Below are 208,157 nucleotides of genomic sequence, written 5' to 3'. Positions count from 1 at the left end.
GGGAGGAAGAGGAATTTCCTTTAAGTGAGGAATTCCTCATGAATGGAGAAAACAGATTCTTTGGTAGACCAAAACCAGGAAAAGCTAGTAAAATTAGATAGATTGCATGCAAAATTTAAAACTATTGTCCTTGGTAAGTTGAAGTTTTCTGTGCTTTTCTTGGCAATTTTCTTCAAGCTCTGAACATAATCTTACATGTGTGGAGGAAGGAGGGTGAGAATGTAGAAGAGGAGTGTTGATTCTAGCCATGATGATTCATAGCAGAGAAATTAGTATAAACCCTCCTCCTTCTCTCCATTAGCTATAGGACTCTGTTTCCTTCCTATAGCACTGGATGGTAGGTGGCAGAAGAAAGATTAGTAAAGGAACTTCTCTTAAAATTTCTTAACTATCCATATCAATAGTGACTGTCATACAGGCAACTATTGCTTCCTCCTCTATCCTCTCGTCTCCTGATTTGCATTCTGTTTTATTTATAGTATCCTTACTCGCTCATTTTGCTCCCATACCAAGGCTGGTGGGCCTTATTGGACCTGAGAAAATCATACAATGTGACTCAACTCTTCATATTGAGATACAATCTTTTCTGTTAGGCCAGTACTGAAGGGGAAAAATTCTTTCGTAAATGAGCCCATTCCACTAACATGGTTAAACTCTGCTCAAAGGAAAAGTCAATTGGCTCAGCAGTTTGAGTATTTGTTGAGTACTGATCCCTGCTATTTTGTGTCTGCTGTCCCTACATCTAATACATAGAAAACAGTCAGTCTTCAGGAAAAATGAGAACTGAGGTTCACTTATTTGGGAGGAGAGAAATGAAAGGTCCACACCACCAAATAGTAGCTATCAAAAAAAAAAAAATGGTATACTGTTGGCAAATGACTACTAAGAAATGCAATTTTAAGAATACAAATAGGTATCCAAATTAGCAACAGCTCTGAGAAGCTGTAAGGATACACATTAGTTGCTTTAACAGCTATGGAAGAAGCTGTAGGCCTAAGTGTCTTGCTTTTGTTTGCATCAATCTCTGTGACTGTTAAAGAGATAAGTATGTCTGACAAGTTTCATTTCAAAGAAACCTCTTTCTGACTAACAATGAGTTGATCTCATTACCTGCTTCTTGTATCAGTCTGGTAAAAGAGTAAATCTGAAGTTCAATTTCTCAGTCCTTCTTCTTAATCAGTCTAGAAAAAAATGTCTTTAAACTAAAGTAACTAATTCAGGAAAAAAAAAAAAAAGAAAAGAAAAGAAAAGAAAAACTAGATATTCTTATCATTCGAAATCTGAACCCTAGATGGAAGCTACATTTTTTTACTAAAATAGCTTCTATCAGCCTAAGAAATTAACTAGTCTAGAAAGAACATTTATCAAAACTGCAGTTAGCCTCTGAAAAGCAGTTAGGTTTGAGCAAAATGAAATTAAATAAGGAAATTCGGGGACACTGTGGAACATTCCCAAAAGCATGGGAGAGAGAGCACAAAAGTGCCAGTATACATTAAGTATTTTAATACATAACACACAAAACAAGTCATTACATGTATTAAGTGTATTCCTAGAGTATTATTGCCAGAGTCCAAGAATCAAGAAGCTTTTACTCATATATGAGAGTCTCATCAACTGAGATTCATCACCTTCAGGTTTACAGACATCCATGATAGAGTGAATCAAAACACAAGATAGTTTCTTGCTTTGCCACAATGTCTGCTATATTAACCCACTTTGTAGGATATGATGATGATTTAAAGAATGCATTGGCTGGCATTAAGTCTTCTTGCGTTAGCCTAATTTTGACACAAAATAAATTATTTGTAAAGAAATTCAGTTGCCTCGGAGTTTGAGAGCAAATGACAGGGTAAGACTCTCAAGAGTAGGATGCTATTCTCAAGTAGTAGAAAACAAAGACTGATCAGCAAAATAACAGTATCCCAAAGGAGTCAGAGAACGAGGAACAGGGCAAGATGGAGTGCCAGTAGAGAATGTAACAGCAAAGCAAAGGATAGCAGACAAATCAGAAAGAAAAGAGTAATTTATAGCACTGGTTGAAAGAATAGTGAAATCCAAGAATCAGCAAGGTGAGCTCAAAGACTCTCAGAGTCAAGAAAGCACCTGAAATGTGAAGAGACTTAAAGTATATAAGTGCAAGGAGTCTCTCAAGGAGTATCAAAGAGTTCAAGGTGAGAATAAGCAAGCAACTTGAACTAGAAATAGAAAATGCAACATTTAATATAAAAGTATTGTTTGTAGAGTTCAAAAATTATTATTCAGGCCTTCAAAGATCCAGTTATTGGTTAAAATAAACAAATCTGAGTCTTCCCTACTTACTTTATTTACATGCTTGAGTCAAATTTTTCAACTTTATTTCACAACCTTAAGGCACAGAAAAGGCTTTTCAGAAATGGAAGTTGGAACACTCATGTTTTTACAGGAATTCAAAGGAACATGCCAGCTTCTTCAATTTCAACAAAAAATGTTAAAAAAATTGGTTACGTATTCTGTAATGATCTACAAAAACATGAGGAAGAAATACACGTGAAAAGGAGTTACAAATAAAAACACCATACAACAAAAAGAAAGTCTGTGTTGGGTGTGGGGATCTGCTAAATATAGCACTGAGTAGTATGTCTGCCCCTTGGCATTGCACTTTCCTAGGTGGGACTGTGTAGCACAGGGTTTAATTTGGTACATTTGTCCAGTACAGCTGGCTCTATCTCATTTGCCTTCAGCAAATCCTACTTTCAGTTCCTGCTGCCCCATCACTTCACTGCCTGTGCTTGACTTAGCAAGTACATTTGTTTCCTGGCTCTGGCATATATAAGTGGGGAACTGCTGCTGGATCTTTTCTTTCCTGCCCTGCCTTTAGCATTTCCCTTACCTTTTTTATGTTACATGGAATGGAATGTGCCTTAAAGGTCATCTAGTTCCAATTCCCCTGTATGAGCAGAGATACAGCTTCCACTAGACCTGATTGCTCAAAGCCCCATTCAACCTGGTCTTCAACACTTCCAGGGATCAGGCATCCATAACTTCTTTCAGCAGCCCGTTCCAGTGCCTAACCACTGTCACGGCGAAGCTCTTCTTCCTTATATCTAATCTAAATCTACCGTTTTTCAGTTTAAAGCCATCACCCCTTGTTCTATCACTCCTTGGACAAATCTCTCTCCAGCTTTCTTGTAGGTCCCCCTGAGGTATTGGAAGGCTGCTGTAAGGTCTCCCCAGAGCCTTCTCTTCTCCAGACTGAACAACCCCAACTCCTTCAGCCTGTCCTCACAGGAGAGATGCTCCAGCCCTCTCTTCTTCTTCATGGCCCTCCTCTGAACTCACTCCAACAGGTCCATGTCCTTCTCATGTTGGAGGTCCTAGGGCTGGATGCAGGACTCCAGATGGGATGTCATCAGAGTAGAGTAGAGGGAGAGAGTTACCTCCCTTGACCTGTTCATCACACTTCTTTTGATACAGCCCAGCATACAGTTGTCTTTCTGGGATGCAAGCACACATTGCCAGGTCATCTTGAGCTTCTCATCAACCAGCACCCCTGGATCCTTGTTCTTGGGGCTGCTCTCAATCCATTTTCTGCCCAGCCTGTATTTTTGCTTAGGATTGCCCCGACCCATGTGCAGGATGTTGCACTTGGCCTTTTTGCACTTTACGAGGTTTGCATGGGCCCACTTTTCAAGCCTTCTTGGTACTCCTCAGACTGCTCCTGACTGTACCACTCATGTCCATGTTAAACAACAGGAGTGAATAATAGTCAGCGGACTGTATGAGGCTTGGTAGTCTCTTGTCAACATCCCTGATATGAGACTTCAGTAAGCAGCACACCTCTCTAAGAGAGTCTGTCAAGCTGGTGTGTGGGTGTCTCCGTACCTCTCAGAAAGGAATCACCTACTACTATCACCCATTGCATTTTTTTAGTTGTGTTGTTCGTTTTACAGGGAGCAGACCAGGCTGCCTTACTCACTTCCAACATCTCTCCTGATGTGACAGGTCTTTCCTCTTCTGTCTGCAGAGCAGTGGAGCAGTTCTGCAAGTGTACCTCAGGCTTTGGGGGAACTCTTTTCCTCCTGCTGGGCCTTGCCATTGCAAACTTCCACTGTTCTGAATTATTTGCTACGCTCCCTTCTGTGTGTGACAGTGGGGGAGGTTTCGGCTGTGGGTCCACTGCAGACTGTGCTTGGAACCAGTTGTCTAATTGTTTCTCAGCCTCCCTAGTGTTACACAGCCTTCTTACCACCTCCTGCTGCTCAACCACCTGCTGCAGGAGGTTCCTTCACCTGGAGACACCTTTTGCAGGCAGGTCTGCTGCCTGTTCCTGCCCCAGGAGAAAGCACTAGGCACTTCCTGCAGTCTGAGGTCTGCACTGCAGCATCTCCCTTCATCCCAAGAGCTGCTTGACAAAACCTTGCTAGGCTTTTTCATTTGAATGCCCAGTTATATTTTCTTCTATGAGCTTGGCTTTTTTGCTGAACTCTCACAATAAAGCAAGTTTATAGGGTTTCCAGTACATTCTTGGAAATGAAGCAAGGATGAGACTGGGATACACTGAGAGAAATACAGTCCATACAAAGAACTTGGGCCATCAGAGAGACTAAAAATAGGAAGCTTCAATATTCTAGTTGCAATAACATAGTGATTGTTGTTCCAAAATAAAATTGCTTTATTGCATTTAAAAATGAAGATATTTCAGTTCAGGAAACCTTTCCTTTGGATGTTCCTAAAATACCCTACCAGTCCCCTGTCTTCACATTGCTAATGTATTTCTTTATCGGAACTATATATCAGAAAGTATTTTGACAGAAAAGTGTCAGTAAGTCCTTCTTATGAGGATAGAAATAAAAGAGTCTGTGGTAAACAAATATAGAAAGAAAACATTTTTAGTGTTTATTTTCAAAATTTTAATAAAAATTTGAGTCAAATACATTGGTGTAGAGAGATCTGTGGAGGTCATTGACTCTAACCTCTCACTCAAAGCAAAGTAAGTGATGTTGGTGATAGAGTTTCTTCCTCTTTGAAAGGAGAAGCATGATGTCGGTGCTTTCTTCCTCTTCCACGCGAGACTGTGTCTCTATGTTTTCCAACATGCTTTCATGTTGTCCTCTTTCTCCACGAATCTTCAACTCTATATTATATGCAAACTTATGATATCCAGAGTGCCAGAGATATGCTGAATATTTGTTGCTTATTCTCTTTTTACCCCTGAAACTGTTTTTTTCCCTGCTTCCAAGTTACATTTCATTAAATTATAATTGGTTTATAGAGCTGGCATCTTCAGTATCATCTCCTGCCACATTGTACAGTATCTGTATTCCTCTCTGCTGTATCCTGTGTTTATCTTAGCTGATGTTTATCTTCAGATCATAGACTCTTGCTACTTAGTGATAACCGCTTTTTTATTATTAAGACAATACTATTTTCCTGAGAGCTGTAAACAATACCTTCATATTACTACCTAGGTTTCCTCCACAACTTAAAAGGATAGATCCCTGTATTTATTTTCCTAGGAAACAGATGAAAAATAAAAAAGGATTTTTTTTCAGTACTAGATCAGTATCCTGATCTGAGAGGAATGAGAGGCTGACTCTAGATTTCTGAAGACTGAACTCCTGAGACTGGACATACTGATGATTAGGAGATATGTTCCTCAGAGACAACATTAAAAATATACATATATATATATATATATATATATATATGAGAATAAAGCAAAGATGCAGATGGTGGAGAAATATAATGGCAGGACAAACTGGATGAACATCAGTGTTTACAGGAATGGTGATGAGGGGGGAAGAAACAAGGGCAATAATGGTAAGTGAGGAACATCATCTATGGCAGTCAATACTCAATGTGAGCAGTGCTCAATCGATATGCAAAGAAGCAGCTAAAGTGGCTACAGCACAACACTTGGTGAAGAAGTTAAAATGCTGCAGCACATACAGCATGCATTTGTTAATCAACAAACAGTTGAAGTTGTGCCATCTACTGTGACATGAAGAAGCATGAGGCAGGGGGCAGGAAAACAAAGGTTAAATGAATAAAATGTGATTGATTATTAACAAGGCCAGGAAGCAGGTGAGAAGCAAAGGCAGTTAAGACTGAAGGATGGAAAGCACATTTCTTTGTAATGACAACAGAAAATGCTGAACACACACCTGCAGCCCTGCTCAGGGCACTTCCAACCTCTCACACACCAGAGGAGCTGCAGAGCTGCTCAGGGAGCCTGCGAATCTCCCACAGCAATACTCCGTCCTTCTGTCCACGTGTCTCTAACCACTAAGCAGAATTCCCACATGCAGCTTCTGTCTTCTTCCAGGCATATCCTCGGCACTTGTACAATCTCTCTCCGCAGCCCCCACCCCACCTTTTTAATCCTGTGTTTGAGCAGCAAGCAGGAACTATGATTACATGCTGCTACTATATACATTCTCTGCTGCTAGCAATAATGCCCACTCTGCTCTTTCAGATCCTTTCACTATACAGTGCTTTGCTATTTTTTTGGCCTGTTCCCAGACATTTACTTTCCATTTCCATTGTTACTTGGAGCTTTTTTTTTTTTTTTAAATCATATGAACACGCAAATGCAACTTGCTAACAAAACTAAGAAGGGCATCATAAAGGCAGCTCATTGCAGTCAGCCTAGAAATGCAGAGAAGAGTGGAATCATTTTGTCAGAGTCTTTGTAGAGAAGGATGGTCACTGTTAGACTTCCTTCAGTGATACCCTGGCAGTTTTTTCTTCCGGTTTGTTTTTGTTTGGGGTTTTCTTTGGAAGGGGGAGGGGGTGGGTATGGTTAAGGTTCTTTCAGATTGTAAATTGAAATTATTCTCAAAGGAGACATATTATGAAAGGAAGGTAAAAAGGTACAATTCATTATGTCAGTATTCCACAACAGGATTTATCAAGAGGTTTGTGACCCATGAGTTGTATACTTGTTTGTTTAACAAGTTTAGTCAGCATGGCTGATCAGTAGTGTTTCTCAGCACCATCAGGAATCTGAATACTACCCTTTAAGTAGCTGAAGAGGCCATGAAATGATCCTCTCCAAGAAAAAAGATCGTTATATTTAGCCTGTGATGGACACAGCACTTAGGAAATTATGGTACCATTTTCTGCCTGGATGCTGAAATTCTGCAACACATTACATAGTAGTACAATATATTCAAAAACAAAATAAGGCCCTCAGCTTCTCAGCAAATATGACTTAGTTTGTCCATAGTAATTTGAAGGGGAAGACATTAAGCATAGGAAAAATACTGTACATATGGCTAAGAAAGAATTATGCAAACCCTGCTGTCTCTGTCTTGAGATATTTTTACACCATTACATTATAGTTCTGTATTATAGATTACATATCTTTCCTATTACAGTCCTGCAATGGTCAAAGAGTAGAGTGCAAAATACAGAAACATCTTTTTTCATAGGTATGCTATTCTTGCAAACATGCCTTAGGTAGAAATAATACCAGGAAATTCCTTCCCAAGTTTCCTTTTTGATTATAAAACAAGTTAATTATTTTTGTTAAAAAAAAAGAGAAAATTGAGACCACCTCAAAATTGTTTTCTTAAAATCCTGTAACTTGAAAAAATATTTTCTTTAAATCTACGTGAAAGCATGTTGTTCTCTAGCAGCTTTTATGAAATTAACATTTTACTGGGAAAATCTCCATGACAGTATACAAAGTACACATTACTCTCAAAAGATCTTTCTGGTAAAGAAAGGAAATAGTTAGCTTTTTCTATATGCTATTTTGATACAGAGTTCACTATTAACTAAAATGAATATTCCACGTGATGGTTAGATTTATCTATAGACATACAGAAATCTGCATACGAATCTGTAACTGCAGAAAGATATCGGCATCTATATCCAAATAGATCAATAATGCTCTGTCCCCATCACCCATAAGTAAAGAAAAAAAAACCAAGAATATGTAATTTATAAGAAAATATTAATAATAACTTTCAGCATATCAAATTTTGTGGTTTATGTATCATATACAGCAAGAGTAGAAACATGTAAATAAGTGAAGGACAAAACAACTGCTTATAGAAATAAGTGCGTATTATGTTATGTTAAAGGAAAAAAAGCCTAAATTAATAAATTCAGAACTTCTTTTGAATCAAAGGTATTAACATTCATCTATATGCAAACAAGCAAATTCATACATCTTAAAGAGCTATTTTGCAGAACTCCATAGAGGTGTATTTACATCTACACATATTTAGGAGTCCTTGATAATGATTTTCAAATTTCTTTGCTAATCTCATGCACATTGGACAGAAGGTAAGATTCTCCAAGATATGTGACAGCAGAGAAAGACAGCAGTGATGAATAGCGACAGAAGGATAGCGCTGCTTTGGTTTTCAGCTATTGATGGTCACTGAGATTTTGTTCAGCTGAAAGCCACTACAAGCTTCACAGCCATAGAAAGGCTACAGTTGCCATTTTCACCTTATTAAACATCACAGAATCCAGCCGCAAAACTTAAACCCAGAGGAAATCCAATTTGATTATTCCAGCTTGCAGAGCAAGTTTTCAGAGGAGATCAGTGCTCTTTATATATTAATATGATTATGGATTTTTGCAACCTAAGCAGAAGTAACTTATTGAGTATTATGATACTAGCAGTGGTGACTTTATGGTGCCATGTGGAGGTAAAGAGCTGTAGACAGAGGCCAGCGTTTTGCAGGACACTGTGCTGCAAAGGTGATCCTTCTCTCAGGGTTGTGCTGGTGGAAAAGGACTCGGAGGACAGACTGGTTAGTCTTTCCCAAGATGAAAATGCTCTGCAAATTCAAATCCAATACAAAACCAGTTTCTGAACAGCTAAAATCCCAATTTTACATTTCCTGAATGTTTTTTCTAACCTTGTTCTCTGAAGACCTCAGCATATTCCAGGTGGGATTTTCTATGAAGGCCAGATTTATATGGGATATGTGGGAAACTAAGGAAAAGTAAGATTCACAATGAGGTTTATAAAAACACCCAATTTAATGGTGGATTAAAATAACAAAACCTAAGCTGAAAAGCATAAGGTGTGAAAATAAATCTCTGAAGGTATTTAAACATTTTTTAAAAGTCTGAACTAAAGTGAATTTAGAAGCAGACATCACATGCAGAAAATCAGTGAACCCTCTGTTCCTGTGTTATTTATGAGCTTAAGAAAATTCCGCCTTTAGGAAGTCACTTTTTGATTTTGACAAAAAATATTAAAGTCCCAGTTCTAGACATAATTGCAACCTCATTTCATGTTTTAAAAAGTCTCAAGACAAAAAGATCATGCAGGCATTTTTGCTTGTTTCTACTTATTTTGTTGTGTTAAAAAAGAAAATAATTAAGCATACAACAGCATTCTTCTGATCACCCAGCAGCAGTGCCTGCCAAACAATGTCTGATAAAGCCAGTGAGTTCACTGGACTATTTCAGTATTCATTGACAGCTGCTACCCATATCAGTATCTATAGTTGCTCCAATGAATTACTAGCCTAACAAAGACAAAAATAATGATAATATCCCAGAGTTCTGTTGCAAACTAAAATGAGTGAAGAGCCATCCTTAAGTTTGGATCCTATTTGAAATGTAATTCATGACATTTTCCAATAAAAGTTGCAATTAGTGTCATGGACGTTGCTGTCATTGCATTGTAAACACTTCGTTTCTTGTCTGTCAAAATCAGAGCAGCTGTCACAATTCAACTAAATTGAAAAGAATTGTAATTAGAAACCCCTACTTAATAAAATTTCCAGTTATACTTTAGCTAAAGTCAAAGTAGTAATTATACAGATTTGACTCTGAAATGCAGTCATCTTTTTTTTTTAATAGAAAATATTGCCTTTTCCACTTTTCTGAATGCCCAGTGTGATTACAAAAATTGGAAGTTAACTGAGATTAAAATATTACTGTATATCCCCAGTATTAGAAAGTAATACTGTGTATTATTTTTTAAAAAATCATGTATTTGTTACATATAATCCTCTATCCCTCAAGTCTTTTCTATGTGTAAAGCTGAGGTATTTACCATAGAACCAATAAAATGTATTGGGCGTGTAAAGAGGCATCCAGAATCAGAGACTGAGTTTGCATTATTGTCCCCAGAGAGACAAATTCCGCCAGAAAGTTCTTGTTATTAAGAAACAGTGAATGATCCAGGAAACTAGCTGATGGAGCTACAGCCCCCACAAAGCCACTGGTTTTGGGCAGAGTAAGGAGGGAGAATTCATTTTAAACCTTCCATCCAACTCACAGATCTCTACAGGGGCTGTTGTTAGAGCAATATTACACAATTTCTGGAAAGGTTGGCAGCTGCGACTAGCTTAAATCATTTATTAAGAGGTACTTTTAATTAGTCTAAATGTCATGTAACCTGGACAACCATGAGACTTAATCCTTCAAAAGAACATTATTTTTCAAGAAATTACTAGACTTTTTCTTTGCACAAACTTTGCCAATTTTTGTGCTTTAAACACTATTTGTGTTCTTAAACACTATTCCTTAGCAGAGACATTATTCAGCTAACTTCTTATTGCAATTTGCTCATTTCTAATCCCAAGAAACTCACCAGCACATTTCTACAGAGTAACAAATAGATACAGCAAAATATTAACAGTAGGACCTCTATCCCAAAATTTCTTCAGAAAGATAACAAGGCAGTTGAATAACAAAGAAGTTAAACTGATTCATGAGCAAGCATAAATGTTTAAATTTGTTGAATAAATTATTCACTGTTAATCATTCTTTTATTTCTTTGTATGCTTGATTTGTTTCCCATCTGAACGTCCATTTCATCTTTTTTCATCAATGTACTGTCTCCTTTTATACAAAAGCATGTATTTTCAGAGCTAGATGTCTGAAGTAAAAGCACACTGAGGCATCCAAATAAGTGACCTGATTTTTAGAAATGTTGAGACTCAGCTCAGTGTGATCAATATATATTGATTCCACATACTACATTCTCTTTATGCAGCTGAAAACATACCAATATTGCCATCCTGTATTTCATCAGGAAGCTATAAAAAAATTCTTATATATCTGTGTTATTGACAAACTAAAAGTAAGTATCAAACTATAATTCAAGTGGAGTATAGGGTTATTAATACTCAACATTGATTTGTAGAGTTTGAATTACAGAACTTATTTATGTATTCTCTGAAATGCAACAAATGTTTTCAAAATTAATAGAATAGGTAAGGGCTTAAAAACTCCCTCTGACTTCTCAGACAGTTCACTTGAAATCTTCTTTCTTAGAGATGCAGTTATTAACAGTACATATTTATGTCCTACAGTTTGTGTTAGAACAATTTCCCTCTGAAGCCCACCCACTGATCCTGAAAGTTTGTTATGGTTTGTTCATATCATTCTTATCATCCTGAAAATGCCATAACTTCCCTCACCTTAAGGCTCTTACTGGATTATAAACCAGAAAAATCGACATCCTATCTCTGTTAACCTTTGGCAAAGCTTGAGGAACTATTCCTTGCTCGTGAAAAAGCCATCTAATTGCTAATCTATAATCCTTTTAATATGCTCTACGTTTTGGATTGATCTATTGCCAGCTGACCCAGCAGTGCCCATGGCTATATTAATCCTATTATTCACGTGTTCTGATGGAACTCTTTAATGAAGTCTGAAAGGCTTGCATACTACTGATATTAAGGATGGTTACACTCGTATTGCACCTAATTATGAAACATTCTATTGTATCATCTAATTGTGCGAATTACATTTTTTCCCAAGACATAATTTATTTTGATTAAAAGCTTTATCATATTGTTTTCATCTGTGTTCTTGTAGAAGGGGGGGCATGACTTATTTACAGCTTCAATGCTATGGTTTTAATATACTAATAGGCATTACATCACATGACCAGACTTAAAATGAAATTAACAAGGTAAATATTGATGTTTTGAAAAATAGGAGTAATAAATAATAACAGTATCTTTTATATTTAGAATTTAACCTGGGCATTTAAAAACACTCTAAAAACAACAACAAATTGCTAAGCTCTAAAATACTCTTTTAAGAAAGCATATTTAACTATACTATAATTTTGTAGAGAAAGAAATTAATGAAGTGTGTTAATAGTAAAGACAATTTACTGTCATCTGCCACAGTTCTTCGATCTTGACTCTCTCTGATTCTTTCTTGCAGAAAATACAAGAACAGTAAGCTTTGCATTGACTTCTCCTTTAGGTGTTTGAACCAATTCACAACTATTGAGACTGATGTAATCATTTCTAGTGTCCCACACTAAAAACAAATTTATCTTTTCACTCCATGCATTGCACAGCAAGTAAAACACATCATCTGTAAGTACCACACCAGGAAAAAAGTTTCTAATCTAGCCATCTGTAAACCAGTGCAACTTGGAAAATAAAGGCCCCTATTCCCTACACTGATGCCCTTCACTGAGTCTTATTATGGTTTGGGTCATGTATCTCCACAAAACCTGCCCTGCAGTTACAAGAGAAATCACTTACCCTTCATGATGCCATAAGAAAAATAATAGCCTGCCCTCTCAGAAAATCACTTAAACTGATTGTCACATGTGTTATTCTGTCAACCATCCCAAGAAATAAGAGCATCAAGAACAGAACCTCTGTTTTCTAAACTGTATGTCTGCTGTGTTAACATCTTATCCCAACTTGGCAGCAGCCTCCATTTACTTTGTATTGGAAATTAACATCTTGCTATTAACCCTTAAAAAGTAAAGAAGATTAGGGATGTAATAATGTCTCAGCTGCTGAGTGATCAGCAAAATACATAGGCTCCTCACTGGCAGAAAAATAAATATCAAAGCCTTAGATTACTAGTAACCTTTGCATACCTGAGCTTTCTCTCTTAAATCTGTTTCAAAATACCAAACCTATTGCATAAAGCACAACTTTAGAGAAGAAATATGACAACGGAGCATTGATTACCTTCTTAGCCTTACTAAGTCTTATATATTTATATACAAATATAGATTCACAACAGCATATACTTACAATAGCCAGTTTATACAGTCTTGTGCAATTGGCTATTTTTTTTTGCATTCTAAACACCAGAGTAAGTGAGCATGCATGCATGTTTTGTCTCTGAAATACTTCATTGAGATTGTCTGATTGGAATGTTAAATTATCCAATATAACGGCTACAGCTATTCTACTCATAAGCCAGTGTCACATGTCTAATTCAGGATAATATTTTTCAATCTATTACATTGGTGGCTTTGGGAGTCATAACTGTAGGTAAACCAACGCAGGAGCATTTGCACATTACTCAACATGTATGTACTTTCTTGACAAAATACTGGCCTCACAAAAATCTCTAGGAAGAATAATCTCCTCTGGCAAGCAATGGCACTTGCCACTTTGATTTTGACTTTTTTATAAGGCAATTGCTTTCCCGGGACACTCTGTTCAATCTCTCACTGGGGTTTTCCATAGAGCATCCTTCTTTCCCCTCTGCACACACATCTGACCTTCCTTACAAATCAAATCAAGAAATTTAATCTGTCTCTACATGGCATCAGGAATTAGGGACCTACCTCAGAGGACCTGTGTCCTACAGCGCAGACCCAGGCGGCACTTCCCACAAGAGGCCAGGAGCAACTCTAAGGTAATTTCTCACACAATTTTGCCTCCCTTCTCTATGCAGTAGGAGTTAACTATGCAACTCCCCTGAAACACTTCCCACACTACAGGAACCACCTAAAAATAAGACATACAATGCTTAAAGAGCAATTGATAAGCCAGTATTGGAGACTAAAAATTCACCTGGGGTTGCAGTGCAACCCAGCTACCCACTCTGAGTAATCTTTTGCCTTACGAGTAACCTCATTGTCATTCCAAGGAACAACTCCCTGAATTAAGTGCAATTCAGCATGGACAACAGCATAACAAACTAGGACACAGAGTTGGTGAGAGATATAAGTGGAAAAATAAGTAGTTCAACTAAAGGAAATCAATAGATTATTCAACTCTCAGCAATACATGCTATTAACATAAATGTGCTCATTAGTCTGCTAATAGACTTATCTGCCAAAAGCGTTTTTCCCTTTAGGAGCATGAACACCACAGAATGTAAGAAAGTCTCTGACTCATGGTATCATCTTAAAATAAGAGAACTGTGTCAATGTTGGATATATTTTCTTTGACCAGTATTAGCAAATTGGAAAACAAACACACAAACAAACATACACACAAAATCCTGGCTGTGCAGAACATCAGCATTGCTCAGTTGATATCTCAGCTGAAATTTGCTTGACTAACTGCAAACAGGAAACCATTACAGCACCCACAAAGAGGGTTGAGAAACAAGTTAGGACGTTATAAGTTATGTAGAGTGAGAGGCAGGCTGTGAAAGGCCCGTAAGATTTATGGATAGAATGTGAAAATGAAAACCATCTGGGGAAACATATGTAGAGGCTGGTTTATTTTTTACTGTTTCAGATTCCTGAGATCCCGAACAAATCCTTTATATTCTCTATTATTAGCATTTCAATTTCTTATTAGCTCATTTGGTTAACATATTATCATTGAAAGAAACAAACAAACAAAAAAAGGTGGCTGTCAGTCTATCTGTACATTATTTCTAAGGTATTTGTGATACTTCATGGTTAGCAAATGTGTCTTCTCTTTTCTCTGTGACTTATTGAAATAAATTGGCACATATTTACTTGCATCTTAATGTCTTTTTTTTTTTTCCAGCAAACACTTTTAAATCATTTTAATTACTCTCAAGAAATCATTATTTAATTCCATAAGTAGTAGTTATAGTTCTCCCATTTTTTAAAGTTAGAGATGAGAAGATCTTTCCTTTCTGGGAGTTAATGAATTTTTAACTCTGCAGGTTGACAATTTGTAGTTTGGATGCTGCTGAACCAGGCTCTGAACATCTCAGCAGGAAGACTTCATAATGTTTCTGTTGTTTATTATACAGTTAGAGAATCTGAAAAGAGTGAAAATGATTCAGTTACTTCTACTAACATATTGATGAACTCTCTTAAAATTACCAGATTCACAACTATGTAACACATACTGCGTTATTAGGCAAACTTCACTTCAGGAGCTCACTGCAGCCACTAGTTCCCATCCTCCTGCCTTGTAGTCACTATGAAATTTTTTAACAAAAAGTTCATATTATATGTAAGATTAGTAAATAATTTCTCTATTGTTTGCTGGATTACATCTGCTATTTACTTTTCCCAGAAATATGTATTAGAATTTGCATATCACCAGTTCATCACAAAGATTAGTTATTATAATTCACCATAATAATTTGCAAGTGCAGTATGTGGTACTTCTCCACACAAAGTATAGCACAAATTTTAATTTAGTTTCCCAAAATTAAACTGGTTGCCTACTTGGTACCATATTGTATTCCTAATTTCTACCAAAATAACATGAGCTAGTCAATATTTAGAAAATAAGTGACAGTAAATTCACAGACTAAGCACCTGTTGTAAATAACACATCAACAATATTTAAAAGTCCAAATAAAAGTTGATTGTAAATTGTCGTAGCTATCTGATTTGAGAGTTGATCGATCAAACTTAAGCGGTAATATATTTCATAAAACAGTGAGGACCTTGCGGCAAAGCCATAAAACAGAAATAGCAACATTAATCAAAAAAGACTCACTGCAATAAGTGAAGGTTTAATAAGTATAAATGTACTGAAGCAAAACATTTAGTTAACCCTACATGCTCTGCTGAATCAGCAGACTATACCATAGGTTGCTCTAGTAAAGCATATCTGTATCATAAAGTAATTGAAAAAGTGAGTTCCTGTGGTGCCAACAATTTATTTATTTCCATTGTAAAGAAAATTTTAGTATTGAAGAAGGGAGAGAAAAAGATTTATAACTCATTTGCAACAGATAAAAATAAATAATTCGTGTATACTAGGTCCAAAGGAAAATATTATCTGAGGGATAAAATCAAATTGTTTCAGGAAAATCTTACATTTTTTCTGACTAGAAAGCAGGTTCCAGGTAAATGTTGCCAAAAGGGTGGAAATAATTTCGGTTTTGGTTTTTTGTAGTTTTTTTGTTTGTTTTTTTTGTTTGTTTGTTTTTTTTTTGGGGGGGGGGGGTATGGGGGAGCATATTTTCATACAAACTTATCACATTTCTAAGCAGTCCAGTTATTTTGAAATACAGTTAATTCTCTCAGTGGGCTGTGTCTGAGTTCCACTGTGCAAAGTCTAACCAGAAGGAGAGAAAGTTCACACAGGGAAGAAAAAAAATCACCTGCTATAAAACAAGTCTGTTTGGAATGTATTTTACTTCAAGACATACTTCATTAATTGAGTGAGTTACATTTAAAATCAATTTCAATATAAATCATCAAGAAGAAAAAGTGCTATGATGGAAGAAGAATGTTGATTTTCCTACCTTGTCACAGAAATGGATAATATAGATTGAACCTTAACAATAATTCCTTCAATATGTTAAGCTAAACTTTACCAATCTGTGTCTGGTCCACTCTGTAATACATGCCCTGAAATCTATGAAAGTTTTCTTAATAATAATTATTAAAAAAAAAAAAAAAAAAAAACTATGGTTGAAAAAATATAAGGGTTAGTATTGTTAAAGTATCTGGAAGGACACAGAAATATGGGTCATAAATTAAAAAACCTATTAAGGCTGATCATTGGGTCCGGAGTGTTACTATTCTGTCCAGGGCAAACTGAGAAATCAAGGAGCTGTACAGAGAGCGTGTGCTGTGAAGGAAAGGGACATCATTTCTCCATCTTCCAGACTTCTGAACTAGCAAGTAGAAGAACTTTAAAGCATGCACCATCCCAATACCATGTATTGCAGTGAGAATAGCTGATTCTAAGCTGTCACCTCAGTCACCTTCCACATGTATCTATCCATCCATTTCACCAGACACAGGGTATTATTGTGGAGCATGCTGTTGTGAGATGAAACTTCTGTCAGAAGAAATGTTTACATCTCCTATCTACCTACACGCTTTGAAACACTGGAAAAGGGACTTTGCCTTTCCTAGTGGCAGCAACTGTGTGGGGAAAAAGTTACATAGACTCAGGTAGTAACAGCGCAGAGAAATAATTTGTTCCTTTCTCTTCTCACTTCCTCTTCCACACTAACCCCATATGGTTCAAATACAAATAGTTTAAATAAAGACAAAAGCTTCCTTAGTAGAACAAGCATTTGAATGCTGAGAGACCTAAGTTCAAGCCATTTCTGGATTCAGACCAGGAACTTGAATATCTTTCTTTATGTTGCAAAACAGGACTCTGACAAGGTGCCTACTGACTAGTCTCCAACAGATGGTTCTTGATATCCCTTTCTCAATTTTGAATTGTTAGTGGTACAAAACAACTTTGAGTAATGTAAAAACTCTACATAATAAATACATGGTGAATAAGATTTTTAGAATAAAGTAATATCATCTAGTGCATCAGATGAAGTGAATTGAAATCTTAGACAAGACTTTAAAACTCCATTATTTCCCAAAGTTAATCAAAATAAAACTCAAAATCACAGCTTGAAACAACAGATTTAAGTTAAACCGTTATACTGAATGATATGCAAGGACAGGCTAGTTAACACATAAAAAATAATGAAGCATGATCGAGAAAAGACAAAAGAAGTGACTGGAATGTGTCCGAAAACCAGTATCACAGTTAAGTCCATAAATTGCAGGATATTTCAGTTATAATTTTAGTTTAAAGACTTATCCTTGCAGGTTTTCTGTAGTTCTCTGTTGAGCATCAGAACTAATACGTGAGGAAATAGCTATTTTGTTAAAAAATTTCTTGTACTGACTGTTAGTTGACCAAGTGAATTCATCTTGACACAAGGTGATTATTTTGCTTCACCTGCTTAGTTTTAATATGGCATTGAGTACAGAAGTATCACTGGAAGGAAACAGATGTTGTGCTCATTAATTTTGATGCTCCCTTTGGGATTGTGGGAAAAGAGATTGACTGTGCTGGCTTCAACTGAGAGGTTTGCCAGTTGTTGTTCTGATAAGGTCTGGTTCCATATGGCATTAGCTTAGTGGATGTTTGGCTCTTCTGATGAGTCTGGCAAGCTCAAAGTGGTGTGAAAATTAACAGAATTTTATTTTTGAGAGGAAGAAATGGAGGAAAGTATTTTAAGATACTGCATTCCAGTATGAATTTATATCATTCAAAGTTTTTCTTATAAATTATGTCATACCATGTGAAAACTAAAACTACGGTTTGTGTTGTTTAGATATTGTTTGATTTCTATTTTCTGCTTTAAATCTGTACATGGTATTAAGGCATTTAGAAATTGGAAAATGCATACATTAAAGTTGCTAGCTAATGTGAGGATTTGTGTTTTATGACGAAGTCATTAGATGCTTAATCTCTACTTTGAAACTATGTGGTAACTGGGATCTTTTTTCACCATATGTAGACAAACACCTATTCACAGAAGCTGGACTGGAGGGAGATACTACACTGAAAACTTTTGATGTGACTAATTGCTAGAATGAGAATTCATCTAAAGTTTTAATTGAGAGATGTTAGACCTGCCTACACAGTCACTGTCTCAATGCTATAAGAACGATTATCTGTATAGGCATGAATTTCAATATTCATTTATCTTACAGAAGACCTGGAATCAAGTTCTCTTTCCTTATTCTACCATTTTGCTATATTATTAATTATTGTAGTTGAATTTCTTTAATTTTCATTTAATATCATGTTTAGATCCAAAAAGTGTTTCTGCACATTTCTGAAAATATCTCCCATACTGGTATAGTCCCACAAAGCAGTTCATTTCTAAGAGAAACTTTTATTTTCATCTCTGGACAGGGATATCAAAAACAGTCATCAAGGGGAAGAGTTGTCTCATCCACTGAGGCTGAGTGGGTATCTTAAAATTGAGATTTTTGAAGATTCTAGTGAAAAATAATATCTTCTACTGATATTTGTCTTCTTCAGTAAACCCAGAGAGAGGAAGCTGAAAGTTCAGGGGACTGCTGTTGTAAGAACCGTTGCTTGGTTTTTATTGAGCAAGTCTGTACTGATCAAGACAGAAATTGTATGTTTCTAACTGCATATTAATTTATCATATTTGTAAACACTTCTTTCATACTTTAAAGACAGTCACATCATAAGACTTACTCATGCATGGAATATAAAGCCTTGTTCCTGCCAGTTACTAGGCTAATCCTAAAACCTCAGAATACTCGAAACACATAAACATTTCAAAATATGATAAATACTTTCTCTTCTGCATTTTCCTATCTCTGAAATGGCATCAACTTTATGACAGAATTTGCTAAATCACAGTTATATGCGTAAACTTAAAGAAAAATGCTTAATAGCAAGATACGGAACTCAGCTTGGAATGAAAAACACTAAATATATACAGAATATTGATTCCTTCTGATGTAACACATTTTGGCAACTGAAATCAGTGTAAGACATAGTCCACTGAAGTGAGCAAAAAGACCTTTGATTTCCATGTGCTTTGTATATTTAAAACAAATAAATAAAGACACTATTTTGTGATGGTACCACATGCTTTTAAAGATATCTTCTGGATTAAAATTGGAACGCCTGCTTAAAAAAAAACAGTTATTCACCTGGGTACTTTCTGGTGTAAAAACTATTGCAAACAATGAAAACAAGCTGAAAATATAATTTAAGCATGAAAAAAAAACTTAAATATAAAAAGAATAAAACTTTTGTATTTTGGAATATTTCTTATTTTCTTATTAAACATTATCCACCTTCTCTAAAGCAGAATTCAATTTCCAGCACAAAGAGATAAAACGTTGATAATAGTAATGGATAGTAATCTGAAATGGAATGAAGAAAAAATAGAAACATGCACTAAAATATGTTAATGTTATTGTTTGCATAATATCCATAATATCATAATATGTTTTTAATGTATTTAGGCAAACTGGAAACAACTGACATTAACAGCAGATAATAAATCCCTTTATTTTGTACGTCCAGATATAATTTACATGCTGAGATCATTGTGTTCCTTGTCACATATTTGCAATAAAAATAACAATGAAATAAATTAATCTGGCACTACAGAAGTGGGCACTGCAGTATAATGTCTCAGTAGTTCTGAGCTTAAAAAATACCCCAAACATCCAGACAACAAGAAGCAGGACAGACAGTATCATATACACTAGCTTAAAACATGGAGAAACTGCCAATATGCCCTTGGAAAATATATTGCATTAAACAGGTCGATAAGAAACACTATCGGCTTAATGAAACAGATGTTCAGGATTCCAAGTGGATTGAATGACACTGATAACTTCATTCACAAGTAATAGTCAATATAAAATATTATTTTCTTAATAGAGTAGAGCACAGTATTGATAATTAAATAAACTTTTAATAATGAATCTGTCACAGAGCAAGAAGTGTTATGAATCATTCATAGTTACATGCTTGAGGCAAAAAGTGAAAAATGGTTGATTTTTTTCACTTTTTTTTCTGCCAGATTTGCTCTTCTAAATTAGCTAGTCAAACCAGTTGAATAATGGGGTCAAATTTTTGACAGGGTTAAAACATCATGGGTTAGGGGTAATGAAAAATAAATTATTTAAATAAGAAAGTAGCATGGCCTTAATGTCAGTAAATTATTCAAGATTTTTTAAAATAAGAAACTATGATATATTCTACAGAAGTTTTTCATTGCAAAACTGGAGTAAATAATATCTATTCTTAATATTTCCCTGTATCTAGTTCCTTGGAATAAACATTCTTTCCTCAAGCCAGTCTCACAGTGCCTAGTGTTACTGCTCAGACTAAGAACTGAAACACAGCACAGCCCTCCCATATGAGTGGGTGATCAGTTCTTCAACAAATACAGTCATTCTTGATTTAACAGAACTCTGAGGTTTCTGAGAAGATGACCCTCTGAGGTCCATCAGCCAGGCACTTCGCGCAATGCCGTGCAAGAGGCAGTCCTTCTGTGAATTAATGTACTCAAAAGAAAGAATATTGGATGAAGAGAAAGAGTGATGCCAAGTTTGCAGACAACACCAAGCTGGAGGAGACAGTCAACAGGCTTGAGGTCAGGGCTGCCATCCAGAGGGACCTGTACAGCTTGAAAGAATGGGCCACAGTGACCTGATGAAATTTAGCAAGGACAGATGTTGAGTCCCACACATGGGAAGGGAGACCACATTGTAATGATACAGACTGGGGAGCAGCTTTCCTGCAGGGCCTGGAGGTGTTGGCAGACATAGAGCTGAGCATGAGCCCACAGTGAGTCTTGCAGCAAAGCAGCCCAGCCCTGTCCTGCACCATTTGGACAGGACCATAGCTGGTAGCTCAAGGGGAATGATTGTTCCCCCTACTCAGCATTTTTACACCATATCTGAATGCTCTGTCCAGTTGTTGCCACAGTACAAGACATTGATAAACTGGAACAAGTTTACAGGACAGTCACCAAGATGGCCAAGGGCTGGAGCACTTGCCCTGTGAGGAGAAAGTGAGAAAACTGCACATGTTCATCCTTGAGAAAATACAGCTTGGGAGGACATAGCAGTAGCCTGTCAGGACCCACTGAAGCAATAACCAAGAAGTCAGAGACATGATTTTCACAGCAGTGCATGGTGGCTGAAAGAAAAACAGGCATAATTTGAAACAGGTGAAGTTCAACCAGGATGCACTGGTAAACTTTCTCACCATAAGGTCAGCCTGGCAGCCGAACAGGTTTTTCAGAGAGGCTGTGCAGTCACCATCCCTGGAGATTTTCAAAACATGATCTGACTCTGAGCAACCATGTCTGACCTCATAGACACAACTTTGAGGTGGAGATTGGACTAGAAACGTCCTGAGGTCCCTTCCAAAATGAATTTTCCTATGAGGAACCAGTTAAAAAATTAAATTGAAAAGTTAATCCATCTCTTGAGTCCACAACTAGATCTTCACTCCCTCTTGAGTCCTATTCACTGAATTCACTGTCTCAGTCCTGCCTGGACTGATTACCTCCATAGATGAGCAACAGACGAGAACTGTCTGTGCTATTGGTGAGACCACAACAGTTACAATGGATGAGGGAAAAAACTACCAAACTACTTCTTGATGCTTTGAATAGCTGGGCTGCCATCCTCCACCAGTACATTATACAAGTTAGTTTACATCTTAATTTGGAGAATTTTAACTCCATCAAATATCATGGCTATTATGTTAGTTATGTTAGTACAGTAAGGTTATAAACTGGCCCTGGTACTTCATTGTCCCGTCCAACTCTGCTGAGCTTTCTGCAGAGGAAGACAGATAGGGCAGGATAGAAACTATCTCGAAATAGCCAATGAAGACAGGAAATAGTGCTAGAGACCTTCTTGGAGAAGCCACTATTCCAAAGGAGCTTGAGTGCTTCAGAATCTACTCTTCTATGTTATTCTGTGCCTATCTTCATTCTCCAGAAGCAACAGCAGAAAATATTTCTGTGTTGCACTCTATGTAGAATAGACCAATGTATCTTATACTACTTTAAAACAAGTTAGCTTCAGTTACAAAACCAGATAAATTACTCACATTCTGCTCCATTCTGCTGTGTCTAGTCTTCTTCCACTTAACTTACTGCCAGCTAACTTTACCATATCACCACAATGCTGCAAACTGCAGGAAAGAAACAACTAAGTAGATAATTGGTGACCACTAGTATTAGTTCGTCGGTGATGTGTCAAGCATCGGTGCTATGCAGAACAACTTTCAGCATGTTCCTACATCTTGTACACTTTGTTTTCCTTAGGACTGCAAGGCAGGGTTAACAGTTTGTCACAGATATATTCTAGTCTATCTCATATGTCATATTTCTTCAGTTCCTTTATTCAACAGGATTTACTTTTTTACAATCGATACATATAGTGAGTAATGCAAGTAGCTCTGTATTATACTCACGTTCTCAATTAGTTCCTCCCTATTGAAGAAGCAGATCCAGTACATTTTCTCCTCTGGATGGATTTTCTGCTTTCTGGATCATAAAGCTGTCTTCTCTGTATTCTAGGAACTACTTTCATGTTTTACTGTCTTCATTACCTAATGGGTTTCAAAATGGTTATTGTTAAGTCCCTCATGAATACAGTAGCTTCTAGTTTTTAACACTTCAAGAGTTGATGCAGGAATTTTCCACTCCATGTCGGATGATCTATAAAAAATATACACAATCACACCTTCATCACACCTGTTTATTTTTCCAAGGCATACAGTACCGTTAGCTAATACTGTTTTGTTCTCTTATTTTTCTGTATAACAATTCAAATAGTTTGTTTCAGGCTTTATTATAACTTTTTTCATTGAATTTTTTTATATCACAGAATCACAGAATGTTAGGGATTGGAACGGACCTCAAAAGATCATCTAGTCCAATCCCCCTGCCAGAGCAGGAACACTTAGATGAGGTTGTACAGGAAGGCATCCAGGTGGGTTTTGAATGTCCCCAGAGAAGGAGACTCCACAAACTCCCTGGGCAGCCTGTTTCAGTGTTCTGTTACCCTTACTGAAAAGAAGTTTCTTCTCATATTTAAGTGGAACCTCTTTGTGTTCCAGTTTGTATCCATTGCTCCTAGTCCTATCATTGATTGTCACCGATAAGAGCCTGGCTCCATCCTCATGACACTCACCCTTTACATATTTATAAACATCAATGAGGTCACCCCTCAGTCTCCTCTTGTCCAAGCTAAAGAGACCCAGCTTCCTCAGCCTTTCGTCATACAGGAGATGCTCCACTCCCTTATTTCTTATCTAGCAATAAGTTTGTTTAAGTCTTCTCCTCTATTGCTGCTTTAGCACTTTTATTGTCCTTTCTTTTCTTGACACACTTTACAACTTTTCTGTTTCATCTAAATAGTCTAGAGCAACTAAAATATTTATTTTTTCCTTCAACTGCAAATTAACCATTTTACTTTTTGGATTTTGCCAGAAAAGATAAAGATCTTTGTTATCCATTTGTATACATTATTTTAAGAAAGCATGTTCTGTATATTAACTGATAGATACAGGAAGGCATGGTAGTTGCTAGGAGAATTTTTCACCACAATAACAGAAAAAGTAGTGATTTGTCTGAATATAATTTATATTTATCCTGACACTGCAGTATATTATACATCTTATTTTATTCACAGAATGTCTTACAAATGTCTACTGAAGATGCCTCTTTTTCCACCTGTGTTTTTTCCTCTAAAGTTTCATATTTTTAATACAGAGCCATAAAGAGTTCATAAGAAAAGATAACATACTTCATTTTTCTTTTTCTATAAGCTAACATTCACATTTTGTACGATTTCCATATAAGCACACTCTGTAAAGTAGCCAGCTTCTAATCACATATAAGGGTTGCTAATGTCAAATCATTGTTTAGGGACACGGTAGAAGTTTTAGAATATCCATTCCTTCTTCCTTCTCACCAAGGGCATGAAAGACATTTTGTAAACAACTCAAGGAGAATGAGTGCAAAGATTTCAGAATTTGTATTCCTATCTTCATTGAGTATTTTTAAAATCTGCACTGTGAGCTTTGGCAAATCAACCTGGAGTAAATTTTCATTTTTTGAATTGTATTCCTTTCACAGACAATAATTCTAGTAAACTTACTAGAAAGAGACCTCTAACTAGTTTTATGTTGTTCATCTTGGTCACAGAGCATCAGAGACTGTCACTTGCTCACTCTGCTCTTACTTGTGATTGTCAGAAAAGGCTTACTGATACCATAGATCTCTTCTAAAATTTCTGGGAAACTGCATATCCTTCAGTTTGTAGAATGCAAAATTATTTACAGAACAGTGTTATCACGTACATATGGAATCAATTTAAGCAGGTTCCAAAAGAACTGTAAATTAATAGAATTTAAAATAAAAGTCTTGCATGAATCACAGAGGTGGATTCCAGTAAGGCTGGTGTTCTCAAAATAAGAAAGCATTGGAAAAACGAACTCACAAACAAAGAAATTACAGTTTGACATCACTAGACTATCATTTATGCAGTGCCCAGCAGTTAAGAATCATCAAGTTCTTTAGCAGGATTAGTTTCAGTGTTCGCAATTATAGTGAACTTTCTTGGTATCAATTGTAGAGATTCAGGTACTTACATCTAATGAAAATGTAACTGCATTTTATACACTAAGAAAATGAGGATAACGTAGACAGTGGCATTTTGACAGATGCCCAGAATGACATTCTGAAAACTGTGATATAAACTTACAGTAAAAAAAAGAAATGTCCTACTTAAGTGAACAAAGAATTTATCATTTATGAAAAAATGCTCTTTTGACCTCATACACACAAACCAATCTTGTCCTCAAACTCATGGCAAGGCATCAAAAGGGTGGGCAAATCCAAAAGCTTATCTGAACCAAATGATTAATTTCAGTCATAAAGCAAGAATAGGAAATTATACTACAGAACACCAAACAAGACAGTAGAAGACAAAAGCGATAGCTTCAGAAACTGACTCCTATTTTAGAAGGTAAAATGGCACAGGGGGACAGGGAATGGGAGTTGTGGTCAGTTCATCATGTTGTTTCTGACACTCCTTCCTCCTCATGGGAAGGACTCCTTACACTCTTCCCCTGCTCCAGCATGGGGTCCCTCCCACATGAGACAGTTCTTTATTAACTTCTCTAAGGTGGGTCCTTTCCACATGCTACAGTTCTTCACAAACTGCCCCAGCCTATGTCCCGTTGATAGAGTTCAGTCCCTCACGAGCAGACTTCTCCAGCATGGTTCCCCCACGGGGTCACAAGTCCTGCCAGCAAACCTGCTCCAGTGCAGGCTTCCCACAGGGTCACAGACTCCTTCAGGTATCCATCTGCTCCAGCATGGGGTCCTCCACAAGCTGCAGGTAGAGATCTGCTCCACCATGGACCTCCATTGGCTGCACCATGGACTGCAGGGGAATATCTGCTCCAGTGGCTGGAGCACCTTCTCCCCCTCCTTCTTCGCTGACCTTAATGTCTGCAGAGCTGCTTCTCTCACATAGTCTCACTCGTGTCTCCGGCTGCAATTTCTGTTGTATATATTAAGAAAGGAGACAAACAGTTACATCTAAACAATCTTTTTTTTCCACTGATGGTTTGATTTTCTTAAGTGATATTGTTTAGATTCTTGAACAGGATCGTAGGGGCATCAGTCCCAACACAAACAAGGCAGATGAGAACATGGCTACAATGTTCATGGGCAAAGAGGACGGAAATATGGAGCATTGCGACAGAATGGCTTAAACTCTCCTTGAGGAAAACACTTCATCTGCCTGTGTATGGAAAAACAAATCCTCACCTACGATTTCAGGACTTGCTTAACCTCTTAGACCTGTTGTATTGGGTCTTAAATCCAATAATACTTCAATTGACTCTGGGAGTTGAGACTTGCTACGAAAGAAGTTTGTAAATATTAGCTAATTGTTAAGGAAAAGTGCTGGTAAATACCACTCGAAGGCATGAACACTTAAGAACTGTGCCAGAAATTATATTAGCCTGTAGTGTGTCTGCAACAAGACAAAAGTGAGACTTCTGAAATGTTTTTATGGAAAAAAATAGAGAGCCTCTCCTCAGAAGAGAGAGTAGCTAAGTGTCGCTCCCCTGGGTGATGAGGGTTACAAGTTCAAGTCCTTCTTTCCAAATGAATCAGAGCAAAGGTCTGTTTTTTCATACTGCCAGTGCATGGCTATCTGTTGGCAATGACGGGATTGCTCTTTTCTAGTTTTGACAGAAATTAAATGCTGAATAAAAGAAACCTTTCCTAACAAAAACAAAACAAAAAACCCTAAAAAATAAAAGCAAACAAAGAAACAAACCAAAACACACACACACACACACACACACACAAAACAAAACAAAACAAAACAAAACAAAACACAACCAACCAACCAAAAACCACGAGTACATTCATGCAGGAAGTTCTCTTCCAGTGTCTCAGCATTTTATACTAAAAACCTCTCCTTTTCTAGTATAATTTCTATAAGCTTTCTTACTTAGTTCCCGGGATTTTCAGACCAGTAAAATTTTCATTGTACATTATAAAGGTCTTCCTTAATAAGAGTATCCTTAACACAAAAAAACCCCAGAGTTAGTGATAAAAGATATTTCAAACATAACGTATTACATAAAAGTAAAATCACTCATGACTCCAGCTTTTCTACATCTGCAAATTAAACCTTTTCATGTTTCATTGTTACCACTAACATAGCTTTTACTAAGCAAATATATCTGATCTCTAGTTCTTTCTGCATTTTTAGGTTATAGCCAGTCCAGTCTTTCTTGATTCCTGAGTTTTGGGACAGTGTTGTACTGGGTATTGTTTGTCCTTTCTTGTATCTAGAAATTAATTTTCTGCAATATAAACGTGTTCATGTTTCACACACCCACAAAACATAGCAGTCTCAGAGGAGTGCATGATGGCAACTGTTTTAGGATATTTTTTAGAATATGCAGCTTTTGCCAATTTGAAATATAGGACCTTATGGTACAAGGTCCAAGGTGATTCAAGGGAAAAATTTTCAGGAATCTCAGGTGTCTTTCTAGTCAGTGGCTGACCTGCCCCAGTACATCGGAACATTTTAAACAGGCTGAGACACTCTTCACCTTGATCTCTGTCACAAGAGGAAAATGGGAAAGGGTTTGGCTGTCAGCTGCTGAGGAATATAAATGAATTTTGTTGTTTTATTATTAACTTGATTTATATATCCTAGGTAAAAGTACTATTGAGCACTCCTGTTAAATAGTGATATTGGGTGAAACAGCTGTTTTGCATGTCTCCAGATACCATTATGTTAATTAAGTTAATAAAGTTACAGCCTCTAGCTGTAATCATATTCTTATGTGTGTATCTTATTTGCCTGAGGTGTTCGAATGAACAAACTGGTCTTATCAAATTTAACAAAATAGATATTTTGTTACATAATTACCAGTTTCAGAGAAACTTTTTGGGGTTTGGAATGTATTCAGTTACCAGCACATTGAAACTTATTTATTTTTAGGAAATATACCAAAGGGATCTGAACATGACTTTCAAAATGCAATGGCAGCCCCACATCCAAACTCATTTTATATTAATGAGGGCTTTTTACTCTCACCAGAGTAGTGTAGACAATCATATCTCTTTTTAAACAGTATTTCATAGGTAATTATGTCAAATGAATTCACCTCTACCTATTTAAGTTAGATTTTCTTTTTCTCTAAATTGGTGAGAGTTTGCCAAATATCCCAAAATTTCTCATCTCTGCACAGTTTTCAGAACAATTCTTGACTGTATAATTAGGGTGGGTTTTTTTTTTAGATCTTGATATTGACATAGAAACATATGTATAAAAGAAACAGAAACCTTTTTGTTTAGACAGAAAATAATTTTTGAGGACGTGCGAAAGAAAAGACTTGATAAGGAGGTTAATCCAGATTAATTCTACAGTATTCCTTGCCTGTCCCTCTGAGACATGAAATTCCAGCCATGCTCTAAGACAGGTGGTAAAGTAAAAGTCCTTTTGCTTCTACCAGGCAATATCATTACATGGGACCAACAGGATTTAAAGCAACGCAACTCTTCTGAGGACTACTTCCTTATTTGTTTCTTCACCTCACTGCAGACATTCAGTCTAAAAGTGAATTAGAAAATGGCAACCAACAGATACACTCACTGCAATCTATAGGCTTACACTTCTTTGTGGAAGGCCACACAGGCCTTTCAGTATGGAAGAGACAATTAAAAAATCAAAACAGATGTTTGGAGCAGTATAAGGGAGTGGGTGCTGCTTTGAGGCTGTGGGCACATACGGGGGTTGAATTCAGACTTGTTGTGGGTCTTTTGGGTCCAGAACAGTTTGGGGAAACAATGTGGAAAGAGGATCATCTGTGACAAGGAAATAATTTACTTACATTCTGGAGAGCAAATAGTGTTGAGTAATTCATACCAGCATGGAAAGTTAAAATTCAGAAACCAAAAGGCTAACACAGAAAAAAATACATTCATTAAAAATAAATACTATCCTTATTTTGGACCTAAATTAAAACATAACTGACTCATGAATATCTGTTTTGGAAACACAGTCTGTCTGTGGAGTATTTTTTTCCAAAATATCTGGTAGAATTTCCATGGTGATATTCAGTGAAGCTCTTCCATGTTCATATGTGAACTACTGAACATAACAGAACAATCAGTTGACAGACTCTCAGTTGCAATGAAACCATGACTGCTATTCACACTGTTATGAATAAAAGCCTTTCTTACTATGGAAACCAGTAAAGTAAGCAGAAAGCTTATTTTCTCTGTTTAAATTACTTTGAGTTCTAATAACTATTTTCAGACCCGATCCGTGATCTGCTAAGGTCAATGGAAAAGGTGCTAACAGGCACGGTGGACTTTCAATAAGGTTTATATGCATTTTTTGGGGGGAAAGAGAAACTACATTGTATTTTCATCTGAAATGAGTTCATTTAAGATAATAATTAGACTTGATGATGTACTGAAAACTTTGGCAATGTTTGTTTTTTGTTTTGGTTTGGTTTTTTTCCAGCTAGTGCCTTTTTTCTCCATTCTAGAGCTGCAAGCAGTTGTGGTTTAACTATATCCTAAACTTTAAAGATTTAGCTAAACTCCCATATCATGAAAATTTTGCCTTCTAATTTCATTGTCAAAACAAAACCATCGTACTCTAATGTATGATTATTTGATGTTTAATTTCAACCAGCAGTGCTAACATGTCAGGAAAGATGAACACAATCCAATCTGTTTTCAAAACTGTCACTGACTCATAAGTTCTTTGTTACATTGGCACAAACTGCATCAAATCAATGGACATGTTCACTTGAATGGCAGATGGGACAGACACGGTGTGCATAGTGACGGTATTCCATAGTGTGCAGTCTGTTCCAATTTTACTGATTCTCCTAAAAGTCTCAGATATCAGTAAACAACAAGTGTGTTTATGATAGCCTATTTGTATATTTGTAATTTTAACAGACTCATCAAGAATAACAATTTATAGATATTCTCATCCTCCTTATATTTAGAGAACATAATCATGGTATGACTGTAATGTTTGGGTTTAGGTTTCACTTTGCTTTTTTGGGGGGTTTGAGAATTTTGAAAGGAGTTCTTTGTCCACTTAACCCTAGTTCAACCAAATTAGCAATGTTAATTCTAGTACAAATCACAAAGTTTTGGTATTGATTTCACAGACACCTCAAACAAGATTTTGAAAAGGAAAACCTATTAGGAAACTTAATCGTTTGTAGTAAAATTATGTTAGCTACTACTTGGCAAGATTGCTTTAGAACTGAGGCTTTGAAGCCTGTCACAGGTCTTAAAAATAAAATTGCTTGAGTAGTTGAGGAGAACTGTATTAAAATGCAAATTTTCAGCTGTTAATATTTCTTCAAAAACCAATAATCCCTCAAGGCCACCAATATGTCAAATACTTAATGGAAAAATATCCCTTAGGCAGAATGGCCTTTCTAAGTTGACTTTTGATTAAACTTAAAATACTATATTGCAAAAAAACTTAAAATCAAAAAGAGGATATAAATATAGTACTGGACTAAAATGTCATAGAGAATGCAACTGGAGGGGCAAATTTAAGGTCACTAATTTTTAAGTAATTTTCTACCCTTTTTGAGGATTAGCCAAGGAAATAATTGCTAATATAAGGTATACCCTATAGCACATAAGTGGGCCTAGGAGGAACAGAAACTAATACTTTTTCGAAGTAATACAGATGTAAATATAATGTTGGCATATAGTTGGCATGTATAGCACAGAAGTCAAAGTCTCCACTGCCGAACACTTCTGCTTTTATTATGCTGTATAAAATCTGGAAGTTTATACTCAAAATAATCAAGTGAGAATAAAACAGATATTAATTTTCCTGGCTACCAAATTCTAGAACTCTATGCGTCTTTGTCAAACATATGAGTCAAATTTCCTTTGAATAAGAATGACTGAATCTAGGGTCTAATCCTGTTCTCACAGAAAACAGTGACAAAACATTAATGTAAGGAATACTAAGATCTCAGTTTGCTTAAGTTGTGGTACACTGGGTCTGAATACATCAAAATTTTGAGGAAATGAAATTGTCGTTTAAAGACCGAATCAGTTCCAGAACCAATAGCTGTTATCATCTAGAATTACATAATTTCCAAGTGTTGTCCTATAAAACAGATATATGGAAAAGAAATCACAAAATGGCTGTTTACTGATTAGCGTACTCTGTGACATCTGTGCTGCAGCAATATCACCTTTTACAACGAAAACCTTGCAGCAGCAAGGTAAAAAAGCATGACAGATCCACACTGTTTGTAGTGTCAACAAGTAAAGAGAATTTTTAGTAGCAAGAAATAGCAGCTCCAGGTACCTGACATATAATCCAGCCTCAGTTCAACTCTAAGGTACTGCACATTTGTTTCCAAATAGGAATTAGACAAGTGTTTTAGTCAGATAAGAAAATCTTATTTGATTGTGAGGGAACAGCAGCTGGATTCTCAGCTGCTGTGAAGCAGAATAGTACCTGTGATATATCTTGAAAATATAAAGATTTACATCAGTTAAGGACGTGACATTGCATTTGATCTTCAGAAAATGTAGTTCAATGTTCTTAATCTGTAATATAATTCCAAAGAACAAGTTTTCAGTACTAAAGCCATTTTATAGTCCTTCAAAATGCGGTAATCTGTATAGCTTCTTTTTAACTTGTGAAGCTTCAGCTATCAGCACATTAGTGTCATAAATGTGAGCCATCTAACAGCAAAGAAATTACACTGGGAAAAAAAAGCAGGAGGCAGGAGCAATATCAGGACCCTGTTTTTAAATAGAAGAAGTGGTAAAATCTGTAGCTTGTGTAGACAGAAAAAAAAAAAAAAAAACATCAAATAGAAGTTTTCTTCCTCTTTTTCTTCTGCAAATAAATCTGAAGAGAAAATTGAGGCTTTACCTGAAATTTTAAACAAAATGCGTTGGGGATTTCTTTGCGTTCTAGAATGTTCTAAATTCTATTAACATGCTCCAGAACCACTAGACTCAAGCGGATACACCTGGGTGAAATTTGAGTTTCAAGGAAATTTAGGATGAGTTTCCTCTGACTTCTTTAGCTGCCAGATTTCCACTGATTTTATTTTTAAGGAACTTGGGCAAATTCCAGGTTCAAAAGAAGAAGTTAACACCTAAGCACTTGTATTCCTCCTAACCAGTTATTGGCATCTGAGAAAGCTAACTGCCCTAGATCTCATCTGAAGGTGTTTGACCATCTTCCCATACAACATAAACTTCTGGATTTTCAACTCTGAGTTTCAAGAATACAATGCACTTTTTCTTGGTAGCTAATAATCTAATCTAGTTACCTTGAAAGACACTTCAAAAAAAAAAAGCACTCAAACTTTTAAAACCCCAAGGATTTAGTTTCTGGTGAGCACCAAGAGCAGATAAAGTATAATCAGATAAGGACATTCCACGTGATCAGCAGTTTTCCAGTTTGCTGAGCGCCAAGTTATTTTCTGTACAAATAAATTGAAGTCTAAACAGGAAATTCTATTTCAATTCTCTGATATCCTTTTAAAAATTACTGTTTTTTTCAGTCACAAAGAGGTCACGTACTGGGAGTTGAGGACACCATGTTGAAGACAATGACCAGTCTTGATTATGACCAATGATCACATTCAAATCTTGGCTATGAACAATGATCAAAACATACTTGCTGACATAGTCTGTCACAGCCTCATTTCTCAGAGCACCAAAATAGCTATGCAAACAGTTTTGTTTACACCAGCTGGAGGATGAATAGTAGCACTTCTACATTTTCAGTTTGACAAGACTACACTTAAGATAGAGTAGAAAATGAAAACAAAATATAGTTAGAATGACAATAATCAAAGATTAGATTACTTCACTTACAGTATTTAGCATGAACAACTTTAAATGAAAAATATTTCAAGTGCATTTCAACGTAATTCTCTGAACTTGTCCTTCAAATTAATTTTACCAATTCACGCTGAAGTCCTAGATCTATTTCCAGTCAAAGTACATATTGTCAAAACCACATAAGCACAGTCATATTGATATCCCAGCTTTTCATGGCACTTAACAATGCTTTGTTATAAACTCATTTTTGGTTGTTTGTGAGTCACACTTAGCAGCAATAAGTAGTTGTGATGAGCATTGTGAAGCTAAAGATGGAACCAGACTGTGTTCTGTATTTAATTCAGAGAGCTTTATATGCTTTTCTCTCCATAACTTCAGGGTAGAAGGAAAGCAAGCCTCCTTCAGCCTTCCCCAGATTCAGTATTAAATGATGTCATACTTTCATTCATTTAATACTTTTGTAAGTTGGCTTGTTAGCAATTTTAACTCATGAACAGATGATCTGTGTTGTAGGCTTATAGTTTTGTTTTACCATCACAGTCATTTTATCTTTGCTTATCTGGCAGAAAGTTCTGGCAATATTTTTAAAGTTAGAAGCCTTGCCCTTTTATTTAGTTTATTTTCTGATATTTCCCTTTACTTTCCTTAGGGCCCATTAGGAGTTGAATGTCTGTTTCAAATAAATCCAAACACTCTTATTTCTCTGTTCTCCAAATAATTGTGGGGTTTTTGCTTTGGTTTGGTTTTTAGTTTAATTATTCCTAAGGACCCTTTTACATTTAAATGGACAACTGAGAAGACATTCTTTTTTACCATTAACCTTTCATCTTTGAAAGATGGATTTTGTCTCTTTTTTAGTTTGGCAAGGAAGTTGCTTGAGCATTGCCAGATTCTTAATGAATTCCCCAAATTATAGCATTGTTTGGGTTTGGTTTGGGGGGTCTTTTACATATTAACTGGCTTTTTTACTTTAGCATCAGATGACCTTGTTTTACTGTGAATAATTTTTTCGCTGTTCATATAGCAAAAGAATCGGCAAGGTGTGGTGCAATGGTTTGGATTTAGACACATAGTAGTTTTGACTACACATCTCAAAGAAGCCTTCTCTTACATAGCTGAGAAACAATTATAGTTTCTATCAGAGAAAGAACATGAATAAGTTAAAATTAAGGAGTTTCTGTAAAACTTATCCCAACAATCAGTGTTGTCTAAAATTTAAATCCTTTGGCATTCTTATAAAAACTGCTTACACTAAGAATTTTATTATGTAGTGAGATGAGGTTTTATCATCAAATAAAGACAAAAGTAAGAAAGAAAAAGCCTGGTAACTAACTTGGATTTAGGCCCCAGTAATAATACTTAGTCTGAATGTCCCTCTTTAATTTCTCTTGTTTGGTCTGTTGAGTCACTTTCATTTTGTTGGGTGGGTAAGATTATCCTTACCTGTAAGATCAACTGTTATCCTAAAAGCCTAATTATCTTCTTTAGTATGAGCTTATGATTTGCTTGTCTTTTGAGGAAAGTGATAAATACGTTTAAATCTGTCAGTTCCAACTTATGGCAGTTCAACCTTGGCCAGATGCCAGATACCTACCCAGACACTCTCTCATTCCCCTTCCTCTCACATGCCCTCTATGGAGGGCAAAAAAAAAAAAAGAGGAAAAAGCTTGCAGGTTGAAATAAAGATAGTGTCATCACTTACCAAATGCCCACCAAGCCACTCTATCACTTCCCTAGTCAGCAGGACAGAGGAGAGAAAATGAAACAAGAGGCTCATGGGTCAAAATAAGGACAGGAAGAGATCACTCAACAATTACCGTCACAGGCAAAACAGACTCAATTTGGGGAATTCAGGATGTTTTAACATGAACATTTTAAAATTTAAATATCCAGCCATTTCTGAAATACCAAAGAATCACTTAGGCATCATTATACAAACTCATAACAGGTCTGCTGAAATATGGGGGAAAATGGAAAACCAACAGATCTTCAAAAGTGTTTTTTTAATCTCCTTGTTGAGAGCATCTTTCAAGTTAAGCTAATCTACCAAGTGTGGTAGATGCTTAGCTAGCAATAGGATATTGAACAAGGGATTTTTTTCATTTTCTTTACGCTAACATGGTAACCGGTACTACCAAACTCTGGTCCCCCAGTGAGAAAGAAACTAGAGATACCTAGCCCCCTGAGTGTTCCTTCTATATTGGGAGAAGCAGTGTAGCTTGGAAAGGAGAAAAGAAAATCCGGACACACAGAATTGCTCATTAAACCATCAAGTATAAAAAGTTTGAGGCATAAGGCAGGCAATAGTAAATGTCTCTTAGGAAAGACAGTGTGATGAATGCATAGACATCAGCATTAGTCCTTTCAGATCTCTCTGCTGCTCACCAAAGGACTTATTTTTAGAGAAATCCCTGACAAGTGTCTTTAAAGCTGGCTGTGACAGAAAATTCCTCAGCCCCACCAATCCACCTTGAATTTCCATTATCACATTGGCAGTTTCTGATGATGATCAAGATTTTCTGCATCCCATGTTCACAGTCTGGAGCAGGGAGTCAGGGTGCAGTGTTTGATGATCAAAAAGTCTCTGTATTTGGACTTTTTAGAAAACATCCTGTAGAAAACACATACCATGCAATTTCGATGTCTTCTTTATATAGTCAGCCCTCTGTGTGAAGAAAAAAAAGGGGGGGGCATCTAACTACTGCAACAGGTTTTGGTGTATGGGCAGGATAGGAATCCTGATACATCCTTGATCTTAGGATTTATCTGTAGGAGGTCTATCAGCTGTACATCACTTCATAAATCAATCACAATAAGGAGGAGCTGCATTTTTTGCTGTTATTCCAAAATCTGATGCAGAGGTGGTTTTGTTAATCTTGTGTTGTATAGCGTTTGGGAAGAAATAAGTCAGCAGTGTAAGAATATATTTCTACAGTATGTAAAATATTATGTAGATAATTTTTCATGTAAGGCAATTCTGTGACCTTAGTTTTCCTTTAAAATACCTTCCATTTTGATTTGCTGTTCATTCAAGTGCCTGAAAGTTTCTTTACAGAGCAGCTTTTAATAGAAAAGGAAAAAAGAAAAAAAAAAAAAAAAAGATGAAAAAAAGGAGAAAGAGAAAGCTAATGAATACAATGTTTAGTATGCTGTCAGCCATTTAAGGCTTATGCTGCCACAACTCCAGTTAGCTGAGCACAGCAGTAGTTATGAGGAGTAATGAGTTTGCCAGACAGTTTGAAATTCTCTCCTGCTGTGTGCTGTCAATTGAAAAAAAAAGGGAGATAGTGACGGCCAACAATTTAAACACAATGGACTGACCGTAACTGGCACCTAAAGAACAATAAAGCGAAGACCAAATGGCAGAATCTGGCCAACTAGCTTGTAAGTTCCCTGAATATGACAAGGATTGTTGCATTTTAACTTCTGCTTGAAAAGCAAAGTGCAGCAAATGTTTAATTAGAAATAAACATATTCTATTAAAAAAGCATAATTTATGACAAAAGATAATTTATGAAAATCTTATGAAAAGATAATTTATGGCAGAATGATTCATATTAAAGATGGTTATGCATTTTTTCTTTCTTTCTTGTTGCTTAATTTAGAGACGTATTTATTGATAACTTTGAGTAGCAGTAATAGATAAGAAGAAGACACATGCCATATATTTCTCCAGTCTTAGTGACACTCTTGTGAGAGTTCAGAGATCACTCTCCTGCATTTATCCTCTCAGAAAGCTTGAAATGTGGATTTTTTTTAAAAAAAAGTAGACCTAGCTGCTGGTTAGGGAGTTACGTTATTCATTATTTTCCACTAAAAGAAAGAGTGGACATCAAACTTTCTACTCTGAAGTTAATAGTTAATTAGATCAGCACTGTATGAAAAAAATTATCTTGCTATGACTTGATTTTCAGAGTAATATTTTAATGTTGCCAAAAAAAAAAAAAAAAATAAAATGCTCACGACCAATGCATTTTTTTCTTCCTTTCCAGTGAGTAAGAATAAATATAATGTTTCAGCATCATGGGATTGAGCCAAATCGACTTCACTTGAGTTCAGTTCTACTATTTAGCAGGAGCAAGTGAGTCTGGAGAGGGCTAAAAAGCTGTTTCTTATTCAGGGTACTAGCTGGATGACTCATCAATGGGGAAGATTTATCTCCCCATACTAAGAAAACCAAACCTTAGTTTCTGAGGCTGAACTAGTAACCCCAACGTCCTGCTATGGCCAGTGGAGATTAAAAAAGATACCTCTAGACAATCATTTATCTCCCAAAGATGGGTGTAGACAGATCAGATTAATCGTGAATACCTATTTTTGTTTTCTATTTGCTATAAAGGGAGTTTCAAGTGTTCAATTCTGACTTAAACACTTTTTTTTTTTACATAAATGTAGCTTATTTGAATATTTTTCTAAAAATATTCTAGATCGCTTCCTTTGAAATAAAAAAGCTGGGAGTTTTTCTCTAAAATCCAATTCTGTATGATTTCAACAAAACCCTTTTTCAACTATCAGAACCAGAACTAAATATATACAATTTACATCATGTTATATCAGTTAAGTTATGCAGTACAAATATAGAATTGATCATGTTTGACAATGCTTTTCAGTTTCTGGTTTCTCTGGAGACTACAGCAGTAAGTTGTTGCAAAGCAGATTTGGAGAACTGGAAGCCTTCAGTATTACGAGCTGATCCTCTGGTAGCCCCCTGGGAGCCAATGGAATTCATCAGAACAATACTTTCAGGAGACTTTTTAGTTCACAGATCACTAGCTTGATCAAATATGTATCATGAATGCCTAACTATTTTTTAATTTATTTTTAAATATTAAAAAAATCAGGGGACAGTTTTATTTCAAACTAAGAAAACAAGAATTGGGCACGTCAAGCGCAGAGCTTCATCTGGTCTGTCTTCTTCAGGCTTCCTGTCTGTACAAGAGCTATGCAAAGAAGCTTCTGAACTGAATGGATGATGTGCAAAGCTGTGCCATCTTTACTTAAGTAAGGTGGTACTGAACCACAGGGTTTAAATATCTATGTTCAATGGATGCACAGAGGCACAGAGTCAGTGCAAGGGCTAAGACCTTCCTTTCCAGATCCATTGGATGTAACTGTATTCCCACTGTGGTCATACAAGGGGAAAACAGTTTTGTCGCATTACTTGGCAAACATACAACTTAGTGTCACATCATGTGACAGGGTGAAATTGTATTACACCAGAAGCAGCACGTACAGGAAGAAGGAAACTCTATTTTTTTATTGGCCTCATGTAAGCTTCCAATATTACAAGCACTGAGGCAAAAGCTGGTGTCTGACATTCCCAAATAATTTCCTGCCTGCTTAACACACTGTCTAAGCACCACAGGACTACAGCTTTTGCTACTAGATAAGGAGGACAGTTTACAGCAAGAATGGCAATAGGCTTAGGTAACATAATCCACAGCCATGGCTGCAGCCTAGACAGGGTTTTGTGAACTCCATGTCAACCTATCCTGGCCACACAGAGTGTTCTTGCTATTCAAAACTATTTCAAAAAATGCTTTTACATGTAGCACTGTCAGTCACTGTAATGTCTGAACTATATAATATCTGATTAATTTTCATCCAGAATTACTGGTATAGTTCCTGCTCCTTGAGTGGAACAACAGAGGAGTTTGAGCAGGAGACTTATAAGTGAAAAACAGAAAAGGCTAATGCTCCTCAGATATAGAAGGGAATATTCCTGTTTAAATTCTTCCCTAGCTTTGAGATTTTGAGTATTTTCACGGGCAAAACAATGGTATTTAAACATTATACATGACAAACACAATAAGGGAAAACAGATTTACCACAATCATTCACAGAAATATTCCAAACCATTTCTTTGTACAGAGGGAATGCTCTATTTCACATCTTTCTTTTATCACTTAAAGAATAGTATTTCTTAGTAAACAATGGAATCCAGGGTATTACCAACAATCGTAAACAACCTGTATACTTTGTACATAAGCACAACCGAGTCTTTGAAGTAATAGTTTTCTCTTTTTGTAAAAATATCAAAGAAACGGTGGGTGTTAGAAAGAGGCATGACATTAATGCAACAGTTTTTGAGAGCAATCATTTGAGAGGTTAATCAAATCTGCAACTAGTTAAGAATTCTATATTTAAATTTAATGACCAAGTCCACATAGATGTCAGTGCTATAACAAACTCGTACTGGGTGACTAGAGTCGACATGAGCTGGTTTATTCTAGGCTGAGGACTGACCCACTGTTCTGATTAATCATATTTTGAAGACAGTAAAGCTTCATGTAGCAATTGTATTCACTAACAAGACTGAGTAAGAAAACAGCATGATCAAAGTACATAGGGTCTTCAGAGGGCCCTGAATTTTACCCTGATCTTGCCCTTATTCTGGTACATAACATGATGTCCAGATTCTAGGAGCTTCAGGGAAATTTTTCTAGTTACATATGAATGCAGAAATGGATTCCAAATTGCTATGTTTTTGGTGAGTGTCTAAAACTCAGAGTACATTGACTGCATATTCAGTGGTCTAATCACATGCATCTAATCTGAATCCTTATTCAGTTTCACCCAGAAGAATTTTTTGCTATGGTACTGAAATTTCTCTACACAGAAAAACTATTTGTTAAAAATCTGTCTAAAAGTCAATAGCAATAATTTAATTGTCTGGACCAGGTTATCATCTAAAGCAGACATAAATGCAGATTTCTGAAAAATGTATATCACTGTCCAAAGATACAAGACAGAAAATCCATAAAAAGAGAATGATGCATGTCTGGAGGAGCAAGCAGGAGACTTAGGAGTCAATTCCTTGCTCTGCCACTGACTGTCTTTATGGCCTTAGACATACCAATTTTTTTTCCTTTCTCTTTGTGTTGGTCTTTCCTGAAGGCTTAATAACGTTATTCCCTAACCTCACAATATTTGACAGAGAATTCACATGAGACTCTGAAGCATTTAGATACAAGGCTACCAGTAGTAGTCTATGAAAAGGCATTTGGTACAGGCTCAGCACCCAATTCCTGTCATGGGCCCCCCTCTTCAGTGCTGTTACTTGTAGCTTTTCATTTACACTAGCCCAATCCTCACACCATACAGCTGCACAAAGTGCAGCCACCTAGTAATCAAGATCTTTAGAACCAGTTTACATACTTCAGTTCATACAACCATCTAGACCACTGCTGAAAGATATTTAGAATTTTTTGGTCTCCAGTTCCTTGTATATTTTTGCTTCTTTTTTTTTTTTTTTTTCTTGTTCCTCTTCCTACCTTTCTTTCCCATTTCTGATCCTGAGCCATACTGAGTTACTTCCTGTAACACAGGCTTCTCAGTCCTCTCCTCACTGGCAAAACCCCCCTGGAAGGATGACTTTTTAGCATTTCAACATCTTATATTACTGCTGTGATCTTTTCTGCACAAGAGCTGCCAGACACAAATGATTCACTTTCAGTTTGCCAAAAGAGATGACTAATTGGAGTGGACAATGGATCTGCAGATGGACATTTTTGTCTCATTCTACTCCATGCATGCGCAGATATATCACCATTTAGTCGTCTGTCATTTTTTGAGGGTGGCAGGAGTTATTTATAACATTTTTCCACATTCAAATTAGAAAATAATCCTCCTATTTTCAAAACTGTTATCTCTCAGAGATTACATATCCTCAAAGTCATATTAAATCCAAGTGTAGGGTATAAAGGCTTTTTCTAATTAATTCAATTTGGTTATGCAGATATGGTTCTGTCTACATAGTTTTTTCACATAGCATTTTTAATATTACCTCTTTTAGAAGATTAGACTTCAGAAATTAAAATAAAAATCTATGTGAAAAATAGCATGACGTTGGTCTGGCTTTAACCCTAGCAACTTACTTCTTCTCTAAGCTAATGGCTGCTGAGCAGACTAAAGTTCTTAAGTTGAAATGTGACTGCATAAATCATGCAAAACAATTCAAAGTTTCTAGATATCAAGAGGCTTGCAGACTTGAGGTGTGATTGAAGAGTAATAATGTACTTTTGTCAGTGAGTTAGCCTGGGTCTGAAAAATAGACTAGCTGATTGAAGGATTTGACCTAATGATCTCATTCTTTTATCTCTACTCTGTCCTTGTTTCCAGTCCACTCTATATCTTTGTTCTCCGTTTCTTAGTAGATGAAAAATTTCCCTCAATTCCACTTATGTAAATGAATTTCACTGAGCCTGTCAGTTTTGGTGAGATCACTTTTTATGGCACCCTTATTATTTTCAGCTGACATGACAGACCTAGCTATAGGTAACACAAACGCCTTTGGCACAGAGATGACAGAAATTTTTTTTCAGAAAATTCCAAATTGCTTGGATACAAATCTGTTTGACCAGAATAATGGCACTTTAAGCAAGCATAGGCAAGATTCCGGGGCCTGGGGGAGAGGGGGGCGGGATGGGGCAGGGAGATGGGGAGGGAGTGAGGAGGTGGAAATTGCTTGTGCAAACAAACAAACTAGTCTCAAATACCAAGAAGCATGAAAAGATAGACCTACCTAAATATGACTATTTAGATTTAACTTGATTTCATCACATGATAGAAAGTTTACTGTGCTTTATATACCTTAAGTAATTATTAATGCAGAAAATGATTGTTATGTATTTACCCGGACTTTTTCCAAACCCTATCAATTATTTTTAAAATAACCACTTTTATTATCTAACATCTGTGCTAAAAGTGTACCTCAGAATTCTCATCATGACCTAGACTGTGTTGTACTCAAGTTGTTCCAACACAGAAAAAAAATCTGAGCCTGACACCTGAAATAAACTATTTTCTTCATTTCAGCCAACATTCTGTGTATTTCCAGTGGAGGAGAAGAACATTTAGCATCCCAATAAACACTGTAAATAAAAAGTAATTTTAAGGAACCAAAAATTTCTTACACCTTTTGTGAGTTGCCTTATCCAAAGTTGTCATCTTTTTCTTTGGAGCAGAATGCTATTCTGATTTTAATAAAATGTATGTGAAAGGCATTACTATAATTCACAGGTGATTCCAGATTTTGGTGTTCTTGCAGAAAATGCAGGTTTAATTTTGAATGGTTAACATTGAAATTAATGAAGACACATGATTTAATTTAGATATAACTGAAAATGGCTGCTAACTATTAGATAACTTCCGAAAGTGCATTTCCTCTGCGCTGTTCTATTACAGAAAATAAATAGATCACTTTACAATATCTTTCAATTATCTGCATGATCAATCATTTGCCGTGTGCTTTGGTTGTTTAAAAATAACAACAAAATCTTTGAAATACTGCTGCTAAAGATAATGCTGCTTGAAATTAAAGGAACAGTTTTGTTTTATGTTGCCATTTTCAGAATGCAACAAAAACCAGCTGATTTATTTTAATATGCATTCATAAAGTACTGTTGTAATTTTGTATATGCTAGTTCTCTGTCTTACACCAATATTATATTTGTGTTACTTCCCACAGAAAAAGGCAACCATAAGAAAAAAAACAAACAAACAAAAAAAAAAAACCACTGGCTTACTTTGCTTATTTTTATAGCTGATTTATTGTTTCTAGGGAGTTAATCAAAGTTTCCCCTCAGAAGCCTAATTTTTGAAACCAATTTACATCTTACTAGTTATTCTAAAATACTATAATTAGCAGAAGACCCACTTTTATGTTCATTTTTTTCAGCTGAGAAGGGGATTTTATAAGGGGGAATTCATCCAGTACCAAAAGGTTTGCAAAAGTTCTGCACTGGTTACTTAAGACCTCTGTTCAGTCTGCAAGTGCAACTCTCAGCAGTGCTTGCTCAGGACACTATAACCCAATTAAAAAGCCCTTGACAAAATAGGCTACTGCATTTCAGACGCAGCCTCAGGAGGAAACATCAGGGATAGGGACATGACAACATGGTCAATTAACATGACTTCAGATGTGTTAGCCTGGCTCTGCAATTACATTAACTAAAATCAAGTGAACTAACACAATTAAACAAAAGAGCCTCTTTATCCATCCAAATGTGCCCCAAATGACCCAATGCCTCACAGATCTGTTCAGAAAGTACATGGTAAAAGTTCCATCTGGAGTACCATTGCATTTTTAGGTATAGCCATGTATTCAAGTCAAACCTGAAATCACTCCTAGTTGTTGCACTAACCCTTTATGTCTCCTTTTTCTTTTGCATATCTGCTTACCATTCCAGTGTATTACATGTGCAATGAAATATAATCCCTCTCCAGATCTCTTCTGTAACTGATTTACACTGCATACTCAACAGACTAACACCGATGTAGAAGTCATACAGCTCTGTTAGTGTTGCCTGACACTTGTCATAATGACCTTACTGAATATGGGCTTATCTGGGGCTTTTTTCACCAGTTTTGTTTTTGTTTAAACCATTTTAGTCCCTCTCTGGTTTTCACTCTTCCCAAACGCAAGATATTTATGTGTCTCTCAGGCTTCATCTTCTATACCAAACAAGCCAGGCTCTAATAATTTGCAGTAAGGTAGACTTCTAGATCATTCGCTCATCCTAGTAGCCTTCTCTGTACCTTTTCCAGTACAACATTACCTTTCATTAACATCATTAACTGAAATATTAATCTACGATTCAGAGATTCTGATTTTTCCACAAGGTTTTCTGTCTTCAGTGAGTGCACTAACTAGTGTTCTTAACCATTCAAAGTTCAGCCTACAGAAGTCAAGACTTCTCAAGTTTATCCAGTCTTCTTTTGCATTCACAAACTTAGTCATTATCAAAGATCATTTGAATATATTATCCCTTTTTCTATTTTCCTCCATGTCTTAATTTTTTTCTGTCTTTAAAGTATTCCTAAAATCTTTTATACAATATACTATTGAGATCATATCAGCAAGTTGGTAGTTTGTTTCGTAACAATGGTGCTATGTGTAGTAAAATATTGTAATTCTCCAATTGATTTTTACGGATTTCTTTTATGCTTGCAAATGAAATTTTTCTCTTATCTAATATGCTTTTACTCGACTTCTGGAGACAATATTCTGTCATATACACCCGAATTCAGCCTTTTCCTATAGTTTTTTTTTCCTTATTTAAGCTATCAATACAAGGCATCTTTGACCTGCAGATGCTAAGGTTTCTATGAGATTTTTCCAGATTTCAGTGTTATAAATCATAAACCTGCTTTTGTTTATCTCATTATTACTGAATAACCTTCTTTGATTGACCCTCCTAAAAGATCTTCCTTGCTTGTCAAAAGGAATTTCTTGTTGTTTTTATGACTGCTAGGTGAAGAAATCTATTAATATCACATTAAAAAATACACAGGTCCTACTACCTTTATCAACACTTATTCTCCAAAATAGTTTCCTGATGTTCCTGTTGAAAGTTCTACCTTCAGCCTAATTTGACCCCAGCTGTTCATCAGGAACCTTCAATGTCATTGCCCCCACACACATACCTTTTGTATTGTTTGTCCTCTGGGTATTTTGGCAAGCATGTTTTAATAAGACTTTTATGTTAGTTTTTGGGTTGAACTATGGACATAACAACTGCCACTAGGAGTTTGGAGTGTCCATTGTCAGCTCTTTCATCTTCTTTAACTGAATGTACACTTTCAGCCTTCTGATAAAGGTGAGATTAATATTCGTCACTATGTCATCACTTGCTTTGAAAGTTTATTTGACAACGAGTGGTCATTCATAGAATCATAGAATCTTTTAGTTTCAGAAAGACCTTTAAGATCATCGAGTCCAACCATTAAGGTGGCACTGCCAATTCCACCACTAAACCGTGTCCCTAAGCACCATGTCTACACATCTTTAAAATACCTCCGGAGACAGTGACTCAACCACTTGCTAACCATTCTGTTCCAGTGCTTGACAACCCTTTCCTTGAACAATTTTTTCCTAATATCCAGTCTAAACCTCCCCTGGTGCAACTGGAGACCATTTCCTATTGTCTTATCACTTGTTACTTGCGAAAAGAGACCAACACCCACATCACTACAACTTCCTTTTGGGTAATTGTAGAGAGTGATAAGGTCTCCCCTCAGCCTCCTTTTCTCCAAACTAAGTTCTATGAAACAGTTAAAACAGTCTACAAACTGTTCATTGAAATTCTATATTTTCAAGCAAAGTAGAATATTCTTTCTAAATGTATTGACAGACCAAAGATACAAAACTAATTTAACACACTTTGAATGGAAAACCCTCACTCATTTTGTATGTCTTAAAGAATAAATCTTAGCAAATTTTATGGGAACAGAGACAAATAATACAACTGCATTGAGATGTGCTTTGTACAGTGTGATTTACACATTAAAAACAAAGTTGTCCAACGTAATAGATGACTAGAACAATGCAGATGGAAAGAGAGAAAAATACAAGTACTTTTACAGCACTAAGTAAATTCTGTAATTTGTACCTGATGTTAACACTCAGAAAATTTGCAGGCCTTCATTTACTCAAATGCTTTATCAGTCTAGTAAACGGAAAAACAACTGCAGCTGCACAGTGTCTGTGAGGAAACACCTTTCTCGCAACTGAAATCCAGAACCTTTGGATGTAGCACTTTTACTTGCATTAACTTGCTTATATACTGACATGAAATGAATCTTCTAACCAGGCATATAAAACAAGGAAAAACTTCTACATGAGTTGTAAGTACCAAGCTCTGTATATGTGTGTGGCAAGCCATGAAACTATTAAACTTTTTTCATCCCTATCCTTTCAAGATTTTCTTCTCCCTGTCTTGTTGTTTATTGCATTCATGGTGACCTATCTTAGATTTGATCCTGACCTCTTCACGGCCGAGATTGTTTTTTCTGTGTGTTTTGTACAGAGTGAAAATTGTTTTGGACATCAAGTAATTTGTTTCAAATAATATTTGAAAGAACTATGAATAGATTTAGATAATCAGTGTTAGCTTGTCTGACAGTGAATCAGAAAAGAATAACTACATTTGCTGAATAATCACTTTAGATTAAAATCTGATAATATTTGGAATCTGACCAACTCCAGTAGTTTGCAATTTGTCTCAAAATTCTCCTGGAGATGCCTCATAGAGGAACTGTGGCAAATGCTGCTTCTGGTATCTGAGAAGAGTTTTTTCATCATGAAGACTGTAGGACTTTATAGACCTGTAATGGCAGTCAGCCATTCAGGTATAGATTTCACCTCTTTCCTATGACACAGAGCAGTCTTATAAAGATCACTATTGTTTCTGTATGGTAATCACCTCTGTCAGCTATGCAGCTCTCTGTGATTTCATGATTATCATAACCATTAGAAACAATAAAACAACTCTCCACTCTCATCATTCTAAACTTCTCCCTAAACTCTCTTTTCACTGCAAAAAATATTAAGACAAATATTTATTTTAGCAGTATTGGACCTGTCAGCACATTGCATCCAATGTGAGTATGAACTTCATAGCAACTAGGCATACAGTCTTTAAAAAAACTGACTTTCTGGTCAGATAAGATAAAAAATACAGGTTTATTTACAAGAATGCCATGACTATTCACAAAAATTAAGCTTATTGTCAGAGAAAGAACTGGGCTTGTTCACTCTGGAGAAGAGAAGGATTCAGGGGGAACCTGAATGCCAAAGTGTACAACAAGGGCATCAAGAAGGGCCCTTCACACATATGAACACATATTTGTCTTTTTGTCCATAGAGAAACACCACTGACAGTATATAGGGAAAAGAAAGATCTTATTTCGCTGATTTAATGGTTTCCACAATACCTAATACAGTAGGGGATCCAGGCTGGGGGAATTTAAGTGCTAAAGTAGCAAGATCATGAATAATGTTGTTAAGGATACCACAATGAGGATGGTATGCTCCAGTGACCAGAGGTCCTGTTAAATCTGTAAGAAATGACTGAGAATTGTAAGAGCTGGCCTAATCCGTGCAACGCCACAAGCACCTGCTGGTATCAACAGCGGACTGTGTACTTTCAACCACAACTGGAAAGGTGATGACTCCAAAGGCAACAGGATTGTGCACATACCTCATAAAAGAAGGGACCCTGAAGGACTTTCCAAGCACCTACCTATAAGTCACTAGTCTAACATATTTCAAACTTTTAAAATAGCTGGAGCCTGGTGCTCTACCTCCTGCCTTGCAGAAAATGCAACAGGAAACTAAAATAAGAATAGTGGAATGATCTCAAATAAAGACAGCAATGAAATTTAAATACCTTGAATCCTCTGTGATCGTTAATGCCTAAGAAAATATTTATGGAAATGTTACTTTTGTTCCAGATTCTCTTTATAAATTTATCAAGTCTAACCACACCCACAAAGAAGTAAAACATTGTTTGACATCTTGACATCGAGTATGTACTTTTGTCTTGTCCTAGATGTCTCACTTTACTTATTGTTTCCATAAACAGGAGATGACCTCTCCTGTCAGCTAGAGACAAGTTATAACTTTTAAGGTCCAAGATAGGCACAAATTACCATTTTGTTTTACTCTCTGATTTTATATTATTGCTTTGATTTGTAATGTACTGCAATTTCATTTGCAGTTTGTACTATCTTTCTAGGGAGATCAATTAAAGATAACCAGACAAATTCTTGATTATATTCAGAGAGTCGATTTTAATATTACTTAAAAGAGGGGATTGTAATCTTATCAAATATGTAATCTGTTCAATTTTGCTTTCACTTACTCGGAGGCTTGAGCATTGTAATTCAAACCACTGTGATATGGAATATGAGCAAAGTCCAACTTATCTGCATTCCATCATATAAGCTAAATAAATAACAGTGTAATGAAGAAAAATCAAAGCCACAAAAAATATTTCCATTAAGCTGCCTGGAAATGCACTGACATTTCTGATAGCATATTCTAAGATGCAGTGAATCTCAAAGCTAATGCAGAGAGTGAGAGGCATCAAAATAATACAAATTTCAGAGGAAAATACAATATCTTACTAGATTCAGAATGACTTTACATTGTCCTTATATTCAAAATGTAGCATAGCAGACTTGAAAGATAACAATGAAATAGCTGGATTCCACTAAATGCTGCCTTCGCTAGATGTGGGAATGACAGATGTTTTCTTTTTTAACAGTATTTTATGGATGGTTAATATCAGTAACCTCCTACAGTGGTTGCAGGGTGGGTGTGAGGACCTTGCCTTACTGAAAATCGGACATTGTATCAGAATGCATAGTTTTAGATATCTAACTTGAGACTTTTGTAAATAAATTGTTGAGATACATAGATTATATTTCTATCAAGCCTCCATCTTGCATACATGTCTTAGGGCACTGAAAATCCAAAGTGTTTGCTGTTGCACAGAGGTAGGCATTTTGGGTCTGCTGAAATTAGTCAAATTCCGCTGAAAAAAACTAATATATTGAGGTGTAAATAGTATTAAGATAATAATTTAGCAACTTTCAAAATACATTGCTGGTCATTATTTGCATATAGATCTAGATATAAGAGGGTTAAGAGAGGATGGAGTCATTTCTTGTATTCTGGAGGCTTTATCCATACAAGCCTGATCCCACTGAAATAAATAGAACCACCCTGACATGTAAAGGTGCACCAGCATGTAGCACTGTCTGAGGTTCAACACAACTTTTGATTTCTGCTTGTTCTACACTGAGTGTAAGACCTAGTTCAGCTGGTTTGGAATTTAAAAATAAAATTATGCACAACAATATTTAATTATCTGGCTTTGGAAGATTAGGCAAGGAGTGAAAAAAAAGATAGCATTTTGTTTACCTTTAGTTACAGTTTTGTAAGAAAGTAAGGGACTTTGACCTTGCAGCAAAAGAGGCTAAGTGTCCTGGGCTTCATCAGGAGGACTATTACCAGCAGGTCAAGGGATGTGATCCTTCCCTTCTGTTCAGCACTGCTGAGGCCACACTTGGAATACTACATCCAGTTCTGGGTTCCTCAGTAAAAGAGACATGTGGACATGCTGGAGACAATCCACTGAAGGGTCACAGGGATGAGTAAGGGACTGGAGCATCCTGCATACAAGTAGAATTATTGAGCTCAAAGAAGGCTCAGGAGAAATCTTACCAAAGTGCATAAATATCTGAAGGGAGACAGCAAAGACAGAGCCAGGCTCTTTTCAGTGGTGCCCGGTGACAGAGCGGGCAATGGGCACAAACCGAAACACTGAAGATTCTGTCTGAACATCAGAAAACACTTTTACTCTGAGAGTGAGGGAGCACTGGCACAGGTTGCCCAAACAGGTTTTGTACTCTACGTCCTTCAAGATATTCACAAGCTGTCTGTACCTGGCCCTGAACAACCTGCTCTAGGTGACCCTGCCTGAGGAGGGTTGGACAAGATGACTTCCAGACATCCCTTCAACCCCAATGATTTGGTGATCCTGATTCTGTTACTGAGGTATCTCACAATCATTTTGAAAAGTATTTGAAGTATATAAGGGCTTTAAAGATTGGTTTTGGCAAATATGGGCTCGTGAAACCAGGGAGTGCGAGGAAAGACAGACCAGGAGTCACAAGGAACTGGGCTCACAGTTCAGCAGTACCGTCCTTTGGTGGGGCTGTAATGAACAAGTTCAGCTACATCCCACCTCACAGGTATAATTTGGCCTCTTGGGCCTTCATGATGCTACAAGACCTGCATCTGCTGAGCACCACATCTACGAGCTGCACTGACCTGAAAGCCCAGTATGTGCTGCAGTCCATAGGCAACCTAACACATAGCACAGAAGACATCCACAGGGCCACCTAACGGTGTCTTCACCTGTACAATCTTTTAGACAAGTCTTTGGGCTATAAGTTTTGGAAGGATTTAGGGGTCTTTTAGCTGATCAAACATGCTCTCAGTTGTCCTAGGCAGGTTTAACTAAGCTTCTAGGTAGACATCCAGGATGTACTACATAAAGGTCATGGGAAGAGTGGGAGCAAGAAGTGGAAGGATTAAGGAGCTGGATTTGATACCACCAAGACAGATAACTTGTACCACTGTGTGTCTCACATGAAAACAGGTTTCTCAGTCTCTCTTCCTATTTACAGTTCCGCTTTCAGACACAGCTGGTGCCACTTGGCTGTTGTTTATGCAGATGATCCAGCTGTTAGGGACTTTAATCTGGCCCTTCCGTTAAAGAGTTTACAAGATAGAAAACGTAAGGCATTTTATGTGAATAATATATCATTCACACACTAGATGTTCCCAGCTTCTGTAATTGTCCATCTTCAAGGCCTCAAGGCTGGAGCTAGTGCTCTGACCAGCTAATCAGTAGGGAAAGTTGCAGCAGCACTTTGGTTGCTTTGAAGTTGCCGGTTGCCAGAGACTACACACATAACTGAATTGGACACCTGGGAGGTTAGACTGTAGTTATAGCTGTGAAAACAGCAGCAGTGCCAATATGTTGAATCTAAGCACCAATCTGTTGTTTTGGGAGTCTAAATTATTTTGAAAGCCCTAGCAAATGACTGTCAAGGAGACTTAGGGCTACAGCTATAGCTTATAACAGGATGTTTCACAGAGGTTGTGTCTCAGGTCTTGAGGTTGAATAGTCACATCAGTTCAGGTTCACTCCAATAAGTGTATTTATGCTCTCAGAATGGGGTTCTTGCTTGGACTAAGAAACCTGCTGAGAGCGGCATAGCTGCTGAATGCGAGAAACTTCAGTTAAGAAAGAGAGATGTTTTTCTCCCCACAGCAGTGCAAGGTAGATATCCCAAAACTCCTACATCTCCCAGTGATTTATGAAAAATGGACTTCAGGTTACCAGGTCATTTTGGAGTGGTGTTTCACTTCTCTTTCTCAATTTCTAGAACAAAAATCACGACTATTCCATTAGTTAAGAGTAGATGGCAATGGCAGAGTTAAATATCATACATTCAGGGCTTATAATCCCATAAGACATGTGTCTCATGGGTAAGTCTCCACCAAGCAACAAATCCAGAAAAATTTCATTCAAAGCAACACTACTGAAAAATACAGTTTTCTCATTAGATAGAATGTCAAACATTGCCTTCTGATATTTGCATGTGTTCCTCCTGTTTGTAGTAGAGCTTTGACCCCCAGTATCATACTTCAAAGGCATAGCAGTATTTAATGAAAAAATAGTCCAAAACTTTTCTAACATACAATGAAATCAGTTTTACTTATCTGCTTTCCTTTTAGAAAATCTGACATATTTTAAACTAACTTTGACTTAACACTAAATGTCCCATGTTCATTTAGTAATGTTAAATAAAATTTGCTGCTCAGCAGGGCTAGCTACAAAACATGAGGCTTACTGACACTTTTTTTCTTCCTAAAATGAGACTTGTAATTCAATTATGTACTCATAGGGGGAGAAAACGGTGCATGTTCCAGCCAGCAGCCCCTATTGTCCACATGTGCATTCTCAGATCAAACAGATCTAATAATTCCTTGTTAAAGTCATCATTTCCCATTACATGAGCAAATGTGGCTGGTAAAAGGTAATGGTTACAGTGTGTTACACAATTAACACAGTGTGAAATGAAGTGAAATATGTTTTCTAAAGATGATTTTCAGTGGAAATGGAGTATTTAGACTCTGTGTATCAAAAGTACAGATTCAAATGTGGGCCGTGCTGAATGTTTTTACAAAATTGACTCTGCTCACTCACAGCAGCTCTTCTACCACACATTAAAATTAGCATATTGACAAAAGCACATCAAATATTCTTTAGGGTTATGAAAAAGAAAACTTACATTAGAATAAAATCACTTGAAGTTGTCTGGATATATATAAATGATGGAAGTGTTTTCAGGCTTTGTAATGGTTTCTGCCAAAAAATGTACTAAAAATTCAGATAATCACTAGGACTCCAAGGTCTAATAGACAGCAAGCTTAGCATAAGTAGAATGAATTCAGAAAAGAAAATTACATTGTTCTGGGGGAAAAAAAAATAGCAAAACCTTTGTGACCTGTTTACTGTGTTTTCTACATGATATGTGCCAAATTACCCAAATATAACTGAAGTGGTCAGTGAAATACAATATCAAGCAGTTCACACATATAGAGGTTGTTTATCAATTCATGCAGCTTCTGTCTGACAATAAAGAGAGCAGGTCTAGTAGCAGATATCTGATCTGAAAAAAAAAAAATAATCCGCAGATGTTTTCATGTAGTAGAGCACTTTTTACTACCTATAGGCTAAATGCAACTCCATGGAATTTAAAGCAATGAGACCATTTAATGTCTCACCTGGGTTATGACATATTGCTGGAAGTTCACAGACGGTGCTACAGAAGAAAATATTGCAAGTTCTGTTCTTCAATGACATAAATCCTTAGGGCCATTTTTTTAAGATGTATGGCCATTTCCCATGGGCAGGTGGTGACTGTTATGCACCAGCTCCATGTGTTCTAAACCAGAGTCATCAAAGCTAGCTGAGACTCTAGAGCCATTTAGACAGGTCTATATGTGACTGTGTCCCTGTTACCAATCCTTACTTCTCAAATGGATTCATTGGTATGAGCCAGTTTGACCAGCTAATGACACTGGGAAGGGTCATGTACAAGTGGCAGCCCCTGACCATTTAGACAATTCCTGAGGTACTGTTGTGCTTAACAGAGCAAATATCTGAACTTGAGGAAGCCTATAGTGGTCTTTGATGGCAAGATGCCACACATTACCTACTTTGAAAGATATGGTTAAGCACCTCAGAAAAGTATTTCAGAAGACTACTATATATCATGGTAGAGAAAATCAGGCTGAATCTAGATTATGGGCAATAGTGTTCTGCAGGGTCCCTTACTAAACCAAACAAACTAAATTCAGCTTCCAGTCAGGATGAGATCAGGCCATTCAGTAATTAAATTACACAGGAAAAAAAAAAAAAAAAAAGTTACACGTTCAGAAGTGTCTTCCTCTTGAGACAGGAAGACCCATCAAGTGAAGAGGTACAGAAAACAGATGTGGAAACCAAAAGAAGTTTAAAACCAATGGTCTATCTACACTTTAAAATGGTGCACGGTACAGAAACCTGCCCTGTGGCTGCTGGAGTAGGCTGGCAGGTTTTATCATCTATATTTCTATCTCGCTCTCATGCTGGATTTCTTTCTCACAATTATTCTATCACTCTTCTCTTGAATGTCGATTTCCTGTATACCCTTACGCTTGTCCTTGAAGTTTTCATTTTACAAGCCTACAAAGTATCAGGTGTTTGATGAGACCATTTCAGAGCATACTTATGAGATACATATTTTGTCTTAGCAATAGGGTGTGGCAGCATTTAGATAGCCTTTGGCCCTATCTCCATATATCTTTTTCCTCCTCTTCCTCCCTAACTTTCCTTTTTATCATCGATAATCACTTTCAAGCTCTCATCTCAGTTTAACTAGGTTTTGGAACATGGACTGTCTGTGTTTGTGGCTCCACAATGGCTGAGATAACAGATGCCATTATGTAAATATTAAGTAATAAAGTAAACAATAGATAAATAGCTGTATGACAAACATCAAAAAGCAATAGTTCCATTCCTCTTTTTGCAATTGTCTGAAGGGAGACAGTATGTTTTGTGGGACTCTTCCTGTTGCAGTATCAAGGCCACACTCTATGTCCCCTGGGAGAGGGATGAAGTGGTGTTTAGTGTTGAGGATGAGGAAGACAAGCCACAAAGTAATATATCCACTGACTAGATCTTGCATCTCAAAAACAGAGAAAGGAAAGAATTATTTCACCATCTTGTCCATCTCATTGAGTAGATTCACTCTATGAGACAGATACAACTTCATGTAGCCTGTGATGTCTTCACGTTGTGGTACTATTCACTAAAATCCTCATAGAAAATCCAGTGACTCCAATGTGAATCTTGTCACAGATTTCATTTGGCTTGAAATTAGGTGTCACATGAACAGTCAGATATGCACTTGAGACTTCTCCAAAACTGGGTACTTCAAATCATGTTAGTGCTTTTATTTAAGCAAAGAATGACAGGGAATATAGACCAAAAGTTGATCCGATGTGAATACTTCCAAGACTTGACCCCCTCAGAGTGTAAATTTGACCTTGTAACTGTGATCTCTATGAAAATGATGCAATGTGACTTGCCTGAATAGTGAAATGCTAGATCATGGTACTTCATTCCACAGCTGAAAATACACACAAAAGAAAATATCAACTCTTAAATCAAATGCACTGTACCCATTTGCAGATGGTGTCCAGTTAGGTTACTTCAACTGATTGGCAGACAGAGTTTACGCTCAAATCTCTTATAACCAGCAATTTTCAGTCCACAGACCTCCCAAACTACTCTTTGTGACTCAGATTGTCTGTACATGACTTTTTCAATACACTAAGGGCAGATGATAGTTCAAATTTACGAAGAAAATATTGGCAATAATGATGCTCTTCAATAGCTCTTTTCATAAACTTCAAAACAATGACCTGTAATTGTAGATGAAGAAATGTTGTCATCTTTTAGCAGAATGGCTTTTCTTCAAGTGGAATATGTACAATAATGGCCCTTACATAATTATCTAGAGCAGCAGTGAAGAGGACAACGGAAAGTGTGAGGATCTTCACACAGGGCATGCAGAAATGGCCATGGGCAGGAAAATGAGGCAGATCTATCTTCCTTCCTTGAACAGCAGAAAGCAGCATGGATAAGAATAGACGATATAGATGCAAGAGCTGATATGGTGCCACATGGAAGAGTTTCTCAGCAGTCATTGTCTCCTCCCAGCAGCATAGTCCTTGGAAAGGCAATGTTCCACACTGTCCCGTACTAAGGCTGATGGTTAACATAACTAATTGCAACAGAAATAGAAATAATTGAAAAGTGGAAGGACTCACCTCTGACAGAATGTCTGTAGGAAATGAGCCAATTTACAGTGACCAGGCTGTGAATCAACTGAAAATAATTGGTATTTCAGTTCTAATAGTGAACAACACTGTAAATAAACTCTGAGTATTTTGACTAATCAGTGAACAAGTAAATAGAGAGTCGCTGCCTTACATTGCAATGTAAATGGTCTTTCATCTGTTTAACTAAGCTGTAGAGGTTCGGTTCACAGAAGGACAAACGCACCTTGAAGCTCATCAATCTTGTTCTTATGACAGTGAACACACATTTTCACAAAATTCTTGCTTAGCTGATGACTGGCCATACAATCACCTTGAATAGATTTCAGGCAAAATTTGCCCTTGTTCATCAGTTGTCTATCAGGAAAGGTGGTGAAATCTACACTTCTCTCAATTTTTAACAATAAAACTCCAGGATACTTGAAAGTTCCTACTCTGCTAAAGTACTGACCACAATGAACATTTGAGTACCTAACATATGCCTAAGCCTGAGACATTTCTCTTCTTGAATCCTTGGAAGCAGTAGATCTGGTAGACTTGTAGACTTTTTCTGAGCATGTAGAACAGAAAATAGGAATTGTAGCCTTAGAAAATACAGCTACAGGGGGGGAAGTTGACAGAGAACTGAATTCACACTTTCCACTTTCAAGGCAAGTGCTATAACTAGATGGTTCACATAGGAATGGTGAGGATGAACCCTGTCTATTTTAAAAGATAAATCTTTGTTCAGTTCTTTGAAGGAAAGAAAGGACTGAGGGCTGATTCAACTTGTGCTGAAACAGTCATGAGATCTGATTCAGAGGAAAAGATAAGACTGAGTGACTGGAGACAACAGGCCAGGAAAAGAAGAAATGGAAAACGTATTTTACCAACAGCCTGCACAAAGGTGACCAGTGTTAAATGAAAGCATTTCCTCAGTTCCAGTCCAGGCTCCACAGATTTATCCATGTATTTTTTTACAGCCAGGCTTGAAGTGACTTTGCTTATCCTGTGAACTTACCTTCCTCCAGCCCAAAGCTGCTCAACTGAATCACCTCAATGGTTTTCTCATATTTAAACCCATCACAGAGGTTTACTAGCACAGGAGAGTGTGTGAACAAAGCTACATGGCTTCGTCCTCATATCCATTCAGATCAGAGCACTGGCAAAATCTGATTCTGCCTGCAGGTAACCAAATAAACCTGCACCTTTGTTTTCACATGAAGCTACTCCATGCGTTATGATAACCATGTAAGAACCAAAGGGAAACAAAGAACTGACAACTAATACTTAAACAGTGTAAAAAATAGCTATAGGTGACCTTCGTCTTTCAAATATTTGCATGTAAAATTTTATGAAGACGGACCAAATCCAGCTTAAAAATAAATGACCAAAATTTAATGATGATCAAAAGAAAATATTTATAAAGGTCAAAAATTCTTGTTTTGATTAGAAGGTAGTATTAACACAGAATGCAACCTTGCATAGCTTATCTTAGGCATGTGGTACCAAATAAAACATAGGGGCTTGGTTTAGAGTTATAAGAAAGCCATTTCCCCAAAGTGGAATATCTGTTCCAGACAAAGACTGTATTTGTAACACAATACATATTAACAGTCCAAAGGTAAGTGCTACTTCTAATCTATTAGGAACTGTCATCATAAATCACAAAGAGACTACAGATCTACTCCCCTGGAGAATTATTTCACTCATTAATAAGAGAAGGAATTAGGCCTTTATTAATTGTCACTAGTTCCATGAGAAACACTTCTCTGCCTTGACTTTACACACAAAATTCTACTTGACATGTAGAGCTTCTGACCTTCCTTCCTCCCAAGAGCAGATATATGATAAAAGTATCTCATTGCCTCAATACAGGAAAGTTATCTCTTCTGGTAAATAATCTGGTGATTTTTTTCGTTAGTCATCAAATAATCATTTCTTCAAACTTGAGTGATTGTAGTCTAAAAACTGTAACTGTAAAAATGCCATCTTATTTTTTCTGGCTATGTTAAGACTGCACCTGTACCATCTTGCAGTGATTTACAGTATCACTAAAGACCATGAGAAGCTGATGTTGTAACTTTGAAAGGGAAAAGTACAGGAGAGGGATACGTTATTGAATACCAAAATCATTTTGATAAATGAGGGGAATGGTCTGAAATCAATAACAGAAAATTCAATAGAGACAAGTGCAGAGCACTACACTTGGGGCTTGTCTACATAAGCAGGTTTGTACAGCAAGCTAAAGCACGAATTTGCAGTACACTTGCTGCTGCATATTAACTTTTCATGCTGACACTCTTGCTAAGGAGCAAGTGTGACTCTGTGTGATGTCATTTACTCCACATGCTGCACAGAGTCTACATTAGTGCAGGCTACAAGTATCCACAAGGGAAGACGGCATAGAGAAGCTGGTGTGCTGTAAATTTGTACCATATCTTACTGCAATTTACCAGTGTAAATACTCCCTTAGGGAGAAAAAATCAAATACACAAACAGAAGATGTGGAATTATAAGTTAGATAGCGGTACTGCATAAACAAGTTGCAGTCAGTATAAGCAGCATAGTCAGTGATAAATTATGAAAAATAACTATGATAATGGTATCATATACAATACTTCATAGTATTTAGAAAGAAACAGAAGAAAATAATTCATAGTCTGCTTTGCTCACTGTTATATGACATCAGGCAGAATAATCTGTTTTTTTCAGAGATCCACGCTTGTAAGGTTAGTCAAGTTTTAGAGCAGTCATAGGCATGCAGTAAAACATGCTATAAGAACTGAAACTGCTTAGTCTAGAAAATTAATGTCTCATGGCTGAGTCTGGTAACAGCCTTCAGAGATGTAAAGGAATCCTGTGAAAGAAACTCTTGTCTATTCTTTTAGTCAACACAGATTTGGAAGGAAATAATTGTTTCATTTTCAATGGTGATATTCGATACTATGGAAATGCTGAGGTATACCATGCTGAAGGGTAGAAGAGCAGGTCAACAATGGAAGCAAGACGTGCCAGTCATAAGAGCAAGCAGGACCAGAGAAAGAAAGAGAAAAGGAGAAAAGGAGAAAAGGGGGAAAGGGGGAAAAGAGAAGGGGAAGGGGAAGGGGAAGGAGGAGAAGGAGAAGGAGAAGGAGAAGGAGAAGGAGAAGGAGAAGGAGAAGGAGAAGGAGAAGGAGAAGGAGAAGGAGAAGGAGAAGGAGAAGGAGAAGGAGAAGGAGAAGGAGAAGAAAGACAAGAAATAGGAGAAAGAGGAGGAGGAAGAGGAAGTGTGGTTTTAGCATTCTTGAACCTTTTTTCTGTGTAGGAGCTCAGAATTAGACAGCTTTGTAACTCCCTTTCCATTATCTCATTTAATCTGTGGCAATGTAGATCTTTAAGTGGCCTGTACTTGGCTCAGACATATTCTTTGCAATTAGTTGCAAGGCAGCAACATCTATTGATTGAAGCCTGACAGCAAGTTACTGTGACTCTAATTTTATGTCTTATCTTTTACCATGCAGTTTTCAGTGTTTGTCTAACTTATCTTCCACATCTACTCTATATGTAAAAAGAGATGATGATATCATACTTATCATTCAAAGAATAATAAAAATATGATGTTTACAATTAGATATAAAACTATGCTTATATTTCCATGTGTTAGTTTATTATTCATTTTCATATTGATTATTTAATTGGTGTTCTATGTTCTGCTGGTTATCCATATATCACTTGAATAACTGAACAAGTTCTAAAGTGACTTTACTTTTTACATGTTATAATGGATTCAACACATCTTATGATCCAGATATCCTAAAAAGAGAAGTCCTTGAGTATACCACAGCTCTCTTCCACAAAGACAGCAGGTGGAAAAGATCTAAAACTGAGAGACTAAACATCAGTACCTGCTAGAGAAGTGGAAGGCAAAGAATGAGCCTACAGACTGGCAGTCACAACTTTATATTAGTCTGTTACCCAGAAACATACAAGAAATAGTAGGAAAGTAAATACAAATAGTATGTATTTACTAGCAATAGTGTAAAATTCTTTTATTGATTTCTTCTACCTCCAACCAAATCACTTTGCCTTTTGGTGATATTTAGATGCTTACAGGCAACAACTTCTTTATATCAATTTCCAGACCTATGAATAAAGGACTTACTTATTTTTTATGGCATACTTAAATCTTCACCTAAGGATTAATTATAAGTACCACTACCACTTTTTTTACCTATTATTTCTAAATGAGTTAATGAGTCATTGGCTCAATTTTAGTAAAATATGTAATTATGTATCTCATCCCCTCATATGTGTAAAATGCAATAGTGTGGAACGCTACTCACATGTGATATGAAATGAGTGAAATGAGTTCAACCAAAAAGAAGATTTAGGGAAAACACATTAAACAGGGAAGAAGGCACACCAGAAAGTAGTCAGAAAAGAACAATAAAGTATTTTTTATATATGACATCACAGCAGCAGTCTAGAAGTAGGTCTAATTAATTTGCTAATGAAGTTCACAGGTGATTCTTACATCCGTGAGTTTAGAAGTGAATTAAAAAAGGACCTAAAGAGAGAGAGCTGGAGAAAATAGTGGTGTGGGAAAGCAGCTACTAAGATGTCCAAAGTCTGCTACTTCAAAACTCAAATGGTGAGAAAAAGCACTGGAAAACAGCATAATTAAGATTTTCCATATCTATTAGAAGTAATAGGGGACTGCTCATTAGAAGTAAATTGTTTGTAGTTTTAGACCTGAGAGAGACCATTAGAACTATGAACATGCAGGGATTTCTTTAGAGAGGGGTGATGACACTCTATCATTGGGATTCCATCTGAAATACTGCATTCATTGGTAGTGTTTAACTGTATTACAGACTGAGGAAATGGGAGTTATTCTGAAAAGACCAACCTAGTTCTTATGGAGTTGTTAATTAAAAGCAGCTGTACAGGTAATATTTGTGCAATTAGCAAAATGACCTAACTGGAGAAAATTTGTAAGATTCCTATGAATAAATGAAAGTGAAGCTTTTACCTCAATAAGAGGAAACATTAGTTCAGGGATCTAAATTCAGTAACAGTATAGTCTGCAGGGAAAAAGTAGAAACTTGCTTGACACTTGTAAAACAATGGTAGAAAAGGTTTAAGGTAAATAATATTTCATTGGAAAAGGGAGAGATTACATAATAAAATGTTTCTCACTGTAATAGTTTTGATTAAAGAAATGGTAGCCAGTAAGTAAGTCTCTGACACACAAAGGAGACATAATCATTCCATAATATGGATGGAGTTAGTACTAGAAAATATTGGTGAGCTCCTGAGAAAAACACAGTCCAAAATTTGCATCAGATATCCAACACAGGTTATTACTCCTGTTTTCTGAAGGGCTACAGATAACTTATTGAAGTTCATCAGCTAAAAGTATTCATTAATTGTTCTAAAGTCATGGAATATCCATTTGGGAATCAGCTTGTTGAAGTGTCATTGGCACACCAGCTGTGTTGCTACTGACTGCCCACATTATTAACTGGGAATGACCTACAGGTCATTAGCAAAATGAAGACTACTGCACTTGTGTCACACACCTGTATATCAGTCCCTTTCATACAGTTTATGAGTGAACTTCACACTTGGGGGGTTAAAATGAATGATTGTTAGATAAATGTCCTTCTTATACAACTAGATGAAAAGCAAACAGAAACAAAACAAACAAACAAAACAAAATTTTTTAAAAAATGTCATGAATACGAGATCATCACAATCCCTGACAGCCAAGCTCTATTATTTCTGTTTCATTCATCATCAGCAATAACAGTACTGGGTTCTAAATGTAGCCAGTAGAATGGAGTCCAGAGTATTTACCACTGGAGGGAGTATGTTGCAATTATTGAAACTTCCTTGCAAAAAAATCCAGCTTTATTCTCATCACTTTCTCACTCTATGACTAATAAAAATCCTCCACTTCCACCCAAGAAATTGAAAGATTCTTAATAAATATGGCATAATAAATTGCACCACAACTATAGCAGTTGGATACTCTTAGAATTAATATGACTTTTATTCACACTTAGTAAGTGACCTAATTTTCCCTTGGGTTACCTGTTTCTAAGTAGGCTTTTGCATCCCATTTTAGATTTGCTGTGACCTAGATGAGGAATTGAAGGTCTCATGTTGTTTATGCCTCTGCCAACTCTGTTTTTTCTTTTTTTCTATGATGAACAGATCTGTAAGCGCACTGGGCTTTTCCCAGGAATTCAGTACCCTGTCCATAAAATACTAGACAAAGTATCTAACTTACTTTTTGAAATGGCTAATTTCCACATCTTTGTTGATGTCTATGATGTGTTTCAACTTTATGCAATTTTTTGGTCCCTCTAATTTCCTGCTAACAACAAGCAGAAGTTAATTTCACAGACCACTAAAGCCTTCCCTCATAGCAATATCCCTACTTACTACATGGCTGAGGTAGGAGCTAGGAATAAACCTCACACATGCTCCATCTTCTGAAATCCTGTCTTTGACAATGAGACTATAGCTTTCTCAGAATTAAAGTTCAAGTAAGTTATTAGTTTAGCCCTGATATAAAGCACCTACAAAAAACTACATTTGTTTCTTTATCCCAAGGGCAAATTAAGATAAAAGATTTAAAATTATGTGTAGCATGCATAGCATATGAGTCCAATCTGAAGCAGAGATCCACTGGCTGTGCCCATCTAACAGAATTAAAAAATAATATAGACATATTCCAATGAGAAAATAAACTTCTGCACAGAACAAAGTGATCTCCTTGTTGGTTTGGGTAATGATAGTATTTAATTTAGTAGGGAATATATAAAACAATGAAAAGTATTTCTTTTGAGTGACAGGATGCATCAACCCTTTTGAAGGGGTTACGCTACACATATTAGATCATATTGCCAGGTGCGCATTACCCAAGGAAACACAATATTCCCATGGTAGTTTATTGTATCTTCACAAATTACCATTTAATTTTAATGATTGTTCCTTTCACAAACAGCAAAAAGTGTTAACCTTATCCATAGATACTGGGTTTCTCAAATTTATGTGGAATGTTAACTAATTGTGGATTTTAGCATAATTTCAGTAATATATTCCCCATTCTTGAAAATGTAAAAAACAAAGAAACAAACAAAACCAAACAAAACCAAACACACACACACACACAGAAAAAGAAACAAAACAAACAAAAAAACCCCAACATTTCTATTAGGCAATAGCCTATGCTTCTGTTGTCAAAATGGTTTTGGAAAAAGTGTTCATACTCATACTCAGTGGTAGCAGGTAACTCCTCAAAGGGCTTTAGTATAAATGATGTTAATCAAGGTTTCCTTTTTTTAATACATACACAAAATGAACCAATTTCTTCACTTCTCATGAGTTCCAGACTGTTACAGTGGAATCAGAAATTTTGCAAAGGCTCAGGAATGTTTGTTTTCAACTGATGTATACATGAGTACTTTAAAAATGATACTTTTTTAGAACTGAGCATACTTTTTTAAAAAAACTAAAAAAAAAAAAAAAAACTATTCCATAAACAATATGTCTCAAATTTATAAACAAACAATTTACAAGAACTCTGCAGTACATCATTTTGAAAATCAAAAGTTCTTGACATCAAAACTGTTTCTGATAGGTATTGTATATGTTTCTGTATCATGCATCTCCTAGCACAACCGATCTTTGATGCAGCCATTTGAGACATGATTCTTTTCCATTTCTAAATGCAGTTGGATACAATTTGACCACTTCTGCCACAGAAGGACATGGAGGACTCATCAGATGCTAAGACTGAGGTTCAGTATCTTCTGGTGAAGAATAATTCTTCAGATCAGACGCCTGAGATATAGGTTGGTTTTGCCGTAAAAGTAGCAGATATTTTGTAATCTCTCTTTTCCTGCAAAATTCTCTAACGCATTTTTTTCAGGGTAGTTTACAATAGTCCTACAGGATTCCAAGTTACAGCATAAGATTCAGAATGCAGGAAGTTGTAAAGATTTGATCACAGTAAAACTGTTCTTTGCTCTCCTATAGATAGAGTTTGAACATTTCTTAGTTCATTATAAATAAATACAGTAAATTTAAACAGTTTCTGACATCATACTTTTTAAGTAAATGAAACTTTGAAAGACAATGGCTTTGTAAAGATGAATTTATTAGTTTGCTTACTATCATGCAAACTTGGGAAAAGGGCAAAAAGGGATAAAACTTTGAGTGACTTCACAAGGAGGGAAGAAATTATATTTTCTGTCCCATGCTGAAGTATTTTCATAAAACTAACAAGTGAAAGTCTTCCAGCTTTCCATCACTATTTAGAGCTTTGATCAGTGATTTTTGCAATATAAAACCACCTGTTTCCTATATCTTAGATTCTTTTTCTCAGAAGCAGGAGCTGACACATAGGTTCTATCACTACCTATCCAAGGCAAATTTAGCATATTGATCTTTGCTCGAGTGCATGTTCCATGTATTTTTGCAATATGAATAACTGTTTTAATTAAAATATTCCTATTTGTGACTTCTCTAAGTAGCAAAAGTAAGACAAAAAGTATGCTTTAAATGTTGGTGGTTTTTTTAAAAAAATAATTTAACAAAAACAGTCCCTTCATTTCTTAAAAACAGATAACTCAACCTTCTTAGCCCTAAAAATATACTTTTAAAGATACGCATCTTTATTACATCCAGAATTAGTGAGTTATAGTGAGGCAACCTTTGCCTGGCCCAGCACTCTATTAAGGCATTGTTCATGACCCAGATACCCATATATACATTGTTTAACTGAATAAACATATTCGTGTTCATTAAATTCTTTTTTCAAATAGCAAAACTAAAATCATTCTCTAGCAAAGTTAGCAAACAGGAAATATTTCCCAAAGAGACTGAATGAAAAGCAATGAACCAGCACCTAAGTAACACATTATATATTTTGATATCAGATCACTATTTCACAACCAGATCACCAAAAGAACTCTTCCAAGTTCAAACTCAAGAATGCCCATGAAGAACAGAAAGCTCTTCAAAGGCTTAAGACTGAAAATAAGACTGATTGTGACAGAGATAAGGTACCAGCTACCACAATTAAAAGAATCAAAACCATTGCATGATGAATAATTCCTTCTTGTATTAATGTTATTTGAAAAGCTGACAAGCATATATGTGAACAGAATGTATCTACTTCATATATTTATGGAACATTAAAAAAAATATTGAAACTGTACTGCTAAGAGAATTTCACATCCCTTTTCCAGAAATAGAAACGAGAACACGGAGCACGTAATGCTCAATCATAATACAAATTGCTAAATTGCTAATCATATTTAACACTGGAATTCTACATACTATTAAATGGAAATTTGTATTGAACTCAATAGCAAAATTCCCATTGACTTTAAGAGAGATAAGATTTTACTGTTGGTCACAGCACAAATTACTTTATGTTTTACGTTCAGAACAGCCACTTTCCATAGAGCACAAATGAGGAAACACTACCAGTATAATCACAATTCCTGTCAAAGAAAAAAAAAAAAATGTATCTCAGCATATTCCTGAATGAGATCAGAATCTGGACTATATGGCTTGTACAATTCATTTCTCCAAATCTACACAGGGTCCGGGGCCACAAGTTTGTCCTGGAAAATACCATATATAATGAAGAAATTCCCACAAGCATATCTGTTTACAGAAGCCGAAGTAATAATAATGAGGAAGTCTCCTGTCCTACTTATACTTCAATGGGACAATATTTACTTGCCAATAATGTTATCAATTTGCTTTGTTTCGTTCTCTTTTAGGTTCTGCACATTTCAGCAAGAGAGGTCCACAACTGGAAGTGGTTTCAAAGTTCTGCTCTTCTTGAAACATTAGTTTCTGGGGACTTTGGAGAAGCTGTTCATGATGCTGGGCATATTTGGAAGCCAACCCATATCAGCATTCACAGCTTTGACACAAGAGCACAGAATCTGGGAGTTAGGGTGGAAGGGAGAAGCAAGCATTGCCACGAATGATAATTCTGAGAGATATGAGATAAATACTGAGTTCTTCTTTGGGCAGCCTTCTTTTGGGCACAGACTTTTTATAGTTGCTGTTTATCTAGATGCTAGGAGTAAAGTATGCCACTATACACACACACACACACACACTATATATATATATATATATATATATATATATATACACACACACACATATATATATATATATAATCTATGAGCTTTATTTTTATAGGAAGAAAATTTCCTTGTACCATAAAAAGGGATCTCTTCATTCCATAAGGAGCCTCAGACGAGGCTAGAATTAAGGCAAAGGCCAGCCTGTGTACATGTGTACACAGAGAGCAGCTCCATGTTTTCCCACTTCTAAATTATAATGAATCATTTTTAACAAAGCCCTGCTTCTGTAATTTCTTGTCTGAGTAGGGGCTTCCACTCATGTTAGCAAGAACATTCGGTAATAAGACCTTCTTGCTAGGAATAGGGCCCAATAAATTTTTTATATATTCTACATATATGTCTATATTTATTTGCACACACACACACATATACACACACAAACATGCACACACACAGATTTATAAATATATGTATGTATATATACATCTGCAAAAAGACAAGATTGAAAACCATGTCAGACTTGGAGAGTTACCCACTTGCCAGAACCATTTAAACTACTATCTACACAGTACATGTTGAAACTCAACTTTAAGATTTTTTTTATTTCTATGTACAGTTCATTTTTTTTCTCTGGAAATAAAATATCTAAATACAGACAGACTGTAATGTTGTATATGTATAGCTTTCAACAATACTTCAGCTGAATAAATGCTTTGTACATAGTTCTGTCTTTAAATGGAGTTTACAGCTACATTGATAGAATGGATTCCTCTTTTTCTTGATTGTTTTTAACCAATAACAAGCAGAGAGACAATTACAAGTTAATATTAATAAGCAGCTCAAATAACACTGGTTAAATTATGTACAATACAAACCATTCATACAAATGAAGACTAGGATATTGAATTTGTTACAATATTTTGTAATAAAGATAAGACAGCCACTTACAACTTACATGTTCTCTGCCAGGCATTTCACTTCATAGAGATCAGTAGGAAAGTTTATAAGTAGCTTAGCTGGCCTAAACTCAACCAGGTTTAAAGAATCAGAGATTAAAGGGTCAGAGAAATATGACACCAGAATGTCTGCCCACATGTAAATTCAAAATGTTTGCCCATCTTTACTAGTAACGAGCTCACTCCATGGAAGAAGAGCCACCTAAAACCACCTCGAATGTGCCTACTGTATGCTGGAAAAAAGTCACAATACTTTGCTGTGTTCATATAAAAAGGAATACTGAACTCTAGATGCACATTTTTCCCACTTTAACAAGTATTTACTCCTACAGTAATATTTACCAGTACAGCTACTCCAAGCAGCAGAATGCAAGAGTGGGGATTATTGATTGGCGTGTACTCAAAGGACTTTCAAAGAGATTTCCATAACAGTCTGCGTTAGAAACCATTCTTTGTACAGTTAATCCATTTTGCTTGAAAACAGGTTATCCTGAAACCTTAGATATCAGAAAATGAAAGCTTTCTTAACAGGTATCTCGATAGCTGTGAGCTGAAAAGAGTGTGTGTCTCTGTGTATGTGTATGGTTTTATTTCAAATCCATAGTGATTTACAGCTAGATTGATACATGGAGCTGACTGGGCAAAAATTACATTAGATTGTTTTCCATTAACATATTTGCAGCCATTTGACATCAGCAGCAGCAGGTAGACACATTCCAGGCAATAGATGTGGCCTTGCTCCGTGAGGTTGCATCCCTGTCATACGACCTCTTTTATTCCCCAGGCTTCAGTCTCAGACACAGGTTGGTCCTCACCCTGATGGGAAGTAGGGTGTGTCACTGTGGTAGTTGTAATCAGGACACACCTTCTGTACTAGTTTATAATCTGTACTATAAAAGGAAATGTAAATACAGATTACTTTAAAGGGCTTGGAGCAGAGCCATGACACATGGCTTTGGGTCTGCTCCTGATAACAGGTTTTTGAAGGGTCATAGTTGCAGAGTGTGTTCTTGGTAGCCTTGTCAACTTTTTCGTACTCGATTCGACAGTTAAAGGACTTGGAATCTTTGGCATCAATCACCGTCTGTTGTGCCAAGTCAAATTCCACTATTTTTGTAGGGGGCACTAGGCTTACAGATACATTCCCTTGACCAGTGGAGTTATGCCTGAAGTAAACACTAAACGTCCCATTGCCATGGTCAACGATTTTCCCTGTTATTAACAGATTTAGCTTCACAGTCTTGATGTTGGAATGAAAATCGCCCCAGCCAAACATTTTCTTAAATTTCCCAGTCTTGACGATGGGCCGCCTCTTTGCTCTGGGCCGAGGCTCTTGCAGGTCTGTGGAGTTCCTCAGCCAGTCCCAGAGATCTTGCTCAGAATAAGTTTCTGGGGCATCATACCGCAGGTCCAAATCTGTTTCATTTTCCTTTCCACGAAAAGTCTGTGACAGCAGTCGGCTGATGGACAAGTCTTTACTACTTTCTGTCCATATATGCTTTAATATGGATTTGGAGCTTCCTGATTTTAGAAGTTCTGCTTTTCCTCCATTTGTTAAATTTGCACAGGTAACCTGAAAAAGAAAGAAGGGAAGAAGAAAGAAAGAATATCTTGAGATATGCAATACGTATCATCATTCCCACCTGAAACCAAAATGATCAGATTTCAAAATCATAAGGAATTTTTTTTTATAAATTAAATTGTATCTCTGTACTCAGTAAAGCAAAAGAGAAATATCAATTTTCCTCTTCTTTCCAAGTAGTTATTACTTAATTCTCTTTTGCCAGTCTTTTACAGTGGCCTTCAGATTTAATCCCAGCCATTCACTTTATTCTTCAGCCTGAAAGTTTCTTCTCTTATGATGTCCGTAAGTGATGAGTATATAACAAAGTACTGTAAAGACTAAGGTACACAGCCATGCCATCCTCCAGTCTATATGTGGCTTTCACTGGCCATTTCTCCTCTCAGAGTGACATACGCTTGCTTGAATGTTCTCTCTGCAAAGCAACTGTGTCTTCTACCTTCAGAGTCACATTTGATTATTTTTGCTGCCTCTGGAGTCCACTGTCAGGGTGGTGCCAGTCTGATCATGTTCAGAGTCCATGTCATTATAAATCTAATAATATCTAATAATATGATTCCCCCACTCCTTTTATGAGTACACATCAGTCTGTGTTCTTTACAGGGACCTTCAGTCACAACTACAATATAAATAATAGAATAATGAAAAACTTAATGAGTTTTGCATCAACAGCTGTACATACTGTGTACCGTACCTCAGTTTATGCAAGAGGAGTCACAGTCTTTGCTTACAGTTCCTTACAGATTAGCCACTGATTTGCCTTGTGTGTCTCTAATATGACATACATTTCTCCTTCCTCACTTCACTTCTTTTTTCACACCTACCTCCCCAAATCAAAAAGTGACCTGTGCAAGACAAGAAGCCATTTGTGTATTTACAATAAGAATAGGGCCACTAATTTAAAAGTAGTATTAAAAAATTCTGCAAAATCACGTTGTTTTGAAAGAGACAGTCTTGCACCAAGTTCTTACAAAATCATACATCTAAGACATCGTTTTTCACATAATTTAGTGTCAGAGCAATTTGTCTAATTTATATTTTTTCACTTTGCCTTAATTGTGTGAAAAACAGAGAACAGATGCATCCTCACAGCTGCACACATGCAGCACTGCTAGAGAGTCTGACAGAGTTTAGCAGGGAGGGCTGGAATTGGCAGGGGGCAGCAGGTAGGCGGGAAGGGACTGACAACACCCTTAGTCCCACTTCCCCTAAAAATTTGCACCAGACACTCTTCCACATTTTTTAACATTTTAACTGCTCTGAAGAGGACGTCAAGTTTCTTACTTCTCTTTTCAGGGCTACATCATAGATTCTGACTATGTCTGTTTCATTCCTCTGTGTTCTGGAACTGATTTACATGCTTTTACCATACTTGCAGTTACATCTTTCTCTTCACTTAAAAATGAATTTAGTGTATTCCCAACCCTTGGAACCCATTGGAAACCATCTAGTATTTAAATCATGTCCGCTCCCTACTGGTACAACTGGACATATAATATATGTTACAGAGGATATCTATCACAGCATGGCCTTTTCATTCCCTAACAATCGTGGAACTGAAGCATGCTTTCATTAACTTCACTACTTTTTCAAGGTCAGCTGAAGGCACATATATAAAATCAGTCTACATTTTCTTAATACACTGATCACATAGGAGGTATGCCCTCATCCTTTTACAGTAAACAAATAGGTAAATAAATCTGTCACATCCCACACTATACCTCCATAATGCATTTCAGGTTAGGGGACCAGTAAAGGTAATAGATACAGTATGCGTTTATTTAGGATTTTGCCAAAGTGATTACTTCCTCCTCTTTTAAATGGAAGGAAGTATTAAAACACAGACTAGTATTTTGATAGCCAGTTTGTAGCTGCATCTTAGCATCGACACAGTGAGCCAGGAGAGAAGCTGTAATGAAATGCACTGATGGTGTGCTGGTTAATGAAGCAGCAATGAAGATGTCACATGGAGAGAGAAAGAGAATATAATTTTGCTGTGACATATAGAGAAGGAGTGCAAAATAAGAAAATAAATGTGACCAAAAGGAAAAATGTGCCTGTCTAGCATGAATCTGTCGAATCACTATGAATCTAAGCAATTAGCTAGCAGAGCTACTATACCTGCAATCTATGGGTAGGATATAGATTGCTTACCACTGTATTTTTTTTTGTTCATAGCTTGTTTTTCCTTTGTTTTCCTTTCTGCTTCTGATGATTTACATTTCATAGGATTACACTACAAGTTCCATGTAACAAAATGTAATGGTATAACAACCTTTTAAGGAGAAGGTCTCTTTTTTTCAGATGTATAAAACTGAACACCTAGAAAAGGAAGTAGGTATTTTCTGAAATAGTTGCTGACTGATCCAGTACATGTGTTTCCTCGAAAGACAGTATATTTCATGGAAATGGATGGTTCAGATTACATGCATGCTATACTGCTTCACCTGATCTAACAAATACAATTGATTGTTACTGTCATTGATTTTGTAATACCTGAAAGACTTCTAGTCATGCAGTTAGCCCCAAGACCTCTATTTGTGATTTTCAGTGAGGGTAACTGTCTGCATTCATGATTAAAGGCCTGAACCTGCCCTCTCTAGTCAAGTGTCTGGGCAAGCACTAGAAAAAACAGCCCACAAGGGTTAATAAAAAAGCTCTAGAATTCATTGTTTTTCACTAACATTTTCCAGCCAACTGCTTTTTCATATACTGTTGGTATACTATGTGCTATAGAAAGCAGCTATATGTATCCTCAGAGATTCACATACCCAATAGCATAGAGCATTGCTGTGTAATAGAATTTCTGCAAATGCAGCAGTTATTTCCATGTGACCTAATCTACAATTTTCTTCCATCTCTTTTCTTTCCAACCACAAGGCTGCAATACACAGGAAAGATAGTGTATAATAAATCCATGAGATTTTGCACTTAGTAGTGTGAAAACTAGATTACTGAAACATAGACCTATTTTAGCAGTACATGAAAAAACTGTCAATTTAAAATGGCTAATGGAGAGCTAAAACACTGAGCCGTCCAAATTCTACATTGACTTTTTTGTCCTCTTCCTTGAGTACATTTGCATGTAATTCAGAAACTTGCATACTCTATCAGCAAGTTCACTATAACAAGAGTTTTCTTCTTTTCCACAACCACTCCTAGGTGAAAGTTCGGTGCACTAGCATTAGGGCTGGCTAGGACAGAGTTTATTTTCTTCATAGCAGTTCATACAGTGCTGTGGTTTATATTTTGACCCAAACACTGGTAACACATTTATGTTCTAGCTCTTGCTGAATAGTGTTTGCACAGCTTCAGTGTCTTCTCTGTATTTCTTTTGGCTCCTCAAATGAATAGATTGGGGGGTGTGCAACAGGTTGTGAGAGGACACAACTGAGCAGATGACCTGAACAAACCAAAGAACTATTCCATACCATGTAACATCATGCTTAGCAATTGAAAGGAAAACAGGGAGGTTTAGGGAGGGTTAGCCATCTTTTGCTCAGGAACCGGGTGGACATCACTCTCCCCATTGGAGATTATGAATGTTGCCTTTGCATCACTTGTTTTGTTTTGTTTTGTTTTCTATACTTCCACTTATCCTTCACTTAATAAACTTTTCTTTTAAATCTTGACCCCCAAGTTTTCTTGCTTTTATTCTTCCTTTTCTCTCCTTCTGTCCCACTGGGGGAGGCAGAAAGTGAGTGAGTGAGGTCTGGTGCTTAGCTGCCCACCAGGCTTAACCCACAACACTTCTACAGTGCAGTGTATTAACATCTCAAAAGGGCTGAGAAGGTGGATTTCCTCCGTGACTCCATAGCTAGAAGTGGTTTTGTATGCTCATGATGTCAGCAGTGTCCATACAGAAAAGTAGTAAGGATCAAAAAGACTTAGAAACGTTTATCCAAGGTTACAAATGTCAGGTGAAAAGCACTCAGTAAGCATGACAGATGACCTTCGGTTCCAGTCTTGTACTTTTAATGGAAAGTATGAATATCCAATACATAGTCAAGTTTACTGATATCAAAAAGACAGAAGGAGCTGACTACCTGGAAACACTTTTCCAATGAATAATGACGAATTGTTATTCCATTTCTTCTGATTGTAGGAAGGAGCAGAAACAGTGGTTTTACTGGGCACAATTTCCCAAAGCATGATTAAAAGGACAGGAATTGATCTTCAATTCATTTTTACTCCATTAAAATAGAATACTCCGTAGATTCTGTGTCCTCCTTTTTGAGGGTCAAGAAATTTTTATAATGATGTTTAACATCATTAAATATATTTTAATGAATATGTGTAGTTCATTTAGGACTTCCTAAAGGATACACAGTTTATTTGTCTCAGAAATTTTTGGGTTTTCTTTCAAGATACCAAGCCCTGAATGCTTTGACAGGTCAAACTTGAACATTTGGAGCAGAGAAAATAAAGTTGTAAATGGATCTTGGGAAGCCGTGGAGGCCTCAAGTGATGATTTAGGCCCTCTTCTCAGTGTAAAATCAACCATAGGTATATTAACATTAATTTAAGTCATCAATTTGAGATTAAAAAAATAGTCATTGAAAGAGGTACAGAATGCCTCTTGATTTCTCACTCTTTTGCTTTTATTCTAGCTCTATTACAGTTCATTACCTATAATTACAGTATTGGTTTAGAAATTATGTATTTATTCCTCTGAATGTATGACTACTTGAGGGTAAATGAAAATGCAAACAAACAATCTAATGCTCAAGGTAGAAAATCTCTCTCTTCAGGTAAATAAGTAATCAAAACCCAGATCGTTTTTGCTGGCACAGAACTGTAAGAACTTGGCAGTGCTGTGTTTGCATGTGCTCTGTATAAAGAAATCAGAACTTTCTTTCCTCAGTCAGATATCTCAGATAAAGCACAAGTAGGAGAGTACTGATAAACATATCTATAAGCTAGACTTCTACCAAAGCAGGGCAGCACTCAGAAAATTTTGGCTGGATTCACTTTGCCCATATTAATCCTACTTGTGCATTAGGTGGAGGAAAATTAGGAACCAGTTTACATTTCTACTTTGATCCATTTTTTTCCTATACCTGTCTACACACTGTACAAATTTAAAAGTGGCATGGAAATATTTTATTCAGTGAATAATATCCGGGCAAGTCAAAGCCAATATTCTACAGAAATTAGGCCATAAAAAAAAGAAACAGAATGCAAGTTAATGAAGATTATAACAAGGGGGACTAAAACACAGTGAAGGTGTTGCATGTGTTACAAACTGGTACTTCAGAAAGGGAGGACGTGGAAAACCACATACATTAATATTTCCCAGAAACAAACCTCCCTACTCTTAACTTATAAGCCTTTTTGCTATATGACATGAAACAAATAAGAATGTGGGTTGGTCAATCAAAAAAATGCAAACTCAGATGAATCTGACAAGTGGAACAGTAAATCCTGCTCTAGTGTATCAAAGGAGAACATGAAAGTCACTACACGGGATCAAACCAGAGACTCATTTAGAAAAATGTCCTGTCACCAACAGCAGCTGTAAGAGATGGCTGGAGAAGAGCAAGAACATGGCATGCATGATAATCCTCTAATTTCTTTCCAGCTGTCAAATATTTCTAGTTTCCTCTGCTATATATTCTTTCTGTATATGTTTTCCATCTCAGTAAACTGCTGTTCTGTGCAGTTGTCTACTCTGACTCTTTGTAAACTTTTAACCTCCATAACACCCTTCAGCAATGAGTTCCACAGCTCTCTTCTCTTATTCTTGGTTTTGAACCTGGCTTCTGCTGCCTTCTTTGGAGAACCCTTCATTCTCCAGATGGAAAATTCAGTCTCTATCCAAATTTCCCATGCTCCTCCTTACTTTTCTTTGCTGCTACATTTTACATTTTTTTTTTCCTACAAATATCAGTGAGTGGAAAACTTGATGAATCCTAGCTACGTAAAGAAGCCTACTTCAAGGACACCAGTACATGCCTCAGATATATCTATTCAGAGTAATAAACAGCCTTGAGTACCAGCCTCCTGGGTCACAAGAATAATTGCTTACACAGAAGACATTCTATACCTGTACCTTTGAATTTCCTTATTGTCCTTCTCTGAAGCTTCCTCAGTTCTACTCCCAGTTCTGTCTTTAAGACAAGGAGTCTAGAATGGCACACAGTGTTCAAGATGAGCCAGAACCATAGTCTTGTATGGTGATAAATGACCTCCTACCTGTTCCCTCTTTTTCCTCTACTAATTAGTGATATTTTATTTGGTTTTGATCACTAATGAGCATTGAACTGACACTTACATGGAACTCTCATTACCCTAAAATCTCAATTCTATTTATATACAAAGCTGGGATTTATTTTTTTTTCCCATGTGTTTCAATTACGTTTGCTACCACAGAATTTCATTCCTTAATTTACTGCCTATTTACTAATTCTGATAAGATCTTTCTGACATTCCTCACTGCTGGCTCTTTTCTACTCCAAAATATTTTGTGTCATCAATAAACTTTCTCATTCACCTTTCCCAGGTCACTTAAAAGTATATTCAACAGCAGAGGTTCTTGCACAGAGCCCTACAGAATCCATATGGGGACCTTCTTCCATTACTGACAATAGGAAAAGAAGCACCTGAAGTTTTCAATAATATTTTGTAAAGAAATCACTTGGGATCACTCACTTAAACATAAAAAATAGATTTTTTTTGTCACACAGAAACAAGACAGAAGGTGTTGTTTTGGTTTGGTTTGGTTTTTTACTATGTAGATCTATGTTAGGATCCATAAAAATCAGCTTAACACTATCTACTGTGCTCAGCTCAGCTTTAAACGCTGTATTTTTCTTGTTTTAATCTACACACTATTGTGCTTGTTCCAAATGGTCCCTGCTACCAAAAAAAAAAAAATGTGGCTACCTGAGCTTTTCTCATCATTGACAAAACAGGGGTTATACAAGACCAGAAGCTGATAAAAATTCAGCTGATAATAGCTGATATAAATTCAGTGAAATTTAACATCATTGAATTTAGAACGCTTATATCAATTGATATCTGTTTGATATCTGATTAGGAATCAAAGACTAATTAGAAAATTTGTAACCACAGAAAGATGAGGGCACTAATAAAACATCAGACACACTATTTTGTTTAGACACATTATAATTCTCAACAGTTGTTGAACATTAAATACTATGATATTGCAGTGAGCTGTTCTGCAAAGGAAAAATAACTAGCACAAGTTACAACTTAAGTGTTCTTCTACGCCATATAAATTGCCTTTTATACAGAAGTCTGAAAACTAGCAAGTCTCAATTTTCAGGAAATGCAAAAGTGATAGAACACCTTCAATGGTTGATTTCCAATGAGAATACTTAAGAATTACCATGTCAAATTTTGCTTCAGAGTCTTATTTCCTCTCCCTTGCATTCATGTTGAGTGTGGGCTAAGCTGTGACACTGCCACAGGTCCTGTGAATGGTAACAGACTGATGAAAGAAAGTGACAGCCTGCCACCACATGTTAGGAAAGAGTCAGAACATGTTCTGTGCCGGCCCAGTCCATGATCTAGTCTTGGAATCATGTCACTGATCACGTCATTCACCTGGAATTCAGAACTTAGATACAAACTATTAATCTAGGCTTATTCCATAATCAAGAGAGAGAAATAGAAAGAACTACCTCTGTCTCCATTAGCTATTGATGAACCTTCAAGGACTGAATAAATGCTCTTCATATAGCTGCCTAAGGGCAAGCAAGAAAAATCTGACCTATGGTGCATCATTTGCCCCAGAAAGAACACCATGGAGAGAACAGAAAGGCTGCCAGCTGGAAGCAGGACAATAATTGCTCTATCTAAACACTTTCTGATATAGTTTAGTCATGTTCATGTCCAATGTTCCTTATACATCTGTCAGCACACTTAAGCTAGTGCTGTGTTACACATACAGGAAGGTGTGCAAATTTGCTAGTATTGCTCATCCTTTTAGATACGGGAAATTTCCCATGTGAAGGTTTCATTTCAGAAACAGTGCAGCTTTACACTATTGTGTTATCTTTCAGGTTCGATTTAATCATAAAAAGAATTTTCACAGGTATTTAGAATCTGAGAAACTGGTCATCTGGAGCCTGTTTTGTTTGCTATTGACAACAAAAAATGTTTAGTAAGCAGGCTTTTAAAAAGTGTTTAGTCATCTGAAAATAGATGGGCACTTGAAATCCATCAGACTTAGATTGTAATTATGAAGACATTTCTTCAGGAAGCAGTTCCCTAATTGGTATTTTTCTCTTTCTCCTTTTTTTCTCCGCTTCACTCTGCCAGTGCTACCCTCTCCGCTGTGGCAGTACAGCTCTTTACAAGAACCAGTGACTTTCTTTTCCCTTTCACAAACTTCCAGAGTGGAAATCAGATTCAGAATTAAACATTCGGACTCCTTTAAGTGCCTAGAGAAGACTGGGAACTTTGAACCAGGAACCAAAACCACAAATCCACAACAGGAAGAGATAAAACACCAGCCCTAAGAAATATTCCACCTTTTTGTTTTGAAAAGCAGGGGTGAAGAAAGGTACTGCTGTCACTCTTGTCTTTCAAAGACAGAATCTTCTTGCTTTTCCTTCAAAGATGTAGCTCCTAGAGAAAAGGGAAGTCATTGCCTTTGCCTATTTAATTTAAGAGCTTAAGAACAGTAGCAAGTCAAACCAAAATTCCATCTGATCCTCTACGATGTATTCAACAATGGCTAAAAGTTGGGTTTTGTCAAAGAATCCAAAATCAGCAAATGTACTACTTCGACCAGAAAATCTTTCCCATCCTCAAGCCTTTGCAGATCAAGGACTTCTTAAGCTGGTACTGTGGCTATGAATTTAATAACTTTCAACAAATATTGCCTACAAGAACTTGCCTTTTTCTCTCTGAAACTTCCAGCACCTGAAACACCCTGCAACCGGTAGTTCCACCTCTTAACCTCAGACTGCCTGAGGAACCTTCTCCTATTTGTTATGATCAAGTCACCTCCTAGCTTCATTTGATGCCACCCAAACTCTTGTCCAGCAGGCTACAGAAAAAATGGCAAGGCAGCAGCATTTTTCCTGTGGGGTTCCAGCAGAAGCCTGATGCCTGGATGTTCAGGCCAGGCAAAGCTGTAAAAGTTTATGGCTGGCAGTAGAGGAGCTTCCAGGTAAAACAAAAGAAAAAAAAAAAGGTTTTGTCTGAGTGACAGGTACTTCCACAACCAGCCAGTTCCAAAGGTGGTAGTCAAGGGCCAGTGTAAAACTGTGGCTTTGCAACACATAGGTAATACATGGACTCTCTCAGCCCAATTTATGGGCCAAATCCTGACCCACCACTAAAGTTACTTGTAAAAATCCTAGAGCAGCAGAAAGATTAACATAGCGTAGCTTGCTTTTATTTTCTTGCCTAGTTAAGGCAGAATGGAAGATGTTTGTTTTGTAAAACATCATCTATCATTCAATTTAGAAAATATGATACTAGCCCTCATAACAGTCTGTGAACTGAAGGACCAAATGACTTATCATACGCTGTGAAAATCTTCCCATCACAGTTTTACAGCTTTTTGCTTTTTGCCTTAGAAGTGTAGGGATTCAGCCCAAATATTTCTAATAGTGGAGATGCAAGTGAATTTCTGAAGATTTGGAAAAGGATTGAAATATAACTGTATGAAATATCCTATTAACTCTTGCCCTACGTTTTACATTTTTAGAAAGAATTTAAACTAAACTCTTGAAGCCTGCTGCCTATGCTGTCATTAAAGATTTTTTACTGCAGTGGATTATGACTTTTGAAAATTCACCCCATCTCTGTTCAGCAGGGGATTAAACTTCCATGGAATAAATTAAAGTGGGTTAAAAATGTCTAACAGAGTTTTAAGACCCTGTTTTATGCCAGTATCACAGAATTCTGCTAACTTTGAAATGAAAGTCTAGTTAGGTAAATAAATTTTGTTAAGGATCTATTGTTCTTGTACCACATTCCTATAAGCCTTCTTTTATTAATATTGGTTTGCCATTTTCTGCATACATGTAGAAAGTAATATTAAATAAAATTAGATTTTATATTAAAGACCACGGAACCACATTTTAATCAAAATTTGCACCTTAGTTTGCTTTACATATAACACACTGAAGAAAATGTCCATTTTCATATGGGTAGACATATCTGCTGAAGAAGGTGAAAAAGATTATAATATGTGATATGCAGGTACTATATAATGGACAAAGCCACTGTGCACTATTAAAATGCTCTATTAGTATTACTCATTTTCTACATACAGTTTCCAATCAACCACTGCTAATGTAAAAGTTTATTAAAATTAAAATACTCCATCATTTTACAAAAATATCTTATTGCTCATGTGTCTATTACCACTTTTTTCCAAAGAACAGCATTAGAATGTAGATACAGCCCATTCTGTCCTGACTTCTCAGAAGTCTTTTGTGATGACAAAAAGAAGGTTTTCTTCTGTTCGAATTTCAACCAGAAGAAGAAATACGTTCCCTTTCTAACTGTGTTTGTTTAATAGGCACTGATCATTCCATCCCTTTGTCAATGGATATCAAATTCTATTAAAATCCATCTCTGAGGAAAGAGGTATGTTTCTTTAATGTTGTTCTGGTAAGGAAGGGGACGATTAAACACTGTTCTACTGCAGGGTTAATCAATTAATTTTTATTGATATTTTCTTGGTGGTTTTGTTAAGGTCTGCTAATTCTTAGAGGGGTCTGCTTAGCAGTAAGGAGCACATGGGCACTGGCTCTGCTCAGCAAGCTCAGTGCTGCACATTGCTTTCCTGGCTATGAGGTACATAAACATGTTCAAATGCTCCCAAAGTGCAGAGATTACAAGGAAATATGGATTGTCTTATTGGAAACTAGGAGACAACATATATAATATTTACAATATCCAGGCAAAATTTATTCTTGATCTGATCAGCATTCTACCATCAGTGTACATTCGTTCAGTCAGGATACAGGCAGACCAAGTAACCTCAGAAAAAGTACTACCTCCATTTGCTTACCTAGCTGGTCTTTCTCTGACTCTGGACACAGGTATCACAAGAGACCTGTTATGCCATTAAGAGGAATACACTTACATAATACTAGAAGGGGATACTGTACATCAATTTCTCTACCTCTTATGAACTTGCAATATTCATTCAGTAGGGTACTTGTTTCCAGTGTACTTGCACAGAGCAGTTTTCAGGTCTGTGATACCTTTCTGAGTTGAGCCAAACACACATTGTGAGAGAACCTAGCACAGCCAAACAAAACAAAATGGAACACCCAATAGAAGATTAACATTGTACCGAATAGTAGCCTTAGTATTTCTTCCTGCAATAGTATCATACCTAATTTAAAGTGAAAATTAATAGCCAGCAGGATTAATCAAATTCCATATGCAAATATCTGGCTCATGAGAGCCATGGTCCAATTGCTAGTACTATCACTAAGGTCATTAATTTAAATCGAGATGAGTTAAAAGTCCTTTGGGCATTGACATATAAGTTGAAGGAGGTTATTCATTGCTATTTTTTTTGCACTGGAATGAAAAACTTTGGAAGAAAATGAATGAACATTGTTTCAGCACGCTGATTTCTAGGATAACGAGCAGTGATGGGAGCATGTCTGTGGAGGACCATGAGTCCTTTCCTGTAACACAGAGTAGTTCTGATACATTGCCTTAAATCCATATTAAGATGTACTGGAGCAAGTTGAATACAAGATAGTTCAAGGTCTAATAAACTGACATCTTTAGGATTCTTTTACACCTGCCGACTTCTGCTGATCACTTTTGAATTACAGAAATACTTTTCTTTTTGCAACCAAAACCTGAGTACCAGACTTGCAAACCCTCCTGAGAAATTTTGGTTTTCAGAAAAGCCCCAAACATTTCCATTTAGAAGAAATATTAGCTCAACTTAGAAATACTGGAACACTAGAGCACTGCTTATACTGGTGCAAATACAGTACATTCTCAGTTTATCATCTATTCAGCTCACCTTAGAACTTGATCCATAACTGCATTTCTAGGCAGGTGGCTAGAAGAAATGTAGTCTTTAAAGGCAAATTATAATGGAGTGCCCTACACCTATGAACTTTCTCAAAATGCTGATGGCTTGAAATATTTTAAGTTGCGTAGTAACAGAATGACTGCAGAGTAATAAAGTAGTGATGGCATTATATTACTTTTCATACATAAAGAATAAAAACATAAAATTTATTATTCTGACCTTACACCATAAGGACTTCTCAGGTATATAAAAAGAAAAAAAAGAGGACACCAAAAAAAATGGCCTATCAAAATGGACTTAGATTAAAGGGAAACCTGCAAAGTGTGGTTTTCAGAATTTTTCTGAATTTAAAAAAAAAAAAATAAATAATAAAAAATAAGGTGGAATCCTTAGAGGTTTGGGCTTTAGAATTTACTTAAGAGCATGTTTTCATATCCTTAAAGTATAACAAGTTCAGGGAGAATGAGGCACTATTGGTGCCAAATCTGCATGACTCAGCAAAAGCAGTGGTACTGAAAATGGACAGAGACACAGGAACTTTTCATACCAAGCTCCAGAGAGCCTTCTTTTTTTTTTGACCAATACTTGAAGTTCATTCTGCTTTGACCTCAAACTGTTCTGAGCATCAGTAACCTGACAGCACTGAATTATTTGGGCCTTTTCTCTCTGCAGTTCCATTCGTATAGCCTCCTGCATGATCGGGATTTCAATTGAGTGATACAGACAGGAATTAAGTTCTTTGCCTTTCAGAGAATAAAAAATTTCTTCAAAGACAGGTCAAGATCACCATATATTAATATATTGTTGTGTCTGCCCAAAAAAGCAAATAACTTTTTCCATTGTCTCATCTTCTGTATCTGTGTGGCTGAGCAGCAGCACAAAACAATTTAACCTTACCAAGCAAATTTCATTTGTTATCTGCCATATGCTGATACAAAAGAAAACTGTGAAAAAGCAATAAAATCCTCATTCTAAGGCAATAGGTAACATGCCTTTGCTATCATATACTTGCTAAATAACTTCCAATGAACTCATAAAAGCATTTAATTTAAATATAAATGCTTAGTAGTTCAATTTTTTAAGGAGTAAATGACACTTCTGCCTGTGTTTCTCTGAAATGTATTTGCAGAATAGACATCCTTTCAAAACCCACAGTTAGTTATATATTATTACTATTACTGCAATGCTCATGGACCACCCTGTGGTCTGGATTAAGGTGTACTAGAAAGTAAATACATATAGTCACTGCCCTTGAGAGCTGTCTCATTGAAACAAATCTGGCAAAGGCAAAGCTAAAAGAAAAATATTGGTGATGTCCTAACTTAACTACAGAGCTAAGAGTTAGTACAAATTTCTAGATGTTTCTTTCCATTGTCACATCCAGGATGTCCCAAAAAATTTTGATTTGAATAACTGGCTGAGATACAAAATGGCACTAGCTTTTTTAAAACAGATGCAGGCTCAAGGGAAAAAATCAGCTCAGAAATTGGTTGTGTTACTGAATTCACTAAGTCCATGTCACCAAGAAGCCTGAAACCCACTTGTAGAGCATTAAGAGGTCCCAGTTTTCTCCAGGAGCAGAAACACCTGCCCTCAGTAGTGAGAAATGTTTGACATGTTCCTCTGATAAAAATGATAGTAATCATACAAATGTAATCTGTCTTACAAAATATGAATCCCTCATTTCCCCCTTTATCCTTCAGCTGTCAGTCAACAGCTGTCAGTCCATTAGCTACCTAGTGAATAACAAGAATATTCTCCATTGTTTTAAATTCACTTAATAAAATTCTAATAATATCATTTTATAATCTTACCGGGAACCAGCAACATCCTACTCAACTTATTCAAGCTACTGGCTCTTTACAGACTTTTCTTAGTTTGCTGTATAGATAGCTAAGACAAGGGACTGTAGGGCAACAAGAAAGGTCCATTTGGTACTTGTTACAAAATCTTTTAAGCATTTTATCCACCCACTGAAACTTTTTTGTGCATTCATCTTATGGATGCTGTTGCTAAAATATGGAAGCATTTTCATCTAGTGAAATCAGTAACATCCTGGATGAATTAAAATAATAGCTTTTCCAGTAATTTCAGAACAATTTTTCCAGGGAGGACAGCAGATACACCAACATGGTCTAAAGACATCATGTTTACAAGACAGACATTCTATCACTCACCAGTTGCAGGACAGAATGAGAACATCAAGCTTTGGACTTTACAGTTTTGCAACAACATAGTCTTAACCCTAACCAAATGCCTGAAGCCTAAACCCCAACCTGAAACCCTAACTCCTCATTCTAAGCCACTACCATTCAACTTCTCACCTAATCCTAACTCTAATCTGTTTGGTGCCCAAGAAGTAGAGGAATGGCAGAGATTGTATATATAATGCACAAAATTAAGCTAAGACATACTTTCTCTACAACTACTCATGCATTTTCAAGTACGATCATGTACTTTGAGTAATGCAGAATCAGATCCTTTGTTGGCTTCATTGACTACCACTTAACTAATTTTTAGCAGATCCATGTCAGATTAATCCAACTGAGGACTGATGACATATATCTAAAATTTTAAAAAAACTGACAGTTTTAAATTGCAAGTTCTTTTTCATTCAAAGCACTTAAAATAATCTTCACCTATATTTGTGGTCCAAAATATGATTTGGTTTCACTCAGAATGAAAGGTTTCCAAATATATCAACCGAATACAAAATGCTTAGGCAGAGAGACTGCAATTTTCAGCTTGTCCTTCAGTCCAAAAATGACAGTACTTTTTGCTATGGGGAAATGCAATAAGGGCTGCATGGCAGTTTCTGTGCCTATTCAATTACTGCCCATTCTAATCAGATTGCCAGCAAGGGATCGTTAGGAGTTTGGTGTTTATGATGTAAAATATCTACTAGGAATTGGATTTTGATCATCACTTCATTTTACAGCTGTTTCCTACTAACCAATGGAACAAAAGAGTGTTAATCACTCTTGACCTTTTCTGGATTTGATCTAGCAACTTAATTGCAAATCCCTACTGAGGGACTCTGAAGTACACTATAGAGCCCCTGAGGCATGCAGCTTGACCCCCTCTGTTCAACATAGTTTTTAACCAACAACATCATCAATAATATGCTCAGACTTGACGATGTTAATTACAGCTTTGGTTGTAGTTTCCAGATGAAGTATAGATGAAACAACTAGGAACATTAAAAATATCTGCCAAGCTCTAGGTGATTCTACATGAAGCAAAAAGTATCTGCAGCCAAGAAGATCTTGCAGACTCACACTACTGCACTGTCAATTTGCTCCTAAGAAATGACCAACTCTTGGCAATCAGAATTCTTAAGGGGCTGGGTGAAAATCTGTTAGTTTTGGCTTGTTTCAAAATCTACCCCCAGATGGTAATATAATTCCAAACCAGCTGAGATACACTTTGTGTTGAATTTCATTGTAAAAAGAGGATCATACAGCAAAGAGATGAACAGAAGGTTTTCCCCTCCTCAAATTTCAAGCTACAGCAAGAAGAGCATTTTCTTTGAGGTTTTTGTTTTCTGAATATGATTATCTTATTCTAAGTTCCTTATCTCCAGATCTAATCTTTTTCCTTGGTTATTTTCAAATTTACATTCAATTATATTTCAGACTAACATTCACTAAATGAGAGAGAAGAAATGGAGAGGCAATATGGTCTACCATGCACCCAAGTCTTATTGCAAAGCTTAAAACCAGAAGAACATGGGGTTGCACCTGCACATTGTCTGACAGATTAAAATGGCATTAAACTGATATTAATTTTCCCGTAAATGCCAGTGCCCAGTACTGTTGCAGTTTGTCGCATAGGTTCGTGCTTCTTACATGTGTATGTCAATATATATTGCTTTTTTACAAGATTTAAGATCATGTTTGTAACTAAGCCTAGAACCATATTTCTGCTTCAAACATGCTTATTGAAGACTTCTCTATATGGCTTATGTTTACTTTTCTGTAGTGTTTAGAGCACATCCTCACTGCAAACTGGAATGTAGAGCCTACTGCCCTGAGATTGTACTGACTGATATCTCATACAGAAATACCTGCAAGGTCCCTCAAAGCAGACAGTTTGGACATGGTGCTGCACAGAAGCTGATTAGACGTATCCATTAGCAGAGGTTATTGACCTAGGCATTGTGCTGAGCTGATGCAGCTCTGTGCTTTCTGGTTCAGGAGATAGCTTGCACAGTTCTAGCCCAGAGGTCTACACTGTGTTCCTTGTACAGTATTGGCTAATCCCTCATTTCTTTCATTTTTGTCCACTGAAAAATGTAAAGCTTCCAAAATAAATACAAATCACTGTATTTGTACATGTCCACTGGAGTGAGCTGTTTCCTGTATGAACCTAGTTCAGACTAGTGCTTCATGAATGCAGTTGCATGATGGTTCACAGAGAGGGACACACTGAAAGGTGCTTATCAGTTTGACAGTTTAGCTGCTAAGGTTGTACCTCAAGAGACAAAAAGAGAGGACTGGTTTTCTAGTGTACAAACAAAAACAATTTACAGTAAGAGTGGATTGCATTTTAGTGGAGTTACTCCAGAACTACACTGGCATGACCGACATTCTAACATGCTCCACACAGTTTCTGAATAACCCAGTCAATATCAACTCACTGAAATGGGTAATTAATATTTGCCATGACTGAGAACATTTTTACTTTCCTGTTGTCTTGATCATACTGCAGCAGGCCTACATAGGCAACAAAAATTATTTTTAAGTTAATGTTTTGGATTATTTAAGTTAAGAAAGCAAACAAATCTCTCACAAGTCTTGCCCTAAGATCTCAGCAAGAGACACATGTGAGTCCCTACAGAAAGCTGAATGAGAAAGTGTGTTTCCTGTTGCGTTAAAGTATTTCCTTGATGAGGAACTTTCAAACTTTCACATACTAAATCACACACCAATCTCTCTTAAGCACTTCAAAGGAGCAGTAAAGTGTAGCAAGAGCCACAAAAAGACCGAGGACTTTTGAACCATTCCCCGTCCTCCTCCTGTTGTCGCAGCTTGTCCAGGAAGGCAGTGTGCCAGCTTCCACAAACAAACAACCTGCACGAGGGGTTGGATGGACTCAGTCAAGAGGAACTTGTGGCCAGTATGCCAGGCCACCTGTTCTAGGGGAGATTGAGCCATGGAGAGGACTTGAATTCCATTTCCTTAGCAGTGCTCTTTACACAGCTTCCCAGCATTTATCAAATCTCTGCCACCATGAGAAGCCCTCTTTGTGTCTAGCAGAGAGAGGGAACAATGGAGCACAATGCACGTTTCCACATCCCCACACCAGATTGACACGGCAAACCCCGAAGTAACTGCTACAAGTCTTACCATGGAAATACAGAGTTTCCCTGGGAAGAAGACAAAGAAACTACTGGCAGATTGAAAAAGAAAAATAATAATAAATTTCTCATTCATTTCTGCGAAAATTAATTAAAGCTTCAGGGGACTGAAATAGTGAAACAGCTACAGTTACTCCAGGGGGAAGGTTCAACCCATTGTTCTCACACATTATTTATCACACTAAGGCTCAGATGTTTTCAGGAACTTAAAACCACTCACCAGCAAACCTTCTCCTCTTAGCCATTAATATAGTTAAGAGACTATCTCAGCAACATATGAACAGCAAAGTGTGCCACAGAAAAATACATATGAAAGCCGCTTTTTTCCTTTACTTTGCAACATAGAAAACAATAAATATCTCGTTCCATATTTGGTGGAAAATTGAAATTATTCATTGCTAGCATTGACCATTTATAAAATGTCATATGAAAAATATTTATTGACATGAATTTTGTTATTATGTGGGAACACAATATAAAAATAGTATCCTGTTCAAATACAGCACTTTTCCTTAAAGATGCCAAAGAACTTTACAATAAAATCATCTGTCTACTAAGGAAAAAAATATTATAGTCATTAAAAATTATAAGTGGCAAAACTGAAGTACTGAAAGTTACACAACTTCTTCAAGAGAACCCAGAATTGCTCTGAATGCCATTTTGTCTGCAATATTGTAACATCACCAAAAATCGATCCAAGAAGAATCAAGGACAGTTACATTGCATTCTTGGTGAGGGTATTAATGCAAGTGTGGTCCTAGCAGAAAGGAATGGGCGACAGAATCCAGAAACAATTTTAAGCTAATAAATATCTGCTTTAACCAGAAGTTCAGGGAATAATCGCAAGATTAAAAATAGAAAGTACAAATAACTAACAGCATATTTTTAAAGGAAATGTGTACATTGAAATCTAAATTATGGCATTCTTATCCCCCCAATAAACTACCTGAATTGGACATAACGAAAAATGAGACAAGACAGACAAGAATACAAAGCTTCCCAGTGCTGGTCCGTCATTGGCAAAGTCGCAGAGAGAAATGAAGGTTTATAGTTGGTGTGGACCCGTGTGACACTTTCTGGAGAAGCAAGCTTTTTATTCAGAAAAGGAACAGATGTTTTGGCAGATAGCATAGAAAGAATCCTGTCAGAGACTATAAACTAGGCTTGAAGGGAAGAAAAAGAGTGTGGAAAAAATGTGAAGTATAAAACAAAAGAACCAAAATGACATGGATAAAATAGAAATGCAGAAAAAAGACAAGGGCTTTGTTAAATTGAAAAGAGAAAGTAAATGTGCTAAACTCTTTGCAACTTTGGAAGAAGTTTTAAGGCAAAAAAATGAAACTTATCTCTCTTCCAATGACACAGCTCATTGCAGCATGAGGCTGGGAGGTTAATTTTATAAATGCAGACAGAAATCAAATAAAAGGAAGAGTCAATGCCCTTTTTAAGCATCAGTAGAGAAAGATCACAAGTACACAGCCAATATTAAAATGCAGCCATGGTTTATGGCCAACATTTAAGTAGAATTGTGCTGGAGGAACAAAAAATAACCAACTGTGCAAATGGAGATGGGCATACTACCATCACCTGACCCTGCATCCAAAAGTTTTCCTCTCTCATATGTTTTTGATAAAAAAATCTCCTTCTGAACAAAACAAATGTGTTTAAGAAGATTTTGAACTGTATCTAGCAGTGAATATCCTCAGTCTTGATAAAAAAGGGCTTTGCCAAGGAATTCTCAGCCCACTCCATTCTGAAATCTACTGTTGCTGGACAGAAACATTTAAATATATCTTATTTAACATCCAACCATAAACTTTTCTGAAAAATGTGAAGGAAACTGGTACCAGGGTAGCAAAGCCAATTAGCCAGGGCTAAGTCCTCCCATCTACTAAAAATGAAGTACCAGCTGAAGATACTCTGGCACGTCCTGGTACAGATATCTAAGTTGCAAAGAAATGTGGCCATGTGCAAGGTGCACTCCCAGCTGTGTGTCTACTGGGATCACACTGATACTTAAAAAAGAAGTCATAAAGGTTCAGATACCGTATGTCAGCTGATCCCTAGTAAGTGCCCACACACCTGTTCTTAGCATGCAGTAAATTCAAGGTAGGTCAAGGTCACTTGTCCATAAACAAAAACAAGTTGTTACAGGGAAAAAGCAAGAACATAGATTTTTATTACAGAATATCTAAAATCATAGCTAAACTTCCACTGCAATAAGCTTCCTACATCCTAAAATAACACTAACTGGCCAGCAGGGATGCAGCTTAAGGTACAGTTCCTAGAGGTATCTTAAAATCAAGGACTAAATTTGGTGTTTCATTGTTGTCCAGAATAGCTGTTTCTATGACAAGAGATGCATACTATAACACTGACTAGAGAAAGAAAATAGAAATCTAATATCGCAATGAAAGTGTTACACACTTTTGAATTGTAACCCCTGCATTTAAGTCATTAAAGAGGTGCCATTTCTTGTGCAGCAAGAAATATACTTCTGTAAAATGAAGAAAACATGATAAAATTCACAGTCAGATAAATATATAAGGAAGAGCAGCAAGAAAATGAATACAAAGTACCAGTAAAGCTGACAGGAAGAAATAAGAATGTTCACCTGGATAGAAAATTGACCATACAAGCACTTTTTGCATTCCATATGTATTTCCATCAGTGGCTTCCATTTAAAGTGTTCTCAGTCTTCAGTAAAAAACAGATTTTCCTGTCTGATGGACATGAAAGTTCAAATTCACATCTGCAAATTAACTATATTCTTTCTGCTTCATACATCAACTATTATGTGCAATATTATTTCTGGAATTGTATCTTAGCTTACAATTTGATGATTATGGTGCCTCAGGGAGAAGAGAATGCACCTTGCTCTGCCACAGCTACATTTTTATTGACTCCACAGTACTGAATGCAGAAATTTCTTTTGTCAGCAAACTAAGCAGGTCTGACTTGGAAGATTTAAAGGGTGCAGATCTGGCATCAGTGATCAGTTGATCTTTGCAATGACAATGGGATGGCAAAAAGTATCTGCTTAGGCTAGGAAACTACTACAACTGTTTAGTAGCAGAAGCAGAAATGTTTACACCAGAAACATTAAGGAATGGCAAGGCAGCAGACTTTTACGACGTTTTTCCCTAGGAAGAAGGTGCTTCTTCATGACTGGGAAGAATTTTTGCACTCTCACCACCAACCCACCATGGCATTTCGAGCCTGTTATTAATCACTAAGAAACAATACGAAGTAATCTCTCCAATGGCTCCCACTGACTCTATAGCTTTCAGGTTTTGTGATGTATGATCAGTCCTCCCTGGGAAAGTCTATAGCCTGCCAGTTAAGTCCTTAAAATTCCAGAACCATGAAACAGAAAATGAAGCAAAATCTTTCAGCGTGCTTTCTCACAAATTCTCTGAGGCATCTAGCAAGGTCTTTCCTCCTTGTCCCCTAGACTCCTCAAAATCTGCTTTGAATCTGAAAACTGGATTTGTGTCTCCTGAGAAACAAATTCTTCAATGGGGAAGTCTGATTAAAAGTAAATCTCTAAATCTCCCTTGCTCTGTAAAGAGGAAACAATTGAAATAATTTCTTACTGAATGGAAAGGCCACAAGTCCAAAATCCCAGAGGACACATGGATTGATCAAAAAGACAACAAAGTCTTTTCATTCACTTTGATAGACTTTAGTCTTAAGTCATTAACCAGCACTGTTAAAAACAGTGAGTCTTGTAGAGAGGTTTTGTGTTAGAAAAAGAGAGACAAAAAATACAATCTTGACATTTCCACTAGGGAAGAAAAACTCAGGTGATATAGTCACAGCCATACCACAGTTGCTAGCTTGTAATAGCCAGTTTTATATTTAAATGGAGAAGGTCTATTACAAATTAAGTATGGAACTAATGGCATTTTTTTTGTTACCAACACTGAATGACTGTTGTCCTGAGTGGCGGCAAACACATATTTTAATTTTAATTTTAGAAATAATCACTGTGGCTACAATAAACACAGATCCATATGCTTTCCTTTGCAGAATTACTAGCCTATGTATTTTCATATGGACATTCTCTATGTATCAAGATGTTATCAGAAGATTTTAAATGACAATGGAGATTTTTGAATCACAGATTTTGTGATTTTTATAGTATTTAAAAAATAATTTATATTCAATAGCTGCCTATATGTATCCTTGAGGTTTCTTGCTTTGTTTGCCACTATTACACATTACATAGAAAAAATAGTCATATGCTTACCATTCTTTCATCTAGATCTTCCTCCTGATTAATGTTGATTTTCATGATGGATTACTCATTTTTATATTTTTTTTCTCTTGTTTCTCCTACAATTCTCTCACATTTTTCTACCTGGTGTGTACAAACCAGTTGGCTGAACCACCTTCTTGAGCTATCCTAGGCAAGTGTGAATTATTTTGCTTACTTGTGCTATAATGCCAAATTCTTCACAGCTGCAAATCATTACTTAGCATCATTTTACTCACCTACACCACTGCTTCTTTGTGTTTCTCCAGTAAATGAAAATTCTCATTATGCTTATCCTTGCAAAATGGCTGAAGTCATTTGCCTTCATTTGTTTTTGCCACTACCTGCTAAAGCCAAGACTCTTTCATCTCCTGAAGCTAATCATCTTTCCCTGTTCAATTAAGCTTGACTTTTCATTGGTTGCTGTGGTTGACACTGACCCTGACCAATGTTTAACCCAAACTGCACCAAGTGCACTCTGGATCTGATGAGTGCAGAGCCTTCTTAGTGCCACTGAACCCTCAGAACATATTGCAAGGAATCGCCAGCTCTGAAAAGGAAGATACATATACATGCAAAGAGATGCTGGCTGACTAGAAAAGCTCTTAAATGTCTGGTCTGTCTTTTAGACTGTGTTATAGATAAAGCTTCTAAATGTCATCACCACTTAGATCCTTATCTCCCTCTCCCTTGTTAGATTTTATTCCAATTGAGGTAGACCACTACTTAAAATAATTGTATGTCTTCCTTTCCTGAGTAAGTAACTGTAACCAAATAAACCTTTCTAAAAGTGTGTGTTTAGATGTTGCTATCCCCAAGAGCAGAAGTGATGCTTAAAGATCAGTAATTTTCAGTCTCCCAGTTTCTAGTCACCATTTTTAAGTCTTTCAACATTCTCCTTCTGTTATAACTTATAACTTCTGTTATAACTATACCTGCTCAGGTTCTTGTGTTTCTCATCTCTGGGACAGACTTCACCTGCCCCTGAAGCTTTGCTAGATTTTAGACATTCTAATATCCTGACCATCTCTTCAGGTATGGTCTTGATTTCACTCAGTACTTTTTCTTCCTTTCCTAGGAAATTTACATCTATTTCCAGTATCTGTCACCCACTTTCTTGCGAATGTTAAGGAAAATCATTAATTTAATGTCTAGAGGTTCTGCCCATTAATTACACTAGTTTCTTACTCCTACTACCTTTGTGGACTACTCAGGTAAAGTACCTTAAAACTACTTCACAAAACAGCTCAGCTTGTCATCTCCAATGTTGACTCTTTCTATAGGCTTAGGCTTTCCACAAAGAACACATATTTGCCTTTTTTTCTATAAAAGCTAAAAAATAAAGCTATTGGGTGTACAAGTTTTTCCCAAATCTCCCATTTATGACCTGGTCTCAACTTTGGCATGTAGTAATTCCCTTGATCATCTGTATTAAAATTTTCAGGGAACATAACTTTTTTTGAAAGCATTTTGGTATAGTCTTACAACTGAACTTGTAATGATGAGGATTGTTTAAAATTCAAAGCAACCAGCTAAAGCTTTTGGCAAAACTTAACGGGGTGGCGTATCAGTCCAACAAAAATGGACAGAAGTGAGTTTCTGTCACTATGACTACTCACACTGTGTTTTTGTCTGCAAGAATGTACATTTGCATGCATGGCTATTATTATTCAACTTATTGCCCAGACAAAAGATTCTTAGTGTTCCACATTAGAAAAGAGGGACAGAGTACACCACTGACGCCATTTCCTCCCAACATCACCCAGTGCTTCCCTTTATCCTATAAAAACTTGTCTCGCATGTCTCTGGAAACATCAGTGATCCATTATAAACAAATCAATGTCCTATGTGATACACATCAGTCTAAATTTTGTAGATGCTTCTGCATAGCATCTTTAATGAATGTCCATTCATATTCATCCACAAAGCCAGCCTATCATAATTTACCTCAAATCTCCACCATTATAATATCCCTTCCTGCGGTGAACTCTGAGGCCCTCACACAGAATCCAATGGAACAGAAGTGTCAGCTGCTTCGACCAACACCTATTTATGATTTTCTAAAGAATCAGATATGTTATTTGCCTTCATCTTCAAATTCCTTCTCATTTTATCCTACCTATCATCTCCAGCAATCTCTGTCTCCAGTTAGACCATAATGTCAGCTTCCATCACCCATTTGTCAGATATTTTTAAACAAGCTCCTCTGTGATTTTTTTCCAAGCATCTGCCACACAACTTCATTATCTTCCTTCAAATCCCTCATTAAAACTCTCTTGCTGTGATGCTTACAAAAAACATGAGGAAATGTTTAAGCTAATAATGCACTGAGACGCTTTCTCTCATACTGACCAACATTGCCTCATTGTTTCCTGTGCTCCTTTAGCTGTCTTGATCCATGTGTTGCCTCTTATCATCTGAATCATAGTTCCCCATGTGGTCCTGGTTTATGACTTAGAGCTCTTTGGTGCTGATAATATAAATAATAATAAGAAAAGGCTTTTCCTTCTCATTATATTTGGTAGCTCCTGAAAACATGTTCACACTTCCCTTTTGTGTTAGCTTCTAGCAAGTAATTATAGAAAGCACTGTAATATAATCTCAAAGTCCTGTCTCCCTTTTCAGAAGGGAACACACAAGTGAAGGACCAATTCATCCTCTATTCAGAAAAAATATTTGAAAAGGAGAACTATGGGTAAGAGGAAAAAGCTTATGTATCAGCATATTTTTTCCATAGAGAACAAAGAAGTTGAACCCCATTTTTTCTCTATCCTGTTCCTGCCCTTAGGGCAGAACAAATAGGATTCTCTTTAAGGAAAGGATGAGCTCTTTCCTACAGATTACTGGTTTCCATTCTTCCTTCCCTGACTGTCACTGCTTGCTGGGTACAGTCCAAGTGCTGCTGCTTTTGAAGGCACACATTCCAGCTCTGGCAATTCCCATGGAATTTCCTTCAAGAAGAGAAATATTTTATTTTTTTTTTAATGACAGTGGACAACAGAATGAAAAGCAAATGTTTTCTCATCACACATTTCACACCCTCTCGGCTCAGCATTGTTTCCATGCTCAAATCTTAAAGTTATTTGTAATCCTCCATAATATACACACCCAAAGCAGCTCTGCACCTGCACTAAAAAGAGCCCTTCCTATGAATGAACCTCCTCTGCATGGATCTCCGAGTGATGTACATAGTTTGGTTTTTAAGTCCTTTATATATATAATACGCCCCTAGCCATTGTATTTTTCCTGTTAAGATTTGTGTCTTTCTGTCCCTTTTACCAGATGAATCGAACACTCATGTATTGCTCAAGTAACTACCCCTGTTCACAGGGAGGGTAGTTATTTCTCTGATCTGACACATTATCTCTGTGGATACTACACAAAGATGTAGAAATTTCTTTAGTCAGAATCACAATTCACTAGTGTGTTTAGCTGATAATTGCCTATAACCTGGAGAAGAAGTTTAGCACCTTTCTAAAAAGAGAGACACCTGTGATAAAAACGTATAAATATATACACTTATCAAATTATCCATAGACATCACTAAATCGTAGAGCAATTACTCATTTTTGCAGGTAAACAGTCAGTTTTGACATCTATATATTCTATATAGATAAATAAACATAAGGTTACAGACTTTGTGTTGTCCAAGTGTGGTAGGACTTCAGGAAAACCTGATAGTAAATTTCTCCTCTGTTTCCATTTTGTAAACAAAGAACACTGATTATGCAAGCTGACAAATTATATCAGTTGTGTTCATGAAAGACTGTACTCTGAGTCCTACCGTTTTAATAAATCTGAGTTATGGGAAAATGGTTTAATTATAAGAATTTAAGCAGTCATAGAGGTTTGGTAGTTCATTAATCCCATAGTGCATCTATGGGAGATAAGCCCAGAACTGCAGCTCAAACACCAGGCAGAGCCAGAGGCTATTCTGCCACAGGAGCAGTTTGGAGACAACATGGAGCAGGTATAATTTTCACCTCTTCAAGAAGCATTTCAGAATTGCAATTGTGCAGTTTCTTTGTGTTCCTCCAGGCGTGAGGCAGCTCCATGCTGTTAGCATAATCTCACTCTACAGACAGCAAATGCAAATGTACTGTCCCCACCTTTGATATCATGTTGACAACATTGTGTCAAGCCTGATCAGCCAGTCTCCGTTTAATTGTAAATTATTATCTCAAGAGAAATTCAACTCTTTACAACTTTCACATCAGAAACCTATTGGAAGAATAATAGTGAATAATGCAGCTTATCAGAAAGCTCTGCTTTCTATAGTAAGCACCCACTAATGTCTTACTAGCAGCTATACAAATCTGAGGGATACATGTTGTAAAAGAATGGACTTTCGCTTCATGCAATGTATTCGAAAAGGTTCATGTATTCTGAGCACAGCAGAAGTTCAGCTTTAACAATTTGCAGTCTAAGGACTTACTTTTCACAAAAATATTTTAGCAAACTTTTTTATTTAGTCCATGTGGTGTCAGAAAGCTACCCAAAGTGAACAATTCCATCTTAAAATGTTGAGCCACCTTGAGAAAAACCTCAAATGTTCTTAGGAAAAAGGTAAAAAAAAAAAAAAGTTTTGATAGCTTTCCTAGTATCACTTTCAGTGTGTCTCATATCAATATAAATTTAAGTCTCTCTCCAAATTCAAGCAGACACCTTCACCTGAAACTGTGTTCTGATTTAGCAAGAAATGACCTTGCAAGACAGCATGAAGGACAATTTAATTGAGCTGAAGAAATGTAAAGTAACAACAGATTAAGATATTAGACCTTAGTTTATATTATTTGTGTAATAACACCAAAAAAAAAAAAAATCATCAAAAAAGGAAAAGTAATCATGTGATCATGTAACAAACGAAGTTAAGACAAGAATCAATTACCTGATCTACGGTCTATGGACCCAATTTAAAGTTATGCACCATTTACGAAGATCTTTTGAATAATTCATTCAGGGGAAAAAAAGTTCAAAAAGTGCTGTCCAATAAAGAACAAAGCTTTACAGTTCATTTAAGCTATGTTTCTTTATGCACAAGTGGCCATATCTCCATTATGCATCCAAGGGTGCACAATCACAAAACAAGGTGGACTGTGACAGAAAGGGACATGACCTGTTCCAGTACACAAAATATATGCATTACCAGTGTTCATTTAGTTGAGGAAAAGTAAAATAGGTATAAAATGTCAAATTGCCTGATGTAGCCGTAACTTAAAATAAATGTTCATTACCTTTGAGGGTTTGAGGGTTTTATTCTAAGCTTTGCTGCAGTAGAAATACAGAATGAAGAGAAGAAATAAAGTGCCACTTATAGAAATTGTCCAAGAAATTTATGCTAAACCTGAGACATGCAATTTGCATGTTTTGTGGCCCCACATTGTTTACAAACATCTGTCACTGACCTACAAGGTGACATAAATCAACACTGATAAAGGCTTTCAGTTACACAGATTTTGAAGGAAGAAATAGATAGCAAACCTAAAGATAACTAGACAATGCAAATCCACCAGGATAGTTTAATGAATTGGACAAAAGCAATTGAAAAGATTTTCTAAAGACCAAGTGAAAATATGCATTTTATAAACAAAGAATTGTCAGAATCTTACATCACACCATGTACTACAGTGCCAGGCACCAGAGTAGAGAGGAAAATGGATCAGCTGAAAGATCTTATCAGCATGGCATCTTTAGGGATTTTTGGGAGAGAAATGTTGATAAACTGTACTCGGTTCACAGAAGAGCCTTGAGCACACTTAGCAGATTAGATGATCTGTTTGTAGCTAAATACTCCAAGAACTCAATACTTTTACAGAATATTAGGGATTATTTGATCTACAGCTTAAAAAAAAACACATATATATGAAACAGAAATTTAATAATGGCTTCTTTAATTGACAGCAGAGCACAACTTTAAGGAGACATTCCAAAAAACTTCAGAAAAAATGCAGATAAAATGAATAAAAACCATCAGCTTTGGCAAAGACTAGGAATTAGAAATGTGCAACATCTGATCTTACATAGGCCAAAAGTTCCCCAAATTTTTATAGCACAACGAAAGCAGAGTTGTATATGCATCACAGCCTTCTCATAGGTAAGATACAGAGAAATACAGAAGAATCTAGATTCACAGTGGAAGAAAGACTACAAGACGTGAAATGAGAATACTTAAATATGTTACCAACAGAAATACCTTGCAAGCCATTAGTGGAAAACATGTAATTAAGATTAAAATGAGATAGCTCAGTAATGACTTCATCAATATATCTATTTTCACTGAAGAAAAATAAAGTTTATTAGATAATGAATGCTCCGACTATCTTCAACAGCTGTAGGATGTCTTAGAGTACCTGCAGTTTTAGAACAGGAAATGAAGTAAAAAAGAAATTGAAAGAATATGTGTGTTTCATAATGGTGAAACCAGATTAATTTGAACCGACCTTGTAAAGTGCCTTTACATAGTACTGTGTTTTCTGGTACAACTACTCATAAACATACATGAATAGCACAGATGCAGTTACTATCAGCTAGACTGATCACGCACTTACTAAGTCAAGACAGAAGTCCTTGTGCCTTGGAATAAAAAAACAAAAAGGAGTTAACATAATCCCTTGACTGTCCTGTAAGAGAAATGTAATAAAAAATTAGATGTAGACAGTAGAGAAAATACAAAATATACAAGTACGTATATAAGACACTGTCTTTAGACAATCCGAACTGCGCACACAAATGTGAAGTATTAAATCACCAAAATCTGGAGTCTGCTGCACTAAATTTCAGATGTGTTAATACCGAAAGGAAAGACATCAAAAAAATAAAGGGCAGTATAAAAGCACAGCTTTCAGAAATATATCCACACACTGAAGACTGTAAATGAGTAACTTTGAACTACTATGCAATGTGGAGAATGTACCATTGTAATCAGTGTGATACTGTGGAATATGAAAAGGCTGAAGGAGAAGCTGCAGGTCTAAAAAGATGATACAAAACTTTAGGGAGAGAATTAATCAGCATAAGTTTATTAAAAACGTGTAGCCTTCATGACTTCAGGACACAGTTAACTGCATGTTGGATCTTTTGATACAGGAGAGATTGCAGCAAACTAAGCAATCAAGTGGAGTGCCATGAAGATGGCTAAGTAGCTAAAGCATATGACATATGACACTGAAGAAACTGAGTTCAGTCTGGAGAAAAATCTAAGGACCTAATTTCCAGATTTCTACTACCTAAAAGGAGCTATGGAGAGGATGGAGACAGGATTTTCTACAAAATCTTGTGTAAAAACAAGAAACAACACTCACAGAGAAATTCCTGTTGAATATGAGAAAAAAATTCCTCACCATGAGAGTAGTCAAACATGGACACAGGTGCTTGAGGGACTGCAATATCTTCATTTACAACACTGGACTAAACACAGCCCTGATCAACCTAACTCCAAAGTTAGCTCTGCTGTGAACAAGAGGTTGGGGTAAATGACTCCAGAAGTCAAAAACAAAAGGTCAAACTGTGGTTATGCAAGCCCTCCTTCAGATGAAGAAAAGAAGAATTTTAGTAAGACTTCAGGTGATACACTGAGAGGTAAAAGGAATTATTATCTGATTATTAGCTAAGAAATAGAGGGTAGTTGGTGTTAAAAGGGTGATCATTTTTCTTCCATGAGATCTGCAGCTATAAGGGCTAGCTTTTCAGTATCCGATAGCATTAGAAATTTTCCTTCCCAAAATTTTCTTTTGAAGCTACTTCATACCTTTCCTTTGAGCATCAGGCCTGAAAGATCAGAGAAGGAAGGATTATTTTGTGAGAAATATTCCGCCCCCCCCCCGAAAGAGGATGCTTATATCCATTATTGATTTTCTGTAGAAGTTCATTCAAGTGTGGATTTGTTGTTGAATTTTACCTGTTCCTCTCTCCGATTTCAATAAAGGCATTTGTTATGCTAGGTAAAATATATTATATTCTGGGGAATTCAAATACAAGATCCAGGGCCTTCAACGGTTCCTCTGAAGGAGATACTGTGGTGTGATGGTGAGCACTGGCAAATTGTACATTTGTTCCTCAGGCAAGAGCAGGCCTATTCAGAGGACTACAGTTTGTAGGGAAATTTCTTCTAATGATCCAGTTTAGGGAGGCTGAGACTTTGCAAGAATTTTACAAGGGTATCAATGCATGAAGAATAGAATATCGATAATGGGAAAGTCTGATAAAAGATAAAAATTCAAAGCATTTTGTTACAAGGAATGCAACTGCAGAAATATGGTAGCAGTACTTAGACAAGCTCCAGAAAGAGAATGAAAAGGCTAACAACAAATGGCCACTTTCCAGGCAGCTGAGCCAAATTTTGAAGAGATTCAAGAGGCAATCAGAACCCTTAGGAATAACAAGCACCAGGTGTCAACAGTGTTGCTGCTGAAATGTTAAAAATAAGAAGCGGTAATCTTAAAGACCTCATCCAATAATTTGTTTGATATGGAGGTCTGTGAACATGCTAAAGGAACTGAAGAAAGCAGGCATATTTCTAGTTTTCAAAATAGAAAACAAAATATAAAAAGACAGTCTACTTTCTTTGCTTATTGTGATTCATAGAATCCTAGCTTTAAGACTTTTATATAGATTTTGCTCTTCCAGGGTACAAACAATAGGAGAATGCAGGTGTTTCCAGGCATATATAGCATTTCATAAATCTCATGTCTATGTATCAGACATTTTCAGTGCTTCAGTGACAAAGAAAAATTGTAGTATGATCAGCATACACATTTTAAATAGATTTTAAGAGCTGTGTGATAGTATTTTCAAACGCGGTCTTTGTACTGCAGTCAAAGAGCTGCCTAACAAAATTATTAGGGTGATACTATTGTGTGCATATGATTGAAAAGTAGACTATGGCAAGGGAAGTTCCTATGCAATTTGCCAACAATATGGGATTATGAAAGTCAAAACTACGTGTGGGAAAGCTCTGACAGAAACCTGTAGGAAGTTTATGAAGAATGTATGGTAGGAAAAAAAAAAAAAAAGAAGAGGTCTCAAGCAAATTCAGTAGCAAAACATACAGTCAGAATTCTGCGAAGACATTCCAGTCACAAATCTCTTGGAAAGCCATTCTTATACTACTATTGCATAACCATGTAAAATGCTGACTAAGGAGGAGGCAGAAAAATATGGCAAGTACTGCTAAGAATCTTTAATGTCAAGGTGAGGAAAGATGAGAAATGGGAATCTGAGCTTGATTCATCACAGTGATATTCAAGTTTTATAACAGTTGGCCTTCATTGAAATTGATAGTTCCATGAGCATAATTTCAATAGTAAGTCAGGCTGAGTATAGACTCAGTAGTGAGCTGTGTTTATTCATTGAGCTAGAGCTTCCTTTGTTATGGTTATTATTTATGGCCTGCCCTTGAAGTAATACCTTGCTTGAGGTATGTTTCTGAATTATTATCAGACTTAACTTGATACTGTACTTCATTACATTAAAATTTTGCTGATGGCTAATTTTAATATTCATATGCATGATGCAACTACAATTTGTCTTTATTCTGTTTTGATTTAATTAAAGTTACCTACCTGAATCATTTTTGCCTTCCCTATTACTTTCAATTGCCATTTAATGCTCTTCTTCTTCATCTATTAATTATTGCTCTAGGCAGTTGTTATATACAGTTAGATTGAGTTGTTTTGTTACTAGTTTTGATTTGATGAGTTGTATTGTTATTTTGAAATCATCAGAAGGGGCACTTGATACTCTTTTTGGATATTACCGTATCTTCCTACGGACAATTTCTTATTCCTGTTCCTTTGTAATAAACAACTTCTGATAGGAAGAAAGTTGCAAATTGGCATCTTCAGGCCAAAAGAAGGGTAAATGGGTCATTGACCTTGGAAACGAATCGCATGTTGAAATCAGGGCTATCATGTAGCATTTCATTATTATAAGACTTTAAGTAAAGTTTGCCCCTGCTGTCCTTTCACAGATCACCAATAGCTTTTTAATCAAGAAAAATTAGTTGAAGATAGTGTCATTTATCTAAGGCTATATAATGATCTTTACTAATTTTCCTGAATACCCTGTCATAACTGAAAGACCTCTGTGCTGGTTATTTTATTTACTTGCTATTTCTGCCTACCTTAATGTCTGGCTACTGTGTTATGAAAATTACAACTGCATATTACAGCTGAGGAAAGAATTTAGATGTCTTTTGAAATAACAGAATAAAGCTCAGCTTCTTCTAGTCCTTTCTTAAAACAAATACTAAATGTATAGATCAGCTTACAGAATGCTGTAAAGCTCAAAAAATCCAGTCTTTGTTGGGTCAAGAGGAAAAAAAAATCAGAACCCAATTATGTACTAGTAAGATTTTTCTACTATTTTAGCATTCAAACTGGAACTTGGCCAACTGAATATCTTCCTTTAAAATAATACCTTGTCAGAAATATTGTTTTAAATGCACATCTAAAATATAAATTGTATTATATAGACAAAAATCAACTGTACCTGCAAATGAACAGTGCCATTTATGCATAAAAATTGAATGTATTTCTTGAGAGAGTCAATTCAGTGGAAATAGGAATCTCTGTTTAAATGAGCTATTCTTGAATAAAAAAAAAAAAAAAAGAGTGTGACTTACAGGGTACTTGTTCAAACTGCCTGAGTATAGTTATGACACTAAGATAGGAGGAGTTTGATGCTTTAAACAAAATCGCTTTGTTCATCCAAGGATTTTTTGGTTTGGTTTGGTTTGATTTGATGTAAAGAGTAAAAGGTTCCCTCTACCTAAAACCTAGAAATTCAAAGGTGTTGTTGAAATCTGCAAACACAGTATAAATTATGCAAATATATTGTTAAATCACCTAAACAAACAATACCATCACTGCATTATTAGTCTAACCTGAATTTTGGGAAAGACTACTTAGTTTTCGTAGCATCTGGCAACACTGAGCATCTGTATTAAAAAAAAAAAAAAAAAACAAACAAACGAAACGAAGACAAAACAAAACAAAACACCTGATACATGTAGAATCCTTATCTCTACCTTTAGGACACTACCTTCTACTGCTTCTGTGTTGTAACTATGTAATTGCACTATATTGTAAAGTATTTGGTTTTGGGTAGAAACTCTAGTTGTGCCTAAGGACAATTGTAGCTCAGTTATTGAGAGTAACCATTTGTTTGCCAGAGTGTGATTTTTTACATCCTCCTATGTACTTCACATTTAGATTCTGACTGCTTCTTAATTGTCTTCTGTATTCTTTCTTTATACCTATTTTTCACTTGTGTCTCCACAACATAAGATCATGTCACCTGGAGCTGTGACTTCCTGAGAGAGACAAAACCAGAAGATATCTCACTAATATACTTGCATAACACTGTACAAACACCGATGCATATGCAAACCAAATGAAATAAGTATAATCCATAAACAATATTGTTTCTGAAGCAATATTGCACCTGGTGTCAAATCGCCCAAGAAGAAATAAGAACATTGGTTTGGTAACCGTACGTAACAGGCTCTGCATTTAGGGACACTGAGAAATTGTGAAAGTCTCACCTGCTTTGAAAAGGCTCCAAACTTCGTTTGATTTAGTTTGTCATCAAAATGTCAGCTGAAATTCAAATGAAACTTCCTTTCCAGTTCCAAACTTTTTGCAAGAATTCTCTGACTGACAAAAGAATGACACAGCACACTGTTCTCTATAATCCCGGCCAGCTTTGCAGATCCCTGTGGTGTTCAGATTTCCTGGAGTTCTTGCACTGGTTTAGCATGTCAAGGGAGCAGTGCCTGGACTCCCTCAAGCACAAGCTATCATTTGTGGGTGTGGCTGTCATAGACGACATTGGAGTAAAACAAATTTAAAAAACTATCATTTTGGTATACCCTGGTAAATAGTGTTTGCAATCTACTCCTATTAGACTTTCACTCAAATAATGGAGAATTCACATATGATTGTGTTTCACACCCCTGACAGATTTCAGCTAGGTGTTCATTCTGAAGTGGTAAGGGTTTGGACAGTGAGATTAAAGCTGTAACATGAGGGAAATGCTTGCATAGATCCCAAGAAGGAGAAACCACAAAATGGTGAAAGCCCAATTCTTATTTGTTTATAATGACTTTTCAAATCCTGAAATGGAACACAGTCAAGTTAACTTTATAGAATTTAGCACTTCACTTTGCGGAGCACAGTTCTTTTCTACTTCTAAATCTGTTAAATCTGTTGCATGTCAAATATAACTGTGTGATAAGGTCATACAAACAGCTCTATAGTACTGACTGTAACTCTACCATTCTAACATGAGTGTCTCTGCTGCACAGTGTAAAGTATGCAAATTCTTCGGTGGATTTCACTTCACAACACCCCTGAGACATACAAAGGATTCTTACCTGACTTTTACAGCTGGGAATGAAGGGCCAAGTTTGTCATGCTGTTGAGGCACCTAAGGAAGTAGATTCTGTCTGTACACTAAGATGTGAGGAAGATGTGTATCCAGAAAGCAAAAGAAAATGAGCACCTACACATCTGATAATCCCACTGTACGTAACCATATCTTCAAGCACATAAAAGTCTCTTTCTTTTTAGTTCAAAGTCATTGTTCAAGATTCCATGGGAGGAAATGCTTGCTGAGCAAAGCATAGAAGATGGGATATCTTGTATGTCTGCTTGTTGCCTGTTCCCTGGGATTCCTTTCTGTCACAGAGTTTGGAAACATAGTTTGCCTATACAAAGGCATACTCACTCAAGAACTGCATAATCAGGAATATGGAGCTAACTGAAGGTTGCCAAATGTATTTGAAACCATGCAAAATTGTCAAATACATACATTATATGTTTAAATGTAGCCATCTAGTGACATTTTAGATACCCTAAGTTATCTAAGATATCAGATAACCTAAGGCAACAAAAACTACTCTATGCAACTAAATTTAGATACATGAATCTTCCTCAAGGTGACTACCTACACAACAAGTTCCATTTATCCCACACTATGTCCTGCTATGCACTTCATCTAACTTGAGCTACCTGGGCTGTGTTTCAGCTGAAGCATAAACATTTTGAAAATCATCATAAATAACTATAAGCCTATGAGACTTTCCATCTTGTTTCTTGTGATTCTTGTCTATTCAAATTCTGTTCATGCTAATTTGGGTTCTGATGTTGCAATTAACTATGACGGACTGTATTTCCATTCATATCAAGAATTGCAGCAGTTTTACACTGGTCTAGGATTTGTCACAGACCTGGTTGTCTCAGGACCAGTTACAAGTTATTTTGGGTTGGGAACAGACAACCCTTATGGGTCTTTAGGTTTAATACATGACAAATCAACAGTTCTAACATTGCAGGGTTGTTCTGTTTTTTTGTTGTTTTGATTTTGTTTTTCCAAAACAGAAACTATTATTCTTGAGAATTTTATCTTCAAAAAGGAGAAATTTATCTCCAAATCCATTCAGTGACAGCTTATGTCATTATTTCAGCTGTATAAATTCACTTTATAATCTTCTGGATGCTGCCTCAATTGTAAATCAATTGTAAATAGATTCCTATCAAGGATACACTTCTACTTGCCACTAGGGAGTTTACCTGGTAGGAACAGCATCACACACTTAAGGCCTCTAAAAAAGAGTGAGCTAACCTGTTCACAACCGTCTGAACATGTATCTGCCAATGCTTCTAACTTACGAACTCACAAAAGATTTTCTCTAGATGATATCAAGATCAAACTCAAGTGTGGAACATACTACGGGTAAAGGTGAAACACAGTGCTAAAATGAAAATGGAGTAAAGCCTAGAAAAATTCATGCTGAATGCCTTTTCTAGCCAAACTCCCCAACAGGCCAGCTATAGGGAACATTCGTCACAGAATCAATTTTCAATCATTTCAGCATCTAGGAATATCTGAATCACCATCCCTGGACATATTTAGAAGATGTGTGTAAATGTGGCACTTAGGGACATGGTTTAATGGTGAACTTGACAGTATTAGGTTTGCAGTTAGACTCAATGATCTTAAAGGTCTTTTCCAGCACAATGATTCTATGTTTTTATGATCTGTTCTACTATTTTTTTTTGTACAAAGGCAGTGCACCACCACAGCCTAAACAAAACCCTCAAACCTTGGGTTTAATGCTGCCATCACTCAACCTTTGAACTCACCCTGAAGAAGCAGCACAGAAAAGGCTAACTTGATGATATCAGCTGCATAACTCAATCAGTTCATTGCTTTATGTAAGTAATCCCCATAGACCTATTCCTACATGCAAGAAGAAGGGAAAGAACACTTTTCTATGAAACAGGGTATTTCAATTGCTATCTAGATTAGAGAAGATCTTGGTCAATGGATGGTCCCAGAAAGAATTCCCCAATAGCACAGCTTACCTTGTGTCTCAGGAGACCTTTTCTGAACAAAGGTAATACCTGGACCAAATAGTCTCAGGATTTAGAATTGCAGCCTATGCAGAAGAGAATGCCAATTGTCACAGCAATAACAGAAGATGAATTTCAGATAGATGTATAAGCTAAGAGAAGATGGTGTAAGAAATGCAGAAGATTCATGTTATGACAAGGCCACTGTCCCCAGAGCTCTTCTCCCCCCACACTGTTTTAATGCGTCCTAAGTGACATTTATGCAAGATTAAGTGACTTCATGCAGAGCACTGCTCTCTCCTGGGTAGGCTCACTTGAGCTCCCCATGCAGGTTTTCTGCACACATTTGCTTCTGCCCAAAACCACTTCATTAACTGAGCTGCCTGGAGCAGTCATTTGTGAAATTCCTTTTAAATTTGGGACGTATATAAGAAAAAGAATGTGGAGAACACTATCCAAGGCATAGGTGTCCACATGGATATGCCTCCTTCCTGGGTATATTAATTTGCTGGCTATTTTGTGTCCTTTTCTGCTCAGAGGGCAAAGAAGCTCAGCAACAAAAAAGGACAGACAATATAGTATACTCTTCTAATGAAAGATCTCTTCTAATGGAAGATTGTCTGGAAAACACTAGGAAAGAACTCCCCTGACTCACAATTCTCTATGTGTTTATATAAGATCAAGAACATCAGGGCAAATGGGTAATGACAACAGTCTGCAAAAGAACAGGGGTGCCAGCAAGACACAGGGAAAACCTAGTGGAAGAGGGGAGTTATAAAGAGTGATCAAAAGAAGTGAGAAATATCAAGAAATCTAAAGCGAATTTGCTGTTCTATCTAAGTATAATGGATGAGCTGTGAATGTGAACAGAGGAACCATCTCAAAGGAAATGAAGATTATACTCATATCATACTCAGAAAACAGAAATGTTCTATTAAAGACTGGGCTTGAGGTATCCGCAAGATGAGAAGCTGAGTAAGGCCTTGATGGTGGATATCAAAGGTTGGTTGTTGCACTGGGGGATGGGTTGGAAGTAGAGGGGAGAGGATGAGACAGGGAGATACCTGCTCCAATAAGTAAAGCTCCAAGATGACTTTGAAGAGACCTACCTGATCACACTCCTAGATCTGCTGCTAACTTTGTGCCTTCAGGCAACTGGTTTTGTTTCTTTGTGATTCTGTTTCCCTTCCTGCCTTCTCTGCCATCTATATTGAACAATATGTTGTTTGGGACAGTAGCTGCTCTTATGCAGTTCCTAGAACAATGGGGCTCAGATCTCGTGAGAGTATTTGCAACACTCCAAGAATACAAATAATAAATAATTTTAATTTAGCAAATATTTATTGAGCTCTCTCAGGTATTATAACTAATTACTGACATTTTCCCTTAAAGAAATAATCCATCATCCTGCTGATGATAAAAGAGCTTTTCAAATAATAGATTTAAAATCTATCTATTCAGAGAAATAATTTGCTCTTATTTCTTTCCTATCACTTTATGCAAATTGTTTGCTTCCTTGTGGGACAAATCTAAACTCTCTAAATAGGGTGAACTAAACAAGTATTGAGCAAGTTCAGATTCTGTACAATACAAAGATGCAGAGAGATATTTTCTATTTCTAAAGACCTTGTATACATATAGAGTCTACCTTCCATTCTTAAATCATTAATAAAAGAATGGAACTATGCAATTGTATATGACAATTATATATTAACTGTAAGATTTTTCTATTTCTCAACTTTGTGGTTACACTCCAGTAACTCTATGCAATATATTTCTACCTAATCTGTTCTAGCAGTGTACCATATAGCCTAACTACAGTTTTGGTAGGCAAATGCACATTTTTAGGAGTAGTTGCTTATTTCAAATGGATCAGTTTGAGAGCATAAATTCAGATGTACACAGTCTTATTTTCCAGATTTAAATGAGACCACACAGTCCACTTTCTAACAAGAGGCAGAAATTTGAGAAGTTTGGCACCCTACATGAGAGGTTTGCTGACCTAGGGACTGTTTTATTCATCTAGTTAGGAAGGGCTTGCTCTAGTTATCACTGGAAAAGTTCCCATGAATTTCAGCAGTACTCACCACACACAGAAGGCTAAAAAGTATAAATTCTCCCTTCTAGTATTAAAAATAGCCTAAGCAAACAAGGAGAAAAGTTTTATCTTTTGTCTACCTATGTCAAACATGGGATGCATCAATACAGAAAAACAGAAACCGATCATAAGTTTCATCTCTACAACTATAATGCCATGCAATGTGACTGAAAATGAAATGTTATAAATAAATTCTTTCATTATTGATTTATTTTGTGGAGGTTTGAAATCCCATTCTAGCTACGTGCAGCAATTTGAAATAGATTTTTTTTTATATTAAGGTGCTGGTATACCTGCTGTAATTGGAATGAAAATTTAGCCTGATTTTCATAATCAAAAATTCATTTAGGGTAAAGGTTTGAGGAAAAGACCTCAGTGTAACAAAGGCTGATGGCAATTCTTGTTGGATTTTCAAATTTTATCACTCTTTTATAGACAGCTCGATAATAGTTCTAGATGGTATAGCAGATCATCCTACAGATTTTGCTAAAAAGAGAAAGATTATGATAAAATAATTAAAGTAGTTCTTCGTTTACCCTGTTTATCCTATTCCACAGGTATCATTAGTCTCAGAGACCACAATTGGATATTAATCTAATGACAGCGGGATAAAAAAAAACCCACATTACTTGGCATATACTGTGGTGAGAGTGCATGGGCAATAACCACAGGTCTGGTGATAAAATACATGGTTCACTGATCGCTTCAGTCCCTGTACTATCAAGAAACTGATAGTCCTAAAAGTACACCCCTTCATCCCATATAAGAATATTCTTGGTGTGCAAAGTAGTATGTAGCAGTGGACTGAATTTCAGAAATCAGGAAACTAATTCAAATTTGTCTGCTCTGAGGTCCATAACCTTCATAATTTCGTTGTATGACTGGCTTTTCCCTTTTGGCCTTCTGCTGCTCAGACTTGAAGCTTTGTGTGTCAGGCACTGTCTCCTAGTCCTTATGCACATGGCTTCTAATACGATGTGGCCCTCAGACTCATTTAAAGCCCCTCGGGACTTCTAAAACTAAAAACATATAGAATCAGCAGCTCATCGTACTTCCAAAGACAGGTTACATACACAGAGACCTGGGGACCTCATTCGCTTCCCACGCTCATATGAAGAAGAAACCCCATAAATACACTGAAACCCCATCCAGCCACTGGAAGAAGCATCTGGTTCAGACACAACCTTTTGTCAAAACTGAATTCCACATAACAAAGATTTAAAGGGAGAAAAATGGAAATACAAAAAGAAAGAAAATGGACAGGGGGACTGGAGAGACAGGTCAGTGGGGGTCTTTCAGTATCCAGGGCTATGGGCACTGGAAAGGTGGGACAGAATTGTTCTTGGTAAATAAATTCAAGCAGCACCATCATAAAAGAACAGGGCCATAGTATTGGTCATGCACCATTTTCTTTGGCTTCATGAGATGTCTGACGGGCCAGACTTCTACACTTTAATCTTGCCCTAGGGAGATGATGCTCTTATGCATAGCCTCTGTATTTGTTTACAGCTGATCAGTTTTTGAAGTAAGCTTAGAATCAAATTGCATCAAATTAACCAGTTCCACAACAGTGCTCCAATCTCCTGCACTCCTGTTAATTGCAGCGAGCCTGCAAGAATCAGAATGGGACTTGAAGCTTCTAATTACCTTTGAGAATCTAAGCTGATTCCTCTGGATCAGTTTAGCGTAGTTCCCACACACTACCTCTGCTCATAAATCTGATTTTTACCCTATTCAACAATACAAATTAAAAGGATAGAGACAGGTTTGCACTTTTAGCCATGGGTTTCAAGTGTCAGCATGACAATTGCTTGTGCTTTTAATTTTATGCCTGCTATTACAGTAAGTGAATCTGCAATTATGTCAATCTACTAAAAACTAGAACCAAAGGTCAGCAGGATTCCATGACAACAGTATTATTAAAGTTTGTATAGATTCAGAATTCTTATGGATCTTTCCAAGTAGCATAAAAAACATTAATTTTAACAGAGACAATAACTGATAGTAGTATATATATTTTTAACGACCTCATGACCATTTTTAATTTGTATTGGACCTGTGAAACGTAAAACTGTGCTTGTAAAGCTATGCAAGACTAGCAGAGTATGAAACAAACAAACAAAAACTATACACTACCACTTGAGCATGAAGTTTGTTTAAAATGTCCTTTTTTCTCATTTGTACAAAAGCCGTCACCAGATGGAAAGTTTTCTTGAGTGCAATGCTCAAAGGTACTCATTAAGTTCAGGAAAAACAAGAGTTCAGATGAAATCTGTACATAACCTTTGCCCACAACACTTGTGAGGTTCAGACCTATTCAAATAAGTTGGAAAGAGCAATTGCTTGAATAGTTTTTTTTGTGATTGTGCCACTCTGTGTCAGGTTGGCTGGCTGGCTGTTTATTTAACACAGGCCACAGCGCCTTAGTAGTTCAAGCAGTTTGCAATCATTTGTTTGTATTCAGAATATTTTAAAATTAAGAGAGTGTCATTTACACTATTGCACAGCTAGATGATGGAGACACACGACTCGTCTCTCACTTGTGTTCAGCACAGACTTACAATTTGATTTCTGCTGTCGAGGGCAGATTCGCAGAGCATCATCACTGGAACCAACTAGTCTGAGCAAAAGTGGTCAACTGCATCCAGATGCATTAAGACTCAAACTTTGAATGTAGAGTTCTTCAGTATTTTAAAGAAAGAAAAAACCTCAAGTAAACTGCTTCATATAAGCAGGTAAAGCTTACTCACTAACACCCTTTCAGACTTGGGCTAGTTGGGTCTCTGTTCTGCAACTAGTATCCTAATTTTCCCATCAGCAAAAAAATTCCCTCTCCAGCCCTGAAGCAGGCAAGATGTTGGACAGGGACTGTGAGAAGCTGGTATCTGCTTCCAACACACAGCATATCAGAGCTATTCCTGGATTTATACTGGTATTTAAAATTATAATCTAGAGCAAAATTACTTTCTCCAGCAGACATGTGACATCACAGAAACAAATCCTAAATTCCTGAGTCCTGATCCTATACTTTGGCTGTGATATCATCTTCCCTGATCAGCTCTAGATCTGTTTGCAAGGCTGGTCTTAGATGATGTCCAGCTTTATTCTACAGAGGGCTTAAAATTAAAGGAGCTTGACCTAAGATGCACTGAAAACACTGGGGAGGGATTTTCTACAGAGATCAGTGGCCTTGATATTGTAGAGCAAGTATGCACACACAACCTACTTGCAAAAATAAGAAAATCCTTTCAAGATGTATGTGCTACATATACCTTTCAAGACTGTAGAGTTAAAAAAAAAAAAAAAAGGCACCAAAAAAACACACCTCTCTCGTTTTATTAGAAGATTTGTAAAAGTCTTGTTGTAATTTCAATTTCCCATTCAGGTTGATTTATGGATTTCTCCTCTTGTTTATGGCTTTTTTAATGCTCTACTTTATAGAGCCATGAATACATCAGGATTTGCACCAAGGACCTGATATAAGTAGCTCCACATCAGCTGACAAAATAGCAGTCTGATTTAACAAGATTTTTTCTGCAGGTCCTCCAAATCTGCTTTGCACCAATTACAGAAGGTAGGGTCAGAAAGAAGGCTTAACATAGAATTTTTTGCAGAGATTTTAGCAACACCATGTTCAGAGCTGTTTTCCTGATCCCTATTATGTCGTTAGCCCAGCAGAGGGAAGAAACAGTTTAAAACATGTCACAGTAGGAGCTATCTTAATATTGAGTGTTAGATCGCTGATGGCAGATGTGAAATGTTCCAGCTCTGTTGTAGTGTTTGGAGGCTTGTACAGAATTGTTAAATAAAGCAACATCATTTTATTTTCTTTTTAATTTTTTAGAAAAATAAAATAAACATGAAGGGATCACTGCATGCCCCTGTTAACACAGAGTCAAAGCCTGTGAATGTACCATGATGGTAGATGTTGTAATGAATAGCTCATAAAAAGGCCTGCTTTGTTGGGTTGGGTTTTTTTTTTTTTAATTGAGCCATAGTAGGTCATTCCTAAATCTCTAGGCAATCAACAAGAACTATTTTTACACAGATGCAAAGTAGTAATATGAATATTCAAATATGATCTAATTAATTTTCTAAAAGCCAATGTCTTTTTCTGCCAGAGCACAGATTATCATAATTTTTGGAAAAGAAAAATAATAAAAATCTAAATCACTTAAAAACCCTTCAAATTGTGAAATGAAAGTCCCCTATAAAGATAATAACATACAGTTACAGGCTTCATAAGCTAAGGGGATAAAAGTACCTCTAACCTTGTAAAACTTTGAGGTATAATCATCTGATGCTTTTTTTTGATAAACTGGTATGATACTTATCAGGACCATTCAGAGAAGCTTATGATCTATTTTTAAAATTCTTTAGGCTTCCACAACAAACATTTTTGGTATTTAATGTTTTGATCTTCACGAAAAAAATTGCAAACTAACATATTTCACTATACATGCAGTAACAGTATGCAGACATATCAACAATATATAATAATTTCGCCACATGCAACAGATGCCAATTTTTATGTTTTGTTCCTGGTTACTACAGAAGGAAAAAGTGCCAGCCCTGTGTATGACAGCAAGCAATGTGGCTTCTAGTCCTCAGCAGTAAATATACCTGGAATATGGACAGAAGTGGCACTCAGCCTGAACATCCATCACCATTTTGATAGTTTGAAGTGCATCTGGTCCTTTGGAGTATATTTGCTGTGATTACTCAGTTCAAGGGTTTTCCAACTGTTGTATGTGTCATCTAATGACAGTAATGAAAATAACTGCAGCCATTATTATAGGGTTTAGGACTTTGCCATCTGTTGAGTATTAGCCTTTGCCTTCCCCTGACTGGCATGATGTTGTGCCAAAATCGACACATAAGCGGTGTCACCATATTACACTTGTCTACTCTTGTATAGCTCTTTTGTTTTCACATATCCCAAGGAATTCTACAAAGATTTTTAATAGAGTCAGTAAACCCAAGAAAACAGGTCAAGCACTGACACCCAAACATCATGGAGTATAGAGCTGTGGATTGCAGTCAATATTCACCATTGCAAGATGGTGCACATTGCACACATGAAAAGCTAATGTAAATGTGTTAAGCGTATGTTAAGATCTGGTAGTATCAAACCCATATCCTAACAGATTTTTTACTTTATAATCAATATCTGTAAAGAGTCTTAGGTGCATGGTAATGTAGGGTACTAGCATAATACCTGTAGGACAACTAAGTAGTGTATTCATAGAGCTACCCTTATATCGATATTTGCCCTCATACACAACAAAGCATCAGATGTGTCACAGCATCTGAATGCCAGAAATATTCCACACCTAAATCCATAAAAATTTATTTTGTTTTCTGAAGACCCAGGTCACTTTGAAGATCAAAAGGGATAAAAATATTCTGATACCAGAAACTCCCTGGGCCTAGAGAGCTCATCAAACACAAGACAGATGAAGCAGGCTGTATCATCCATAGCAATAGGTACATTTCTACTACACCTGCCATGCAAGAGATAATTTTTAACAAAATCCTCACTTACGCATTATCACTTGCTACATCACAGATGATGAAGATGATTTTGTAAAATACACATGGTACTTGCTGGCAAATGCTAGGTTTTAAGTTGATTACTTCACAGACAATATGTCATCATCAGTTTGAAAAAAAAAAATAAAGTCAAGAAAAAGCACTGCACTGAATAATTTCAACAGGAAATCCAGTCAGTGGAAAAGAACTCTATCAAATCTAACCAAGCAACAAAAAATTTGTGGGTATTCATCACCTGGGTTGGATCAACTAGGGAGTGAAAGCAAGAGATAAAGATAGTTCTATAAGGACGAAAAGATTTTTGGGAGCATTAATACTAATAATTTTCTGCATAACTTTATGCCTGGAATGTGTCATCTACACTACGTTTCTTTTCAGATGTTATTGTTTAGAAAAGTTGTGGCACTATGTTTTCATTCTCCAATCCATAAAAACAAGCTGAATGGAGGATAAAATCTCAATCTACCATCTTCAGCTAAGGAAGCCATCTTAAGTTAGGCTGTCACAGTAGTGAATTTGATTGAACAGCAGATACAGCCAAGTGTGAAGGAGGTTCTTACAAAATTTTTGGTAGCACAAGCTCTCCTCTCTCACTTCTGGAAAGTCGTGTCAGCCATACATCTATAGCAAAAAAAAAAGTATCATCTGTAACCACAAACAGTTCTAAGGAAAACAAGCACAATTCAGCAACCTCCAGGCAGACTGCCAGACACAAAATGCAGCCTGATGTTCCCTGAAAAACTGACTCCAGTTCCATACTCAACTAATCAGAGTTGTTAATGTTATATTAAAATAAAACTGTAGTAGCTTAGAATTCCTAACCCTATCAAGAACCTATTACTTGAACTTCCAAAAAAGCAAAAGGATCGCTAAACACTTATTAAACACCCTAACCATTAAACACTTAATATTGTTCTTTCAGAAACAAACCAAAGCTACAGTTTTCAACAGAATAGGTACTATGAAGTGTAACTGCTGTCCCTGTTTTTGGAGATTGCTGACCTAGCAGCATATTAACTGCACAGAGAGAAAAGAGGTTTAGAGCAACAGAAAGCAGCTTCTGTAAATGGAATTCAGTTTGCTTGATTCAGGCCTCTAGATGACTAATTTCATCTTTATAACCCTGAGATCTTAAATTACATAAACTGAGCAGCAGAAGAAAGCTGCATTAAAATGTGTGGAACCATGGCAAGGATTTTCTTTTGATTTTCCTCCCAGTTCCTTCTCAGTTTGCCAATACATCTGCAGATTTCATTCATATTTTCCCTATTATCATTATCCAAGTTTTTAGTTTTTAAACTAGATGAAAAGCGTAGGAGATGGGAGGTGATTCCTCTGTTAGGGAGGTTATAAGAGAAAGTAAGCAAACATTGAACATCCAGAATACCTGATATCTTAAGGAGAAAAGTGACCAGCCATCAATATGGTGAAGACTCATTTTCAGTTCCTTTTCATACTATCCCCACATTAATGTAGTATGAGACAGTAGCTCTCTTGGTTTTCAGCTCTATCTCCATCTGTCTCACTGGTTTTAATCAGAAATTCTTTCCTAGAGGAAAGAAATCTTTTCTAGGCTTACTGAAATGTTTACATTACTGTGAAAAAAAAAAAAAAGTTTCAATAAATTGGTGTGGTTTTAAGATGTACCATTTCATCAAAATATGCCTGAGCAGTGTAATTCTTCAGAATCAGCTGGTTCAGAAAAAATACAGGATAAACTCAGACCCCATAATAGAAGCAGGGCTACATGCAACTCACACTTCACCATAGCTCTGTGGGAACTGTAATCAGTCTAAGTGCTGTAAAATGTAGCTGCAATTATTTGCAGATGGAAAATTCCAGCTACAGTTATTTCTTGAATCAAAATAGAGGATGAAGAATTAGAGGTCACTCTGTTAAATAAGAGCATTTTAGCATAATGTTTGTCAAGGTTGTCCTGCTCAGGTTTTTTGTGGTTGCTTTTATAGGATAGGGTAAAAATAAATTCTAATGACTTCTTCAAATTCAAATGCAAAGTCGTGGACAATTCAAGATGCTGCCAAGCAAAATAATGATATAGGCCATCTTCAGTGATAGAAGCACAGCTGGAATGAGAACCTTCGCTGTGATCTCCACTAGAGCATGGGAACACAAGGGCTGGAGGAATGGCCATAAAAATGTGCAATGGGCAATCTGCTGTGATTTCTAAGGATACAAAATTGGAATCAATTAGAGAAAATTATAAATCCAGACGATTCAGCCATCTGTGGAGTCAAAATGCAAAGTACTGGATAAGACAAAAAGTCTAATAGATTCATTAGACTTTGAAGCTGATATATGGTTCACTATTTCCTCCATCCATTTGGGAATAACCTGGAGACAAAAGCCTTTATCTCATGTGGAAGGACACTAGACTATATTGTCCACAGCTCTAAGTACAGAGAGCATGTTAGGTGAAGGGGAAATGTGATAGAAGCTAAAAAGAAGATAACAGAAACTAACTAGAGGGAAGTCTGTCTGGGGGATACATGAGGGAAGAAAAATAAAAAAGGCTGTTTGTACTACTACTCTGAAGAGGCACATACTACATGTTTTTATGGGTACTGCATAAACATATATACAAAATTCAGCTTAGTGTTTGTTTCAACTCAGCTGGCTACTAGCCATAAGATTAATCCCCTATTACAGATACAGACTTTCTGAAGACCACAAAATAGGTCCTATTAACTGAAGCTTATTAACATTCAGACCCTCTTTCTAAACAGATACTGAAATACATGTTTCCTTATTTCACACCAAAACCATTTTGGCAAACGTAAAAAAGATTAAATACTGACTTTACTATTACTCCTTGAAATAGAATCAAAGCTTCTATCGAAAGAATTACTGTGATCTCCATCTGTTACAAGTTAGGCAAAAGCCTATAAAACAAGCTGTGTCCAACAAAGATATACAGTAGGACTATGTGACAGGTAAATTTCTGAAAAACATATTAGCATAAATTCAACGGCCTTAAGAGGTGACATGGAACCAGACATGCCTGCAGCAACAGTCACAAAAATTATCCCGATTTACTTAGTAAATGCAATTACTTAGTAAATGCCAATTACTTAGTAAATGCAGAGTTACTAAAAAAAAAAGAATTGCTAGGCACGTTGCTTTCTTAACTCTGTGAAAGATCTTGAGGCCCTAACAGACAGAGTGAATCAATCAATTCATCTATACAATCAGGAGGTATGGTAGTTATTACTCATCCGTTATAATGTAGCATTATCCAAAGCCAAAATAAGAGAATAAGAGTGAGATATTAAAAAAGGGTTGGCTGGTAGATTGACACATGCCATTGTGCTGTATTAGATCAATTAAACCATCCAGATAGCCTTTCGAGGATAAGTGGATAAACGCTCAAAGAAAATATCTGCACAATCTGGTGAAGACATTGAAACAGCAATTCATCATTTCCTTCAATATGAATGGCAATAAAGACTGAGCAAATGACAGATGTTCTATACAAAGTCACCCATTGTAGAGGAATGCAAGAGATAAGACACTTTAACCCTTTCCAATAATGACTGAAAACTTGCAAAGTCAAAACTCCGTTATTGTAGAAATATTATTCCTCTAAAACAAAAATCTGCCATTAGAATGGCACAGTCTGTGCTGCCAAACTGCCCTGAGCACACAGCCTTGCCACAAACAGATTAAAAGTGAAATCACTTTTTATCAACAAAAACCTTGTAGCAAATACTACAAGTCACTTTTTGGTTAAAGAGGAATGTATTCAAGCACAAGAGCCATGGCATCACTGGAAGCAGCTGGAAAGAGTGAGGAACAGGTGTCACTTATCCAACATCTTAATTCAAAATGTTGTTGGAAGTAAGTCTGCAGAACTTAGAGTAGCCTCAGGTTCACACTAATTCTGCAAGTGATTCCAAAAGAGTCACTAACCACCCATGCCTACTGAACCACTCTTCCATTGTTTCTTTTCATCATGTTACATTCACTCCTCTCTTTTCCCTGACTCTGCTCTTAAAATATGAGTTGTGTGTCCCTTGAGAGACAATAAATGATTCAGAGGGGATCACAAGGTCTGAAGAGGTCATTTCATGAAGGTTTAAGCCAATCAAAGATTGCCCTGCTGTCAAAAAGAATGATCTCCCCTCCCATGGCCCCAGATTGCCAATTCCTCTGTTTCATCAGTTCTAACACAAAATGGAGGTAAGCAATGAGTTTAGTGACCCAAAGGAAAATTTCTGGTTTTTGGAGGGTTAGTTTTCGGTATAAGCCATCACACTATCACATGCTCACTAGGGCCAGCACAGCAAAAAGGCAAGGCTGGAGGGAAGTGCAGGACTACCCTTCACATACTAGCATAAATTGAACATAGCACTACAGAAACACTGTTATTTAGCAGCAGTTCAGTTCTCTCAGAGTAGGGAAGTGAAAAGCTACTGTTAATTAGTAGATGCAAGTGTTTAAACGAGCCAGAGGGCTACTAAACCCTTGTAATTTTCCACAGAAGCTCAGATCCTCCAGGACTAAGAACATATTTAAAACATCAGCCAATGATCAGAATTTGATTGTCATTCCCCACCCTTGAGGAAGAGAGCTGCTGCCACATGCCCAGATCACACAGGTGCTGGGGAGTCCAGAGGGGTCTCACAACTTCAGAAAGCTTCAAATAAGAGTTCTTCCATCAGACAAGAACAGCCCTTCTTTCCAGGGATAAAGACACAGAAAAAGGCAGAAACTGAGAGCCCCTACAAGCTGTGGAATATCAGCGATTTTCCGTCTCTGAATAGTTCTGGCAAAAGATGCTAACAGTTTGCAGGTAAAGGTTTGTTGGTGTTTCAACAGTCAGTGCCAGCCACCTCACAGGAAAACTTATGGCCTGCAGTAACAATACCCGGAAAAATTAAGAATGTTCTGTAATCTACAAATTATTCATTGCTCTTTCTGGCAGGTGAAGCTATTTGATTCCTGTGGGCCACCCACCACCTCTGCAATGGGAGGACAAGTACCCTCAAGCTGTTCAACTTCTTCACACCTCTAGACTCAGGTTTTCCAGATAAATTTGCAGGGTTTGAAGGAAAGTGAGAAGCACAGGTGTGGCAAGCAATAAGGTTTTTGCATGTTTCATTGAAGATGGCAAAATCCCAAGTCTTGAATATGGAAAATACTACTAGAACTAAGTCATGGAGGAAGTCAAATAAAATACTCAAAATTAGTAAATGCCTTTACACCCCCATCACTCCCACCAGCAAGCCACTGTCAAGAAAGCTTTCAGTGTATCAGTGTTGGTTTTTTCTCATTTATGCAAAACATCAGCATTTTCCAAAACAAACTCTCCTTCTTCTTGCAAAAGATCATGAAAATGTTTCCCTTCCTTTAATTATCCTAGCAATTAAAATGTAGAATATTGAAATTAACTAGATACCATTTTGTGCTTTCTCTATTTCCAAATATTTCCTTGTTTTTAACTTGTTCAGCTCCTTTTTCATGGGCATGTAATATACTCTTTCACAGGTACCCATCAGCAAAGTCCCTTTTAAGTGCCAAGGTTTTCAAAATCTCATTTCCTAGAAATTTTAAATGCATGGATTATAACTGTTACCAATATCATCTCACATGACAATTTTGGTAAAGGTAGACCTTCATTAATATTTAAATGGAGCATTACACAGTGAAGGTGTTGATTTTAGCCTACAAAGGATTCTACAACAGTTGGGACTTACCAGAGAGGAAGTTTTTCTAGCTAAGCCAGCAGCTGATATTTCTGTATTCCAGATTTCTCCTAATCATGCATTGTGGTGGCAGAATCACAGTCTAACTGTAGTGCTGTGGTCAACATGGAATACAAAAGGGGAGTCAGCTTGATATGATAAAGAGACAACCAGTGGAAAGAAACATAAGCAATTAATTTTGGAGTGTTGTATTTTCTAAATTTGCTTATTGGTTAAATGCAAAATGATTGTGCTTCTTATTTTTCACAAACTGATTGCTTTGTTTTTTTCAAATGTGCTTAAGGAAAGTCTGTGTAGATTCTGTTGTTAGCCTGTTTATCGCATATAACAATGGTGACAATGTGAAAATCAGGACTTTCTTTATATTAAATCTCATTGCAGAAGAAATTATTTGGCTTGGAATCAGACTTTTTGGTCAATCAGTCGTTATTTTCATCATCCCTTAAGAAGATTCAGTCACCTGACTTGTCCTATCTCTGTCCTTATATCATACAACTACCATTCTATATCCTTCAGCAGAGGCAGTCCTTGAGCTCCAGATTGTTGGAGGGTGAAGAGGTGTTCTGGTGAGGCATCACTGTATGCTTTACGGAGAAATTATAGACATTTCTAGGCATCTGTCAAATGTCTGTTGGGGCAAATGTTACAGAGCCAGTTGTACTTTTAGATTTGGCACAGTATGACAAAGGTTGGACACCTTACAATTCACATTAATACCTGCCCTCTATAGCAACCTGCACTGCACCGCAGCTCAAAGACCACAAACAGAGCTATTTCAGTAGTAGAAGAAAGTTAGTAACAGTCCCAAGAACAGCTGACGTGTGGTAGTAACTCTCAGTAGGCATACATAGGTTTAATGTCCTTAGACTGTCCTAAACGCCACATCAAGTGTTAATCTTAATTTTTCACTGAATATTTCACATTACCACAAGCTGAGGAATTTCTAAGCAAAGTTGTTTCTCAGCTTCCCCCACTTTCATCTCACCGCATTTACAGCATGTTAGCAAGTAAAAATGGTTTTCTTTCAGAAGTGGAATACATTTAATTATGAAAACTACATATTAGTTTGTCTTTCTGCTGCAGATTTATAAGGTAACAGTGCAATTTGCAAAAAGTAGGAACTGGAGAGTTCAGGCTCAAAGAAGAGTACAGACCTCCAGGTAGATTAGCAGAGACAGACGTAAAGTCAGCTATAGCCAAAGTGAGCAGTATCAATCTTCCGCTTAAAAAAAACATGGAGAAGTACTGCAGGAACAGCAGCTTCAGAGGTAAAACAGCAGCTCTGCAGAAGTTGTGTTAAAATTTACTGATCTGTAAGGGGAAGGCTCTCCCATGTTTCCACTCTGAAGTTCTAGAGGGAAACTGTCCACAAAGCCTGCTTTCTTGTTTTTTATATTGGGATAACTGAAACTGATTTTTATTTCTGTTCACCATTAGTTGACTTCAAAGGTGTTTTATAAACATGATGTTTCTGACAGTCAAAGCATCTATTTCCTTTTTGGTCTGTTTTTATTTGCTACAATATTTTCTTGTGAAAACTCGATTGCAAGATTTTCTGGCATTCCTAATTTTGTAAATGTGAATAAAATGCATACACAGCATATCAATCAAGCCTTAATTCTGTCTTTAAGGTCAAACAATTTTTAAAGTTGACTTATCTGACAAAGGATTATGACTACAAGAGTCACATCTGCATCTTAAAAGCAGATTCGAGAAATGCTAAATAATTCCAGTTCTAACTACAAAGCCAAAAGAAAACACCTTTGCACAGAACATTCAGTTGTTTTCAGTAATTTACTCAAATATTAATATTCCAAGATAGATAGTGAGCATACAGCAAGTACAACAGTTTGATCTGTATTACCGTAAGTGTTGTGTTACCATAAATCAGGTCACTTACCACTCAGCAACATCTGAGAATGTACAAAAGATTACAAGCAATCAGCAACAAAGACAATTTTCTATCCCTCCCTCAGCACAGCGTAGGAGAGCAACAACCTGCCTCACCTACTTGTGATATTTGACAGCTTTAGCAGGGGTATCTAATAGTGCATTAATATTTCATTATCCCTTTTTGGTTTCATTCTGGGGAAAAACAAAAACAAAAACAAAACAAAAAAAAACAACGACAAAAAAAACCTGCTTGTTTTTGGGGTTGTTTTTTTTTCGCCCTGTATTCTATTGTTCCAGATATATTGTTCTTTCACTCTGCACAATTGTATAGGATCAAGATGTCCTCCTTTGGGAAAGAAGCCAGCTCATTAAAGCAGAATAACACTGGATGGCCCATTCATCTTGCACTGTTAAGGTTCCCTGACAAACAAGAGTGTCCAATAACACTAGAGAAACAGTTGCCAAAATGTTGTGACCAAACCTCACTCGAGAAATTACACAACACTTTTGCTTTGCAGAATATTAGAGTGGGATCTATAGTCCACTTATCATTCAGTTTCCTTCTTGAGACCACAGTCCTGGGGAGAAAAGAATAGACTTGCTTCTCTCTGAGTCCAGCTGATAGCATGGTACCACCAGATTGATTAGTGAAGGAAGAAATCATGCTTGGTCCTGCTGCTGGCTTCTTTTAGTGGAAGGATGCATTAGTACTAATGCGCTAATCTCCTTTGGAAAGGAAACTGGAGATAAGAGCCTCCTCCCAAGGAGAAAACATTGAAAAGGTCATATTTTTATAGCAAACTAAAGAGCAAATGCAAGCACAGAGGCAATTTTGTGCCAAATCCTATTTCGAGTGCTTCTTTTTTGTTTTTCTGAAGCAAAAATATCATCTGAGTTGATTTTTTTCATTCTTATGCTCAGTCCATGGTTTACCACCTTTCATGACGAATAAAGTAAAATGTGGCTATTTTTCATTAAAAATTGCCTTTTGTACTTTAAAGAAAATGTCCTTGTCATTTTTTGTATACTGCTTAGTCCAAAAAGAGTTATTTGGCAAGCTTCAAATGCTGTACATATATAGTCAAAGGGGAACATTTCATACTTGACTGAGTTTGGAAGGAGTAGATAAGAAACAAATGCACTAACACATAAAACCAACATATTCCAGAACAAAAGTCATGGTCACATCTATGGACCTATGTGGAACATGATATTTATAACAATCTTGATTTCATGCTCCAATGCAAAAGGACTACAAGTACACTTAAGGTACTAGAAAGTTGAGGTTTCGGATACTGATCCAATTCTGTGAAGTCAACATGAAGTCTTTGGGTATTGCATTAGATACTAAACACATAGATAACGCATTCTAGCATCCTGGGAAGTGCTGAAATTTGTGTAACAAAATCCAAACCATTTCCTTGTCTTTTCAGCTCTTCTGATCAAACCTTACCATTATGCAAACACAGATGCCATTTTCTCTAAAATATCACACTACATATCACAATTTACTATCTTTGCTTTTTACATATTTACTTTTTTAAACAAAGGAAGCACTCAAAAAAAAAAAAAAAAAAAATAAAAAACCCACCCTTTAAAATAGAACTTTTGTGACATTAGGTTAAGAAATTCACACTCACCAAAATGTCAAGTAATTCAAAGTTATGATTCCTGTGGCAAATGCAACATCCACACTGCACATAGGCCTGAAAGTAGCTGCCAAAGGAAGTGTTAGAAATTTTTCTGCAAGGTAAAAGGGAACTAAGTTAAAATTCCTGTGAGAATCAACTCTTTGAATTCCTTGACTCCTCTGTGCATGTACATTCTTATCATGACATCACACAGACATACTTTTTTGCATTTCATACTACTCTTCCACTACATTTGTAACACCAGAATATTTCACTGTGAATATTAAGCACTGGGATTCTAATACCTTATTCTTATGGAAAAGGCTTACCAGAGCAGAAGCAGAGCTGTATTAATTTATTGTCATGATGAAGGGGATAGTGAGAATCAGAACTGACACTAACTCTTTCTGTTTTCTCCACTACTTTTTGATTGCAATCATTTTGGTCTCCACGGATGTCATATCCATAACAGGCACACCAGCATTGGAAGCCATTTACTAAGGCTGGAAAATAATTCTGATAAAAATGTGCTGCTGCCAGAACTTGGCATATTAGAGTGTGTGAAAAGATTGCCGAGGTTGGCATTTTGCCTGTGTTGCCCAGGGCCATAGAAGATTGACACAAACTAAAAGTAGTTGAAAAGATCAAATGTGTTTGTTTTTTGAGGCACTTTTCTTTTAAAACAGAGCTTGCCTGTCAGACCGCAAGGACCTAATATGACAGGGTGCTGATGACTTCAGGAATGCTGCTGGGGATCACATGGATTTTGTATGCTTTGAAAGCACTCTACAGAAATTGGCATACTGCACACGTTCATGTGTAAAATGTTACATACAAGGTGGAATTTTTAAAAAGGAGTCAGAAAAGCAAATCTCAGTGAAAATCATACTAATCATCTAGAAGTTGATGGAGAATACTAAAAACAGATAGGTGGCTAATATTTGAACAAGTTTTTTATCAAGTATTAAGTGCTGTGGCCTTCCTGTCCCCACAAAAATTTCAAAACTCAAGACACGCAAAATCTGAGCAATAGTAGAGATTTTACTATTGTATGCAAATGGTTTACAATTCTACCTGTTTTTTCAAACACTCTTTTCAGATTTTTGAAAAGTGGAAATTGGGTTTCCCCTATGTCTCGCAGAACCGCTCAGATGGATGCAGACAGACATACACAAAATTATTTATTTCCTTTCAGGTTTTTAGATAATTTTACTTCCAGTTTTTCGTGTTTTCCTTCTGTAAGTCATCGTAAACCACAGTTGTACAGTCAGGAACATGTGCAGAATGCTAATTTTCAAACCAATCACAGCTGCCTAATCGGTCAGATGCAACAGGCTCATGACCAGTTTCAGACTCCTACAGAGGGTTTTTCAGAATGTGAAGACTACATTTTTAATTGGTTATACTAGGATATGAAGGAAAGATAAGCACTGAATGGCATTCTATTGAACATTTTATAAATAGAAAAAGATGTTCAGTCTGAGTTCAAATAATTGCTAACTGTGAACTGTTTACAAACTATAGAACTTAATGCAGTCTCGGAGAAGAAGGAACATGGACTGTACCAGGGAAGCAGTAGGTTGGGCAAGCTTCCGGCATTTGTGTTCTCTGCCAGTTTCTTGCCCAGATCTTTACCTAAATTTCTTTGAACCAGAAGAACTTTGTAGTTTACAAATTCTTATGGCATAATTGCAAAAGCTCGGGAGAATTTTAGGTTCCCTCTAGTGAATTTTCATAAAGTTGCCAGAAAGTCCATTCAGATTTTGTACATAGATGGTGTAATTGTTTTGAAACAAAATCTGAAGATTTCTGGCACCTGAAGGACCTAAAATGATAGCAAAGCTTCCAGTGACTTCAGATAGGTAGAAACAAGACCAGATTTCCTACAACTACAATTAAATGTTACATGAAATTAACACAAAATGTGGTCTGTAGACTACATAATGTCTTTGAGGAAGGATATTGTGTGTTTGAGAAGCAAGAAAAGCACTAGAAAGCTGTTTCTAGCGACCAGTTATAGCAGATACAGGACTGTATCTGAGGGAAATTGTGATTTTAAAAGTTACTGCTGTTCAGCTGTAGAAGATTAGATTGTGGGTTCAACTTTTTGGGGATCTGATACAGCTAAAGTACTCAGTTTTTCAAGAGAAGTAAATAAGAAAACTATTTTGGCAAGATGAAATTTTCCGAAGAGCCAATAAAACTTCATTTCGCAAACCTCTTAAATGCTGATCCACACATTTCTAGTCACTGGCTGTTGGGCAGCTGCCGAGTCATCACAGTGACTGACATATTTTTTCTTTCCCCATATACTTTTGACTTTAAAAAATGCTTATTTGGTGCATCACTAGCAGTTTTCAATACACTGATTACTGTGCCCTGCAGACCTCTGAGTGAAATTAGATTCTCCTGGACCACAGAGGCAGATTCTCCAATTATTATTTCTGCAGTATTCCCTCTCCGTGCTCCTTCCAGAACAATAGTGGGGTAGATGCTACAAAGCACAGACCCCATTGAACTTTCACACTTACAGCTCTCTTCCCTGCTACTTGCATATATTGTGGCATAGAGCACTAATAAATAATGTCTTTTAATGCTGTAGTACAAATAGCTCTCCAAGCCTCTTTGTTCAGTTAGCCCCTCTTTTTCCCTTCCTCTTAGGAAGGAATACGTGTTCCTCCAAGGAGCACATTTGATATGCCCATCAAATTTTCTTCATTATGCTGGCAATAGTGGAGCTTCTCTATTGGTGGCTGAGATTGCATCTGCATGTTATTGGCCTATTACTTATGAAAATTGTTGGCAGGTATTGTTGACTTTTACAATTAGAAGTTTCATACTGGTAGTTGGCCATATGGGAAATATCTCTGTGATTACTGAGAAAGAGGTTAAAGACATTGATGCAATTTTGTTGTCTCCATCAAGAGATTCATGGATTGTAAATGACCTTTTTTGTGTCTCGTATCTACATAGCTAGAAATATATGTTAATGGGGCAGCTGTCGCCAGTCTCATGCATTCAGAGACATCCTGATCCAATTAGATTGTCACTGATGGATTCAAGTTTGCAATACATTTTGGTCCCCAATTTGTACTCTGGACAAAACCTCATTTTTACTTTCTCTAGTCCTGCTCCTCACTTCACCAGTTCTTCATAAATCAAAATATAAAAGCACAATAAATGCACACTATTAGTGAAATAAAGGACACAGCAGTACTTTTAACTTCTTCCCAATTATGGTACAGCTGTCACTAAAATAAGAGGAAAGCTATTTCAAGGGACATTTTCACTTTCCATGTGCTAAAGAAGGAAGTTAGTAAAATGTTCTCTATCAAGAAAATTCATAATATATCTGATTTTATGCCCTCTCTTTAAAAGTAATGAAGAGTTTTTCTACTAAACCAGGTCTTTTGATCATAAGGTAACTCAGAACAAATTTTTTCACATGCCTTTTTCATGAATTATACTTCACACAAATGTTTCTAGGGCCTCTACTTTCTGTCAAAATACAAATATTAATGCTCAGTAAATCTTTTTGTCAGTAACAGATTTAGAAATATGTGCCAGTTTTCAAGCATATTTTTACAAGCAGCAGACCTTACCTACCTACTCTTAAGCAGGACTCATGTGTGATATCTACCTTTGAATCAGTCACAAAAACTTATTGGAGTGCTCAGACCTAAAACCTAAAAGCTACAAAAGCTTTTGTAAAGTTAACACCCTATCAACTGAATAATCATAACACTTAACATGCACATTCTACTACCGCAAATCCAACATAATGAGATTTAGCTTAGATTTTCCCTTGAGTTTTAATGTAAGTCCCATTATCTTGCAATTGGGGTAGTTTAAGAACACACATGGCAACTGTGCCTATTGGTCAGATGACTTTTATGACTTTTGATCACTAAAGCACATAGGATCAGAACCACGTCCCCAAGACTCAGTACAAAGCCTGTGGATAACTGTTGGAGCTTTACTATTAACGTACATAGGATCTAAATGAATAAGTATAATTAAGTACAAAATGAACATGACATAGTTTTTCAAATTTTAATATTTCTGTTGTCTTGTTCTTTTGTTATAGCAAAAGCCCACCAGCTGAGTTTATTAACACAAATGTAATGGTTATTCCCTCCAGTCTTTCAGCCCCTCAAATTCAGCCTGGGACCTAAAAGGCTCATGGTGTGCATCTGACTCACAAATTACCCCAGAATAAGGTCTTACATGCTGAGATTGTGGCTACATCTTACTTTACTGCACGCTTTGCCTTTAACACTCACACAACACAGGGCTGGATGCTCTTTCCTCTTCATTATACCATGTCTTCAAGTATGTTATTTAAGATATCACTCTCATGCACTGGAAAAGGGAATTTTAATCCAATTTTTTGCTCTAGGATAGATTCATTTAACAACAACAACAACAGCAACAAAAATCATTTAAAAGCATTAACCTTGGCAAAGAATTGCAGATGGCTGCAATGACAATTTACATGCCTTATATGTTGGACAATGTATAAAGTGCCTGATCCAGCACAAAATACCCGTAGCCTTGTGGACCATGCAAGTTCTGGATGCTGGTTCCACAGCAGGTGAGTTGACACATTCAGACAAAAGGTCAAACTGCAGCAGAAAACGAATACCAAAAATAAGTCAAGCATGACTTGTGAATGGACTCCCTGCATCCATCTGCCACCACCCCTTGTTCCCCCACTGAGATCCATGTGAATTGCAAGACTCCCATTTCCCTGCTCCCCTCCTCTCTCGTTCCTTTTTTCTGTTCCTCAGGACTGTGAACAATGCACTGTCTCTTCACAACTTATCTTCACTACAGTCTTCTTCTTCCTTGCTCCTTAAATATGTGTAGCTAACAATAAACAAGCCCACTAGAACGGTAATGACCTGGGTTTCAAAGCCATATCACCAACTCAGGATAATTCATGCTGACTCCCATTTGTCCCTGCTGACAATCACTGCATATTTCTCCATACCAAATAAGTTTTAAAGGTCTGGACTTTTTACTATAATAATTCAGGTAATCAGAAGAGATCAACTTTGTCTAACTGTTCATTCACATCCACTTAAACTACTTTGTGAGAAAACTGACAGAACCTTTATCCTTGTAACAAATTTCCTGTATAGTACTTACACTGGCACCCCGTTCACAAGTAGTAGTAAAAAGCAGGAAAACTATGAAAAGGTTTGAGAATAGTTTATATTGACTCACAGAAGTGCCAGTGATCCATGTGCTCATGTAGTCTGTGTATGAATGACCCAAACTGCTTCTACAAAAACAGACTAAAAATGAGGTTTGGCGTACATTGTCCTTTAAAATGGGTTAGAATTATTTTTAAAATTGCGCATTTCATGTGGTGCTTCCCCATTTCTGCTCTGTCCAAGGTGGAAGAAAAGGAAGTAAAAAGTGAACAAATACAAAGCACAGCTCATGAGAAGTATTAAATATTTGCCTTAGGATCAGTTGCAATTTTTGGTGGAGGTTGGTTAATATCTGGCTCTGTTTGTTAAAGCTTGATTCTTACAGGGAGGATTTCTAAAAATACATGCAAGAAAATATTACTTTTCCTTTCTCTAAATGCACACAAACATTTCATTTACATGTTCTAACTAGCTACTGTGCACACACATGCCTTGTTGTTGCAACTAATCTGTACAGGTAACATTAAAAATCCGGTCATGTACATGGGATGCTTTAAATCAGATAATTAATTACTTTTAGGAGTAGGGTCCTTTTCCTAAGATGAAAAGAAATATTTAAGTTAGTCAAGCTATCTTATTACTTCTCCATACTATACAGAGCTTTAGGGAAAGATTAGGTTTATTAAGTCAGACTCACAATGCTGTCTTTCAACACTGCCATTTCCAATAAGTACACATTTGTTTAATATTAAAGTTCTCTTTCAAAACAAAGTAGTTAAGCCTACCCTCGCATTTATACATCTGCAGTTTGTTTGATAACTTACAACATAATTACAGGCTGTCCTCCCACTAAATGCTGTATTCAGACTTATGAAACAAGGTGGTAAAATATGCACTGGAGTCTGAGTACTAAGCCCGTAATTTACCACAAGCACTAGGAAGAAAAGAAATGGAGGGGAACCCTGCTATTTAAACTGCTCAGTTATCACGTTTCCCTCCCCCACACATACAGTAGCATATAACCCATTCATATTTCAATTTTACATTTCCCAAGCTGTCATCTTCTCATGTTTCAACTTCATTTGAAATGCAATCTGTTTATCAGAGCAGCAGTGAATGTTTTTGCAGATCAAGAGAGAGCTGGCCCTCCCCACTACCAAATAGGTCTGTTGCAAACAGATTGCTGAAATACAGCAGGCATTGTGGGATTAAGAAAACTGCCCAGAGAGTTATGGAGGGGAGAGGTGTTCAGCCCCTTCCCTACCTCCTGTGTTCAAGCAGTGAGAGTGTATCCTCCCTCTCTGTTGGAGATGCAGCTAAAATAACTAAGTAAATTCCCAGGTAGAACTGAAACATGTGGAAAATGAGAGATTCACCTAATTTCAGCCATTTTAGCCAAGTTTCTCACAGAAGGTGGCCCAGCCCAGGGGATGTACTGATAAGGCCAGTCTCCCAGCATCCTGTGATGCTCACTGGGGGATGTTTACCCTTCCTCCAGGGCTGCTCACTCAGGTAGAGAGCAGGGCTTGCATGGTAAGTGGGCTCTGCCCTGCGTTTCCCTCCACCACCAGCTTGCAGGGCCCTTGGGATAGGAAGCTCTTGTGATCCTCTTTCCTCAGCAACTGCAAGCCATTAGCAAGGAAAGGTGCTTCCAGGCAATCACATTTTCTTTCTTTTTTTTTTTTTCCTTCTTTTTGTCCATTTTACTGTTCCATCATACTTAACCAGCAATCACAGTTTCTGAATTGCAATTTTCTGTGATATGCATATGTAAAGCTTGTCCTGCAGCAGTGTCCTCAGAACAACTCCATGCTGTAAATACACCAGTTTGCTTGGTGCTGCTACAAGCAGTATTTATCTCAGTCACTACCTACAACTGTAGCAAATAATACAAATTTCAGATTTTAAAAAATGAGTCACATCTTCACTTATACTATTTATTAAACATACACTGTAACATAAAAAAATAATAGCTATTAAAGGCACACTTATTTTTCACTGTGTTTTTCTACCTTCTTTCCCGCTTCTCAAACATGCACAATAAATATCAATGAAAGCACAGTCACTTTTGATTCCATTTAAAAATCTCTAAGCTAGATCTGGCAGGTATCAAACATAGAAGAAGAGTTCATCCGTCGTCTGTGAGAAAACAAGTAACACTGGAATAACATCTTAAATGTAGGTACGTGACTTTCATAATTGTGGCAGTTTTATCAGGGAAGGGAGGGAGATAATATACTGAAAGATGGGTGCTTTAGTGTCCTTTGCTAAAGCACCTCCATAAAGTGCACCTGAGGAACACAGGTCCATCCCCACTCATTCTGGGGTATTGTGAAATGCCAAGGAAATTAGAAAAACGTATTCCAACTCATTTGCTCATTAAACTTTCTCTTGGTTCTTATACTGCTTTACTCAAGGACACCCATCTCAGATTTTGTCTGAACTTTCAAAGACAAAGAAAAAGTTATTTTTATCATGCCAGAATCCACTCTGGTTTTGTCAACGTGCTAGACAAGCAGAAAAAAAAAAAAAAATGGTAAAGAAACAAACTACCAAGAAGCTACTGAAATCTGTTGAAATTTTGTCTCCACTAATTACATCCAAAGTTACAGCTTTACTGAGAGTCTACCTTTTATGTGAGCTAAACCAAAATGGTATCTGACAATGTCTGAAATAGTATACAAACCTTTAAAGCACAATTTGAAAAGGTAACAGCTTTCCTGCTCTGACCCATATGGATACAACCTATAAAATGTGACTGGGATGTAAGGTTGCCAATAGATGTCCAGATTTCATTACAGTCCTTTCAGTTGAATCAGGGCTTGTGTAGAATATTCAAGTCCTGTCACTTCCTCCAGAAAAGAAGATTAAAAGGTGTTAATGGAAGAGAGACATATAAAAATACAGACAGAGAAAAGGGGAAATCTGGAGTCCATGCTATTCTGTTTCTTCTCCTGTGTTTTGCAAGCTTTCCCAAACTGTGTTGAAGAGCTGAGAAATTCAGTGTAAGTGTTGCAACATCAGCAGAAAAACATGGCAGTACTGTAAAAGAAAGGATGTGAGGAAGCCTGTCAAAGTGCTTGATTCTTAAGAAATAAATCAGACATTTTTTAAATAAAGTTCCTATATAAATACATCACAATTTACATATGTGTATCTTACTGTTATGTGTCAAAGCTGGCTGCTTACATGTCTGAGTGGCTATATAACCTGAATCATAGCAGGTATGACTGATGCTTCTTTCTCCAAACCTTTGCCCAGAAAAATGTCTCCTTGGACATACTGTTAGATACTCCAGCTGTCCTTCTCTTCTTTCTCTATCAATTACCCAGAAAATATTCTTCAATGCAGTGGTGAAATATGAGCTGTGATATATTAAACCCATCTAGAAGAAAAATGTTCTCTATGACACACGTTTGTATTTGGGCACCTAATTCCTTCAGGTTTTAAATCATTGCCTAATTAATGTCTGCTTATAGTTCAAATAGCATCAATTAAAACAAGAATGTGATGGTGTCCAGAAAAGGAAACAGATTATAAGTATCTTATGAAAAGACCTTTCACATCTGTGAACTGACCCGTTTGGCACAGGAACAAGAACAGGAAGGCACACATGACACTTTATTTTATGGTTTGCCTAATTATCCAACTGTACTTTTTGTCCCACATAATTAAGTCTGCTACAAGGGAGGGAATGGTGCTTATGGCTAGATTCATAAAGTGGTCTGCTCTGAACAGTGTGTTTTGATGATAGGCAGTGTTTCTATTTTGAACAGTGTGTTTTGTTGATAGGTAGTGTTTCTATTTTTCTTGATTCCTGCCACTAACAGGAATCAGCTGCTGACAGATGTACTGTGATTCAGAGTTAAATTACTAGGTGGCTGCGCACTATATTCCCTGTTGTCCCTGTTGCTTCTTCAAAGTTCAACAGCAAAGATCTTTGGCAGCAGAGCTCTCTCATTTCCACAGCTAATGCACTGATTCGGGGCTTACTCACATTACTCTGTTTCAGGACGGCATCTTAAGTGCTCCATCACAGTGAGCTCCATGAAAAATTGTGATATGACAACAAAAGTGCATCTTATTTCCCTTTGCAATTCTTTGATCTGAGGGCCTGAAGCAAAAGGTCTGGTCTTGCTTTAGAGCTCCTCACTGCTCCCAGACCTAAGCGTCAGTTGTAGCACCAGCCTTTATCTGGGCTTTGGTCATATCCCTTCTGTCCAGACACAGTTCTTTGCCAGAGGGATGGCACAAGAGCTCCTGCAAACCAGAAAGATTATTCTATTATTCATACCTAGTGATAAGGGCAAGTGTGGATGCTGCCTCCACCTAACAGTCATGTGTAAAGCAGAAAAGTTCAAAAAATGCTGCTGCAAAGAGTAGTAGTGGGAAGGCATGGCTACCTGTCAACCCTCTGTGTCCACCTCTTGAGACAGAGCAGGTTAGGAAGTTGAAGTCTTATATGGGCTCTGATGTAAAGAAAGGTTGCTGCAGTGCTGGGTAGAAAAATGGATTGAAATCATCCACAGCCAAGGTTCAGAAAATTAGTTAGCTGCTAACACTTTGGCAAACTTGATTCAAAGCTTAAGGAAACCTCAGTGCCAGGGAATTATATATCACTTGTCCTATTTCAAGACCTCCATTTTACCATTAAGAGAAATTTCCTTCTTTTAATGTCATTATTGTAAATAAATCTATAGCTCATGCACAGCGGGAGCATGTTTATGAAAATAATATTTTGCATTGTCACTTATCAGAACACAACTGCACTAGAATACAGACCCTATAGTTTCATAGTCACACTAATAAAAAGCAAAATTTTCCTTACACCCTACTGACTTGCCTGCTCCTGGTGTGCAGCTTATAAAGAATTAACTTCAGTTAAGAAACTAATAATATTCAAGAGTGAGTTTTCAATAATTTCAGACTCTATCAGTTATAGTAGAAGCCAAACATGCTGTTAGATCTACAAAAATATATTCAAAGGCTACATTCAGTACTACTGATGTTTTTTATTCATCATTAAATAAGTTATGAATATTTTCCATTCATCATTAAATAAGTTATGAATGAGGATGGAGTATGCTGAAGTGCTGTTAGGGAAGGCGACACTACCACAAAGTATTCATATGCAAAGCAGACTTCAAAATGGATTGCAACAAGTGTGAGAAATAGTAGGACCTAGAAGTCAACAAGCCAAGGATAAGGACAGTAATCTACACCCCAAATGTTCCTTTGAAACAAGAATAATCAGACCATTGCCAACACTTGACAACCAAACTATTTCAGACAGTGTCAGCTTCCCAGACAGTCACTAATGCTGGCTGACATGCAAAGTGATTGTGGAAATACCAAACAATAGTCCAATTCCTGAAGTCCTTACTCATACATTTAACTCAGTTGTTACTAGGGCAATTTTTTTTATTGAAGTCAATCCATTGTGACACTCTGCTCTGAACGCTTGCTGGACTTGGCAATAATAATTCCTTCTGCTTCTTTTCATGTGTTATCCCTTCAGCCTTGATCCTTTCATCTCTGTCCCCTGTAGGAATGATGTGAAATCCCTACTCTATTTCCAATTATTGAGACATCTGGAGATGGCAGTGAAGAGTCATGACAGCCCAAATATAACAAAGGACCCTAAATTTAAAATGCAATTTGGCCTAATAATTTCAGGGAGAAGTGATTGACATGATTATAAATATATCATCTGATAATATACTAGTTCTAACTATCTGAAGTATGTTTAATTCAACTGAATGCAATATATTTTCTCTTGCAGGACTTTTGGACTTGAGCAATAAGATTTAAGTAGTGATGGAAACTTGGGATTTTTTTTGTTGAAAACAGCTATACCGCTTGAAAAATAAGTAAATAAAAATCCCAAGTCCCCGTCAAACTGCTTCTGCACAAAATTAACATTAGTTTGAAATTTCAGTCAAGTAAAGATGGCATATGAACCACAGATGTACAGACTGCAGAACTTTTTTTTTTTTTTTTCTGAAAAGGAAGAGTATCAATGAATATTTTTAATTTATAAACAGCCAATGTAGTGTGATTGAAAGAAACAAGGCAGAGAAATATTACAAAATGTTTAAATTCAGGAAGATACAGAAATACTGACAACGAACATTTTGGTACCTTGCATGACAGGTCATGGTGAAGGCTACAGTGAAGGCTACAGTCCCAGCAACTGTGTACAAAAGGGTACAACTGAGCATGTTTTGTCGTGCCTCCAAGGCAAATGCTGTAAATCAGTCTACAAGCCAGATCAGTTTCTACCAACAGAATAGAATGTCCTGAGTGTTTATGATTTTTAGGTGCACATTGTAACTTCCTTTCCTGCAGCCTGCTGGGTCTCACTCTGCCACCCTGTGCTGTAACACTGGTGCTCTGCTCTGCCACATGTCAGCCACAACCTTGTAGGCGTGCAAGGCACCCTGCCTAAATTCTCAGCAATCATCTCCTTTCAGGGTGAGTGATTAGAAGGTTCCTGGAAGGAGGGAGGAAAGCCTGCTTTATAAGCCCGTATCATGCTGTGCGACCAGCTCACAGCTTTGTGTCACGCAAACCTTAATCTCTTCACAACCTGTCTAGTTGCATCTTAGTCTGTTCTGAATATCATCTCTCTGCTGAGAGATCTGGATTTCTCATGATCTAATCATATCTCCTGTCATCTCAATACAGGTTATCTCCCCTACATGTTTATCACAGACGCATACTTCAAAATGTCAGCTAAAAACAATGTGACATCTGCAAAAAGGTTTTGCTTTACTGAGTGCAAACAAACTAGCCTGTTGAGTATTCTAGCAAAATGGCATAGTCTTCTTTTCTAATCGTTAATCCTAACACTTGCCTTTTCAGTGTTGCTAGCTGCTTCCTCCCTGCTTATCCTCAGAATCTGATAGTGACAGTATGTTTTTATACTACACTGCATTTTCATAACTCATTTAAGCTGAAAAGTTGCCTCTGCATTGAGTTTTTTTTCTGTCATTGACTGCTATAAATGTGAGTCTTCATCCACTGATATTCACAAAGCATTTTTGTGAATATCCTTGAATATACCTTCAAAAGCAATCATTCCCTCTTGCACAGAAGTATAAAGGCTTTTCGAGTATATTACAACCAAAAGAGTGCACATCCTTGGGCTCTGTGTGTGGTTTCTTTTTTCATTTTCACTGTGTTTTTATTTGAATGTGTGATTGAGTTTTTTCCTCTCAGATCCGAAAATGTAAAAACAGAGGAAAAAAAAATTCTTGCAAGTGACAGAAAAGGAAACAAGCCCATAACAAAGTCTGAATGTTGGAGGAAGGATCCCAGTGAGACGATACAATACAGCTCTGTATATGTGGGGCAATAAAGAAGAGAGGGAGGCTTCCTTGTATTTAACCTGACTTGTAAGAAGAACAAAGACAGCAAACCCAGGTCTCGCCAGTAAGCAAAGAGCTAGAGTGAAGGCGAGGAGCCCAGCCCAAAATAGGCACATCACTGGGAGCAAGCTTTTCCCTAAGAAACAGAAAAAAACTCATGCTTTCCCCAGAAAGGGAGGGAAGCACATGAGATATTGCCCTAAGGTCTTCTTGAGGAGTGGTGGAGCTATACAGCATTTACCCAGACATTTCAAAGTATGCAGTGTTGCCTTCAGTAGCACATTACTGAGAATGTATCATAGCGCAGCCTAACACAACCATCCACAACCAGGCAGGGTGAGTCCTTCGTACATCACTCTGTGTAGGGCTTTGCCTTTAAATCCTCTTAGGCACGTCAGTGTGTCCTAGTCGAACTGGGCGCACCATTTATCAAAAATAGCAGCAGCTGCTGCCACATCTTGCAGTTACTTGGAACTGTAGCAATCCACCTGTAAGGTGACAGCAAAAAAATCAGCAAGATCATCTCAGATCTTCACAATTAACAGAGGCAGGGCACTGGTTTAGTGAGGTAAATGGCATGCTCCAATATGGCAAATTTAAATGAATGTGACATTGATTTCTCCTGTAGTTCTCTTCTGTAATTACAGCTATAACCAAAGGCTCTTATTCCTTTTTTTTTTTCCTCAGGCAAATAATTCTCACTGCAGTCAGAGGAATCTACCCAATGAAAGACCAGTGAAACTGGAGTAGCAGCCCAAAGATTTAACCCTACTTGCTTCATTTCCAATCACTCTCTTTTTAAAGGATAATTAAAGCCAATTAACATGTGAGGTACTGTATACATGTTCTGAACTAGTACAAGAAACAAGATAACCTTCAATGCTAGTAAACAGAAGTTGTGAACCAGAAACCATGATCTCATCTTGGCTTCTGCAGCGTGTTCTCATTGAAAAGAAAATCTTTCTTCCATCTACAAAATGAGACGAATGAAGTCTACAACACAGCATTTGGAGCCCAAAAATTACAGTGGTGCAGCACGTGTGTCCACTGTAGCCAACGCCCATGTGCAGACCTTCCCGTCCTCTCCCTTTATTATCCATCCTCTCCCTTTGTTATCTATCCTCTCCCTTTGTTATCCATTCTTTCCATTTATTACCTATTCTCTTCCATTATCACCCATCTTCTCCCTTTATTGCCCATCCTCTCCCTTTATTACTCCCCACGATTTCATCCACAGGTGCCCCTCGGTGCTCTCCCTACCTGCTCTCACTGACCCTCCCCTGCCAACCTGCACACAGGCAGACGTTTCCTCCACTGCTGAGAACTGGATTGTTAACCATATTTATTTGGTTTCCTTTTTTCTAATCCCTGAAGATGACCCCATGGGATTGTCTTTGTCACAATGTTACTGCTGCCTTTTATAATTATAGGACACTGGTCTCCCTGTGATTTTTCAAATGTAGTTTAAGGATTAATGCTATTACATACCCTTTTTCTCTGACAGAGCTAGACTGTTTTCTTCATACTGTTACACATCTACAATAATCCCTGAAATTCCAACTGTGGGTGGTACAGCACCATCAGAAGCAATCATCAATTGATAGTTATTATACTGTGATATCAAAGCGTCTTTAAAATAATGATAAAATCTTAATCTTAAAATCTTTTTCTCTTTTTTTCTTCTTTTTTTTTTTTTTTTCAGTAAACATTCAGAGGTCATTTAACACAGTTTAAAAATAAAAGAATAGGTCACTTAGAAGCAAAACTGTTTGAGAAGCTATCCGCCTATACAGCAAAATGCTAATGCCCTTTGAAATACAAAGGCAAGGGAGTTGTTCTCTTTATTGTCTAATGTTTTGTACATTTTCAGACCCAGGTCCAGAAGTATTTATCTTTCACCTCAAAATCTGATTGCTGTGCTAATGCTATTTAAAACTAAATGGAAGAAAATTATATTCTCCACAAGAATTCAATTGATTCTTTTCTTTGGATAGAGAAAGGAATAATAGTCATTTTTATTCACACAAAGTCCTGTATAGAAACCTCTGTGTGTTAATCACATTGGGCCTCTATAATTTGTTATTAGCTATCGGCCATAGCTGGGATAAATGCACAGGAACACTATTTATGTAATTGTAAGCAATGTCACATTTGGATTTGGGACTCAGGCCTCCTATAGCTTCCTACAAATCATTATTCTTTCTCCAGTTTGCTCTTTTTACTGCAAATCTTTGAGTTTAAGCCAAACAGGAGTACTGTTCTCAGTCACAGGAAGAGTCAAATTAACTCTTGGAGTGAGCAAAAAACAATAACTCACTATGCAGCTGCATCAACCTTGTGCACAATGTTTGAAGTGGCATTTGAGGAATTAAATGTGCTGAAATATTCAAGAATTATTTAAGTATTCAGTGACCCATATGATGCCTGGGTCAATATGAACACCCTTGACAGAGAAGTCCAGCATGTTTTCCTGATTTCTGACAGGAAGCAGTCCAAAGGAGATGGTTTACTATCACACACCATGCTAATTCTCATTTTTTCTCCTGTGCTGTCATGATTTTACCTACCGTGCCGATAGTATGCACAACATAACACAAGACAATAAAACCAACTTACTGATTTACAGCTACAGAGGGCTTCAATTAAAAACTATAATAATGGTGTACGATGCTTAGATATCACCTTCCCAAGTGAGGTAAGAATGCAGCTGGATATAAAAAATCTCATCCTATCATGCCCTTTCAACAACTATCATTAGTCCATCTAGAAATCCACTGAGTAATTTAAAAGATATCTTTTCAGAGAACTGTCAAATAAATCAAGGAGGAATATTTTAAGTTCTAGCACATTATAGAAATCCAAAGCTGCATTTGCATGAAATAGGGGTGTAGAACAATAAGCTTTATTTGCATATGCAAATATATATTAATATCACTTATATGTAGATAGCTAGCTGAACACCCACTTATGAGTTAAGTTTATATGTCCCAGTTACAGAAATTCTGCATTGAAATTAGGTACTTAATTGCATACTCAAAGCCTTGACTTCCTGTTTGCAAATCTGATCTTTACTGGATTTTCCCTCAATAACGGATTCCCAAAGGACCTCAGCCACTCTACTGCAAGTATTTTCTTCCCCTTCCCAATCTTTAAATTTTATCATAGCTTCCTTGGGACAAATGCATTGTTTCCTGTCTAAAAGTATGTTGCAGCTCACTAAATCTTTCTATTTGCAAAAGCACAAGAATCATTCTGTAGATCTCCAAATTGTCACTAGCAAGGAAGAGTCTCTTCATGTGGAAGAACCTGGAGCCTGCACTCATACCCAGGGTCTGTAAAATGGGATATGTATGCGAAGAAAGGTTCCTTGCTTCCTAACCTCCTGGACACATGTGCTAACACCAGGAATAATGAAAGCTGCAGTGATTTAGTTAGTTTAGTTAGTTAGTTAGTTAGTTAGGTATTTTTTAAGCAACAGAAGTCACTGGCTGCATCTGGACCGCAACATAACGCTTCCGGTTTTCTCACCCAAAGGAAAAGCATGCCTCTCTGGACTCCTTACTTTACATATGTATTCAGATTTGGACCTCCAGAACTAAGCATACCAAACTGTCTTACATATTTTTTACAGCTTGTGTTGTATGCTACAGTCCACTAGGAACAGATGTGAAATAATTATATTTCATTTCATCTCATGTCAGACAACAAGTTAGCTTAACATATTTTAATGGAGTGGTGCACAGCGTCTCTTTCACCTAATGAGACCACATTTTGATGAGAGACTCTAGCGGGTTAAAGAATCATAACCATTACAAAATCCAAGGTTTGGGGTTCTGGTTCATTAGGCAACAAGAATAGCTTTTCAGAATACTTGTTTCCAAAAAGAAATACAGATACCAAGATTATATATCCCTCTGGAGAGTTTTTCTGTGAACTGTCATTACTGAGGAAATGTACTTGGATGGAGAGGAAAGGAAAAGGGGATTAAAGAATTCGGCTGTGCCACAACATATTTGTCCATCAAAATAGGATAAAAAGTTGGTTTCTCAGTCATGGAAAGAAAAATATTAGTTCATTAATCTGTTCTGATAATCTTACACTGGAAAAAAGAGCGGTTTCTATTTCCAGAATAACAGTTACTGTGCATATATTCAAGGTGTGCACACCAGTTGACAGGTAGATGCATCCCTTTTCTCGCTGTATACAAAAAATAAAAGCACAAGATACACACAGCATGCTTATCACCAGCCTCTGATAGATGTTTTCCTAGAAAAAACTAGTACTGTGCCTGCACTAGGAGCAAACAGCAAGAAAATAGGGGTTAAATCATCAATTTTGCACTGTATGAACCTACAGAAACTATTTCTACCTCACAATGAAAATATGATCAAGAAAATTTGTGGGACATTTGCTGTATTTTCACATCAATTCTTCTCACTATTATAATTTGCATAAACTAGCAGCAATCCTGATAATAGAAGAGGATGAAAAGGTTATGAAATATCTTGCCCAGGGATGGTCCTTCTGGGAAAGTGAGCCAAAAGCCTGTTCAGTTTTGAAGAAGGCTGAAGCAAACCAGACAGCTGAAGGCCATTAGGTAATAATAAGAAATCAGAATGGAGAGCTGGAAGCCCTGAACATTTTTTGACTACAACAACATGTAAAATGTTCAAACCTGGAATCTATAAGAGCCTCTCTGGTATCTCTGTTCCTTCTTACATGTTCATGCCATGGACTGCATAAAACCTCAGAGAAAATAGTAAAATAAGGCTTTCAGTTTGGGAAGTGCTAAAAATGAACTACAATGGATGTAGTCAAAGCATTCATTTCAAAGGTTAACATGCAGACTGTACTATTCCTCCCAGGCATAATCACTGAGCAGAAATGATGATTAAAAGTCATAATACATACTTTTTTTCCTGAATCCCACACTTGACTTTCATCAGAGTATCAGATTACAAGGCATGCATAATCAACAATATTGTAATTAAATTGCATCAAAGATTGCTGACCTTTTGGTGCAATCTTTCAGGTAAAATTCACAGTACACAAACATGCTTTAATCTATGTGAAACATTTATGATGCACAAAGAAAGGTAACTTTTTGACATCAACATAATTAGCCCGGGCGTATTTACTCTACATGTCAGCCCTTGGCTGTGAGCTAACTTGTGTGAGATCTTGACATAATCATGTTAAGTGCTGCCAGTTTGCATAGCTGCCATGGATTAAACAAGAAAAATGGTATCAACAATGTAGGCGTATGTTCTCTGCCGCATGTTAATGAAGCCATTTGCACTAAAATTGTTGATATTTAGAATTAGCTTTGTTTTAATTATGAAAACAATCAATATTATAGAATATTTCTACTTTTTAAAATAGGCCATTAATTAACCAATTGATTATTGGGGAGAGGAAAATATCCTTCCTGAAAATATATTCACTTTTTCAAGGTCTTCTCTATCCCTTCTAGAATGCTGTGATCTACTGACAGAATAATGTTCCTTTTTACCATATGAATAAATAGCCATAATAGCTACAGCATAATTTACAGATTATTTCAGTTCTCCTTGAACCAAGGTCTGAAAGCTGCTAAAGCCGCCTGAAAAAATAAACTTTTCATCACATGAAATTTGGATTTATATCCACAGAAAACACCAGGTCTCATTTCTCTCAACTTTATGTGGAAGTTGCGTACTGACAGCAGGGACCTCTGAAAACTTTTCAACTTGGCCTGTCTCCCACCTTTTAATTTGTGTACTTGATGTCCTGCAATCACCTTCCGAGATCTTAGAGCAGTGCCATTTCTCCTAGCAATGAGAGATAAGAGGATGTACTTTACACATTCCTTAAGCTTGATAGCATTAAAATACTGTATCTTGACATCAGCAAAAACTTCATTGCAAATGTGACATTGTGGGTTTTAACACATGCAAGGTTATAACTATCCAATTTTTTTTTTTTTTTAATTACTCTAGATAACACAGTACTAATATTTATTTCAGCATATGTCTTGGAGCTTTGATGATCTGGGGCAAGGCAGCAAATTTTACTACACATGCAAAATAATCACAGAATCACAGAATCACAGAATCAACTGGGTTGGAAAAGACCTCAGAGATCATCGAGTCCAACCCTTGGTCCAACTCTAGTCCGTTTACTAGATCATGGCACTAAGTGCCATGTCCAATCTCAGTTTAAAAACCTCCAGGGATGGCGAGTCCACTACCTTCCTGGACAGGCCGTTCCATTGCCTGACCATTCTCTCTGTAAAGAATTTCTTTCTAATATCCAGCCTAAATTTCCCCTGGCAGAGTTTAAGCCCATGCCCCATTGTCCTGTTGCTAACTGCCTGGGAGAAGAGACCAATCCCCACCTGGCTATAACTTCCCTTCAGGTAGTTATAGAGAGTGACGAGGTCACCTCTAAGCCTCCTCTTCTCTAGACTAAACAACCCCAGCTCCCTCAGCCTCTCCCCATAGGTCTTATGTTCAAGTCCCTGTCTCTGTTCACGAGACCCTGGTATAAGATACTAAGACACAGTTTCAAACTTCTCTATTTATATCACACACAGAGAGAAGTCTGACTGCTGAATATAGTGATGTCATAATCATAAACTACAACCTCAGCATCATAAATTCAAAAAAAAATCAGCATTATCCTTTATTGTTATAAATACACTTCCAAATGCTATTCAGTTAGAAAATGTCATAGAGTCAGGGATTGGACAGCTCCAGAATTTTAAGTGTGTTCACGTCCTGGTGCATTGCACTGGCTAGTTTTGATTACCTAGATCTGAACCCATTCGAGTTCTAAGCCAAGTTTCCTTGGTGTATTGGGTTTGTGTGGCAAGATTTTGGTAGCAGGGGGAGCTACAGGGGTGACTCCTGTGAGAAGCTGCTAGAAGTTTCCCCTGCATCCAACAGAGACAATGCCAGACAGCTCCAAGACACTCGCCACTGGCCAAGGCCGAGCCCATCAGCAACAGTGGTAGCACCTCTGGGATAACAGTTAAGAGGAGGGAGGAAAAAAACTGTACAGCTGCAGCTGGAGAGAGGAGGAGAAAGAAACAGCTCTGCACACACCAAGATCAGTGAAGAACGAGGGGGAGAAAGTGCTTTGGGCACCACAGCAGAGATTCCCCTGCAGCTTGTGGCAAAGACCATGGTGAGGTGGGCCATCCCCTGCAGCCCATGGAGGTCCATGGTGGAGCAAATCTCCACCTGCAGCCTGTGAAGGATCCCATACTGGAGCAGGTGGATGCCCAAGGAGAAGCCTACACTGGGGCAGGCTCCTGGCAGGACCTGTGGACCCATGAAGAGAGGAGCCCACACTGGATCAGGTTTGCTGGCAGGAGTTATGACCCGATAAGGGACCCATGCTGAAGCAGTCTGTTCCTGAAGGACTGTGCTCCATGAAAGGTACCCACACTGGAGCAGTTCATGAAGAACTGTAGCACATGGGAATGACTCACACTGGAGAAGTTTGTGGAGGGCTTTCTCCTGTGGGAGGGATACCACGCCGGTGCTTTTGGCTACCCAGATGCACGAAGGTGGTAAAAATGACATAAGACACATGGGAAATCTAAACCCTTCTGGACCAACAGCTCACAGCAGGGAAGTCTGTTTCAAATGGCACTAGGTAACTATGTTTCAGCAACTGAATCAAGCCCTGTTGATTGTGCTGGGAACTTAGACTCCCAGCTGACATGCAGACACTTAATTTTAGCTATCTGATTTGAAACTAAATCCAAAAATGGTGCCCAATGGCAAATTCCTCTTCTGGGGCCTGATTTTCCTGTAACTCTCACTAGTTTATATAAGGAGTGCAAAATACAAACTAAACTGTTTTGATGTACAGCTGAGCAGCGAACCACTTGTTTGGCTTCTTCTATTACAGTCCAGTAATAGTATAGATTTTACAATTCTGAAAATCATAGGCTTAGTCTTGTGACTCCAAGCATCAAATCAAACCCAATTCCAGATTAACACTTGAACATCAAAGAGATATTTCCACTACTTCTGCTCCTTTCCATGCAGAATCTTGCTCTGCCGTTCAGAGCATTATCTGCACAGTTCACGTACACTGAACCAAGTATCTGCAATGAAATATTTCTGTTCTGCTTCTTCCACTCACTCTGTTTCTGCTTATTCCTTAGCAGGAATGAACCTTTCAGAAGGGGCTGTTGATGTGCCTTCCTGTTTTGCATTATGTTTATAAAAAGCACTTCACAAGCAATCTTCACAGTACCAATATTTAGTGAAATGTATTTCTTTTACTTTTTGCATTACTGCACAGGTTATTGGTTCTGGGAACTAAATCTAATTTATTTCCAAGTATCTCAGGCATTTCATACACAGCTTTAGTATCCCTTTCTCTTATCATGAACACTAGACATATTTATACCTACAGGGCTCATGATATATCTTGGACATAAGAAACAGGTATTCTTTCTGCTGCATGGAGAGAATCTAATAATGAAAAAAATTCCACTGTGAAAATTTTTCTTCATCTTCTATGCACAGATGCTTATTTTAAAACCACACAGGGGTAAATAAATGTTCAGTTTTGTCTGGGGATCTGTGTTTGTTTCTGGCTGTCCTCAATAGACCAAGAGGTTTAGATTCTCAGTCAGGACATGTATGTGAGCCCTTTCTCTTCCCTTCCCTTTAAGGAGTCCTAGGTAACACAAAGTGCCAGCATCAAACAACTGATACAGGTATCAAAAATAAAGCTAGACAATCCATTCTTTCTTTTTGGCACTATATTCTGCAGCAGCATAAAAGGTGTCACTATTGAACGGAAGCTTATAATTCCTCTTGACTGATCAACTCCCAAAAAAAAAAAAAAAATTGGAGATATTATGTTAAAATGTGCTTCATGGGATTCTTATAACTTTCAGAATTTCATAAGCAGCAATGGATGAATCCCTTGAAAAGTAATAACATGAGAAAGTTTTCCCAATGGTGTCTTACTCAGTCCTCTTTTTTCCCAGCTGCATTGCTTAACCAGAAAGTGCTGAATGTTCAAGAAACTTCTAGGTCTCCTCTTTGTTAACCCCATTTTTCCTTACCTCTTTATCTGTACTGAAAAATAGTAACAACATTGAGAACAACACTCCAGATCAGTACATGGTTCATATCTGGTATTCCAGGCTAGCTTTAATTTCCTACCAGATTTTCATATCTGACTTCTGACTTCAAAACATTCTTCAGCAGTTGCTGATTCCTTCCTCCCTACTGTTGTTCAAGCTCCTTGCATTTTTTTTTAACCTTACTGTTGGTGTTCTAAATCTTTTTAACCTGTGTTTTCTTACCTTCCAGTCATTTTCAATTTCTGCTGCTTCTGTTCATACATGGAGAAATCTACAACCCAAAATTTAACCTGTACTCTGGGTACCTGTCAGCCTTGTTCCTAGGTGATTAAGGAGAATGTTTGCCCATATAGTAGTTGGTTAGAATGTTAGAAAAGTTTTAGACATTCTTTCCTAGTCAGTTTGCCAATGAAGGAATGTGGATTTGTGTCTGAGGTTCAGTCTTGGAGCCACTGATTTCATTAAGATCAAAGGTTTTCCCATAACCCAGTATTTGTTGCATAATCAAAGACATTGATTAACCATAGATGTATGTGCCAACATGTATTCACTTCAGATTCTCCAGCATTTTCCTGCTCACCATTATGTATAAAGTCCATAAATAAGTGGCACCCTGCACATACTCATTCTACTAAATTGATTTTAAATAAAATTTTTCTCAAAGTGTTTTTATGTATGTATACATTATGATATTTATAATAAAAGACTCCACCACAACCTGAATCCAATTTGCCAAAATTTCTTGCCTCTTGTACCTTCCCATTCCAACTTCTCCAATGTAAGATGTTTCATTTTGACTCGAGCATGCAAGCTGTACATTGTGATATTACAGATCAGCTTATTTCTGATACACCACCAAATGCTTATCAGAAATGCACTTAAGCAGCGTGCATGGCCACATCTTTATCTATTGATTCAGTAATTTACTGAAGAAGCCAGGCAAACATGTCGGATGATGATAGTTTTATAATCGTTTCTAAACACCTCTGTTAGACTGTGAATTCTTCCAAAAATTCACCCTGCTTTCAACATGCTTGCTACACTCTTTTGGAGGCTTATGATTAAATCCTGCATAGCAACTGCTCCCTATATACTCACTCACTGTCAGGAGGTTAACTGGTAGATCTGCATTCACCACATTTTCTCCCAGTCCCTAAAGCCCTCATTCCCTCTGCAATGATAAACAGAGACCTTAAGAGCATCACTCTGAGTACACACGACCCTCACTTCCATCTCTACGTGAGCTTTCTCTTGACTGTTCCCTAACCACTATATGCAGTAAAGCCACATACATTTTGCTGTTATTCAGGCACTGTATGGCTGCTGAGGGAATGGAAATGCTTGGGTCTTCTTTGTAATAGTTATTGTCAGAGCCAAGTGCTGGACAAAGCACAATAATTTCACTTTATAAAGAATAAACACTAGTATTCCTGTAGAGGAAGGAAATACAGCTAAGCCCTGAACGTCTTTGGTATTCAAAATTCATAGCAATCCTTGTACCCAAAAATTGTATCAAGCCTGTAATTTCTTATAACTAACCCTGGTTTATGAGGATTTCAGTCACCCATCACGACCTTCAGAAAATCAGAGTTTACCTATACTTATTTTTAGACATGAAAGAAAAGAGGATTCTATTTTAACAAGCTTTAAAGAAAAACTTGTGAAGAAAAAAATAGTTTGCAGTAATAATATGCTGAAACTTCAAAACACGTTATGCTAAATCCCTAAAATACTAGACAACAAGTTTTCTGTTTTACTTACATACAGGGTATATATTTGCATGAGATTGCTATTATCTTCATAAGCATATCATTGCCAAAATCAGTTTCAAACTTATCATGAAATGTCACAATGGGAAAGCACCTCATTTTTGTGTATAAGAAATTTATTTACTGCTTTATCCATAAATCACTGTTTCTAGACAGCACATCGTAAGATTTCAAGCACTTGAAGTTAATTTGCTCTGTTATTCTGGCTGGCAGTAAAGGCAGGTAGATACATTTATTCTCATGTACAGAAGATGTTCTGGTCTCCATTCTCTTTTTCATTTGTTTGTATGTCTAACAATTCTTTCACGATAATATTTTTTAAGTGTCAAAAATCTTTCGTATTACTCTGATCAAATTTGATTCATCTGTTACTGGAAAAGAACCTAGTAAGTCTTGTGGTGTCATTACAGGTAAAAAAAAAAAAAAAAAAACATATGTAAAGATATTCAGTGTGCCAAGAATCTTTGTGTAATACAGTTCTGGAGTAGAGTGCTGGCAAATTTAGTTTTTTATTAGCAGTCTTCAAAATTGGCTTGTTCATTCCAGTAGGTCTAAGAAAGCAAGTTTCATCTTCCTACAATAAATAGTTTACTTTCCTTATTGAAGAACAGGCAGAAAGTGTAGAAAAATATGGTTGGCAATGAAAGATTTAAAATTGGATATCATTTATTTTGACACGTTCTCTAGACCTATGGCTTTTATAACCACTGAGAGGACTCTGAAGGTCGCTCTATAATATGTGCAATCTGAACAGCGTTTTACTATGCCATGAGTCTATTTTAAAATTTGAATTATTATTTTTCTTTAAACATGTCTTGTTTTGCCATTTCAATAAAATTCAAAGGTATCCCAAACTGAAGAACATCTACAATGTATCAGTATATCCTACCACAGTTTATTGGAGCATGTTACAAAGACTGAAGATCTTTGGAAGTATATACACAATCTGTTACTTCCTATCTGTCTGAAGGGTTGATTTTTCAATCTTAATAATCCTTGATAAATATGGTTTCTCCAGAATGCATGAAAAAATATCCTTTTTATACTAATAGCTAGTATCTTCCATAAAAAGATTTATATGCATTCTTCTAAAGCAATATCCTCTTTCACACTCATAAACTAATGTTTGTCTTCTGAATAATATAAGATTAGTAGATATTACGCCTAGAATAAATGTACTGCATGATACTATAATAAATCTGTAAACTTCAGTCGTTGCACAGTACTCTACCAGAATACCTTGTAGCAATCAATAATATGTTTCACACTATCAATGAATAGCATAACACAGTGAAAGATGCATGGAAGTCTTTGCTATACAAAATAAATTATGCTTCATAGCCAAATACTGTTTGTAAAATAAGCTGCATCACAAACAACCCCTGGGAACTATAAGTTCAGGATCATTTCTATAATATCTGCAGATGTATTTATGTCAAATCTGGAACATAAGGCTCAAAACTGATTTGATACCTAAAGAAGTTGGAACAAATGCTATATCAAGGGCACTTTCTTCATCATCAATAAACCTGACATATAGCACACCACAGAGTTATGCTAACAAATATATTTTCAAGGATGATCCTAACTGCAGGAAATAGAACAGATCTTGAATATAAATGTTTTCATGCAGTGGCAACGGCAAAATTAAAGCACGCTCTGTGACATTTATACTCTCTATCCAAGGTAAATATAACTTTTCCCAAACTTTCCCTGGCTACCAGTGGCCAGGTTTCTTTATAGCACAAGTTAACAAAATACTTGTAGCTGTTCAGGTACTTCAAATGAGAAACATCGCTTATCTCAGCTATTCATACTGTATCTAAATCACTATGTCTGCCTCTCTTGAGAAGTAGTAAAACATTCTCTTCTATAAGCTCCTGTTAATTTTTTTCAGCCGTTTCCCAGTGCTTCCAGAGGGTTATTATATTTACAACAGAGCAATAAGCTAGTGACAACAGTTTTATTTAAAAAAAAAAAAAGTTGTTTCATGGAGGAAAGGAAGCCTCCATGCCCAGGGACTGTAGACTAAGCCACAAGTCAAGAACTCCTGTTTCATTTACTTCTGCTAATTTTTTGCTAATATCACAGGTCTACAAAGGGAAATAGCCACCATGAGTCTAAACATCTGTCTACTTTTTTGGTTGTCCTACCACAGTCCAAAGGAACACAGACTCTACACAGAATGCAGAGGCAAACTGGAATCCTCAGAATATGATGTACAAAACCAACATCACAATCAACAACAGAGGAGACATTGAAGACAAAACTTCAGCAACAGGCCCTTTCTGAAGGGTGAAGGATGCAAGTTTGAGGAAGGAAAGAAAGCAAAGGTCTGAACCCTGGTCTGAACCATGGTTCCCATGGTCTGGGTAAGTTTCATAGACGGTAAATGAATCTATAAGGAGGTTCTGTTTTGAAGAAAAGATGACATATATGTGATATTCAGTCTTCAAAGTTTACCTAACAGACAGCCCTTCAGGTAAGACAGCTAAATCAATGCCTTTTCCTGTTGGCCTCAGCTATTGGTATGAGCTTTGTATTTAGTGTTTGTTCATTCAGATCAGGGCTCAAAAATGCAGGTCCAGAAACACCTTTAATTGCCTTGGAGACTGAGTTGTTATCTGTCAGATTTAGGCAAAAGCTGAAGGAAGGAAGAGAAGGAAGAGAGAGGATTTCAAAGGCATTAGACAAAAAAAATGACCTTGTGAACCCTATCTCTCAATACACGGGGTATCAATTTTCAAAATTACTGTAGGAGACCAAATACAGACTGTGATGAAATTCACTGAATTTTCCACTAGAAATGGACAGCCTCTATGATATAAAATTAAGTTGTAAAAGCACAAGATTAGAAAGATAATGGACTTTAGGCATCTGTCTTGTTCAACTACCAGTAAGTTCTCACCAGTTATTCTAAATATTACAGTGGCATTGTAAAGCACCGAAAATTAAAAAAAAAAAAAAAAAAAGTAAACAGTATCTGCTTGTTATCACAATAAAATCAAAGTGGATGAAACAGGAAAAAATCACACATGCCCTGAAGGAAGAAGAAAGTTACTAGTCTGGCTATCACTGTTGTTGTTAAACCTTGTTGAATTCGAACAAAAATGGGCAAATGACACCCAAAACTCAGGTGGCACGAGAGATATGAAAAAGAGATAGTCCCAAATCACTTGATACTCACCTGCAGATGAAAACCACAGAAATCCAACAAGAAGCAGGAGGCAAACCCTATCCTGCTTAGCTAAAAGCATGTCCACTCAAATGCAACCCCCTTTAAAGGACATGAAATAAATTACAAAAAAAAAAAAAAAAAAAAAAAAAAAAAACAAGAAATCACTGCTGAAGCACAAGCAACAATGTTTTCTGCTTTTTGTAATGCTTTTTGTAATCAGTTCCAAATTATCAACTTCACTTTTAGTACTTAATGTGATTTATTCTCTACGAGGCATCAATCAACCTAAAGGCTGATTTCTTGCTCTTTTTCTTGGTTCATCCTTTGACTGTGTTTATCTCTCCAACGCTGCTCAAGAAAAAAAGTGAAAAAGAGTTGGGTTATGTTTTTCAAATTATTTTCTCCAGCACAGCAGCCTGCACACTTCACTAGACTCGGGTTTCATTTCAAATGGATTAAATACTTAAATTGCCAGACAAAAACTTAATGTTTTTTGCTTAAGTTTTCACTATAAAGTCTGGCAAATAGTAAGTTGTATTTGACAGCCTGGGAAATAGTGCAAGATTTCAAACTTTCTGTTCTCCCAAATTCATATAAGAAAGTAAAAATTTAAAATAATTTCCCAAGTATAACTTATTTTTTTCCCAATATCTTCATGAATCAGTATTCAAATACAAATATCCATGGGACTTTAAATACATTTATTTTATATGTGAAGATAAATTTCTGAGCAAAAATTATTGTTTCAAAGTGAAAGGCTGAAATCTTGCATTTCAGGTGTGTCAAAACAGGACTTGTGAAAATTTTTATCCATTTTTTTCCATATAAGGCTTTATCAGAATTACTACAAACACATAGTAAAAGAAAGGCTTTACTCATCAAGCAAGTGTTTCAGTGTTTGTTCCAAAGCAGTCCTAATTCCAAGGCATACTTGCAAAGAGCGAGCATTATCCTCTGAAGCAATAGCATTTTGGACACATTTCCATTTTCAGATCAGTAAATGTGTTACTATGTCAAAGACATACTTGTTTTAGGTAAAAGTCAAGTAAGTGTTTCTTTAGATTGACTGGCAGGAATGACAAAACAAGCCATTACTACTCTACCTGCTTTGTCAACAGCAAAGCCCTAGAAACACAAGCTGTGTGCTGCTGTTGCTGCAGGACAAGTGGGAATATATCAGGCAGTACTCTTCATAGGTGGAAGAGGCTCCACCAGCTCAGCAATTGCTTGTGACAGCAAGACCTGTAAACCTAGGTCTCTGCAGCTAAACAGAATCACAGAATGATAGGGATTGGAAAGGACCTTGAAAGATCATCTAGTCCAATCCCCCTGCCGGAGCAGGAACACCTAGATGAGGTTACACAGGAAGGCGTACAGGTGGGTTTTGAACGTCTCCAGAGTAGGAGACTCCACAACCTCCCTGGGCAGCCTGTTCCAGTGTTCTGTCACCCCTACTGTGAAGAAGTTTCTTCTCATATTTAAGTGGAACCTCCTGTGTTCCAGTTTGTACCCATTACCCCTTGTCCTATCATTGGTTGTCACCAAGAAGAGCCTGGCTCAATCCTCGTGACACTCATCCTTTACATATTTATAAACATTAATGAGGTCACCCCTCAGTCTCCTCTTCTCCAAGCTAAAGAAATTCGGCTCCCTCAGCCTTTTCTCATAAGGGAGATGCTCCGCTCCCTTAATCATCTTTGTGGCTCTACACTGGACTCCCTCCAGCAGTTCCCTGTCCTCCTTGAACTGAGGGGCCCAGAACTGGACACAATATTCCAGATGCGCTCTCACCAGGGCAGAGTAGAGGGGAAGGAGGACCTCTCTCGACCTACTAACCACCCCCTTTCTAATACACCCCAGGATGTCATTGGCCTTCTTGGCTGCAAGGGCACGGTGCTGGCTCATGGTCATCCTGCTGTCCATCAGGACTCCCAGGTCCCTTTCCCCTACATTGCTCTCTAATAAGTCATTCCCCAATTTATACTGGAACCTGGGGCTGCAAGACTCTACACTTGCCCTTGTTATATTTCATTAAATTTTTCCCCATCCAACTCTCCAGCCTGTCCAGGTCTTGCTGGATGGCAGCACAGACTTCTGGCGTTTCAGCCACTCCTCCCACCCCCTTTGTAGCTCAACCGCCCTCCTGCTCTGGCCTTTATCCCCCATTCACTGTTCATCTCCTTCGTGTGGAAGAGTGGGACAGAGACACTGAGAGTTCTCTGAAAACTCTCTATTCACACTTACTTGTCATATCTCTTCCCTGAGACACTCTGTGATAGCTGGAACATGGGCATTTGATGGAACATAGGCAGCCTTCCTTTGAAAGCAAAATGTGACATAGATAAAGTTTACGTTATTATAATCAGGAAAGCAATTGAGGAAAACCCTACCTAACCCACTTAGGTTTCTGGAAAAAGCCTCTTTGATAATTACAGATGTATTCCTGAGGAAGCTGAGAGGCATCTTTCTCTTCACTGAGCTAGATGCCTAGATAAGTCACCTCTTATTAACAATTCAGAAAGATGCATTAATGTTTGAGACCTCAGCAGAGCCTAGATTTCTAGCCCTACTCTGACCAAACTTAACTCATTCAGACTGCTTTGAGTGGTGTGAAGAGCCATGGCAGCTGGTGCTACTCATTTCTTAAGTGGCAGCTGAGTGTTTGAAGCACTTGACACAAAAGCAGGAGCCCAGCTCAACAGAAAGGGCATGGAGAACATTCATCCAAAAAGCTGGTGTTGAAGGCACTGCCTAGTATGCAAAATCCATGGAGATAATGCAAGTGGGAGCTCTCATGACTCCATACCCACATAGGAATACTATACTATTTACTAGGTGCCTGCTTCACTCTCTGTGCAGGGAGCTTTGGCATTATGCATTCAACTTTCTCTACAAAGATCGAGTACTAAAGAGTGTTGAAGCTAGGGCTAGGAAAACAAACTTGTTTTACATGGTTAGAAAGCTTTTATAGTCCCAGAATTGCTTGGGGTATGTAACCTGTATATTGGTCTCTTGCTAGACTGTTGAACAGAAAAAGTGCATTCCATGAGAAAAGGCAATAGCTGATAAAGGAGTAACTCTGCATGTTTGCTTCTCTACTGAAAAGTATTATTTGTCTGAGCATATTTATTGTACATTTAATTTCATTTTTGTTTGCACTTCACACATATTGCCTACCAGCACAGATGTCCTATGTTGAAAAACATGACAATTTTAAAATGCAATTACTCGGCATATATAATGTCAACAGATGTTTTGGAAATATGTCCCATTTCCACACTCAGCAGGCTTCTGTTATTATACTTTCTCCCACAAAACGTCCAAAGTATCAGAAGCCTCATGAGGCTAATGGTTTTGGAGCAGCCATCGTCCATTTTGGAGGATGGTTGTCTCTGAATTGTTGTGGTGGTCTCAAACATGTTCAGAGGAAAGCTCTTTGACTACTAGGCTGGCTGTGCCAATATCAAACCAGGCTGTCAACGCCAGTATTGTGACTGTCTTCAGCCACTCTTTTTTCTGCCATGATTGCTACAAGAATGTGTGTCAGCTAAAACCTATTTAATCCCTTAACCGTGTAGGTTTGACTCATTTACATGAGGCAGCTTCTTCATGCCACTTTAGCAGTGTAGACCTTCATCATAAAATGGATGTAAATGCAAAAGTAGTCTTCCTTCATGCCATGTCCACATCGTCTCTGAATAATCTCCCCAGCCTTAGTGCTCTGATCTTCCCCATCCTGCTGTTTGTTGTCCCTCTTAGAGTACCCTGTGTGAAAGCAAATTATTAGCTTCTTAGAGCAGGGGCATGTAATTATTGCTGTTGAAAGAACTGAGAGAATGCACTGAGAAAAATGCATTCATAAGAAAAAATACTCTGCTAAGGACTAAACTGAGAATTTCTATCAGTGGATGGAATAATCTTAGCTGCTACGTCTCCACTACAGTGTTGCCTGAGTCACAGCTCCCTTTCTAATCCCTCCTCCATCTCAGGGATGACAGATCTCAGAGGATGAAGATTACTTCCTCCCCTGTACCCCTTCCCCACACACATCTTCTGTCAATAAACTGATTCTCTCTGAGGAAGACCTAAGCGTCCCCCAATTCCAGATTGCTCACAGCCAGGTAACAGCTCTGGTGTTTGCCATTCCACTATACCTGATGTGGGCATAGATCCCTGGTTCTATACTTCCCTGGTCCTCTGACTATCCTCACAGAGTCAAATGATGACCTGCAGTGATGTGATTTTAGATTATGCTATGTGTGACCCCTGAAATAAGTTTGCAGGGTGTGAAAAACCTTATTAAAATGCATTCTTAACCATAAATGTCTTTAAGAGATATACAAATAAGCCATAGCCAGCAGGTAAAGTGAAAAGACACTACCAGGGAATTCATCATGGGGCACAGAAGCAGAATAGTTACGGTATCTTGATGTTGTGTTTGAAATGAGCCCACTTCCTTATGGACTTCTGCTGTAATCTCTCCTGAATTTCCCCCAACACACAGTTCCCCAGCCCATCTATGTGAAGGTCACAGGAGTGGGGAATTCAAGGACAGACAGATAAGATACTAATCACATCACCTTTCTGCCTCTTATTGCTATGCTTCAACCACACCAGCCCAGCCACAGAAGCCACAACCTCAAAACCTGAAATAATGCTCACATTCAGGGAAGGTGGTTCAGGGTCATCACTTCCTTTCTTTTTCATGTTGGCACATTTCCCATAGAAATCACAAAATGCATATAGGATTTTGTCTTTTCATTCCATCCCTCACCCATACACATAAATGGTGAAAACAGACACAAACCAACTAGTATCTATTGTTACTGTCCCTTACTTTGGTACAGCAAATTAATTTCCATTTTTAAGTGAAGAATATGCAACAAAAGTATATATTATCTCTGACGTATGAGTTTAGAAGGGCTATAAAAATATTCTGTCTACAAGATCTGGAGTATGAGATTCTAGAGAACATCTAGCAAGTCAAAGTACTTACTGCAACTTTTGCAGTGGGCATTTTTGCATGTAACATTTCACCTCTTTTCTGAAATCAATGACCCACAGATACTTCAGTAAGCCAAACAGCATCCAGTGCATGAGAGAAAATAAAGAACAAAATTCATAAGTGGCAATTTTTAACATAACCTGCCCACAGAGAAGATTTATTTCCCAGGTTAGCAAACATGCTGACATCTGAGGACTTAAATCCCTTATTATTTTTTTGTTTGTTGTTTCCTATTTAATGTACTGTGAATGTTTGCATTGTCTACATAAATGCCACAGGTTAATTAAGTATTGTCTTTAAGTGTATTTCCTTTTATCAGTTTTAATTGCAGAGGCTTTCAATTTCAAACCAGAGTCCCTTTTTGATGAAATCTTTAGAAAGTAAATAGAAGCTTCAAATTTAGCTTCTTATTAGTATTCACTATCTTGTATACCTCCATTATGTATTTTTTTCTTTTCTAAAATTCATTACTTCATCTCTCTCCTTGGATTAAAATTGCTTCACGCTTCTATCCATTTTTGCACTGTAGCTGTTGTCCTCGTTTATATGTATATGGCTGCAGATAGATTATAGAGTAAATAAAGTGATGGTATTATATCTTCCTTTTTCTTCCATGTTACATTATTTCTCTTTGCTGCTTACTGTGGAGATTCCTAGTGAGATGTCCGAAGTAGTCTCCAATACTTTGTTTCCAACTCCATGGTCACTTAATAAATCAGACTTAATTAAATCAGTGTCACATCTGGGACCTCAGCTGTTTCCAATTGGTCTGATTTGTTACAAAAGGAGTTGTATTATTCTTTGGAGTTTAGAGCCAGATACCCAAATTCAGTCTTTTTGTCGTCTTTAACCAGTTGATATCTTACTGATTGCCTTTGCTTTTTCATACCAAATAGCTTGGTCAGGAAGCTGGTAATGTAATTTAATAATCTGTGAGGTAAACCCAATATTTCTGAAGGCATTTCCATGTATTAAGAAAATGTATGTCCCTGAAGTCTACAGAATAATTCACATCTAACACTACTCAACTATTTGATGACTTCACCTACTCGTTACAAATAGTCAAAGCCAGATTTTTGAACATTTTATTTTTACCTTTCTGTCCTCCATGTTTCAGGAGTCTCCTTGCCACATAGCCAAGCAGTGAAGTTCACGTACTTAGCCTTCTCAGCTGTTCACAAAGATGCATAGGTTTTATTTATTTTTAAGGGTCTTTTATTTAACTTTGTGTTCTGACATACCGTTAACTTCCCAGGATATTCCTCTGTGAGCAGCACCTGTTCCTCCCCTAGTTCAATTGTAATTTTCCTTATCTCATATGACTGATGTCTTTGGCAGATGTCTTTGTCTGACCTGAATACTCTTTAGCACCTGTCAGCTTTCTCCCACTCCTGCTTTATGTAATCTCCCTAAACATCATCAGTTCTCTGTGGTTGCACTTTAGCTCTGTTAGGCAAATCTGAAGCATCACTTTCTCTAAAGGCTTTTTGTTCTTCAAAACTTCTATGATTCTGAGTAGATTTAAATCCCTTTACATCAGTTCTGTCACCACAGTTCTGAGATTTTGAATACTTCCCCTGTGTTGATAAACTGGGACACATTTAATGAAAGTGTTGCTTAAAGGTGCACCTTTTTCCTGGTAATTTAATTTGGAACTTCCAGAAGACTCATTTCCCTTCCCACTTCCAAATTCACAGTCACAAGTTCAGACTGGGTAGAAGAATCTCCCAGGTCTTGCAAGAACTTTATTGACATCTCAGGAAATAACCCATATTGACGCCTGTCGCACATACCTTCCCAAACATCGCCTACCCAGTAAGTGACTTATTCAGACTAATAACTGAATTTTCCACTGCCAACTCCATCTCTTGGTAACAATTTCACCCTTACAGAGTTTAGTCTGAACTGCCGAGAGCATTGATATTTTCCACAGAAAACAAATTACAATGAATGAGCAAACAAAATGTGCAAATTATCTTTCAAAATTCTTTCTTTTACAAAGTGCCAATTTATTATGACTGATATGGATTGCACTTTTTTTGCATATTTAAATGATTTTGCATTCTTTGAAAACATCACAGACAAGGAACTGAATTTTAAGTAGTAGTGCACAGTTCTCCATTTACATCCATTTTTCATATAATTTTCCCTTGTGGTAGTTTCCTTCAGTCTAGAGCACAGACAACTAATCATTCCAGGAATAAAACTTTGGATTAAAAGATTTACAAGTCCATTACAGAAGTCCTAATGAAAGTCTTTACTTTCAAAAGCAGACCTAGCAAACAAACAAAATTCCTGCTCAGGCAGTAGTCAGTCTTAGAATTAAGCCAAGCACTGACTTTAGAATATAAAGTAAATATTCTGCAAAAGTGTTCTGCTCATTGAAAGTTCAGAGTAGTCTTCATTTTCTCCTCTTAGAATCCCTAGCTAAAGTCTTCCTACTCAAGATCACATCTCACAACCTCTCGTGCATATTCACAGTGACTGGGAATATGTTTAAACAGGCAGTAAAATGGGCAAGAGAAGATCTTCTGGACTCAAAGACACCATTAAAAATAGACTAAATTAGCTTACTAGTCCCACAGGTTATGTTGACATTTTAAATTGTAATTTGGAAAAATGAGGGAAGAGATACCATTGACAGGAAAAGGGACAAGGAGGGGTAAAGAAGAAAAAGAGAGACATGAAATCTGGAGTAAAAAGGCTGTGAAAGGCAAAATGAAGATATTTCCCCTTTACCAATAATCTTTTAACATGTAAATGACTGGACTATCCCTCCTGTAGAGATAATCCTGAATTTTTACTTCTTCTGTAAAGTCCATGTAGTGATGCAATGGAAGTACCTCTCAGGTAAACTTTAAACTATTTTCCTGATGGGTCATCTTTTTAAATTTTCAGTTTCTGATTCTTTTTATTTTCTGTCAGATATAAATAGAAACAGAGCAGATCTTAGCTCTTAGAAAAATCATAGGCTGCAGAGACTATCATCAGTAGAACCAAGCCAAAAGAAACTACCCTTGGATGTCCCATAGATGTCATTTGTCTGTCTGCACTGGTTTTTTATACTGAAGCAGAAACAAACTTGCCCTTGTGCACGTTCTGAAAAGCTTACTGCTTCACTTCACAGATAGGTCCTGATGTTGAAAAGAACTGAGGACCCTCTGCAGTCCATGAGAACTGAAGGTTTTCAACACCATGAGGGACTGGCATTTTTAATTGTCAAAGCTAGAGTCCTTGGGCAACATCATTACCTAGCTCAGAGCTATTATTTCCAGCAGTTCTTCTGATGAAGTATAAGCAAGCAGCTCTGGAGTCTTCTACACAGTGGGAAATCTAGAAGTATTTTAATTGGAAATTATTTCCTACAAGTAAAAAGACACCAATAAATACAAAACTGAGATTTTCGATTTTCAGAAATGACCTAATGAACTGAGACAGTGAAGATAATGTGCCCCAATTATGTCGAGGAGGAGAGGGGGGAGGAAGAAGAAATGAAAAAATGAAGAAAGAAATTGGATTGTAAATGGTTCTGATTTCACCCTTCTGAACACCCCATTTTCATTCACAATGAACTAGTCAGCAACTGAAAATAGACTGTAATTTTCTAGCCACTGAGTTAGAGAGTTTTAAAGGTGCATAGAAGGAGCATGCTTAAAAGGCAGTGCAGAAGAACACCATAGCAAGTGTTCCTGAAGGCAATGTCCCTGGATCAGGAAAAAAATACAGTTGTGTCACCATCCTCTTCCAATCTACGGGATGAATTTCTTTCATGAAAAGTCTGCTGTACAATGACATGTCACTCAGTGTGGAACGTAGCTTCAACAATGCCACCTCTTAGCACTTCCCCAAACTGTGCCCATGAGACTCACACTCTCATCTCCACGCAGACTCTTGACAAAATGCACTTAACTAGTAGCTCCCCTTTCCGTTCCTCTGCATGCTCCTCTCCTGCTTTATGGCCTTAAAGCCGAACTCTAGAGTGAGCACAGCTGGAGATATGTTCCTTGACAGAAGCAAAATGAGGACTCCTTGACAGACAAACAATGCTAGCAGGTTAAGTTGGACTTTCTTGGCTTGTCTTTGTCTGACTCTTTTCTACAAACTCCTGCCAAATCCTTCTCCCCTCATCTTCATTCTCTCTCTGCTGCCTTTAGCATGGCCAGTCCCCTTCATTTTGCCTCACTTCAGTGTAACTTTTCCCTACATTTTTGTCTTCCATTTATCTCATCAACACCTGACTGATCACTTCCATATAAAGTGCCAAAAATGAAAATATTATTTGCCACTTTCTCATTATCCGTTAAGGCCCTTGTCTCCATTCCTGGTTTCTTCTGTTTAGGTTTTAAACAGAAAGGGCAGGAATAATTTCCTGATTCATCTGAATGCAGTACCTAAAGCAAGGGTCCTGCTGCTGAGGGATGAGAGAAAATTTTTCTCCTTTTCCAACACAAGAAGTAATGGAATGAGGAACTTTATGCGAAGCATTAGAAAACACTTTCTAACAGGAGGATAAACTTGTCTTGCCTTCAGGCTCTACAAAAGGTGATTACTTCTTCTTGTCCCAAAGGATGAACACACAGCAATAGAGCTGCAGTCATTGTGCCTTGCCAACCCATAGCAATACAAGTGGAGGAAAGACTGAATTCTTTCCCACCTCCTGTGTTACCATACTGAACTATGCACAGACAGGCTCTGAGGCAGGAGACCTCATTTTTCACTATTAAAAATGAACCTGACAATTTGAAGAAGTGGTCTGAAATCAATGGGATGCAATTGAGGAAGGACAAGTGAAAGTGCTACATTTATGTAGAAGTAATCAACTGCACAAGCAGAAGATGGAAAAAAAAGTCAGTAGTAAATAGTTTGTGGTCTATGGGGGATCACAAGCTAAAAAGAAACAAAAAATGTTGCCTTCCTACAAAAGCTGTGGCACAGGTTGCATAGGCAACATCATGTGTAAGATTTGTCTATGTATGCTCCAGAATTAACAAGCAGCTAAGGTACTGTGTGCACCCTCAGCCATTGTGCTTTGAGAGAGATGTGAATTTGCAGCAGTCCATGGAGAGCAACAATGTGGATTACAGAGCTGAAAAAAGTGGTCTGCAAGTAAAGATTGAACAAAATCAGTTGCTCAGTCTGTAGAATGAAACACTTAAGAGGAAATGTCGTAACAGGCTTCAATAGTATCCTGCTGAGGGATCAGAATCAATTGTTCTCCATGTCTACGGGGATTAGAGCAAGAAATGAATGTGGAAACTTTAGATTAAGCATTAGAAAAACTTTCTAACATGAGGAAAGCATTGGAACAGATTGCCTGGAATGACTGTAAAATCTATATCATTGGACTTTTTTACAAATAGGTTCCAGACATGTTTTATCAGATTCTGTGATAACAGTTGTAATAATAACACCTTATGCTTCTCTCATATGTTTTATAACAAAAAAACCCAGGGTGCAGCTCCCCTCTAAGTACAGCATGCAGACATGGAAAATTTACACTCCACTTTTTCAAGCAATGAGAACAATGTCTCTAAGTAGCTGAGTCTCTCACTTACTAAGCTGTAGGCAAGCCCTAAGAAAAGGATTGTGCTATTAATCTGGGGTCTCAACTCCAGGCTCCCATCAAGCCATAAAGACTCTACTGAGTGTGACTCACCTGATCTACCTACAGATGTCTACAAAGCAAATGTCTAAAACTGAATTTGCCATAGCAGGCTCTCTTTGTAGTTAATGGAGAGAAGCAAATATGTTTAGGCAGTGAATCACCTGGCTTGCTAAAGTATAAAAACATAAGTTATATTTCATTGTCTCCTGGGCTGTGAGTGAAAATTAGGAATCTCAGCTTTCTGACTGCTCACTTGGTAACCCAAGATTTAAAATGAGGTACCCTGGAGTCAAGTTTTTGCATATAGAAAAGTATGGTTGTATCTTGTTCTTTCTGAGTACTTGGTTGATGTTGTTATGGAGTAAATTCTATATTTAGGAGAAGAAACAGGAAACATTTCCCTTCTATACTAATTTTAACCTGTTAAGATGATGGCTCAATTATAAGAAGACGAACTGCCTGACAAAGGATGTTTGATAGATGAAGATAGTCATAGGAATATGACCTGTTCAGCTCTCATGTGATTCTGTAATTTACCACATGGCCTATCCTACATGTATAAAGTGGAAAGAATCTTTTCAGATGTACTAGATGCGCATTGTATAAAAGTCAATTCTAGTAACAGTTTTCATATCGCCTTTCCCCCAGAAATCAATCTCCTTTCACACTTGACTTGTTTCTCAAATATGAAATCTTTCTCCTGATCTGCTCCCCAGACTATTTTTTCTTACTTTCAAAACATCATCTCTCTAACTTCAACCTGTCTGCCTCTCTAAATCTTTTTGTCCTCATTCCTAGCATGAGGTCTCACCCTTAACCATGTCAAAGGGTTTTAGAGAGACCCAAATAAATGTGAGAAAGGTTGGCTTGTTTTGGTGGCAGAATCAATCTTCCCCTTGGGACCGCAACACAACAATTTGGGAGCTTCGTTAGCTGAGCATGCTACCAGAGGTGTTCAGGCTGAGGACAGAGGCCTCTGGCCCTGACCTCCATGGCACAAGTGAGTGAGATTGGTCTGCAGCCACAGGGTGGAAGGCTGCCAGGTCATCTGTGGGCACTGGGCACAGCAGCAGGCCAAAGGAAGGTTAGTGAGAATTTGCAGTGCCTGATACGAACTCCAGGGAAGTACCAAGCTGTCGCAGTTGCTTCTGAATACCCCCTACATTATGCTGTGTAATAGTAAGTGGACCCCATTAAAGTGGGTGGCCCATCTGGCCAGTGCCCAGCTGCCTAACAATCAAGGCTGGGCTGCTAATTTGAAGACCATCTTGCTTCACGGATTATGAGATTTGGGGAGAAGGAAGGGTTGCCTATTTTTTATTTTGCCATTGCCCCAGACTGGGATGGAGTTAGGAAAAACAAGGGGAAGCTTCCATTTTGTTCTTAGATTTTATCTCAGACCCTTCAGGATGTGCAGATGCAACAACAGGGAATGTCTGAACTAGGATTCTGCTGACAGTTTTCTTTCAAAAACACCAGTACAATCACAACAGGGGCTTGACTTTCAGTCCTGTATTTGGAGAACTGCCATGGCTTGTCCCTTTGGCCACTTTCTGTCATCTCCTCCAGAAACAGCCAACTAGCTTGGCCACTCTGAGGGCTAGTTTGGCAGCTGTCAAGTTCCAGATTATACTTCTTGAGCACTGGGATCAGTGTCTGTGACCGGCCCTTTCTCTAGCCTCTGCCCTGGCTTTGTTCCCAGTGGCACAACAGCCCTCAGGCTGGTGCGGAGCCAGTCTGCTGCTGGACTCCTTTCACATCCTGGTGGCTGCTTTCCTTTGAGTCAACCTTGATAAGAGAAAATATGGTTCATAGTAGTTGCTACACTTGCAAACAAACTCAATGATCTGCATCCTGTCCCCAAGGCAAGCACAGACCTAACACTCCTCTGTATACCCATGGGAACTGTTGTGTGCCACAATGTGGCTGGGAGATGTATGGATCATTTGTATTTCTGTATTGTGTTGTATTTGTATTCTGTATTGTAATCTGCTGAGCCTTTTCTTCAGAATCAAGGCAGTTTTTTTACCTGCTTTGTTCTCAGTCCAGTTTCCACATAAGATTTCTGGTATACAGTCACACAATGGAAAGTAATAAAATTGAGATTCTGCAAATTATCCATCAGCGGAGGCAAAACGACTACCGTAATATGTCAATACCCTAAGCCTGGACAAATCAAAGTTACAAACTAGCCTAAACTTCCATTATGTGAATGCAGGCCAAAATCACAAACTCCCATTGTTCTAAACTACTTAGAAAAGTCTGTAAGTCCAGATTTTGCACTTGAAATGGGAGATAGAAACTGACGGGACATAAATTAATATTAAGACTTGGTGAGTAAAGATCATGAATGACCAAGAAATCCCACAAAGGTCTAAATTCCATGTCTTCTCTACAGTTCTATGGAATTAAAGAAATTCAAAGCAGGTGTCAGGTTCATCCTAGGTCACAAAGCTAAGTCCTGTCTGAGCCAAAGTTTTCGAATGAATTACCCTTAGTATGTTTTCATAGCCAAAGTCTAACTCACAAAACATGCATGGGGAAATACGGCAGAATTTTCAACCATTGAAACAGTCATTATGGACTCTGTGTGTATTTCATCTGTATATAACATTTTGCATGTCAATATAGGGCTAATGCACTTTGAGGTATGTTCATGTTGCAAAGTGCATGCAAAGCCCCCAAGTAATTCCTCTTTGCTTACAGATTTCTTCTGCGTGGGGGGAAATCATGACAGATACAGGGCTGGGAGACGCTCCTCCCCTGTTTACCGTGACGGTTCCCAGTTCCACCATGCAAATCCTCTGCCAGAACGCAACGTGATAGTCAAGAAACAGGGAATGGGAAAGCGGAGGGACAAAGACAGACCAAAGCAGCCATTTATCTAACCCCCACCTCAGTGAAATTTTGATATGCTGCAGGTAAAGCACTGCTTTACATGAGATCTAATTTCACAGTCAGAAATTGTAATCATCTGCTCAAAACCCCTTGTTGGCCACACACTGGCCAGATAATGTGAAGGCTGATTCTCCCAGTGTCATGATCCTGTAGATCAAACATATCAAATCTCAGTGGCAGATTAGACAGTGTGCCAGTGACCAAGCGCATTCTGATAAACTGTTTGTCAAATTGAGGATAAAAACCACTTGGGTTGCCTGTTCCCTTCTGGGACATTCAAGCTAGACCAAACCATGCTTTGGTATCATAGCAACACACTGGCCTCAACTGATAACTACAGACCTCATATACAACTGAATGAAAACTTACTGATCCACCTTGTCAGGTAACTAAAGGTTTTTCAGCATTTACTGGTTAATAATAATAGTCTTTTTTTTTCTTTTTTTCTGAACTGTAATATACTTGGGCAAGTACAGTTAGTTTGGTCTCATTCCATAAGCTGGAAAGGTAACCAGCTGCCTGACAATTCTTTCATTAATAAAAAATCTCAAAATAGAACAGTGTTGCATAGTCTCCACAATGCACTCTCCTGCATGCCCTGGGCAGTGTGTATAATAAGTAAAAAAGTTGTTGAAGAAACATGGCTACATTTTGTCAAGCTTTGGATTTTAGCTTCAGGCTATTCTAGCTGAATTTCTGGCATCAGAAAAATCATAGATAGCTCCCTGACCTTCTCTTAGGCCTTCACCAAGCGAAGTAAATTCAGATGAATCCACTAGCCCTAATTGTCATTAATATTTTTTAAGTATCTTTATCTTTCTGCAAAGCATCGTTTACATTTTAAATAAAGTGCTGCTATGCTTATATGGCTGTGCAGTCACACTGAACCTGGCAGCATTACATCAATTTAAAATCAGTGGATTTAGCTCATAGGAGTTAAAAGGCACAGTTAAAAAAGAATGACCCTAATGAGCTATTACAGGCACCACATCCCATCACATCTTTCAGAAAGTGATCAAAATCCACCTTAATGCTAATTAAGGTCTTCATACAGGTATTCCAAGTAGCTAGATGCGCCAAACTACACCTCTGATGGTTAGATGACTTCCAGTCTGTATTTACTCATCAGCAATGGCTAGGCATTTCTTATGGCAACATTGTTTCTTAGTTGAGTAAACTGTCTCCTTCTTCCTTTGTAATTACCCCAGGTGTATTTACAAAGAGCAGTTCCACTAGGCTTAACAAGACGTCTTTTAGTCTCCTCTCCAAAATGAGCCTGGCTTTTCCCAGAGTCATTTATTTCTTCCTTGAATATGAAAGACTAGAACTGCACATAATTTTCCAGATAAAGTACCAGTAATAGCATTTCACATCTCAATAGAAGTACCTGATCTGACTTGCCTCAGGAAGATTTGACCTTTTTCACAGCTGAATCGTATTGGCAGATGTTGGTCAACCTGTGATTCAACCAAGCTTCCTTTCCCTCAGCAATTTCCAAAATCCGTTTTCTACAGCTTATAAAGTAATTTCTTGTTGTTAGTTCCCAAATGCAGTTGCTGAGTTCCAAAAATGGTCAATTCACTACCCTTCCTCTCTGTTTTTCAAATAAAATATCAAGCTCACTCATGGCATAAGAGCTTTCCAGAAAGCCATGCATGAATTGGATTTCCATTCCACAGCTGGACTGGCCTACTGCTTCGTATCAGGAACTTTACTCAGCTCTTTTACTTATATCATCTCAATGTTAAAAAGTCACTTGTCTTACTTGAGTGGACAAAACTCTACAAAAAATATTAAATCAGCAAATAAATTAGAATAGTTGATTTGCTTCCAACTTTACTGATTCTTTCATCTCTTATTAAATGCACAGTCAAGCTTTATAGTCTCAAAAGATCTTTTTTCAAGCAATTTTCTCTTTTTTCTTCAAGTAAAGATATAAAACATCTCATAGATGGGAAAACTGAGACTGAAAGCCTTGATTAGACTTTGCCCAAGAATGTAAAACTGCTGGCTGCAGAAATGACAGCTGTAATCCTTGCACTGAGGAATGCAAGTATAGACCAGCATTGACTTCACTGAGACTAGGTTTACATAATAATATGATTAGTAAAACAAAAGGCATCTTAAAATCAAATTCGATTTCAGGTTTTATTTTCTTAGCCTGTTTATTTTTGTTTGTTTTTTTTTTTTTTTTTGCTGTTGTTTGGGGGGAGGGGGGGTGTTTGGTTTATTTGTTTGGGTTTTTTTCTGTATGTATAGTGAGACTTTTGTGTTTTACTTTGCCTTTTATTCAGTTTCTACTCAAGCATCACTTTCAGATTTCCAGAACTGATGAAATAAGCTAATGCTTGGTAGAAAACCCCACCAATGAATAGATGGAGAGGAAATCATCCCTTATTATGTATATTTCTGCTTTGAATCCGTTTAGGCCAAATTTGGACCTAAATTATATTGCTACTATTCCTTTAACAAGCTATTTTTCTCATTTTCAATAAATATTGTTTTGTCATGCCCCACTATGGCACTTATCAGCTACAGTGCAATCACAATAGGCAATTAACTTCTGTAAAATCCCAAAACAGGCCATTTATGACAGAACAAGGTTGAACTACTTACTGTAATCATATAATAGAGAAGCTTACGCTGCTAACCAGGTCTCTACCCAAAGCAAATTAAACTCTCCTGAACTCTCATTCTATGAATACACAATGTTTTTTTCACATAGTACAGAAAATTGCTAACATTCCTGCAGCGTCTCAAGGAATGTTAACTCTGAAATGGAAACTGTCAGGTCAGAGGCACCACTCAACAATTCTTTATTTGATGAATTTACCTGAGACAAGGAGCTGAGACACTGAGTAACAGAGGTTTATTCTTGCAGAAGAGGCTTATTCTCCTGATTTCATTGTGCACATATCACCCCACCACCAGAAGACTATAAGTTTTCACATTAAATCCACCCACTTTCTGGTTTACATCATTCTTGAAGGTTTTTCCTTGCATTTTATACGCTATATTGCAGCTCTCAGAACCATAAATTAAACTAAATGATGGAGTCTTTCCTGTGCATCTTGGAGAATCCTTGCTGGACTATTCAGAATTGCTTTTGCTTCCTATATGCAGCAGGAAACTGAGAACTGGATCCACCACAGGACGGGTGCAGGATGTCCTGGGCAACCACCACTTCCAAGACAAGTGAAGATTGCCAGATGTTTGAAAAATAATAACCAAATCTGCCAGGTCATTTCAGCCTTCTCCTACAACTCCTTTGGTGTGGACCACAGCCACCACAGTGAGCCCAAGGGACAGCAAGAGGGCGTGGGCCCCTGAGTGAGATCAGCAGGGGCAATATTCAAAGACAAAAGGTTTCGTCACAGAAAACAGTGTGGTAAGGAGCAGAGTTCGAGAAATAGGTCATTATTAATCAAATTATACATCAGACCAAATAACCACGTATTTCCTTGAGGTTGCATTCAACAGCCCCTCTGCAAGATATTCACAGAGTAGGATCAATACCTCTTTGGAGGTAAGTGGCATAAATTGTGTCTCAACATATACACCACAGGAGTTTTACTGTGTGTTGTATACAGTAATTGCATTTTATAGATGACTGTGGAAGGCTTCAGCTTTCATTGATTTTTATCATAAACTAAAAGGCAGCAAGAAGAAAAGAACAACACTTTATATGAAGAAGCCAGTAGGCTGAAGCTGTAAAAGAAAATCAAAATTTGGCACAGTACATGCGATCAATGAATGTTTCATGCAGAAATGAATGCAGATATTTGAGCCTTTCTATTCAGGGTAGCAAAAATCTTGAAACGTGCCACAGAAATCCTTGTTCATCAAACAGCAGTCAATTGTGTTATCCATCAGCAGGGTTTAAGACTATAGGAAGTCTTTCTAACTACAGCACTTTTAACACTTCTTACCCCATGAATGCCATCTGAATCATTTATGAAGCCAGGTAAGCAAAAGTTGTGTTTTCTTTATCACACATAACATGACCACATTCACATGAAGAGTGAGGTGAGGGATATAATTTAAGATCATCATTATGTGTAACATTTGTAACATTCAAAAGCATATTTTCAATGCATTCCTCTTCTGGTTTTCTTCTTTTTTTTTGTGTCCTTCACAGCGAGCAATTTAGAAGAGATGTTAATGCAGCATAACAACTCTTTACCCTTTTTCAAGGCCAATTTTGCAATATGGGCAAAATGACTGGAAATGTAGTCCTAAAAAAGCTTAAACCATCTGTCAGGGACTCAGTTAAGAAGATCCACACTGTTTCACAGCCAAAGATGTGGATAAATTATGCCTGGCTAGAAATGTCCAAGGCATGTGGGTTACCATTCAAGCTTATTAGGATGAATTACAATTTTTTATTGTTCATTACCCTACTATGATAATCTTTTCAAATTATAATATGCAATAAGCCATGCAGACCGGAAAGCAAGCAAGTGGTAAACACTGGTAATAATGATTCGTAAAGCTCCGTATCCTGATATATTAAAAAGACATGTTTCCATATGCATTCAAATGCTTATTTTTTTGCCTATGTTGACACACCATTGTATATACTCTTGTGTTCTATATATTTTATGCACTTCATATTGCTGCTCATGTTTAATCACATACCATAAACTACTTACCCGTTTTATTCTTGAAATGCATTTTACTTTAAAAATTTAAAGAACAAGAGGTTAGGGTAGCTTTGATTAAGTTGTATGGCTCACACTACCAGACATAAAAACAGTCTGAATGTTATGTTGTTGTTTTAATATCATCAGTGTTTTTACAGACAGCTGTTATTCCAACATTTTAAACAAGAATTTTTCCAAAGTATTTGATAAACACTTCTAGTCTCAAATCCTTCAAAGCCCATAAATATTGCATGAAGCTTTTATCAGAAATATGAAATTATTATTAGTTGTGGGAAGATCTCTGGGCAATACACAAAATCAAGATAAATCAAATTTTCCCATCTAAATTACTATGGTATGATAAAACCCCCATGGACATTGTAAATGCTAAAGGGTATGTGAAGATCTATGCTTATTATATATTCAAAAGTTATGAGAATTATTTGATAAGTAATAGTCAGTTTGTGCACAAAAGGCCATAAGTAGTTCTTAGCTGTCTGAGTTTTTCTCTGGTATTTCCCTCCACAACTATTTAAAAATTCTTACAAGTCCTAAAATTCAACCCTTACCTGCTTCAGAAATTAGCACTAATTTCACCTGGGAAAGTAAATGATCTGTTAACCAAGCCTGTCCAACTAAATTTAACAGAATTCTAAATATCTTGGCTTTCACATTTATGAGTATTTTTTTTTCTGATTAGTCTCTTATGGGTCAAAATAATATACTATTTGATTTTCTCATATTATTTTAACTATCCAAGGATGAAAGGTACTGATAAACCTGAGAGAAACCATTAAGAAGGTGAAAGCAAACAAAAAAAGAAATCTGAGATGCTGATGCAGTTAAAAACTCAGACCTCTCTTTCACCTTCTCCCTAAAAATTTTAGCTTGTTGGAAATCAGGCTTTCTTGGGAAAAGGAGCAGAAACTAAAGAGAGGCATAAAATGACACTTCAGGGTGACAGTAGCAGTTCAATGGAGTGCCTGCTGTAAAACCATGTGGGGTATAGTGTGTAGGCATCCTTAAAAATTCACACTGGATCCTTAGTGCCAACTCAAAGCAGTAAACAAGTCACACATTTTGTACATGCATAATCAAGTGAAAACCTACAAAGATCATCTATTTCAAAAATAGATGCTATGTATCCTAATTTCTCCACAAAACCACCTTGGCATCCATATATCCTGACTGCTCTTTATTATATTTTAACTAGATAATAAAAGTGTTGTAAAATCCATTAATACAGCAAGAAACACACAAACAAAACAAAATAAAGCAGCAGCTGGCACATTAGGTTCTGTTCAGGTGCCAACACAGCAGTCTGCACCAAACAAGATTATTTTGTGTTTGTTTGGCTGATTATATTCAGTGGAAAATAGATTGCAAGCAGAAATAGCAGCTTTATCAGTGGGGCTAACTGGAAACTCCATTATGCTTTCTGAAGCAAGTCACCTGAGCTGCTTTTTACTCATATTACTCTATTTTTTGTCTCTGTCTCCATTTTTATACTGGTAAAGCAAAGATGAAATTTCTTGTGTCTACTTATGGTCACTGTGTATCTGACAGTACCCCTAGTCAAGCGTGCCTAATTTACAGAAGATTGGGCCAAGTGACATCTTGGACCGAATTTGAACTGATGACCTAGATAATGGGAAATCAAATGACTTTACAGTAATGTGATAGCTGGGGCATGGGTTAGTTTCAGACGTTGCAAAAATACAAGGAAAAACATGGTGCCCTTTCCTGATTTTATTTATTTGAGCAAATTTGTGCATCCCTGAAAGGTTATCCTGTTATATCTTTAAGCTCCCTCCTCCACTACAATCATGAGCTGGCTGAGCTATCATTTATCACAGCAGGGTAAAATTGCCACAGCCCTGGTCGACTGTCTGGGGAAAGAGAAGAGGAAAGTCCTGACACAACCATAGGTCCTTGCCTGGCCCTGCTCAGAATATCAATTTCTCTGTTGTGAGAAGAACAAGAAATCTTCATTGAAGTAATTGAGAAAGTGGAATTAGGAGATGTACAGTTCATCTCCAGCTTTACCAGAAGGATATGAGGAATAATCTTGTCCATAAAATGTTGTAAAGCATCTTATCTTCAACAAGGAAATTAAATAGGAAAGGAATAAAGGGCAAAGATGGAAATCTTTCTTGCAACATCCTAACATAAATGCTAACATACACTCCACCATCTTAACTGCAGGCTCAGATTGTGCTTTGGTCTGTTGTTGGAGAACAGCAAGGATAGCTATCCTACATATTTTCCACCATTCTGTTGCAGACTGCAAAGCCACAATCTAGAAAAAAATAAGGCTGTTTTTTTTTCCTTCCACTCTCACAGAAATGTGAATACTATGTCTGTAAAATGACAGTAGCATGAAAGGTCTATAAAATGTCTTCTAATGGACAGGAAAACATAGCTGGAGTCAGTTATCTCAGTTTTGTTTTTCTGTGATGTAGCACAAGTCTCATTTGCTCAAAGTCAAGCCCTGAACTGCACCAGTGGAAAAACACTTTTAAAGCAGCTTCTCGAACAACCCAACACCTGCATTTCTGTTTCCTACCCAACAACTATTCTTCTACTCTCTACTAACTGCTATTTAGAGAAGAGCTTTGGGATTACTTCCCGTTGTTAATTTATTGTTCTGGTTTTAAAATTAAAAAAATAAATAAATAGTCGACAGAACCTCACGTTTAGAGATCACCACATGAAAGATAGAAAACATCCAGTGAGAGAATAATTGTTAGAGGATGGGGCAGGGGTGGAAGCCCATTTTGATTTAGTCTCTCATACAGCTGGCAGTATTTAAATGTTGACTGTTTTATGATCTCATGTTTTGAAGTTCAAAACAAATCCTGAATGCAATGCAAATGAGCTCATTATCTCACCTCTGATCTTTATGTATTTAATTTCTTGATGACCTGTTTTAGTTTTCCTCTGCTTTAAAAGCAAGATATAATTCAGAGACAGAGGAATATTTTTACATTTGTTTTATCTCTTTTACCCAGATCTGACTACTAATCACAATGAATAAATGATACCTAAATGAATACTGAGTAGACACAAAAGACTGACTAGTCAGTGCACCTCAAAGCAGCAAGGCATTATTATGTGGCATATAAAAATAAAGTGATCCCTGGTAAGTTTTGAGATGTTAATAAAGATAAACATCTGTAGAATTTAAATTATATTTTCTTAGTTCACCTGAAAAAATGACAAATGACAAAAAGTTAATCAAAATAACCTTTTAGTTTAATCTATATAGCATGTTAGTTAGTAAAATGCTTGTTTTAGACACTGAATGATGGACTTCAAAAATCTGCATCAATGTGAATGGATCAGTCTACTGCTTCTCATTAAACTCTGGTCACAGTACCTGTGTTCATCTCCTCATTGTGTGAGGATTTACAAATGAAACTTTACTACTCAAAGCACTTATGTGCCATTTTTTGTCAGTAATTGAAGTACAAGAAAGACAAAAGAAGCTGACCAAGAAACTTCAAAAATATTGATGTAGAAAGCATGTTGCCAACATCTAAATGTGAGGATCTTGAATTACACACACTTACAAGCTGCCACAGGAAAAAAAAAGCTTTAATTTCCAGAGCGGATCGGAAAAAGCTTGCACTCATAAGTCTACAGTCACTGGCAAATCTTTTCTGTTCCTTTTTTTTCCCTTCCTGTAATACACAGGCTGTAAGTTCACACATTGAGCATGTAGATTAAATAAAGATCTACAATAGTTTATGGGAACTGCAGTTAACATCAGATGTTAGCTGCTATTCATTGACATCTAAGGAAAGCATATGCCACACAGGGCTGTGATTTAGCCCACTCAGATTTATTGCTCGCCTCCCTGACACTCAAGCGTTGTGGATATTCACAGAGTCCAATAAGCAAAAAAGCTAAGTATTGTTCCAAGAGCTTTTGGAAAAAGCAAATTATTTATATGGAAAAAAATATTTAGAATATGCATATTCACAGACATCGTTGGAGCAAGAAGAGTTCCTACACAAAACTGAATTCACTGGTACCCTGAAGCTCTGCTGCTACCTGGTGGAACACAAGCACCCATAGAGAATAGTGAACTCACGCATGGTTCATGAAGCCCTTTCAGGACTACCAAGAACTTACCTGCAAGTGAGCGAGCTCAGATGCTACCCTGAAAGCAGAAAGGGACTTGCAGAATCCTAAATTTCCCCGACCTACACCAGCTAGCAGAGTTCACTGGCCATGAAAGTGTCTGCATGTCCTTACTGGGGGTGTGAGGGTGTGTGAGATACATAATAGATTTCAATTAACAGAACTCATGATTGTATTTGAAAGAATCCCTTCTTCTGCCCACTCCTTTGTTCCAACATCATTTGCTTCATATAACACAAAGGTTGTTTAAGGAGCTAAGCCATAAAAAAAACTTTCCTTTTAATATTTTTTTTTTTTTTCTTGGGGGGTGTGGGGGCAGAGAGTTATAGGTAGGAAAGCAGCCACAGCTCCCTAATTGTTTGCTTTGGCTCTGATGTAATTCAGGCTAAACCTATATTTGTGGTTGCTGTGCACTACTTCAGTAGAACAGTATGGTTCTATCTACAGGTTGTTTCAGAAAGATAGACCAAATTTTAAAGGGATAGCGATTGCAAATTGGATCCACCTTTTTGAAACACCTTGTAGTCTGAAGTACTAGCAAATACATTTTATAATCTCTATGTATAAGGAATAACCAAATATGTCATTTAGAGATTAGGCTATTATTTTGATGGATAAATTAACATTCTCTGTTTTAAACAGTAGGCTAAAGCAAGAAACTAATGTCAGTAAAGAACATTTTGCTAAGAGGTAGTCTAATACAGGAGATAAATTGAATGCCTTTGGAAATGTACCAGCTGACCTTTTTGATATTCAGTGTTAGCTATGATTTGGCTGCCTGAACCTTAATTTACCTATAAGTCTCATCTCTGAAAAGCCAGTTAAAGTGATGTTTTATGACATAAGGGATATATTTCAGGGGTCTCTCTGTGGTTCTTCACATCCCAGAAACAACCACACCATCTGGAACAATAACCTCTGCACATGTAGTCGAAGTACACAACTTTGCAGTAGCTGAGCAGAACAGTATAGGGAAGGTTGCTTGACAATTTCTCTAAGCAGAGCTCAAAATAAGAACATTAGTTTCTCACATCCTGGAGTACATCATTAAAATGAGTAATTGGAAATGAAATAAAAGGAAGAATGTGAGCCACAGGACAACACTACTGCTACAATGTATGAAAATACATTTACTTTTTAATTGGACTTTTACCGTCAATTTGAATTGTGGATATGTGATCCAAAATAGTCACAGCATGCCTACCTGAGTTGGCTAATGAGATGTCCGCTGACTGCTGAGCCCTTCAGTTAATCAAATAGCTGAATACATTGAAGGTAGCTAAATATCCTTCTCTCTGATAGTATGTTAAAACCCAACATTATATCAGACTTTTTCACTAGAAACTAAAATCTGAGTTCATGTTGGGGTAGCCTTCAAACAAAAAATGACACTCATTTAGTGATTTGAACATCTGCTTAATTATTTTTATTACCTTGCTACATCTTAGGAGTAATATACCAACAATTTGACTTACAAAATCAATTACCTTTAAGACAAAGAATGGCAGATTAGATCTATGGTTAAGACACCTGGGAGAGAAGTGAGTTTAAAACCCAGCTCTACCATTCTTTTCTGTTTGACCTTGTCCATGTCATTTAGCTTTTTTGTCTCATTTTCCATACCCATTCAATAGAAGTTATTAGTGTCACAGGACCGAAAAAAAAAAAAAAGTTATTTCCTACAACAAATCAGCAACCATGGGATCCCGGGAAGCATGGTGCTACAAAATGACACGCTAAAAGACACCAAACGCCTCAGAAATGCATAATGACAAGCTGCTATAAAGAAGCAACTTCCCAAAATTTCTAGATAAAAACATTCATTGAAATACAGAGGAACTGTTCGGGGAACTTTCCAGCCTCTCTGTCCTAAGGAAAAGGACTATTAAATACATTAATCTTTTTTATCTCATCTTGTGTTTTTTCAGATACTTATGTTTGTCTGTTGAATCCAAGCCTAGCCTCACTCTGTAAGCTGTCAACAAAAACAGGCCATCTCTTCACATACCTTCTCTTTTCAACCCTACCAAACCAGCCTCTAGAAACAACTGCAAACTAGTGGCTGCTACCATAATAGTGATCTCTGTGAAATCTAGTGATCAAAATAGTAAAGAGAAAGGCAGAAATGTGTTTTTTTAATAAAATATACCATTAGCTACACTTGATATTAAAAAAAAAATAATAATAAATAGAGAGAGATCACAGTGCTCACACCCCATTCAATATTGATCAGCAATCATGACCTGAAGAGAAATTGTGGTGGGTTGAGTCTGTCCAGTAGTTAAGTCCCCACTCAGTAAGTTACTCTTCCTCCAGAAGGGTGGAGGACAGAATCAGAAGGGCAAAATCAAGAGAAACCTCATGGGTCACAATAAAGACGGTTAGTTAATTGAGGGGTAAATAAATAAATAAATAAAAATTAAGAAATCAATCAATGCAAAGGCAATCACTCACCACCTCTCACCAGCAGACTGATGTCTCTGAGCAAATGACTACCTGGGAAAAACAACCCTGCAGTTTTACTGCTGAGCATGACTTCATACGCTATGGAGTATTTTTTCCATGGTATGGAATATGCATTTGGTCAGTTAGGGTCCACTGTCTCAGCTGTGTCTCCTCCCAAAACTTTTCCCACCTCCAGCCTACTCACTGAGGTGCAGGGTGAGAAACATAGATGGACTTGGCATTGTGCAAGCACTGTTAAGCAACAGCTAAAACTTTGGTGTGTTATTCACCGTTTTCATCACAAATCTAAAACACAGCACCATAAAATCTGCTTTGAAGAAAACTAACTCCATCCCAATCAGATCCAGTAGAGAAATGAAACATTCACATTTTTGGGGGGGAGTGCAAATGTTATTCATCTAGCATAGCAGATTGTGTCAAATAGGCAAAACAAACAATTTAACTTCTACTAATCCAGTAGCCTTCCAACAAGGAAATTCAGGCTTCCCAAGAGAAAATTTATTCCAGGCCAAGGTCTGAACATCTTCCAGCTCCCAAATCCCTATAATTTCGGAACCACAATAATGATTAGACTTGCTGAAAATCTTGCTATTCTCCTGTGTCATCTCCTCAGCACATGTGAAGTGGTATTGCTCGGTTGACCTAATTAAGTCAGTATACTTCAGCTGGAAAACTGGCCTTATCTGATTTTGCCTGTTGCAATAGCAAAGCGGACATGGAATATTTTATCACTTGTCCTTCTGATGTGAAGTCACACCCAAGATGAACCTCCCCAGGTTTTCACCTTGCCTTGAGGCCTAGAGGAAATCACCAACAGTAACAAAACAAGAAAAGTAGTCCTCCTATAACAGCAATGGCCAAATTAAGTGACAAAACAAATGTTCACAAGAATTTTTCAGAATGAGGATGATACTGAGCTAAAGTTAGACGGTCTGTGCATGTGAGTCAAGTGTCCAAAGTTTAATTGTCTCTGACAGAGATTTATCCTATAGGAACAGTGAAGTGTCAGGAAATTCTTCCCAAACTGAAATAGACACTAGCAATTATTTGGGTTAGTCTAGTTGTTTTAGCCAAAACTCTAGAAGACAAACCCCTGATATTTCCTACCCCATGAAGATATATCCTGTTGTTAGAATATTTTAGGTTGCCAAAATTAGAGAAGACCCTAGGATTTTCCTAGTGCCCCTTGTCTCTGCCTCCAGATGGTACCAAACACAAGGCAGAGCAGCTGTAGTGTATGCGCCATTTGGTTACAATGTGGGGAAGACCAAGGCAATAGACCTTTGAAGGATGTTTAGTAGACTGGCAAGTGAAAGGCAGACTAAACAACTTTAGGAATACAACCTGTGGTTTGGCTTAAGTTTATGAAGTAGGCTGATCTCCTAGTTTTTCTAGTTCATCTGTTTTCTACCAGTTCCTTTCATTTGACTTGGTAATAATATTAAAGTCTTATCCTGTAGTGCTGCTTCTGAACTTGTCCATTTTTCCTTTTAAGCTCCTCACTGGCAGGAAGGGCTACTGGCTTGATCTTCTTTGAAGACAGATTTGCTTGTTGTCACAGCTGATTTAGAGATTCCCATGACATTCGGTTCCCCTCTTGTTTCCCGTATTGGAGATGAGCAAAGTTTTCCCTTTGGAGGCACTGACAGGTAGAGCTAGTTTGCAGTTCCCAGTAATTGAACATTTCTTAAAGACTAATGACGTAGTTCACACCTAACCAGCCTTGCAAAAAATGTGCAAGAGTAAAGCAAATCAGAAGAATGTATATTTCAAACCTCACTAAAGAGCTTTCATCAGCAATTCTTCCTTAAGCTTGAAAAATGTCTCACTCTTATTTATATTGATGTAATTTGTAAATCTAAACAATTGGCTCAAGCTAAATCTATTTATTAGATGCCTTAGTGCACAATTACTACACTTTCTATGGGCTAAGAGCTATAAACTATGAAAGTTGTTCTGTTGAGCAGAATAACAATTCCAAACCATATCTATCTGTATTCCTTTACACATCATTGCACTATAAGAAATCTAGTACTTGAACTCTTTCAAAAGTATGCTCATTAAAAGTTTGTGTTCAGTGATTGCTATATGTTGCTTTTCTGCAATTTCCCATAGACCTGTAATGAAACCTGGGACAAAAGCTGTAGACAAGAGAATGGCGTAAGACTGAGAAAGTGTGAGTAAAAGAAATAGATTGGAAAGGGTTAAACAGTAGCAGAAAAACAAGAAAAATACATAGTTGTGAAACAGGAACAGTAGGAAAAAAGAGAAAAAATAAACCTTGAATAGAAAGATGGTAGGAAAAAAAAAAGGAGAAAAAGTTTTGGGAAAGAGTTTTAGAGGAAAAAAATGAGATTAGAGAAGAAAGAAATAAGATCAATTACCCTAACAGAATACAAAACACTGGTAAAAGTCCTTGGGAAAAATAGTCAATTCTGAATGAAAATGACTGAAACAAAAGAAAAAAAAAAAAAAAAAAGAACAAAGCCATAACAGTAACACATTGTTGTCCTACTGGTTTCTCGTATGTAAGAGGCTCATGCTACCCATCATAGTCGATTATTCACAGAAATTCATGTGCATACACCATCTACATGCTATGGCATTGATTTTGGTAGCACTTCTGCATGTGCAGATACATACAGGTATTTGCAAGACTAAAGCTTCCGTCTCCCTCTGTATCTGATGGACCATATTCATGTGGAAGCATGGAAGCATCATTTCCAGTGATGTGATTGTTCTAATCCTTCCCTACCCAGAGGGAAAAAAAAAAAAAAAAAAAAAAAAGCAAACACCCACACTCAACACCTGTGACCTAGCCTACAGTGCTGTGACATGCACCACTCCATCCCAGAGTCTCATCATCTTCTGAAAGCCTTCTTGATGACACACTTATCTGAATTACAGGGAAAACATTTCTGCATCTGTCACAAGAGAAACTTCTAAATTGGAAACTTAATAACGGGGACTTATAGTGTAATACACAAAATTAGACACCATCTATCTTTTTGTCAATAGCATTGCAGGTAGCTCTAATACAACTTCTACCCCTCTGATCTACTGATGAGTTACACCATGACCTAGAAGAAGATATTCACGAATGAGCAACATTCCTTATGGAAATCAGTTCTCCAGGAAAGTGTTGTTTCAGGCATCTCCTCAGCAGACACAAGCAACCAGTAGAAATGCCACAGCTGTTGAACACTGAACATTCAATAAAATACCAGCACAGAGTCATCTAAAATAAGTTTTAAAGCATCCTAAAATTAAAAGGCAAATACTTCTGATAGCAAGTGCCTTCTGAGACAATTAATGCTCTATGATTTATTTATGAGGATTTTCACCATAGTAAGGAAAAAACTTGGTTGAAAAATAAACGAAAACCATCATGACATTAATATGACCAGCAAGAACCTCCTTCTCTTGCCTTTGGGATATGATCAAAGGACTCACTTCTGTGGGTATAGTTCTGAAAAGTAACCATGTCTGACAGTTAGCATATGGCCCTGATCCTTAGTTGTATTTGAACAGCATTTTCCACACCATCATTGCAAAACATGCCTAAAGACAACACAGTCTACTCCTGTGACAACTACTCAAAATAAAGCACTTCCATAAACACAAAGGAAAGTGCCTAGCCTATCCTCATATCCTGAGTAAAGGAAACAAACGGGATATAGACCAGGATAAAAGATCTTCACTAAACAATGGCTTTGGGGATCTTGTGGACATGGAAAAAGAAGTCAATGGAACATGCAACCTCCAAAATTACAGAAAATTATAAGTGCTTTAAAGCAACCTCCCATTCCACTTGATTTGTGCTGTTCACCTCAGTGACACAGCTGAAAAGCAAGGGCTTCCACCCAAAGGCTATACATTGAGTGTAATGAATGCTCTCTAGGATACAGCTTACAGTCTGTGTTCACAATTAGTCAGTTGGGGACCTACTCAAAGCTGACTAAAGTTCCTTAAAACTCATGTGCCCTTTCTCCTAGGAAAGCGAAAGCATAGAAATGGAGAAGAATAAAAAAACTGGTGCGAGACAAATCAGGAAAAGGTCAGTTCATGCACAGGGATCCAGAAGCAGGGCAGTAATTCTTAAGTTCCACAGGTTTGATACAGCCTACACAAGTAGGAAATCCTGGCATACATTTCCATGAACACTTCAGACCACATGCTCTTGTTCAGTGAATAGTTTTGTCCTTTGCTGCGTGTGTTTTCTGCTTCTCCTTGACACATCCTTGTATCAATTCATGCAGCAATCAGGTCAGCACAAAGATACATGAAAGGATGCAATGCCCACCACAATACACCCTTCAAAACAGTCTGTCACATTGACTGTAGGTGTCTAGATTGTACAGTTGTATGCTACACATTCAAGTAAAAATTACTTGCTCTTCCCTTCCAGAGCCCTTCCTCACTGTAAAGAATCCCACTCACAAAATCTACTGGTCACCTGAAACTACACCTCCCTCTCCCTGTCCCATCCCACTGTTGCGACAAAAACTGGTCTCCTTATCGCGAACAACAAGAAATGGATAGATATAACACCAAAACTCACAGCTGTGTTACCAACACCCTGTGAAAACACCAGGACTGTGATTTGTTGTCACTGATGATGGTTACACCATTGAACAATCTAGTTAATTCTGTTTTATTGCTCAGGATCTGTGATTCACTCCAACAGTTAAATTAATGGAGTATAAATAGGTTTGTCACATCTTCAATAATTTTTATGAAGTGTTTTTTTTTTTATGAAGTGTTTTTACTTTAACTTGTGAAAATATAATTTGTACACATGATAAAAACCATTATTTTGTATCTCATGCCTTTTCATTTACATACATTGGGGCAGGTAGGGGGAAGAAAAGTCTTTTCTACTTCAATTTCTTCACCTGGGACAATGAAAGGGGAGCAACACTTGTTGAGGGGCCCAACATTGAAAATGCAGAAATTTTTCAACCTGAAGTGAGCTTACCACATCAGTTTCCCACACACATTAGTATAGTTCTTGTTTTGCCTCTATATTCTTGTGCACATCGATACTGTGATCACTCAACATGTCTTGATACCAAGTCATAAGCATTTTACAGATACACTGCTTGTGTTTTTAAAGTTCTCTTTAATAAGCAGAAGTGAAGGAAGCAAAAATAATCAAATAGCTGCAACTGAAACTTATATTCATAAATTGTGAATACTGCAAAAACAATCATGTCTGAAGATTTTATTCTTTTCACTTTTACAGTGGTTGTGTTCCTTGTCTACATTATTTTCTCAGTACAGATCATTAAATGCACAGAAATGGAAATATATGCCGCATGTAGAAGTGCCATACCCACATGGAGACAACATCACTCCCAAAACCTAAAGTTTTTATTATTTGTGTTCTTGATGTGTTCAAAAATAACAGTATACAGAAACAAGTTCAATTCCGTATTATGAAAAGCAAGTTTTATTATTTTCTTATTTAAAATTTAAAAAATAGACTCCGGGATTATCTTTTATTTGAAAGGAGTACTAAAATACCAAAATATAGCACAAAGTTAGATACCCCTGAAGAGTCCTAGATTTTAAAAGGTACTTAGATAAATTATTTTTGTTTCAAAAGCACTAAACACCCATAAGTATCTATTGTAGAAACTGGCAGATACTGGATTTTCACCACCTCTTACAACTGTTTAAACACGGGCTGAGGAATCTCATTTTAGGCTCAATCATGATGACCAGCTGTTCCTTAGTCTTCTATTTACAAGATAAGCACTGACCTTGATTTATTATTCTGGGTTTTAGACACTCATTTATGCTCATACAAAGTAAGTGGAATGCACTGGTGTTTTTCTAATCATTGTAATGGTCAACAAAGGGATAAATCAGCATTGTTGTTAAACGGTAAGAAATCAGATACATTTATTTTAATGTAATTAAAGACACATTTCAAAAAAAAAAAAAACTATAGCACACTGTACAGAAAAATTATTTTTTTTTTTTTAGATAGGTATATTTTCTATTTTGTTGAATTTCTTCTATGATATGTCATCCTCTGAACATGAAAACAGGGAGTCATGAGTACAGTTACACACTGGAACTTCTTTATAGAGAAAGCTGGCTGAAACTTCCATTCAATCTTTGAAATACAGATACTATCTTATGAAATATTTTTAATGGAACTTTGTGTATTTTGGAATTTCCACAGTGATTTTAGAAAACAACAGAGGTTGCAAATAGCATGCAGATCTGCTAGATTAACAACATATATCAGAATTAGAAGTAGTATGAAAATAGAGTGCATAATTTTAATTTGTAAGTCAGTGAATATTCAGCAATACTGACTTCCAAAATATTTTTAAGGAAAGGAAGCTGGCTGAACAGCAAAAGCACAAGGTGAATGAAAATTAAGTCCCAATGAGCTTCTCATTTTTCAGGTGGCTGATCTCAAGCTCAAGTTTGTCATAGAAAAATGTTAATTTTTTAGAGCTTGCCAATTTTATTTTCTATCAGCTGAACCAGAATATTTAATCTCAGGAGTAGAGGCAGATGTCTCTTAAATAAGACACCTGCTCCCTTTAAGTTGGAAAATATAGTCAAATTGCATTAGATTATCCACCTGCGTGAGCATATTTTAGTTGCAGAAAAGAGAACTGTCTGCAAAGAGTTTATTATACTTAACTTGCAGCAGTTCAGATACTTGTTACTGCTTCAAGAGATAGATGCAGACATCAGAAGACTCAGACTCAATAGCTGTACTCTGTTTCAGAATGTGGCACAGGAAACCATTTTCCTTCCTCCACCAGTCAGTCAGAGGCAATTATCATTATGAGAAGCAAACTCACCACCACTCACATAAGCACACAAGAACAGATAGGTGAAACGAAATGTCTGCTTCCAACACCAGCAAACAAAAGGTGCTTAGGGAAGAATACAAGAACAAGGCAAGTCTGTAACAACGTACCCCCAGAATATCCTTCCAACCTCTGACCATTAGTGGCTCAGAGATCTACTCCAGCCAGAGCATAGTCTTTCTGGAAAACACTGTCCATTGTCTCACCTCAGGCAATTTAAGGTATGGAAAAACAACTGCTACATCTATTTCATAGGAATCATGAATGTGATCATTTATGTCCCAAATTCTCCAGCCTTGCAAGAAACTATGCAAAAACCCTGAACACACATGATCTCAAGAAGGCATAAGGGGCCAAAACCTCTTTTGCTTTCTGTTGGTGTGAGTCATGAGTTACCCAATGCATGTTGCATCCTTCTAAAATAACTATGGAATGCAAATCAGGCTTAGTTACCAGCCTGTCTAAGCGATCACTACATGGGATAAGGAAAGTCCATGGCCCATCCTCTCCTTTTTCCATTATATAGTAGCCAGCATTTATAGGTAGGCAGACATAGGGTTCCTACAAATCTCTCCTTTGCAAACCTTGTATTTCACTCCCTGATCCTCCTCCACAGGACTAAGGACAGCTGGGCAATCCTTCCATATGCAGAAAGCTGAGAATGCTGGCTATTTCTGTTCCATGTACCACATAACAATAGTATTAAAAAGTATAATAGACTTTGTGTTCCCTGTGCACAGAGAACTTGCACTCTTTGTACTGTAACACAACACATGCACTCCAAAAGTCTACAAAAGAAACAACTTGACATTTTAATAATAAAGATACCAAATATTCTCCCCTAACCCTCTCAGCAGAGGGAGGAAATAGTGACTATTGATAAGAAGTAGGTAATTTCCTCTTGATTCCTATTCATAAACTCCTTATGAATGTTAACACTGTAGGCCCTGCATATGATTGAAATTAAGATTTCTGCCTGGTAATACTTGCATCCCTTTACAGCTTGGCCTACAAAGGCTTCAAAATTGTTAAAATTGTTTGCATAAGAAGAGAAGCTTCACTTTATTGTGAACCATGGCAGCTTGGTAGGCAGATAAAGCTCTATCCTAGACTGGTGTGTTAACTCCTTTGTAGTTCTGATCTCCCCATTCATTTGCTTTTTAAATAGAAGAGAGAAAAATAGATCAGATAGAAAATGGATGCAACTGCAAATCATGCATCTATCATACTTACTGCCTAGTGGCAATCTCCCTTTGACTTTCAAAAGAGTAAAATAGGGCTTTTCAGCCTTTCAAAATGTAGAAATGTAAAAATATGAGTTCTGCTTGAAGTGCAGGTATTGTGAAACAATTATTATTTAAAAAAAAAAAAGACATTTTGTTGGTTTTGTTATTTATTATCTAATTAATTGGATTTCAATCACCAAAGCCAAATCCTAATCAAAAAACACAGAAACATTCCATAGATAAGAGTGAGAGTATTGATGTGGTTCCTCTTAAAATAAGTATAATGAGATGTACTTTCCAAAGGGTTATGGCCTCCAGCTGATGGGACCATATGAAATGAATCACCTTTATGTAATTATCTTCATATTCCATAGTGACACCTTGGCTGTTGTGTGGTACAAAATCCACTAAAATCAGTCACCCACAGCCTTGGAACTGAACAATGTGATGCCATTTACATCACTCACTTAGGTTTCTTCCACCAAGGGCAATCCATATCACAGCACTGTAGGCAGCTACCCACATTCCTGTCCGCCCTGTATGAGCTCACACTACACGTCCTGACATGCCCTCAGGCCTTCAGCTGTCCCCCCACAAGTCCCTGCCTAGAGTTCTCCATGCCTTTGACAACTGCATCATGGGACCAACCACACAATTTAACTGGCCCTGCCTGAGTCTCACCACTTGATTAACTTATAGCCAAAGGAAAAGGAGACCAAAAACTGGACTTGGCTATCAGCCTTTCATCAGGCATATGTGCACATTGTAGCTGGCAGCCCAAGAGGGCCAGGTAGCAAACAAGCATCTGTTTTCCCAAGGACCCATGCCAGAGCACTCCAGGAGGCACTATGGCCTGTTTGTTTTCCTGGGTATAGCTCACACTGGGCTGTACTGGAGAGGTCTTCCACCACTGAGAAGATCACAAGTGATCAGAGGTTGCCAAGATTTAAAAAAAAAAAAAAAAAAAAAAGCACAACACACAGCATGCAGGACAGAACACACAAGAAAAGAAGATCAGATGCAACTTTCTGGGGTTCACATGAAGAGGTAGGGAGAGAGAGTAGGAGAACAGATACTACCAAGGCCAAGGTTCTTTTCCCAAGTCGTATAGGCAGGAGATGAGCCAAATGTCACCAAGTTACACCATTTTTATTCCTCAAAAAACCTTCATTGTTGTCAAGAGAAAAGACCTTCATTCACCTCACTCCACACTTTGCTCTATTCAGAAAGAATTAATTCTGACAGGTCTGCCTCAAGGAGCAGCACCCTGAGCACTTTTCTGTGTTCTTGGTTCATCCAGGAGGCAAGTATGGCACTTTTCACAAAGGACCCTGTCCTTAGCTCACCCTGTAATATTTTCAAACATGGAGTTTCATTGTGAGCCACACCTCAGCCTCCCAAGCCCTGAACGGAAGGCTCTATCAAAGACAGGCCATGCTAAGAACCCTCTGCTGGTATAGACTCACAAAAGCAGGCCAAGTTAATTGTTGCTCCAAGACAAGCAAGCAGGGGAGAGGGTGAGAGCACAAAACCTGGAACAGGAGAGGAACAAGGCCAAACAAAATATGTGCATACCTGACAATCTTTCACAGATTACATTTCTAATTTTTCAGTCCTTCCAGCTGCCCCATGCATAGCCATAACCCAGGATGCTGATTCAGAGAATGTGCAAGAGTAACGGAGACCAAAATAATCACAGAAGCCATGATGTGGCAGCCATCATCACAAAGAACTTTCTCTATAACAATGGAAATCATTGCTACTAGATCAAGTATGTCATGTATCTTTCTAGGTGTCACTCACATTTTGTCTTCTATGTGAGTATTTATCCTAAAGCAAACAGACTACTATGGGAATGTGTACAAATATAGACACATGGAATGAATTCACTCCCTACACAAGTGTTCTCTACTGTACCAAACTAAATCACTCTTTATATGTATTCGTGAAAGTCCTAGGAAGGGAGCAGAGGAGCCATGTGAAGGGAGCTGGGCAGGCTTTGCAGCAGGGAAGTGCAGCCAAGCTCCTGATGTATTTTTATTTTGCTTAAGTGTGGGTGCAGATCAGGAATGGACAACACTGGTACATGCATGACTAAAGCTAAGATTGTTTCCACTGGTTGACATGTGAGGTAAGCAGAGGCAGGACCAAACAGAAGTAACCACAGACCTGTGTTGTAACTGTGGGAAGACAAAGAGATGCCATGCATGCTTATGCATGTTGTGCTCACCCATCAAAAGTCACTGTAACTGGCTGATGTCAAGAGCTTGCAACCGGGTTGGTGGGCAAATCTGGGCTACATTCTACTCAACACTTGGCCAGCATCATCAGCAAAAGCATGTACAGCAGAAAGACGTGTTTTCTGTCTAAAGCAAGAACCCCAGACACATTTTGTCCTATTGTAGGGATGAGGTAGGCTCTAGTTGCAGCACATAGATGCTCAGATAAGACTCTAGGTGGTGTAACCAAGGACTCTCCTCATAATTTCCTATCAAGTAGCAGACAACCAGCTTTCTCCAGCACTGAGCAGAGTTAATTTGTACTATTAATATGCATGAGAGTTTAAATTAGAAAAACAATAGCCAAACAGAAGTCTGAGTAAAAAGCAAGTGAAATAAATATGTTACTTTCACACTACAGCATTCTGCCATTTTCTCTGCTATTTCAATAGCTTAAAATTTACGAAGGCTTAGCATTAAAACAGCTGGTTTTATTGACATCAGACAAGTATTTACTTCCAAGCACCTGAGGGTTGAATTATGTCTCAGCACCCAATATAAGTGAAGACTGGCTAGAAAGCCAACCCCTAACCATTCATTTATCCTACTGAAAGCTTGCTTTGGATAGTACCTAAAGCTTCCATGGGCATTGCAAAAGGACAAAGATCCTCAGCTTCTGTGCCATACAAAATCATAATTATCCTTCATTGATCAGATACACATCAGTAAGCCAGGTAACAAAGATATAAGACACAATATAAAACAATAAACAGTTCCAATATAAAATAATAAACTGTTCTCTTTGTTAGTTCAATTTTCTAGTTTAAATTCTCAAGCTATTGCCTTGGGAGTTGTACACAACTCAGACAGTGGTTTGTCATGTGAACTTTGGCACTGCTCAGGTGTTTAGCTTTTAATTCACAGTAGAGAAAAATGAGGCAGTAATATATCAAGAAATGTATTACATTGCATTCTTTCAGATGGAAAATTTTAATTAATTTTAATATTAACTCACTGGTAATACAAGAATTTAGCCTTAAGTGCATTTTTACAGTACTCAGAGATGTTCATGTAGGACATGTGCCTCAATCCAGCAGAGGACAGAAGCAATTGTTTAAACTTGTGAAGAGTTTCACTGCAACCTGCATTACATATTCAAAGTTCAGTACATGCTTTTGTGTTTTGCTTGACTGGTACTAACAGGGTTTTCATATCAGAAAAAAAAAAAATAAAAAAGTGGCATCAAGCAATTCCTCTTCATCATAGTAGTGAACAATTTAATAATAACATTAAACTGCAGCCTGGATTTATTTGCAATGATACAATGGGCATATATGCAAAGAGCCTTTGGTTTACCTGCTATTATCTTCAAAATAACATATAAAGCACATAAGTAATCTGTAAAGACTTGCAGAGCTCAGCCCAGCTATTCAAGCTGGGTCAAATACAGCAAAACCTTTTGGCATCTAAAGACTATGGTACAGCTCTGCTAACACCAAGAGACGGGATTGTTCCCCATTTTTCTGTCAGGCCTCTGTCAATGATGATGAGCTACGAGTGGTTTTCTAAGGCACCGTGAGGAGTTCAGGTTTTCTTGGTGCTTTTAAATCCTTTTCTGAGTCATACTTCTCTGCTCTGGGGCTTTTATTACAGATCAGTTAGTTACAAAAACCCATAATATCCCAAAACCTCAATCTGAGATGGCATAATGAGAGCAGGATTCATGAGGTTATTAAAAAAAAAAAAAAAAAAAAATCAATTACTGATAAATCAATAGATTTTTCTTCTATTTCTTCCTTACTGTTTTATTTTTTCATAACGTCTGCAACTTCAACTAAAGAGGTAATGTGTTGAGCTTTCATGCAATTAATTGTTCTGAACTGGTGAAATCTTCCTATTTATATATGGATGTCCTTATTTATGGCAGATAGGACAACTGCCTCACACATAGACGTGGCAACTGTAGCATGATGTCCTGCATTATTGCTTATGTTGAGTGCCATTGGTTAGAGCGTGACTTGCAGAGATCTGCTTTCCACCTCCAACTTCACCACCAGTGCCCTTATGTTGTATCAGTCAGACAAGTGATGTAGGTGTCTAGAGTTGAAAAAACAAACAAACAAACATACATAGAGGTGACCAAAATGGGTAGCACCTTTTACTCCCCTGCACTTCTGATTTTTTGTTTGTTTGTTGTGAGGTTTTTTTTTGTTGGGGATGGAGAGGATTGGGGTTTTTTTACTTTTTACAAAGCTCAAAAATCTTTGGGTGGGAAACATTGTTAAACTTCCCTGTAGGTAGTGGGAAAAATGCCCAGTTATTTCATCGATGGGCTTCACATCAGACTATGTCTAGTATACACAACTACTATACTTTTCCTACCCACATTTACTGCTTTTGATAACACGTTGAGAGTACAGTCTATAACCCTTAAGGCTCTCTTCTGCTTGTAATTTTCCTCAAAGGGCTGACATAAAAAGGCAAAAGAAAAAGAAAAAAAATCAAAACAAGCTTTACTTCTCCAAACCATGTAGTAATCTTGATTATAGTCAGCAAATATTCTTAGATCTCATTGAGCTTAAAAGGAGACTCCTTTTAAACACATCCATTCTGAAAAATATTCCCTCTTGGTTAATAAACACAAGAACCATTTCCTTTAGACTCATGTCTTGCTTTCACATATTTTCCTTCAAGCTGAGACTTACTGTGAATACTACAAATAAACGTTTCCCTCATATTCCTTATTGAACCTAGAAATACCTTTGTAAGCAAAGATCAGGAAAAGCAGTTGACAAGAGGAAGGATGAGACAATTTCAAGAAAATGCATCTTCTACTCCTGTGTTTCAGCTACAATATTAATCTTGTTCATTTATGCTGAGACTGAGGACAGAACTCACCAAGAATGTATCTGTGTGGTTAATTACAGCATGTCTTTGCCTGCATGTGAGCAACCTCCAAGCCTTTTATAATACATTTGTGCACAGCTACACCCATACTAATAGTCCATCCAAGAGGTAGGACTTCTTAGCTCAAATACTGTTATTCCTAACTTGACTAGTTATGTTCAGGATTAGGAATGCTTCATGTCCCAGTAGCTCAAAAGACAGGCTAACCAAGCACATAATTGTCTGCACTTGGCTGTTTGGTTGTGTTTTAAGCAAGAGCTACAAACATTTCTCTACAGTAATTTTTTACAGACATCTCTTCTACTTTATGAAAGATGCAGAATTCTCCACTACTAGTCACAGTGACAGCTCCTTCTGTTGCTAATATAAGAAGCTGTATGAAATCCCACCACAGAAGACTTACAAGTATTTTTGTAAAAATTTAGGCCCCAGTGTCTTCGCTTAATACTACAAGTCAGATCTTGTTAAATACCCATGAATGTCCATGAGTTTGGGAAGTCGTTTCTGACAAAATTCTGTTGCCTGAATGCATTTGTAACATCCAATATTCTAACAAACTTTCACCAGTTCACAGGTAGAGATAATCTCTTAATACAGAAACAAAGCAGTAACCAAATCAGTTCACTTGGTGTCCTGATTCTACCCATGGCCATTATCAGTCGTTTCTAAGGAAGCTCTTAATAATGCAGCAGAGAAACACTTAAGAATAAAGTATTGTTCACATTCCAGTGAAAGGAATATCTTATTTATTTGTACTGAGCAAATGCAGACTTAGTTGCATGTAGGAAAGTCTCCCGCTAACACTTCACATTTAATGATTTGTTTCTGTCTCAAAGCATGACAGCTTACACACTTTCAGAACAATTGGTCTGCTAGTCAAGAGAGGAAGCAACAGCAGAAGGTATGTGTAGTCACATATGGTCAGATTAAGGGAACCATCCGGACTTGATACCGGCTGAAGCTCTGGCCAACAAATGTTCCAGATATCCAGAGAGAAATCTGCAGGCACCTGGGTAGTCTGTATTGTGGCAAACACGCCTCATACTTATTCCCAGGTCTTGCATTGCCAAAACTAGAAAAATCCCATTTATACCATGTCATCTAAATTCAAACTGTTTTTATCCATCCCCACCTCTAAACAGCAGGCACAGCAGCTTCTGTTTGTTTTCAATTTTAGAAGAATACAACTTATGCCAAAGCTGCCACAAAGATGATCTGTGAGATAATTGCATGAGATAAACACAAAAATGTTAGAACTATCAGACTCCTTGAACTCTTTTCCTAGTCATTCCTCCTATCTTTTATAGTACCCAAGTCTTGCCATTTTTGCAAGTATGACTGTAATACAAGATGTCCTAGCATTCTAAAAAACTTCTCTATATGATACACAGTTATTCTGTAAATAAATCTGCAATGAAGTGCGGAAAGGTTTAGTTTTTGCTTTTTAGCAACTAGGCATAAAATATAGGCTATAAAATGCTTACAAGTTAGATTACTGGAAATGAATAGAATGCATTGTTATCTACTGAACAAATGATGGATCAAATGGCAGTTCAGTTTGACTTCTCATGGTGAATATGACTGTGACCTTCACATATACCATTGACAGAAAGCAATTTTATTTACATTTTTAAATCCATATAAAGGTGAAAGATGGTACTGCTACAAAATGAAACATTAATTTTTTTGTCCCAAGGCATAACTGAGCTTTCCCAAGGTCACATGTAGCCTGCAATGAAGCAAGACTTTCTTAATCATGCTACCAGTACCCTTCACCCCAATCTGGTCGCACTGGTGATCTATTTTAATTTACCAGTTGAAAAATCTCCTTAGTTTTAAGATTAAGAAATAAGAATAACAAGAGACTGTTTCTTTTGTCCCTTAGCTGTTTCTGTACAAACTGACCAACAATTATTTTTGAGCTACTGTAATAAGGTACATGTTTCAGTTGTACAGATTTAAAAGGTCCACCCATAAAGAGATCACAGAGTGAAAAAGCCTTATTTGAAAAGAAATATGTCACACTCTTCAGGACCAACAAGACTATAATGTCTATACTTCTAGAACAGCGTATTTAGAAAATAATTAAAGTTATGCATAATTTGATACAATCTGCACATTTAAGTATTTAAAGAACAGCTTTTTTCATTCTGTGTGTACCAAATGTAGCTATCTTCCACTTTTAATTTAAAAAAAAATAAAAATCCATTACAACCCAGTCTTCCCTCTGCCCTTTCTAAGCACCTGATCATGAAAAAGTTATTACTAGAAGTCTAGTCTATAATCACTACACAGTAGATAGTGTAATAAAGAAATTATAAATTATAAATTATAACAATAACTGCATTCTTCTAACCATTCTATTTAACACTTTAAGCTTCTCCAAAGTACAATGATTAAAAAAAAAAAAACAAAAAAAAAAAAAAAACACAAAATGTATTTATAGGATAACAACATTTTGGAAAGTACTGTCACACAGAACACCTAAGAAGGTACATGAGTCTATAAATTATAGGTGGTTCTGGTAGCAATGGCTATGATTAAGGTTGCCTGAAACTTCCCATAATAAGACCTTTTTTCAGTTGCTTATAAGTTTGCTGAACTCTTGCCACTTGGAGTAAAATTTTCCCTGCAAGGTATCTGCCTCAGTCGTTATTTAGTCTTTGTGGAAAGTTTAACACAAAATGGTTTAGGGAAAAAGATTACAGAAAAATATACCTTACTTGGAAAAAAAAAATAAATAAAGGAAAGAAAAATAAAAAAACTCACAGTTCTTCTTTGAGAAGACTTAATGTTGCCTTTTTGGAGAAAGAAAAACCTTTGAAATGTGGTAGGGCATGGCCTTTTCTCAGGTATATAATTTTTACAATTCCTGAAACGCCTATTCAAAGCCAGTCTAGTTTGTTGGGTGTTTTAAATCTCAATTCTTAACTACTTTTTCCCAGATGTATCTCAGCTTTCACAGCTAAAAATCACTAATATTATTTAACTGTTTGAACCCTCATAGCTATTTGCGTGGAATAACCTATACATGTTTCAGCTCTGCAAAGCAGAGCATGCTTTCTTCAGCCCAAAGAGCTGGATGCATCAAGCTAGAACATCCCTGAAATCCTTGTTCCTGATGTCCTAGACCAATAACATAAGGTGTTGAGGGCAAGTTATCCTGTCCTTGTGCTGACAATGCCTCTTGATGCACTGAGGAGGAAGAGGTGGCTAGACATAAAGAGAGCATGCAGTAGTTTGCTGATGCATTTTTATAGGGAATGATAGATACAAATCTTTAAAGAAAGCTAATCATAAGCTTAAAAATAACGGACAGGGAGTGAGAGTAGTGGCCTGCAAATTGGTAACTTGTTTCAAGTTAACAATATACACCACAGCTAACCATGAGTAGTGTTCTTCAGAAAAAAAAAAAAAAAAAAAAAGCCTTCAGAATCTTGGGTACATAAACAGCTTTCTAGAAGTAATTAACTGCACTATGACAGACTGACAGGTTGGCTTTTTTTTAAACTTAAAGACAAGAGTTGGACTTGGATGTAGCTGTGAAAATAAAAGAGGTCCAGCAAGCAGATTAAAAACAGGGAAGCACAAAACTGCTTATGCTTAGTATTAGCAATTTTGAAAGATCATCCAGGCTAGATCCCGAAGGTGCCTCTAATCACTACAATGAAGTGCTCACTCTCTCTGTCCCAAGGACCTGTTAGAGTTCATAACCTGAAATTAGATACTCACAGATCCCTGCTGGGAGATGTTTTCTGAAAACAAAATTCACAGAATCTAGTGAACAATCCAAACTTGGCAACCAGAGGAAGAAAAGGAATTAACTTAAACACTTTCTGACATTTCCAAAGCACAAACTGCTCCTAAAATTGGGCTAATATGTTGCTAATATGCCCAATGGATCAAGTTGGTAAGGCAACAAAATTTCAGCTTTCTGGTTTAATAATTTATTTCACATCAGAGTAAAGGTTTTTTTCTGATATAGGGCTCTCAAAATTTGAAATGCTTCCACTATGAACAAACTCATACATGTAGGGACAATTGAGAAAGACTTAAAACTACAAACGTCTCAGAACTTACCTATGAGGAGATCCTGTTTCCTGAGTGAAGGAGTACCTGAGTGCATTAAACCAAGCAGAATAAAACGAAGAAGCAAAATCAAGAAAACTCCCCACTGGGCTGTCATTAAAGCAACTACCTCAGAATTCCCGAAGCACAGGAAGTAATTTAATCTCTTAAATCCACAGCAAAAGCTTCAGACACTGGATTGATGAGAAAAGTGTGGATGGGGGACAAAGGAAAAGGAGAGTTGAGAAGTCCTGTGAATTTACCATAACTTTTGTAAGTCTGGGGTGTTACAGACCCAGCTGGGACTACTTCCCAATGGCCATTGCTGCCCTATTTTTTTGCTTTCATGTGCCTCTGTGAGTCAAGAGCATAATTACTAGAGAAGTTACGGTATTTTAGGCATTTAAGCTCAAAAATAACCCAGAAGTCTAACTATCACAGCTGATACTAATTCTGAATGTGAAGCGCAGTCATTTATCTGGGAGCAGAGCTTAGCTGCATGTTGTTAGCTTCTTACAAGTGACTAATAGGATGCTTGAATGTGTGACTGGAGCTGACAGCAAGCCCAGGATGATCAAAAGAAGACTGCTATGGTCTGACATGTCAGCCATGGAAAAGGTACTGCACAGCGAGGACAGGCACATTGAAAAATGTCCAGAGATGATATTTAGAGTGTCATGAACTGAAATCACCACACAAACAAAAGCCAGAGCTTGAGTGCATGGCTGATGTGAAGTGATTATAAAGTAATTGAATATGAAGTAGTTAACCAATTAAAGCTAGATGTTGTGATAGAGGACAATAAAGATTAATAATAAAGAATATTGCATGTAAGAGAAACTTTCTTAATAGTCCCTTCATTCGACATTTGCCATGTTTCTTTACTGTCCTTAATGGCAGTAATACTGTATTAGAAAAAAAAAACCTAAGTGAACAGTTCATCCTTGAACCAAGCCTATGACTGAAGTTGGAGTCTTAGGTTTGTGAGTAACACCGACTCAGCCACTAATAACACCAGGTGCTGTGCAAATGATTCTTAAGTAGCCAAGAATGAAAAAGAGGTCCAGGCTTAGATGAGACAAACTTGCAGTAGCAAACATCAAAGGAGAACAGGCTGTGAAAGCTAAGCAATTGTGACAGGGGGAGTCTTTATTCAAATTCTGTTTTCTGTGAGATTTTGTTTTGATTTTGTTTCACTGGGATTGCCTTTTGATTACTATACTTATTTCTATGCAATGTCAGTCACTCTCATATTTTAGAATCGACAGGATTTCGTTAGATGTGAACCTCCTGTTACTTCAGGCATGAGACCTAATAATATGCTTCTCTACCATTCCCAAAGAGTCCTCTAGCAAAAGCAGAGCTGACCACAGCAAACATTCCTCAGGTACTAAACAGGTCAGACCATGTAATTTTTAAAAAAGGTAGCTCTCATATCATGTTTGCCTATCATTAAAATAAATAAATAAATAAATAAACACCCACAAACAAACAAAAAAGGAGTATAACCTCAAGGTTATTTTTATAACCATTGGATATCACTTTTATGCTGACATTTCCACTAAAAAATTTCCACCTAAGCAGGGGTAGATTTAACATCCTTAAGTAACCTGAAAATTATTCCCATTGTCAAAGAGAACTATCTCAATTAAAAAAAAAAAAAAAAAAAAAAAGTTGCATCCATTTTCTGTCAGGCTATCTTTATGACAGCTTTTGTTTCCTAAATACGTACTCAGAAGGCCCTGGAAACTAGGATAAATTTATCAATGCAATTTCAGTTGGGTAGATTTTCCATCCCCACTGGGCATATTTATTGGAGCCTGACTGTAGCTGGTCACGTTATTAATAGCAAACAATTTATTTGATTAATTTAGCCTACATTTCTGTTCATGAAATAGCCTATTCCATTTTGATTTCTGCTTTTTTTATTCATAAGTATTCAGTAAATGTTTTCAGCATATTTTATGACTTGAAATCTTCAGCTGTTACTGTCTTTGTTCCCTAGTTAACTTTGCCATGTAAATGTAGTATCAGGAACACTTCTGATGTGATTAATGAACATCCAGTGTTGTGTTTGAATCACTGACTTACCAAGGGATGCACAAATCCATGTGGAAACAATCCTTCTCTAAATATTCATCAAACAAAACAAGTTTACAGAGGTGTATGATGAAAAAAATGAATATAAGTCGATGAGAATACAGGAGAATTGAAACCTCCTGAGGAGCAAAAACTTTTATAGGTCAATCCTCATACTATTGTCCCAAGTCATTTCAAGCCACTCCCCTGTTTTTCCATGGTATGTTTTCCCAGCACAGAACATTACTCCAACCACCACATGAACACCTGCAGTTAAAACAAGGAAAAAAGGACAACATGGACCATGGACCATAAGAGATGCAGGCAGTCTATGAAATCAGAATTATGGGATATACAAGCAATGAGTTTGCTATTTTTATGTAAGTTAACAAAAATCCACTGTACCTAGCCTTTTCTAAATATGCTGAAGACATAATTATCCCAAATATTTCTACAGTCTTTGAGAAAGGCAGGTCACAGAAAATTCCTAGAATTCAGGGATTAATCTTAAATCAATCATGCAAGGTGGACCATACTCAAAAAGGGCTAAGTGGAACTGTTGTCTTAGACTCAGTCTAATTTCTCTATTAATATGCAGAGTTGGGGTAGAAAAAAAAAATCTATAGCAGCCCCCTAACACCATCACATTCCCACCGATGAAAATCTTTTCCTGATGAATACGTGAGCGCGTATGTCTCTCATTACCTGAAGTATTTTACAAGTCAGGAGGTTAAAAACTTTCCACGAACAATGGAAATGTAGGTGCAAGTCTAGCAAAATTGAGTAAAGGACCTGCCCATATAGCTGAATTTTAACCTGGATCAACAGGCTTGCAAAGTCACAGCTCCACCTGTTGAGCTAAAGGAAATCATCTACCTATAACTGTGGGCAGCACAGCTTTATTTTTTTGTCAGGCATAGATCACTAATACTGTGCCACTTGGATAAAACAACACAGAAAAGCTCAGGGACAAATCACATAGTCATTACTCAAGGTGAAGGAGCACTGTAGCCATTGAGCTGTTCTGCCAGTGGACAAAAGGACTTGGATCTAAAGGAAGGGTCTGATGGCAGACTGAAGGAAGGACAACCTTCTCAGTAAGTTTACTAAAGTATACCACAGTGACAGAAACAATGCCAGAAATGAAATTATATAGAGACCACTCAGCTCTTCTTAACTTCATGGGAGACCAAGTTGCTCAGACCAAAGGCTGTGAATACCACATAGCCATATACACATATTCTTTCACATGTATTAGAAATGATTACTTCTTCCTTCCTGTACTATGAATAGCCAATTCACACAAAGCAATTCATGCTAAAAGGGAATGAAATGTCATTCCCACCCACCTTATGAAAACAGAAATATTTATCAAGCTAACGACCTTGCTTTATGACCAGAGAAATCAATGGCAAAGTTTTCATGGGTCTGAATGGTCTTGAATCAACATGCAAATTTTTTGTGGAAGAACAAATAAAGGTACATTTTTTGCCTTGCATGGTCATCATTCAAGTACATGTTTCTTCTGAAAGGACAAAAAGAATCTGCAGTGATATGTAAAAAATGTAAACCAGTAGCAGTTAGAGCTACAGAGCACAGATCTAGAGCACAGATATAATAGTGCATGCAGGCTACACACATGGCTTTCTCAGATATGCCACCATTTAGACCTCTGTGATTCTAGAAAAAAAAGTAAGTAGTGGTGCCTGAATACTTAAAAAATAATTAAAAAAAAAAAGTCAAATAAGTTAAAAATATTTTGCAAACTATTTCTTCAGAAGCTGAATCAGTATTCAGAAATAAGTCACAAATCAGAGTTAAGAAAAAAAAAAGCTTATCCAATAATTCATGGATAATTTTTGTAATATTGAATTAATTATTATCCTATAATAATAAATAAAATATGTTTAGGATAAGGGATGGTAGGTAGTTTAATGCTTGCTTATAACCATAATACTGTAATATATCCTAAGTAGCCCAGAGGTAAACTCAACAAGTTGTTGGTAAAAACATTGCTTTGTGACATTTATAAAAATATATATGTGTGGTGGATGTGTGATCTTTTCTGGCATGGAAGAAATAATTATATATTCTAAAAACTGAAATGCAAAAACCATAGTGCATTCACTTTCTTGTGGTTCTAGTTCAGTAAAGCACTGAAGTGTATGTGAGCAAGCCTCCTGACTTCAGTTAAGCTTGTGTTTTTCTTCTAAAAAGTAGTAATTGGCATATACTCTGAAGTGTTTGCTACAACCCCACAATTTCAGAATATTTTATGAATCATGAAGAATAAAAGCAGCACTCATACCTCCTCTAATGTGTTTAGTCACACATTTCCATATTAATTTGGATTCCATTACACCAAAAGACTGAACCATATCATTGCAATCTGCTAATCCACCCCATAATTTTTCCAAGGCTAGATCTAGCTAGCAAATATTCTGTACATTTAAGATGCAAACACAAGCTACAATCTGATATACTCAAGATTCCAGTGACTAGTGCTAGTAGAGCCAGCAAAGCCACAGAGCAAGGAAGCACACAGCAAGAGGTACCGCCATTTGATTTGGTAGAGAGAAGATAAAGGTAGAGCAGACAACTCACAGAGAGCACTAGGGCCAGACGATGTCATTCCTTACTCCCTCCAAGTGACCAACCACAGAAATGGCTCCGTTGCAGCTAAGGACATCCTTTGTGCAAGTAGCTGCTCAAAATCCCAACAACTTATAATTCAGATATTAGAAAGTACGGTTACTAAAGAGTCATACTCTTGCACCTTGTTTGGCAGCATGTACTACAGTACCATCTACTGAAAGCAAGTCAATTAAGCAAATGGAATTGTTTGTGGAAGCAGGGAGAAGAAATAACTAGGAATATGAAATTGTGGGCCTCATTAAGGAAATATCCATTACAGATGAAGGCAGCAGGATGGAGCCCAACTTTTTTAATGGTTAAGGTTTTGATGTACTGTTTATTATGCACACCTTTTATGTCACATCTCTGTACTCGTACTCCGTATTTCCCTGCTCTTTGAAGACCTGTTCACTCAGCAATTGTCTTCTATAAAGCTACAGTATTATTGCTATGTTTTACCTTGCAATATTGCTTACAAAATCTTCTCAAGGTTCAAAGCATTCCCCATGTCAACATAACGAAAAAACTCTGTATGTAATACAAAGTAGCTGAAGAAAGTGACAACATAAATTACTTTAAATTAAAGTCAAATTACAGACTAACATTTTGATTTTAAAGAGATAAATATTTTACAATATTTCTATTAACTGTGAAACAACCATGAGGACACAGCTTTAATATTATTGCTATTATAAATCCATACCTTCTTTTGCACAACCTCAAATGCTAGTCATTAATGATCTCTAATGTTACTTATGTTATTTCTGACATAAGTATGCAGTATCAGGCAGAATCAATATGTTCATAGGACCAGAACCAAAACTACAGGAATTGTCAGAAATCACCAATAAGTACAGGGATTTCTGAACCAAAGCGTCAAATGTTCTAAATAGGAAGGTATGCATTATAGCATCTTCTGTTTTTCAACCAAGGATGCTGTATTGCATAGATAAATTTAGTATATCTAATTTATACATATATAAAATATATATATATAAAACTGTATATGTGCGTCATATTTTAATTACAGGTAGTTCCAAGAACTGAGGCTACAAGCTCACTTTTTTCCTGATATTATTTTGGCTGTCAGCTCTGCTGCTAAAAGGAGTCTTCTGGGCCTAGGGATCCTGTTCAGCTACCACCAAAGTTTAAGGAAACATACAAAGAAATAACATGTGTATTTTACTTATCAGTTTTTCAAAAGTTCAGGGAAAAAAAAAAAAAAAAAAAGGAAAACCCACAACACAGCAACACAGAATGATAACAAACACACAGGATAGAATAGGAAACAACCAGGCTACACACACAAAGAAACAACAAAGCTCTTTGTTTTTTAGTTTTTGCATCAAGTCTGGATTAGAAATTGAAATTTGAGGAAAGCAGGGCACTAGTATCACTAGTATCATTATCCTTTGGTAGGCCCACAGGAAACAAAAAAACCCTAATTTCTCCTCCTTCAACAATCTGCAGATGTGGAAAGAGCAGATTATCTCTCCATGCACTGGTCAACCTGTCATTGAAGTGATGAAGCAGATGAACAGGAGAGGTGATACCCCAGCGAGCACTGGGAAAAATAACACATAAATGGACAGGACAGAGACCAAGTAGTGGAGAAATCATTTTAGAGCAGACAGAGGGGGAAAGGAAGAAAATATTACCAAACCACTCCTTGGAGAGGAAAAAACGGGGCAACTGGAGAGATGGATGCAGAGTGTAAGGCAGATGGACGCCCCTGAGACATTTGTCACTAGTTGGACTGCAAGACACTGACATTAATGAGGGTGGCATTTGGAAGATAAAAGCAAAATCTCTGAAGCAGACAATACAGTTTCCAGGCATCACCCATGGGGACATGGTGTAATCAAAAGGGACTGGAAAATGTTCACATCTAGCAAAAGCATCACAACTGCTACTGATATCCATGGGAGAATATGGATCATGAGTAAACAGCTTATGGTTTTATCTGAAGGGTTGGTGGAGATTGTGGGTTGTTCTTCCTCTCAGCCCAGTAAATTCCCATCACATTCCTTTATTGAAGGACTCTACATCAGTCATGTACTTACACCTGCCTTGTCAAAAGTCAGTGTTACATTGATTAGTGCTTTTCAGGCAGCAGACCTCTAGAGGACAGCTCTGTCAATTAGTGAGCGGGGATTTACAGGGGTGGAGGCGCTTCCCTGTTATTATCTCCTCTTGAAAGCAAGGAGGGAGCTGGGAGATACTCCAAACACTGGCTGTCGGGACACAAGCAAGTGAAGAGTGCAAGATCTGGCTATCCATCACAGATGCCACCCCAAAAATGACATAAAACGACCCAGGGGTTAGGAAGTGTCATTATTAACTAACCACTCCCTGCCCGCACACCTCAGTGCCAGTCCATTTTGACTCTGATGCTCTCAAATGTCTCTGGTCTCTCTCCAAAAGGAGAGGATGCTGTCGTCCTGGGATAGAATGGGGCAGACCTGAGCATCCCAGAAGAGCCTTCCTGATCCCCAGACTAATTCTGCTGGGGATCTTAGACAACAAAATCCAAGATTCCATCTCTGTTCCCCTCAACACTCATGTCATGCCCCTCTGGTCAGTTTTTCCCCAGAAAGCAAAGCAGCTGCTTAGCCACTAAAAGAAAACCAGTTAGCAGCAACAGTAAATACATCGACCTGCTTGTCTGCCCCTGTATTTCCTGGACAGGGTGCCTATGACAGAGGAGTTCCGCGGGGCCCGCGTGGTCCCCAGCACCCACTGCCAAGGGAACGGCGCCCACGCTGGGCCGGGGAGCGGAGCGGGGCCGGGCGCTGTCCGCGGTGCTGCCGCCTCCGCGTCCAGCCTCGTCCTGGAGCTCTCCGAGGTGCTGCACAGGGGTGGCCGAAGAGAGAGCGGTAGCCCCGGGCAGGGACGGCTGGGCGCTGGGCGGCAGCGCGGAGCGGGACGGCTCTAAGTCAGCCTTGTCCCAGTCTGCCTGCGAGTCCTTGTCCGCTATCCCCGCAGTGCTTGCACTAGTCTTCCACAGCAATCCGTTCAGCATCTCCGACAGAGGGGGAAAACATCCACTTAAAAGAAAAAAAAAAATCACGTGGACTAATCGTGCATTGAATAAACTTTTAGACGCGGATTCAGTAACGAACAGGAAAATGGTAACCCAGACTAACTTGTGACGAGGACAAGCTCTCTCTGCTTCCTCTTTAATGCTGCATGCAGGGAGCGCAGCTCAACGTGTGAAGGTGTCCATGTCCCCGTCCTGCTGCAGAGTAGCAAGCACCTCCCGGATGTCCTTCGATACCATCTCTTTCTCTCTCCTCTTCGATTTCAAAGTTGAAAGAGAAGGGGGAAGTGGTAGAAGAAAGCTGACCGAATCCCTCCTTAAGTTACAAACAAGCCCAGCAAGACGGATTCTGGGAAAAGAAGCTGTACTCCTAAACAGCGACTGGTGTCATAGTAGTTAAAATAGAACAGAAAACCCTCTCACAAAGTCAATTCTTATGCAGATGAGGCGACATAAGAGCTTTTCACTCTCTTCCCGGGTTTAGTGAATTTCTAATTTGCCCAAAGAAGCCCTAGAGGAATGAGGAAGAAAGGGCGGGAATATTGGGATTGCTAGTCGTGACAAGTATTACCGTGCCTGGACTGTCGCCCAGAAATACACTGAAAATTAGGGGATCCAAAGCCATTGTCTCATCTGAGTCATTTCTCTTGACCTTCGACTTTGTCCACTCTGGCTGAACAAACGTCCTACAATGAGCATCGCCCTTGTTCTCTGCTAGACACACAACTTCAGTCTCTCTAGTTCACAGAAAGGGCAAGAGGATGATAGGTGGTTTCCCCTCCAAAAGAAGGGCACTTACAGAAGTTTAAACAACAGTCAGAAAAACGTAGGGTTAAGCAATAAACTGGGAAATATGCTGCCCTGTTGAACAGAGAGCAGTTTCCACAGCATTGAGGACCCGCCAATATATATCATATCAATAAAAAGGAGCTCTTCGAAAGCTTGCATAGTAATTGAGATTGGAGATCTTTTTTGATATGGGTTGGCATTTCCTCATATCAATCTGACAGAGCCAACTCAGGAAATTGCTGGTAATATTCATCTGGGGAGCACTTTCATTAAACGTAATTCATTCGACTTTCACAATAAATTGAGTGACATCCTTACAGCAGAACCTTTTTATCCTTGATGAAGTACTTGCCAGGCTTTGGTTTTCCACTTTATTGTCACATTCCTTACAGCAGAATCGTCAACATGTCAATCTACTGCATGAAAAAAATGCTAAAGCTGTATTTACAAAGCACCCAGGAGGTGGCTTAATGCTGACTTACAAGACAAGCGAGTTGGGAGCTAAACTATCTGATAAATCACAGCATAACTTCACCCAAACCCATTCGGGAGAACAGAAGCCAATCCCAGGGAGAAAAGGATGGCTCACACATTCATTTTGTCCAAGTAATGGCTATTCCAAGCAATTGGTTTCTTAACCTGCTTCTCCACACTTTCCAAGACGACTGGGAAATTGGCTTTTTGTTAATTAAAATGGCGGGTTAAAGATGCAGGAAAAAATTAAAGGGCTTAAAATGGATACCTCTAGGTACAGACTTGGAAGATATGGCTAGTCAAAGAGAGGCAGGATGTTGGATTATATTCAGGTGCCTCCCTAACAGGTCAAATCTGTTCCAGACTGCTTTCTCCAGCGATTTGAGAAGGGAAAATAGTGTGTACTAAGCACCAGGAAAAAAAAAAAAAAAAAAAAAAAAAAAAGAAATTTCAGTGCGGAGAAACCTTTTCTTAAACTGCTAGCACAGGTCCCTGGTGGTTAGGAAAGAAGGAACCCCAGAAAAGAAAGAATGCACCGTCCGTCACTTCATATTAAAAATATATGTATATATATATATAAATTTAAAAATTAAAAAAAAAAAAGAAAGGACAAAAAAAAAAAAGACGCAGATAAGTTTGTTTCCGCCTACACGAAATCCGAGTCCGGCTGCTATTCACCGTGCCTTACCTTCCGAAAGGGTAATTATTCCCCCTACACCACCGCGAAAGCGTCTCTCAAACTCCTTTAGAAAGAGGGAGGGGGATGTTCTCAAGGCTACGTGAACTGTTTCGCACAAAAAGCCACTTCTTTCTCTTCGTGCCAAACGCTTCCCCCCTCTTCTCGCCTCCCCTCCCTGCCCACCCCCCTTTCGACGTCAAATTGAAAATTGCAAGAAGTCTCTTGTTTGGGGGGAAAAAAAAAAAGCAAAACCTGAATGCTTTCAGCACCAAATGCCTCTGACAAAATACTGTGTCTGATGATTATGATCGGACAATGCCTTGTTTCTCTTTTGGTTTTATTTTTTGTTTTCTTTTATCTTCGCAGCCTATAGACACTTTTTTCCTCCCACGACAAAGTAGGACACAATCAGCAGCTATCTTTAAAAAGAAAGAAGAAAAAAAAATCAACTTATCTTCGCCGGCACGTGATATCTCTTCACGTTCTCCATAGCTTTCATTAACCGGGGTGAAATGACCGCAAACAGTGCGACACAGAGCGAAATTAAATGTACACAAACTCTGGAGCCACTAACCTCCTTTTTACCCCCTCAGCAAATACCGTGCCAAGAGTGCCACCGCTGAGGGCAATTTTAAACCTCTATTATTCACGATGTTTTTGCAGGAAAGCTCCGCTCGACTGTCAGGAGGCTTCCAAACTACAGTGACGGTGTGGAACAGACCTTAAAATCCCGGCCCGGCACGGGGAGGAGGTCAGCAGGCTGTTTCCAAGCCCCTCTGTCAATGCCATCGCCCTGTATAACAGGGTGCCCCGGGAGCCCCGCGGTTGCACTTACGCTGACAAAGCGCCGCGCAGAGAAGCTCCCCCCCCTCCAACGAAACAACCTGCTCGCTCGCAGCCCTCGTCAGGGAGTGAGAAATCACCCCCCCGCCCCCCTATTTGCTTTTGCACTGTTTAAATTCTGCACGGAGTTAAAACGCTCCGCCACTCAGCTCTGGTGTATATCCTCATTTACACACACATCGGTGAAAGAAGCGCTTTGCTGGGAAAAGACGACAAGCCGAGGGGCTGAAGGGGGAGGGATCCTTACCCTAGCAGCATGCAAAACAAAACTCCGACCGGTTTTGGTTCCGTACCCGCTACTCCGGGTAAAGAGTAGCTAAGTAGTGATCTCCTCCAACCCGGGGTGATCCCAGCAAAGCAGACGCGTGTTATCATTCTTTGCTCCTACCGTGCGGGAAGTTCTCCCTAGAGCATGTAAAAGCAGAGCCTGTGAACATGTTGGGGGGGTGGGGGAGGGAGGTGGCAAAAATCTCACAATCTGCAAGGCATTTTTGCTCCTGGCGCCCTGAGTTTGCTTGAGAGGGGGCGCAGGATTCGGCGGGCGGCCGGGAAGCGGCAGGACGGGGTGAGCGCCCGGCAGCGCCGGGAGACGCCGGCCCGCCGGTCCTCGCCAGCCCCACGGGTCTCCTGAGCCGGTACGGACGCGATCTGCCTCCTCCTCTGGGGCCACGCTTGACCTGTCCCAGTAAGAAATAACTAGTTAGGAGCCTTGCCGTCTTTGCCAGAAGCCTGCTCGTTTTGTAGTCGCTTCTACAGCGTGTTGTTTCCACCCAGGAAAAAAAAAAAAAAAAAAAAAAAAAAAACAGAGAAACATCCTGGCGTTTTATCGTCCTGTGGTGTGGGACTGGAAATTCACCGGCAACTAGGCAGGAATTAAACGAGAAGGTTTTCTTAAAGGGAATGGGTATAAAACCCAGGTGTCCTTATATACAAATAGAGCTCAAACCTAGAAGACTGTACGATCTCCGGGTGTTTTTTTTCTTTCTTAATATTTACGTGCTTGCTTAATGAAGATTATGAGTTCGGCACAGCACTGTTTGTTAAGAAAACATTATACACTGGAATAAGACAAAGATGTTTCCGAAAGAATAGTGGTGGAGTATCGTGGTAAATAATACCGAGTGTAGCTGTTTGAACACTTTCTGCAGCTCTCTAAATGTAAAGATAGAAAATTACTTCAATCCTTTAAAGATTAACTCCTAACTCTACCAAATAAGCACTATATTATCCATTTAGGCCAAAGGAAACACACTTCCACTGCATATCAAATATAACATTTTCAATACACCACACAGCTCGAAATAAGGAGAAAACGCCTGTCTCACAGAGGCTAACTACTGTTCTTATCAATAAACATAATATGGCGAACCTTCTCTACCCCAGCAAAATTCCTCCTCGTTCTGGTCGGCCATGACCTCTATAAATTTCAGGCAATAAGGCTGGACGGCACATGGCGCTATTAAAAAGGGAGAGAAAAGAAGCAGCACTTTTCTTCCAAGACTGAGAAGAGGTTTAAAGGTGAGGGGCGGGGGGTGGGGGGAGGAACAGCAGTGGTTTGCTGGGTGAAGAGAAATTACAAACTAGTGAGTGGCTGTAAATGAGTAACTTCGAGGCAGCCCAACCTCGCTGCGCCTGTTCACTATCACTGAACAACGGCTGGTTTAGGCAAAGAGGAAACATGCTATTTTCCCTCTCCCCTATATTATTAACCCCTCTCAAAAATGATTTGTTGACAAACCCGATAGGAAGCGGGTTGTGCTGCCATTTTATTTGCCCTTTCTAAAAGGTTGGGTACTGAAAATTTAATTCTGAATTGACACTGCTCTAGTCCACACAGAGCGGCGCACACACATGGATAGGCACAACAAAGTGCTGCACTTTGCTGGTTTGTGGCACCGCATTGAAGCTTTAATCAAAACTTCATGCTTCGATGCTAATAAACAGTTTATTCACACGTGATGGCCTAATGCAAACTTTCAAAGTCACTCCCTAAATAGGGAGAGATTGGCATAAACGTGGAAGTATCGACTCAGAAAGACGAATCGAGTTAGACAGGGAAATCCTTTGGATCGCCCCCGAGTGTTTTGGCAGAACACGCAGCCCAGGCGAAAAGCGCGTCCCCTCCCACTAGCTTGTCTTTAATTCCCTTTTTTTTTTTTTTTTTTTTTGCATCATATTTCGCATTGTTTCGAGGGAAAATGGAAAATCGTCTCCTTTACTCTGCAATGCCAAGCCGTCGGGAAAAAAAAAAAAAAAAAAAGCATTCAGGTAATGAAGTCTGTAACTAAACGGTAATTGAATCAGCATAATTTGCACACTGAATGGTTTTCAAATGCTCCCAGTTTACAATTAAAGGAGAATTAATGCGCTTGTTGTTCAGACTGCAGCGCATTAGAATAAATCCAGCACTGTTGTTGTAATGAGTCGAGAGCAGTTTAACTGCCAGCAAACACATTTAAAATTTAACACGACGTATCGATCTCGCTCCGGCTTTTTGATAGATTATTTGCCACGCACTTTTCTCCCCGCTTCCCCCTCCACCCCCACCGCACCCCCGGGTATAAAACTCGCGGGAAGGAGAGGCGCCCGCGGCAGACGTGGCACCGCCCGGAGAGGACAGGGGTTCCCAGGCGGGACTCACGTCGAGCGGGAGCGGGTCGCGCCCGTCCCGGCTCCCCCTCACCTCCTTCGCTCCCCCTCACCTCCTCCACTCCCCTCACTCCCCTCGCCCCCCCCGACCCGGGCCCTCTCGGGATTGGCTGCCCCTCGCTTGGCCGCGCTCCGCCGTGCTGCGCCGCAGCGCACCCAGGCGGCAAATCCGCGCCAGCGCAGGGAGCGGTAGTGCAGGCAGCGCCCGGCGGCCGCGGAGCCGCTGCCGGAGCCGGGCCGTAGCCGCCTCCCCCACCACGAGCACCGGGGTGCTTCCTCCTGTAGCGCTACTGGAGAAAGGGGTTTTCCTTCCCCCGCTGGCACCGGGACAAGCTCCCGCCAAGCGTTTGCTTGCCTAACGCATCGCAAGCGAGCGAGGGTACGGGCTGCAAAAGAGCAGCCTGCCTTGTTTTTGTTCCTTGAGACCGTAGAGGGAACAAAGTGTGTGTGAAAGGAGATAACGCCGCTGTTTACTCGTGTTCCCCCGGTAATCTTAAAGGAGATTTGCTACGAAAGTCAATGACACTTCACGCGGAAAATACTAGCTGTGCTCGTCACCGAGTACCTGCACACCTGTACCGTGCCGCCCGTAGTGGCATACGGGGCGGGGGGTTGGTCCTCTTCCGAGGGACTCCCACTGCCAGGAGGGAGCAGAGGGCAAAAAGTTGCCTTCAGCCCACAGTCTGGGCGGGTGCTCCCGCGGCGGCGCTCCGGTTCTCCCCGCAAGCACCGGGGGACCCGGCCCGGGAGCCCATGACCCTGCTCTCGCCCGGCGGCGCACCTCTTCCCCGCGGAGGTGAAGCTATGGGTCTGCCCCCGCCGCGACCTACCGAGAGCTGCCGGTCGACCACCGCGCCTCCGCGCCCCGGCCCCAGCCAGACCGAGGGAGGACGGGGCAGGGCTGGCTGCAGGGCGCCGGTAGTTGCCGTGAGTTTGCTCGTTCTCCACCAGACTAACGACCCCACCCGCCCAGCTCCCCCCTTCCCGACCCGTGTGAGGGGCTGGGGGCACTCACCAGGTAGAGGGTGGGCTGCAGCAAAAGGACCGCGTACCAGTACACAGCCTGCATCCTCGCCGGTCAAACTTCCCCCGCGCTGCCTTCGCTGCCTCTTTGTTCCTTCCAGAACATAGATCCACCTGACATCCACTTTACAGAACAAGCAGAGCTCTCACCAGCCTAGACAAAAATGAAATTATAGACCCCATGACCACAAGACAAGGTTAGGCTTGAGACAAGGGGGGAAGAAAGGTGTGTAGGGAAGGGGGGGCGGGAGAGAAGGAGGAGATGGGGTGTGTGGATGGAGGTAGGGGAAACAAAAAACGATTAAAATCGAGTTAATCCAGCGTCAGAGCAAAGTGATTGCACGGTCCGGGCTGGCTGCAGGGCGCCTGTAGGGAACAACACTCCCCGGCGCTCAGTCCTTTTACTGGTTGGGAGAGCCCCGTGGTATGGGCTGGGGCCGCCCGGGGGTGCCACCGCCAGCCCTGCCCTGCCCTGGTTGCCTGTACGCCCTCGGCGGGGCCCGGTAGGCAACGGCCCGGCAATTGGCCAAGGAGCCCCGGCAGCGCGCAGGAGAGCGGAGGGGCGCGGAACTGGGAGAAGGGGCAGGAGACGATGGGATCGGGGCTCCGGATGCTCTTTGGCGCCTAACGCCGAGGTGAAGAGCTTCGCCTCTGGGACGCCCGGGCAGGCTCTGCGTACCACCCACAAGAGCCCACCTCCCTCCACCGCTCCTGAGGCGCGTGCCTTGTCCCGGGCCGGAGCCGCGCCCCGGGGCGCCCCGATGGGAGCGGACCCCATCCCCGGTCCCAGCCCTCCTCCGTCCCAGCGCCCTGCGGACAGCCCCGCCACCGCGGGGGGGGCGCGGCGGGGATACGTACGGCGTGGGGGGTCCGACGGCGGCCGGGGCTCCGCGGGGCGCTCCATGGGCGAGCCTAGAGGGGCTGAGCGCCGCGGCGCAGCCCGCTGCCCCTGCGCATCTCCTCGCCGCGTTCCGCACCGAGGTTTCCCGCGGCCGCTGTGCATCCGGCGCAGGCACTGTCAGGGCGGCTGGGCGGCTGGCAGGCTCTCCCCCCCTCGCCTCCCCTTCTCCACACACGGCCGCACTCCGGCTCCGCCGAGCAGGACACTTACAGGAGGAGGGAGCTGCCCGAGCTGCCCGCTCGCCTTCGGCGGGGGGCGCAGGCAGGAGCGGCGGCACCGGCGCTCTGGAGCGTCCAGGGCGATTTGTCTCTATTGAAAATGACTTATTGGCCAGCGAGCGGCAAGCGCCTGCTATTTAACTTCAGATAAAATCTATCTGCAAAGACCTTGGCCGATCATCTTAAAATAAAGCTCTGGAGCCGAACACTGTCCGAGCCTCACTGCTTGGGGAGAGAGAAAGAGCAGTGGAGGGGGGAGGAAGGGGAGGGGGCTTGCTCGGAGAGGGGGAAGGGAGGAGGGAGAAAGGGGAGTTTAGCGGCGTCCCATCCTCTCCTCTGAACGGGGTGATGAATCAGAGCCCTCCCCGAGCGGCGCAAGCTGCCTTGCGCTGCCCGCTCTGCTTGTCTTGCCCGCCCTGCCTGCCCTGCCCGCGCTGCCTGCCTTGTTGCCTGCCCTGTCTGTGCTGCCTCCCCTGCCCGGGCTGCCTGCGCTGCCCGCGCTGCCTGCCCTGCCCGGGCTGCTCGGCTGCCTGTCTCTGCCGGGCTGCCGGCACTGCCCGCGCTGCTGCCTGGGCACAGCCCCTCTCCCTGTCCGCCAGCCCGCGGGAGCCGGCTGCCTGCCCAGCGCCTGGAAGAAGCCTGGGAGAACATCTTCTTCCTCTTTCTTTCCTTTCATTTTAGTTTTTCCACCTTTCCCAGGGGTGTCCCGTGCCACGACAGTGCTGCTCAGCCTGTGAAGGCAGCGGGCGCCCTCAAAGCGGGCACCGAGGTGATGGGATCTTGGAGTAGAGGTGGGTGACGGCTGCGGGAGACAAGCTCTGGGATTAAGCGTTGCTTCTCCCCGCAAGAAGGAACCTGTAGCTGGACAGCCCCTTGGAGTGAAGCTAGAAAACTCATCCCTGCCCGCTATTGTGGCTAATCTCGCCAGCTGTCATGCAGAAGGAAAGGTCTCATCGACCTTGTTTTCCTTCTTCTTTACCAGGAGTCCTATGGGGCTTTTCCCTGCCCTTTTCCATCCCTCAAACCGTATCATTACCAATGTGACATTGGGACAGGGTGAAAGGGAGGACACCAACAGCACAGGGTAGCCTTACCAGATGCTCAGCTTCAATAGCAAAACTCAGATTTATCACCTCCCAAAGGGGAACCAAGAAGCAAGCCAGGACGCTGTACCAAGCGGGAAATGAGAGACAAAAAGAGGACTTCAGTTGTCCTGCCAAATTCTTGCTTCCCTCAGAGCATGTCCTGGTGATTAATATCTCCAATCTGAGGCATCATCACCAAGCTGTAAAATACTTTTTAATTTGGGGGTCTGAGTTTGGAACACTAGTAATAGGGGACTGGGGAAAGGAGGGTGAAAGTAATGAGTACTCTTTGAAAGAGCTGCACTAGAGAATCCCCCATGGCCATTTCTGCTCCAAACACCTGGAAGATGGACAACTCCATATGTCTCCAGCACCATCACTCTACTAGACATGTGGAATGCTCACGTCACAGTTTTGAAGAGAAGCATGCACCTTGCGAAGAACTATACTGTCACCCTGCCACTCCAGAGAGCTGCTGCATTACACTGCAGGCTAAAGCTGCCCAGAGACTTCTTGCTTCAAATGGGTAACAAATAAAAAAATCACAGATGACTTTTACCTTTCAATTCCCTCCTTCCTGTCTATTCCACTCTTACTTCCCTGTGGGTAGCTTTGTCCACACTTAGTAATTAATCGAGAGAGAGAGAAAGAGAGAGAGACGTTACTCTCTTCGCATAGAACAAACTTGCTATAAGCTGCATGGAGCATACTGCTGATCTTTGCAATAAGCTACATACTTAGATCCAGCGTGGTTCCTCTTACCTTAGCTATGAGATTGACAGCTTAGTATGGAGCAGGAAAAGCTTACACCAAGTCTCCCACATTTCAGTGGGTCATGTTCCTGAGAAAGACGTAATTTCTTCAAGAAGGAACATTTCCCTCTTTAAGGAGGAATGATTCAACTCCACAGTCTGTGTGACTTGATTCAGCTTATCTGAGGTCTGATCATTGATGTCTGCATATTGGAGAAGACAAGGAAGTAGTCATTGGAGAGGTATTACTTCTTCAGCTGGTCAAATAGAAGAAGATCCTCCCAGTCTTTTTCATCCAGATCCTTATATCTCATTTAGGGGAGCCCTGTGGAGGAACTCATGGTGCCATTGGAATTGTAAGCCTGATTCCTCTTTACTTCAGCCCAGTAAAATTTCCTCCCCCTGTAAACTCAGCAAGGTCTTCTATGAACAGCCTGGTCTGTACAGTATCTACTTTGAGCTGTCAGCAGGCTTTTGAGGCAAAGTTCTTCAGGATGGACAAATTTGTTTTCTGTCAGATTGGGACTGATCCAAGGTCCCACTGGCTTCATGGAGGGCTTCTTCACTCTTCAACTGACCTCCTCAGCTGAAGGCCACTGGGACAAACTCTTTAACTACAGTGGAATCAAGCTTTCCTTCAGAAATGCTGTTAGAACTGCTCATTCCCTCCATTGTCATTTCAGAAGAAAGGAGCAATACGGGAGCCTGGATTCATCGTTTCAGTTTAAAAAAAAAAAAAAAAAAAAAGCAGTCTCCAAAGTATTCCAGCTGTGAACATGTGATACTTCTACAAAGGAAATGTAATGCTTATGAAAATCTGACATTTAGGATTTTTCAACACAGACTTTTGACTTTTGTCTGATTCTGTAATATTGATACAGCAGCTTAAGTGGAATATTAGAATTTTTTTTAAGTGAATGTTAATTTCAACCATATGGATACTGTTTGTATTCTTAGCAGTAAGATCTCCAGCAAGTAAGTGTCAGCTAGTGAGGTTTTAAACAAGCACAAATTCTGTGTATACTAACGGATTTTTTTAAAGTCCAATTAGACTTAAAAATGCAATTGGACTATTTTTAAAGCTTTGAAATACATTCTAACCTTTAGACATCTTCCCTGTTACTGCAAAGATAGCTTCCTGGCTTGCAGAACTGAAAGGGTCACAAGCAGAAAACCCAAAGACAATGGCAAGTGATTAATAATTGCTGCAGGTTCCAGCAGAAGATGGGCACATAGTTTAATTGCTTGAGGCACTAGAAGAAAATATAATGCTGTAATGATAAATATCAAATGACTGTGCTAAACTTGCTGTGCAATGTAGCTAACTTGCCTAAACATGGACAGTTATATATGAAATAAAAATTATAAATGGATATTATTTGTATGATTCATATAAGTTACATGTTTTATTTTGAAAATACTGCTTGGAAAAAAAGGAAGTGAGACAAAGAAGGCAAAGCTAGGCCAGAGTACTAAGGGCTGAAGCAAGTCTAAGAAGATGAAAAAACAATGCAGCTTAACCACCATTTTTCGGTCTGCTCTTAACCAGATTTTTTTTTTCTCAGATTGTTTTTCAGGGTTACAGCCAATGTCTTGGTTGGGAATTTTGGCTGTTAAAGTCAATGGAAGTTTTGTCCCATCTCTTTAAAGGATATATTAAAATGTTAACAATGGCTGTCTTGAAATAAAAAATAAAAAAAAAAAAAAAAAAAAAAACAGTCTGTGCTATAAGTAAATATCATCTCATCTATATGCATGTTGAAGTGCTATTGAATTCAACTGGAGTTGCATATGCAGTACAATGACAGATTATGGCCTCCACAGCTTTTCTATATTTGTACTATACAGTGTACAGGCCAGATGCTTCATATCACTCATGTAAATAATCTTACTGAAATGTTCTTCATATTGCCAACCATTAATTCATCAGATATTCTCTTCTTATCCCTTCCCCTCTTCACATTTCAGATAGAGTTCTTTTGTTTCAAGGAAATCTTTATGTTTGAACAGAATATATTTATGGTTAGCATAAATACTACAAACAGAGTGCCTTGTCACATTTTATTTCCATTCTTTCAAGGTCAGAATATGACTGTATGTACCGTCCACATTTCTAAATATAAAAATATCTCCGCAAGACTTTTATTTTTGTTACATTGATTTCTGTCTACTTACAGTCAAAGACTTACTATAAAGTGGTGTTACTCTGTATCCCACATGGAAAAATACAGGAATAGTCCAACCACTTCAAGAGAACTGCCTGGAATTCATGGTGTTCTTAATTATTTCTCCTGGTACTATGTCATAAGGACTCACACAATGTTGGAGTGAGACGTGATGCTCAGGATCAAAGAAGACTAAAAGGTAAAGT

General features: G+C 37.9%; 1 protein-coding gene across 2 annotated transcripts; it reads right to left on the bottom strand.

Moving 5' to 3' along the window:
• Positions 1 to 65,202: 65,202 nt before the first annotated feature.
• NXPH1 (neurexophilin 1) lies at positions 65,203 to 204,616 on the bottom strand. 2 transcript variants are annotated; one of them, XM_065051164.1, is made up of 3 exons: positions 203,942 to 204,616; positions 202,823 to 202,984; positions 65,203 to 67,158 (listed from the first exon to the last, which is right to left on the bottom strand). In XM_065051164.1, exons 2-3 carry the CDS (start codon positions 202,874 to 202,876, stop codon positions 66,397 to 66,399), a joined length of 816 nt encoding a protein of 271 aa, XP_064907236.1. In that variant the 5' UTR covers positions 202,877 to 202,984; positions 203,942 to 204,616; the 3' UTR covers positions 65,203 to 66,396. The 2 variants fall into 2 exon arrangements, with proteins under 2 accessions (XP_064907236.1, XP_064907235.1); XM_065051163.1 differs by having other exon boundaries at positions 203,689 to 204,614.
• Between the last annotated feature and the right edge of the window lie 3,541 nt (positions 204,617 to 208,157).

The sequence above is a fragment of the Columba livia genome, chromosome 2, assembly GCF_036013475.1.
Source record: "Columba livia isolate bColLiv1 breed racing homer chromosome 2, bColLiv1.pat.W.v2, whole genome shotgun sequence".
Classification (NCBI taxonomy): domain Eukaryota; kingdom Metazoa; phylum Chordata; class Aves; order Columbiformes; family Columbidae; genus Columba; species Columba livia.
The sequence above is the reverse complement of the archived record's forward strand: the minus strand, read 5'-3'. Positions and strand labels throughout refer to the sequence as shown.

Excerpts from the sequence above, each read along its gene's own strand:
- NXPH1 (XM_065051164.1), bottom strand. The coding sequence starts at position 202,876 with ATGCAGGCTGTGTACTGGTACGCGGTCCTTTTGCTGCAGCCCACCCTC. Across the intron at positions 67,159-202,822 it reads TGCAGCCCACCCTCTACCTG|GTTACCTGTGCAAATTTAAC; the intron begins GTGAGTGCCCCC and ends TTTCTTTTTCAG.